The sequence below is a fragment of the Aristolochia californica genome, unplaced genomic scaffold (genome assembly GCF_029961685.1).
Source record: "Aristolochia californica isolate CCGP_79_NKW_82.1479 unplaced genomic scaffold, dmAriCali1.0.hap1 SCAF_14, whole genome shotgun sequence".
NCBI classification, from domain to species: Eukaryota; Viridiplantae; Streptophyta; class Magnoliopsida; order Piperales; family Aristolochiaceae; genus Aristolochia; species Aristolochia californica.
The window spans coordinates 1,766,343-2,010,129 of NW_027181815.1; the positions used below are offsets into that span (position 1 = coordinate 1,766,343).

A 243,787-nucleotide genomic window follows, 5' to 3' on the forward strand; every position below is an offset into this window, starting at 1 on the left:
ATATATACACTCTCTAAGGGTCTCGTTCTTTTTCTTTATTCTGGTCAACTTGGTGTTGTTGGTTCAAACAAAGCAAAATAAACATGACTTCTTACAGAGTCACTAGTTTTGAGAGATTGATTTTCTGGTCCTCTAGTTACTGAGGTCACTTTCCCGTCATAATAAACTGGTGTAAGAACAAATTCACCTTGGAGATTATTATACATATTTGATGAAATTAATGATATGTTGGTCCATGTACTGCTTAGATTCACTGCTCTCGGCAAGTAGCCACATATGCCCTTTTATAAAGGATTGATGTTGACATAATGGCTAGAGATATGTATTGATTTGCAGTTTCTTCCTTTCCCTTAAATTCCATTGCTTTCCCAAGACAACAATCCATATTTAGTAAAGTCATCCACCTGAAAGCATACATTAAAACGACACTAGAAACCCATCTGACTGAAATACGTCACAGTAATAACAACAGAACAGTTTGAGCTGTCACAAGAACAAGAGAAGGCAAAAGTTAAACCACTCTAAACTGTTTGGATGACATTAAAAATATAAAATTCAGCACAAGGCAACAGCATTAGGGTAGAATTGCCTCAAACTGGGTGCAGAATAATGAGAACTTAAGCGAATGTAAGAGCCTATTTTAAAAAGTATATCTCTTTACGTGTATGAATGCAAGAAAAAAGAAGCAAAAGGCTACAGCATTAGGGTAGAATTGCTTCAAACTGGTTGCAGAATTATGAGAACTTAAGCGAATGCCAGCGCCTATTTAAAAACTACATCTCTTTACCTGTATGAATGCAACAAAAAGAGAGAGAGTGAACGTTTCAATCAAACTTAGAGGATAAAATATCATAGTATAAACTTACAGCAACATATCTCTGATGCAGAAGTAACCATCTACCGTTAGAAAATATATACTTCTCAAGAAGTTTAACAGTTACCTTTTTCACTGAAGCAGACCATGACAAAGTAAGACCAAGGAACACGATGAAGAAAAAGGGTCCCCACAGATCCCAATCCCTAAGAGCTTTCCCAGGGTCTTCACGATATGGATTTGGGAAAACCACAAGCTTCAAATTGCTAACAATTCGAGACAAATCCCTCTTCACAGTATCCCATACAGGCTCAGTAAGAGTATTAGATGAGCCAAACCCGGAGGCTGCAATACTCTGATGAGCATTCGTAGTAGTTGGTAGAGTTCCTGGAGGTGGAGGAGGTGTTGAAGCCTTTTGATATGGTGGAGGTGTTGACGCCTTTTGATATGGTGGAGGTGGAATATTTGAAGCAATGAAGGGTGACGAGGAAACAGGAATTGAGGCTCTGGGTGGGCTTGGGGGTCGGGCGGGCATTACGGTTGTCTGCCCAGACTGTACACTGGCATGTATGAGGTTCTCAATTTCATCTATATCAGACTGAGAAGATGGGTGAAGCGGAACAGTATCACTATGCGACATCTTTATTCAAGTCAAAAGAGTTTCTGATACGAAGAACTGTGTATCCGTCAAGCAGTACCACTAATCCCGCACGAACTGTAGAATCAACGTAGTGAAGACATCAATAAGAGGTCAAAATCCAGATAAATACTCAAAAAATAAAGTAGATCCCATATTGGTATAAGGAAAGTCCCATATAAAAGAAATTCAAATAGTTGCAATAACGCAAACTTAAAAGTAAATTAAAAGAGCGAGACCCGGATAATGTAATAGATTTCATTCAGAAATATCCTTTGAAGGGGATAAATAATAATAACTAAGCGCTAAAACGGAAGGTGAAACAAGAACAGTCATTCAGAAAATGAGCTACCCCAAATACGCTCTAAGAAAAATGCAATATAGTTCCTCAAAAACTTCAGCTATTCAATTCGACAAAACAGAATGTGATAATCGATGCAGCTGAATGGATGATCTGACGACTAAAAAGAACAAATAAGCCCCATAAAGATCACAAATTAGATCCAAATTAAGAAAAATTAAGCTGACAACCATAAGATTGAGTGTCCATTCCACAAAGATCAGCGCATTTTTCAGCAGAATAAATCAGGGAATTATCCCGACAGACAAGCAAGGAATTACCGACTACAGATCTTGCTCGAAAAAGTGAAACCTCTACACAGAAAACTATAATAGAAGGAAAGAATTTCACCAGGAGGAAAAAAACGCAAACTAGACGGAAACAAAGAGAACATAAATCATAAGAACGACATTGCGCAGAGAGATCTGAACAGAAAAAAAAAAAAAAATAGGCTCAAAACATTGAGACCCAAAAAATCTCAACAAAAATAAAAGTAGATGAGAACTTACGGAAATAAGGAGAGGGCTCTATAAAGAGCTAAAGAACCGGACCATTTCCTTCCCCGCATGCAGAGATCGCCATGGCTGATTTCCCTTTCTCCTCCTAGGACCCGAACGACGCTTAGCAAATAAGAAATGAAAACAAGGGGAAACTTTGCGCGCAGAGTAAGAGTAGGACTCTCCGAAGCGTGCTACTGACGCTCGCAGGCAGCGAGCCTTTCCAAATCTGCCTCGAAGAATTGATTGGACGGTTGATATCTCTTGCATCACCGGGCCCCAGGAAAAGGAAGATTTTTGTAAATAACGGAGTTGAATCGGGACGAGCTCTTAACATTTTAGCACTTGTTCACCAGCCAAATCTGCCAAATAAATGTTACTTATTTAGTATAATATACCTATTAACGTTATGCACTTGTAAATTCCTCAAAATTGCTCGGCTCGCTTTGGTCTAAGCAGAACAACTCTCCTTCACTGTCTATTCCTATGCCGGCTTTCCGTCTCCCGCCGCCTATGACCCAAGTTTCGTCCCTCCAGCGTAGATCCCAGTTCTTGTACTCCGACTCTTGTAGCTGCTCGCTCGAGGTGAGGCCCTTTGGCGCATAGGTTTTTTTTTAATCGGGTCTTTGAAGCGGGTCCCATGTTCAAACGTCTGACTCGTGTGCAAGGAAAATAATTTCTAGTGTTAGTGTTTTAAAACAAGAAAAATATAAAAAATAATAAAATGAGTAACTTGTAAGAATAAATTTAAATGAAATATAATACCTAAACTCCAAATTAGGTAACATAGACATGATTAATATACGAATAAATAATTTAATGTATAATTAAAATATATTAATATATTAATTAATTAAATTAGATATTATATTATTTAATAATTACAATTTATTGTACATTAATATAGTAATTACGTGAGCCAATTAACTGTGCATATGAATAATTATAAAAAAATAAAGTTAAAAATAACATAAACGAATATAATAAATTAAGTTATTAATAACATATGATATACTTTAACATAAAAATGAATGATTAAATAAAAAAATTTGATCAAATGCTAACTTTAACACACTATATATTTTTTATGTATTATTAATTAATAATATTTTTTTGTTAAATTTAAAACCATTGGTTTTATTAATTATAAAAATAGATTAATTAAACCAAAATAAATATAATGAATAAATAAATAAATTATTTTATTAATAATACAAGATGGAACTTTTACGTAGTATTAATAATATATTTCCATAACAATATAGATTTTTTTTAAAACCGAGTTGACCCGAATTAACTCGACAGAACTTGGGCGGGTGCGGTCTGTGACGTGGGCATAACCAAAGGTTTAATTTTTCCTAAGTTAGGAAAAATTAAATTAGTGTCTTCTTCTTCAAGGCGCTGCAACGGGGCTCCGCAACAGAGGTGGCCCTGCGATGGAGACAACGCTACACAGCAGGCGTTGCAATAGAAGCATTTCGATAACAAAAGGGGGTGTTGTGAGGGCTGCTACGGTGGCAGTGATGCGACGGAGATGATGTCAGTGTCAGGAGACCGGAAGGTACAATGGCATGCTGCGACAGAGACGCCAGGACAGACCGAGAGGGAGAAGAGAGGGAGAAGCGAGCGGGAGAGAAAGAAAGAAAAAATTCAGCCTCCCGTGACGACGCATCCCGCTCACTTCATCCAGATGATTCACAATATTCTTCGGAATCCAAAAGCCCAAAATTTAACCTATCAGAGTGGTTCCGTCCACTTTTGTGAGCGGTGGCTTTCCGCACTTAACCGACTAGTCGTTTAGGTTGTATTGGCCAACCTCTTGACATTGGGAGTTCTGGGACACGCCACGTTTCGCGTTCAAATCCCGTGAGAGGCGATAGAGAATTGGCGGGGTGGGTGTCAGAGTGGTTCCGTCCATTTTTGTGAGTTGTGACTTTCTACACTTAACCGACTAGTCGTTTAGGTTGTATTGGCCAACCTCTTGACATCGGGAGTTCTGGGGCACGCCACTTCCTGTGTTCAAATCCCGTGAGAGGCGGTAGAGAATGGACGAAACTGCTCTGACACCCACCCCGCCCATTCTCTACCGCTTCTCACGGGATTCGAGCGCGGGACGTGACGTGCCCAACTCTGATACCATGACAACGGCTAGCCAATACACCCAAAAAACCGATCTATTAGGTGCGAAAAAACTACTGCCTACAAGAGTGGACAGAACTACTCTGACACCCACCCTGCCCATTCTCTATAGCCTCTCACGAGATTTGAATGCGGGACGTGGTGTGCCCAGCTCTGATATCATGACAACGGCTAGCCAATATAACCTAAGAGATCGATCTGTTAGGTGTAGAAAGCTTCAGCCTACAAGAGTGGACGGAACTACTTTGACATAACCGTGACTGTTATCTTCGGACTCATTTGATTCATCAACATCATTCAGGCGCTAGTGTTCCACTAATGACGTCAGGAGATGAACTGAATAATGCGGTTGAAGTTCATTTCCTGATTCAAGTTGACTAACCCTCCTCCCCTCCCCATCGGTCTGTGATGCGTACTACTCGTTTCATCTGGACGATTCGTAATATACTACGGAATCCAAAAACCCAAAATTTAACCGTGGGTGTCATCTTTGGATTCATATGATTCATCAACATGTGAAGTTTGGTTCTACTTACTAAATCAGTGGCACCTATTTCATCCTAGCAGATGGGAAAAAAACAACGAAATGCAGCAATTGCCCTTCTCGTCTCACCTGGTGGGCATAGCCGAAGATGAAATCCCAAGGAAAATCGCTTCTTGAAATTTCGACAGGAATGTCGTCACCCAGTTGCTGTGAGAAAGAATGTCGTCGCCTAGGACCTGTTAGTGCACTCAGTAAGTGAAATGTATTTCACTTATGCTAGGGAAAGTGGGCCGAAACCTGTTAGTGTGCTCAGTAAGTTTAAGCTCGGATTTCACTTACCATCGCTCAAATACATCTCGCTGTCGGGGAGGAGAGTCTGTCGAACAAGGGTTTAGGAGAAAAAAAATTTCTCCCTTACTCGCTTGTCTTTGGCGATTTCAATTACCTTGTTTCCTTATCTCCAACGCTCTCGCCGTCTCTAGCTCCAATGACCTTCGGCGAGAGCTCTCCCCTCTCTCTGCAACCTCTCAGACTCCTTCCTCGCTCGCGACTGTCGACGATTTCAATCGCCCCTTCTGCGACCTCTCCCCGGTGCTTGATTCTCTTCCTCTCGTCGTCCCCAGCACCGATGACCGTCGCTGAACCAGTCTTTCCTCTCTGCAACCTCTTCGGCTTGATTCGAGGTATTTAGGAAGTTATTTGCATCGATTTTTTCTGTTTTTTTTCTTTTTTTTGTTTATATTGAAGTATTGGAGTTTTCTCTCAGACATCTCGCATTAGAAATATTTCGTGTTGGTTAACAATGTCATGCTCTGCATTTAGAAAATTTTTGTGTTTGAGTGTTAGAGGAAGATCATATAATTAATAATATGATTCCCCACAGGAGTTGAGAGGCAAGAAAAAAACATGGGGCTAGAAGAGGGGCATTTTGCTCATTTTTCTCATTGTTTGAGTTCAAACATTATTTTTCAGTTACTATTTTTAACATAAAAGGAGAGGGAGTAGATGTTGATGCAAAACCACGTGATAATAAACGAAGTTATCAAATTGAATTTGTTCATAAATTAGGTCCCCATTAGAATAAATTCAATCCTCGGGCCATGGATGTGTATCTTCCTAGGGTCCCCATTGGACAAGACTGTTTTTGTTAAACACATATTGCCTGCTGACTTCTGTTAAAGTTGATTCAGAAAAAATAAATTGATAAGTGCACAAACCAGTCTATCTAGTCAATTAGTTCCACTAGAAAAGTAAAAATTTGTCGACCTTGGCAACTAGTGTGAGTTCATATCACCAATTATATTAAAAAGAAAAAAATGGCTTATTAAGGATATATGGCTCCAACTATGTTGTGTGAATCAGTGATGCTCTTCTGGTAAGTTTCTTATCCTTTTATGTATGGAGGTTTTAACTTTGTATATGAACTGTTTGCTTGTGACTTCATTCCCACATGGACTTTGTTTGTCCTTGGGGAGTTTGGACATTGGGAAATAAAAATAACAAGGTAATAGAAATTGTTACTGATGTGTGAAATTTGTGGCTCTTTCGTAAGCTCTATGTTTCATTGTCTACTTGTTATGAGTTTTAGATGGCTGGAAGGAAGAAAGGTAAAAACATTATGGATAACACTACAAAGAGGTCATACGATACATGGACGTCTAACGAAGACTGTAATATGCTTGATTTGCTCATTGAGCAAGTCAATATGGGTAACAAATTACCCAATGGAGTTTGGAAACACGAAGTTTTCAACGATTGTGTAAGTATGTTCAATATGGACGCAGCGAACCAAAAAACAGTAGAACAGTTGAAAAAGCGTGTGAGGACTTGAAAAATAATGTATATGGTTGTGAGTACATGCCTAAACACTAGCGGTTTTGGGTGAGATCCAACAACCCAGAAAGTCACTGCTAGTAAGACAGTGTGGCAAGACTACATAAAGGTTTGTAACTATAACATAGAATGTTATGTTTCTTACTTTATTAATCATGTTTTTTAATATTTTAAACGATAACTTTTCATGTAGACGCATAGAGAAGCCGACAAATATAGACGGGAAAGTTGTCCGCTCTTAGACAAATTGGCTATTGTGGTTGGAAACAGTATGACTACAGGGAAAGCGAGTCACACAAGCGTAGAGTCAGATGATAACCTTTCGACTTTTGTAGAAGGGACAATGATTGATGACATTGATGAAGATGATGCAGTCAGGGAGATCCCAACACCCAACATTATAGAGTCTCCAAGTGATGCTCCTCCAAAAAGCAAAACACCAAGCAATGATGGGGATAAAACTTCTTCTACTCGGCGTAGAAAGAGATCTGAACCATTACTTGAAAATGCTAACAGGATCGTTGAGGCTATTAACAATATGTCATCAACCCATAGAGATATCTTTATTCCTCCCGTAGAACCTCCATGGTTCGAAGCACTCGAGCCATTACCTAACTTGCCCATAGAAGTCAAATATTATGCCACAGAGTTACTCGACACCAAAGCTAAGAAGGATATGTTTATGAAGATGAAACCAGAAGATCAGTATAAATGGTTGATGGCTAAATTCAATGCAATGTAATAGACTTATATAGATGTTGACAATTTTAACCTATATTTACGAGACACATTTGGTTTTGTATGAATGGCATTGATTATTGAGTATTTCTATTCAATAATGAATGTGTATTATTGAATGTGTTTGAACCATATTTTTATTATTCAATGTTTAGTATTGCAGGTACCCATGGATACTTGTCCTTGTCCATTCATACTTAAACGATTGTAATAGGCAAGTACAACGTTCTTAACATATGGGTGGCCCACGATATTTAAAGAAAACATTAGAAAGATCACCTATTAAATTTTGAAAAGTGTATAGGATGAATCAAACTATTTTTCTCAAGTTGGCTGGAATCTTGAAAAGTAGAGGACTTTTATCTGATACAAGGACAATATCTGTGGAATAACAGCTTGCATATTTTTGTATCATTGTTGGTCAACAACAATCTTACAGTGTCACATCAGAGATGTTTAAAAGATCAAATTGGATAATTAATAAGTATTTTAACAAGGTGTTAAAAGCTATTATCAGACTACAATCTGATTATATCAAGTGACCTTCAAGACGTACTCATTCAAAGATCTTGAACAGTGATATCTATTATCCATATTTTAAGGTAAATATAAAGTCGGTTGATGAATAATTTTTAGTTACTATAAAAATATGTGTTTGTATTAATGATTTTTTATTAGGATTGTATTGGTGTCATCGATGGTACTCATATTAAAAAACATATCCCATTTGATCAACAAGCAAAATTCTGGAACAGGAAGGGTTTTCTCTCACAAAACGTAATGGCAACATGAACATTTGACATGCAATTCACATATATACTTGCTGGATAGGAGGGATCAGCAGTCGATTCACGTGTATTGAAGTTAGCATTAACCAGACGAGATAAACTTTATGTTCCTGAACGTAAATATTGTTTCTCTCTATATAGTCTATTTAAATTTATATATTTTTTAGATTATAATAAATATATATTTTATTGTAGGCAAATATTATTTGGTAGATGTTGTATATGCAAATCTTCCTGGGTTTTTGGCTCCCTATTGAGGTACTCGTTATCACTTGCAAGAGTTTGGGAATAATATTCCTACGGATGAAAGAGAATTATTTAATCGAAGACACTCATCTTTACGAAACACTATATAGCGTACATTTGGGGCTTTAAAAGCTCGTTTCAAGATATTAAAAGATGCTCCTCCTTTTGATTTTGATGTCCAAGTTAACATTGTGATTGCCTATTATGTATTGCATAATTATATACGCATGGAAGATCACATGGATTTATTTGAAGATGAAGAAGATGATTCAAGTGATAATTCTGGTAGAGAAGATTGTGAAGATAACAATGAAAGTGATATTGAAGACAGTGATAGTAGTGATGATGTTGAGGATGATGTGGATATTCAAAGAAGTAATCAAAAGGAGTCTGTTGTACAATCTGCAAGAGCATCATATTATCGAGATGTTTTAGCAATTCAGATGTGGCAAAATTATTGAATATTATGTTGTACTTTTGTATGAATAGATATATTTCTGTGTTGTACTTTTGTACAAACATATATATTTTTTTATGTTGTACTTTTGTATTAACAAATATATTTCTTTTATATTAAAAAGATGATTGAGTTATATTTGTATTATTGCTATTTTTATTATTACGATATTTGTGTAGTACGCTATGTAGTACGATATTTGTATAATTATTTCATATTTAGATATTACAAAATTAAAATTTGATTACAATTTTAATAATATAAAAGTAAGTATTTGTTTAATTATTATATTTAATATATTGTAGTTAGATATAATATTAATATTAATTTACTAATATTAATTTAATTTTTTGATAGTCAGATATATCAAAATATTTTATTTAATAAATAATTTATATTCACTTTACACTAACTTTTCATTGTGCACACTAATACAAACAAGTACTTTACACTGCATTTTTTATTGCGCACACTAACACAAACAAGTACTTTGCACTGCACTTTCCATTGTGCACATTAACACAAATAAGTACTTTACATTCCATCTCACTTTCCTCAGGGAAAATATTTTTTATTATATTTCATTTCTCTTTGAACTTACATTGTGCACTAACCCCCCAAATGAACAGAGAGAGGGAGAGAGAGAGAGGGGGAGAGAGAGAGAGGGGGGGGGGGGGAGCTCAAGTATTCGTGCCTACGAGAGGAACAAAGAAAGATCGATAATTAAAGACGAGGAACGACAAGACGAATTAGAAGAAGAAAGGAAACAAATAGGAGTCTCAAATGCACTCGTTTTTTCACTTAAATTATAGTACAATAACTAACGCTTTTTTGAGAGTCATTTTCCCTAGGTTAATTAATTTATAATTTTATATTTAAAATTGAACGCACGCACCATAAGCGATGGACACACGGACGAGAGAAACGAGGAAATAGAACAGGCATGCAGTCGGATTTTCTAACTGGTCAGATTGGTGGGGTAGATTCGAGCACAGGTCCACACTAGATCCGGAAAAGAAACCGAAAAGACTCCGCCTTGAGGTCCCGCTTCAGTTTGTTGCAAGCTGGTACACGCTGATGAAATTGCTGGTGTTAAGGTATCGGATCCGGCCCCTTCACATATCTTATCCGGAAACCGTACCGGTGAACAACCTTCCAACCAGTCATCTACTCACCCCATCTCGTTGAGAACTTTCTTACCCGCCAATAGGAATCACGGCCCACACAAGCATGTCAATGGTTTTGACCCTCTTACCTAGCAACGTGGACGGTAGTGATTTCAGAAGGCCACCGAACGGCGTAGTCCTCGGTGCACGCAGACCGGCCATCGCCACTCCCAACCTTTTAAAACGCCCCTCCCACTCTTCCCTGTCGCAGTTGAAATAGAGTCACAATTCGGGAAAAATCGCGGCGAGATCGGCCTGCTCTTTTCTGAATCTCATTTCTTGCCCTTCGGTTCCAGCACAGAGACGCCGGGAAAAAAACATCGCGAAGCCCACTCCGGCTATTTTTCTCTCCTCCGAAGAGATATCTGGAAGTTGACAGGAATTCTGGTCCGTGTCAAGTGAGAAGAAAAAAAAAAAAAAAAGTCTCAGGGATTGTTGGATAGGAAGTGGGAGAGGTTCGTGTTGACCTTTTTCGTTATTGTGGAGTTTGGTTGGTGGGATTGATCTCTCCTTGCCGCTAGCTCCATTCTGTTTGTGGTTTTCGTGGGGCCGGTGGAGGAATGGAAGAAAGGAAGGCAGGGATTAGGAAGAGGAAGACAGAGAGGTTGTGTGGAGAAGGTACGGCGGTCATGGCGAAGCCGGATATCGGAAAGAAGGAGAAGAGGTTCGAAAGGCGTTTGGTGAAGTATGAAGCTTTGCCGGATTATTTGAAAGACAACGAGTTCATCTTGGATTATTACCGGTCAGAATGGCCGCTGAAAGAGGCGTTTTTTAGCGTCTTTTCTTGGCATAATGAGACGCTTAACATCTGGACGTAAGCCTCAACGTTCTACTTCTATTTGATTTTCCTTCATTTTTTAATATTTTTAAAATTTTCGCAAATATGGAGTAGAGAATTAAAAAATGAATTCGTTGCCCACAGACATTTGGGAGGATTTGCGCTTTTCCTGATACTGGCAGTGTTGAGTTCCATGGAGATTCCAAAACTCAGGGAAATTCTGTACGATTTTTCATGGTAAAATGTCTTTCCTGTTGTCCACCGTTCCTCAAATTTGCATTTCTCGTTGTTGTCTTTCTTCTTCCTTGCTGCGTACACAAACACCTTTACTCTTTTTCTCAGGTCGATTCCGACGCCTCTGGTGAAGAATATCTCCGACGTTTTTCTACCGGTAAGTTTTTTCAATATCTATTTTTTCTAACCCATATTTTTTTTTCCCGTGAATAGCGTTCGTTTTACCACGCATCACAGCACCTCCCATCCGGACTCATCATCACAGATTTCTCATGATCCTCACCTCCACGTGATAACATAATCTGATTCTTAGTAGAATTCGACTTGTTTATTGCCGGTACGTTTCTAAAATCTATCTTCTCGTCAGAATAGTAAATGGGGTTTCGGGAATTTCGACCGTGTAAAACTGTTAAGTCTAAAACTAGGACACTAGAAGATAAAATGGAGAACAAGAAAGAAAGAAGAAGGAAAGTTCTACTTTTCTTTATCGACCGTCGCTGTAACGATTGTGTTGGATTGGATTGGATGTAAGAAGAAGCCGAAAGGAACTCTGCTTTCTCATCCCATGAAAGCAAAGTGATTGGTGCTCGAATTTCTCTGAAGGTGACAGTCTGTAGTCTCCAAAAGATGTCCTGCCCGCGTCTTTCTTTTGAACGTTGATTATCCATGGACGCCACATCTGAGGAAGCTTGATTAAGTCAATTCTTTTGGTTCTGGTTCTGGTTCTGGAATCTTATTCTTGTTCACTGAGTTATTTAGTGCTACGGAAAAAGAAGTCTCCGTCGATGGTTGATGGTTATTTATGGGAGGCTGCATTTCCCGATGTGTCAACTCTGACCATTGCTACCCTTTTGATGAAGCAAGTAGATTTTTTACGCATAAACCCTTTTTATTCTAAAACGTAAGCAACCAATTGCAATTCTTGCCTAATAAATGGTTATCTAAGCTAATTTCATGTTTGACTTTTAAGCTTAAATGGATTTGATTGCCGAATTCGTGAGGGAGATTAATTTTGCATAATTTGACAATTGCCCGTTTCTGAATTATCAATCGTGTTCAATGACAGGAACTGCTGTCCAGTGACTTTTCAGAGGCTACCGTGGCAGTGAGCGAGACAAGGGCCCCCCGTTGGCCCTGGTTCGTCTTCTTGGGGGGAGCCATGATATGCCTATCATGCAGCTCCCTCTCTCACCTGCTTGCCTGCCACTCGAGGAGGTTCAATCTCGTCTTCTGGCGCCTCGACTACGCTGGCATCTCCCTCATGATCGTTGCTTCCTTCTTTCCGCCTATCTACTACGCCTTTCTGCACCGCCCCTGGGCTCGCATTTTCTACCTCTCCTCTATCACCATCCTCGGCTTCCTAGCCCTCGTCACTCTCCTTGCCCCGGCCCTCTCTGCTCCGCGCTTCCGTCGCTTCAGAGCGAGACTCTTCCTCGCCATGGGCTTCTCCGGCGTCGTCCCGGCCGTCCACGCGCTCATCTTAAACTGGGCCCACCGGGAGTGCCACGTGGCGCTCGCATACGAGGTGCTCATGGCGTTCGCCTACGCGATGGGAGCTGGGTTTTACGTGAGTCGATTCCCGGAGAGTTGGCGCCCGGGAGCATTCGACATAGCCGGCCACAGCCACCAGATCTTCCACGTACTCGTCATCGCCGGGGCTCTCGCGCACTGTAAGGCGTCGCTTGTTTTGCGTGCTTGGAGGGACGGTGGGGCTTTGTGATTCGCAGAGGACGACAGAGAGAGTGTGCCGCCCATAAAAAAATTTTAAGCTCCAAGGGGAGCGTCATCTAAAATAAAATACGGTAGAATGCATACTGAGTCCTACGAAGACCCACGGAGTGGGTTATCACATCTTCTTATTGATGACTCTTGTAAACCAAAGTATTTTGTTAATGGAGTCACGCATGGAAAGCTTTCCTCTGTAAATAGAACGATGCGAAGGCCAGTACCTGTTCTTTTTTTTTTTCTTCAAAACAATGGAAGAGGGATCCCCAGTCGGCAAGGAATTATTCTCCATTGTCTGAGGCTTCTCTGTCTCGCAAAAACTCCACACAGCTGGAGATAGCTGAGGCTCTTCCCACCTGTGCGGCAGAAAGGGAGGAGCGGCAGCTGGAGATAGCTTTCTCATTATCAATTGGCTCTTCGCATGTGAAACGTGCTTTTAAAAATGAAGCCATCAGCAAATAGCAAAGAAAAAGAAGAGCTTATCCCTAAGAAGGACCAACCAAAAGCTAACACTAAACAGATTATAACTTTGATGAACAAAGAGAGGGACAGAAGAAACTACATCTAATTATTTCTTGCCTGGAAAGATCACTCACGGTGCATGGCTAAGCACAGGTGCTAACAGCCGTAAGCACCAGAGCTCCAAACACAGGTTTCCTGTCTAAACGGATAATTTATGAAAGCTAAAGCAAAGCTTTGCTGAAGTCTTGGCAATCTTCCCAACCAGAGATTAAAGAGGAACACCCTGAACACTTATACGCATCCGCTTTATAGCTGCTTTACAGTCCCATCCTTCATTAGTATTACACCTCCAACTTGATTATGTTTTCAAAATTTATTTGCTACTTCTCCCAAAACCATATGAACATCAGCAACATCCAAATCGCCTCCGCCCTTATTTTGATCTCTGGAAAAAATTTACTCTCCAAACCTCCCTGACTTTATGGCAAAAAATTCTTCCTCAGCTGTTCTCTCTATTTATCTCTCTATCTTTCCTCACTCCATATGACATGGCAGTTAGGAAAGCACAAAAAAATTCTTTTTTGCTACAAATATTCAGCCCTCTTTCTTCAGCTTGAAACCTCAACAACCTCAGCCTCACTGTCACTGTAGTCACCCCAACACTTTCCAGGCTTTTCATCAACTTTTGAATCATCACAGGCTCCTTTTTCCACCACAAGATCTTCACTAACGGAAGAAATTACAGAATTGAAGTTCTGTTCCACTGTGGAATTTGCATCTTTGTCATTTGCAGACTGATCATTGTTCTCATTAGGGTTTTCTTCACTTACTTGTATAGAAGGGTTTCCCGTATTCCCTTCCTCTTCTCCATGGACTATATTTTCACTTGAGTCCGCAGAAATGGCAGGAGATCCCACCAAACTGTTTGGGGATGCTGGAAAACTATTTTGAGGCACCACAAGACCCTCTGGGGTTGCTATAAACCCATGTGGAGACACCGGAAAGCCATTTGTTCCAACAGAGTAGCCATTTGCAGACATTGGGTAACCATTAGGTACCCATGGTTGGCCAGGTACGAATTCAGCAGCATGTGGGTTCATTATAGCAGGACTAAAACGATTTATTTCACCAGTAGGTTCACCATTTTGTGAGCCAGCCTTGTTACGTGGGACTCGGTTTCGATTGTAACCTGTTAGACGTGGACCATAAGGAACTCTTGCTGTTGCGGACTGATGAGGAGACTTACGTACTGGATTAACCGGCAGCATTGGAGGAATATTAAGTGGTGGGGGCAGTATGCCTCCATGGTCTTTGAAAGCCGGCATGGATACTGGGCCAAAAACTGGAACCATGGATGGGTTAAATGGTGGGGCCTCTGCTGAAAGTTTTTTTCCCGTCTCTTTCCCTGTTTCACCTTCACTCTGCAGAAGTGGTTTGTCACTCTCAGTTCCTCTGGGTGAATTGTACTTTTCAAGTTCGTCCCCACTTTCCACCTTAGTCATCTCTTTTCCATTTTCTCCGTCCGGCAATAAAAGCTTTTCAGTTTCACTTCTACCAGACAAATTATGTGAATCCTGAGTTCCACTTTTTATTTCACTTTCAGGAATATTGGCATCTTTCAGTTCTTTTGACATAGTTGATTGAATTTCAGTACTCAAAGTAGCCATTTGGTCTTCTTTCTCCAGATCCACTCTTGGTTCCAACAGCTTGGGCTGAGAGGAAAGAGGATAAGACTCTTTTGAAACATCACATTCCTCAGTTCCTGAAACAATTTTTTCGCCTACTTCCACTTCTTTCTTCTCGATACTCAAATCCTTTATTTCCTGAGAGGAATCTGTCAGCACAACTACCACTGTTTCTGGCACTTCTTCATGACCCTTGGATAGCACCATGTTCTCTTCTTGTATAAGATTTTGATCCTTTTTTCCTTCTTCTTGTTCTTCCTTTAGTACTTCTTGTGCCACCTGGATGGGTTCTGTTTCTGATGCTTCTCTGCTTCCATGATGATTCTGGTTCTGCTCTGTCACAACCTTCCCAATTGTTCCTGGGGGAGCCAGTGCCACTTCTTTGTAAGACAACAGCTTTCCAGCTGATGCAACACTTGAAAGGGGGGCCACCAACTTGGTTGATTGACTGGTTGCAGCAGGAGTAGATGGTGCAGACTTTGGGTTTCCAGATTTCTCTGAACCATTTGTTGGAACCAAAGGTGCTGTTGGCTTTGGGCTGAAGCTTGAGCTCTTAACTAACTTCTTGGGAGCTGTACCAACAGTAGGCGGAGCAGAAGCCTCGGTGGGAGAGGGTCTCGGGGACGTGAAACTGGTGGATCTTCCCCTAAATCGTCCAGATTCTGAATTGTTAAGGGAATTTGTAGCCAGTTTTGCCAAGTTTGGTCTTCTTGATCCAGACGATTTTCGATTTGCAGGATACCGGCCTTTCGGTACTGCTTCTTGCCATCCTTCATCAGAGTTGTCATCGCGCAAGTTGTCATCCTGGAGGGTAATTTGTGATTCATCAACAACAGCATCAAAGTGTTTCCCATCTTTAGATTCCAGTGACCCAGATTCAATTTCATTTTGTTGGACAATGGTGTTCTCGGTTGCAGAAACATCTTGGGAAGGTGTTTCATCCTTTTGATATTCATCTGCTGAAGTTCGTCCTTTAACCTGAAAAGAATGAGAAGGTAAAAAAAAATTCAAGGATAGTAATATTTTCTTGAACAAGAAAAAGAAAGGAAATCCACGGTTTCAATGCTCCACATTGTGCATGTGAGAGAAAAGTACCTTCGCACGGGCATGTTTCTTTTGGATATCTCTCACTTTCATGTCTGCATCCGGGTTTATGTAGTCCAGAAGATCTGATACACTGATCCAAAATAAAGAAAACGTTGATGCAGAAACTTGAATAGAGTGAAGCTCCTAATTAATATGGTTTTTTCATCATTACTAAATACAAAAAGCCTAGAGCAAATCTTCGAAAAATCTTCTGAAATGAACAAGATCATTCTTTAGATACGTCCTAAACAAATACAACTGTTACCAGTCTCCTCCTTCCCCTTGAACATTGCCTCATGATACAAAAGAATTTTCAAAACAGAAAAATGCAAATCAAACTTCTAACTTCTCAACTTTGACCCCATGCAACTAGGGGTGGGTACAGGTCGACCCCGAAACCCGACCCTGAAAAGAAACCATCCTGCAACCCCAACCCCAACCCCGATACCCTACCCTTGAAAAAACCCCGCAACCCTGACACCGAAACCCTAAAGAACCGCTAACATCCCCAGTCCCTACCAAATTTTCATATCTCTGCCTCCGCATTGGATTTAAGGAAACCCGTCCCAACCCAAAACTCAAAGGTTTTCTTCCCCATCCCATCTCCTACCCACAGGGGTGAAATTTGAAACTTGTCCCCGGGTTTTTCTAGTCGTGAGTTGGGTCAGGTTTCCTGTAATGACCCGATGCCCACCCCTACATGCAACTAATTGGTATTTGCTCTACCTTATGGAACAGGTAATTATGTCAACAAAAAGGCTTCCTTCAATAGTTTTCTACAACTTTGAGAGTGATTTGCAAACCAAATTAGAATAAACTACTTATGGAGGCATGTAAGAGAACTACCTGAGGTGCCCTTTGCTGGCAATGGAAGCATCAGGCTTTGGAGTCCCATTTCGTGCAGCTTCTTGCTGCTCTAATGCCTTAGACTCAAAGTACTCAAGCCATGCAGCTGCATCCTACATTGGCGGAAACAATCTATTCTCAAAAGATCTTTTATTTAATCGACTGCTAAGAAATCATACAGAAATGAGTAATATTATATGATAGTCAATTTGAACAGCTAATTTTGAGGCTACCTGTGTACGTAGATCTTCCGATCCAAGTTTTGCCTGCAGTATCTGGAGAGTCGTTTGTTCATGCTGAACACTTAATGAGTAGGCCTCCATCAAAGAAAGAGCAATTGCAATGGCATGATAGCTAGCAGCAGTCTGTACAATAAACTTTTCCCCTTCAGAAACATGAGAAAAACAAAAACAACCTGAAATAAAAAGATAAGAGATACACAGGTGAAGAAGAGTCAGACCTGTATGTGATCAGCTCCGAGCAGTTTCTGGTTACACTTTAGAGCCTCATGCAGATATCTGAGGGCAACGTGGATGTTTCCCAGGCCTTCTTCCATCATTGCCACATTAATATATGTGGCAGCCGTATTTGGATGTGCGGAGCCACAAGTTAGGTGTAAAAGATACAATGCACGGTTAACATACCTACACATGTTTGGTCATCATCAGTTGCTCTCGTTCTTATGACAAGCAGGACATAGTAGACCTTATTGGCATAGGCTAGTACGCATAGAATGACTTACTTCAAGGCCAATTCAGTGTGTTGAAGACGATAGTAGAAAACAGCAAGGTCACCATAGCTCTTCATTGTGTCTGGATGATCAAGACCCAGTTCCCTCTCATTTATATCTAAGGCTTTCTGTTGATAGATTGTTGCCTGGTTATAGTGTAAAAAAATTAATGACCAGAAAGCTTCCAGGTATCTGGATGTGAAATGTCAAAATAACACGGGCAATGGCAGAAGCTAAAATAAAAACAAAGGGACTTGAAAACCAAACGTACCTGGTTGAAGTCTCCAGTATGATAAAGTACCACAGCCAAAAGACTATATGCTCCTGCAGTCATTCGATGGTAAGGGCCACATACCGCCACTAGTTTTGAGAGTGCCTTTAAAATAGAAGCAAATGAAGTAAAGTTCAATGTAAGAGGATAACACCTGTTCGTCTAATGTTAAAAGGACAGCACAGTTAGACAGATGCTTTCAGTATGCATACCTTGGTACCATAGCTCACTGCATCCTCTAGTTTCCCTTTATCCAATGAAGTCTTAGATGACTCTAAAAGTGTTCGCCCATCAGCAGATGAACATGCCACATGCTGTAATACAAAAATGCCAGTTGCAGGGTTTCTCTTAAATAAAACCTTCTTCACCACTTCACATCACACAACAGTACAGAATGATTCTATGAGAAGTATCATTTACAGAAACTGACCAATCTGGGTTGTGAAGGACAAGATTTTGTTGCAAAAAGTTAACATGTACAGGATTTTTATTCCTTTTTTTTGTTAATTCACTGGATTTCAGCAAATGCCGTTAAAAAATTTCCAAAAACGTATGATGAGTTATGATAACAAGCAAGTCATTTATGGGCATCTACTTTTTAATCTTACCTTATATACGGGGACCATGCTGATGATATCATTCCTCTTGAATGGAGCTGGTGTGTCCATATCATAGTCTCTAGCGACCAGTTCCAGTCCAAGCTGGAAAACAATAAATAATGGAAACTCAGCAATTTTAACTAGGTGAAAATCAAGAAAAAAGCTATTTCTGAAGCTGAAATATATAAAAAAAAAGGACCCAGCATGAGGTACTTTGTGGCAAATCCCACGAAGGATTGCAAACTTTCTCAAATCACGGCAACTTTCATCTTTCATTTTGCATCCAAATCTCTTCCAAAGGAAAGCTTCCACCCACTTCGACTTGAGATTATTGTCACTAGTTAATTCTGAATCAGCTTTTTCTACTGAGGGGGACCCAAGCAAGATATTTAGACAAGAAGCAACAGCAGCAGCTAAGTCGGAAATGTTGTCAACTGCTGCAACAACTGCCTGGATGACATGCTTAAAGGCACGAACAACCATCTCATGTACACAGAGAGATTGTACATGAGGAAGCTTGTCTGCAAGTTCAACCTGATCCAATCAATAGAGAATTACAAAGCCAGTAAAATATTCAGCATCTCAGAGCCAATCCATTTCTTTCATATTTTAGTTAGCTTTTAAAATGAAATTTTAAGCTGCAAGTCTCGGGACATTGGATTAATTATTAGAAGTTTACCACACGTCCTAAGGAGCACATCTGCAAACCCCTGGTGTGCATAAAATCGGTCAAGGTCCTCCCATCTACTGGAGAGAGTTCAAGAGAACCAAAATCTGCTACCTGATACAAGAAATAGGAGGATTTGATACTACTTTGAAACACTACCAAGAAAAGCGATATGTTCAACAAAGCGAACACAATCATGAGCAACGACGATTTAAGGTTACCAGCTTTGGCAAGGCTGTACCAGCATAATACTCATGGGCCATCTCGATCAACTCATCAGGAGACTGTCAATGAGCAAAATGAGACTAAGTACAAGAATAAGAATATCTATGTATGAATGAACAAATGATGCAAAACTGAATAGGAAAAGTTATTTATTATTTCTTTTTTTAATAGCAAACAACCATCTGAGAAAGGATTTAATAGGAAAATTATGACTTGAACTGGATAACAGACTGAACCTTAAGTTGAAGACCAATATCTGATTCTTTTAGGGGAAGAAATGCAGCTTCATGTAGCAGGTCTCTCAACGCCATATAAATAAGAATTTAATAGCAAAATTATGCCTTGAACTGAAAAACAGACTGAACCTTAAGAGGAACACCAGTATCTGATTCTTTTTGGCGAACAAATTAGCTTCATATTGCAGTTTTCTTTACAGCCATATAAATAAGAATTTAATAGGAAATTATGCCTTGAACTGAAAAACAGACTGAACCTTAAGATGAAGACCAGTATCTGATTCTTTTAGGCGAAGAAATGCAGCTTCATGAAGCAGTTTTCTCAGTATGGCTTCTTTTTCTGCAGCTTGTTTCTCCTGGTCTTTCTGATCAAAACCAACTGGAGCATGTGTGTTGCACTTGCCAGACTCACTATAAGCAGAACTGTCCTTTCCATTATCAGTTCTACTGTTTTTATCATCTATCCTCTTCTTAATTTCTTTTAGCAGCCCCCCTTGCTTCCCAAGACCCTTTACAATGGGCTCCACTTTGCCTTCTTCACCCTTCTTAGGTTCAGACTTCCCCGAAGCCTGGTTTTGCAAATGTTGCACCCAACAAGCCCCAAGCTCCCATCTGATAGTCTTCCTCGGCTTTGTGACTTGTGCTTCTAATTTCATTATACTATCTTTCAGTACTTTCCGTACTAACAATCTTGCAGACGGTAGATCTTCAGAATCTGAATGTTGTGAGCGGGGGACACCAGCAGAACTTTGAGGGTTGGGTGATTTGTGCAGTAACATCCTCAAGCTGGATGGAATTTGTATACATATCAAGATCACAATAAATAGTCAGACTCATTTAAATTTGCCTCCACTGAAGAACCTAATATAGTTTAGAACATCAACTATCTGTTCATGTGCTATTCTTTGATGGAATTCACATGGGTATTGATAAAGTATCATTAAACATGACAAATATCTTATTTTCATATATTCAACATTACGAAAATAAAGTATTCGAGGAGCTTTCTCAAATGCTAGATAGGTAGCAACTTACCTATTAACATTCAACGCATTTGCCCCTCCTTCAGGATGATCTTCGATGTCAATATTCGATGGAATAGGAGCCCCCTTCCAACCAACCTCCACCAGAACCTTGACAACAGCAGTATGTCCGCAATGTCTAACAACTACGACGCCTAAAGTTGCAGTATCCTGGAAAGGGACTAAGCTAATTGAGGGCTTAAAACCTACACCTTCAATTATGTATCATATTTTAGTCAAAATGCTAATACAAAATCAAAGAGGGCAAGCAAATCTTACATGAACTGTTGCACTCTCATCAGCAGTTATTCCTTTGAGTAAATTTCTTCGAGCTAGTTCCTCTACAGACATTCCAGGAGCCTGACTTCCATCATTTTTAGTCTCCAACTTTATACTTGCATCAGGCACATCTTTAGTTACTGTGATCATCAAGTCGCCTTCTTGTTTTTCATGGACAAGTTCACCACGAGAGCCACTCGCTGTTCCAGTTGAGCTATTATAACTCTCAATGAGATGTTGGATTGTACTGACAGCTTTAAAAACAGAAATATCGACAAATAAACTGTGAAGTAGGAATGCTTTTCGATCTCGGATTTGTCTCTCTTCTTGTGTCTTACAAGGCATGGACGCGAGGACTGCAAAGTCCTTGGCCCAGGGCCTTAAATCATGTTTCCCATCTCTTCCCTGACCCCCGCCATTTCCACCCCAATTTTCATCCTCAACCGGAAGTGGAGGGAAAATAGAAGGGGCATCAGCAACTATAGGCGGGACCAGCCATGTGTTTGCCCGAAAACCATATGGCAGGTTACCAAACTGAAATAAATAAACCCAGAATCAGTAAGCGAGTGGTGGACTTGAAATGTAAGAACTTTTTGAATCCAAAAGACGATCTCTTATCCAAGGAAGAAAACCACCTTATTGTGCTCTACGAACGCTTTCATTAATGAACTATAAGCCTGGAGCCAAAATTAAATAAGTCAATCCCCCTCTATTTCAGAATTCTCTCAATAAGCTGTTTGAACTTGGCTAGAAGCAATGACAGCTACTTACACCATCAAATGCCCGACTTATTTGCTTCAGTAAACCCACCAATGAATGGCTCAACAGAGGTTGCTTGCCCGCAGGATAAAACCCTTTATTCGAGGCGACAATAGTAACCAACTTCCCATTGCAAATCCTCACCTAATCAGAGACAGAAACATCCCATAAAACAGCACAATTTTGAGATTCATGATACAAGTTCATAAAAGAGAAGAAATACAGCATTATTTGTTCTATGAAACATATAGCGTTACGTATTAAAGAAACGAAAAGAAAAACTACAGCATCATCTTCGAAACTCGGAAGCGTGAAAAAGAAGAAATAAATAAATAAATAAGAGTGTACGAAACATAAAAAAGGTAAACTTACATCAACTTGGAAGAAATCATTTTCCCCCTTGTCCTCCCCAAACGGGCGCGAAGAGCGTCGAATATCTGCACAAGGCCCAATAAGATACAAGTCATCCTCGAATTCTCCAAAGTAGAACTCCAATTAAGGTAGATAGGATTTACTGACATTGGACGGGCGACGAAAGGTGCGCAAACGAGAAAAACTCGTAGAATGGGCCGAGTCTCGGAGGGGGGCACATAGAGGCACTGTCACCTTTCTCGGCGGAGTCTTTGGTCGTGGCCTCGGCGGCAGCCACAACCGGCTCCGTTTTGGCTTTGTGAATACCATTGGAAGGAGCAGGAGTGGGCTTCAGAGGAGACGGACCGAACGAGGAGGTGCAAGCTACGATGTCGAGGAGGCGACGAACGTGAGACACACAGAGCTCTTCAGTGTAGTCCTCTGCATGGAGATTTAAGGCAAAAATGGTCAGTCAGCTTTTGTTGTTTAACCAAATCTTCACGCGAGCTCGGATATGGAGATTCGAGACTAGCACCAGATAATTTCTTTTTTAATAATAATATAATCTATGGCCCAGCACCAGATTGCCAAATAAAGATAATATGAGCCTTAACTCTGAAGTAGTTTAAATTTTAGAGATTATATTGAGGACCTTGAGGTAGACTCTTAACAATTGAATATAGTAATGTAGTAATGATTATTGGGGAAAGCACGCGAACCCGACGGCTACCATCATCCCTTCTGAGTCTAAAAGATGTAGTAATGTATAGTTGAAGATCAGTAGAAACAAAACAAATCCATGCACAGACTTCAGCACCTGAAAGATTAACAATACCTTCCACAATAGTGAGATGGCATGGTTTTAGTGAGATGACTTCTACGGAGTCCTTCAGTCTGCTCCCTCGTACCTGTAGACGCAAAGCAGTAAAAGTGAACATCATGACCTAAAGAAGCCTCGGAGCGCTTAGGTTAAGAGCAGCCTTTTGTTATACTCTCGCTAAACTGCCAACCACATGTCCTTCAAAACTTCCTGATCAATGCAGTAAGAAAAAATATTTATCGGTGTTTATGAATGAGAAACAGAAGCTTCATTTCAGTTTCAATCCTCACAAAGATTACGAAGGAGCGAAACATATCAGAGACATCTCAAATTTTAACACGGGCCAACTCTCCGAAAACCGAGACGCGCATCACTGGAGTGGTCTTCGTAGGAGATGAGCCCACTGCGTGGAAAAAGGAAAGAAACAAGACAGAGCGAAAGTACAAATCGATTTCCTAAAGGGGAAGTTTAGGCTGTGGGTTCGAACGGGCTCAGCTGCCTCTCGAACGCGGCGAAATTCAAACTGGCTCAGAAACCATGCAAGTAGTACATTATAGCAAATTCAGCGCACTGTAGGACCGAGGGACGTGATACGTACGTACCTCATGGGACAAGGAGTAGTTAGTGAGGTGACACGTGTCGATATGAACGGCTAACAGCTTCCGTAAGTCCAAGATCCTGTCGGTCGAGATTGCCTGCGCAAGGTAGCAGCTCTCCGTTATATATAGTGCGCACGCCGCGTAATTTAAAGACGTCGCTAACGCTGCGAAGATCCAAGAGTCCGTCTCTTACCTTGAGAGCCACAAGAGAGTAGTAGTCCGGGATTTCTACGGTAATGTCGAGTACGGTTGGCAGAACTAGGAATTTGACAAACACAACGGGTTAGTCAGGAAGAAAAAAAAAAAAAAAAAACGAACAGAATGCAAGAAGAGAGGCAAACAGAGAAAGAACCGGAAAGAGGAAATCAATTAATTTACAAAGAAGAGGAGAATACCAATACCAATACCTTTCTCTTCTTTCTTTTTCTTGTCTCCTTTGGTTTTGTGCGGTTTTGATTTTCCGGTTTTTGGAGCCATCTGACATCAAACTCTCGATTCCTATTCCAGAGAACTGATAAAAAAAAATGGTATAGATGAACAACTTATCTCTTAGAATGATCAGCTCCGCAGAAGAATCTCTTGTTGTCGTCGAATTTCTCTTTTTCTAATGAGCAAAAGTCGTTGCCATACTCTTCGCTTCCGGATTTGAATCAGGAAGGTCGAAAATGGACCTGAAATGACAGGACCACTGAGCAGCACGACAGAATCCACATTTTTCTCTTCAACAAATGGAGCGTGCAATCATTCGAAACTAGGTCGAACTTCAAAGCGAAAAAATAGCGAGTCCGCCTTTTGCTTCAATTTACGGTTCGTCTTCGACGAAGCAAAATTGCTCCGTGGAAAACACGAATCTGAAGTCCCGTTGCAGGTTTTCGTTTCCTCCGACAAGTTGCTGTGTGACAAAGACAAAGAGAGAGGAGAAGAAGAAGAAGAAGAAGTAAAAGTAGTAGAAGAAATAGGTTTTTGAGGTTTATCTTATTCTTAATAAGTAAGACAGTGAGAGAAGAGAGAAAAGGAAATGAAAGGAGGAGAGCGGGGGGCAGGAGATGGATAGGTCGAGTAAGGAAGAGAGAGAGAGGAGTTAGTTCTAGGCAAGGAAGAGTGGATAGAGGAGATAGGATAAGGAAGTAGCTACATGAGAATATGAGGCTGACGATTTCAGGCCTCTCGTTTCTCTTCCTTGAAGATGAAGCCTTCCCTTTCGTTTTCCGCTAAAATTTCCCGTGCCCCTCACCCTCTCTCTTACTGACAATTCTACAAAACTCCAGAAATTAAAGAGAAAGAGAAAAAGAGAAAGGTATTGAATTAAAGGGAAAAGTGGCCTCAGCGTCAACGTGGAATGAAAAGAAAATATAAAATAGTTTTTTTCTTACTTGGATACATGTAAAAATAAAAAATAAAAAATAAAAATAGTAATATTTTAAAAATTTTATTATTAAAATTTTTTCTCTTATTTTCTTTTCTATCGATTATATATTATAAAATAATAAAAAATAACTTTATCTCTCTTTTTTGTTTTTTTTTCTATTTTTGTGGGTTCCAAACTGGTCCTTACTGTCAACTCCAAGAACACTGTTGGCTTGCTGCTAATGCCACCCCTCCCATTTTCTAAATAAAACTTGTCATTTTATTTTTTATTAGAAAAAATAGAAATTGGTGTTTAGATATCTTTGTAAAACGAGAAAATAACTCAAATAATTTATGTGTGTCAAGGAGTTTGTATTACTCAAAATTATTATTTATTTTTAATTTTATTATTTAAAATATGATAATTGATTGTTTACTGTTTTACCTTTTGTCGTAAGGCGAGTCTAGAGACGGCTGGAATTTGGACTTCGAAGTTGGACCGTCCGTTGAGTCGGATGACACGATTATGACATGACGGTGACAATATATGTGCTCATCAACCACCTATCACCGTCGTCTAAACAGCGCCACCTGGAGGGAGTCCGTGATAATAAATGTTATATGTACTTCTTTTTTCACTTTGGACACGAAAAATCGTTAAAAACTATTGTCTTTACTATCCTCTCTTAAATTTTTGGCTCATAAAAATACACGTAGCTTTCGTATTGTGAAAAATAGTGCCTGTTGTATCCGTTTCCATCACAGTCGTGAGAATTTTGGACTTGATAAGTCGAATCGCATGGAGTGACTCACTTTTCTGGTCCAACGAAATCCCATTTGAATCGCTCCGAGCCCACTCACTCGACCTATGAGTCCCGATATGATTCAGTAGATTTGATTCGGATTCTTATGTATTCGGGTCATGTCCCGAGTTTGAGTACAAAACCCTGATTTGTTTAAATAAATCAGGGTATTATTTTAGATAAACAGTAATTTTCATTAAAATAGAGATTGCAGTTATTTGCTATTAGGACATCAACTATTCAATTTTCTTATAAGTTGGAAGAATTTCGGGTTTACGGTCTTTGTGTGCATTTGACCAATGCACTTGTTTTCAAACAGATAGGGTAACTTCTACGTTTAGCTTTGGGTGGTGTGGGTGAAACCGAAAGAGAGACTCAAACAGCCGATAGGCTTAAGCATGTGGCACTGGCAGATCCACACTAGTTCAGCTTGTGGAGATGGACTACCGGACGCGTGGCAGTCCTACTGACGGACAGTGACACTTTTGTTAGCCTCTACGCAACTGTATCACTGCATCCCATCAAGTTGAGTTGCCATGTTAACCTTCGCGGGTCACCGCGTGAGAGGTTTGTGCGGTAAAGGTTAGGCTTTTAGTAAGATTATCAGTTAGACACAGATATGTGATTCAACTGAAAATATAGACTGTTAAGTCCTTTCCTTCTTCTCTTCCTGCTTGTATCTTCTCGCTTCTCAGTGAACGATGCCAATATGGCCGTTTTATGGAAAAAAGTTCCATGTATCTGTAAGAATACCATGAACTATAAACTCGCATATAGTAGCACGAAATACTGGAACGAAACAGGCTGGTCGTTGAAAGGCCTGGATCGTCGGGTTAGAGCTGTAGATCCTCTCCCAATTCATTCATGATTTTCTCCACTTTGGACAACATGTCTGCATAAAAACAAATTGCAAGGCATTAGAAGGATAGATTCACATCAGTATTTGCGTAATACTAGTATGTTTAAGAAGGATAGAAAAAGAGTAACTTTCGGAATCTTGAAGTTTTGCAGAAACTACCGTCTCTACAATTTATTGTCATGTATGGTTTGGAAATCGAGATGCACGAAATAGGACTGCTTTGGCACTCTCTTAGTGCCAGTCTTTTATTTTAAACCGGTGAAACCATGGGCACTGGCTCAGAGATACACATGGCTGGTGAATTGGCCATGTGCATCCTTAGTGAAAACATTCCACAAGTAGCTCCTCCGAGCATTTGACACATTCTGCGTTACAACCCTTTCTCTTCCCCCAAACTTTCCTAAGGTTCAATCCTATTCACATACCATGGAAAGAAGCATCCACCATGAAATTCTGCATCCAAAATGTATTTTTCTTACGTATTAGAACAACTCATCCAACAACATTTGTTGCAGAACTAGAAGATGAGTACCAAGGAATACCCGGATCTGGGACGCGAGGTCAGATTCCTCCACCATTGGCGTGTTCTCCTTCATATCCACTCTCTCATTTTCTGGAACGCCAGCAGAACCTGCAGAACAGAACAAATCTTGGAGAATTAACTGTCCTGTAACTTCAGCGATTATGCTTTTTTGCAAAAGAGCATATGAAGTTATGAATATACACTCCATCAGAGATCATTCAAGTATTCCACCGTCGAGCAAAAATCTAATATCCATTTCGATGAGCAGTTGAGCTTTTTGAACTTGCTCTCTTAGAAAATATGAAGAAGATATAAAATCTCAGTGTAGAGCAGGAAAAGATACACATGCATCTGTATAAAAGATGGTGTTTGGACTAGTACCATAGTTATGAAGAGCAACTTAAACGTAGTCCTGTATTTCTCTTTCCTTTTTATCCATACCTTGAAGATGGTCAGTTGCACATTCACTCAGTAGGGATGTGAAGCTTGGAGGCAAGGATGATGGCCCCACGGGATAAAAACCGAGAGCATGATTTGGAGTCTGGGAACATTCAAGTTCCTCGGAACAGACTGGAGTGGCAGGTCTATAAAATCCATCAGGAGCTGCATGACTTGAAACCTCATCCGTTCTGGAAGCATAGGTTCAAATATGACTCACTTAAAGCAAACACATAATAAACTAAGTAGTCTGCTGTTTTTTTCACCTGTAGAGATGTTCATTAGGAGCAATGTTTTCAAAACCTGATGTAGTCTGAGTATCAACGTCGTCTTTGCCAGATATGTCAATTGCATCTCTCGAACTTTCCTGGAAAAATCAAGAATCTTTTGAAGGCCAGAGAAAGAAGATGAAGAATTACTTACTGCTAGATTTTATCTCACATTGCTTGTGTGATTGTACAATATTTGTGTCTGCAGATTATACTCCTAACCATGGTTAAAGAATGCATTGATTCAACACCAATTACAAGGTACGACTTCTCGTGAGTTTAAATTTGTCCAGCATGGGAGTAATGCCACCTATCATAGGCCTCAAAATCGATATTACAATAGAGAATGATGAGGAACAATTTATGGAACAACCGAATACTTTAACTTTTACTAATTGAAAGTTTATATTTTGAAAAAGAAGGAGCTTTGTCACTTAATTGATTCCAACTGGTTCAGGCATTGGCAGTTTAAATCCGAATATGCAACAATTTCAAGTACTTCAACATGCAGAATAAAGCTTTTCTAGGAATTGCGTAAGACAAGTTATTCCAAAGTGCTCATATCAGAAACAAATGACTTTCGACAAAGTCGAGAAAGAAGAATATTTCAACTTTCCTTAATTGGATACTTGTGCATATCTTTCCTTCATAATGAAATGTCTTTCTCATAATGTTCAAAAAATATGTAAACGAATTTTTTACCAGTGTGCTAGATTTTGCAATAGCACTGCAATGAATTGTAACAATGAAATATTACCAACATAGAACCCTCTGTTCCCAATTTTTGCTATTCTCAGTTCTAAGATCTCATTTCTGTTGAAGGGAAAAGAAAGAGCATGATATGTGGACAAAACATCACTTGCTGATTCACTTAAAGAGGCACAGAGTTTCATTATAATCACAGAAAAGGGTAGAAAAGCAACAGTCATGAGAAATGTTAGTCTAATAGCCAACCAGGTTTGGAAATGACGTTCTAAAGAAATACTACTTGTAATAGAAGTTTTCCTGCTTTAGTATTATCTGACAGTTTTAGCAAGTATTACTGAAAAAATTATCATGGATCTCAGTCTCTGAGACTCATGTGAGCCACAGCCCACTAGTTTGAATCCAATCAAGAACATAGACTTGTGACAAGTTTAAATAGAAATCGTTGAGAAATTTTAAATACACTGAGAAATTTTAAAATAATTTGAAGAGGGAGCTACTTTCTGACCTTGATAGCATCTAGAAACTTCTTTGCTTCGGAATCTTCAGCAAATCTCAGAGCAAATTTCTGGATCTACATATCCACAACAAACATTTGCCAATAAAAAATATTAAAAGTTGAGGACAGAATCCAAATTGAAGACATTGTGACCTTATGAAACAAAATACAAGGTCAATATAATAACAAAAACTTTAGCTTTTGACTTTTTAACTAGTATCTAAAAGATTCAACTTTTGCATTTCTGCTGATCCACAGGGAAAAAAGTATTTAAAATGTTCAATCTAAGCAGCATAGAAAAAGAAATTTTAATTAGTATTTGCTCAAAGTAACTTGTTAGCACTTTTGACCAGTTAGAGAGTCTGCAGGTTAGATACAGATTAAGGCAGAAAATGATCATCAGACTAATACCTGGAATGTGCATCAGTTCTGAAGCATCGACTTACACCAAAGGTAACGCTTCTTAACTAAATAGATTTCAAACTAGTAGAGTTATTCCATTGTCCTCTTGAGCATAGTTACTTTAGTGCAACAGTAGCACGTCCTTCCTCAAGATTTGGCCTCACATTGACTAATTAAGATCCGACCAATAAGACATATTAAGTGGTTAGGAATGACAACAAACAGCAAGCAAAGTCCTCTTAGTTCATTGCTTTTGTTTTAATATGTAAATCTTTCAGCTAGGAAGATGGAGACAGGTTTTTCTTTCAAAATATCAAATGACCGGAAGGAACATGTTTTTTAACTACTCAAAGTTTAACAGTTCTCCAAGAATCTCTATGGTTGGTTACAGGAATGAGCAATGATCTCCATCCACCATAACAGTTTTGGCCAATTAACTCTGTTCACTGCTGTTCCCATGAGCCACTCATTTTTCGGTCAGTCACATAATAACCAAAAAAAGAATAGTTTGTAACTTACAACAATGCCAAAAAACATGTGAGTAACATGATACGCACAAATGAGAAACAAGCCACAAGAATGCCTTCATCAACGTTCTAGAGGGGGACAAGCCAGTCATCCTCTATGATAGGTTTCAATTGACCCCATGGTCTGGAGATTGCTATTTCTAGGAACAGAAGACCTAAAATCAGATTCTGGATGCCCAACTCATTACTCAAGACCCTCAATTGGAAGATAAAGGCACTACACCATTTTTCCGACATGAGAACATGCAAATGTTATGAACACACATGCATAACAAGTACATTTTTGCATTCAGTATGAAACTGAGGTCCATATCCAAACCGCTAAGGAAACAGAAAGGATGAATATAGAGATAAACTCCTATCTCAGACCCTATTACCCATATAAAGACTATCTCACCCATCATCTAATCCAAAATCAACTACAAGTGGACTTGGAAAAGTTATCAATTCAAAACAGCAACCATTCTCGTATCATCATATCTTTATCTAGCGAAGATTCTAGTTATTTTTATTTTTTTGTGGTCTTACAAAGCTAAAAAGAATAAGCACAAGTTCTCTGTTCCAGCAAGGTTTGCAGGTCAAAACATCACTATACTAGCAAGAGTACAGTAATTCTGAGACAGGGATTACCAGACCACAACCATCCTTATAGCTAGCAAATATGACTCTGCTTCCCCAGTGAGGGCTGTTGGGGGAACACGATACATGAGGCCATGAAAAGTTGAGATTAGCAAGAAAGTGTTCTTCCTGCATGAGAACATACAGTAAAATGAAGAGTAAAACATTACACTTTCTGTAACTCACACTTATATTTTTACATATTTCACAAGAAAAAAATTACTCTTGAATTTGATAATGTTATCTAAACTCGGACATATACAATATCTTTCCCTAAGCCCCAAACAATCACAAGTTCCATTAAATTTTTTTTTTTTTTATAATGTTATCCAAACTCGGACATATACAATATCTTTCCCTAAGCCCCACACAACCACAAGGCTTCCATAAAAAAAAAAAAAAAATCAGTAAACCAATAAAAATATATAAAAATAAAAAAATGCATGAAATTTTACATTTAATTAAAAATGAAGGATTAGCTGCTTACTGCAGGTCCCCGGAGAGAAATGCAGCTCGAAAAGCAATGCAAACTATTATTTCAGACAAGAACAAGGATAATGATTCTAAGCTTTCATAATAGCTCCAGAAATCAAAACAACGGCCTAGTGCTTTGTAGCAATAAAAAAAAGTACTAAGAAAACATCGAAAACCTTCTTTCGTTTCTGCTGATGCAGAGGCAAGCAACACTGAATCTTCACCTTAAGAGCTTATCACTAAAGAATCCTTCTTATTTTAGCTATCAGCAATTAGCCACTCAAGCATTACAATCAGCATACGTAGTCCACAAATTGCTGATAGCATATGTTAGAACTTCTATATTTAAATGAAAATCTATTTTTTTACTGAAAAACATATGAAACAGATAACACAGAGAAGGATCAGCGGGCGGCTTCCACTTTAACAAACCAACGCAAATGCTAGTTTCTTGATCAACACAAACTCAAACAGAAACAGCCGATTAGATTTCCGCTTACTCTGAAGAAAAAGCAAAAGAGTGATAGATACGTATGTATTCCACTCCTATGGATCTTCTCATTCCAAACGATGCATGAGGCTTGAAAGTTTTCAGTATCGGTGAAACGAAGGGACGAAGATATGAGATCAACGAGAATAGCTGCCAAAAGCGTCCATCCTATAGTAAAAGTGTAAAACTACAGGATATGTATTCCTTGTGTTAAGATGTATAAATTTAACTACCGAAAAACTTTGGTATGTACACCGACGAACCTTAAAATGAATCAAAAAAATTTCCCGTGTCAAACCTCCACACGAATTTTTCAGAGCTAGAAACGAAGCCTCGAATTCGTGCAAAACTCAAGCATAATGCGCTTCATGAACTATATGACGAGATTTAAAACTAATAAGATTAACAAATGATATCGGACACTCGAGAAAAGATCACAGAGAGGCCAACAACTCCTTGGTACTTCCAGGATAAGAAGATTTTTTTGAAAAAAATCGACGGAAGAGAAACAACGAGATTTAAATGAACTAAAAGAAATCAACTAGTACTTCAATGCAACTCACATAAATCTTTCCTCCAACCAAGACAACGAGCGTCGCGAGGCAATCCGAGAGGATGAAGACAGACGCATAGTCAGACGCCAGAAGCCAAGTGCCTCTTGAGATTTTCCTCTTCCTGGATGATAGCTTCAGTAGTCCGGAGCAAGAAGAGGTGAGAGGTGTAGAGAAAAAGCGAGCATAATCCATTCTCCAGGGAGTCTGATCCTTAATGGCGATAGCGGAGCACGAACTTTCGTCGGGAAGTTCGGCGAGAGCTCCCGCCATTTTTCCGCTGCTGCAATCAAAACAAAGGAGATACTGAAGCCGGTTATTCTTAATTTCTTATTTATTACTTTCTACGGCAGGATGAAGAAACAGGATCCGCTGGACCGAGTCGGCCGGTTCCGGTCCCGTGTCGATGGCAATATATGCAAAAAATTGGGTACTGACTGACTCGACCAGTTTTCACGGTTTAGGGAACCGTGTAAAACTTGGTGCCAAATGGAATCAATTTTCCCGCTCCAGGGAGACAAGAAATTTTATTAATATTTTTTATTTATTTAAAATATTACATCATTATGTCATCATAATTAGTTCAACTGGTAATTAAACCTGATTGAATAATCAATCATTGAACCGAATAGGGCTAGATTCAATTACCTCAATGGATTGGATTTTCTAATATTAAAATATATTAATAAATTAATATCTAAATTTAGCCTACATGCGTCAATAGAATAATCGTGGATAATGGGATTAAATTTTGGTTCTATTTTAATTGTATTTAATAAACTGTAAACTAAAAATGAACAGCATAGATGGCAGAGACCCTTTCACTAATTTTTTATATAATTATAGAATTACAGAATTATAGAAAAGCTCCAGGACCCAGCCACGAGGAGGTCCCGGTTCGGTCTCATAGTTACGTCGTTTCCGCGGCACTGGTCGGAGCATCGGGCCACGGCGTCAGTCCACTGTCTTTAAAACCCTCTAACAAAACCCCTTCCAGGTTCTGTCTCTCTCTCTCTCGCACAGTGGAACTCAATGGCAGACGCGGAGCTTTCTCTCCAAATCCACCGGTTTCCCCTGTCCGGTTACGTGGACGCCCTCCGGTTTTTCCCTCCGCTCTCTTCCTTCCATCGCTTCGTTGTTACCGCGCTCTATGATTACGACACTCACACTTCTTCACTCCAACTCCACTCTCTAACCCTGTCTCACCTAACCGAAAAAGATAGACCCAATCTCCATCTTCGATCATCGTTTCCTTACTCATCGAGGATCTCCGCTCTCTCCCATTCTCAGTCACCGGAGAAACCTCTCCTCGCTGCCTCCACCTTCGCTGGCTCCCTCCACTTTCTATTTCTCGACCCGGTCGACGTTTCGCAAAAATCAGAGTATTCGATCGAAGAAAAATCGTTTCACGCGGGACCCATTTCAGGGATAGACGTGCTTCGTGGTGGGGCGAAATGCGTGACGGTTGGTCAGGACGGGAAGGTGAATTTGGTTCAAATGGGAGAATCAAATATCACTTATAGTAAAGTTGGCGACACTAAAGGGCTCAGTGAGTTTACGGCGGTGAGGTGGGGGTCGGAGATGGAGTTTGCAACCGGAGGGTTAGGGTTTGGAGTACAATGGTGGGACCAGAGGGATCCCCGTGGGATTGTATTGCAGTTCAAGCGTCCTGACTGGTGAGTGCATTCTAATGCAGTGCTCTTTGTTTCTGTCATCCTTTCATGCTAAATGAAAACGACAAGGACGATTTGGCGGTTTTCTATATTGCGTTTTAGCTCGTTGAGGACGATCTTTATCCCAGTTTTCTGTTATAATTTTGCATAGCTCCGAGTTTGGAATCAACGAGATTTGAAGATTAAAAAACCCAGGCCTGTTATACAACATTTTTCCTCTTATATATTTATTTTTGTTTTTCTTAAAATTTTAACCAGTAAAATGAGGTGAACAGATGTGGGGTTTCTAGTATCAGGTCAGGTTTCAAGTTTCACCTGGGGGAATGGAGTCTAGTGATTGTGCTTAATGTCGTTTATCATTGAAGGAAACTGCCAAAGCTCAGTACATTTTTTAATATTGTGCTTATTAATGGAAAAGCCTTTGCCACCTTAATGCAGCTTTTACGGATTTGTTGTTCTTTTAAATGGATCCAATTATGAGAACTATGATTATGTGTTTTTGTATCCTTCCATGCTGTGTGCCCTCGAAAGTTATTAACATCTTCTCATGGTATTGGTTAACATTGATAGAAGCCAGGAGAAAATCTTATAGGGACTGTCAGAATTGGAAATTGGAATGAAATTGTTGGGCATAAGGGAATTATGAAAACCTATAAAAAGTTTTTAAAGCATTGCAGCTAGTTGAGGTTTTGTGATTAGAAAACCCACTGGCTTGTTTGTTTCGGGTGCGAGGTCACAGTAGACATGCGACATTAATTAGGTTCTGAGCTAATAGTGAATGCATGGCTTCTATGAGTTTAACTAAGAGATAAAAACATATTATCTGTAGTCTATGATTTGAAAGCAGTTCAATTCCCCATTTAAAAAAAAAAAAAACTTGATGCTTGATCTTCTGTACTTCTGTATGAATTAATAAACAGCCAATTGAACTTAATTACCTGGGCTCGGCCTCTTTCAATTTCTTCTGGGCTGTGGTTCTGTCTATGTTGCTTCATCCTTGAATATCAGAAGTGGGTTATCATAATTATTAAATAATAATAATTCCAGTAAAAAGTATAATAGTGTAGGCATCCATATACTTGTGTTCATCTCTTTTTCCATACCTACATTCTATAGGAGGATTGTTGACTATGTTCATATTGCAGGTTTCGAGGCCCAAAATCAGGAATTGTTCACTCAATTGATATTCATCCATCACGAAAACACACATGTGCAGTAAGATTGTGTTCCTCCTCCAACTACACATTCCCTGTTCCCTTTTTGGGTCTGGATTTATACTGGCATGCCTATAAGACTTTGGAAACTTTGCAATTATCTTAAAAGGTCTCAGCAAGATTGGATTGTGGAAGTCTACATGGACTTACATGTCACGAAATTTTCTCTGTATTTGTAAGTCATGGATTTTCAATGAATTTAAGAATCTATTGGTTAGTGACATTGAAATATTTTCAAAAACTTTAGAAGTCTGCTTTTTTTCTTTTTTCTTTTTTTAAATGCAAATGGGAAGCTTTATTAATAGAGGAGATTACAAAGGCATTACAAAAGGGCCTCCTTAAAACAGGGGGGAGGCTGCAAAAAACCACAAGCTTGAAACTAGAAAAGGAAAAAAGATGAGGAAAATGATAAATGCCACAAAAATCTACTACTAGACAGGTCAAATGACTGTGTAATGAATTTTCATGAAAGCTGGTACCTGGACCCAGTTATTGCTCTAACCTGCCAACGCAACAAAAGGGGACCTACTATAACATTTCTTAATGACATGTTACTGTATCATTTTTTTAGTTTTTATTTTGAATTATTGTCAGAAAATTTTCATTAAGGTTGTTATATGAGAAACACCTGTTACTGCAGTATGCCTAGTTTTACATAATATAGAGGCCCCACCAAATTATTTATTAGTGGTGTGGCACATTCTGTGTTTTGTGCCATAAAATCTTTGCTCATGTTTTGTTCTATGAGCCTATCTGTGGATGATAGGTTGGGTTCCATCGAGTTAATTGTTAGGGTTATGGACCACTCCAATATTGAAGAAGAGGAAGTTCAATAAGCAAATTCCTCAACATTTCTTGGCATGTCAGAGATCTAAGCCTCTGACTTTAGTTTGCCCGACCCTGGTCAACTTTATGGATGTTGTTCATCTAGCAGTTTAAAGTCTGTGAGCAAATTCAGCCTCTATAAACCTAAAATGATTTGCTAATGGCTAGATATCAAGGTACTGCCTGGTATAGTATCTTATTTTTCTGGGTTTTTTTTTTCTAATGGTTTTAGGATGTGCTTGTTTTAGTTATTCGTTTATGTGTTGTTTATCAAAACACTTTATCTTATATGGCTTAACTTTCTTTCCTTTTGTCACTGACAATGGCTAATTAAATTTTCAGACACCTTTTCCCTCGTTTTTTGACATGTAATGTGATGAAAATTCCTTCATTGTAGTATTTTTTTTTTTCCTCTTTCAAAAACAACCAGTTCTACTTTCTGTCCCCCTTTTGTACTAAGCACAGATAAATTAGGTAGACCCTTCTTTTCTTTCATTTTGAGATAATTGAGTTTTGATTTCAGTTACAGGAATTAGATAATAGTATTTCTTTTTTAAATGGAAGCGAATTTTGACCATTTGAAATGGTTCCAGTAAATAATTAGGTCATTGATAAACATTTCAAAGCATTAGAAATGTTTTTTTTTTTCTTTTTTCGCATGTTGGTACCAAAATCCTGTGTCTCAACCTCATTAAGGCCAGTTCTCAGATAGTTAACACATGCTTCAATTCTTTGAATAACATGGATGCACTCTCACAAGAAACTTTTTTTCTTTCCTCAATTGATGTTTTAGGAAAGCCTGTTTTTGTTTCAGTTGAATTAAATTTTATTGGTGATAGATCAAAATGTTGCAATTTTCGTTCCTTCAAAATTAACTGAGTTCTAAATATTAAAAAGAACGAGTTCTTTTTCTTGTCTTCAAATCAAAGGCAGCTGTGTTTTAAGATGATGCCAGGGGTGGGCATCTTGGGATGAGGTACTGTATTGGGACTCTTACAATCCAATACTTCCCGTATTGAATTGTACCATCTATCATGGGCAAAAAAGTAAGACGTTATATATATTGTATCATATTGTAGCCTACAAATCTGAAATGTATTGAGCAAGACATATCGCCAATACACCCTCCCTTGGTCCACATTGTCTATTTCAAATTTGTGGAATCTACTAACATTTTATCTACTTCAGTTCCTTTTGCAGCTTTGGTTATCACATTACTCCAAATAAGGGAGTTAGCTAGTGTTGGGCAATGTGTACATCTTGTGTAACTCCACTCATGTTTCCTCCCTTTATACCATTCTATAAAGTGCTCAGAATCCTGGAATAAAATGTCTAATCACACCTAAAATAGAGTTTAGAAAGTGCTTGATTTGTTTACATCTACTTGTATCTTTTTTCTTTTTCTTTGAAAATGCTAAAAGTTTTGCTTAGAGGTTTTCATATTTCTACTTTTTAAAGGGTTATGAAAAGTAACCTACTTTTAGTGATCATTTGTAGGTCGGAGCTTCCTCAGGTACTGTATTTGCATGGGATATTCGCCAGCCACAGCAGCCAATCCTCCTTGCTGGAGTTGGGTTGGATGAAAGAACACCATCACCTTCAGAGAGTGAGGTTTGGACCGTTAAATATGACACCTATATGCAGTTGCCAAATGCAGGGTCTGCAAGGATTCTGCCTGTTATGATGTCCTCAGAAGATGGGATACTAGCAGTACTTGAACAAGGTAATCGATCATGCAGCACATGTCTTGCAATTAACTAACATATGTGATCCTTCACATGGGTATCTGAAGAAGTGCATTAGTGCATCATCTCTGAAATGCTTTTCTGTGCTGTTAAAACATAGTTTCCAACAGGCATGTATACGTTAATTTCCAGATGACAGACCTCTGAAAAATTATGTTCTCTATCAGGTGTTGGGTCCCTGGAGTTGTTAGCAGAAGCTTGCGCCATCAATAGCTTTGACATTGATCCCCTAAGGCCATCGGTAAGTAGAAGTAGACATGGCCGGAACTAGTTCCTAACATGTTAAGAATATACGTAAGGTGAATATACATGATTCTTCAGTTGTAATTACTAAAGATGAATGTGGTGCAGGACGTCATTTGCAGTTTGGACTTTGAAACCATATGCCTCTTGACAAGACCATGAAAATTAATCCTTATTCGTAGCACTAAAAGAATTGACAGGAGCTTGTTCAAGGGCGCTGCATTGACACTCTACTACATGCCAATTGGGGAGGGACTGCCCCAGTCACTTGTTCGGAAACCTGTACCTTTGCAATCCTCTGAAGAATGATAACAGAGTTTCACTGTTTTGGTCTTTGATGAAATTACCCGGAAGATATCGTGAACTACTATTGTGAATGTACCTTGTATTACGCAGCTTGTGGCTGAGGACTAGGCAAAGCATGTTATCGCCAAGACACAGCAGACTCATTTTGACCTTCTACTGAATTGCTTTCAGTAAAATCAAAGTTTTAACAGGTTTCATCTTGGACCAACTTCTTAGATTTGTTGCTTATAGGGAGGAACTAAAAAGCATGTCAATAAAAGAAAGCTATTTATGGATTTAAATAGAGTCCAGTTTCAAAAATTCAATGAGATTGTGATTGGTTCTGCTTCATAAGAAGTTAGTCAAATCATTCTGTCTTTGTACATAAAGAAGAAGTCTGGAGTTGTACGGGAGTTATAATTTTGATTGTTTACATAGATGACATTGTCATTTCAGGGAGTGGCACAGCCAGAACTGAAGTAACCAAAGCCTATTTAAACAAAAGTTTTATACCAAAGTTTTGGGAAGACTCGAATATTTCATAGAGTTTGAAGTACCTCATAGGAAGGAATTGTTTTTGTCTCAAAGAAAATACATTTTTTATTTGTTCACACAAACAGGTGTGTTAGGAGTAAAACCAATTGAAATTCTTATAGATATAATTCTAGATTTGCATGACGAAGGAAGTTTGAAGCTAAAGATAAAAGTGATTACTAGGTTAGTTGGCAAATTGTTGCAAGCCACTGTTACTCATTTAAATATAGCCTATGCTATTGGAGTTGTCAGTCAGTTTATTGAAGAACCAAAGAAAGTTCATTATGATGTAGTTGTTTAAAAGTATCTTAAAAGAGCTCCAAGAAGGGGCTTACGCTTCCGTCCACAGGCAGCTGGAGATGGTTTGTTCTAAGGTACAAAGAAGGTCTACTGCAGGATATGGTAAGGTGGTAGCTTTGTAACATGGAAAAGCAAGAAAATCTAGAGTGATGGCTAGAAAAATTCAGAAGAAACTAATGAATTGACGCAGGTTTTCTTCTACTTCTCTCATCCCTTTCTCTTCTATTTGATTCAACATTTCAATTCAAGTCTCATAGAGCTAACCTGAAATTCTGTTTATGCATAATGAGAACTAGGTCTCTTACTTTTAACATTTTTCATAGAAGAACCACATTCTGTTCTTTCATATCACAGAAAAATTCAACGCCAAAAAACGGGAAGTACAAAGATCCCATGAGAGCAAATTCTGAAAATACATTCAGAAAGATGCAAATTAGCTTGTTCAGTTACAAAGAAGTACCCTTTTTCTACAGTGGAACCTAATCTCAGTCTATCTAGAGTGAGATTGACTCAACAGACGGATTTAGGGTTTCAGAGTCAACAATTCGACTAAGAAAATAAAAACAAAGGAAAACCGTAATGGAAACAGTAACACAAAATTCAACTCTTCAGTTCACATGGAATAAGAACTTGATAATAAACAAAGGAAGTACCTGGTAGGTCAAGCCAGCTCCATGCGCTCAACGAAGTCGGAGGAGCTTTCATACGAAGGCAAGATTCTGCTCTCTGCTCTCTCGGCCATAGAACCGACTGTAGCGCGACGTGATGGACATATTCCTGGGTCCTCTTCCTCTCCCCCTCCGCTTATCCTATTACAGAACACTTTATGATACTTTGGCAGGTTTTGTCGCCGTATGGAGCTTTGTCGTCACTGCGGATCTACGTTGTTGCTTTCTGGTTGGTCCTTTTTCCTTTTCTTATTAGTCCAAGCTAGAAGCTTCTTTCTTTTTTCCTTTTCAAACTGATAGCCATAGGACTATTTTTTTACGTTTATTCTAAAACCAGTTAAAAGTACTTTTTTCACATAAATAAACAACCTTAATTACCATATCAGGAAAATCTCTGTCGTAAACAGTTCCACCTCAGCTCATTTCTTCCATTTAATCGTCTCGAGTAAAGCTCTGTCCTTACCCAAAGCAGCAGCAGCAGCAGTTGTTAAGGGACAATAGAAGGAACAATCAACAAAACAGTATTTGCAAAAAAGAGATGAATGCGTACGATACGATGATTAGGCCTTGGCGCCACGAGTTTGATGGGATTCTCTCGTGGAGGAGGCTATCTTAACCTTGTTATAAAGAAGAGCGAGCACCCAGAAAGTGGAAGACGGAATCCCACTTCCCAATTCCCATTAACGGCCCTTGGAGCAAACACCATTAACCCCTTTATATAAATGCTTTCTTTACATAAGCTTTAAGAACGCGGCTTTTAAGTGGTGGTTGCACTTGGAAGCAGAAACACTCAGACGTACACAAGGACGGCATCAATGCCTGCAAAAACAGATTATCTAGAATTTAAAAGATCAGCAGTTCGACATAGCTGTCATTTCTCAGATAAAAACCTTCCAAAATTCGAAAAAACACTACCGTATCTTCTGCTTCAGCAAGGCAATTTCTGGAATGGACAGGTGCGAGCCCTGGAAGTGTTTCTTCTAATTTCTGGGCGAAGACTCTGCTTCAAAACCTTTTCCAAAGGTCCCGGCATGTCCTTGTACTGAAAGATGAATCAAATTCGATCACCCGGATAAAAATAGAGAATCTTATGTCGCCTGAGAGTGAGGTCAGGCAACGCAACCAGAGAGCGACAAATCTGCACCCAGAAACTTTCCTGCTTTAATCTCAAGTGGAGGAGCTGGGAACCTAGCAGCAGATAAGCTGACAGTGAGTGCAAAACATTCCAATTGCGAGTTGGAGGGGACCCTTCTCACCGACTGTTTTGAAAATCAGATGAGTGGGTATGATCCCAATCTACCAATCCATCCAAGACTGACTTTCAGTACGTTGGGGAGGATCAAATCGGTGCAACGATTGTTCATAGATTCTCGAACACTCCATCAGATCCGAGTCCCTGACTTTTTAGAGAGAATGGAGCCCTGGTAGATATTGCAAATCTTGGTGTTTTGAGAGATGGAACATCTTGTTGCTTGAATGGCCTCCTCTACTGAGGTCCTATTGTAGATTAGGGAGAGAATTTACAAAAAATTTCATACAACCAATTGATTCAGACTCGTGGCGTGATTAGAACGCAATGAGACACAAGTTCGTCGGTTTTTTAGTCGGGATAATGATCGAGTCCTACTTCCAAACTAGACCAACTCGGTCTCAAAACTCCAGAGACTGAGTCAGATAGGGAAGAGGGGGACCTGACCAGGAAGCTGGAAGGGCCTCGTACAACCTACGCAACCTTGTCTATAACATATATTTTAGTGGACCACTACAATAATCCTCACCACCTGATCATTGTGTTCCTGACCCCTTCCTTGGACGAACCCCTTTAGAAGACTTTTTTCACAGCAAAATAAATAAATAAATAAATAAATAACTAATAATAATAATGATTATAATAAGAATGAAAATAATCGGTAACCCACAGGACCACCTAGCTGACAGACGTGGCATATAAAAGTGATTAATCCTTTTAAATTTTCATTTCTTCGTTTAGGGGTCTAATCACTTTTAATATACTCTTGATTCTTGTCCCCATGATAGCTTATAACCATTTTTTGATGATGTAAATATTTATTTCATAATCATAAATTATCTTGAATATAAAAAATTGTAGGGGGTAAGAAATTCTTGTATGCACCGCGGACTACGAAAGATGTTGATCTAGAGAGAAAGGCACTTTTTTAAAGTGGCTAAGCGTAACTGTTGGGGGGATAAGTCTTTCGAACCGGTTCTCATTCATGACTAAATCCCCTCTGTAATCTACCCTAACTCCTAACTACACTTGATTAACCTATTAAACCCGGACCATATTCCCGACTTCGTCTCGCTTTTTCAGTCTTTACATACCTCAGCACCCCCCACATGAAGGAACACTTAAAAACCGCTTCCTTCTCTCTCTCCTGTGCCGATATAAATAAATGGCTTCTCTGTTTTCTTCCCTCTGTCTCTCTCTCTCTCTCTCTCTCTCTCTCTCTCTCTCTCTCTGTGGAAAGTAACCAGAGTGCATGAGACCCGAAACTGATGTACAGTAGTTTTCTGCAAATCCTACGCTAAATGACCCTTCGCCCTTGACTTCCCTCTTTTGGAAAGTAAAAACCCTGCGGATAAGGGAGAGGGAGTGAATAAACAGGGAAAGGAGAGAGGGGAAGCGGAGGAAAAAGGGTAATGGAGAAACCCCAAGCGACGACTCCCACTACCTTCGTCCAAGCCGACGCTCACACCTTCCGGGACCTGGTACAGAAGCTGACCGGAGCCAACGAGGATTGCCCAGACAAGCTACCCATCACTGTTCCTGCCAGGCTCACCGCCCGTGACGTTGGCGGTCCGCGGCGATCAGGGTTCAAGCTCCAGGAGCGCCGCCAGAACATGAGGAAGCTGGAGATCAAGCTTGGCCTCACTTCTTTGCGCAATTCGGGTTTCTCACCAAGGAGCCAATCCCACCCTCACATAGCAATCTCCCCTATCACCAGCCCCGTCACTCCGCTCGGATCAGAGAGTCTCTTCTGCGGCAACTTTAACCTCTCTGGCAGCGAGTCACCGTCTCCCGTCCTCTCCGAAGAAGAGAAAGCGATCGCCGAGAAAGGGTTCTATCTATCGCCCTTGAGCACACCCAGAGGATCCGACCCTCCGGAGCTTTTGCCGCTATTCCCCTTGAGATCTCCGAAACCGAGTCAAGCGGATGATCTCTGAGACGTCCCAAGCCTCAGTGAGTTTGATTTGATTTCTTCTCCTTCCTCACCTCTTGAAATGGTTTCGAGTGCAGCTTAAAATCTTCCCATATTGTACTTTTTTTTTTTTTAAACAAAAAAATCGATTCTCTTCTCCGAGAATCCAATGGAGATGTAACGATAATCATGTACCTCTGCGAATCGATAATGGAAGACGAGAAAAAAGTTCTCCTTTCTCTATGTGCGGGATTTGTTTTTCTTTTTCCTCTCTCTTTCTCTGTCTGTCTTTCTTTTGCTTAAAGGAAAAGGAAAACAGGTTTTTTCATCTCGTTCTTGACTTTCTTCTGAAAAAGAAAAAGCGAAAAGGTCAAGACATTTTCAAATTTTGAACAGTCCAATCTCTGACACGGCAACTGTTGGGAGTTGAACCTTCTGCACGAGAATGGTGTGAAAGTCTGAACAGAGGGCACTTGCGTCATTTCATCCCATTCTGGGTCAGTCAAATTACACGATTTTAATTCGTCGGTTCTGAATCCTCTGACGTCTGACCCGGTTCAGTGCCGTTTAGCCTCTTCCCTTCCTACAAGATGGTCCCCACCTGCAACCTAGTGTACTGTCCCACAGCTGAAGACAGTTCTTTTATCAGCTTTATTGTCACTATCGAACCGTTAGATCATCCAAACTTACGGTCACGATCCTCTTCTCTAGTCTGTGTCTTGGATTTTTTTTTTCTAGTTTCCAGCCACTCGCATAGAAATCGGATCCGCTTTTCTTACACGCGGTCCCGTACAGGTAAACCAATATAAACCGGGTCCAAAGTCAATTATCGCAGCCGTCCATTTCAGTTTACCACAGTAATCCGTCTCAAGATACTGACAGAGCAGTAGGAACCGCTGCTTGACAATCGTGGACCCCACGTTGCATCATGGGTCTCAAGTAATCGCACCTCTACATTGACCGATCTTACCTCTTTTTAACGCAAGTACGTTTCCGGAGAAAGGTTTCGTTTTCGGGTCTTCTTCTTCCTTGGTCTCGTCTGAAAATCTGGACACCCATGGCAGTAAGGAACAAGCATTGACCCCGGTTTCGGCGATGTCTATCAGGAAGAGGAAAATATGTGAAATACGGGACAGGAACCCCCGTTTTTTCAAACCCGTACTGATAGTGCCGAGCCGCGTGGTGTGGAAACCCATCGATGGACGGCTCTTTGTCGCTGAAAAACCGAAAAAGACATGCGGAGATCTATTTCCGCCTCCGTTACGTGATCAGGGAGGAGGAGGCTGCTGGCCCAAGAGCAGATGGGTTCTCTTAGACTCAAGAGGAGGCGAAAGAGATTGGGTTTGCCATAATAAGGGCGTTGACGTAGAAGAAGGCGGGGGGGGTAGTGGGGAGGGAGCGAGCGAGCATGAATTAAGAGGGAGACCGGAGAGGATTTTCTTCAAAATGCCATGAGCACTACTGTCTGCTTTTCCGCATTCTTAATTGCGTGTAGAAAGCCCATTGCTAACAATCATTGCCAACATGAAAGCCCCCCCTTGGGACCATTTCTTAATCAAGTTCCATATTTTCTCCACTCGTTATCCACGCGGTCCTCCTCCGTCGTATAACCCCGACACGTTCAATCATCATTTCGTCTGGCCATAAACTCTAACGTGCGCCCTAGGCGTGCCCTTGAACTTCCGTTAAGATCGACGGTGAGTAAGGTGCAACGTGTCTCGATTAGAGCCCTCAAAGCTCAATAATTTCACTTGGAGAATTAGGGGGAAAAGGGAGAATCATAATATTAACATTCAAGGGGCCCACAAAATACTTATTTTCTGCGTTGGGCTCAAGGGAATCCTAGCGTTTGGGGTGGGAGGAATTTAAGACTTCGACTAATCACGTTTAATTATTTTTTTAATCGTCCTGGCGTGGGGATGCTCGTCACCCAGGCATGAGAGAGGGGTCTCGTGAGGCACTGAATTTATTAAGAGTGAGACAAGGCTACTTTGATTAAGTCAAAATAAAATAAAAAACTGGCCCATGCAGGTTTCGAAGCTGCGACCTTCGCGTTATTAGCACGACGCTCTAACCAACTGAGCTAATAGGCCATTGACACTTAACAATTTAATCATGACTGAGTTTTAGTTTAAATTCAGGTTGTTGTAAAAAACCCGTCCCGGACCCGAAATCTGTGGATTTTTTCCCTTATCTCGTCCCCCATTTTACGGGGTGAAATTAAGAACCTAAACCCAAGATTTTTGGGTCGGATCAGGTCATTATTTCGGCCGGTCGGTGAAGCTGTGGCCATTTTGATACGTCCACGTGTTTTTTAATGGTACATGTGTCATCGTAATTTTACTAAAATGCGAAAGCAGCTTCTGCAGCAGCCTAAAAAAACGTTATTCACGTGTTTGCCTGTTAGTCATGATAACTCATGTACATATTCTCGTCATCTACGTAGCCTAAATCCCTGGATTCTAACCTATGATCGTGAAATAATATACTGCTAACATGATAGACCCACTTAGACCGACGAGCATGGGCTCCACTTCCTTTTCAACAATCACATAATACAATTTTTTTTTATTATATTTACCTTAATATTATTTTATTGATTTTAAATTATAAAAAATAAAATAAACATGGACATAAACACGAATAGATAAGATAAATAAATATAAAAAAAATAATAATAATAATTTAACTCATTCAAGTTGGAACCATCTAATTGAACTCGTGTCCATACTTTTTTTTTTTAATTTTGTTAGGTTTATACTAAAAAATTTAAAATTTTAATAAGTTTAAAATTTATACTACTTTGTTTTAATAAGTTTATAAGAAAAACAAAAAAAGAGATAATTCCAAAAAGTCTTTGTAATTTTTAGGGATTGTAAACTCTTTTAATTTTTATATATTTTATATATTAAATTTTACAATCATCGGGAAAGGAGAGGGGTGGCAAGGGATTTTTAACAGAGTGTTGACTCTTAATACATAAGTTATTTCTTAAAAAAATATAGCCTATTACACATGATTGATTGATCGATCAATCACTTTACAATGATCTATGATTGTTAGGTCAGTTTTTTTGTAAATGGGTAAAAAATGGCTTCTTTAGCTCTGTCAAATACCCCACCGCACGTTGACTTAAGAATTTATTAAGTATTTGTTGTTCTCCTTAAAAGTCTTGGATCCTTAGATCATTTGCATCTTCAACATGTTTCATGCATGCATATCCATATTTAAAACATGTTAGGATCAATTAGAAATCTCTTTCTTATAAAATTCCAATCTATTAGGGGTTGTACTAGTGGAATTTCCCAAACATAGATAACAAAACTGCAGTGTTCATATGTGGCGTGTGAATAAATTTTCTTTAATGACATTGAATATTATTTTGAATTTTTTGCATACATAAAGTGTAAAATTTTCATTTTGTTGTGATCTATTTGCCTCATCATTTTGTTTACAAGAAAAAAAGGAGAGTGAAAACTCAAGTTTGGATTTAAAACAAAACATAACATCTAAAATGAAAATGCACAAGTGCAGAGAGAGATAATTCCAGAAAGTCTTTGTCATTTTTAGGAATTGTAAACTTTTTTGATTTTATATATTAGGTTTTGAAAACATTGAAAAAGGGGGGAGCATGGGATTTAACTGGGTAATTTCTTACAAAAATATAGCTCGTTACACATAATTGATCGATCAATTACTTTACAATGATATATGATTGTTAGGTCTGTTTTTTGTAAATAGGCAAAAAAATGTTTTGTTTGGCTAGGGTATATAATCCCACCTCACGTTCACTCGAGAATTTAATGAGCATTTGTTGTTCTCCTTAAAAGTCTTGGATCCTTAAGTTATTTGCATCTTCAAGATGTTTCATGGATGCATATCCATATTTAAAACATGATAGGATCAATTAGAAATCTCTTTCTTATAAAATTCCAAGTTATTAGGGGTTGTACTAGTGAAATTTCCAAACAAGGATAACAAAACATTGGTGTTCATTTGTGGCGTGTGAATAAATTTTTTTTACTTACATTTATTATTGTTTTAAATTTTTTGCATACATAAACTCTAAAATTTTTATTTTGTTGTGATTTATTTGCCTTATCTTTTTGTTTACGAGAAAAAAAGGAGAGTGAAAACTCAAGTTTGGATTTTAAAACAAAACTTGACATCTAAAATGGAAATGCACATATGTAGAGAGAGATAATTCCAAAAAGTCTCGTCAATTTTTGGGGATTATAAACTCTTTTAGTTTTTATATATTAGGTTTTGCAACCATCGAAAAAAGGGGGGAGTGGGAGATTTAACTGAGTGTTGACTTCTATTCCATAAGTTATTTATTATAAAAATATAGCTCGTTACTCATGATTGATCGATCAATCACATTACAATGATATATGATTTTTAGGACAACTTTTTGTAAATTGGCAAAAAATGGCTTGTATGGTTCAAGTAAATTTCCTACCGTTCACTTGAGAATTTAATGAGCATTTGTTGTACTCCTTATTAGTTTTGGATCCTTAGGTCATTTGCATCTTCAACATGTTTCATGTATGAAAATCCATATTTAAAACATGATACGATCAATTAGAAATATCTTTCTTATAAAATTCCAAGTTATTAGGGATTGGACAAGTGGAATTTCCCAAATATGGATAACAAAACTTTGGTGTTCATTTGTGGTATGTGAATAAATTTTCTTGACTTACATTTATTATTGTTTTTAATTTTCTGCATACATAAACTCTAAAATTTAAATTTTGTTGTGATCTATTTGCATTATCTTTTTGTTTATGTTGAATTGAGGACCCCATGAATAATACCTCGAGCAAAGGGAGAGAGAAAGAAAAGGAGAAAAACAAGAAAGACTCTCAAGTTGAGAGAGACGAAGAAAAATTAATAGAGGTTTGGAGAGTGAGAGCTTCACACGAGTGAAGAGAAACTAAGAGGTTTGCTTGATTAATTTTCGAGTTACAATAACTTATATTTATAGTTGAGGAGGTGATAGAGTCCATGTACAAGTAATTTTAGGACTCCTAATTACATTCCAACTAAAACTCTCTAACATAAGCCTATCATGATAAGATTATATTATCTATTTAAGAGACTAATTTGACTCAATTTCTAATTCTTCTTTAAGAACGTGCACCAAGATAGAAAGCCATCTCGTGGTCTTATCTTTGTGGGTCCCACATGATCTTCCAGCTCATGTGGATAGAGATACCAACTCATGGTATCTTTGTGGGATCCTATTTGATCTTCAAATCTTCTATTTAATTCCAGCTCATGTTCCTTATCTCCTAGCTTGAACCAACTTGTATGAGGGCCCTTGTTGACACCTCTTGACCTCATGGTGGGTCCCACATTGTAACACTTCCCCTCAAGCTAGGGGTGAGAAAACATCGTAGCTACCCAGGTTCTACAGACGGTGGACAAAGTTTTATGAGTGACTGGTTTGGTGAGAATGTTTGCAACCTAGTTTTGTGAAGATACATGCTTAAGAGATAAGATGCCCGCAGTGAATTTTTCTTGTATGAAGTGGCAATTTATTTCTATATGCTTTGTTCTCTCATGGAAGACTGGATTCGATGTGATGTGTATTGCAGCTTGATTATCGTAATATAGGTTTATAGAAGTTTTTTTGCAAAATCCTAGTTCAATAAGGAGAGAGATGATCCATATGAGTTCATTGACTATGTGTGTCATGACTCTGTACTCTACTTCTGCACTAGATCTTGCAACTATATTCTGTTTCTTGCTCCTCCATGTAACCAAGTTTCCTCCAACTATCGTACAATATCCTGAAGTAGATTTCCTGTCATCCGAAGATCTGGCCTAGTTTGCATCTGAAAAACCTTCGATGTTGAAGTGTCCATGATTTTTATAGAGAAACCCTCTTCTTGGTGCTCCTTTGAGATATCATAATATCCGTTCTAGTGCTTGCCAATGACTGAGTGGTAGATTGTGCATATATTAACTTACCACACTAACTGCATATGAAATATTTGGCCTCGTTACGCAGAGATAAATGATTCTTCCCACCAATCTTTGATATTTGCCGATATCTACCTCTTCTTTGATACTTGCACATAATTTTGTGTTCAAGTCCATGGGAGTTTTTGTTGGTCTGCATCCAATAGGTCTCCTTCAATAGGTCAAGGACATTTGAGATAATATGATTTCATATATGGATTGTAGTCAAAGCCCAAAAAATATTTAAACGGTATGAGATCACTACCGGTTATAATAATGCATCAATATATACAACTAGAATCACCTTGCCCTTCCATGTGTCTTTAATAATTATTGAGTCCCCTATGTTTAGGTCCCGAGACCCATATGTTTAGATCCTGTCCACATAAAATTTCTGAAGGGTCGGATTTGAATTCGGACCTCTTCTAAATAATACAAAACAGTCAAATCCACCAAACAACAAAAGGGTCAGTTGGATCTGGGTCTAGTCCGGGGTAACAGTGACGGTTAGCCCCCGACACAAAAAGTGATACAAACTTTAGGGGTCCACGTGCTGTTTCGGATTCATATCGGCTTTGTCAGTCCGAAAAGACAAGCCCATGGAATATGCCGACGCTCGCTCATGCCAAGTCGGAGCCGGTCGCTTTCTTTTGAGTTGGCTTGAATTTCCGAAGCGGATTTTAGCATAAACCCAAGGCATCTAAATTTTTTCTGGACATCAATCCTCTTGCTGTGGCTGCAAGTCCTCGAGCCAGATTTCCCTCTTCGACGTCTCTCTGATGCTTTAGTATCCTTGTATCAACAGGCTGCAAACACCCTTCTTTTTCATTCCCTGCCCTTCAGATTTCAACTCAAACTTGACTTCTTTTTGCTAAAAAACTCTCCGTCTTCTCTAATTCTCAGCATACATTTCATCTATGAGCAGACACCATGTCTATTCCCCTGGTGATGCCGCTCCATCACTAATTTGTGTTTTGTATTTTCTCCCACTTCCAGCACAGCACGATGCAGCCTTCCTCAGTTTCTCAAGAACCCAATTACGTTACTGATGTTTTGGCGAACTTCGGTTCCTTAGCACCTCATGGGTCCTACTCGATTTCCTTATCTTCCGCAAGTGTTGATAGGTTGAGTGCAATCTTTTATCAACATAAGCCCAAGTTCGCTGTTCACCTTCGCTTGGGTCAAGGTGGTTACGGAATTCGAACTCTATGGAATGACTGGAACAAGTTTGTTAGGTTGCACTGTGATAGGATTCCTCTCGGGTTTCTCTCTCTTGGGGTTCATGCGGGTAAGAAGTCATCCCGGGAAGAAGGGCCCAATGTCTTCGAAGATGATGGTTCACACCTGAACGATGTGGAAGTGGAATGCCCAAAGAAAGTTCTTATCTTGATGAGTGACACCGGAGGTGGTCACAGAGCTTCCGCTGAAGCAATTAAAGCCGCATTTAATCGGGAATTCGGCGATGATTATCAGGTCAGTTCGAGTAATGGGTGCTTCTGTTCAGCTTAACCGTTAAGGTATATATGGGCATCTTTTTATTGCTAAAAAGAAAATTTTATCCTATCTATATATATTGTTTCTTGATTTAAATATCAATATCTTAGCTTTAGTGTGATTGCTTTAGGACACCTCGGTCTCTGTATAGATTAAACTCTCCTTGTTAACTGTTGGTAAAGAAACAGTGAAAGATATTATCGAGTCTTGTTTTGGACTCGCTCAAGAAAAAAATATTTTTTTTTTCCGAACTATTGAGCTTGTTGTTTTGGAAGGTGTGAAAATTCGTGACAAGTTTTAGCAGTTATTTGGGACAGGTGTTTGTGACGGATTTGTGGACAGATCACACACCATGGCCGTTTAATCAAATACCGAGGAGCTATAGTTTCTTGGTCAAGCATGGAACTCTTTGGAAAATGACATACTATGGAACTGCCCCACGTTTAGTGCATCAGCCCCATTTTGCCGCAACTTCAACTTTTATTGCTCGGTAAGACATTTTGGTTCTTACTTTCATCTGCTTTGTAGTTTTCCTTTTCATAAGAAATTCTTGTATGTAAAAAATGCTCCACATTGAACCAAAAATACATAGGTCTTTTTTGCATGAAATGTTCTGATAGAGAGGGGATACTGAATGTGAGCATTGTATTTATGAGTTCTCCAAATTTCAGTAGCTCTCAGATGGGCATAAATTTATGCTGCTAGATGGACGTGTCCTACTGAGATTTGTTGACCTTATAATTTTGGTTATTTTGACCAAAAAATTTTGGGTCAAAGTAGCCTAACATGATAGGTAGATATATCATTACCCTGTAATGAATAATGCTAGTAAAAATGTTTGGAATACAGTGGTCTGCATGGACAAATATGTCTATTAACTTGTTCTGAACTATCTTCTTACCTTGTGTAGTGAGGTTGCCAAAGGATTGATGAAATATCGACCAGATATTATTATCAGTGTGCATCCACTGATGCAGCATGTCCCACTACGTATCCTTCGAGCTAAAGGACTTCTCGAGAAGATTGTATTTACAACAGTTGTGACAGATCTGAGCACTTGTCACCCAACATGGTATGCAGTCTACATCTAACCGTGACTAGTTTCCAGTGTGATGGCAAATTGTGCGAGTTGAAAAAGCTTTATTTTGTGAGCCCTGTTCGGGCCACTATTCATGTAGTTAGATTGACCCTTTTATGAGATCATTAGTCCATTGTCACTGGGAATTCTCAATATGGCCACTCATATGTGCATTTTGTACATCCATCTTCTTCTGTTATTTCTGGTTGTTAGTTGTTTCAACTAGTTTGCAATGATTTTCAATTATATCTATTTTTTAAAGTTGGACTCTGTTGGTCACTGTGGATAAGTCAAATATGTCATATGATATTTCAGGTTTCATAAGCTTGTGACAAGGTGCTACTGCCCGACAGCTGAGGTGGCTAAGAGGGCGGTGAAAGCTGGATTGAAACCTTCCCAAATTAAGGTTTATGGCTTGCCTGTTCGGCCATCTTTTGTGAAGCCTGTTCGCCCTAAGGTTAACTATCTTCCCTGTTCCTCTAACTTTTCTGCATTGTATAGCTGAGAAATTTGCCATAATTTGCCTTATTTAGATTGAAGTGGTTTTTTCCTGTCTCTTCATTTCCCTTATAGGATGAATTAAGAAGGGAATTGGGAATGGATGAAGATCTTCCTGCTGTGTTATTGATGGGAGGAGGGGAAGGCATGGGACCCATAGAGGCAACTGCTCGCGCCCTTGGAAACACATTGTATGACGAGAATTTAGGGGAACCAATAGGTCAATTCCTCGTTATTTGTGGTCGCAACAAGAAGCTTGCCAATAGATTGATGTCAATCAAATGGAAGGTTCCTGTTCAGGTATTTTCATTTACCCAACTAATTAATGTTCAAAACAGACTTTTTTGTTCACCTAACCCATATCTTTTTTGACATTATGAAAATATAAGTTATTATGCATACAGATTTATCGTATTGTTTACTAGAGATTATTAATTTTGTTTTCTGTTGCATGTGTTGTTCCAAGATTCAAACACTTTTAACTGAAGAAGTTGCTATCTGCACCCATTTGGAACCTGTATTTGTGTGTACTCACTAATGGGGTGAGATGAGAGCAAAATAAGGAAGAGTGGTTAGAAAGAGTGAGGGAAGATAGAAGAGAAAATGGATGAGGGAGAAACAAATTTGATCACATGAATTTTCAAAAAAAAAAGAAAAAGAAAAAGAAAAGTGAGTGGCAACAAATATCGTTTCTGGATAAGTCAAGTTTAGTGTTTCTATTTCAATTACCTGGATTAACCACTTCCCATGTTTTTTGGTTGGTTCCTTGTGTGTACCATGGTTATTTGACCAATGATGTGGAAGTTGACATGTTGTTAGTGAGATTTTTTGGCATGGGGATCATCCTTTTGGGTGGTGAAGGGGTAGAGAGGGGAGCTTATAATAACATAGGTTCTATTACAGTACCTACCCAAACAACTAGGGACTAACGGTCAACAAAATTCTAAGTGTAACACTTAGAAAAGAAAATTACAGTGGGTTACTTGCTTTACAAGTAAGCTGACAATGCCTCTTAATAGGCTGATAAAAATATTACAACAAGATAAAGTTTCACAAGTATCCTATGTGAAACTGCCAAACTGATTAGTAGTACTTTATAAAATAGTTTGAAATACATGCTAATAATTTAAAAAGTTTTGATAATACAGATAAAAACCACTCAAAAGATATAATCAAAACTCAGATCAACAAGCAAGATATTCAAGATAGATGTAAAAAATAAGTTCTGATACTTAGCTTGCTTTGAGACACAAAAACCTCAAGTTGAAGACTTCAAATCTCCAAATTTCAAAATTGGGCACAAGAGGACCATTGAGTATGACAAGTATGCTTAGAAATGTCGTGGCTTTGGTTGTCTTAAAAGCTAAAAAATACTTGGATATGTATAAGCTCATATTTCAAAATTAGCTGTTACAAGTTTTCAGTCTGGTTTTTAGTTCATGTCAAAATCTCGATAAAACTTACTATGGAAATATATAAAAATACTTAAAATAATGTACTTGTGTTGCTTATCTGTTCCTCTTTTTGGTGCATCACTTCGCAGATAACTAAGTAGGAAGGATTAAGACAAATGATTTATTTCATTCTTGACAGATTGACGATGATAGGTAGCCTAATGTGCTTATTCGCCAATGAAAGGACTGAACTTTTCAAATCATACTTGCTTTATTTTCTATTAGTTTTGTTAAAATACAAGTCCAGGATATTTTGGTCATTTCCCATATTTTTCCACATTACATTTTTCTCTTATAATTTAACTATTAGATAGAGAATGTCTTTTGGGAGATTTTTTTACCTTTGTTTCTTGTTCTTCTTTTGGGAGATAATTGAAATAGAGATTTGAGAGAGAATCAAACCAGAGACTTGAACTGGAGGCTCAACCCAAAAAGAGTACTTTTCCAGGAAAAAAAGGGGAAAACCACAATTTTGTGTCTTGAGGATTTTGTTTGTTCTTTGGTTGAAAGTAGTTCTCAACAGCCCTGCAAGTACTGTTCTTGTTTGAATATTATGAAAACAGAAAATGGGAGATGAACCACATCTTCTGGCTAATGGTGATACATGACTTTCAGAATTACTATAAAGACATCTGAAGCTCTAGGTGATGATATCTGGGTTGCAATTTAATCCTGTATAAAGCAATAACTTTGTGTCTCCTAAATGAAGATTTGACACACATTTTTCCAGGTAAAGGGATTCATTACAAAGATGGAAGACTGCATGGGTGCATGTGACTGTATTATTACAAAGGTAACTGTCTCCAAAACCAGTAGGTTCCAAATGCTTGTTGGATAGTCTTTTACTGTTTGCTCATTCTGTGGTGATTTTGTACGTTTAGGCTGGACCTGGGACCATTGCAGAAGCCATGATTCAAGGCCTCCCAATAATTCTCAATGATTTTATTGCAGGCCAGGTATTTTTCAGATTTTCACTGTTATTGCTTTTGTTTTGTGAGTCCAAGAGTATACTGGGCATATAACAATTTGTTAATTCTTTTGATTTTTTGTTATCTTCAATTTTCAATATTACAAGATTCTTTGTTGATCTCTTTTCTTCATTATTTACAACTTTGTACATTCTGAAATATGTTTGATAAGTGAAGAGAGAGGAAGTATAATAGTAATAGCTTTTAATGATTTCTTTAGATGATATCAGCAACATGGTCATCCACATTGTATCAAATAGAACAAGTAAAACTATGTATATAGTATTGGATACATACTGTGGCTTTCAACCATGTCAGGTTGATCATCACTTCTGTATTACTTTTTAACTTTATATTTTGTTTTGCTGTTGTTGTTGCAGGAGGCAGGGAATGTACCATATGTAGTGGAGAACGGATGTGGGAAGTTCTCAAAATCCCCAAGAGAGACGGCAAATATTGTGGCGGAGTGGTTTGGGCCGAAATCAGATGAACTGAAAGCAATGTCCCAGAATGCATTGAAGCTGGCTCGCCCAGATGCAGTGTTTAAGATCGTTCACGATCTTCATGAATTAGTCAGACAAAGAAGTGCTCTTCTACCACAGTACTCCTGTACTGCTTAAATACCAAACTGTTCTTTCCATTCAAATTTTGGGTCGAGTTTGTAACTTCCTTTCAGGCAATATTCTTGTCTGCAATCCTTTTTTTCTAATTATTTACATATCAATCGAAGCGTGCCATGATCACAAAGCTGTCATGGTTTGCAGGTGAAGGCGATTATTAAAGTTGGTACTCAGGTATAAATAGGAGTTAAATAAAAACAATTCACATAAAGATCTCAAGTTTGTTAGTTGGGAAAAATAGTTTTAATTCGACTAATAATTTTAGGATGGGTTTGGATCCAAATTCTAAATATTCATAGTTGCATGGTCTTTTTAATAATTAAATAAAATCACCCAAAAATATAATATATAATTAGAACATGGACCAAGTTTTCGGGTTTGTAAGGCTTATAGCATAAAATCACAGAGCTTCACCTTAAAATTTATTATTTAAGAAAACATTAAACAAAGAAATTAAAAAAAAAAAAAGATTAAACAGATTGAAAGACCATGCTTTCATTGAGAGTTGAACTCAAGACCTCCCGCTTACTAAACGGGTGCTCTAACCAACTGAGCTATGAAAGCTGCATGGTTATTTTTTATAATATATTTTACTAGTACATATTTAAAGTCCATCTTCCACCTCCGCTCACAAATAGATAAACCGATAAGGTGCTTCAAACTGGAAGCTATGGCGTCCGCGATGATTTCATATCCATCTCTGACGCTTTCCTTTTCATCACCTTCGGTTCGACCATTTAATGTAGTTCGTATACCGTCCGCTCTAAACAAAGCTTCTTTAAGTCTCAGCTCCTCCAAAACCTTATCTGGTTCTCTCTCTTTTCTTCCTAAAAGTCTTTCGCCAGTAATTTCTCCTCCCGGGCGCTCTGCGACTCTCACGGTTTTCGGTGCAAAAGGTTATAAAATGAAAACCCACAAGGTATGTGTTCTTCTGATCTTTCTTACATGAATTTTAGTGAAGGGAAGATACCTATTGAAAATGTTAATTGTGGTCACTCACATTGATGTTGGCCAGTTAGATAGAAATGACATTATGACATATGGGACGCTGGAGATAATGATTGTTTGGCCATAGGCATCAGCGAAGCGTTTCCGTGTGACGGGGAAGGGGAAAATAATGCGGAGGGGGGCTGGAAAGCAGCATTTATTGGGGAAGAAGAACACCAAGAGGAAGCTTCGTCTGTCGAAAATGGTTGGTTAGACTAAAACCTCTCTTTCTTTGTCTAATTTATCTCATTGTGACGATGTTGATGCAATGTTTCTGGGTTGAATGCGAAGAGCAAGTTCATCTGTTTGATAGCTTATCAGTTAATGCTTACTAATTAATTTGTACTCTTTTTTATTTTTTTCACCATCTTTCGTGTTTTTATAAAATGTATCGTTTTCTCCTCGTTATTTGCCCGATTGACTTGATTCTTGGGTTGCGGGCATTCTTCAAGACGAGCCTATTGAATTTGTCTTTCTGACTATGCATTTGAATGTCTAAATATTGGCATTGTGTTCAGCTAAGCTTATTTCTTTATTGGTCAAAAGATGAAATCCCTTTGTTTGGTGAACTTGTCTTGGTCATCCACTGCCCCCTATGTGTTGCTTCTGTTCATTTGTTTTGAAAATACAGTGGACCTCTTAGTTTGATTATGCATTTCTATGCAGCTATGGCTGCTTGGGCTGAAAGGATTTTGAGGCATTTCTTCTCTTGTTTTTTTCTTCTTTCAAGTTTCAAGTTCTCTTTATAAGCAGTGTTGTTTCAAGTATAGTGAAGTTCACTACTCTCACCCTTTTGCTCCATTATTCTTTTAGTATCAAGAGTCTAGTCTGCATGGTGAAGGAGAGTCATCTTGGCCTACACTGGCCGAGCTTCAGCAAGCCACTCATGAGCTGCTAGCAGTCCCAGTGATGGAAATCTAACCTCCAGTGACGATAGTGGAAACCCCTGTTTCAACTTTTTGAACTCTCTGAAATTTGGTGTTTTCTATTGCTTTCTCTTGCCACTGATGATCTGCGGCAGCTTTCATGAGAAGCAAAAGACCCCAAAAACTAAAACTATTAATTTGTCACAAACCAAGGGCTTGGCCTGATGATGTTCTGACAGCTCATGCATCTTATCTTGCTGGTTCAATGATGCTCTAAATACCCATTGATCTTGCTTCTCTGTCAAGCAATTGCTAATTCACTGTATCAAGGAAGAAGACATTTTTTCCTCTTATCTGGTAGTACTGTGCGAACTTCAGCCTCCTATGCTACCGTTAAATTTTGACTGTATTTCCTGTGTTTTTCCCTGTTTGATTCTTCATTGATTAAGCTTCACCAAAAGGAAGAAAAGTTTATTCAATTGAAATCCAGACACAGTTAACTCTAAAGCTTTGCTTGTATGCACCCAACAGCTTTTATTTGGTTGATAGTTAACCCTTTTTGTACTGTAAATTGCAAGCAAAATGTTATTGTGAGTCATCAGAAACATTTGATGCTTCTCTTCTTTGCAGCAAAATGTTAGCAGAAGCGATTATGACAACGTGATCGGTGCGCTGCCATATCTTAAAGTGAACAGGAAAGCCACCTGAGATGTTTAGCTACTGTAGCGAGGATATGTAGTTTTCATTAAAAAATTCTTATTTTTTAGATTATGAATATACACACTGTTCGTTGCTTATTGTTTTCATTCAAGGTTTAGGGTTCAGGGTTTGGCCAATCTTCTCGCCGAGTGTCTAAGTATATTTTCGCATTTAACCTTCTTTTTTGAGTTATTTTGAGTTATTTTTAAAATTTATTTCATAAATAATAAATATATAATTGTAGATGTAGCAAAATTAAAAGACTATTGCATTGTTAATCAAATATAATTAACCTATTTGGCCTGCATACATCAAGGGGGTCATGATCATTGAGAGAATAAATTTTATTTAAGATTCCTGTAATATTATAATTAATTTAAATTAGTTTTTATTATATATTATTGATGATCCCGATTAGTCCCACATCGGTTAGCAAGGACGGTCTTAGATGTTATATGAAAGGGTTTGTAAACCTCTTCTTTCAAGTTAGCTTTTGGGGCAGAGTTCGGTAGATTCATATTATTTGGTATTAGAGACATGCCTTCGCGTAATATCCGCACGTGGGTGTGCAGTTTAAAAGGGGTCAGGTATAATGAATCCCGATTAATCTTAATCAGTTAGCAAGGACGGTCTTGGATCTTATACAAGAGGTTTAGGGTTTGCAAACCTCTCCCTGCCCGTTTGTCCGCCCGCCTTCATTCTTACCCGATATGCATCGGATAAACTTAATCGGAGCCGAAAGAATCCGGGAAAGTCAGAAATTAGGTAATCAACTCGTCCTCGTTAGGAACAGAGTCATTAGAGGCATCTGTTTTGCGGTGATGGAGAAGGGGAGAGGCTACGTTAGAAAATGGGCGATCGATTTCACGGAAGGTCCTACTGCTTCTCGAGAAATACCAGATCCGTTAGGCTTCGATCGAGCTTCACACGAACAGGTCTTACATTACTTTTTCATAGTTGATTTCGTGCTAGAAATCGACGAAGTAGATGCGGCTTCTAATTCCAGATATTGATTCGTTATTGCTATCTTCATGTCGTGTTAAGGTTTCTCTTTGACCTTTATCTTCGTCTGGCAGGATGATTCAACGGTCAGCCGGCAGAAGAAGGAAAGTGAGGCGGCCTGGAAAGCACAGGTAACTTTGGTTGTGTTTTGGTTTGGGAATTTTTGAGTTCTTCTCTCTATGCTGCAATTTTTTTATGTTTTATATTTATGATCTCCTTGCAGTAAGGAAAAAAATATGTATATATCAAGTGTAAAGATTTAATTATTTCTACACTGCCGTTCCTCCTGATGCACTAACAGCCGTCTCGAATTTAGGTTTTCAGTTTGTGCTATACGCTAGCTTCTCTTTAGTTCTCTTCTACTGGATTTTAGTTAGGATTCACTTTAATGATGGCTTTTCTATTAGGAGCTTAATTTAACGTAATTCCTTTTGTCATTCGAAGGGCAGTTAATGTAGTCCACATTGAGCAAGGACCTTCTGAGTTTCCAGTCTACTAGTCTTCAAGTTACTTGTATACTCTGCGTAGAGTGAAATCCGGAAGTGTATCGCATTGAAAATAATGGCCTTTATAGTTTTTACTTTTTGGATATTGTATAACACCCTTGTGCCTCCTCATTTCTGTCTCTCTCTTGTCAATAAAAAGACTGCCTGAAATGCTTTTCTTACTGAAAGGCTAATAAATTCTCTTCCTTAAAACTATGTCTATGCCAGGTAACCTAACCTAGTCTATCTAAAAGTTGGTTAAGATATGAATCTTATCAGGTTGGTAGACAGGATAAGCTTTGCCTATATCTTTTAATTCCCAAGCTGCTTGCCTCAAACTGGATGGTGAAACAGTGTCATCCCACTTATTCCATTTAGCTGAGAAAAAGCCAAAAAGGTGATTCATGTATGTGTATGAGGATAGCTGATCTTTCATGGGGTCTAATTTTGGTGCTAATGTAAAAAAGTTTTCTCTTGAGTGTTATAAAAAATTATCTTCTCTGAAGGGTCAAATATGCCCTTTGCGTGCTTGAGGAAATTCTTGAATCCAGGTGACCCTTTTTTATGTGCCTTAATGGATAAATAGCTCAGTTAACTCAGTTTTGCTAGGCATTGTCTCTTCTAATCACTCTCAGTAATTGAACTTGTTCTTCGGCATTGTGCTCTTCCTGCATTCTTTCTTTTTTCTTTTCCCTCCTGCAATAAGTTTTCTGAGATTGGATACTTTTAGAAATTCTTGCTTTGTGGGGCAGTATGCTGCAAATTGTTGATTCAAGTTCTTGTTTTTGTATGAGAAGAAAGCTTGGGAAGTGGCTCAGGCCCCTTTCAAGAATTTGTTGATGATGGGTTTCATGATGTGGATGGCTGGGAGCACTGTCCATTTATTTAGCATTGGTATCACATTCTCAGCTCTCTGGCAGCCTATAAGCGCATTGCAAGGTGTTGGAAAGGGTATGATTCTTGCTTATTATGCTTTTGTTACATTAGGTGTGCTAGCTGTTTTTAGGTGTTCTGTAGCATATTAAGTCTTGTTACATTGGATGTAGGTAAAATCTTTTATCACTGGCCTTTTTTATTTGGTTATTAGGAGTACGAGGGTTTTTGGATGTCCACTTGTAGCATAAGAGCGATTTAGAGTTGCTTTGCCCAAAAATTATGCGGCTGAGTTCTTAGTACTTACCTAAATCACCATTATTTCTTGGATTATGATATAACTTGACAAATTCTCAAATGTAGCTAGGACCAACTGTTCGACAACTCTTTCTTCATAGTGTGCTTTGAATGTTGTGTAAGCCTGTGAAACATTGAGAGCTGGGGGATGTCTTATTTTCATGTGGGTTTATTGGTTCCATACATTAGTGATAGACCTTATATCGAGTTCATATTGTTTGGTTTCTTAGTAAATTTGTTTGCCTAGGGATTCAATGTTTTTGATAATCATTAATACTCTCTCTCTCATACGCGCACACACACACACACACACACACACACACACACACATATTAATATGTAGATAAATATATCAATTGCAAATTTCGTTAGTGATTCATTCAAAAAATCATAAATGATAGTAAATGATTGTTTGAATTTATAACTTGACAGTTGATTGAAAGAGTTATGGTTTTAAAAATCCCGGGGATTCCTAGGGAATTGGAAGCTGGAATTGGCTCTCTATCTTTTTAAACTTTTTCATGATTTAAAAAATCCTTGGGATTCCCACGGAAATAGTAATTCTCATTCTCTCCTTTCTCTTTAATTTTTTATAGAAATTTCATGGTCTTGTATAGCTACCTAATTTGTCAATGCATTCATACTCATTGACAATGAAATTTTACAGTTTTTGAGCCTTACAGAGATTCGAGGGTGGATACCCTCATGCCCAAGTTGCTCTTCATAGCTCTAAATTTGGCAGGGTTGGCACTGGGTGTATGGAAGGTGAGCTATTCTTGCATTGCTTTTAAATACTTGCCAAGTATTTTTTTTAATGGAAAAGAAAAAAAACATAGATAAGTTTCACCTCTTCTTCATGAATAAAAAAAAAAAAAAGATTTACCATTCTTCATGAATAAAATAAAATAAAAGATTTACTCCTTTTCATCAAGTACTGGAACAAGTTTATCTGTGACTTGTCTTTCTTTTTAAGAGGATTCATGATGGTTTTCACCCCTTCTTCATGAATTAAAAAAAAGAAGATAAGATTTACCCCTTTTCATCAAGTACTGGAACAGGTTTATCTGTGACTTGTTTTTCTTTTGAAGAGGATTCATGATGGTGGGCAGCCAACTATAGGCAAACATAATAAGAGGATTTCACTGTCCACAGAACTGGTGGATTCATCTGTTTTGATGCTGCTTCTCATTTCCTTATCTCATACTTTATCTTTCGCTTTTCTGGCAGTTGAATACCCTAGGCCTTCTTCCAACACATGCATCAGATTGGGTTTCATCACTACCTCCTGCTCAGGTAAAATAAATTTGTCCTGAAAAACAAGTAGCTTTATGTTATGATCTTCATATATGTTATGTAGTATCTCAGAAGTGTGGATTTTCTTGGAACTATATAAAGAGAGAACTGTTATTTTCTCTTTGCTCCAAATCCGCTTGAGCTGGTTCCAAGATGCTAGGTATGAAGAAATCTATAGATTAACGTTGCATGTAAAGGCTTTTCTTGCTCGAGATGGTCTTTGTTTTATGTCTTGGTTTTTTATCTAGAAAATCAACCGCCTGAAGTCATTGCCAAACTTGCTCTATCATATGCTGTCTTTAGCTTTTGGACAACTCTAGCAGTCCCTATGATTTCCTCTCTCATCATAATTGATAATTCGTCTTATGTGTATTGTCCTTCAAAACAAATCAATATGTTTTTTCTGTTTTCTTTTCTGATTTCTGTGTTATTCTTTCCCATTGTAGGAGGTTGAGTATTCCGTAGGTGCTGTTCCTCATTAGTGTTCTGCAGTGAGAAAAATATGGATTTTGTAGTAAAGCTGGAGAAGATAATCCCGTTTTGATGTGACAAGGATTTGGAGCAGAGCTGCTGACTTTCAAGAAAACCAGTTTTCTCCTTGAGGTGGGTTTCACTCTCGGATCCCTACATGGAGATTAGTTACAGAGGTGTTCCAACCCCTCTATGCTTTTAGTAGCACTGTGCTTTTGTAACCATCTAATTACTAGGTTTGGTGTGTTAAGTGAAATGTGCTAAACAAGATAAATCTGATTACTATGTTTCATTGACATTTGAAAATAGTTGCAGTAGACAAGAACTGAGTAAACAGGTGCAGTCCAAAGGCATTTATAATCATTCAAACGCACAAATGGCAAACAGAAGCTTCATCGATTGTTTAGAAGGGAGGGGGGGGGGGAAGGTAGGGGATAACCCATTGGAAAATCTTATTACACTTAAAAACATTTAAAAGAATGGGAAATTATGGAAGGCCATTACAAAGTTGGATTTGACAATGAGATTTTATAATTTGCAATGGTTGGAGCTCAGTTTGCAGTTTGTTGACAAGTGAAGACTGGTCTTCAATGTAGGAAATTGCAGTTTGGGAATTTGATTGGAGTAAATGTCATAGCAGCTGGAGGGCTATTTCCTGCATGAAACGAGTGGGGCTTTCATTGTTTTGAGCCTGCCCTACCTTGCATGAAACGAGTGGAGCTTTGCTCTGAAAACACGATTCCCTGTTGTCTTGAGCTTTTACCTCAAGCGGATTTTCATTGTTATAAAAACTAGTAAGATTTTTGGTAGCGGATCAACTTGTTCAGTCAGTTGATTGGTACAATTTTATGACAATGGAGGGGAGGCAAATGACCGCATTTTTTAGAATGGTTTATTTTTAGAAAATTAAGTATTAAGAGTAATCAAGTTCACATATCCCCCACCCCTTCCTATATATTTTCCTTTCGAATTAGGCTAAAATTTGAAGCTGTAGCTATATTTGAAAATTAATCTTAAAAATTGCTCTAAGAGAAAACACAATTTTTATGAAGACGTCCCGGTCTTATGAAAAATCCGAGTAATCTTATCGGATCCACGTATTTGAATCCAGTCTCTTCAAGCATTCGAGATGCCACTCCGGAGGAAATGACGAACTGCCCTTTTAGGCCGAGTTGGTCATCAGGCCGGAGCGATGGGCTTCTGTTGTAATTTCGAAATTTCCTTTGCGCTACCGTATGGCTACGCATAGAACCGTATTTTCTGACTATTGTGCCCCCTGGAGTCGCTCCATTTGAGGTCGGATAAGCAGCGACTGGGCTGCTGAAGCTAGCTCTCTCTCTCTCTCTCTCTCTCTCTCCCGACGTGCCCGAGCAACGATGGAAGTAACAGAGCAGAAGCTGAAAGAATTTGACGGCTCCGATTCGAGCAAGCCCATCTACGTGGCGATCAAGGGGCGGATCTTTGACGTCACGGCCGGAAAGGGCTTCTACGGTCCCGGCGGCTCCTACTGCATGTTCGCCGGCAAAGATGCCAGCCGCGCCCTTGCCAAGATGAGCAAGAACGAAGAGGACGTCTGCGGGTCCCTCGACGGTCTGTCCGAGAAAGAATTGGGCGTCCTCGCTGACTGGGAGAATAAATTCGAGGCTAAGTATCCCGTCGTCGGTCGCGTCGTTTAGGCCCTTTTGTCTATTTCTCTTATAGATGGATACACTTGTTGTGTGATTATGCCGAGGTTTGGTTCGTATCTATATGTAGGTGTTTGTAAGATGGGATTTTATTTCCTAGGGTTTTTACTTTTTAGTGCCGAGATAAATAGAGATATACCATTATTAAAGAATAAGTCTCTTGAATATCCATATCCTGTTTCTTAGTCTCGTCTCTTGCCTTGTATTGCTGTTTCTTTCTATCCAATTGTTTTTTTTTTTTTTTTTTTTTGTAGAATTGGCTAGTCATATCCAATTCTGTTGCTTTATCTTGCTTGTTTAGGAATTATAATTTTTCTGTTTTGGGTTTTTTGCTTCCACATGTTTGAACTGTTTTGCCTGCGAGGCTTTTTCCTGGAATGTCTTGTCTCTACATCAGTTGATTTTGCTTGACCCACGAGGTGTTTGGTTTGCTTTCGTTTCCATGAGCTCAAAAGGCAGTCAGAGCTTATCACGAGTTGTTCATAGCGTGGTAATGTTTTCTTACCTTTAGCATGTTTTGGGAATTGGCAGTTTGGGATCCAGCAACTATTTTTTTCCACATAAGAAAGGTATTCTCAATGAAACCTAACAGAAGGCCTATGGAAAAGACGAGAGAATTATAAGACCAAATGTGGTTTTTGCTATTCATATTCTTCTCCAGTAGTGCTTGTATAAGTTTAAGCATTGTTGTCTGCCAAAATCATGTTAATGTGCTGTGGTTAGAAATTTGCATCCAATCTGAGGTTTACTTTTCTACTAGTATTTTAACTTTATAAGTTTTGAAATGAGCAAATGAGGCTATGCTTATCTCTCTTTTTCTAATCTCCAAAAGAATGAATCTTCCTCAGACTAAATATGTTTTCATAAGCTTCACATCAGTCACTAAAAGTAACTTAGAATGGCACTGTACATACAAATCTTGAGCACATTGATATGTTCTATTTTTTCACAAACCTGAAATTTCAACTCAAATAACAGTTAGCTTATTAATCTACCTGAGTACAATGCTAACTAGATGCTATGAGAACTTGCCTTCTTATTTGGGTCTGTGTTCTGGAAGTGGACAAAATGTTGGGAATTCAGTGTTCTGCAGTTCAGCATTCTGTTTGAAAGTTTTTTTTTTGTTGTTAAAAGTGAAATAAGGATCATGAGATGCCTTGAAGAAAAGCTAACTTAGTAATGCAATCGATAAGCAAAAGAGGAGGATCCATATATCAGTGCAGATACCACTATAATGACGATTCAGTCTACTTCACCCAAGATAATCTTAAAACAGATAAGTGCACTTGTTTATAACTTTCTGGCATTTGATCCAATTACATAAATGATAAATCTATAGCTTGGTTCTTTTATGTGAATGACCAAAGATCATTCGTGACTTGGATAAACATGGCATCAAGTTGTTGGCTTCGCCAGTTATGTTTCTTCTATCTACACCGAGGATATATGTTACTGGTTTAAACTGGAAGCAAATTGTAATGCAAAACTATGAAAGAGAGCTTTACAGTATCATAAAACTTGTTTCTTTTGGTGAGCTGATTTTTTTATAAGAGAAGAAATAGCCGAGAGATACCTGTTACGCTTTTGCCTCATAAACCCCATCTCCTTAAATCCGACCCAGATTCTATTGACATCTTTTCAGCAGATCAAATCGGATAAAAAAAAAAAAACAGTAGTTGGAAAGGAGAGAGATGAGCCCAGGCTTGCCGTGGTTCAATAATAGGGAACGGCCATGGTCGCTGGTGCTCTTTCATAATTGTCTTGAAGCTGAGAATTGAGACGCAGAGCCAAAAGTAATTTGTGCCTCCAACCCATGTTAGAGGAATCATGAAATAAGCTGCGAAGCTAATCACAGTTGCAAGTGGGTGTATTTATATGACCCCGCGCCCACCCACGAGAGCTGATCTTGTCCGTCCATTTGGAAAATTAGGTTTGCTTCTTTTATAAGGAATCGTCGTTGTTGCTGAGTTGACAAGAAGCATCTGGGTGGCCCGTTTGAGATGGGCCCAGCTATGTGATGTCGCTGTCCGTTGGATCTTGCCTAATGGACGACGTAGATGGATCTAATTCAGCTTCAATCGAGTTTGTCCGATTGTCAGTCCAAACGTCCAACGCAGCTACGCTTCCCGGGATATAAAACCGAAAGACCAAGACTCAGGGTTGGTTTCTTCTACCAAGTACGAACGACCCACGAGTCGGTTTCTACGAAGCTCGTGTTGATCGGAATTCGGGAACGGGAGATCAGCAGAAGGGCACCTTTCGTGCTCCGATCACTCTTCCTCCCCGAATCAAACTCGAAAACCTGACAATAACGACTACCCATTTGCTGAATACCCGCCAAAACTCACTCGGGTCTTTCCTGTTGAGTGCTTTTTTCTTCACCAATCTTTTTGTTGCGTGTATCGCTTTGCAAATTGCGGTTCCTGTCGATGTCTGGGAAAATCATCAACCCCAAGCCTTGCTCTCATCTTGCTAACTACAGAAAAAAACATGGTCTCAGAGGTTATAATTCCTTACAAAAGAATCTCAAGGCTTCGCCACTTGGAAAAACGACCATTTCTAAAGACAAATCTCAAGCACCCAGATGCAGTTTTTGTTCCATGTATAAAGGGAGATTGTACTTCTGCTTGATCTGCTCTCAGATTTATTGCTTTCTCTCTCCTGATTCTAATCATGCTCTTCTCCACAGTCAATCCGAAAGGGACCATGAAATAGCTGTGGACATGGAAAGAGCTGAGCTTTTCTGTGTTGTGTGTTGTGATCAGGTATATGATCCTGATTTTGATATGGCTGTAATGTGTGAACAGATCAAGGAACTGCCCAGTAACAATGATTGTGTGAAAGTGAGGAAACAGAGTTCCAATAAGAGGAGAAAGTTGGTCGATTATAGAGCTCCAAAAGATTTAACTTTGATGCTGGATGCCTGTTCGAGTTCTTGTCTTCCTTTAGGATTGAGAGGCTTGAATAACTTGGGAAATACCTGCTTTATGAACTCCGTGTTGCAAGCTCTCCTACACACACCGCCTCTGAGGAATTACTTTCTTGTTGATCGGCACAATCGGGATATCTGCAGGAGGAGCTTGCCGTGTTTGGCTTGTGACATTGATTCCATGTTTTCAGCTGTATATTCTGGTGACCGGACGCCCTATAGCCCGGCTCGATTTTTATACAGGTGTGGCATTAACCATTTTTGTGCTTTCTGCTTCTTCTTCTTCTTTTTTTTTTTTTTTTTTTTTTTCATGAGGTTGGACAGAAGTTGATAAACGTTAGGCTTTCTTTTCTTCATTCGATTTTGTAAATCATTTAGATATTTAATGTGATCACACTATTAAGATGTCAGACCTTTTCCCGCTTACAATTTGATCATCAGTCATTCTTACAATGGGATTTGGGGGATTTCAATCGAATTATTCAAGCCAGTAAGAGTTTCTGGTTACCAAATCTGGATAAAAAGTTAGCAGAATGACTTGTTGGCGTTGAACAAGTCAATAAAACGCCCAAAAGATCCATTTTATGAATAATTTTAGTGAATACATTACCTTTGCTTATTTGGATTTTGAGTTATATGTGTGGTTTTGTAAATATCATATCCCGACCCTCAAGAAGTCAGAAAGATTTCCTTCAGCTATTGCCAGGAACTGGCTTCTATGAACTGGAATAATAGGCTTGCAAGTTTCCCTCGAATGCTGCATCTGTTGCTTTTCTGCTAACTTCTAATTTTGGAAAACACAAAGACAACCCGCTTGCTGAATGGATCGACATCCTAATGAGTGAGTTCCTCAATGGCACTATATAGAGGCTTGTCGTAGAAAACATGGACCACATTACTGCAGTTTGGGGTACTTTTATTATAAAGTTATCTTCAAAACTTGATTAAAAAAATCCTTCTATCATATTGCCACTATGTGAAGGATTCATTTGTTTTATGATCTCTTCAAGTATCTTGGTTTGACAAACTTTTGTGCCAATTCTGAAAACTCTTGAGTGCCTTGCAGTTGGTGGCAGCATTCGGCAAACTTGGCCACTTATGAGCAACAAGATGCTCATGAGTTCTTCATTTCCATGCTTGACAGGATTCATGAGAAGGAAGAATTATCCAACTCACAGAATAAAGGTACTAGCTCTCAAAATGTCTTTGGTACTTGGTAGGTCATTGAGTAGCAACTTTAGTAGCTGCAAATCACATCCAACAATGATGGATAGATATCTTGTGTCAATTACATAAACTGTTTGATCTTCCAAAGTTACTAGAGAGTTAAGTTTCATTTAATGAGAATCCATTCTGATGCAGGTAATGGAGATTGCCATTGTATAGCTCATCAAGTGTTCTCTGGAGTCTTAAGATCAGATGTCTCGTGTACTGTTTGTGGGTTCACTTCAACTACCTATGACCCATGTGTGGACATATCTCTAGACATGCAACCGCTTCCAAGCTTATCAGAAAAATCAACCAAAATGGGAAGAAGTGTTGGAATATCTACACTTATGGGTTGCTTGGATCTTTTCACCAGGCCTGAGAGATTGGGTTCTGACCAAAAACTATACTGTCAGAACTGTGAAGTGAGGCAGGATTCACTTAAGCAGATGTCAATCCGACGACTCCCTTTGGTTTTATGTTTCCATATGAAGAGATTTGAACACTCACCTATTAAAAAAATGTCAAAAAAAATTGACCAATATTTGCAATTTCCTTTCTCGCTGGATATGGCACCTTATTTATCTTCGTCTATCATAAGAAACCGGTTTGGTAATCGGATATTTGCATTTGATGGTGATGAATCAGACATGTCCACAGAGTTATCTACAGAGTTTGAGTTATTTGCAGTAGTGACTCACTCTGGAAAGCTTGAAGCAGGTCACTATGTCACCTATTTGCGTCTAAGAAACCAGTGGTACAAGTGTGACGATGCCTGGATTACTCACGTGAGTGAGAAAGTTGTTAGAGCTTTGCAGGCTTATATGATGTATTACATACAAAAAATGTTATATTACAAGGCAAGTGAGGATTTAGACTGCTTTCAGATGTCTACGCAAGAAACGGCCCACGCTGGATGTTGCTAAAAAGAGAGAAATTAGTGGGAGGACTTTTGTGTTGGTGATGTATATCAGCAGATGTAACAGTTGAAGAGAACTTTGACAAAAAGGATAGCAACAGGTGCAATATATGAGGCGATTTATCTATCTCAAGCGTAGTTTCTCATCTTTTCTTTGTTGGCATTTTACATGTTCCACTGGTTTTAAATGAGACACATATGAAGACATTATTTGTTCAGCCATCAAACAACAGGCCCTTGCCTGCAGAACTGAAATTTCATGGGGCCACATCTGTGGTGAATATGCATTTCAAGAGTTGCTACATGAACTTCACTTGGATATAAAGTGAGATGAAATTGAGATCTACATCAAGCCTCTGATGAAGTCAATTGAGTTGAAGCGTAAACACTCAAAGCTCAAAATGTTGCTAGCCAATTGATCGAGGATTGAATAATTTTCGGTACTTTTTCTTTGGAGTTTTTCAAGGATGTATCCAACTACCTATTACTTACAATTGACTTGACTTGTTGGCTGGAGGTATTTGCCCTTCAATTGTACAAAATTTTGCTGAACCAGCTTATTTTCTTAGAGAAATAATCTTTCGCTGCAAGAACTGTTAAGCAGCATTCATTTCTGTCTGCGTTGTGTGCATCTGAGTTTTCAATATTGTAAATTGTCTGATACTAAAAAAGGTGGAAGATAAACCCTACCAAGTGTCTGACAATTGAAACATTCATGATGAAAGTGTAAGTTACCTGACCTCTCTTGATTGCTATTGTATTGATTGTTCATCTTCTCTTCTCCGACATCAGAGCGACTGTAGCTCTGTCATGATTACTTGCAGGAATGGACTTGAGGCTCCTAATCAAGCAAATAAGTTTGAGTAACAAAAATGATGTTTACATATATAAGTAATCAAAAGAAGAGATGGAAGTGATGAACATTTAGAATTGCTCGCTTGTATGAATGATCAGTGTTTATCTTTTAGCAGTCGTTGTCATTAGAATCTTACACTTGTAACTGTAGTTGAAATGAAAACTAATGGAAGAAGAACACTTCTACTGGGACCCCTCAAAGCTAATGGAAGAAGTAACCTTTAGCATCAAAATGAGCTTTACTTGAACTCTAGTCAAGATCCTCCTTCATTCAATCTACCTGAGCAAGCTTTGCAATTGTCTAACCGAGATCATGTTTAAGACCAGTTGGCTTGACCCAGAATATTAAGAGTAAGTTCAAACTCTTATCACCAGTGGCGATTATATAGTCACAGGAGTATGGTTGTAATAGTTCAGTAAGCATTTTATTTGATATTAAACTTGTGATTATTGCATTTACAAATTTATAAAAGTTCCCTACAGAAGGAAAGAGTAGTTTTCTCTAGGACTAAAGTCAATGCCAGCATTTATAAGGAAAGAGCCATTTATTTGCTTCTTTGAATCCAATCTCTGGAGCATTTATATGGTCCCATGCAAGCTATTGACTCTCACCGTTTCATGAAAACTTTTTGAATAAAGCAGACTGGAACAGACTTTGTGTCAACAGAGACTTGGTAAACCAACATCAATTAGATCCAGATGTGCCATTGAATTGCTCTCATTCACGATGTTTTTAGAGGGTGTTGTAGAAATGAGAATTGCAATTCATGTCAGACAGTTTATTTTCTCCAAAATATGACAGAGGGGTATTTCATATTAAAGTGGAACTCCAAATGTCCAAATGGTTGTTGAAGGGAAACAATCATGACCATCCCACCATTAGTTGTTGCTTACATGTTGAAGGTAAGGTTCAACCACCCATCCCTCCTCAGGCAAGCAACAAAGTCCAATGATGGGTCCCTAAGCTTACAAAGATCTCCCAGTTGCCATCATAGTGAGGAAAGCTCCTCGTTGCCATCGTAGGGCCTTAAAGAATAGCTGAGGGTGGTGTCGAGGAATGACCTCACTGCTGCTGTGCTTCAGATTCCGCTTACGTTGTTCAGAGACAGAGAGAGAGATCATCAGGGATGTTTGTTCCCAACTAAGATTAATGGATACGACACCGTGGGGCAGTTCGCTCAACTTGATTATCTTAAAATGAATTAAAGACTACCGTTTCAGAATTCAATAATGTCGCCTCCTGTCAACAACTGAAATTCCGCTCCTTTTTTTGAAAGAATCTAGCTTTGTTTGATTTGATAAATGGAAACATCTTCATAAGCATCTCTGGCCGTTCTGTCTTTCGGGTACGTTGGTTTTAATAAATAATTGCCTATTACGTATGGATTAATATACTATTTGAACTAATCAGGTTGTTTTAGCGACCAAACCCTGATTCAATTCAGTCCAAACACTCGATACAAACCCTATTTTTTTCGTTGATTGAAGATTAGATGACCTACTCCAATGCATCCTTCACTTCCACTTTCTATATTGGAGAGAGATCTTCGCGATTCCTTTGTATTTTGGGATTATCTCACACTAAGTTATTCCGGAGGGAAGCTCCGTCCGTAAATTTTGAGTCCTAATCCATTTCGTACTGCTGACTGCGGGATACAAGGAGAATACAAGGAGAGAATAATGGAAAGAGCCTCCACTTGCAAGCGATTAGAGACGTCGGAGAGCGTTTTCAGTTTTGCATTTCAAAGTAGAGAGAAATACAAAATGCAGAAGGAAGAATAGCGGGAGATCTTTAGGTCGGGAGATCCTTAGGGCTCTGTAGACTGACCACCCATTCGTTCGAAATGGAACTGCTTTCCGACTTAGACGTCTTTGTTTTTTATGGATTTCGGCAGTCTGCGGACGTCTTTTTTAGGCGGTGTCAATGAAGCTTCTCTAGTGGCTTGCAGCTGAAGGCTCTTTCCGTTATTCTGTCGCTGTATTAGGACTCAGAATTTACCCAGAGACCCAAAATATGAAGGCGATGATTCTGTCATCGAGGACGAGATCGCGCAGGTCTCCTTCCAATAGAGAAAGAGGAAGTGAGTGAGACCAGCTTGACGGTCGGAGCACCCAATGGCGGCGATGGAGAAGCTTAGCGGTGGCTCCCAAGTAAGACGGAGCCAAGAGAATGTTAGCCACGTGGAAAGCGTGGGCCCTCTGTGAGGTCCCGTCATGTGAAAAATCGGAAGGGGTGGAGTCCGGTCAAACCAACACTGCTGCTTTTCATCCAGTTTTCTTTCCGGATCTCTCGAAAGTCGTAGTTTTGTCTCATGTCGAGGCAGGATTCGTCGTTATGTTGGAAATTTGAGGATATTGAAGACTTGCGCTACAGCATTCTCTGATTGTTAGGTTGGGTCTGGAATGGTTTTCATTCTTTTCTCTTTGTCTAAATCTTGAGGAAAACACTTGAGCATATGTGGGAATCGTTTGGCATTTCTGAGGAATTATACAAATTTTTTGAGTTGGGTAGTGATTTTCTTTGCATCTTGCGCTAGTGCGTTTGCTAATTTGGACGTTTTGAAGTATTAGGATCATAGTATGTTGGCTTTCGGTGGAGCATTGGTAGATTGCTTCTGGGGTTGCCTGAGTTGATCAGTTGCGGCCAGAGCACCCATATCGGATAGCGAACTCTTTTCTTAACTAGGTTTTGGAGTCTGAGATCCATCTAGAGATTACTCAGATTTGGGCTGCACTCTTCTTTCTCGAAACAGCCATCTCAGGAAAGACACATGGTTTTTCTATCGGGGTGCTGTTGCTGAGAGTTTACAACGCTATTGTTCTTTGTGATTCATCCGAGGGGGAAGAGTGTTTTTTTTTTGGCTTTTCACGGGTACTATGGAGGACGAAGAGAAAATCGGACTTAGGAACGAGGACTCACAGGAGAAAATATCTCCAGAAGGATGTTGTCCACTTTTCCAAGCCCCTATTAATTGGTTTAGAAAGTTGGCGCAGGAGATGCATTGGAGTTTTGTCTTTGGAGTTGTAGTGGTATATGGAGTGAGTCAGGGAATGGGTGGAGGGCTTAGTCGTGTTGCTTCAGATTATTACTGGAAGGACGTGCAGAAAGTTCAGCCTTCTGAGACGCAGTTTTATATGGGAATAACTTCAATTCCCTGGATCATTAAGCCTCTGTGGGGACTTCTCACTGATGTTGTTCCCGTAGCAGGATACAAACGAAGACCCTACTTTGCTTTAGCCGGTGAGCTTCTTATACTTTATAATATCCAGTTCTTCATTTTTCAAGTTTATTGGACTCTTTGTTGGATTTTCAACTAAGTTTCAATCACTTCAGATTTGCAAGTAAAGATATCCTATTTTCTCTGGGTCTTCCTTGTATGATTTATTTATGACTCTTGAATTATATATCTCCTCTTTTCGTGGAGAATGATCTGATTAACGATTTTTCTATTACCTGTTCGAAATGATAAGATGCCGGTGCTGATTATTCAGCTTTATTTAAATCTGCTTGAATGAGCACTGACACCATTACAATTTTTTGAGTTCAGCATATTGTAAGATCCAATAGTATTTTTCGAAGTCTCAATTTGATGCTACTCACCGTGGCTTGTGATCACATCTTTCCGTAATTATTGAACTAAATAATTAATGGTGTAACATATATACGCTTCCTTTTGGAAATAAATCAGGCTTGACTTATTGAGAATGTAACCAAAGTATACAAAACCTAGTGAAAAATCTTAACTTACTGTTCTAGTTTTATCCCATCAGGATTTTTTCTTTTCTCAAACAAAAATTGTGTATTTCTTCATATTCTGGGACTAATGTACCTCTGAATTTCAGGTCTCATAGGAGGCATCTCCATGCTTATTCTATCGCTCAATAGTAATTTGCATGTGGTGGTTGCCATATTGTGTCTAACAACAGGCAGTGCTGGGGTAGCAATTGCAGATGTAACAATTGATGCGTGTGTGGCACAAAACAGTATAAATCATCCTGCCCTTGCTGGGGACTTGCAAAGCTTATGTGGGTTGAGCTCGTCCATTGGAGCACTAATAGGATTCTCAGTCAGTGGTGTACTTGCTCACCTAATTGGCTCACAGGTTGGCAGCTCCAAGTCCCTCTGGTTAAAGATAACATGGAAGCTACACTAAACCATTGCTCATTGCCTTGTGGAAACCATTTGTCTGCCTCCAGATTACTGGAACTTAATATGTTTAGAAAGTTCATGACATATTGAAGTAAATTTCAATTTTAATATTGCAAAGCGTGGAAGGAACTTGTAACAGCCAATTCAGGTAGTACTTTGTGTCCTGTCATGAATTATGGGCCTCCTATTGAATCTCTCCAAAATGAGGATTGTTTCTGATGAATGTGAATCCAGCTCAAATTTGACCAGTACATTTTATGCTCCATAGACCTATTCTTTTGTCTGCTGCTATTAATTTGGATGGAAAAACTGACCCAACTCTGCAGTATTTGTAGTTCTGACTGATATGTGGCTGAATGCACGTGATTAATGGCTCAAACCTGTGTTCTTTTCTTTCATTTTTCTTTTTCAGATTTCCATATATTTGTCTTCTTTACATTCGTTCCATCTATATCTGGTGCTTTTTGTTTCACAGGGGGTGCTTGGTTTGCTGAGTGTCCCTGCTGCACTAGTCTTTCTGGTTGGAGCTATACTAAATGAGCCCTGCAGGCAGAACTTTGCCTACCGAGAAGTAATGTACTTCATTAATTTTTTTCCTCCTTGTCATTCACTTAATTGTATCTTTGCTTTTCATTTCTGTTTTTAACATTGTATTACTGCTTTTTCTACTTCGTGCCCTCTTAATGGATTCTTCTTCTCATTGCTTTCAAAAAGTAAAAAAAATTATAGTTCATTAATTTTTGCTCCTCTTTTGGCTTCAACTTGTTCCCCTCTGTTTCTTATTCCTTAGCACGACCCAATCAGGTTCATCAGAAGTTGCTTGGTGCTGGTCAAAGCATGTGGGTGACACTGAAATGCCCCGACATTTGGAGACCATGTTTATACATGTACATCTCATTTGCTCTAAGCTTGAATATCCAGGAGGGAATGTTCTACTGGTATACAGATAACAAGGCGGGTCCAGCTTTCTCTCAGGTAGATCTATTTTTCCACATTCTTTCTTATCATTGGATAAAGATGCAGGAAATAGTACAGGCTCCTTTGAGTTTTTCATTCTTAGGGAAAAGCCAATTAGACTTCTGAAATATAGTCCAGATGAGATGCAAACTTGAGGCACTAGTTGGACAATTCAATCTGACTGGTTCCTGAATGGGCAGTTGAGATAAAAGGCATTAATGTGAGGGTTGGCCTGACTTGTGATGGAAACAGAACTGTCAATTTTTGGACCACAGTGCTGCCATGGTTGACTCTTTTTCCATTCTTTAATCTGGCTTCCCCAAATATCTCCTAAATGTACAGGTCTTAAACTGTTGACTTAGGTTTTACCAAATTCAAGGTGACTGTAGTCAATGTACCAGTCCCTAATTATTGGACTTGTCTAATCTGAGAGCTCATACTGATAACACTAATACTTACCGATGCAGGAGAACATTGGCTTCATATTTTCCATAGGCTCTGTGGGTTCTCTGCTCGGGGTACTTCTCTACCAAAATGTTTTGAAGGACTACCCATTTCATGTGCTCCTCTTTGGGAGTCAATTACTCTTAGGCATTTCAGGAATGATGGACTTGGTTTTGGTATTGCGCTTGAACCTAAAGTGTGGCATGCCTGATTCTCTCTTTGTGGTATTCGATGAAATTGCATATCGAATGGTTGGCCAACTCAAGTGGATGCCTCTTCTCGTCCTTAGTTCCAAGCTTTGTCCCCCTGGAATAGAGGGCACCTTTTTCGCTCTGCTAATGTCTATTGATAATTTTGGCTTACTGACATCTTCTTGGCTTGGCAGCTTGCTTCTCCATATCTTGAAGGTCACCCGTACAGAATTCAACAACCTTTGGTTAGCTATTTTGGTTCGAAATATCATGAGAATATTACCCCTCTCAGTGCTATTTTTGGTGCCAAAGGGTGATCTACAGTCTACAATTCTTCCACTTGACTTGTTAAATGGGAAAGAAGAACAAGAAATTAGAGAAAAAGATGACAATATTGAAATGGTTGCTCTTGTAGATAATACCAGATGATAGTCAAGAGTTCCTGCATCTAACATATTTGTCTCTTAAGCATTGGAGCTTATTGTGAAGGGATCAATTGGAACCCAACAAGGAAAACACACATGCCTTAGATGTATATCTCAGATCCAGCATCAATATATTTTGTTTCTGATCTCAATGTACCATTCATACACCAAATGTAGTAACGTTTTCATTTAGAATTCTTTCAGTCAATAAAGTTGTTGAATTTTACAACAGAAGCTGAGTCTTCCTGCAAGTTGGTGCATTTCTGATGTTCTGTCAAGAATTTCATACATAACTTTTCGAGGGAAGAGTGTCAATCCTGAGAATCATGGATGCATGCATCCTGTCTTCTTATCCACTTTGTGGCTGACTAGGGGATTCAGAACATCAAAGCTCTCTGGCATACCTTTGAAAGGATAGGGAAGAAGTGGATTCCAAACTAATCATGGAAAAGAAGTGCATCAGTGGGAACAATGGAGAATCACAGGAACACCAAATATATTTTTTATTTTTTTTCTACTTCACTGGGCCCTTGTACATATTACCTTTTCTTGGATGATATATACTTTTTTTTATTTTTTTGTATAATAAGTTCTCTTGCTTTCTTGCTTGTCTTGAACTGCGAAGAATACTGGAAAAGAACTTTTCTGGTCATTGCTGTTGCTAAGAAATAGTTGTTGTTTTTCAAGAGACTTGATTCAGAAAAAGTTAGGCCACAATTCTAAACTTGTCCACGCCTTTCATAAAATATTTTATGTCACCTAATCAACAAAGTTTACCTGGAGCCTCTTTAAGTTCTTAAGTAAAGTAGAACCTCCTTCAGAAGTTCTCCTTGATCCTTGCAGTAGCAGATCAGTGTTGCTGACCATAGAGGTCATTTAATGCTATAGCAGATAAACAGTGCTTGGATACTATTCTGGATTACTTTTTGTTACATCTTACTTCCTGAGAATGGCCCTCTCCTTGTCTTTTCTTTTGTGAAACTATCTCTATTAATTTAATCACCATCACAATAAGAAAGATACAATTAAAAAGAATATGAAGCCTAAAAATTATAATGGCTTGTAGTACATAGTGCATCTACTTATATTTTCCACAACATGCAGGAAAATGCATTGCAAAAAAAAATAGAATATCCACAACATGTCATCTTTCAGTTCTCTACAAATAATGACATTTTTCTTCTGCGAATCCTAGCTCAGAGTCTTTGCTATTGTAAACAACCCTCAGGTTTTTCTGCTGATAATTCCCAATGATCCCAATGTCATCTTCAGAAGAAAGGCTAGCCAGAGCCAGACAAACCTGGGATACATCCCTTTTCACAAAATAAAACATCCCAGAAACATCGATTTTCACTTGAACGCCACCCTCAAAATGCAATTTCAGATTAGGAATTTCCACTTCTCTATATCCACTCAAGTTAAAGCAGGTATCCAGGATGGAAAAACTAGGCGCAGATGGATACCCAGTAAACTGCTTTAGAAACTCATTCTTCAGAGCCTTATAAACTGATGGAATCAGTCGAGTGATCACTGTTCCTGAATCAATTAATGTAACACCATTTGCAAACCCTGGAGCTTGCAAAGGGACTCCACCAACACTAGCACCAGTGAAGTTGAGAAGATAGAAAGTGGGCATCTGAGGGTTTGAAACAATTCTAGTGTAAGAAATTGGGGTTGAATTCTTGTACTGTGACAAATCAGTACCCAGAATTAAAGAACCAGGTAAATTTTCTTCTTCTGATGGCAAACAGTAAGAGAAAACTCCTCCAAAATTTGCCAAAGTTTGAGAAACTACTGACAACTGACTCCTACCTAGCCCCATCAAGCCTGATACTCCTCCAAACAGCCCTTGATTCCTCTGGCCACAGCCAAATATGAAACCTTCTATTGCTGTGTCTCCAAGTTTGAGTTGCTCAAGGCCTAGCTCACCGTGAGTGTAGGATCCATCACCATAGTTTACAATGTAGTTGCAATTTGGTTCATCTATGCCACAAACTCCCAAATTCCCAGTAGCAAACTGGAGTGAAGCACAAGTGGATGAGTTGCAGAGAATCGAATGGAATGTGGGTGAAAGAGAAGGACTGAAGAGCGGGTTTTGTTGGCTATAGCAATATCTGCAAGGCTGGCATTGTACCCAGGTGAGATCACTGCCTGTGTCCACTATAACTGTCATATTCTGCCCTCCCAAATCTATTGTGACAACGAAGTTCAGTGTCTGCAGCTTAATGCCGGAACTCAGAGGCAATTCAGAATCGGAGATCTGTTCAGTCCTGCTGGAAACTGCTTTTTTTCTCTGAGATTGAAAGGACTTGACTCGGGATTCATCCGAAGATAAGAGCATCTCTACTTTGTCATGCCAGCTCGTTGTAATTCTGAAGCTTGAATCATGGTGTCTCATTTCCAGTATGGTGGCACCTTTCTCTGTTCCTGCAAATTCAATCGTTCGAAGGCCAGAAAAAAAAAACAAATGTTTAAACAAGGGAACGATGATCACTCATTTGAGAATTGCAACCAGTTCCATCATCAGAAACCTCTAAGGAGCATCTAGGAGCATTTTTTCTTCATAAAAAATTTAAATGAGAAACCCATAAACCAGAACTCGGAAGAAAAGAAAAAAGACAAGACAATAACTAACTTTCTGTATATGTAACAGTCCACTATTTGTGTTGCAACTATTCTGGAAAAGGCTACAACCTAGAAGATAATGGTAGTTATGTCGATCCATAATGCACTTTGTCTTAATCTGGACTTACTTGATCTTTGTGACGAACACCTTGGTGTATATGTTGGTTTTCTGATCTGAGACTCGGGCAAGAGCAGCACGTCTCTTTCTTTCAGGCAATTGACACCATTCCCACTGATGAAAAGCATAACCTGAAGAAGAAGAAGAAGAGAGAGCATCGATCTCTGGATTGTAGAACCGGCCATTAGAGGATGTTAAGGAAGTATAGAACCCAGAATGGATATCAAAGCAAGAAGGAAAGAAGAAAAGAGATTCTTGGAAGTTGGAGTTTAGCATGAGAACAAAGATAAATGGCTGGCTTATGGACCCACTGTTGCATGAGAATTATTGAGGCTTCACGTGAAGACCCAACCAACAGAGTTGCTTCTTGAGCTGGTTAAAGGGATAGAATGTGAGAGATAGAGAGGTAGAGATAACAAAGAAGATTATTCGCAGAATCTACACAGAAAAAAAAAAAAAAAAAAAAAAAAAACAAAGGGGACAGAGAGAAATAGAATTGCAGCATTTGTTTGTAAATTTGGATTACCTTCTCTTACATCCAGCATTCCGGTCTGCATTCTTTTCTCTATGATAGCCTCATCTTTCCCCTCTCTTACTCCTGCCTTTCGTGGGTTGTTTTGTTGGTTTCCTTATCTTTTATTACTCCGAATGAAGTCTGCAACTCTCTCACATGTTGTTGAAACCTTCCTGCTTCCTTGATTCATTTGGCTTATTCATTTTGTTTTTCTCAGCTCCAGTGGGTCTTCTCAAATTCAGAGCTGTAAGATGTGTTTGAATCATAAAAATCCAACAATATCTTCTTGGTTTTTAATCTCTTCTCCATTGATGGCAGAGATGGGACCTGGTTCATCGGATTCCTGTAGCAACAGAAAATGATTAAGAATTTAATATCTGCTACTTGGTCAGCTTACACAGGTGCATCATTTGTCGCCAGAATGTGAGATCATTTTCAAAAAAAAAGTTAATTACTATTATCAATTACGTCCTAGAAAATATTAAAATTATTGTCTGCTCCCTTTCTGACTATCACTTAAGCATGGGTCAAGATAAGGATTTGGGATTTGGGATTTGGGATTTGGGATTTGGGATTTGGGATTAGTCGTCCGAGTCATGCTTTTGTCAAATTTTTACTCAAAGCCCTCTAGTTTACATCCCATCTGTCAATCACTAATTATTAACCGGACATTCGCACCAACTCTCTTCCCCTCCCGCCCACCAAAGCCGCCTTTCCTCCTCTTCCTGTCGACATCCTTTTTCCTTCTTCCAAATATACCCTCCACAAGGCCTCTTTATCCGTTTGTCGTTTACTGCAACTGACGGCGAAAAGGAAAAATAAAGTATCGGTAAGATAAAAAAACGAGGACAAAAGCATTTTCCACCTTTTATCCGAAAATAAAAAAAGGCAAGAGCTATCCCACTTGAATGCCGACGTGTCAATCTATGCTACAGAGAGGACGATTCTGGGTAAGAGTCTGCCACGTATCCCTCCGCCAATCGGATGTACCAAGATTCGAAAGGTGCGTGAACCGGACCCCACATATATCCGCTATTTGATGTGACGTGTCAGGATGCCACGTCTCACGGGGTCCACTTCCTAGGGTTAATTGCTGACTTGTCTTGTCGCGGTTTTTATCAGTTTGTTACCCTTTTTTTTTTAGTTAAATGACGTAAATAGCCTCACTGGCCTTTCTTGAATTGACTGAAAACTCTCCGCTGTTTCTTCCGTGCACGTGTTCCAAAACTGTCCTTCTCAGACTTATCATTAAATAAGTAAATACAAATTAATATTTATAAAACAGGTAAAATATACCTCAAATGTAGAAGTCCCCGCGGGGTTCTGGCGCTCTGGGAACTTCTGTTTGCTGTCAGAGAGGACCATCTGACGGCTCAGATCAATTAACGGGTCCACTCTAAGTCCTCTTTATACACAGCGAAGGGTGAAATTGTAAAATCATATTTACTTATCCTTTTTTCTAGGGCATTCCGCCCTAATTTAGCGTGTCTTGTCCAAGTAGACACGTTCAAAACCGGCTCATGCCGCGTGGAGTAGCACGTGCGCTGTGTGCCTCTCTTTCTTCGTCATTTCCCCTTTCGCGGAACCAAAAATAGGGTCTTCTCGATTTTCCTTCATTTCTTCTGGGAATCTCCGATCGCCGATACTCAATTCTGCAAGTACGGATCCAGGAAGAATAAGGGATTTTGGTTTCTTCTTCATCTTTTTCTTGTTAGTCCATCTCTGGTAGATCTTGGAGTTGTTGTTTCCTTTTTTCCTTCTACTGTGCTTGTTACGAGGTTTTCTTCTAGGGTTTGGGAACATCTTGCGTCTTGGGTTCTCCTAGTCGGACTTTTGATGGTTCAGCTCGTGAATTCCGGCAATCTCAGGCCAGAGCCTGAAAAGTTGGCAGTGAAGTTGGAGATCGAGGATCCGTTGGACGAAGAGCATGGCCGTCTCAGCAAGAGATCAAAGGCTTCCCCACCTCCCCAGCAGGTTCCTTTTGGTTTCTGCTTTGTTTATCTTGATGGTGTTGTCATTTGGAAATTTTAATGCCTACACGTTGGCGTCTTTGTGTTCTTGGAGTAGTGTATTTGGTGCTCATAAGGGGAGGAATAAAGATTTTTTATTTGTTTTGCTGTCTAGGGTTGTTTTTTTTATTTTAATCTTGTTGCTTTAGCAGTTCCTTTGGGTATGGTTTGGACGCCTGTTATTATGGAGCTCGGGATCTCTTTTATGTTATTTGCCGTACACATACATGAGTTTTTCACTTTGCATGGCTGTTGTTTGTTCGCCATATTCATGGTTGAGAAGGATTCAGTTGCATTTGTCTTCCCTGATATTGTTGCAGCAATGGAACACGGGATCAAGCAATAGTTTGCCCCAGCCTCCCCAGTACAATCCTCTGGACGAACCGAGTCCCTTAGGCTTACGATTAAGGAAAAGCCCATCATTGTTGGACCTGATTCAAATGAAGCTTTCTCAAGCGAATTCTTCTGCAGGAGTTGCTAACTTTGAAAATTCTGATTTGGGTAAAAAGAAGGATGTCAAAGGAGCTGTAGGTGCTGGAGGTGCTTCTTCAACTGATAAGCTGAAGGCTTCCAATTTTCCTGCCTCTCTTTTAAGGATAGGGACGTGGGAGGTAGATTTTCTTCTTATGTCCTGAATCCTTAGTTTTTTTCCTTCGTCTATTTCTTTTTTATTTGTTGCTAGGTACTTTCCGCTTTTCTTTTTCCCATTCTTTTATTCATTTTTTTAGATGATGAGGTGTCATTCTTGTAGTAGACATCCTGTAAGGTAACTAGAGTTCTGCTGGTAACAGTGTGTATCGCGATATGAGGGTGATTTAGTAGCGAAGTGTTACTTCGCAAAACATAAGCTTGTATGGGAGGTGCTTGAAGGTGGACTCAAGAGTAAGGTAGAGATCCAATGGTCAGATATCACAGCTATCAAGGCACAATGTCCGGACAATGGACCTGGGACTTTGGATATAGTGGTAAATCTGTTGGAACCTTCATCTTCTCGTATTGAAAATATTGTATTGCTGGCTTTTCTGACAAAACCGTGGTTCTTTTGGCTAGTTGGCTAGACAACCTCTATTCTTCAGGGAGACAAACCCGCAGCCAAGGAAGCATACCCTGTGGCAGGCAACTTCAGATTTTACAGGCGGGCAAGCAAGTATCCATAGGTAATCAAAATTTAATTTCTGTGCTAACAGTGATTAAAATGCTTATGTGAATTTATAGTTCTCAGTTTGCTAATCTACATGTTAACTCAGGGTCAGAGCCAGGAAATTTTTATGTGGTGAGTGAACACATGCATTAAACACTAATATGGCTTTTTATCCTAAGCATTAGTGAACATAAAGCTATTTCTTATTTGTTTATTTATCTTGTGTGAAAAAGAACTATCTGACTGATTCTTCAAACTACTTGTTTCTACCATTTTTGGAAGATCTCACTGTCAAATGTTGAAAAATATCTAGCTTTTGTTTTTGTCTTACCATTGAGCCGAAAGAATCAAATGTATATGAGATGTAAACACTGTTATAATGACTTCTACTGGACTTGACATCTTTCAAAATAAAGGAGAAAGCATGGCTCAGTTAATTTTAGTGCCCACTTTTTTGTGAGTCTCATTACAAATTGTGTTTAAAATCATTTCTGCTGTTTTTGGTTTGAAGTTGACTTGGACTGATGTGATGTAGCTGGTATAAACAAGATTAAGTTCCACTCGTAGCACTTTTATGTAGGACAGGATGGAAATTCAATATACGGATGTTTAGCAATTAAGGAAGCCAGGAAATAAGTGGCTCAGGTTTAGGTAAAAATTGTATTGCCTGCTAAATTGATAAGAAAAATTAAGCTAAACCACAAATTTAAACAAACAATTGGAAGGATATTTAAAGATATCAGAGAAGAAAGAAAATACTTAAAACTCCAGATGTCTTCTAAATAAGCGGATTGAAGGTTTCTTTGGTGTGATAAAAAAAAGGTTAAGGAATACGGTTCAGGAATGATGGTACGGGATTAGGCTTTACATGGTTGTACCAATTCGCTTTTAACCACAAAACCAATAAAATAAAACCTTAACAGTATAAAAAGAACAAGAAGGGATGCTTTACATTGCTTGTCTAATACTTAGCAATCATTTTAGTTTATTGGTAGTAACTTCCTCGTATTATTTTAATGGAAAAGACTTTTGGTTTACAAATATGGGAAAATTTCTTCAAGTGGGCATTGTTTTGAGCATGTCATTTGTAGTCTGGAAAAGATGACAGAGAAAAGAGTATGACAGTATGAATACTTTTCTGTCTAGTTCTCATCTGATTTCAGGCCACGGGTACTAGTTTTTCTATCATGGGTTCTGCACATGCATGGTTGAATTTCAGGTGCTCTGGGGCTTCTTTGAATGTTTAATTTGATACCTGGTTTCACTCTGTAACAGGGAGAATTCTTAATTTTGTTTGTGCAGGAGACATTTTCTTCAGTGTCCTCAAGGCCTGCTAAACAAACACTTTGAAAAATTAATCCAGTGTGATCCTCGTCTTAACTTGCTGAGCCAACAGCCAGAGATAATCTTAGAATCTCCATTCTTTGAAACCAGAGGTTCTGTATTTGAGGATCCTGATGAAACAAAATGTCATTCCTTTGATCATCTGAAGAATGAATATGTTTCGACTTTCTCTGGCTTCCACGATACTTCATCACCTAGTCTGGCTCAGTCATCCCCAAGTGTGACTGAAATGCGTGATCCAGTAAATAGAGCACTAGAGCCATCAAAGGGAGCTCCTTCACCAAGCTCAGGTACTTATTGGCAAATATTTACTGTCATGTTGGATAAATTTTGTCAGATACTAGGTTGATTTGTGTTCTATCATATCTTGCAATATGCTAGAGTAGGTCACATGCTTTATATTGTAAATTTGTTCCATGAGATATTTGTACTGAGACCCAAGTGTTTTTTTAATTTGCTTGCCCTAGGGTCTTGTAGGTCCTGTGTTTTTTTTTTATGTTACATTCTTGTGTTCTACATTCTTCTCAAGTACGTCTTATGTTGTTACAATTGACCCAAAATGCATGACAATATATGGGAAGGTGTTGTTATGGTGTTTCTGACACTACTTCAAGCTTTAGATTCCTTCGTCTTATCACTACCTGAGTTGCTAGGTATGCTGGTCATTTGACTGCAAAAAGAACCACGGACAAAATTAGAGGTGAAATTCCCACGCTTCAGGCAAATTTTATGCTCTAATTGGTGCTATGAGATCCAGTAGAAAATGTCAAAGATGAGACTAATCTCATGATTCAGATTACTCCTTATTGGCGTAGACTTGCTATGGTGGCTTGTGAAAGTGGGTTTTGTTTGCCATGTCACATGCCTCTTTAGCACATGAAACGTATTTGGTAATCTAAACTGCATTTATTCGATAGTGCGTGTACTTTGACCATAAAAATGGGTGACCATGAGCTTTTTGACAAGGGAAATTCAAACCGTTCCTCATCTCATTCAGGAAAAAGGTAAGAAAAGTTGCACTGTTTCCTTCTGTACATATTGGCATCATTCAATTGCATGAGATTGTCAGTTTCTAGGATTTCATCTTCTTCAATTCCTTCTTTTGAAGAGTTCTGAAGTGGAGCACAAAAGGATGCGGAACTGTTGGTTTTTGTAGCCCTATCTAACATATAATACTCTTTGATTCGGAAAAACCAAAATTGCTTTGGCTTACTGGCCAATTATTTGCCATGTTGAAAATAAATACATGGGTCGAAAGGGCTGGTCGTGCGTGCGCTCATCTTGTTGTCAACAACAGTAATCATAGCTTCAGAATCAAATTGTGCAATAATTGGTCCCGCCAAAAGTTGATGAGACTTTTTTCCGCATGTTCTACATATATACTATTTGACTGATTCAGATTATCGTGTCAGTGATGGATTCCCAGGCGATAGAAGATGGTGGAAATAAAGAAGCAGAGGACTTGAAGGATTCTACCAACAGCTGGGATCAGTTCAAAGTGCCCGGTCTTCGTCATTCGATGTCTATGAGTGATTTGGTAAACCATATTGGACACTGCATCTCTGAGCAAATGACGTCTGGAAATCCTTTTTTCTCCCCAGAGGGAGAAGGGTCTCGAAGCAGAGACATGTTGGACGACATTACACAATACCTACTGAGTGATTCGCAATTCTGTTCAGCTTCAGATGAGCAATCCCTCATGACGAGAGTCGATTCCCTCTGTTCACTCCTCCAGAAGGATGCAGCAACAATCCAACACCTGCAAATAAAAAGTGAAGATGAAGTAAACGATGAGTCAACTTATATGCGCAGATCCACCGAGGAGGAAAAGCTCAATGCTGGAGACGTCCTGGCATCTGACGTTGAACTAAGAAATGATGTTTCCGGCTGCAAGCAGCAGCAGCAGCCATCGGCCATGTCAAGAAAAGACTCCGTTGGGGATCTGCTGCTTCATCTTCCTCGTATTGCATCTCTCCCGCAGTTCTTCTTCAACATCTCCGAAGACCGTGATAATCAAGCTCGATGAACGCTGGGTTTATGATATCTGGGACCTTGTGCGGAAGTCAAAAAATGTGAAAATGATCTGGTTGTTTGTTAAATATATCTTCTATTTATGTGAAAATATGTAGGTTTGATAACTTCGAGTGTCAGGGTCCTGAAGTTGCTAATGATGGTTCCTGACGCATCTCTATAAGCAAAGTTGGGAGCTAGATGTTTATAACATTTCCTGTTTTTTCTATTACCTTTCTTCGCATCAAGAAAGTAGGTTTGGAATAAATTTTACATAAATCTCGACAGAGTGAGCTTATACAACAACTCTCTTGCAGGGATAAATCTTCTGCACTTTTTCACAAGCATAAACACGACACCATCATAACAACCTGTATGACTATATTATGAATATATACATGAAACATTAAAGAATAATTTCTTAAGAATCGTCCGTGGGGATGTCGTTTGCTTCTTCGGATTCTTGCAGCAAGTTCATCAGCATGGATACCTGGTTCTGAAGCATGGCTTTTTCTCTCTCTACTTGGGCTCTTTTGCTGCGTTCTTCAAGGAGCTGGACCTGCAAATGCTCAAGGCACCGAGAATCTTCTTCAAGTTGCTCGTTCAGCCCGTCGATCTCCCTGTCCTGTACCTCGAAGCGAAAACAAAATGTACTATTTCACTGTAAGTTGCTCATCCAGGGAAATTCAGTAATAACTAACTATATAGCTTGGAATAGGAAGGGATGCATTGGATACAGATATTTCTGACCTTTCTATTCATCTCCTGAACTGCAATGCGTCTCATGCTCTCGACAACATCAACGTTGACGAGCTTGCGTTTCTTTCCGATGAGCCAGCCTTTTGGGTAAGTCGTTGAATCAAAATCAGGCGGCGGAAGCAGCATTTCATTGGATAATTTCTGTTTGTTCGAGTTGTTTATTACCGGCTCCAATGGTTCAAAAAGAGCCTTCCGACGATCGGACAGAGGTGGAGTTGCGTCCTGTGAGTTATCGGAGTTCGCCATTAAAACATCTTCTGTTTTGTTCGGTGTTTCGACGATTTCCTCGGTTGGCTTCTCTACAGGCCTCCCGTTTGCTGGCACCAACAGATCATTAGCTTTTTGAGTCCAAGTTTAGCCAATCTACTTGTACAAAAGACCCAGCTCAGAAACAGAGAAAATTCCTGTTTGTGAAAGAGTAAAGAATACCGAAAACCCATGGCCCTACCGCCCTACAGATATAATTGCAGATTCACCAACCAATTCAACAGAGCTTCGAGACGTCTACTCCAAACAACCCACCCACCCACCCACCCACTTATGCCCACTTTTTTTTTTTTTTTTTCAATAATCAAGTGGAGATTCGTTTCCTTTCGTTTCGGACGGAATAGAAAATGAGAAAAGTAAGTTGGAATTTCCCATTTCAGATAAGACTTCCGAGAATCAACAAAGGCATCTATTTGTATCAACAAGATATTCCGTCAGCGTTTTTTAGCATGAGTCACTCGGAGATGTGCCGGTGGCCGGCAGCCGGCAGACATTCAGATGACCCCCTGCTGCCAAGGCAGGAAAGCCTACAATTACCCAAAAGGTCAAAGCTAACAAAATCCGTCACCGGCGGTGTTCGCGAAATGGGGAAAAACACAAATTTTGTTTTCGTGAAATCAAAATAGTAAAAAAAACATGGGTTATTGAGGAATCGGAAACGAAATTAGTAATTTGGTACCAGTTCTCTTCCGGGAGTTCCAAAAGATCTGAGGCGGCTCGGCGGGGGAGAAGCCATGGAGGAGTCCTTTCGTCTTCTTCTGGTGAGAATCCGGGGAACCCATATCATGTCCGAAGACAGCTCGATCTCGGTCCTCCTTCAGAGACGTAGCAGGTGCATGGATCCTCTGCGACGATGAACGAAAATTGAAACCCTCAAGAAGAGGATAGCGTCTCTTTGGATGTGCCGCTCGTTGGATCTCATGATTTTCCTTTAATCTTTACCTGTTATTTATCTTATTCTATTCTCCAACAAAAATTCCCAAGGGTAGCCCAAAATACGTCAGCCTTGAAACCACCAGAACGGCGCTTTCGTCTTTGTATCTGTAAATCGCGACGCTCAGCGGCATCGTATTCCTTGTCAACTTCCATCTTGAAACTTTGAACAGTTTTTGTGTTATCAGAATCTACGAAAAAAATTTATTCCTTAACAAAATCACCGACAGTCATTGAATGAGTATTTTTCAGGAAATATGTTTCTAGAAATTTTAAAAAAATGAATTCGAATGTTATTAAGCACTTAGCCAATATTATCCAAAAGACCGGCCTATTATGAACGGAAGACATAGGTACTTTAACCCAAGGATCATAATATCACTCCCCACCTTCGCGAGCTGACTACCACGGTGGCGCAACGACACTAGCCCAACCCGGTGGCCTACTTTAGTGGCGGCCTACTCCTAGTGCCCCTTCATAGTTCTCCAGGTCGCCCCTCCATTAGGTCGCCCCTTCCGAACCTACCAGTAATTTTAATCCAACCTTTGCGTGCCCCGAGACTCGAACTCGTGACGTGGGAAACCGCTCTGATACCAAATGTTAAGCACCTAACCAATACTATCCAAAATACCGGCCTATTAGGAGCGAAAGACATAGGTACTTAACGGACAGGACCCTAACAAATGCATACCTGGATTTAATGAAGAAAATAAAAAATGAAGCGCATCCCACTTGCGTATAAAGTTTCAGAATTAGATAAATAGTCGAACCTTCCATTAAATTCAATCCCATCAGCAAGGTGCATTGGAACCTAAAGGACTAGAAAAACTTTTAAAGATAGAAGGATTCAAACCCATTTGATAGGATGTGAACCTACAAACAAGCATAGAAAAAAAAAAAGATTTTGACCCAATTCACATAAATTGTTGGAATTAAAAGCGGATTCAAACCCAGTGAAAGATGCACATTGTAAGAATAGAACTCATAGGAAGACAAACAACTTAAGGGGGGGGTTGAACTTATATGAAAAGTTATCCGGTGTGAAACATGCAAAATGCTATCTCAGCAATTCGATCATGATCAACGACTATCTCAGGTGTTTATACCAAATGGTTTTATATATTAATAATAGGAATCAAGGGTAATTTATAAATATAAAATATATTATTAATAATAAATAATTAAGTAAATTTTAATAAAATTATATGTTAACGGAGGTAAAAGATATATCACTATCACTTGTGAAAAACTTCATTATAAATTTAAATACATTCATTATTTGAATCATTTTTTTATCAATAGAGGAGAATAACTATCATATGTTTATTGAATATTTGGGAGTATGTTTTTGAGGAAATTCTCACAAGATCATGAAATATTGAAGATTACATTTATAATAAATTTAAATAAATTGATGTCTTTTATAAATTAGAATAGATTATTAATTAAATAACAATTATTAAATAAATAAATAAATAAAAACTCCTTCCTTTGAGATTCTATTCCTCTCAGCTTTCTTTTCAACAATTTAAGACTTCCCTTGTCCACGTAAAGATTCATGCAGGTGGGACATTTGATAGAGGATTGACTGGCTAGCCGTTTTTTGGCCGATAAATTTAAACAAATTTGATTCTCCATTTTTGTTTCAACAAAATATATACTCCAGACCTAAACCAGGTAGGAGAAATCAACAAAAATGATTTGTCTTCTCTTCTTTTAAGAGATGTTTTTATCTTACATCGGAAGTTGCAGGGTGAGAGACACTTCCACAACTTGTCATTTCTACAGTCATCAAGAAGATGAGAAAGGTGGTGGTGAATCCACAGTAGAGGGAACACGAACGCCTAAAGGATTCCCGACAACGCTGCCTCGCTTGCTTGGTGCTCCTTGTGGAGAAGGCGGACTTCGATCTGAAGGTCTAAAAAAGTTTCCGATCACATCGAAGCGGTCAAACCCTTCAACTACAGCGTTTGCAACTGAAAAAACAAAAAAAACATAAGACCACTTTTCATGGTTATGCCTCAAATGGGAAGCGCCTCTGTAGATTGTAATTACCAGTGCTATAGCAGGAATGAAATTAAATTACCAGGAAGCGTTCTAATTGCTTGAGCAGAACTTGCAAAGACATGAACCAGTAGCAGCATATAGCAGGAGACGACGAGGGCTTTCGTGAGCTTATCCATTTTTGAAAACCCTTCAGCTCTGCTGTAGAATGAGAATCAAGAAGCTCAGACCTCAACTTATGCACAAGGGGAGAGACTGGATAGAGATACTTATAGTGCCGGGAGACGAGATTTTTTAAACTTTAAAGACGTGGGTGTGCTTCGATTCTAAAAGATTAAAACTATGGTCAAACAATGAGACCGGTCAATTCAAAGTTGAGAGTCGTCAAACCACCACTTTTAAAAATGGATCGAACTAGAGTTCTGAGCTCCAACAGGCTTTGTTAATTCCTATCGTCGGAGCTCCTAAGCAACAACAGTGGGCGGAAGTAGTAAAGCACGCCGGAGACTCATGATTTCAGCAGCAGACACGCTACCCACCACATTCTCGCCTACCCACAACGAATTCCAAACTAAAAAAGTTGCCCAAAAGACTGATTCACCCAAACGAGCCAAGGTTTTACGATCCGAATTCGGGAGGTGGCGTGTCATGTTAGACTCAGATGGACTGGCCCTTTGTATTTTCAGTATGTCCCTTTCATTCGTCCTGACTCCATTGTTTTAACTTGAGAAAATCACTGGAGCCAAACCTCAAGTTCTGAATCTGAGTCGCATGATTAACCATGCATGTTACCAATTTCTAGTGATAAATGTAATACTAGTGATTTCAGGGATAACCTTTTTAACTTTAAGAATTAACAGTTCCTGCTTATTAGAGATAACCCATTATCCCTTAGATGTATACTGGATCTCATACTGAGTGCAGCAAAATATGGTACGAGATCTATCTTGTTTTCTTCTCCATTCATAAAGAACAACCAGTAGACTTGGTTCAAATAATTTTCTGAAAATTTTTCTTCATTTGAAAAGTTCAATATTTGTGGCACTGCTTCTTCTGGCATACGATTATCCACAGCGGTTGATTTATTCTGAACCTTATAATTCAACTAGTTAAGAGATCTTTGATTGCGAGTTTGGTAAAAAAGATAAGCACAAGTTACAGAAATGAGAGAAAAAAAAAAAAAAAAAAGGAAGATCCGTGGAGAAACTTCCAGGGTTTAGTTCTGATATGTCTGCCTGATTGTCTGTGTTCTGATCTCTTCCTGAACTTCTCTACAATCAAACATATTTAAAAAGCGAAAGAAGTAGATGAATCGACAGTAGCGGGAGGATGCACGGCCAACGGATTCGAGAGATCCCTCACGGGTCTGTTTGGTGCAGGTATCGGAGAAGGCGGGGTTCGATCAGAAGGTCTAAAAATGTTTTTGATGACATCAATGTGATAAAGCCCTCCTTCGACAACATCTGCAACTGAAAAAGTAACATGAAAATGAAGAGAGAATCAGCCTAAGAAGGAAGCAACAAAAGCACCCAGCAATCAAGTTAAACAAACGAATGGCAAGAATGCTTGAAAACGTACCAGGAAACAATATTCTTGCTTGAGCAGAACTTGCAGAGACATGGACTAGAAGCAGAAGAGACAAGAAAACAAAGGTTGCTCTCATGTTCTTCTCCATTCGGAAATCGATCCCCAGCTTTGAAGCAGACGAGTGAGCAAGACTAAGGATTCGGAAAGTTAGAAGACGACTCAAGAGTGCTACGTGCACAGAAGAATGATATATTTATCAGGAAACTGAAACTGGACATACCCCATTAGTTACAGTCTTCTAAGAATTTTGATTACTCTCCCGTCGTATGGAATTTGTCTCTTGTGATACTTTTCTCAGATGACGGGTCTGGTTTGCGCGGTCAATCCCACGCAGCTGATTAGTTCATCGGAATACGTATCCCGTTGAAGTTTCCAATTTGTGAAATTATATCTCGAGCAGTTGACGTTGACAAGGTCTTGAAATCAGAAGAAAACACGACAAGACTAGGTAGGAGGAGTTGGTGATTGCGGAGAGACTTCAGTCTTTAGTTCAGACCACGACTGGATCCATTCATAAACCTGGTTTACTGGAATTCCAAATAGAGAAGACAAAAAATTTCTGGGAATGCATTACCAACCCATTTTAGAGCAAATCTCAAGACAAAAAAGTGTTTTTTTGCCTCCAGAATATGATTACAGAGTAAGAAACATCTTCATACTTGTCCCAATGATAAATAGATAATCTTTTAATTCTAAATCAATTTAGGATTATTCCTAACATTTGGATTGTGCTTGAGTTCATCATACAAATCTATTTTTTGAAAATAATGGAAAAAATAACTATACAAATTACAAGCTCAAAAAATTTCTAAGATTCATACGCTCACCAGTACAATAATTGATGCAAAAAAACGTTGGACTCATTTCTTGTGAAGTTTTAAACAATCATCAAAAACTACATATCCACTGAATCTGTTGCCAAAGATCAATGTAGGTTGATGATAGGCTCCAAAAACATTAAAAAGCTGCTAATATTCACAATTTTTTTTGGATTACACTGGTTTGGGGAAATGTACAAAGGCTACCGGAGAGATTATATTTATATGTCAGCTGTACAATGTCGACCACGGTGTCTATTTATATTCCCTGCCACCGCAGAATCAAGAAGAAGGAGAATGAATGGTGTCAGGTAACATGGCCACTGTTACGATGAAATATTCACAGCCAACAGGGAGACTGTACAGGTTCGACATGGACCCGGTTCCTGGAGCAGCCAATTGCGTGCTTGGATCGGAACTCAGGATATCCACTAGATCACCTTGACTAGAATTCTGGGACCGCACAGTCTTCCGCTCTATATGCACAATTTGCCCAATTATGTATTTGGGTCTTGTTGGAAGATTTTCTGCAAACAGTGCAACTGATTCTTCAGAGAGGTAGTAGTTCGAACAGTTGCGATTAATGGCTTCATAATGCCCAGCAAAGTTGAGAACAAATGCAGCAAGCTCATGGACTTCAAAACGGCCAAATGAAATTTTTTCCTTGTTTGCCTGTTAAGGAAGAGAAGATGAGAATGTTAATTTTTAGCGTTTGCTATCGGGACAAAAGTAGAAACAGTCAAATTCCCATCCACCAAAAACTTTAACACAAATAAAGACAGCCAGGTGGAAGTCATTGCATAGCCCTGGACTTGTCATCTGAGTTGGTATTTTAATGCAATCAACTAGGTTGTTCTCTAGGAAGCAGACAGACCGCTTCCAGAAAAAATTCCTCAACATGTAATGAAAACTTTTGAACCAACAAACAGAAAAAAACTCAAGGATCCAATTAGCAGCTTTTGCTATCTTCTTCCTACAAAATGGCCTTGAAACATGTCAGACTCTCCACTTACACTAGTAGTCGACTTAGGAAACTGCACCAGGAGAAATGGATGGTCAATTTCCAGTACAGGAAATTTAAAGAGCCAACTGCAGCCATCCAACAGAAGGACACAATCCTTACCCAAAGAATCTAAGACAGCTAGAAAACCAAAAATGCAGTCCTCAAATTGTAAAACATCAAAGGGTCCTCAAGGTCCCTCTCAAGAAATACTGTTTTACAGTGTTTGTGTTAGTCAACTCTAAACATCTAAAAGCTAAAAATACACCCATATAACTGTTATAGACCCTGGACAGGACTGGGCGGTTCAACTGCAACAGGTCTGTGAAATCCAGGGAAAGACGATAATCCGGCCAATCTGACCGGGTATGCAGGTTAAACCAGTGACCTGAGTAGCCCAGCGAATAGGGGAGGGGGAGGAACCAATGTTGTCAGGCTTCTCTTCCCCTCCCACCACCATGAGTGGGGTTGAAGAGAGAGGTGGCAGAGCCCCACCTCTCCCTGCCTTTCCCCACTGGCCAAAGGAGCAGGGAGAGATGGGGATCCCCCTCCCTCAGTGAATCCAAGATCAGGGGAATAAATTCCCCCGATTTTTTAAAAAAAATTGTGCTGATATCATTATAACATCATCAGTGGTTCAACCTGATTGAACTGGGTTGAACCGAAGCCGGTCACATCTCAGGTCGGGTTTTATGACATTGACCTATATAACAGCTATTACATTATTTTTATAACATGATTCATGGCCTCACTACCGTAGGAACTGTTTGTGCCATTATAAGAAAATAAAATGTGGGAAAATCATTCTCGCTTCAACCAAATTTCCTATTGATTTTTTTATTAAAAAATCTTATTGAAAATTCCCTTTGACCAGTTCTTTTGCCTTTATGTCTTATCAGGTTTTTTCCCACCATTGCCTATTAGAGCAATAGGAAACTCATTTTCCTATCACCTATAAACTTTTTTTTTTTGAGAGAGAGAATGGTGTGAATGTATTACTAAAAATAAAAATACAATCACCTATTAACTTTTTATAGGACAAGAAATTGGAGGGGACAAATTCCCCATCCCCTAAAACTGGCACACTAGAAAATTTTGAGCAAATGAAAACAGATTTTTCATTTGCACATTTTTCTTGATTTTCTATTGGCACAAACACAGCCTTACTGTGGGAAAGAGTACTGATGTTGGAACAAACACTGATGTTGGAACAAACACTGATGTTGTAACTGCCCAGTGCACTGCATGCAACTGAAGTAGAATTACTAACATTGGAACTGTGGTTATAAGGAACATAAGATACTACTCACTCATTGAATCTGAGATAGAGTCTTCGTTAATCAGATGGGTTTTTAACAGCACTAGGGATAATAATGAGTTCTTTTTTTTTTTTTTTTTTGAGAGGCATAAACTATTGATATGGAGGGTTCGACCTGGTAGAACTGCCTTCTACAGGGCCATTCATTTGTTGCAACAAACAGTTGCAACAAATAACACATAAGGCCGTAATCTCAGGGCATTGCATGGTTTTACCAGTTAGATCTGAATTTTCAACACCTTTTATACACTTGTTCTTGAGAGTCGATAAGTATGTTAGGAATCCCATAAAAAATAAAAATAAAAATACATCCTGAAGATTATTCGACAAAACTAACTTCAGAAAACTAACCTGTCTTTCAACCTGATGCTTGGCATAAAGGCTTTTAACCAATTCTTTCTTCTCTTCAAGTTCCTTGGTCAGATGGGTCTGAGCAGCCTCAGCTTGTGAGTACCTTTCTAAGAGCTCCTCACGCTGCCGAGACAGGAAGCTCACTTTCTCAGCAAGCACCCTAATACATGCACGAATGTCTGCAGTTCCATCATCTTCATTCTCATTGGCAGAGCTGATACATAAAAGCACACAAGGACATTTATCTAAAGAAAAAATATATCATAATGCCCAATTTGTCAGATACATACCAAGCAAACAAGCACATATCTACATTTATAGTTATGTATATACATATGTATAAATAAATATAAATAAACATATATATATGAGTATATATTATACACACTGAGATTTTGATGGCAAGCCTGAACTGGAAAGACTTTGGGTGCCTCAATAATGTTGAGTGATGCATTAAATATGAAGCTTACCTTGCTAATGAAAGGGCTAGAGCGCGTATTGAATTAGCAAAACCAGCAACACCACTGGGAGCTGTAACACAGGCACGCAACCTTTCAAACAGGCTCCGAATTTTGAGAGCAGAGGTACGGAGAGCACTATACTCTGAGGCCCTTCGGTCAGCAGCACACAAATTAGTGTGAGCTTCTTCTCTTGCTTCATGCAGGCAATTTTCTAGGTGTGCACAATTCATCTGTTGGAGAAGATGTACACAACTGAGAAATACATTCAGAAAAAAATACTAGTTACAAGATAATGATCAATTCAAAACAGTAGTCAGATCACGAAACTGCTTTCACTGTTAAGATAATCCATAATTTACAATAAAAATGGAATTCAATAAGAGTGCTAAAAGCATCAAAATCACCGGCTATCACGGAAAGTAGCTTTGGAGATGAAGTCTACAAGCCACTTAAACGGGAGAATAAATGTGCCATGCAATTTCTTCTGCTTTTTCCTTGTGGGAGAAAGTATCTCAACAATAATAAAGCTTATAGTCTGTAATAACAAATAGATGCTAAAGCATGTCTCACACTCATTCAGGCCATCCTATGATGTCTAAAGCTCTATAGCAGTGCCTTCATTGAGCCTTCGGAAGTTGAAGGGACTTGCTCTCAGTGATCAGCTGGTGTAAGGGATAAAAAAAACCTGCCGGGAGACATTATTGGATGGCTTTTGATGAGATTTTTAAGCTTGCCTCCAATTGTGTTTGTAAATGTCCCATGTAAACAGATCTACCAATGGTCATCACATAAGTTAGCTAATGATGGGGTCGATCTTCAATCGCTTGTTGTTTATGGCCCTGCTTCCTGATGTACTTTTCTGCCTTCGACATCTTAATACATCATTGCTTTCTTCAAAAAATAAAGTGAGCCTACCATATTTTCTAGGATTCTCATGGGTTACTCAACAATTTGAATTATATGTCACAAATTCGTAGGCTCAAAACTTCCCTTCACAATATGAGACAAACATTTACCAAAAACTTTCAGACAACCAACATCAGATACAATGCTGCCCTGATGTTTTAAGAATTGTGATTTGTCACTTGTCCTTTGTTGAATGAGAAAAAAACCCATATTGAGAAAATGTTAAGAAAAATGATTGGGTTACAAGTTGAGCAACGGGCCTCCTACATGGCTAGTCATTTTGGCATGGAACTGGCTCAACCCAACAATGATATTAAAACAGGTTATGAGTATGGACCTGAGGTCCAGTGTGTTCTCCCCAAGTTATTCGTGTTGTGTGGGCTCCATGAGGTGAGAGCCAAGTTGTTTGTGTATTGTGGACACATCACAAACCCGTTATGTTAAGTCCGGATGTAAGGGGGAGTGTTGAGTCAGAAAAAGTCCCACACAGAGAAATGTTAAGAAAAATGATTGGGTTAAGCAATAAACCTCTTAAGTGGCTAATCATTTTGGATGGAACCAGGCTCAACCCAATATCCTGATAGTAATATTATTCCTTACAGTGTCATGTCTATAAAAAAATTGCAATTTTACCAGCTTTTATCCTTTTCGTCCCCCACGGAAGAGGGTTGGGAGCAATGGGTCTAGAAAAGAACCTTTTAAAGCTGGGTCTAACTCTATTCCAGAATTGCTAACCGAAGCAAGAAATCTTTTTTTCCCAAAGTAATAAGCATAGGATCTTTCTAACCTTAGATCATTTTGCGACTAATTTTAAGACTCCTCATTCATAACCTTTTTTTTCAGCTCCTACACTTACATAATTTTGAGTGGAGATCTAGATAAATGTACGTACTTTGTTATTATGCTAAAGTTAGATCCAAGTTTATCCCAAAATGACTAGCCAAAGTTGGGTATGGGTGTATCGATCAGCTGACACGTATCAGATTTCGCCATGGCTGACAAGGGGTGTATCGATTGATACAAGCTAATATGAGGATGTGTATTGGCCGATACACATCGCATTTCAAGGCATCTGAAAGTATTGGAAAACCAATACATTCACCCTTGTTCTTCCCAAGTAACAAGAACAAGATCCTTCTAATCCTAAGTAAATGTAGAACTATTCCTAACATAGCATCAAAGAGAGGTTGTTTATTACCATATCTGAGCATTTACTTGTTCCTTCCCTAACAAAAGCTTTTAGGAAAGTTGGTAGCATTGACAATCCCAAAAAGTGATAAATAGTATTTAGTGTATGTTGTGATGGTCTTTAATGCTGCTTATAGACACTATAGTGTACCTACCATATAATGAAAGCCTACATCATGAAAATGCTAGCCTGAAATAAATCAAAATAAAATAAAATTTACGAACCAGACTATCAGGACATATGGTAGCCTCTTATCATTAAAACCAGAATATTCAAGTGCATCTCCTAAAAATGTTGCCAAATAAAAGGATTTTGGTCCAAAAATACCTGACATTCATCAAGGAGCTTCCGATTAACATCCACTTCTCTCCTGAGGTTGCTAACCTCTTCCATAGCGGCTTTGAGGTTGCCTACGGTTTCAGTGCACTGGTTTGACTTGTTTGCAAGTGCAGTCTCCAGCTCCACGAGAAGCTCATCACAAGTTTTATTGACTGAACCAGAGTCTACAGCAGTTTCAGAAGGTAAAACATCTAGAGGTGTCACTAGTTTCTCTTTCTCAGCCTTATCTCCACCTGGCAATTCATCTCTCTGTGGATCATGCATTGATGCATCCATGGAGTAACGTGAAACATCTACATTTGGCTGGTTTGACGCAGAAGGCATATCTGTCATATTTTCATCCACCCCCTCACGAACTTTGCTGGATGAACCAATAGATTGGTCCAGTTTGGGATCTAAGGATGCAGAAATACAAGAAGCTTCATCCATGGGCTCACTGGGAGTGGGGCCCTCCCTATCTCCAAACATCTCTGACTTACAATCATCAGCCCTAAGAGTCGATTCAGTGCAATCAGACACATCCTTGCTACTTGAGACTTTCTGCCCCTGCAGATACTGATCAGATAACCTGTGTTCAAGTTCTTGAATCCTTTTCTCATATGATAAGCACTGCATCTGTTTCATCTTGAGCACAGATTGAAGCTGTTTCTCATACTCATCCTTCAACTGCAAGGCTTTCTCTGTCTTTTCTGTGACACTTTTCAGTAAATTCTCCAATCTGGAATCATCCAAGGAGGTATAATCGATTTCTAGACTTAAAGAGCAAAGGCGAGCTATTGAAGAAGCTAGTTCAGCTCTTAACTGTGCATTCTCAACCTCCAACTTGCTTGTACCAGTTATTTCTACTGAACCACAACCATCTAGCAGTTCCTCCACATCGCACTTGTCAAAGGGCTCAGTCAAGGTTTCCCCAGATTCTGACAAATGAGAGCTACTACTGGCAAATGAACTCCTAGGGGTCCCACGTTTCTCAGATTTAGCTGGCCCGCCTAACAAACTCTCAGGAGCATATAGATCCAATTCAGAAATATCAATATCCAATAAGCCAGTGTCAAAAGGTGCTATGTTAACGTCGCAGTGATTAGGAGAGTCGAATAGGCCCATAGAAGCTAATATATCACGAGGGATGTAAAGACTCTGCACTTTAATAAAAGCCTCTCGTCTTCTAGCCTCAGCCTCCCTCTTCGCAGCAAGTCTTTCAGCCAGCTTGCCAACCAAGCCCATGTAGAGCTTCGTTGAAGCTTTCCTACTTGCAACCTCTGCAAGACAAGCCCTATATGCAGGCCCAACCCCACGAACCAACTTCAAGTCTTCAAAGATGTCATCCAGCCGTTCCATGGCTTCTTTGTAAGCCGGAAATTGCAACCGGATGTCTCTCACCATTGATTGGACAATTGCTACCTTCTGCATAAAATTGTGCACAAAGAGGTTCATTTCATTCTTTTTGGCCTTGCAGAAGTCCAGGAGATTCAGAATTGCAAGATCACACGCCTCCATCTTGGGGAGGTGACTCCTATCATGAACATCATACATGGGGCCCAGTGCAGACACTGCATCATGAGGTCGGAGTGAGGCTGATAACTGACAACTCAAGCAATCATCAACGAGTTTCTTCACAGTGTTGACATCTTTACTGTTACATGATAAAAGATAAATGTCTCAATGTCCTTCTTGTAAATCCAGAAAAAACACAAAAGCAACAATTGAAAGAATAAATTACGTTTCATGATTGACAAAGAAAATGGGTGAGAACACTCGGGTTTTAAGTATTGGAAGGAGTACTTAGATCAATCTCGAGCAAAGTTAATTTTTAGTTTGTACCAGGTAACCAGAACTTGGAATAGAAGTTTACAGCTATAAGCTTTTTCCCCAATCTTTTCTTTTTCCTTGTTATAAAAAGCAAAGAGAAAATATATAAAGAACCAAATATACATAGTCGACTCAACCTTCTTTGTCTCTCAACAATACTCAGTTAGTAACCACTCTTAAATCATAAAAACAAAATTAAAATTTTCAAAAAATTAAAAACCAAATTAATCAAAATAAACTTTCAACTGTGAATTAATTGGGAAGTAAAAATTGTTCACTAACACCCACATAGACCATGGACATAAAAGGATAAAGGTAAGTCTGTCCAAACATATATAACCAAAAATTTAGCCTTCCACATGATCAAGAAAATCCTAGTTTATTGAGTTAGGCCTCATTCCATTTCGAGCAAATTCGTGATCATATTCATTTGATATTTTTTTGAACTAGATTATAGAAGGAAAAGAGGAAACATCATTTGCAAAAAAAAAAAAAAAAAAAAAAAATTCAGGCCAAACAAAATACTGCCTCAGAAAATCTATGTTATTATCAGGATTGAACATAGACCTTAAGGGTGTCATATTCTAAGACAGATTAAACCATCCCACTAGCCAGTATATTAAAACAATGTAGTTATGGCAATGTCACAATACTTAATTAAGTGGTAGAGGCAAGGATTTTTGGCTGTATTGGGAGGAATTTTGTGTGAGGATAGCATAGATGATGCAGACAGCAAGGAAAGGGGAGTGACAAAAGAAATTCACATTGCACATCATGGATCTTGTAAGTTTTGGTGGGGGAGAGGATGCATAATATGACCACCTAATCATAGGGACACCAACAACCACAAAAAAATAAAAAATAAAAACCTCCAGTTCTCCCAAAATTCCCAAAAGAGCAAGATTATATGAATTTGAGTGTAAGAGCCAATTCCTAACCTTGTACAGCAATCAAAACATCAAAACAAGCAAAAATTCTGTGCACCACTTTGCTTTTACTCTGCCCTTTTATCCCTTACCAGGGCTTACAACTGTTCTTGGAGTCTACGTCTGAAGCTTCTAATTCTTGTGCTCTAAATTTCACACAAATTGGTCACAATGCCTACACCTACTTGGATCTGCCTGCAGCCTATGAGGGGGACTGATCATACACATGGATAAAGAGTGCAAAAGTGCCAGTGAAATGAGCAAGTACCACAATCATAGATAAATACTTGAGCTCACAATTTAAGTTCTTACGAGAAACATATAAACCAAATAGAACAGTAGAAAATGCATAGATGTTACAGAAAAATAAATCAGAAAATGGCATGGGTAGGTCCTGTAGGTGCATCTAGAAAGAAAGTTTCTTGTCCCTCTTATTGGGTTTGCAGAAGGTCTGCAAGATTATGACATCTTCATAATAATACAGGTCAAACTTTGTCATAACTATACACTCTCTGCAATTCTGATACTGCTGTTATAAAAAAACCGTATGAAAATATCAAAGGCGTGCAAAACAAAATGTGAATTGCGGAAAAGGTACAAGGGCTATAGAAATATTCAAACAAAGACTATCAGTAGAAGAAAAACCAACCTTAAAGATTGCATAATGCTCTTCTGCTCATTGAGGTATCTCTGGTGCTCCTTTATTGTGGTCTCCACCTCCGCAATACTTGTGGAAGCTCTAGTTAAATTTAAATCTCCAACTCTCCGCTTTAATTCCCCAAAAACAGTCTTGAGTTGTTGAACCTTAGACTCAAACTGCTTGTGTGAAGTCCCACAATTCTCAGCCCACTTCCTCAGATTTTCCTCCTTCACAAAATCCAACAAACACTTTCTTGATTCTGTTTGCAAAGATGGGTGCAATTTGCAAGACCTTAATTTCTCTACGTCCCTCCTAAAATTGACCAAAAGGTCCCCATGGTAGCGGTGTTGCCGTAAATAGCATTTCATAAAATCCATGTAAGTTGGATAGATCATTCGATAATGATGATCCATACTATCCGTTGCAGTCCCTAACGCCCTCTCTTGAACCCGTAGCTCCCTCAATAGTTGCTCAGAGACCTCAATTTTGGCTTGGGTGAATCCATAAATTGCATGACCCCTTTGAAAATGGTAACGGAATTGCCGTTCATAGGACGGTAGGGCCTTGAGAGCAGGATCTGGTGCATCATCCAAAGGATGAGGATTTTGAGAGGAGGAAGGGGAAGTAGGGATAACGAGTTCAGGAATAGTGATCTCTTCTGGAGGTGGAACTGGTGAGTCTTGGTGGAGTCTAGCACGGTTATAAAGGAAGACCTCTTGCCCTTCGCGAGGGAGTTTATAGACTGATAATTGGCGTTGTGGTTCAAGCTTTGCGTCAAGATATAGAAGTAGTTGATCATTAAATTGAATCCCTGTCACTGCTTCTATATATCTTTGCACAGCTTCAACAGACGTGGATTCATCACAATCTAGTTCAACTGTGTGACCGTTTTCTGCGATTTGAACAACGAGCTTCCTGCCCAGAACCAATTCCTCTGTAACAATAGAACTCATGCTGTACCAACAAAATGCGAGTCCAATACGAAAACGCCACAAGCAACAGAAGATGGTTACACCAGTCAGGATTCACGAGCAGGCACTCACTAAACCGAAACCAAATCACAACCCAGCCACTATAACAAACCTCCCTCAACACCGCCCAACCAGATTATCCAAAAAACCAACGCGTCTCCAGAACCAGCAACAAATCCTCCAAAGATAAGTCTAAGTCCCGTCTTCAATAACACAAAACAGAGTGCTTCGCGAAAAGAATATAATGGAATGAAACCGAAAAGCAATCTTCCACAGAGCCCTAAATCCCACGCTCCACCAACGCAAAACCCAATTACACAAAACCAGACAATGACGCTTTCAAGAGCATGCCCCAATTCTAAAAACCAAACAATCAAAAAAACAGAAAGCCACCGAATTTCTCCCTTACCCCTACAAAGAACGCGAAATAAGTATTCCAATAGTTGAACTGATTTTTTTCTCCAAATATAAAGACCCAGAACTAAAAACACATGAACTAAGGTGATTTAAGCATTAAAGTGAATGAGGAAAACGAAACCCTCAGAGTGAGTTAAAGCGTATCAGCAGGCTTCCAGAAAAATGAAAGAAAGTTTAGATTGTTGGTAAAACTCAAGGGAGAGGAAAAAGAATAGGTTAAGAGGAAGAACAAGGAAACCCGATTAGAGAAGAAGTCGGGCTTTCACGAAGGGAAGAACCTTCTGGGGCAAGCAACAAAGACGATTAATTTGTCACCCACCCTTTAGCAGAAGAGCTCCCCTCTCTTTCTTTCTTTCATAAGACGAAGCTTTGGAAGGAACACACTCAGCCTTCCCCCCATTTTTCTCTAACCATAATTTTTTTATTTTCTACAATATTTCATATACTTGAAATTTTAAAATATTTGAAATTAGGTATTTTTTCAGAAAAAAAAAAAAAAAAAAAAAAAAAGGGCTCAACCCCAACCACCAAGATCATGTGATCTTAATCGGACCCACGAATGATGATGGGTCCTACAAATATGTACAAAATTCATCATGCTAACGGGCCCACTGACGACAATTACCGAGTTAGTGCCTGCAGTGCCCATGATGATGGAGTCATGCATGATTCATCAACCCATATTTGTTTCCCGTCTCGTTAATTGAATCCATTGACGGTGGCTCCTCCGTGGATTAACAAAACGCATCGCTAATCACGATGTGTTATCCTTTTCCTGAAAGTTCCGTCCAAGAGGTGGGTGAAGCGGCCCCGCCTGCCAAGATTTTCCTTTCGTTGCAGAAAAGGCGAAGCTTACGAGTGGTTTCCTCTTGCATCACTTGTCACTCTCATTGAAGCAGTGTTTAAAATTGAGGTTCATGTGAATGAAAACGATTTTTTTCAGAAGACTCGGATCCAGTTTGTACAACTGCGCGCATTTGTCCCTCGTTAATATAATAGTCTGAGTTTGCAAGATCGAAACCTCTAAATGCAAAGTCAAGAATCCTCATAGTTCGGAGTACCAAAAGTCTGCAAATTAAAACTGGATTAAACTATCAAAGAGGAAGGAGAAATGGGTGCAAAGAGAGTACCAACTGGGACGGACTTGGATTGTTCTTAAACGGTTTGTGGAAACGAAGAGTTTGGGAAAGTTCCAAGTGATAATACTTTCAAATGGGAGAAAAGGCCGCAGATGCAGATCTTAAAACAAAAGGAAAGTCACATGCTCGCCTTCCACTGGCATTCAGAGGGATTGGAAAGAAGAGTTGGAGACAAGAAAGGAGACATACCCCATGTGCCCCTTTCCTCATCTTATCACTTTGTCATCCTCCGCTTGAGGTCATGATCCTGCCAACTAAGTACGAGTATTCATCCAACAGGAAGCCCCCTTGCAGTTTCGGATTTCCTTTTTCTTGTGGCCTTCGGTTTCGCTTTCTTTCAATTTTCTTCACGGTCGTCATATTGATGGAAGCCTGTTTAGACTCTAACCTCAATCTGCTGATTAAAATAGGCTTGAAGAGACTCTATCCATGTGATTCACGTCTGAGATTGTGACCTTTTTGTCTGTAATTTGATGATGCAGATTGGATAATTAATCTTGTTCCAATCTGGGCTCTGATTCTTTGTAATGGATGGATTAGTCAAACTGTAAAAGCATGATTAGTTATATTAATTTTAATCTTCCATCAAATTCTTGGTTAAACTAAAGATTTAATGCTTTAACATACTAGATGAGATCGGCCATTTTCCAAGTAACAAAAACAAAACCTCTCTAGAATCGAATTCTCTTGTAACAAAGGCATACAGTAACACTCAAAAATACTATTTCAATTACTTATAGATTCTCTCATTCACATCGTTGGCTTAAATAGCCGTTTTACAAACTATACATGGAGAGTTGAGTGATTAACGGAAATCACGTATTTACAGAGATTACAAAATATGTACTGAGAAGGTAAAATTATATTTCTTCATAAGGGAAGACATCTCAGCCCTCCCCCTCAAGTTGGTGCATAGATATCACTCATGCCCAACTTGTCGAGACAATTGTAAAAAACTCGGTAAGACACTGTCTTGGTCAGCACATCGGCAAGCTGATCTTGAGACCAAACATGAGGGACTTCAATGATTTTTGCTTCTAGTTTTTCCTTAATAAAGTGTCTATCAACTTCAACGTGTTTAATTCTATCATGTTGGACTGGGTTATGGGCAATATCACATGTTGCCTTACTATCACAGTATAATTTCATAGGATTTGTCTGCTCAATGTGTAATTCTTGTAGGAGATTTTTTATTCATAATAATTCACATATTGCCATAGCCATTCCCCAGTATTCGGCTTCAGCTGACGATCTAGCCACCACCTCTTGTTTTTTACTTCTCCAAGTCACCAAATTTTCACGTACAAATGTGAAGTATCCAGATGTAGATCGTCGATCCTCTATTGACCCAGCCCAATCAGCATCGGTATAACTTTCCATTTTCAAGTCACCTCCTTTTTTAAACAAAATTCTTTTTTCTGGAGTTGATTTCAAATAGCGCAAGATACGGTTGACGGCATTTATATGTTATTCACTTGGAGAGTGCATAAACTGACTAACCACGCTTAGTACATAAGCTAAGGTCTGGTATGTGCAAGATACATTGACCTCCGAACTAGTCTCTGATAACGTTCCTTGTTAGCAGGGACTTGATCTGAATGTGTTCCTAGTTTCAAATTATCTTCAATAGGAGTATTGACTGGACTACATGTTATCATACCAGTTTCCTTCAATAAATCCAAAGCATATTATCGTTGAGATAGAAAAATTCCCTCCTTGATCTTGACACTTCAATACCAAGAAAATATTTTTTAAGTAGCCAAAATCTTTCATTTCAAACTCTTTAGCAAAATGATTTTGCAATGTTTTCTTTTCTTCTGGATCATTCCCAGTTACTATCATATCATCAACATACATGATAAGAGTTGTGATGGCCTCCTTGTTATATTTCAGGAAGAGAGTATGATCTGAGTTGCTTTGCTCGTATCCGATAGATTTCATAAAATTTGTGAACCTTCCAAACCACGCCCTCGGGGACTACTTCAAACCATATAGGGATTTTCTCAATTTACATACTTGTTTGCATCCTTTGTTTAGCATAATACATCTGGGAGTTAATTCCATATATACTTCTTCTTGGAAATCTCCATGCAAAAATGCATTTTTAACATCAAACTAATATAAGGGTCAGTCAAAATTCACAGCCAGAGATAATAGAATCTGAACAATATTGATTTTGGCCACTGGTGCGAATGTCTCCATATAATCGATCTCATAGGTTTGAGTATATCCTTTAGCGACAAGCCTTGCTTTGAACATTTCAATGGTGCTATCAGCTTTATATTTAATGGTAAATACCCACTTACATCCGACTGGTGTCTTTCCTATAGGTAGGTCAACCATTTCCCATGTTGAATTCTTTTGGAGGGAACTCATTTCTTCATTCATAGCTTATTTCCACTTAGGATCTGTCAAAGCTTCCTGCACACTATTAGGAATAGATATAGCAGATAATTGATTCACAAATACTTCATTTGCCTTTGACAATCTATGATAAAACACAAAGTTATGCATGAGATACTGAGATTTAGAGGTGAGAAGAGGTTTACAATTGACTTTAGGTTTTCCTCTTGTGGTTCGATGAAGTAGCACTCTTAGTTGAGTTTCAGAACTTACTTGGGGCTTAGACATAGACTCAGACTCAGAAGGCAATTGATCCATTGGTACATTATGAAGGGGGGAAAATGCCAGTTGAAACTCTGGTTGCATATCTTCCATCAGGTCTTGTCTCTCTCTATCCTGCGAAGATGTCGACTGAGACTCTGGTTGCATCACTTGTCTGTCTCCATCCTGTGAATCATGCTCATTTGTATCATTTTGATGTTCACTGCTATAATCTGAATACTTACCACTTGTAGTATCCAAGATATCCAAATGATGATTAAGAGTTTGCAATTCAATCCTGTTCTCCCCCTGAATTGAGGATTCGGGAGCAGAATAATACATGTGATCTTTATGAAATACCACATCAAGGGTGACATACAATTTGCAAGAGGGAGGATGATAACATCTATAACCTTTTTGATGTTGAGCATAACCAACAAAGACACACTTGAGAGCTCGAGGTTCCAATTTATTTCTCAGTGGCTTATGGAGATGAACAAAGGCTACACACCCAAAAACTCTAGGTGGCAGATTCAACACAGCAGGTGAACTTATAGTTTCATGAAGAACACTCAAGGGAGTCTTGAATTGTAATGCACTCGAGGGTACTCGGTTGAGAAGATAAGTTGCAGTTGTGATGGTTTCACCCCAATAACTAACCGACATATGAACTTCAAACAAGGAAGCACGAACAACCTCAAGAAGGTGGCGGTTCTTTCGCTCTGTAACCCCATTTGGTTGAGGGGTGTACGCACAAGTAGTTTGATGACTAATACCATGATCATCTAGATACTCTTTCAAACCTTGATTAACAAATTCTCCACCATTGCCACTGTGAAGAGTTTGTATTGTAGAATGGTACTGAATGGCTACCATTTTGTGAAATTGTTTGAACAGTGAACTAACTTCACTTTTTGATTTCATTAAGCAAATCCAAGTCATTCGGGTGTGATCATCAATAAAGAAAACAAACCATCTTTTATCACTCAGAGAGACTATATTTGTTGGACCCCATACATCAAAGTAGATAATCATAAAGGGTGTTGGACTCCTATTCATGCTTATTTGAAATGGAATACGATGGTTTTTAGCCAATTCACATGCCTCACACTTAAAATCTGAAACATATAATCTAGCAAATAGTTTTGGAAACAGTTTCTTTAAATAACCAAAAGATGAGTGACCCAACCTTTTATGCCATAACCAAATCTCATTTTCTGCAGATTTATTCATGGAGAATGCTTGAGTTAATTGATGAGAACTCTCTAGCATCAGATCAAGGAGATAGAGTTTCCCCCTTCTAGTACCATAACCAATTGTCTTCCGAGTTCGAATGTCCTTAAACACACAATGGTTAGGCAAAAAAATCACAATACAATACAAAGTTCGAGTTATTTGAGCCATTGATAATAAATTATGATGGAGGGTCTGAACAACTAATACAGAATCAAGACTCAGATTTTTAGTGGGAGTGATGGAACCTTCTCCAATAACATGAGAGGGAGTACCATTTGTTGTAGATACAATATGTTGTTCAGATGGTTTCATAATTTCAACATGATGATTGTCAAAGGTCATATAATATGTAACACCAGAATCAATTATTCATTCACTATTTCTTATAGGAGTGGAAGTATTAAGAACCTTATCAGATGTAGCGGAGGTGGAGGGTTCTACTACTGCAACGAAAGCATGATTATTTGGTTTAGTGTTCCGTTTGCAAAGTGCTTTAGTAGGATCCCACCATTCTGGATACCCAATAAGTTCATAACATCTTGACTTTGTATGCTCAGTCTCACCACAGTGAGTACAAATACGCTCTAGTTTTTATTTCTTCGACATGATACAAGAAGATCGGTGATGATCACCCAAAAATACTAGTCCGGTTCCCTTTCTGTTCGCTGGGTTAATCCAGATTGGGTCTTTGATTCCGGTCCGGTTCACTTTCTGAATAAGACTCCATCAATTTTTTTCGGTCCGGTCTAATTCCCGCCACTGGGTTGAGCCGGTTTGGGTCTCTGTTTCCAGTTTGATCCAGTCTTTGAAAAGATCTGGTTTAGTCCGATTCGCTTACTCTTGCTGGGTTGATCTTGGTCCAGTCCGTGACCGGGTTGCTCAGCAAAATAATAAAACCGGGACCTAAGTTTAAGTGGGAAAAATTAAATTTCTTGTACCTCGTCTTCTTCATTGAGACAGTGCCTCTCTTCCTCTTCGTCGGCATCGATTGGGCTGGCGATTTGCTGGAAGGCCATCGTCGTCGTCGTCAGTGACATATGGAAGGTTTGTCGGAGTAGGTTCGTCTTCGTCGAGATGCACACTGGTGCGGCACTGGTGAGGCTCTTCGTCGTCGGTCGGCGACGTTTTTTTATGGAAGGCCGATCGCTGGAAGGTGGTTCGGTGGCGGTTCGTTGGCGGATTTCCGGAGTTTGGGTGGCGGCGGTTTTGTGTTACAACGATGGCCAAAGAGAAACGCAAACAGCGTTTTATTCGTTCATGGAGCAAACCTACTCTATGTTTTTTTTCGACGATAGAGTTGAAGACCGAGCGGTGGCTCGGCTAAGGTCGTCGGCGACCAGCGGAACTTCCGAACAGCGAATAAGATTATAGGACAGAGCTTTCTCTGTTCTTCGATAACTGAGATTTTGGGACAGAGCTTTCGCTTTGTTCTTCGGTGACTGAGATTTCAGGATAAAGCTTTCGCTCTGTTCTTCGGCTATGAGAGACTACGAACAAAGCTTTCCTCGGCGACGAGAAGGAGAAGGAGAAGGATTCTTTTGCTCTGATACCAACTCAAAAATACTACTTCAATTACTTTCATATTTTCTCTATCACATCGTCGGCTTAAATAGTCGTTTTACAAACTATACATAGAGAGTTGAGTGATTAATGGAAATCACGTAATTACAGAAATTATAGAATATGTACTAAGAAGGTAAGATTATATTTCTTCGTAAAGGAATAAATCTCAACAGTAACCAATATCTCAATCTTGTATTTCATCTTGTTTGCGTCTCAAGAATTTCGCTTATTGGACTCTCCTCCTTGCCATAAGTAATACAGGGCTAGAAGAAATTCAGAAGAATGAAAAAATAAGAACCAGTTGTTATAGTGAGGCAACATGCAGTGAGAATCAAACTCGGATTGGTCACTGCAGTTGGTCGCTACTGTCCTTTAATTTTAGCCTCTATGACCAGCCGAAGAGATTGTCCAAAAGATAAACAAGCACCAAAGAGACTGGGTACAACAGACAGGCCACCCCACTGGTCCAAAGTGGGAATTTGGAGTAGAAGCTAGCAGGGATACCTATTACGGAAGAAACCACAAGAATCACCAATGTCTCAGCAGAGAAGTCCCAAGACAAGCGGCGGATGTAGACAAGGGCCAAGAAGACAGACAAGCAGAGGGTATTGTTCATCGTCACCCTTCCATAAATCTGCAGCAGCAACAACAACAAAAGATTTTTTAACTTCAAAAGAGTGTTTTATTTCCTTTTGAGAGGAGAAGAAGAAGAAGAAGAAACCAAGCAAAGATGGAATGGAAACAAGTGAGAGAAACAAACCTCAGAGAATGCTAAAGAGGTGCTCTTTTGCTTCTTAAGCATGGCAAATTTGATTGCTGTCACAGCTTCACTGAAGTTAGTAGCCAAAGGCATAGCTATAAATGAGACATAGAAAGAAGGTATACTGGTGGCCTGTGAGAATTCTATTACAGCGTCCACAAGTGGGTCTGCAAAGAATGCTGCAATGAGAGTTCCCAGAAGCAACAACAACAATGCCTTAACAATAGCCCATGAAGAATTATGGACATTCTCTACATTGTTATCACTTTTATCCAGCAGTCTGTCATACTCTGCCCTTGTTTTCTGCAAATTTATTTTGATTAGTCCAAGATTTTTCAGTTTGCTTCTTCATATTTTTGAATGATTCTAGTGAAGAAGCTCACCTCATAATAATTTGATGGTACTGACTTTACTGAAGGACCTTGACTGGTTATAGCGTGATTTGCCTTAACAATCCATTCTGAAATTCCTTCTACAAACTCTGTTTTGTCAATCACTTTGTCACTTGATGTATCGAATTCTTTGATCACTTCTTCCACTGCATTCTCAGGGTCCAACTCTATGCCCACAAACTGGATCCCCAACAGAAATGCTCTTAGCTCACTGGCTGATATGACACAATCTGAATTGCTATCTATTTTGTCAAATAACCTGTAATCAACAAGAAAATATGATCGTGATGCCAGATTACCAGAAGCTTAATGGAAAATCATAGAATCTGAAAACATGAAGAAATTATACATAAAGACTAACCTTTGAATAAGATCTAAGTTGGTTTCACCATCTCTGTTTACAAGATTTCCCAGTGATTCCCTGTTCAAAAGTCTTAGAAGCCCTGATATTACGTGGTTATGCTTTGCATATTCTAGTCTTCTTCTCTGAATCCAAGGCTGGAACACCTGAAAAGCATAATTGGAGGAGAAGTAATTCAGAGAGGCACAGTAACAGAATTGCCTTTCACATTTTGACTTGTCCAGAACATGAATGGCTTACCTGGTAGAGGCAATAACACAGTAGAAATGCCAGGGAAATAGCCAAAGAAGTCGAGACCGCGATTCGACTTCCAGAAGACAGGTGAAAAACTTTTGGCACTTGAACTATGATTAATGGGATCAGAGACATAACCATGATTCTGGCAGCGTAACCAGTAGCCAAATCAGCAGCGACTCCGGACCCTGCATGGATGAAAATAAGTGTCCTTTAGTTACATCTAAAGCTTGGAAATGTGGGTTGAAAAAATCAACGATGAGGTGAAGAACATACCTGTTGGGCTGAAACTTGTGGTAGTAGAATATTCTGCAAAATTAACTCTTCCGACGAACACACAGGAGCCCCACAAGAGGGTTAGAAGCATGATGGTGGAGCCAGAAAGCATGCCCGTTCCTATCAAAACTTTATGTTGAACAATCTCTCTACTTCCAGAAAGACCAGATACTGCAAAAGCAAATCCATTTGTGAGCCCCTCTATTGTCGAACCGATTATAAAGTCTTAAACCAGTAACTGATTTAGCTTTGCATTTTTCTGCATCCATTTATAAACAATGTAGGATGGGTAACTTTTGCTCCATTTAGCTTTGAATTGTTAACGAGTTGCACACACAAAAGAGATCGTCTATTCCTTATTCATTTCAATGAATACCTGTTAAGGGAACACAATAAAAGGGACTCGAAGAGGCTTACCAAGGATGATTAGGGACTCCGGGAGGGCGTCGAGGACGGGAAGAAGGAAGCCGCCGACGACTCCAGGACCTAGCATCCGGATAAGCAGCTCGTTGCCGCTGGAAATACACCTCGCCGACAGGTACATGAGCCCCCCGATGATGACCAAGTTCCCCACCACGCTCGTCGCGCAAAACATCATCCCGTACGTCTGGTCACAGCTCTTCGACGCCGGAAGACGTAGCAGCGGTGATGATGGCCCATGGGGGGTCCCATCGGACTCCAGTTCGGAACTAAGGTCGTCTCCTCCGACAGGATGGGCGCGAACCAATGCAGTTTGTAGAAGGGAGAATAGAAGAAGAAAGGCGAAAGAAGCTTTTGCTACGGTGGCCATTCGTTCGGAGGAAGATGGTCCTCGACGCTCTTCATGGCAAACTGGTCTAAAGTCTAAATAGAAAAACAGAAGATGGTTTCGTAAAAGTTTCACCGAATAGACGTCTAAGCTTCATTCAGTTTTCTGAACTTTGCTTGCCCGCGTAAAACTCCATGCGAACACTCGTCATTTTTTAACAGATAAAAAGGATGCGATCTTACCAATCAAAACCAGTTGATTTCTTCCGCACGAGAAGAAAGTTTTAAGCAATAAAAAGGCGTTCTAAGAAAGATAAATCTGGGTTTATTAGAATGTAATTAATTTATTTATTATTTTATTTTTGTAATTTACTATTTTACCCTTTTTCTCTTTCCTTAGTGTATAAAGATTCGTGTATTTCAAAATAGAGTAACGGAAATATTTTATTTACGATTCAACCATCTTCATCGTCTCGTCGTCCCGATTGTGCCAGCCCGACGAGCAACGGCTCTTTCCGTTCCTAAAATTCTAATATGGTATCAGAGTAGATGATCCTCATCCTCTGAATATTTTCAGCCGGCGGGCCTTCTCTCATCCATTTCGGCGACATTTTTTTTCGGCAATGGTCATCGGCGACCTATTCCCGGCGACTGGCTTCGGCTATTGCCTATTTCGACCTTTCCGGCGGAACCCTTCTGGCAGTGGCTGATTTCAGCTCTCTATTTCGGCAGATCTTCCGACAAAAAGGTTAGATTTCGTCGTCCTCCCAAATATTTTTTTTTCTCGACAGACTTCGGCTTCTGTTTTCTCGGCAAGATAGCGACGTTGCCGTGAAGGTTGGTTTTTGGTAGTGGTGCTCTGGCGCTGTTGCCGTGAGGGGTGATTTGCCTCTGGATTTGGCCGAGAGCTGGTGCTCTCGCTGGATTTCTTTGCCTCTGATTGGCCGAGAGGTGTGAAATTTTTTTTGGTTTGGCCGAGAGCTGGTGCTCTCTGGACATCTTTGCCTCTGGATTGGCCGAGAGGTGTGGTGATTATTTATTTATTTATTATTTTTATTATTATTTTATTTTTGTAATTTTTTTTTTTTATTTTTTTTTTTTTCTGGACCTTTGTGGTTGGGCGAGAGGTGTGCTGTGGTATCTTTGTTGATCACATTTTTTGTTGAATTCTACAAGACTTTCATTTCTTTGGAGATTTTTTTTGGGGGCTTAATGGAGACTTATTCATCGACGGGTGTTTCCGGTTCTGGTCTTCGTACCAGTTTGACTCGTTCCACTTTTGACGAGCCATCGAACCCCTACTATCTTCACCATTCAGACAGCCCCGAGCAAGTTCTTGTCTCGCAGTTACTTACCGGTGAAAATTACACCAGTTGGAGCTGTGCAATGACCCTCGCCTTATCCGTGAAAAACAAAGTGGGATTTATTGATGGTTCCATACCTGAACCTCAAAGTGTTGATCCCCCTTTGCTCAACTCCTGGACCCGGAATAACCATATTGTCATATCTTGGATTTTAAATTCGGTTTCCAAGGAAATCTCTGCGAGTGTTATGTTTGCTGCCTCTGCCCGCGAAATTTGGCTCGCGCTTCGGGATCGTTATCAACAACGCAACGGTCTGCGCATTTTTCAACTTAAACGAGAATTGATGAACTTGCGCCAAGACAAGGATTCAATTAGCACTTATTTCACGAAGCTGACGACCCTTTGGGAAGAACTGAACAATTATCGCCCTCATTGCTCTTGTGGCAAATGTTGTGGTGGCATTAAGGACCTTATTGATTACCACAACATGGAGTATGTCATGTCCTTCTTGATGGGCCTTGATGACTCTTTCTCCCATGTTCGTGGTCAGTTGCTTCTCATGGATCCGATGCCTCCTCTTAATCGGGTTTTTTCTCTGGTTGTCCAAGAGGAACAACAACGGCGGAACCCTTATGCCTTGAGTTCGCATACCCCCACCGACACAATGGCCTTCGCGTTTAAATCTGGGCAGATAGACGTTCTTAAACCTGGCCCACAAGCCTCTCAGAAATCTCACTCAACTTACAGTGCTCCCCGGAATCCGAACCCCAATACTTCCCGAAATCAGAATTACCATGCTCCCCGGAATTCGAACAAAGATAAGTATTATTGTACTCATTGTAAGATTGTTGGCCATACTATTGCTCGGTGCTTCAAGATCCATGGCTATCCGACTGGACCTGCCTCCAAACCCACGCACCATTCTCATGCTGCTGCTCATCAAGTTTCTATTGCTGTTGATAGCCCCGGTTCTACTTCTGTTGGGAGTCTCATGCAAAATCTTGACTCCGCCCAGTTCCAGCAGCTCATGTCTATGCTTTCTACACATCTGAGTAGCTCCGCACAAGTCACCACTACTCCAGAATCTTCTACATCCAACTGCGTGGTAGGTATTTGTTTTTCTGTATCCTTAAATCCTTTAATTTCTTCACCTCACTCATGCATTATCAACTCAGGAGCTACTCGACATATTTGCTCTCACGCTTCTGTGTTTGTTTCCTTGCATGTTATCCCTCACACTACAGTTACTTTACCCAATAATACTCGACTCTTAGTCCATCATGCTGGTGACATTAAATTGCATCCTCACCTTGTGCTTAAAAACGTACTATTTGTTCCTCAATTCAAATTCAACTTGATCTCTGTTAGTGCTTTAGTTACTGACTCTGGCCTTACTATAAGTTTCCTTCTTGATTGTTTTGTTATCCAAGATCTATCCACCCAGAGGACGATTGGCAAGGGTGACAAAGTCCAAGATCTCTATGTCCTCAGTGCTCAAAATTTGAATTATGTTTCTCATATTTTTGTTAACAATGTTTCAGCCCATGTTTAGCATAATAGGCTAGGACACATTTCTTTCCAGCGACTTGAATTTTTGAAGGATCAGTTGAACTGCGATGTAACTAAATTACATAAATCAGATCCTTGTTATATTTGTCCTCTTACTAAACAACGTAGACTATCTTTTGAGTCTCACAATAACTTATCAAAATTTCCTTTTGATCTTGTGTCCTGTGATATATGGGGACCCTATCAGACTGTTTCTCACACTGGCCATCGTTTCTTCTTAATGCTTGTTGATGATTGCACTCGATTTACTTGGATCTATCTATTAAAGACTAAATCTGATGCTATCTCTGTGATACCGCGTTTCTTTAAAATGGTTTTTACTCAGTTTAATGCTAAAATCAAAGTTTTCCGATCTGATAATGCCCCTGAGTTATCTTTTGTTGAGTTTTTTCAAGCTCAAGGAGTCTTGCACCAGTTTTCCTGTGTTGAAAGACATCAGCAAAACTCAGTTGTTGAAAGAAACCATGAACACCTTTTGAATGTGGCTCGATCACTATTCTTCCAATCCTGAATTCCAGTCTCTTTTTGGACAGAATGCATTCTTACCGCGATTTTCTTGATTAATCGAACTCCTTCTCCTCTCTTGCGACACAACACGCCTTTTCATTTGCTATACAACACCGCTCCTGATTATCCCTCTTTTCGAGTCTTTGGTTGTTTAGCTTTTGTTTCCACCTTAGCTGCTCATCGAACTAAGTTCCACCTTCGTGCTCGAGTTTGTGTGTTTCTTGGTTATCCAACTAGTGTGAAAGGATATAAATTCTACGATGTGGAGACCAAACATGTTTTTATCTCTATAGATGCAGCGTTCCATGAGGAAGTTTTCCCTTTTCATACCATCACCCATTCCAATACAGTTCTTGATCCCTTTCCTGATTTGGTTCTGCCCCACTCCTTAATCCAACCTCATTCTCTCCCAGAACTTGATTCTTCCCCTATTTATGATTCACCAGCTAGCTATGATGCTCCCGTTGCTGATATTCCAACTCATAATCTTCCATTGCTTGTTCCTTCCACATCTACAGGTACTTCCCTTCGCAAATCTACTCGGACGATCCATCCACCTCATTATCTGCAGGATTATCACTGCAATTTACTTGCTGGTTCCTCTCCATCTGTTTTACCCTCTACGTCTTATCCTATCTCTAACTACCTCTCTTATCATTCACTTTCTGATTCGCACAGACAGTTTGCACTCAATGTCTCTGCTCAAATTGAACCTCAATACTATCACCAAGCTGTGAAGTGCCCTGAATGGAGGTTAGCTATGAGGGACGAATTGAACGCTTTGGAAACCAACAAAACCTGGACCGTCACTTCTCTGCCTCCTGATAAACATACCATTGGTTGCAAATGGATATATAAAATCAAGTTTAAATCTGATGGTTCTCTTGAGCGATATAAGGCTCGTTTGGTAGCCAAAGGCTACACACAACAAGAAGGTTTAGATTTTGTTGACACTTTTTCTCCCGTGGCCAAATTGGTCACTGTGAAGGTTCTTCTTGCCCTTGCCGCCTCTCATCATTGGCATCTAGCTCAACTTGATGTCAACAATACGTTCTTAAACGGTGATCTTTTTGAAGAGATCTATATGGATCTCCCTCTTGGCTACCTTCGACAGGGGGAGTCCCCTTCATCTCACCGCCGACTCGTTTGCAAGCTTCACAAGTCCCTTTATGGTCTCAAACAAGCTTCGCAGCAATGGTATTCCAAATTTTCTCATGTTTTAATCAATTTTGGCTTTCTCCAATCGAAATCCGATTACTCTCTCTTCACCAAAGGTCATGGTTCCTCCTTTGTTGCACTATTGGTTTATGTGGATGATATCATCCTTACTGGCCATTCCTCTAGTGTTATTGCTGAGCTCAAACAATTTCTGCATACTCAGTTCAATCTCAAGGATCTTGGTTGTCTTAAGCACTTCCTTGGTTTTGAAATTGCTCAGTCCAAGGCCGGTATTGTGCTTTCTCAACGCCATTACACCTTACAATTACTTGAAAACTCGGGTTACCTAGCTTGTAAACCCACTAGTGTTCTCATGGATCCCAAGCTTCATTTAACTACCACTGATGGTGACCTGCTTCCTGATATAACCCACTATCGACGGCTTGTTGGGAAACTTCTCTATCTCACTTTATCTCGCCCCGACATTACTTTTGCCGTTCACAAGCTCACTCAATTTGTGGCCCAACCCCGCCTTCCTCATCTCCAGGCAGTACATCACCTGCTTCGTTATTTCAAGACCAGCCTTGGTCAAGGTTTGTTGTTTTCTTCTACTTCTTCCTTGCAGGTACGCGCTTACTCCGATGCTGATTGGGGATCATGCCTTGATTCTCGCCGATCTACTACAGGCGTTTGCATCTTCATTGGGGATTCTTTGGTCTCTTGGAAGGCCAAAAAGCAGACCACCGTCTCTCGCTCCTCCGCCGAGGCTAAATATCGGGCTCTTTCTTCTACTGCCAGTGAAATTATTTGGCTGCAGCAACTTCTTCAAGATTTTCAAGTCAAGGTTGCATCTCCTGCATTGTTCTATTGTGACAATCAAGATGCGATTCATATTGCTTCAAACCCCACCTTCCATGAGCGTACAAAACATATTGAGATCGATTGTCATTTTGTTCGTAAACGGGTTACTTCGGGCGTCCTCAAGTTACTTCCCATTCGTTCTCAGAACCAGTTAGCCGACATGTTCACTAAACCTCTTCCTTCTACCCACCTTTTTTCTTTGTTGTCCAAGATGGCTATCAAGGATAATTACAAGCCACCTTGAGGGGGAGTATTAGAATGTAATTAATTTATTTATTATTTTATTTTTGTAATTTACTATGTTACCCTTTCTCTCTTTCCTTAATGTATAAAGATTCATGTATTTCAAAACAGAGTAACGGAAATAGTTTATTTACGATTCAACCATCTTCGTCGTCTCGTCTTCGTCGTCTCGTCGTGTCGACTGCGCCAGCCCAACGAGCAACGACTGTTTCCGTTCCTAAAATTCTAATAGTTAGATTGAAGGTTGAACAATTTAACTAGCGGAAGGGTTCCTATCATTTGGCTTCCAATCTGACTTGATCGGATTGAATTCAGCTTGAATCATTTTTGAATGAGATAATTGATCCAGTCATAGTCTTTGCACAGTATGGGATCTTATCGAGTTCGTTGAGCAAACGTATCCAATTTATAAAAATTGATAAGAAACAAAAAAAAAATGCTTATTAGTTTGCTGCCATGAAAATATCAAAGTGGAGAAATCTAAACAAACAGAGTGCACATGAAAAACCAGAAGAGACAAATCGATAAATTGTTATATGTAATTATTATAAAAATAATTTATGTTTTAAAACACGAGAAGTCGTTGTAGTATAGTGGTGAGTATTCCCGCCTGTCACGCGGGTGACCTGGGTTCGATCCCGGCAACGGCGCATTTTTTTAATTTCTCATTCTACGGTTTAAAATTTCTTACCCTGGTGGGACCAGTTAAGACCAAATCTGCGGGGTTCGTGTTCTCGGTTCTTGCGGCGTGGGTCCTCAACTTTAGTTAATTTTCTGTTTACAGTTTACTTTTTGACTTTTATTTTTTATTTTTTATTTTTCTGTTATTGTAATGTAAAAATAAATCCGAAATACATTTATTTTAATTTTATTTCAAACTTATTTAAGTTTAAAATTTATTTATTACTATTTAAAACTTATCTTTTTATTTATTAAAAACACAAAAATATATTTATATTTTATGTTATTTTTATTTTATATATATTTTACATTCCCAGTTTTAAAACTTCGTTTATTTTTACTTGCTATTATTTCTATTTTTTTACTATTTTTAGATCTAACAACTTTATTTTCGTGTTGACTTGATTAATAAATATAAATATAAATATTTATTTAAAAAATTTATTGTATTAGTTTTTTACCTTTTTATTATTTATTCTAATTTATCTTATATAATGTTAAGCGTTTTAACTTGAGTTATTTGAGCTTTTATAGCTACCATGAAAATATCAAAGTGGAAAAATTAGTCAACATGAACTTCAACTTCAAATTCATTTGGGGGGGTTAGTGCACATGACTCAGGACATGATCTTCATGCATATTACGCAGTTCATGTCCTGATGTCGTTAGGGAGTGCCGAAATTCATGTCATGTACATGAACATACATGACTCAGGAGTTCATGTCCCAAGAGTAAACGGCGGAAAGTGTTTTTCGCCCGATTTTGAGAATCATCTACATAACTCACACGCGGGGCTCTCTCTGGCTCAGACTGTCTCGCTCGTTTGTCCTCATTTCGTTCCCGCAGCCCCTCTATCGTCTCCCTGAACCCCGAGCTCTCTGTTCCCTCTCTACTGCCTCCATCTCTCGCTACGAATGTCCTTCCGACGTCCTTCTCCTTCTCGGACTCGCTCTCCCTCTGAACCTCCCGCTCGCTTCTCCCCCTTTCTTATCTCTCTGTCTCTTCTCCCTCTCTTCTCCCTTTCGGCATCACACTCCCTTCTCTCTCATGTTATTATTTTTTTCCCCTAAAGACCTTCCAATTTCTTGCGATTTCCCCTGTTTCAATTTCGATTTTCTTCGATTTTGACATTTGGGCTTCGATTTCTTAATTTTTACTTCGATTCGACATCAATTTCCCCATTCGGCTTTTATTTCAGCCATCGGCTTTGGTTTAACAGCCATCCTCCCTCTCCTCTCCCTCTCGACCTCCGTCGCAGAGCACGGGAGGTCGAGCATCTGTTGCAGAGCTTCTCGGTCTCCCTCTCTTCTCCCTCTCTGCGTACCGTCGAAGCGCCGTCTCTATCGGCGTTGCCTGCCGCTGTCGTCGTTGCCCACTGGCCCGTCGCCATCGCCGTTGCCCGCTGACTCGCCCCTGAGGAAGACAACAATAGTTTAAAACTATCGTCATCAAAATCATTTATTTATAAAATAATTATTTTTATTTATTTAATGTATTTATTTTATAATTACTATATTAAAATAGTGATTTAATAGTCATAATTAAAATATTTTTATAATAAATATTCTATAAATTATTTTGGCATAATTATCCGATTGCTACAGTTAATTAAACCAATGGTTTTAAATTTTGTGATAATATATTATTAATTAATAATATATAAAATACATTATGTACAAATATATAGTGTGTTAAATTTATGATTAGATCAATTTTTTCTCTTAAATTATTCATTTTTAGGTTAAAGTATATCATATGTTATTAATAAATTAATAACTCAACGTATTACTTTTATTTTTTTAATTATAAAGTTATTTATAATTAATCATGTGCGTATTTCATTGGTTCATGTAATTACCATATTAATGCATAATAAAATATCTAATTCAATTAATAAATATATTATGGGGGGTTAGTCCACAATGAAGTGGAAAATTGAATTAAAGTGAGATGAATTGCTTCCACTTCAACTCATGTTTGGGTGTTAGTATAGACGAGTTCAAGTGGCTGGAAAACAAATTCCAGTGTTAGTGCCCCCAAATGAAAAGTATAATATAAAGAAGAGAATTAGTAACCTTTTATAATATACTAAATAGAACATATACCTAAATATATAATTAACCAAAATAAATGTGATTACTACACTTATAAGTGATTTAACATGTAGTCCACAATATATTAATATCTTAATTAATAAAAAAATATTATATTACTTAATGATTATAATTTATTATAAATTAAAACAATAATTACGTGTGACTAGAATAAATTATATCAAATTAATAAAAAATTAAAAAATAACATAAGATAATATAATAAATAAACCTAATGATTTAATTAATTATAGAAATTTGGATAATTAAACCAATTAATTATTACAGTTTATTATAAATTAATATACTAATTACGTGTGACTAGCATAAATTATTTAAAATAAATAAAAATTTAAAAATAACATAAACGAATATAATAAATAAATAAATTATTTTGTCATGACATAAGATATTTTTTAACATTAAAACTCACTATTTTAATACAAAATAAAAAATACATAATAAATAAATAAATAAATAAATTAATTTATCAATAACATAATATATTTATTTACGTATTATTAATTAATAATATATTAACACAAAATGTAAATCCAGTGGTTTAAAGTTTATTATAATTAAACTAATTCATGATTAAAGTTTATTATAAATTAATATACTAATTACATGTTATTAGAATAAAATTTTAAAAAGTGAAAAAAAAAAAGTCGTCGTCATCGTCGTTGAAGAGCCCTGCGGCTCCGACACCTTCGATTTTGGATTTCCCAGGCGGCTCCGAGACCTTCGAAATCGCCGCGAAATTCTGTTACGGTGTGAAGATCGACCTCACGGCAACAAATGTCCCTCCGTTGCTCTGCGCCGACGAAGTTTCTGTCCCAATCCGTTCTCCGAAGCATCATAGACTCGGTAAGAACCCTAAAATCCCACGAATCGCTGATGTTGATGGCAGAAACCCTAGGTATTGTACATCGAGAGAGACGGGATGCATGAAGTTGGGGCGAACGGAGAAAGCAGAGAGCGAAAACGAGAGAAAGCAGAGAGAGCGAAGACGAGGGGAAGAAATGGGGCGAAAAAAATCATCGGGATACGAAGGCCGAGCGAGAGGAGAGGAGAAGAGGAAATGAGAGGGATTTTTTCGTTTCGAGGGGGGGGGGGGGGGAGAAGCCACGCCGTCGCTTGTGGTAAGTGAATGATTCGGAAAAAAGGTAGGAATCAACTTTCCTTCGTTTTTGCCTGGGCAGATGAAATGGTGTAATCTCACTTCAATTCAAGTCTTTTTACACTAACGCCTTATTTGTGATGACCTAGGTAATGCGGGGAGAATTCATTCCACTTCATTGTGGACTAACCCCCCCTTAATATATTTAATTATACATTAAATAATTTATTCGTGTAGTAATAATGGTTGTTTTACCTAATTTGGGGTTTAAAGATTATGTTGTAATTAAATGCACTGTAAAGGTTTAGAGATTCTCTTGTTTTTCATGTTTTTCTCATGTTGGGGCACTAACACTGGAAACTGTTTTCCAGTGCACATGAAGTCGTCAACACTAACACCAAGTGCGAAGACGATCTTCATGTACATGACTGACATGATCTTCATGTTGGACATGAACTTGATCTTCATGTTGGACATGAACTTGATCTTCATGTATCCATTTGGGGGACTAACCCTCCCTTGAATAATCTACATGAACTTAACTTCAAATTTGGTGTTAGTATGTGCACTGGAAAACTGTTTCCAACGTTAGTGTCTCAAAATGAAAAAAATATAAAAAATAAAAGAATGAGTAACTTGTAATAATATACTTAATTAAAACATATTACCTAAACCCCAAATTAGGTAAAACCAACATGATTAATACACTAATAAGTAATTTAATGTATAATTAAAATATATTAATATAATAATTAATTAAATTATATATTATTTTAATTAATGATTGCAGTTTATTGTACATTAATACAGTAATTAGGTAGAGCCAATTAACTGTGCACATGATTAATTATAAATAAAATAAAATAAAGTTAAAAATAATATAAACGAATATAATAAATTAAGTTATTAATTACATAAGATACACTTTAGCATAAAAAGAAATGATTAAACAAAAAGAAATGATCATATGCTAACTTACACACTATATATTTGTAAATATTATTAATTAATAATATTTTCTGTTAAATTTAAAACCATTGGTTTTATTAATTGTACAAATGGGTTAATTAAACCAAAATAATTTATCAAATACTTGATTTAATAATATTTTAATTACCATTATTAAATCACTAATATAATACAGTAATTAAAAATGAAATATAATGAATAAACAAAAATCAGTGATCCACCAACAAAACCATATTTGTTTTTTTACGGTTAAGGCCATAATCATGGAAATGACTTCATGTACTATAATTTTCCTGAGTGAGGAGTTATGGTATAGGAACCAACGCAGGCTGATTTGAATGGTGAAGACATGGTGGATGATTGGGATTAGTAAGGTTAGCCATGCTTGCAATATCTTTTTTTTTTTTTAAACTGAGTTGACCCGGATTAAGTATGAGACTCAGGCAAAACCAGTGCTGGTTTAATATTTCCTAACTTAGGACAAATTAAATTGGCAGCAATGCGTCTTCTTCCTCACAGCGCTGCGACGGAGACGACTCTATGCCGAAGGCCTTGCAACAGAGGCGCTGTGACTGAGCGGCTTTATGACAAGAGTTGCTACGGAGCCGTGGACGATGTTTGATGTCGGGAGGGAGAAGGGAGAAGGAGGCCAAGAGGGAGAAGAAAATGCGAGAAGAAAAAGAGACCGAGAGAGGAAGAAGGAGACTAAGAGAGACAAGAGCGAGAGAGAAAGAAAAAAAAATTCGGCCTCCCGTGATGACGTGTCCTGATGCTTCATCCGGATGATTTCCATAAAACTATGGAATCCTAAATTTGGAAATTAAACCTTGGGTGTCTTCTTCAGATTCATCTGATTTACCAACATGAATCGGGCGCTTGTACACCACTAACAATGTCAGGAGATGAACTGAGTAATGCGGCTAAAGTTCATCTCCTGATTCAAGTTTGACTAACCCTATGCACATGAAAAATCAGAAGAGACAAATCTATAAATATGATGCTTATAAAAGTAATTTATGTTTTTAAATTGTTTTAATTATAAATGTTTTCAATGAATATTTTATAATGTTTTCATATTATTCATCTAAATTTCAATATTTAAGGATTTACATTTTATTTTTTTTAAAAAATTTACGTTTTTAGTGTTTTATGGTATTTATTTCATGTCTCACTATTTTATTTTTATTATATAGTCAATAAAACAGTACTTTTATATTTCAAAAAGTTTTTTGTAAAAATATTTCTCTTATGTTTTGTGAAATATTTACTTGGTTTTTTTATCTTTATTAAAAATATAACATTTTAGTTTTATTTAATATTATGTTATTGTTATGAAACCCAAACTTGACTAAAATGGATGAGTGAACTATGTCTAATAAAATAAAAACCTAGGAACAATCAAAATATAATTGACGAACCAAATTTAGACCAATTATTATGTGACTTTTATAATTTTAAGGCATTTAACTTCTTTTTCTTATATGAGACCATAAATAAATGCCTAAAATACTATTTAAATAACATAAAAGTGTCTGAATTTAAATAATATAATATTTATTTTTTTATAATATTAAACAACAAAAGTCGTTGTAGTATAGTGGTAAGTATTCCCGCCTGTCACGCGGGTGACCCGGGTTCGATCCCCGGCAACGGCGTATTTTTTTTTTTATTTCTTATTCTACCGTTTAAAATTTCCACATAAGCGGGTTCGAGTTCTCGGTTCCTGCGGCGGCGGCACCCACGTAACACACGTGGGTCCTCAACTTCCCTGAATTTGTTCCCACTCAACAAATAGTCACACAAGTGTTTGCCAACAATTTGAAAATCTGAACTGTGAATCAGCGAAAATGGAAACACTGTTAAGGACCTTGGCACTGTCAATACTCCTCTTCCAATTCCAAACAATTCAAACATTTGTCAGTAAATCTAGCACTGAACAACAAGTCAAGGACAGAGTACTGGAGCTTCCTGGGCAAAACTTCAATGTCAGTTTTGCGCACTATTCAGGATACATCACAGTCGATGAGAGCTCTGGGAGGACCTTCTTCTATTGGTTCATTGAAGCTGTTGAAGATCCTTCTTCCAAACCCCTTCTTCTGTGGCTCAACGGAGGTATCCCTCCTCGCTTCGACAGTTTCTTCTTTCCGGTGCTATTTTTGAATCAATTCGCGACTGTACTGTTCATCTGTCTGATTTATTTGTTCTCAGGACCTGGGTGTTCTTCCATTGGGTTCGGCCAAGCCGAAGAGATTGGCCCTTTTCATATTCAACCAGATGGGAAGACTCTGTATCTCAATCCCTACTCTTGGAACGAAGGCAAGAAAGAACACGAAAAATCAAATTGATTCGGTTATTCAGATTCCTAATAACTCTTTCGTTCTGCTCAATCTGTATCTGTTAATGCAGTGGCCAATATCTTGTTCCTTGAGTCCCCTGTTGGTGCTGGTTTTTCCTATTCAAATCTATCCGGTGATGCTGCTAACAATGGAGATGAAAGGACTGGTACTCCTTTTGAGCTTGCTCTTCTCGTTGACTAATGATGTTTCTTGTCTTGTTAACTCCAGTTTTTCTTTTGCAGCCAGGGACTCGTTAGTATTTCTCAACAAGTGGTTTGAGCGATTTCCTCAGTATAAAGGAAGGGATTTTTACCTGGCAGGAGAGAGCTATGCAGGTCTTAAATAATAAAGAAAACTTATTATCGTTTGCCTGTCGCACCATCCTTTATTTCTCCTCTAATGATCACCAAAAACTTGATTTCTTTTCTCTTTACAATCTGTCGTCCAGGACACTATGTTCCCCAACTGACCCGAGCCATCTTGGATTTCCAGAAATCAAACAGTCGAAATGCAATCTCATTGAAGGGATTTATGGTATGATCGTTTTTTCCAGAAGAGAGGAATTCTTGCACAGAACTGAAACAATTGAAAATTACTTAGCATAATGTACTTCGATGCAGGTGGGAAATGCGCTCACAGATGATTTGAGGGATCACTTGGGGGTTTTCCAGTATTTGTGGACTAATGGCATGATCTCTGATGAAACCTTTAAGCTTCTAAATGTTTTCTGTGATTCTGTTTCATTTATTTCTCCATCCCCCCAGTGTGCTAAGATGGTCGAATTGGCTAGCCAAGAAATGGGAAACATTGATGAATATAGCATTCTAACTCCTCCCTGCACTGCCAATAGTAGTTCAGTGAACAGGCTGCTGAAAAGATTAAATGTAATCTAAGCTCTATTTTGTCTCTGTTCATTTCTTTCCCTGTAGATGACCATCTGCAGATAACAGAAAGAATGAGATCATTCATGAATATTAAAACTTTTGACAGTTAATTCGACGTGTTGGTGATGGGTTTGAGTATGATCCATGCATTGAGAATCGAGTGGCAGCCTACTTCAATCTACCAGAAGTTCAGAAAGCACTTCATGTAGATCCTACAGTTGCACCAGCTGAGTGGCTTCTGTGCAAGTATGGGCTCCAGCCCTTTTTTATCAGCATGGCAGATCGAAATTTCAAACTTTATAATGAAAACATGAAATTACATTGTTGTTAAAACTACTTTCTGGATTGGTTCTCATGCCTCCTATCATCTGAATTTCCTATTTGCAGTCATATAATTGAAGATAATTGGAAGGACAGTGAGAGTTCCATTCTACCGATTTATCATGATGGCATACGTGCTGGTCTACGCATTTGGATGTTCAGGTTCCCCCAAGTCATTTCGTCATTTTCTTTTCATTTCAAATTACTGATCAAAGACATTTTCCTTCGAATGGTTCATCAAGATCCCGGTGGTAACCTGTGCTTGTTGTTGTTGTTTGTCGTCAGTGGAAATGCCGATGGTATACTTCCAGTTACTTCAACTCGGCATGATATTGACGCACTCAATCTTCCAACCAAGTCTCCTTGGCGGGCTTGGTACGATGATGGTCAGGTATGTAATGTTAGAACTTCTCTATCTGCCATTTTAGAAAAAAAAAATTTTTTTGGCTTACAACATTCTCTGCTCAGGTGGGAGGATGGACACAGGAATATGAAGGTCTTACCTTTGTTACTATCAAGGGGGCTGGCCATCAGGTTCCTCTGCTCAAACCCAAGTTATCTCTTATACTCTTCAAGGCCTTTCTGTTAGGACGTTCCATACCAACCTTATCCGAGAGCTCTGCTTCTTGAGGTTTATTCATGAATATGAAGCTCTGTAAAACTTTGATCATGGAAATTCCAGGCGCAGAACTGGTTTATATTGACGTATTTTTTCGTATCTAACTAAAACAATATTTACAGTACAATTTACATGTTCTGTAGCATTTGTGCTCTTTGATATTTGGCGCAGAGAAAAGAGGGTATAAAATGAGCAGAGAAATTCGAGGAGGAAAACTAAGTAAAGGCATGACTTCTGTGGAAAAATCAGATGGGTGCGTCGGAATTCAGACAAACACTTCGAAAAATGTTGCGAGTCCATTTATTTGGTCGGTTACAGAAGAATTTTGATGTTGCTTTTGTGCTGTGAACCATGATCGTTGCTTACATTTCATGTGTTAAATTGGTATCCACGAAATCGTAGAATCTTTTGGAAAATTTGGCGGGTTCTATCTGATCTTTTAAACGGAAATCTTATGCTTTCAATCATTCAGGCGGCCTCAATCTTGTCCATATCTTTTTTATCTTTTCAAAAGCTTCCTCTAATTGAGAAATGACACGTTTGTCCAATATCGCAGAATTTCGGACCAGTCCAGTGTTCCTATCTTGATCAAACATCACGCTGTTTGACATCTCCGGCTTTCTGATTAATTGTGTTTGCCGGAGATGGTGTCTTCAGGTCAGATCTTTGACGGTTTACACAATTTATAATATTATCATAGAGCAACGATGGAGAAAGAAAGTGCATCGTGGTCATCTGCTAATGGCTAAAATAGCAAATATTCATAAATTATTTTTCTACCAGATTGTTCAAGTTAAATTTATCCTTCGTCAGCTGACTTTTTCCCAGAGAACTACTACTATTTCTATTTGATTTGGTTGAATGTGGCTTAAAAGTTTCTAACCCATCAGATTAGGATCTCAGAAAGTCCAAATGATAGAAATAAAACTTTATTTGATCTTTTCTATAACGATAAACGTACTAAACGATGGGGCAGGCAATTCCGACATGAGATATTCTGCTTCCTAAGGGCCAGACCCTTTTCGAAGTTTTACCATCTTCTCTCATCCATTTACATTTTTGACTGGTAGATATGAAGAACGGTCGTGAATTTCTGTAGTTCACATTCTTCGGAACCTACCTACAAATAGAAAAGAATCGAGTTATAATGGAAAGACCAGGACAGGTCGAGGAAGGATGATCGCTTGGTCCGTGAGAAAATACTCTTTTTGTTGCTATCATTGTAGAAGTGGGGTCACAAGAGATGGGAAGCGTCTCGGCAAAGTTTCCTGTAACAGAATTGATTACAAAACAAACGATGAATGGGTGCATCATGTGATTGCTGCAACCCGAAAGTCTAACAGAATTTTTTAATAGAGGGGGGACTCTGTTTCGTCTCTCTTCGTCAGCTGGTATAAGTCGTGAGTTGCTGATTGCTCTATATATGGTCGTAACTCCTCTGCCCAAACTCACACCACCCTGATTTCGAAAGATGAAGAAGAAGCTTGGATGGGTGTCTTACCTTCTTCTACTAGTAGGTCTTTTTGAGCTTCCGAGTGGCCTCTCTTCGGATCAGCAAGAGAAGGATCAGGTGCTTGAGCTTCCTGGGCAGGACTTCAATGTTGACTTTGCGCATTATGCAGGCTATGTAACTGTAAATAAGAAGGCGGGCAGAGCTCTCTTTTATTGGTTCATCGAGGCCGTTGAGGACCCTGCAACGAAGCCTCTGGTGATTTGGTTAAATGGAGGTTTGTCAGTTTTCAACAGCCTCATGTTTCTCTTTACTGCTACTTCTGTTTCTATTTGCGTGAGTGATTAGGTTGGAGAACCGAAGGTGAGGATTCTGTCAGTTGACAAATCGAAAGTTTCGATCTTACATTGGTTAACTTATGCTCCCTGTAATGCCGCACTCGATTGAGTGTTGGCCATGAGCCTCCATCTTCTATTTTCATTGATTAGTTCATCTTTCTATCAAAATAGAAACTGTAGAACAGAACGGAGGAGGATTCGTTGTGCTGACGGCAAAATATTCGGGATGAGAGTCTACTAAGATGATGAGAACGATTGTTTTTTCCTTAGTCACTTGGAAAGTATATCTGGTATATGGTTGGAAGTTGGAACGTTCTAATTTTTCGTTTAGTCTAGCTCGAGTTCTACCCCACTTTGTGGAGTAAGCAAGTGAAGAGCTAATTATCTGGTTCATCTTTTTTACACAACAGATTTTATTGGAAATTATTTCAGACCAGAAGACAAACTTCAGTAGGTGAGAAGTGTTTTAACCCACCCTAGAAGAAAGATGAAGACCATTATAGGGCAAAGAAGAAAGATGATGCCCACATCAATTTTACAAAAGATCTGCTTTTCTAAAGCTATCCATCAAGTTTTTTTATTTATCTGTAACTACCTTTCTTGTTCAGTTTTCTCAAACTGATTTCCTACCTTTGCCTTCTTTGCACGTTTTTCTTTGTGTCTTGGTTACAAACTCGATAATCTATAGAATAAGTATTTTTCTTGGATGAAGAATGACTGTACCACAGATAATCTGCAATGGACTATTCTCAGCTGCTTACATGTATTTAGGTGTTTCATCATTTTTATTCTTGTTAATCTGCATACTTTTTCAGCCATTTTTTCTTTTATTTTCTCCCTCCCCCTTTTCATATTCTAACATCAAACCATTTCAGGGCCCGGGTGCTCTTCAATTGCTTATGGAGAAGCTGAAGAAATTGGACCATTCCATGTCAAGCCAGATGGGAAGACACTTTATCTGAACCCATATGCTTGGAATCAGGGTAAAACTGTTTCCTCCATTTTGTTGTCAATTCATTAAAAGCCATAGATATTTCAATATATCCTTGCTCATACTTCTAACATTTTTCAGTGGCCAACATCCTCTTCATTGACTCCCCCGTTGGTGTGGGTTTTTCTTATTCAAACAGCTCTTGGGATCTGTTAACCAATGGAGATCTAAGGACTGGTACCTAGTTTTATTTGAAAATGTTACAAGCATACTACAATCATTCATTCTTTCCACTGTTGCAGTTTTGTTGTTAATTTTATTATTATCAACATCTACATTTCTTCTGTTTGCAGCTGGAGACTTGCTCGTTTTTATAAAGAAGTGGCTGAAGCGCTTTCCTGATTACAAAGGAAGAGAATTATATCTTACTGGAGAGAGCTATGCAGGCATGACAACAGAAATTTTTTATTGCATGCTTATGGTCTCATTATCTTCTCTGGATGTAATGTTCAATTCAATAATCTTTAGAACCTAAACAATATCAAAATCCTGTTTCAGGACACTACGTTCCTCAGTTTGCTTATGCCATAGTAAAGTACCTTTGGTTTACTGCTGATGACTCGATCAATCTAAAGGGATACATGGTACACTTCTAGGACTGATTGTTGTTGATGCTGTTTTTGTTCATCCTGAGTTTTCTTCTGATAAATTTGTCATGCAGGTTGGAAATGCATTGACTGATGACTTCAATGATCATTTGGGAGTTTTCCAGTTTATGTGGTCATCTGGTTTGATATCTGATGAAACCTATAAGCTGCTGAACATTTTTTGTGACTTCCAGTCATTCGTCCACACCTCACCACAATGTGAAAAGATTATTGACATCGCTAGCAAGGAAATGGGGAATATAGATCCCTATAGTATCTTCACCCCTTCCTGTACTGGCAATGCAACCCTACATAATCGGCTATTGAGAAGGCTACATGTAAGTAATAACATTCATCAAGCTCTATAAGTAAAAAAGTAGTTGTCCATTGTTTCTTACAGGATCTAGCAATTGATTATATATTTTGTAAGGTATCACTTATTTTTTATGCACTTATTATCATGGAGATATACTGGAGTTCTGCCTTGAATTTTATTCATTTTAGTGTCTGTGGATGCAATAATATTTTTAAACGAACAATGTTTTTTGAGTGTACAATACTTCATGATAATCAGTAGATGGGAGGAAGGAGTTTATTCTTTTCCACCGTATGGCAGGTTGCTCTAATATAATTTTCCAGTGTAGTTGGTGTTAATCCATGTTATCGGTAGACAACTGCCTTTTTGTCTTTTCATATGGTAACTGAAGAAGCATCTTTTGACCCAAGTTGTGGAAACTATTCTTAATAGTTGGCTGGACGAATCAGCGAAAAGTATGATCCCTGCACTGAGAAACATTCAACTGTTTACTTTAACTTACCAGAGGTCCAAAATGCACTTCATGTGAGTCCAGAATTTGCACCATCCAAGTGGGAAACCTGCAGGTATATTTCTATGAAAAGATAACTAAATCCCTTAGATGTTTCTGGTTGTTTTTACTGCATAAAGCTGTGTAGCATCTCCGTTTCCCTTGAAAAATTCACTGTCTTATGAGAGATCTATTAACTTTGGGAAGTCACTGATGACTTGTTGGAGTCACTTCAGTAAAGTACCTTTCCCCTTCCTGACTTCCTAGGGATTTGCCGGTTGCTGCTAGAACCAAAAGCAGTACTCTATTCATGCTATGGACCAGTATCAAGCATATGGTTCATGCTTGTAGATTCCATATCTAGAAGTGCTAAGAGTATGCCATTCATTTGATCAGACATTAAAATTCATTTAAAATTTTTCTAGTGGTTGTGGCTGAACCAGCGACTTAGAGAGTGGCAGAAACAAAGCAATGAGTAACAGAGATTCAGATTCCAAAAGGGAGTTCTAGATAAATCTGCATATACCGGCACTTCACTGTCTCTCTCCTGGAGGTATTGACATGCTGTGATGGTTTTTTGACAATCGTGATTTGTGTTTCTGTTCTGCAGTGATGTTATCAATGAAAATTGGAAGGACTCGCCCAGTTCTGTACTACCTATTTATCGGGAACTTATTCGTGCAGGGCTTCGAATTTGGATGTTCAGGTAGCTACAATCCTCTTTGTTTTTCACTGCCTAATGACCTGGTAACAATGGGCACTGGTTATTATTCTCAAAGTTATATTTCGATACAATCTTATTTTGTTCCTAAAAAAATCAGAACCCAAATTTTTTGAAAAAATTATGTAACGTGGAAAACTTGGAAAATACAATCACCTCACATTCTTGAAGTAGCTAAATTTATTTTATATAACAAGCAAAACACACTAGAACTTTAGAAATGTACTGCTCCTGTTTTTAGCACTAAAAACATGCTTGTTTTAGAGGAGGCTCCTTCTTGGATATAAGTTCGTTGTCTTACAAAATTCTTAACTCAAGTTGACAAAACTTTTGTCTGAAGGCCGATGAAGTGCAGTAACTGGTCTTATGTTTCTTATAAGTCCAAAGTGAGCAGTTTCCAGTCTCCATGAAGCATACGGTTTGGACACAAAGTAGAGAAGGAACATATTATGATTTCTAGTTTAATACGGGGATAAAGTGCCATGTTGTAGCCAAAGGAGACTTGTTATACCCTATAGGCTCCAGTATATAAAAGAAGTAGGAGATTAACGTTTCAAACTACAATTAGATTGTCAAGGACTGTGAAATCTTGAATTTCAAATATAACCAGATTTTGTTTCATGTGGTCAGTGGAGACACGGATGCTGTAATCCCGGTTACGTCCACACGGTACAACATAGATGCTCTTAAGCTTCCAACATTGTTCCCCTGGCGTGCTTGGTATGATGATGGACAGGTATGTGTTCATTGCATTGAATTTCAACTTGGTTCTTTTTGCTGGAAACTGTTTGTTTAAGAACCTTGGTCCAGACTCTCATTTCCCAATAGATTAGCATGCATTTTGTAATATCCTACACTGAATAGCACATATGGTGAATTTATTGTGGTATCCTTCGGTGTTTCTAAAAGAAATAGAGAGAGAAGAGTCCATGGGTCACGTAGAGTTGCATTTATTTGCTGTTTCATAGGTACAAGTTGACGAAGAGTGAATTTTCTATTAATGTGTACCTTTTCTGCCTTAGTGGGTTTGAACTTGAGTCTTGGTACCTGAGTAATACCAGACGCTATGCGACTTTTATCCTGTTTGCTAGTGAAATTCTTGCCTCTTATGTTTTGCAGGTTGGAGGTTGGACCCAAGTGTATAAGGGCCTTACATTCGTTACAGTGAGGGGAGCTGGTCATGAAGTCCCTCTACACAAACCCAAGTTGGCTCTTGCACTCATTAAGGCTTTCATTACAGGAAGTCCAATGCCAGGTCAAACACAAAAGAATGATTCTCTGGTCCAAGATCACTGATATGGCAGCTAACTGTTCATCATTTCTGGGTCTCTGTCCAACAAAATATGATATGCTCAATCCAATTGCAATAATATAGAAGTTGCCAATATTGTAGGGAGTTTTTATTGTCTTGGGCTCTCCTGTTGGAGGAGCGGATCTTCCTTTGCAAGCGGTAAACTCTGGACTCTGTATTTAAACTCTGAACGGATCTGCACCAGTGTAGTTGATCAGCTCAGATCCTAATAGAACCATCACTCCAATCAAATCTGGTTGAGGCTATGAGGGCTACGCACCAAGCTACTTACCACTCCAATAGAAATATAGAATTCAACATTTCTCGGATAAAAACTGCTCGTATCTCAAAGGGCAAACAGAAAAGTACACGAAGACCAAAATGATTTGGAAGAATAAACTGGAGATCCTCTATGCTTCTAATGCACCCAAAAAAACTAAAAGAAGATCAAACTAGCATTGAAAGGATAAAATGGAAATTCTCTATTCTGCAAATAAGATACAGCCTCGATCTGAAACCAGCTATACCATGCTGCAACTCCACATGCGCAATGCACAAAATCACTAACCCTGCTTTGATTCGTTCTGAAATCAGAGGTTGATAGAGGAGAATGGGAGAGAAACATAAATGTGATATCCAAGTCGCATGATATGCAATAAGTGGGATGAAAATTTTTCACATCCTCCATACTCTATATCCTCTGTAAGTGCGGAGCTAGGAGCTCTCTCACATGAAACAACAAAAAGCTTGTAAACAGAATTATGTTTTTACATTCCCCTGCAATGGTCTTGACATAAGATGCACCAATTTGGGAATTACATTCAGCATACTCAACACCTTAACACTCCAAAGTTCAATACACTGATGACCAGGGCCAAATGCTAGAGTTGGTTTTGGTATATACTATGATATATCACAATTCCAGATGATACAAACCGCAGCACATCTGTATGCATCTTGAAGCTAGGTGGATGTGCCTACTCAACGGTTTGCTAGTTTTTTGAGGTGTTGAAGCATCCGTTGTTTTATCCATTGTCTGTCATTGGGGATGAAAGCGTGAATAGACTGATCATAGCTGTATCAACAACCAAATAACGGACGTTAGTCCTACCAAAATCAAATAGAAGACATCGGTCCTACCTCCCCAAAAAACTCCTTTGCTTCAGTGAAGAGGTTTCAACGAATATTAAGGTTAGGCAACACAAAAGCACACATTTTATATGGGATGGATGAGCTAATTATAACCAGGATAATGATCCAGCTCTTTCTTTATTTTTACTAAGTTTAAATCCATTGTTTCCATGGCGTTCGGTCAAATCCCTATAATCATGAGATTATCTAAAATTAATGCCAACAAAAACCCTGGTATTTCCTCCAAAACTTCTTGATCCTTACTCAACATTTCTGAATTTTTACCTTTTTTTTTGCAGTTTCTTTTTCTTCTTTACTTAAAAAGGCTACAATGCATTTTGGTGAGACATTTAGGCTAATACAAATAATATAATTCAGTGAGAAAAGGGAGGAAGCTAGAATGTTCTCTCTCCACCCACCAAATTGCCCATGCACAGGTAATTAACATGTCATATCAGCTGTGCCTAATAAATCTGGCCATAAAAGTGGGTAGACAACAATTTTCTCGTAAAACAAAATTTGAACTTGAATTTGGGGTTTAGTAAGAGCAGAAGAAGATACTTACACTAAAGCGCTGAGGTCTGCAAGGCCATCAACAAAATTGTAGAGGTCCGCAATGTCGTAAGTGATGTTTCTTATGGATGGATTGACCTCCCTCAGCTTTCTTTCATACAGTCCACAAATTCCTGTCAATGACATTTGTAATAATAGTAAAAGACAGGCATATTTATATTAAAAACAACAATGCAAAAAACCAAAAGCAACATGACCACTGTTCACCCTTTTTCCTTTTTTTACGATCTAGTGTTCATTTGTTCCAGCTCATCAAACATTCCATTGAACCAACAGTTTATATTCTTTACATGTATTTGTTATTATCACCATTGGGCAAGGTTACAATACCATACCAGCTGTCAAGAAACTCAAGACAAAAGCTGCTTTTGACAAAAAAAGACACCAGAATCAACTGCTTCAAGATGTCAAAAGTAGAACTACCAAATGGTTCATTTGACAATTTTTTCCACAGCTCATTTTTTATTTGAGCCCGTTCATTTGTCACCTGCTGGGGGAGAATCAACCTTACAACTATAACTATACTGTTACACCAATCTGATAAAAGTTAAAACTGTAACTTGAGCTGTCACTTCCAGCCACCAGCCGAGCAGAATATATGAGCTAATGAAAATAAAACAGTCTCTCATGCAACCTAATGCAAAATTTTAAAGAGCTCCACAATTGTTTATAAAAAAGAATGCAATTGAGATTGATCAGAATCACCAACCAGAAATCAAGTGGAAAGAAAGTCAAGAGTGAAACAAAGAAACTTCTTCCCAGGTGAGCTGAAAGACATTCCTATGACTTGAAGCATAACTATTCAAGAGACCAATTATTAGTCATACATCCATGTTGCTAGAACTCAGGGGTATTTTAGCAGGTTGTGCATGGGCCAAGGCCCAGTGTGTGCTCTCTAATTTATTTGTGCCGTGTGAGCTCCATGAGGTGAGAGTCACGTTGTTTGTGTTGTGGACACGTGGTACGCCCTTCATGTGTAAACCTGGATGTGAGGGGGAGCATTGAGAAGGAAAAAGTCCCATATTGAAAAGTGTTAAGAAAAATGATTAGGTTATAATGTTGAACAATAGGCATCCTTTCATTAAGTCACTTAAGTTGCTTACAAAAGGCTAAAATGTCCCTACGCGGTGTCTTATAACAAGGACTTTCACCTATCATGAATTCAGACAATGACCACACTAACTTCACACTCCCAAGCTAATCATTTTTGAAGTGGTTACCGGCAAGATAATTAACCCCTATGTTAGAATCACCAAGCAGACAGCTGATATATTCACAAAGCCTCGTGGGAAGCAATATTTCAATAATTTTTATACCAAACTGGGATTACTTGACATATATGTTCCAGCTTGAGAGGGAGTGTTAGAAATCAGATGTATTTTAGTAATTTTATGTGTGGGTATGTCCGTAATATTGGAGTTAGAAGAACCCAGATTGGGAGTATGAGGTTGGTGTTGTCCTTGTGTAAATTCATGATAGTTGAAGTCCTTTTTATTGTCACTTATGTATAAGACCTTGTGTAGGGACATTTTTAGTATTTTGTAAGCAACTTAGGTACTTAATAAAAGGAGGATGGAGGGGTCGACTTTTCCCCTGTCATGCAGGCTCTCAATGAGCCATCTTTTTCTTCTCTCTTTCTTCTTCTTCCCTTTCTTCCACTATAACCCAATCACTTTTCTTAACACTTCTCAATGTGAGACTTTTTCCCACTCAATGGAAGCCTTGAACTCATGCCCGCCAAAATGAGAACTAAAATTTTCTTGTGGATGGCCATCTCATGATATTTTATTCCAAAGAAGCTATTCACTTCACCTTACATCCCAATGTGTTCAACAAGTATCCTATTCCATGAAGTGAATGTGACATAACAAAATACACCTAACATATCTTTTCTTCTTTGTATTTAAATGGCAACAAATACCATATTGAAATGGTGAAATCATTCAAAGACCTTGTCAAAGTGCATAAAAATCTTCCATAGTAGTCATAAGGACATATGTACATGAAATCACATCCCGAGTCCATTCTACCAAAGCACGAAATCACAAAGGCTCACTGCATTCATAGCCATAGGGTACATACCATCCATAGCTTGACTAGTGGAATCATAATCCATGAATGTCCTAGTTGCTCTGTTTTGAGATGTTTGCATCAGAATAATCGTGTGTCTGTTAGCCTGCACAAAATGGATAAAACATGGACCTCAAGCACAAAATCTGATCTGCTCAACTCAACTACGTGCAAAGGTGTGCTCATAACTAAGCTCGTTGCTTTAAAACACAAAGAGGAACATCTTCAGAATGATGGAAATTCCATAACTCTTTCATGATTCATAGGACTTCGTAAAGACAACGAAATTACATGAAAGGATTCCCCTAGTATAATAAACAGCAATCTAATTACGCAGAATAAATTTTGAAAAGGAGCAAAAGCAACCATAATCATGCGTTCTGCAATGACTTTGTTTTCCTCAACACGAAACTGCTAGCATGTCTCAAAATATATAATCAGATAGCAGAATTATGCTATAATCGTGTAGCTACCCAAAACAAAGTCGAAATTTAACCCACAAAAAGCAACCTCCTCATTTCCAACTCCAAGATTGAGCCGAATAATTTCCGAAGAAAAAAAAAGAACAACACCTCGAAACTTGCAAGTGAGAGTCTACGATCCTCAATCGAAAATTAAATAGACAAGCAAACGCAAACAAAAAGACATTACCCCAAAAGAAGGGACAAAAAAATACCGCGCAAGCAGAAAATTTTGAGAAACAAGAAACCCTAGTTAAGTTCTACAGATGCAGGCTCTGAAAACTCCGATTGGTTTCTCATATTGGATAACGATGTCACAGAAAAAGCTTTAAAAGCAAGATAAACGGAGTTTGAGAGAAGATATTACCATATCAATGACCTGGAATCAGCACAGAGCAATACGATGCGAGGAAGCGATTTTTTGTTTTCCTTTTCAATAAGTAAGCGGGGAAGAGATCTGGAAAGGGAACTTCGGAGTCGAGAGACTGAACAACTGGGCCACACTTTTGGGCGACTTTGTATTTGGGGGCTTTTCTTTTTTCTTTAGCTTCTGAATAGCTGCCAATTAGCCTCGCGGACGTGTCTTCGAAAGCAACAGGCATCTCGAGGGCTTGGCATCTTCATCATGGTTATTTGACCAGGCAGGCAACTCGGCCGAGTTGACCCGAATTGTTCAGTCTCTCTTTTGGGCATCGACTTCAGCTGCTTTGAGTTTGAGCTGGATTTGGAATGAACTCACCCGACTCGAATGACTTAACCTGAGTTTAGAGGAACCCAAATTGATGGTTGAAAGGAAACGCATCTATACTCTATGTTCTTTCCGATTATGGTTGATCCAATACGAAAAATAATATTTGGTGAGAAACGTCTATCTCAGCCTATCCTTTTTTTGGGCATCGAGTTCAGTTGCTTTGAGTTTGAGCTGGATTTAGAGTGAACTCACCCGACTTGAATGACTTAACCTGAGTTTAGAGGAACCCAAATTGACAGCGGAAAGCAAAAACATCTATAATTTATGTTCTTTCCAATCATGGCTGATCCAATACAAAAAATTATTTGGTGTAAAACGGCTATCTCAATCATGATTGGATGACTGAGATAGTCGTTTGATCGAATGACTAAGATAGTCGTTGATCATGATCGAACAGATGAAATAATCGTTGATATGTTCGAACGGCTGAAATAGTCGTTTCACATGTTTCACACCAAATGACTTTTTGTATTGGATCGACCCTCTTTTCCAATTCAAGTCTTCAACATATTAAATTTTTTTTGCTATTTTTTGTGAATTTCAATGTATATTATCTTATCTATATCTACCTTATCTTACTTCAAATTATCTATTCTCTTTCGTCAAATTGCATCCATTGATTAGTTTTACAAACGAGAAATGCGAATTTTGTTCAAATTTTCAATTAAAGAATGACTCTCATATTTGATTGCAGAAGATCATTAATTTAGAAGAAAATTAACAAGGGAAGAAAAACTAAACCTGTACAAACATGTTATCGAAGCGAAAATCTTCCCGTCCCAAAGCGAGGAGATCTTTACCAGTAAATTATGATTGTTTTAACACGGGTACAACACCTGTACTCTCCTATCGCATATCTATAGAATTTAGGAATTAAAAATAATAATTATCGTGATTTTCATTGATGAAGAGACAAGTATTTATAGAATTACAATTGTAACTGTAGAGATTACAAGTTTGAGCCTGAGTATATTTCGTACTTGTATTTCGATCTTTTATCCATATCTCTATCAATATCTACTATGCTTTAGTCTTTTCATCAACAGTGACCAGCTGCAAGCCTTCCTCCTCTGTCTCCACTCTGGTGTAAGTGGTTAACATATTGGAAGGAAGCAGGGTATGAGACTGGTCTGCCTTGGGGACGAGGAAGACTAAACCCAGAGTCCCAATTCTCAGCAGATTCCTTATGAACACCACTAACCACAAGTTTGTGAAATCTGTTCTTGTAACATTGAACAGATGAAGAACCATGCCACCACTCGACTTGGCAGTCAAGGACCCAAGGCTGTCAATGCACATCAGGAGTGCAAAGAAGGTTCCTTCAATGCCCAAGGGGCAGAGTTTTGAACTGAGAATAACCATGGGCATCCACCTGATCTTGCTTATGATCCGGGAACAGCTCTCCTCCATCACAACGAAGACATAGTCAGGAATTCCGAGCTTAAGGTTCCATCGGAAGATAAATATCAGATCGAGCATACCGGATACAGCATAGAAGAGCTGCGCGAAGAAGAGCAGGTTCCTGAAGGGGTAGTCTTTGAGCACTTTGTGGTAAATTAGAATTCCGGCAATGGAGGCCAATGCACCAATCGCATATATAAACCCAAGAAATGCCTGGTAAAGTGGTTTGTTTTCATGAGCAGAAGTGACTGATAAACGATAGTGGCTCAAGTAGGATGAATACAGTTGAAAGGGGGTACCTCAGAAAATGCTGGACCGGCTTTAGGATCAGTGTACCAGTAGAACTGCCCTTCGTGAGTGCTGAAGCTGAGAGATAAGGAGAGATACATGTAGAGAGAAGGCTTCCACACTTGTGAGCATTTGATGGTCTTGCAGATTCCAATCATTGCACTTCCCACTTTCTCAAATGCCTGAAAATGAGTGATAAAGCTCAAAGTTTGTAGATACTGTCCAGCTTCTTACTGGCTGCTACAATTCAAACCATGGCTCACTGTGTGGCGAACACTTACTGAACTTTGAAGACGACATTACAGAGCATAATTTGCCCATTTTTAGGCCACAGCCATGAACTAGCTCAAGCAAACTATAAGAATCTCAAGTTAATTCACAAGTGTAATTTGATGGTCTGTGGGCATTTGATGGTCTGGTTGCTATAAGCACCTTCATGACAAATTCATGAATCATGACAGAGTTTAAGCTGTAATTTGATAAGGGAGGAGAACCATTAAATGGTCATCTACCTTCCTCTTGTCGGAAGAGTGAACAGTTTTCTGCTCATAGCTCACAAATCCCAGCAAAATCAACAGCGCGGGAGGAATAGTCAAAAGTCCCAGAGCTCCCTGCAACACAAATCTCCGCAACCCTTTGTCAAGTTTTGAAGCTGAAGAGAGATAGATAGACAACTGAATGAAACAGAGATCACACCTGAGCTCCGAATAGGTGAACGACAATCCCACTCATTGAGTAACCCAGTAATGCCCCCACCGATGTGCAGAGGCTGCACAGGCTCTGCATATCAGTAGCCAGGGATGGCTTCTCGATGCTATTTTTAGCAATGCAGGCATCGATTGTCACATCGGCTATGGCAACTCCCGTTGTGAACCCAATCAGACAAATATTAGCAGAAACCACCGTCAATTTGCTGTTAGTCGAGACGATGAATGCCGATGTGGTCCCGAGTATTCCTGTTTAATACCCAAAAAATATATCAAAACGAACTGGAAATCTATCATTTCAGGTCTAAACCTCCAAACAGAAGCGCTGTTGGTCCAATTTGAAGTTTGTATCACTACCTGCAAGTAGGAAATAAGGTCTCCGTTTGTATCCATTTATAGGAAACACATCAGTGAGAAGCCCCCACAGAGGCTTCATTATCCAAGGAATGTAGTAGAGACCTATAAACATCTGAACAGAGGAGGGTTGCACCTTCTTCACATCCTTCCAGTAGTAATCCGTGACCACCTTGAAGAACGACATCGAGAAGCCCTGGCTAAAACCATAGACCAAAACCACGCCCAACACAAAGCTTCCGTTCAACTCTTTGCAGAGCATCCGCAGCCATTGGGAAGGCTGGGAGAGAATGATAGCGAGGCCGGTTTTTTGTGGGTGTTGGTGAGTAACGGGTGGGATTTTCTCCGGCGCGGAGTCGGATCGTTTGAGGACTAGATCCTGGGTTTCAGAGGAATCCATCAAAATGGGTCGGGAAGACTGATCTTCCCTGGTCATCCACGGATGAAGCACGGTCAACGTCTTGGAAATGCTCCGGCTCCTGAGTTCGGGAAATTTTTGTTTTTCAAATCGGGCAGCTTAGAAAGTGGTGAAGTATTAGATCGTTGAATAGGATAAATTAAATAATTTGTCGTTAAAGAGGCGTTGGTAATACTTGATGGTGAAAGTGGTAAACAGCACAGATGAATGGCGGACGAAAGAGAGAGCAACTTGACAGGCCGACGTGAGAAACGGGAAGCCGACTCGCAGCGGCGTTGACGATGGAGGAGGAGAAGCCAAACAGATATTTATAGGAGTCTTTTGAGTCCTCTCCTGTAGCATCCATTTATAAGTGTGTTAAACACTTGGAAACTGAGGTTGCAACCAGAATCAGCCATCATCTCTTGAAGCAGAGTTTCCCCATTCAAGCCATCACTAGTTTCTTCTGGCATCGATCTAGTGGATTTTTTGTCCAGTTTTTGTAACAATAACTCTATATAAACTCCAAAACATTGAATTAAAAGCACAAAAAGTTTAACCAAAGCATTCTATCGTACGAGAACTCAATCCAAAAACTGAAGAAAAGAGAAAACAAAACCCAGGCACTGAGAATACCAGAACCATAGCTCTGATACCACTTGAAAGAAAAAGAAATAAGAAGTTATTTCTTTTATTAATATATCTCATGCGATGAACTACTTTCATGTAAGCAAAATAAAGAAATGAGTTCATACCTTTGCTTTTTTATTTTGTTTAATATAAAGGGAAAGAAATTTATTCTCATATCTGCTTTATCTCGACATTAAATAATTGGGAATTAGTCTGGACCTTGAGAGATTAAATCCTGCTTGAAAGAAAAATTACAAATTTTACAAAATAAAGTATGGGACATCCCCTTCATTGCTCAAAGAAATTGGGGACACTACTCCCCTTTGTTTAAGCCTGGAGCATTCTCTTCTTCTCTTTTCTAGTAATAATATTTACCTAAAAAAATGTGGGTAAGACCTGCAATTTTTAGACAAGACATAATACTACAGAAGATGGGAGTAAAAAAAGAAAAAGAAAAAGAACAGCACGCAACAAGAGCAGGAACATAAGGTATCATATTACATAAATCAGCTTGAATACATAAGAAACATACCAAATACGGGTACAAATAATGAATTTCTGAATCTCAAACATGCTACTTGGCCTTCATGGGATCCTTAGGTGCTCACTTTGGGACCAGCAGGAACAAATGAGCTGCATGGTGCGCCTGGAGCCACCTTCTACATTGGTTTCCTCTATATCTACATAGTCTCCCTCGATACACCGCTGGAGTGTATATGCAGTATTTGAATAATATACATGCGTCTTCTCCGTCCGTTTAAGCATCCTTTCCATCAAGGTAACTTGGGCTTTCTCTCTTCTGCAACTAATATTTACATATTGAAAGATTCTAGAATAGCAGCATAGATATAACCCATCATTACTCCGGCGATTGCACAATCAGTTGAAGAAATACGAAGAACGAAGAACTTCTCGCAAGTCAAAATTGCCTCGGCTGGGCAGAGGAGGAAAGGACAGCCCTGGAAAGGATGTCTCAAAGCTCTCAAGCAACTGTGCCAATGCAAGAAAATGGATGGTTAAAGCAGATATAACATCGAGAATAAGAGAGGTCAAGTTGGACTAGGCTTACATTTTCAAGTATAGGCATGTTGTAGAGCTCAATGAACTTCTCTCTAAGGATGAGGTTCATCTTGTCAACATCACAAGCATGAGTCCAAAAAGAATCATGGACACCTGTGGAAAGGTTCAAAAGGCAATTAGTACCTATTTTATGTAATTCCCAGAAAACAACCCTAAACATCTCCTTCCACGCGCATGTAGAATTAAATCGGCATAATCTCTACTCTTAACTTTACTTTTTTTATACTCTTTAACTTCATTTATTATAGAAAAGATGAACCTGTACGTCTACTTAGCTAACTGAAGACAAACCTGCAAAATGCAAGCCAGCGTCCCTGCAAGCGAGAGCTGTCATCATCATATGTGACCCATCAAGGGAATGTACAAAATTAGGAGGAAATGCAGTTTTCTGCCGTTTCACATCAACCTGGAGGAGGAAAAGAAGACCATATTTAGATAACAAAAGCATAAAACATCTATGTGATAAAGGAAGCTGATAGGAGAATATGGGTTCTTACTCGGTCACTGTCACGCTGTAACGCCAAAATTTGGAGAGAGGTTCTAATCTGTACCATATTCAGAGAAAGCAAGCATGAACACTATATTCGTATAATGTGTACAGTCAGGAAGTTCTTAACAGGAAACATATAAATTTCACATCCTCATCATGAAAGTCGATTAACATGACAATATCTGCAAGCAAACTATCTAGTCACAAGGGCCATCACACAAAAATGTACAGGTGTTCATTAAAAGGCTTAGGTTTTCATGCAAATTATGTCATGCAACTGAGTTAAACAGGAATCCTTTTTTTTTTTTTTGAGAACAATGAGAATAAGGATTCTTTTGAAGGGCTCAAATAGAGCAAAAGGGACATCATACATAGAATTGAGGAAGACAAAAATGCAATAGATAACAAAAAGCAGCAAGATCACAGGGGTAAGAAGTGACCAATGATAAGGTGCTAGCAGGAAGCTCAATATAACATAGTTTCTTCTTATGATTTAAAAGGCATCGATACTTAAGGACAATGCCAGATAGGTATTGACAAGAATTTTAGCTAATATACATTCAAGTTATTGGAAAAAGAACTGCAGAATCAGAGTAGAGAGGCTACAACAACAATCTGATTTTGGCAGCATAAGAAATCTACAGCAAAGAAAGTTGTTTACGAGGTGCAGAGAATGCTGAAACTTCACTAAGTCAAGGAGAAGTAGAAAGCTAAACTTTGACAAGGGTGGAAGAAACCCTATGAAAAACCGCATTACCATCACAGCAGTAAGTACCTCTTTGACTTTCCAATGGCTTGGTTACCAATTGGATGCATGCCCTAACCACCTGACAGCCCAAGAGAACAGTTTGATATATAGGGAGATGTAATGTGCCAATCATGGCATGTTTTTAATTTTCCACAGAAAAAAAAAAATTCTTTCTACCTAAGAAGAGGAATACGAGCATGGGTATACATTTTCCATCCTAAGGAGAGGAATACAAGCATGGGTATAGGGAATACCTAAGACAGACTCAAGACATAGATCCACTATGTTTCAGCATGGTAAAGTTGAGTTCAGGTCATCCCAAAATGACTAGTTAAAATAAGGAGGTATTTTCCACTAATAACTGATGTGTTTTTCCTTATGTTAATCTATGTGGGATTATTCTCACGAACACTCTCCTTTACATCCTGACAATGGGCCTGAGACATGGGCAACATACAGTTGACATCATATAGAAGTTGGATTCAAGTTCATCTAAAAATGACTACATGAAGTTAAAAGCCTTTTCCCAACTAACAACCATAGGATTTTTTTATGACATTAACCAACTTAGGCACTAGAGGGTTGTCTCCACTAGAGCAAAGAATGCCCTAGAGAAAGATTAATTCAAACTACAAGCATAGAAGATATCTTTTTCCTTTGAAGTTCTTCTAAATCCTAAACAGATTATCCTGTTTCACTTTGGCAATTAATTTACAAAAGCTTGATATGTAGAATGACAGGGGATGAAACTAACTTGGCAGCAAGAAAAATAAAAAACATGCTAAAAAAACAGCGAGTTGCTGCCTTCCCACTCCTCTTTTGCCAGAGCATCATTGTGCTATTGACACACCTAGGAGTATGGAAGCAAGTGGTGTCCTTATTTTTATACATGTATTCACTTTCATCAAACACATTACGTATATTACTTAAAAATGTATAATAAAACATACTTTTTCTGAGTGAAATAAAACATGTTTTAATGGAGTCAAAACATTTCATGTATAATTAAACATGGAATCGTTCCCCTTGAACCATGTACCTTTTCTAATGTTCTCATGAATGAAAACATTGCCAATTTTCAAAAAAAAAAAAAAAAAGTATAATAAAACATGCTAGATATTCTGTACAAATTAGTATAAAACTCACTAGATGCCGTTCACATCTCCAATATGGTTGCACAACAGGAAGTCCTAGAGGAGTTACCCATCTCACTGGCTGATTCTCCGAAGCAATCACCTATAAAATGCCCAAACCACCAGTCAATTCAAGTTGCATCAAATGAATTTTAAGTTTCATTAATGGAAGACAGACCATTTCTTCTTCTTTTTTTGTTTTCATGTATTATATCTGGACCATGTTATTGAAATCTAAAGTAAATTGCAAGAGAAAACACCTTGGCACAATCACCAAGCCATCCCATTATGCCACGTGCTGCTTGGAACATCTCCCCCATTGCTGCTAAAGTTACCTACACCAGAAAAAAGATTTTATAAACACAGAAAAATAGCTGAATAATCACAAAAAGATATACAAGAAACTTTTAGAGGAAAACCTCGTCATGATTAGACACTACCATGCAATCATAAATATTTGACATTTTGTTATTTTTAAATTATGTTAATATGAACACATGCTTATTTGCATGGATTGTTGGAGACTACACTTGAATCAATGATATACCACTCCAAAATAAGGTTCCTCTATTTAAAAGGCAAAATAGTTGAAGGAACATAATTCAAAAAATATCACAATTAGTTGATCAAATGACTTAAGGTCGAAAGCAGAGTCCAGAATTCAAATTTTGACTGTGACATCACACAGCCACTACCATTCAAACAACAATACCTTCAGACCAACTGACACCCAAGTTAAGATGTAGCATGCACATGAATATCAAAAACTTGAGACAGGTAATAAACTAAACCATGTCAGTTCGACCAAATACATAATAAAGTTGGGCAAAAGTAAATGACTTTATCTGCGAGAGTAACTGCAGTAATTAGATATGTATGAGAATTAATAAGGAAAAAAAAACCAACAAAGCAGCAAAAAAAAAAATTTAAAGGAAGGAGAAAAATCTTCTTGCTATTAGAATAATCTTGCTTTTAATGTCGAACACAGTCATCTAGGATTCTTTATCAATATATGTAGGTTTGAGAAAGTTGCTTGTCAAAGCTACATTAGAATGAAGGAATTTTTTAAAACAATTAGGCTTCTCTCCCTCCTTGGGCAAGCTGCATGTTAAGAAAATTGTCTAATGTGATTTTTATGTCATTCAAATGATAATTTCATCAATGGTCATTCAAATCATGATTTCACAGCATGTGAATGTAAATTCTGTGAGGCAAGAAACTTACTCTAGCAGCATAACATGATGCTCTGAACAACAATGTCTCATCTGTGATATGACCTTTCTCTTCTAATCTTCTTTTAATCTGCTCTCGAGCACCAACATAAGTAACACCATAGACTGAAGTCATCACAGTCTGTTTGACCAATTTTCGGTCCACCTGAATTCTACCAAGTTCTCAAGAACATCAGTCCGATTGGTTCTTTCGGTGTTTCAGTTTGAAAGTGAAAAATGGAAAGGACAGATTGGAAAAAAGAAAGCTGACCTGATCAATGAGGACTTTGGCCAAAAAAGCAGTTGGGTGTGTTTTAGGATCCTTCAAGGAGTCCTTTCTCATAATGTCAAGAACCCTTCATATTGCGTGAACAGAATAACATGTCACCTTTTCAAATTACAAATGAAAGTGTCGAAATAAATAGAAAAGTGAAAGATACATCAGTATTTTAGAGAACTCAATTCAAATTTTATAACTTGAAGAGAAAAACTACCTAAAGGCTATTCCTGAATAGATATCAGCAGGCTTGTCCCCAGCAACTAAGTTGACTGCAGCAGCCTCCAACTGAATAAAAGAAAAACAAAAAAAAAATAAAGTTGAGCCACATTAGAAAGGAATGAGAAATTTGAATCAAGATACTGAACCAAAATAATTGCAAGTCCAAAAAGTTGAACGGACATCCACAGCAGAAATTTGACATGAACACAAACAATTGCAGTTTTCCTAATTAAAGAAGAAAAAAAGTGAACAGACAGAGAAAAACTATATACTAAAAAGCTTCCCTCATTTAACCTAATGAAAACAGTTAAGGTATATTAAGTTACAACATATTCATCAAAAGTAGTACTCACTATGTGGAAGAGAACAATGTAACTAGATTTGACTGTTGAGTATCATGGAAACATGTCCTGGCTGTACAGATAGCATTATTATCCATGCAGCAAGCATACATATTTTTCTTTTTTGAAAGATATCAAACATATTGTTTAATTTATGGAAAAGAGTAATACTTCATTGACTTGATTATAACTGAGTACAATGAGCCTCTATTTATAATAGAAGAAATAAGTACAATCAAATTACAGTTAAACTACCCTTATCCCAGTTACACCCAAAGTCAAATACTTAAAGATAAGTCCTAGAACAATTAAACAACTGAATATAAATAGAAGACTAACATAACTAAAACACCTTTAACTAAAACTTTTTTGTGAGACCTCCTTCCAAGAGACTCTTCTTAGACTCCACCATATTAATTCTAACTTTGTGAGAGTCATGTAAGATTCTTCCATATTTGCTCTTGAACATTCCCCTTCAAGCTGGAGTTTATAACTTCATCTTGTAATGAAAAGGATTATTGGTCTTCAATATTGGTCTAGAATCTTCATTTGCTAAAAAAATTCATAAATGTTAAATCTACATCATTTGTTCTCCCCCTTTCTTGAATATTTTGGTCAAATAAAAATTATCACAATATGTAGAACAAAATACTTATTTCTTGTACTTCTTCTTCTACTTCTCTCCCTCAAACTGGAGATAAAAACGACATAGAGACCCAGCTTGGACAAAACACAATGTGGGAGAAGAAAATCACTCTTAGCTGTACGACAAAGCTCCATACACCAGTCAAAGAGGTCATAGTCTGAAACATACTCCCGATCAATTTTAAAGGCAGAAAAGCGGCCCAACTTTGGGGATTAACAAATAGGCTACTCACTTTTTAAGGGTAGCTCAAATACAAATCACCTTTTTAGTGAAGAATAAAAGACTTAACTCAAACTGGATGTTGGGCACACTCCTATACTTTTTAGGTAGTGGGTCTAAGCATTCTCTGAAGTGATAAAAACACAAGATGATAAACTGCAGAAATACTAGAGGAAAACAACTTTAACCGGAAGGAGGTGACTATGCAACACTCATACTTCCAAAGTGAACTTTAAAAAAAAAAATCTACGAGAGATTTTCGACAAAATTGACCTGGTACTTCTAATATTGATTTATCCTAAAATATAGCTCAGAATCATAAAAGATTTCTTTATCAAGAAACTAGACACAAAGAGCTTTAAATTGAATCCTAATTTGACATAAAAAGTTTCGTTCTTGAATCTTTTATGACCTCTTGATTTTCTTTGTTTAATAGTTTGTTGACTCCAATGCAAATATCTCTTTAAATATAGATCCGATTGACATAAAATTTTCTTCTTATGAAACTAGACTTTGATACCTTTCATCGAAGTATAACTTTTCTTAATAAAATATACTTCTTTTGAGAGAAAGAATCTGATAGATTTAGGACTCTTTAATCTGGCCGAATTGAATACTCTTTCTTCTTGGGCCAGCATGACCATTGACTCTTCCGAGATCGATATCTCCCTCTAGAAAATTCAGATAGAGAATTGGTTGGATGAATAAGAAAATAGACTTACAAATCTTTCTTTTAATGTATAATTCTTCTATAAAGTCTCGTTCTTGATGGTATAAAACGGCTTGAAAGTTGAACTTTTCTCTTTGTCTGACCTTTGTTGCTTCAAATATTAATTTCCCTTTGTAAAAAAACTCCAATTATCAAACTTCTTTTTGCATTGGAAAACTTGAATATCTTTCCATCAATATATATTTTGCAATATGAAAAGTACAGTGTGGAGGTGTGAACACCAAGAAAATAATAGGCACTGGGATAGGAAAGAGAAAAAAAAAAAAATACGAACCTAAACTATTAGAGATGATAGATCAAAAAAGGATCACAATATCGTTGTTGGTTGACCTAGCCAACTCACAGAACCCACTCTAATACCATGTTAAATTTCTGGAAAAGAGAAAAACTTCACTGACTTGATTATAACTGAGTACAATGAGCCTCTATTTAGATTAGACGAAACAAGTACAAACCAATTACAATTAAACTACCTTTGTCCCAGTTACACCCAAAGTCAAATAATTAAAGATAAGTCCTAGAACAATTAAACAACTGAACATAAATAGAAGACTAACATAACTAAAACACCTTTAACTAAGACTCCTCTGTGAGACCTCCTTCCATGAGAATCTTCTTAGACTCCACCATATTGATTTTGGCTCTATGAGATTTCTTACTGTGAGAGTCATGTAAAACTTTTCCATATTTGCTCTTCAACACATATGAATTTGATTCAACCAACATTAAGAAAGGAAATTTCATGAAAAGCAGAAAAAGGACTATATGAGGGGGAACAGTCTGAAGAAAAAGCAAATCAAGGTACTTCTATAGAAAATTTGAAAGTGATGACAGTTTTAAGAACTACAGCACACTAGGAACAAACATTAAACATTTGCAACAATGTTTAGTAATTCAACAAACTTATGCTTTTCTTTTGTATGCCTAGGAATACAACAATCTGAATGGCAAATGGTAATGTAACTCGTTTTATAAGGAAGATGTATCAGCAATGTGACAGTAGTAAAAATTACAAGATAAAACTTCAGTCAATAGAGGTGATCAAAATAAACAGTGTGAGCTTTAAGCCCCTATATCTTTGAAAAGGTAAATCACCAATTTTATTGTATAACCGTTTATCATCAAGGCAAATACTTCCAACTTGGCAAGTTTCCAAAAAGCAAAAATTGATACCATGCACGGACAAGGTCTCTTCAAAACTTTTGTATGACAATACAAACCATAATCTGTCAATCCAATGGTAACTCACATGAATTTTGTTTGATGCTATAGGATTATACATTAAACTAGTTCTACGGCATCCAAACTGCCACCTGAGATAATACCAAAGGTGCAAATAAAAGAGAAAAGAGATTCTTACAGTGTCTCTTCCCAGTGCAGCATAGTGTTGCAAACCATTGCACGAACCATCCTAGAGTTATTAAAAAAAAAAAGATTTCAAATTCAATCATTCCATGAATCATCCAATGATGAGGAAAAAAATCTCATTATCATTATTGCTTTTGAGATTGCCCGATAAATAGGCAGCAGGTGTAAATCTGTCCGATACTTCACATCAGAATAAACCAACGAACATGGGCTGTGAATCATTGAGCAAAGGGCTATACTCACATATTCATTATCACAATTGGAATTAAAAGTGCACCACAATATTTGATACATATCAAAACAAGGAAGATAAGATAATAAAAGATATTAGAAAATGTCTATATCTAATTGGGTATGAATATCACAAGTGGGAACAAGGAAATTTTTGGATGCTTAACAACAAAGTTTTCTTGATCAAAGACTAACCTGATGAATGGGCAGGTGGGAGATGACACTCCGTGGGGATGAACTCTTCAAAGCTTCTGAGAGGTTAATGCACGCAGCTAAGCACTGAAATGGATCTTCTGCATTGATCCACCAAAGTTTCCCATCAGTGGGTCTCTCTGCAGAATCAAATATGTCCTCTAAATGATTCTCCACAAAAGATAACCGTCCATCGTGCGGAAGCTTTTCAACACCTCCAGCATATAAGTTTGCCAAGTGGATCTTCAACCATCTTAATCCGGAATTCCCAAGTGGTCTTCCTTCCGCAAACTCTAGAACTCCACGACAAAGATCTGAACTTAGATGATTTAAATGTGAATGCATTGGATAGGCTCGACCACGAAAATCAAGATTATGAGGGTAATAAAATCCTTCTTCATCTTTCATTTTGTGTGCAACCTGCTTCCCAGTAACGAATGGTCTTAGCTCTAGTCATATTGATAAAGATGGAACTTTAATACTTAATAAAAAGAGGAAAAGTACCGAAAGTTTAAGTTCTATATCACAACGCTGAGCATGCATCTCAGCATTCAGCTTTTTGGCTTTTTTGACACTCCACCTCCACTTTCGAATTTCAATTGGATCAATGTCATTGGACTTCTCCGGGATGGGAATCTATACAACAAACGAAAAATGAAAAATTAACAGGCAATACCTCAAGCATTTAAAAATTAGTCCCTTAAAAAGCTGTGAGTCGACTCACATCATCACGATCAATGAGACCAGCAATACGGCCCCCTCTAGCCCATATGCTGTCTACAACAGCTAGCACTCTCTTATTGACCCTCCATTTGGTACTGCCAAGTGTATCAAGGGCCTGTAAATACAATTTTAGAAAATGGTAGAGCACTATTATAAACTTTAATAGTTTTAGCTCTGTAATTACACCAATAAGAGCAAGAGAAAACAGGTATGAAGCATTTTTATTTTTATTTTTTTTAAAGATAGAAGTTTTATTAAGGAAAACAGCAACAAACAGCAAGACGTAATGGAGCTCGACAACAAGGAGTTGAAGACTGGCAATGCCAAGATAGAACAGGTATGAAGCTATACATCATAATTCAGATGACATACAAAAAAAGAAAAATCTGTTTCAATGTGATGGATCTCATACAGAAGCTTTTCAAGTTAGTAGGATTTCAAGATTTTATATACAGAAACCGAGGGAAGTACACCGAATATTTCTGTTCTATTATCAAGAACAAATTTTTTTTAGCATTTGTGCAAACTTTCTGTAGAGTCACCACATAGTGAATGGTAATAAAAAAAAATTCCAGTTCCTAACCTCAAACACTTTCCGAAGCTGTTTTCTGGGAACATTCCTCAGAGCATCCTGTTGTTGTCTTGCTCCATGAGTACGCATCACATAAGAAGGTAAGAACAAATGGCCACCCTTGTCAAACCTGTTTGAGTTGAAGCTCTGTGAACTGAAGAAAACCATCAAGAATGGAAAAACTAAAATTACCTTCAGAAAATTCTTACCCTTTCCACTTCTTTGGTGGTACCAGCATTGGCATGTAAGGCATTATCATGTGCCTTGCCTGCAAACACATAAAGTCCCTGATGAATACAAAAAAGTGGAAGAGGAAGAAAAGCCTGCATTTCAGGAATGTTGATCTGTGTTCTCACTTATAATATTAATAGGTCACAGAGCTTGACATCAATTATTTCAATATTTTTAACTCAAAGTGCATTACTATTTATAATAAAAAATCAAAAGAATTCAAAGCATAAAATCATCAATTTCATATTGCCAAAAAATAGTTCTATAGAAGATACAAACTGCTCTCTCTCAATCAAAATTCAATTCCAATGAGATGCCTTCCTCACCCAGATGGGCAAGGAGATAAAAAATGAAAAAAAGAAAGTTTGCAACATGGCAAAATACTTCAATAAGCTCAAAATATTGAATTACTTAACCGAGTAAATAATCTAAACAAAGGAAGATTATTTTTACTTACAGTTCCATCCAGTCCTTGACGGACTAGGGGATCACATCCTATAACCCCATATCTCTTCCCACATTTACGGCTGCAGGCATACATAAGACACTTTAAGAGCCCCTCATAGAATGATGTCTGCTGAGAGATCTTCACTCATATCGTGTCTCTCTATTTGAATTAAGAGAACAGAGAATTAAATGCATATTATATACCCGGGCTCCTTTTGAACAGTTTTCATTATGTGCCAGAATGCAGGTCGGATTTCAGGTGAGCTGTCTACTGATTGACTGATCGGAGGTTGCACAAATGCTGATTCTATTAGTAACTCTATCAGTCGACATCCCAACTGCAAAATATGAAAATCAAGACTTAAATATTTAGAGAAACATGAATAAGATCAGGACAACCTAAATGGAACAGACCTTAGCCTGCGCATCTCGACCCCATGGCCTCATGTCGCCCTTTTCTTTTATCAGCTTTTGGACTTCCATTCTTTTTTGCTTTTTCATCAAATTTTTAACACGTTTGCAGAGGACCTCCTCTGTTGTTGGGTGCTCATGGCTACTTCCATCAACCTTATTCCTTTTTGACTTCCTGGTGTTCTCTAAAATGTCATGAATCCTAACCTGGCATGAGAAGATTTATGAAATCTCATGATGTAACTGAAATTTAGAATGGGAAATTATCAGAAAAAACAACAGAATTCCCCATGGTTAAATGAATTGGCAACCAAAGAAAAATGTAGTCAGAAAACAACTCCTAGAGGCTGCTCATCAGAAACCACAAACACCAAAAACACGTCTACTTCCATCATCAAATTCATCACGACACTCAGAGATAAAGATGGTTTGTGGTGCAATACTCACCAATTTTAGACACACTAAAGTAAATTAGTACAGAAGATCTCTTTATCGACGGTCAAACTCATGTAAGGACAATTATACCAATAACAAAAAGAATAAGTATAACTACAATAATACGCAACTAAAAGAGTAGAATAGAGAAATAAGTAACTTACCTCATTTTCAATGGCCTCGCCTACGTGAACTGCAGCTTGAACCAGTCTCACGCACCCTTCATCCTGGGCAGTCATCAGAAGCGCCATAACTTTATGCATTATAATAACTGCCATCTTATCTGTAGGCAGCAAATCAATATATGGTGCATGAGACGCCTTCTGCTTTCTGGCGTCTTGAGCTTTCTTTTCTTTACCTATAGCATCACTCAAGGGCTCAAACCAACCTAAACATAGTGATTTCACATAAGGCAAATTAGGAGCTAGTTTCTTCTCACACATCTCCCTCTCCAGCTCTCTATATTCTTTGGTGGCTCTCTCCCATGCCTGAGTCTCCTCCTTTATTTGTCTTCGACGCAGCTTATTGTACTTCCGTCTCACCAATTCCTGATTCTCCAATTTGCGATCAAAATCTTTTGAGAATATGGAAGACATCCATGGTGAGTCCTCACTGAGCATCCGCCTCATGCTATCTTCGGCCAAAATTTGATAAATTGTGTCTGAGATAGATGTCATGCTCACCGTATCATCAATGCTCTGCATTTCTAGGTGCCTTTCTTCGATAGGGTCTCTGAGCAAAGGAAATTGGAGAGAGGCCACTTGAGAAAATGGTATCTGGAAATCCCTTTTCGGTTCGGGTGGATCGAAACCAAAGGAGGAAGAGGAGGAGGTTGAAGAAGAAGAAGAATTTGAACATGCCCATTTGCGAGTTTTCCATGAATATGTCGAACTATCACCGAAATGAGATTTCTTTGATCGTTTGCTTCCATTTTGGGTCCATATGCAAGGGGTTGGAAGGAAAGAAGCTGTAGAAGCCAGTTTGTGGAAGGGCACTGAAGCGATTTCGTTGGGATGAGAATGTGATGAGATGAACTGACGAAGATGGCAGAGACCATAAAACCTGCACTAAACCCTGGAAGGTTTCGTTTGTACTTGATTAGGTTCAAACTATTTGTGGATGCCGTCGATCTTCCAGCAATGATATCACGGGATTTTTTCTTTGGCTTCGAACTCTCTTGGAATAATAATCATTTGACGGATCCCGTTACTCGTCAGGGAGGCGGACCCTATTACCGAAATTGGTCCAAAAGATTCTATGTCGGTAATCAAAGAACCGAAATGCCGATTCAATTCGGATCCTTCGGAACGGTTTCGCTGTTTAGGGTCGTCTCAATTGCCAGTATCCATTTAACTTCAATGTCGACAAAGAAATCTTGACATTAAGGGTATTTTAGTAAAATTTAAATAGATATTTTGGATAATTTTAACTGAATTTTGGAAAATGACACCATTAGGCTAAATCTCTTTAATGTATGTTTTTTTGTTACATACAAAGGTGTAGACATGAAAAATGGACCATGGCCCGGTGACATCAAAGACAAGGGATCGTCACAATTTGTATATAATGGATGGAGTTTGGACCCACACTAGCTTGATGGACATGACATCACCATTGAATCATACGAAAACCTTCAGTGTAAGCAGGAGAAAGCCAATCGCTTTAAGCAACCGTGTTTAGGTTCTCACTTACCTCAGATTAATGTTTATCGAAGTCCTAATTAGGCATCCCCCACTACCCGACAAAAAGGTAGGCCTGCTGACTTGGCACCCACCTCTCCTTTTCCAGTTATTTAACTCTGCCGATGTGTCACCGGCCTTGTGAACACGTGTGAGAATCCTATTCAAAGATTTCAGGCGCCAAACGTTCACGTCAACGGTAGTTAGGCAGCCCTGCCTCACGGCAACTCCTTCGCCCTCTGATGGCGTCCTCGTGCTTTCATCTCTCCTCCTCTCCCTCTCCCTCTCCCTTCTTAAACGCATCATGTATAACCCAGTTCTGCCGCTTCTTCTTCTTCTTCTTCTTCTTCTTCTTCTCCTACCTCTTTCTTGTCGAAGTTGCAACTTGCCAGTGCAGTTGCCACCTTTTGGCATTGACGATGCCCTCTATGGGTTCTCGTCGAGACTCTATTTTCTCTTCCTCCATCGAGTTCGCCGTTACGGCATTTATTTTGCTTGTAATATCTGTATCTGGAAATGGGATTCCTCAGATAGTGAGAGATGCCGATTATCTTCTCTCCTTTAGGTCGGGGATTGCTGCAGACCCTGGTAACGTACTGAAGAGTTGGAACTCTTCGCATTTTCACGCATGTAATTGGACTGGAGTTACATGTAGCCAAGGAAAGGATCGTGTCTTGGAGCTTGATCTCAGTGGGAAGTCGCTTCATGGCGTGATTGCTCCAGCTCTGTCGAATCTCTTCTACTTGGCAGTTCTCGACTTGTCTGGGAATTTCTTCAGAGGTCGAATACCATCCGAGCTCGGTTTGATCTCGCGTTTAAAACAGCTTAGCTTTCAATCCAACCTTCTCGAAGGAGAGATTCCAGCGGAATTTGGTAACCTCCACCAGTTGGTTTATCTCAATCTGGGCAGTAACGAGCTAACGGGTCGAATCCCCGGAACATTGTTCAGCAACAGTTCTTCGTTACAGTACATTGATCTTTCCAACAACACTCTCACGGGAGAAATCCCTCTGGGACCTCAATGCAAATTAACTGATTTGAGATTTCTGTTGTTATGGTCGAATCAGCTGGTGGGACCGATTCCCCCTGCTCTGTCAAACTCCTCGAAACTGGAATGGCTCGACTTGGAATCGAACTTATTGAGCGGAGAGTTGCCGGCAAACATTTTCGATAAAATGCCACAGTTACAGTTTCTCTACCTCTCTTACAACAACTTGGTAAGCCATAATGGTAACACTAACCTGACTCCCTTTTTCACTTCTTTAGTGAATTGCTCTCGTTTTCAAGAACTTGAGTTGGCTGGAAACAATGTGAGTGGCGAGCTACCTTCTGTAGTGGGGGATCTTTCAACGAGTCTTCTACAACTTCACCTTGAAGAAAATCTCATCTATGGCTTCATTCCTCCCAGCATATCAAACCTTGCTAACCTCACACTCTTGAACCTATCATTCAACCTCTTCAATGGATCAATCCCATCTGAAATAGGCCGAATGAATAAGCTAGAGAGGGTTTATTTGTCTTCTAACTTGCTCTCTGGCCACATACCAGCAGCATTTGGTGACATCCCTCACTTGGGTCTTCTTGACTTGTCCAGAAATAAGCTCTCAGGCACCATTCCTGATTCCTTGTCTGATCTCACTCAGCTTAGAAGGGTCTGGCTTAATAACAACCAGCTCTCAGGAACAGTACCGCCAAGCCTAGGGAACTGTGTAAACTTGGAGATTTTAGACCTCTCTCATAACAGAATAGGTGGGAAGATACCCAGAGAAGTTGCAGGTTTGAGGAGCTTGAAAATATATCTGAATCTGTCCAGCAATCTCCTTGATGGACCTTTGCCTCTAGAATTGAGTAAAATGGACATGGTATTGGCCATTGATTTATCATCCAACTACCTCACGGACACAATCCCTTCCCAACTGGGTAGCTGCATCGCCCTCGAGTCTCTTAATCTTTCTTTTAATCTCCTAGAGGGTCCTCTTCCGATTTCTATCGGAAACTTGCCTTATCTTCAAGTGCTTGATATGTCTGTAAATCATCTCTCGGGACAAATACCAGTATCAATCCAGTTGTCCTCAACTCTCAAACTCCTAAACTTCTCTTTCAACGACTTCTCAGGATTTGTAACAAACGAGGGAGCATTTGAATCACTAACAGTGGATTCTTTCCTGGGCAACAAAGGTTTGTGTGGGACGATCTCTGGCATGCCATCATGTCAAAAGAAACGAGTTCATCGATTCTTAGTCTTTACGATCACACTGACTCTGTTCGGAATCTTCTGTTGCTTAGTATGCATCTATGGCCGTCCTCTGGTACTAAAATCAAGATCAAGGGGGTCAGTTCGAGCCTTTTCTGGAACAGAAGAAGATGAAGAACAAGATAGAAACGAGCCCCAGTTTCGTAGAATCTCTTATCAGCAACTGGTAGAAGCAACAAGTGGGTTTGATGACTCGAGCCTAATTGGGTCCGGCCGGTTCGGGCACGTCTACAAGGGAACACTCCCAGATGGGACTAAAATCGCTGTAAAAGTCCTGGATTTGAAGATAGATGGAGAGGTCACGGGAAGCTTCAAAAGGGAATGCCAAGTACTAAAGAGGACTCGGCACCGGAACCTGATCAGGATAATAACAGCTTGTAGTAGGCCAGATTTTAAAGCCCTGGTTCTTCCTCTGATGGCCAATGGGAGCCTTGAAAGCCATTTACACCCGAGTCATGATTCAGGCTCTTCTCTGAGTTTGACTCAGGTGGTGAACATCTGTGGTGATATTGCAGAAGGGCTAGCATACTTGCATCATCATTCTCCGGTTCAGGTTGTCCACTGTGATTTGAAGCCAAGCAATATTCTTCTCGATGACGATATGACGGCATTGGTATCTGACTTTGGGATCGCAAGATTGGTCAAAGAAGGCAATGGAGAAGTCGATTCATCTTCTTACCTCTCAACAGAGGGTCTTTTATGTGGATCGATTGGATACATTGCTCCTGGTAAGACAGCTTTCCCTGTATTTGAAGTTCTTATAGTATGTTACTCCTTAAAAAACTACTGCCTTTTTTTCTTCTAAAATTGGGTTTTCATAGGAAACGATGAGAAAAACTAATAAAAAAAGTACAATTGCAAGAAGATCAGCCAAAGAAGATTTATTTTTTAATAGAATAGACTTATAAAGAGAAAAAAATGGTCAAAAGAACCTATGATTTTGTTTTCCTATAACTACAAAAGCACCCGTAAAATAGAAATCAAGTTGACGTAATTGCGATACTCTAAGCTGGTGTATTCTTTAAGGCCAAGTGTATACAACAAAGAATATTAGTGACACTAATGGTCCTAAAGGGCAGGCACAAGCATCCATTCTATATTATATGTTGCACGCGCATTGAAGGCTCACCTGACTCGTATTTCATGCAGAATATGGAATGGGGAAGCATGCTTCTACACTAGGAGACGTTTACAGCTATGGCGTCCTACTACTCGAAATCGTCATCGGAAAACGGCCAACCGACGTCATTTATCAGGCGGGATCAAGCATGCGCGAATGGGTGAAGAGCTTATACCCGTATCTGCTTGACCCAGTAATAGACCAGGCATTGGAAAGGTTTCCGCCTCCGGTGGCTCCTTCAGTTTCCGACAAGGTGTGGCGACAAGTTGTCATGGAGTTGATCGAGTTGGGTCTAATGTGCACACAGTCGTCGCCTTCCCTGAGACCGCCGGCGATCGATGTCGCCCTGGAAATGGGTCAGTTGAAAGATTATCTGTCCCGAGACGTGCATCTCACCATTGAAGACCCATCTTGGGAGTGAGACAGAAAGAGAATGAAAATATCCAGAGCTTTGTTTAATTGTGGGTGGAGTCTGTGACTCTGTGTCGCTAATTCTTTATTCCATTTTTTTACAGATGATCCAACGCCTATCTTGATTCATGTACTGATGGGGAAATCACCTTTTAGTTATCATTTTTAAAAACGTGTGTCTTGCATTCACTTGAATAGAGTTTTTACCGGTGGAGAGTGGAGGTCTCTGCCGCTCACTTTCTGCCAAACTGCAAAGGTCAGCTCAAACTTCACCAGCACTGTGCTACTCTTTGATTCATAGAAAATAAAACACTGGGCAACCATAGTTTTATGAGAATAATCGAAGTTAATATTTTATGATAATTCAATAAGATATGCCGATATGTTTTATCGGTCCCATATTGGACGCATCTTGGGCATAACATATGATTGAAAAATTAAAATTTGATAGATAAATTGTATTCGTATCATGTCACCGACGTCAAAAACTGATACATGATACCGGTACAACACTAACTGATATAAAATATTGAAATTTCACTAAAAGCATTAAATCTTTAAGAAGACAAGTTCATAAGCCCCATTGACTCCAACTTCTTGGCTTACGACTTCCTGCTTGAAATCTTTCTATTATTTTATGTTTGCTAATTGTTGAAGCCTCAATGAATGGGACTACCAATCCCACTAAGGAGATTCTTTTACACTAGTGAATTTAGGCAGCCTTTATGTTTAACCCTATTAAGTGATTTAAAAATTAAGCTTGTGCAATTATCTCTAAGAGATTGTTGTTGATTGAACTGAACCACGGTTTTGTATTGATTTAGAGTCATATTTATATACGGATTTAATACAAGAATCACCTAAACAGAAGGGTGATTTAGAGGAGTCTTATTCGTATGAAAGACTTAACTAATTAGTTAATCTCATGTATACAAATATTTATAGAATCAAATTATCTCTACTTTTTATGGCCCTCAAGATGGGCCACGGTTAGAGAGGTCAATCTTGTCTTTTAGCAACTGAAACTGTGAATGTGACAATGGCTTGGTAGGACGATAGTAAGTTGGTCAGCAAAAACAACATGAGTCACACGAAGTACACCAAATTGAACTTGATCATGGATGAAGTGGTAATTAACTGCTACTTGTTTCATTCTGGAATAAAATATGGGATTGACGCTTAACCGAGTGGCACCAATATCATCACAATAGACAACAAGAGATGACTACACAGTCATATCGAGTTCAGCAAGTAGAAAGCACACCCACCGAAGTTCTGCAATAGTAGTAGCAAGTGATTGATACTCACCCTCAATAGAAGAACAAACAACAACATGTTGCTTCTTTAAACTGCATGAAATGAGATTACGCCCAAGATAAATATGGTATGCATTGGTGGAAGAGTAATCATCTTTATTGCCAGCTCAGTTGGCATCTGAGAACCCATGGAGTTATATAGGAGATTCATGATGTAGAAGAAACCCTTTGTCCAATGTGCTATATAATACGACAAAATTATTTTAATAAGTATTGAATATTCATCAATCAGTTGATGCATAAACTGAGACATCTTATTGACAACAAAGGAAATGTCGAATGAGAGAGAGAGATATTGTAGGTTACCAACAACTACATGAAATTGAGAAGGATAAAAAAAAGGAGAACCTGAGGTCATGGTGGGTGATGAAGAGTTTGTTGGCAATGGGGTGAGAATAGGTTTAGCATATTCCATATGAGTTCTTTTGAGTAGGCCTTTGATGTATCTTTGTTGAGAGAGTAATAAGCCATTACGATGTGAAGCAACCTCAATTCCAAGGAAGTAAGAAAGAGAACCAAGATCTTTCAGAGAGAAATGTTGAGTGAGGTAGATAACAAATTAAGAAATAAAAACATCACTATTACCAGTAATAATAATATCATTGACATACACTAGTAGAAACAGAATATGCTTGCCAGTGTTGAGAATAAATAGGGAAGTATCAGAGTGAGAATTTTAGAAACTTTAATCCATAAGAAATTGACATAGTTCATGATACCAAACCTATGGAGTCTGTTTGAGTCCATAGATAGTTTTATGAAGTTTACATGCATAAGTTGGACTATTGGAATCAACAATGCCCGTAGGTTGTGCCATATAAACATGTTTTGATAACTGGTCTTGAAGGAATGTATTGTTGATATCAAGTTGATGAAGGGATCAACCATTACTAACTGCATTACTAAGTACAAGTCTCATGGTGGTGGGCTTTACAACCGGGCTAAAGGTCTCATGGTAATCCATACATGGTCGTTGATGAAATCCTTTGGCTACTAGACGAGTTTTAAATCTGTCAATAGACGTGTCTTTGAGGGTTTTGAGTCATGAAAATAGGTTAAAGGTCGGGTTGGGCTGTTAGGTGTACGTGAATGTTGAGTTTTTTAATTGGTTTACAGATATTGTTTTTAGCCCGAGTGGTCATGCAATGTTGGGTAGTAGATTGTGTTTCAATAGATGGATTGGTAGGATATGGTGATGGTTGGATGGGTCATGGTTGCTGCTCAGTTTTTATTTGATGTGTTGGTATCTCAGAGGTTTGCGAATTATCATCAAATGGCGGCATTTCTTGAGGGTACCCTTGAGGTGGAGTGTTAAAAGTCGATTGTGATGAAGAAGTTGATGAAATAATAAGCATGGGGGGAATTCAAGTATCTATGGTGGTGGAGGTGGGACAAGGTAAGTAATTAATAAGGGAGGTATACAGGAAAATTGATTCTACAAACTTGACATGACGAGAAACAAATATCTTTGAAGTAGACAGTTCAAAATACATGTCAGCACTTTAAGATAATAAGTATTCAAGAAATATACACAGTTTAGACCTTTGATCAAGTTTGTGAGATTTATATGGACGAAGCCAAGGATAACATAAACAACAAAAAATCTTTAGTTTTGAATAATTTGGCGTTTTGTGAAAAATTAATTCATAGGGAGATGATAGATTGAGTGTAATGGTTGGCATCATGTTTATTAAATAGACAACAGTGGCAAAGGCATGAGATCAAAATGTAATAGGAAGAGAGACATGAAAGAGTAAGGTCATACCAATTTCAACAATATGATGATGTCGTCTTTCTAAGTAGCCATTGTGTTCAGGTGTATGGGGTGGAGTGGTTAGGTGAGAGAAGACATTTAAATAAAGGTAATCATTGAGGTCTATATATTCTCTATCTGAATAGAGTGTGATGATTTTTCTTTTTAAGTAATTTTTCACAGTGGCTTTGTAACGGTGAAAAATTTCTTGAACTTCAGATTTTCGTTTGAGTGGTAAAACCATATGTATATGGTAAAATGATTAAAAAAAATGACAAAGTATTTGAAACCATCTTGTGACAAAATAAGAGAAGTCTATACACCAGAAAAAACAATTTCAAGTGGTCATGTAGAGATAAGAGATAAAGTAGAGAAATGCATATTATGATTTTTATTGCAAAGACATGCATTACATGAAACTCTTTTGACATAGGAGTAAAAAAAATTAAATGATAACTAGCAAGAATATGTTTCAAAATGGGAAGAGCGGGATGGCGTAACTGATGATGACAATTGGATGATGTGGTTTTGACTTGAGAGAAGGCAAGAATTGGAGACGACAGATTTATTAGCCAACCACTCATACACTTCATCTCTAGTATTGCCCATCAAACAGATTGCCCCTGTGCGAAGATCCTTCACATGAAAAGAAGATGATAAAAATTCAACAAAAATATTATTAGTAGTACAAAATTGAGAGATATAAATTAAGTTCTTTTGCATGGTTGGTACACAAAGAACATCATTTAGAGTAAAGGTAGTAGTGAGAATTGGAAGAGATATAGAACTGGTGTGTGTGATGGAGAGACCAGTGTCATTGCCAATCATAACATCATCATAGCCTGTATAGGGCGCATAAAGAGATAAGTTGCTTAAGTTTGTTGTGACATGGTGAAATATTCTATTATCAAGTAACCTGTTAAGCACCTAGCCAATACTACCCAAAAGACCGGCCTGTTAGGAGTGGAAGACATAGGTACTTAACCCAAGACCATAACATCACACCCCTCCTTCGCAGGCCGACGTCCACGACGGCCCACTTGCGATGGCCCACTCCGCCAAGGTCGCCCCCTCCGCACGTGCAGTGGCCTACTCCGTCAAGGTCGCCCCCTCTGGGATTCTAACACATGACGAGGGAGCTACCTCTGATACCAAATATTAAGCACCTAACTAATACTACCCAAAAGACCGGCCTGTTAGGAGCGGAAGACATAGGTATTAACCCAGGACCATAACATAACCAAGCAGGATTGTTGGAGGTGGCTTTAGTAGCATAATGAGTTTGTGTCTGTTATAGTGTTGTCGAAGTATGAGGAGGTGGAAATCCTTTGTTGGTTAGCTGAATTGGTACGAGTTGAAATGATGGACATTGCTTAGCTGAGTACCCTTGGATGCTATAAATCTGACAAAATCCCAGATATGGACGAGGTCAAGGACTGTTGTTGTAAGTTGGAGCACCTACGTTGGTAGCTATGGGTGGTCAGCCAGGGTTGTAGGGCGACGTGCGCCAACTCGCATGACCAGTAGGATATTGAAAGGGTAATCATTAGTTGTTGTTGGACTTTGGTTGGCGCCAACTGGCATTTGTTCGATTCGTTGGATTTACAGTGATTGGAAGATGTGAATTAGGTGTTATGTTTGTATGAATGGATGTTTCAAAAGATAGAAGTTTCTCATGAAGCTCATCAAAGGTGATGGGTGTGTCTCGAACTTAAACATCACGAACAAACTCTTTGTTGTCTTCTCCTAGTCCATCCAAGATCCTCTATACAAAATTTTCTTCATTAATTGGTGTTCCTAGTATGGCAAGCTCATCGGCATGAGATTTAATGTATTGAAGAAAATCGGTGATATTCATAGTACTTTTGGTGGAATTTTTTATAATAATCTTGACTTGTTTGATGCGCCCACGAGATGGTTTAGTGTATGTATTAGCAAAAATAGTTCATGCTTCTCGAGAGGTGGTGGCTCGAGCAATGAATGACATAATTGTAGGAGATAGAGAGCTAATAAGGGCATTAAGGATCAGTTGTTCTTGTCGGATCCAGACATTATAAGTTGAATTTGGATAGATGTTTACAATGAGGGTCTACGGTGGACAGGGTTTGTAGCCATCAATGTACCCAAGGAGATCATACCCGATGAAGAGAGTTTCAAACTGAAACTTACATGAGAGATAGTTGGTAGAGGTGAGTTTGAGATGGGTTTATGCAGAAATATTGATAGTAATAAGATGAAGTTCGTTGGTGTTGAGAGTTGTTGAGTGTACTGGAGCATTTGGAGTTTCATTTATAGTGGTCATAGTGATAGATTTGGCTAAGTCGAAGTATATAAAATAAGCAATGAGTGAGAGTTTTTTTTCCTTTTTGCACGTGCAAAATTCACATGCACAACTCTCTTATATGCACGTGCTTCGTCTTCAACCTCCTGCTGATATAGTCGAGAGCAGTGGTAACACTTGGGCGGCCACTACGGTACGTCAGAACACCTTTCCAAAGGTTCCACCGCGGTCGTCGGAGGTGCATGAGTATCTGTGGTTGTGCAGGAAGCAGTATAGGTGATAGAGAATGCTCAAAACTTTCTATCCGTGCTTGTTTCTTTTTTTATTTTCTTCCGATTGTAGTTGCTCGCACTGGCCAAGCTAGTGTAGGTGACAGAGGAGGAATAGTTGATGGCGATAGAGGCTCAAACAGGTTGTTGAAGAACAATGAGATGCGGGCACCGGTGAGGTGCCAGTGGCTGTTGCAGAGATGATGTTATAGATGGAGAGGAAGAACAAGAGATCTCAAAAAAAAAAATCCAAAAGAATTCAAATATAGAGAAGATGATTAATGAGTTGCTCTGATACCATATGAGAGATTGCTGTTGATTGAACTGAACCAAAATTTTGTATTGATTTAGAGTCATATTTCTATACAGATTTACAACAAGAATCACCTAAACAGAAGGGTGACTCAGATGAGTCTTATTCATATGGAAGACTCAACTAAATAACTAATCTCATGTATACGAATTTTTACAAAGTCAAAATATCTCTGCTCTTTAGTTTTTACTAGTGGAGAATGGAAGTCTTTGCCGATCACTTTATGCCAAACCGCAAAGGTCTGCTCATGAACTTCACTTCGCGTTGTGCTACTTTGTGATTCATGGAAAATAAAAAAACTGGGCAACCATATCTTAGAATTAGTTTTATAAAAATAATTGAAGTTAATGTTTATGATAATTCAATATGATATGCCAATATGTTTCACATACCGGTCACATATTGGACACATCTTGGGCATAACATATTATTGAGAAATTAAAATTTGATAGATAAATTGTATCTATATCTTGTCACCCACTTCAAAATCTGATACATGATACCAGCAACACTAACTGATATAAAATATTCAAATTTCACTAAACGCATTATATCGTTAAGAAGACAAGTTCATAAGCCACATTGACTCCAACCTTATGGCTTATGACTTCCTGCTTGAAATCTTTCTGTTATTTTATGCTTGCTGATTGCTGAAGCCGAAAGGAATGGGACTACCAATCCCACTAAGGAGATTCTTTTACACCAGAGAATTCCAGAACCCTTTATTTTTAACCCTATTAAGTGATTTAAAAAATTAAGCCAGTGCTATTATCTTAAGCAACTAAAGATGATTGATATTGTTACACGGGTGACAAATACTTCTCCACTACACTGTGGAGTTCATGGTGTCTTCCACTCTCATTTATTAAATAAAATAAAAATTGAGAATCTTTGAAATAAAGAATTCGGTAAATAAAACCCATTCGCGTGGATCGTTTAGAGACTCTCGTTTTCTTTTTGGTTTGGCTTTCGAAGAATTCTTTAAGATATCCTATTACCAAGATCAACATAAGATCAATGATAGGCTCAAGAGTCAATTTTCTGACAAACCCATCAATCAAACAGTGATCTTTCTTGATTAATCACACAGCAATAAGAAAGCTTTCCCTGAAACTCGAAACTTTCCCAGGCAGCGATCAGGGTCCTAATTACCGTTTCATGCTGAGACTCGTCTCACGACAACCCGAAGGCATGTATCACGCCAATTAGTGGTCTGTACCAGAGCCAAAGTCCTCCAAGCGTCCCCATTGTTACATCATTCCCAAGTATAATGATAGAGTTAGAAGAAAACTGTTTCCACAAATGTCAACTCCCACTAACGTTTCCCACCATCGCTTCCTTTCGTTCCATCCACTTCTTTCTCCAAACGCCAGGACCCTACACGATATCCACTGAATACTGACTTTGTTTCCTCACGGTTTATCATGCAAACTCCTCACAGTATTTAGCAGCTAGATGGCCGTAGTCTTAGAAGAAGGATTTGATAGCTTGTACAGTCCACTCACGACGAAGACCCGGTGTAAATACTATATCAAAGAGCAAATTTTTATGCTGTGAGTGAGTTTCCTTCTCATGCTAAATGATTGAGGAGATGGGGAGGAGGAAGATCATCATCTTCCTACTCATACTTAGCATACTTTATGAGCCATGCAGTTCCCAACGCTATCGCCATCACCACCCTACCATTGCCACAGACAAAGCTGCACTCCTAGCCTTCAGGCACACTGTGACATGGGACGCATTAGGTAAGCTTCAGAACTGGCGAGCGTCCTCTGATGTATGTAGCTTCGCGGGTGTGACGTGCAACCGGAGGCACCATCGGGTGGTGAAACTTGAGCTTAATGATTCTGGAATTGGAGGCCTTCTCTCCCCATTCTTGGCCAATCTTACCGGCCTAAAAATCCTCAATCTGTCAAACAATGCCCTGTATGGGTCCATTCCGAGTGAACTGGGGTCTCTTCGCCGCCTTCTTGATCTGAAACTAGATGGAAACAGTCTTCGTGGTTCAATCCCAGTGTCTCTTGGTGTTCTTCCTCGTCTCATGTATCTAGACTTCAAGAGTAACCGCTTGACTGGTCCCCTTCCTACTTCTATCCTCTACAATTGTAGTATCTTAGGCTACATAGATCTCTCCTCTAATGTACTCTCTGGTGAAATACCAGCACAAGAAGGGGAACACTTTACTTCTTTGATGTTTCTGAATCTCTACTCCAACAGACTGAGTGGAACTATTCCGGCATCGTTTTCAAAATTTTCTTATTTGGAGTGGCTGGATGTTGAGAACAATAGTCTTTCTGGAGAATTACCATCACATGTTTTGGCCAAACTTCAATCCCTTCGTTTCCTTCATTTGACGGGAAATCACTTTTCAAGCCACGATGGCAACTCAAATCTGGAACCATTCTTTTCTGCACTTTCAAATTGTACACGTCTGGAGGAGATTGAATTAGGTGGAAATGGCCTTGGGGGAGAACTGCCCAGTTCAATCGGTCTTCTCGGGGTCAACTTATCAAACATCAACCTCGAAGAAAACCGAATATTTGGCTCGGTTCCTCCAAACATAAAAAATCTCTCTAATCTCACGCTTCTTAATTTGTCCAGTAACCTCTTGAATGGCACAATTCCTTCGGAGATCAGTCAGCTACCAAGGTTGGAGAGGCTTGTTTTGTCTGCCAACATGTTGCACGGTGAAATTCCTCAAGTAATTGGGCGCATTACTTCACTGGGTCTACTGGATTTGTCAAGAAACCAATTATCCGGTCGAATTCCGGCCAGTCTTGGAGATCTCAAGCGATTGAAGGAGCTGTTACTTCAAGAGAACCAGCTTTCGGGTGAGATACCATCAAGTCTTGGAAGGTGTGTGTCGTTGACCAAGCTAGACCTCTCTTACAACATATTAACAGGAAAAATACCTGAGGAGATATCACAACTGGAAAGCCTGGGTATATATTTGAATCTTTCACATAATATTTTGCAAGGTTTCTTACCTCTGGGGATTGGCAAATTGGAGTTAGTTGAAGCCATAGATCTGTCGGCCAACAACCTTTCTGGAAACATTTCGCCTCAGTTAGAGAGCTGCCTCCGTCTCAGATTGATCAATCTTTCCCACAATGCTCTCCAAGGCATGTTGCCGAAATCCTTAGGCAGGTTACGGAGCTTGGAGGCTTTGGATGTTTCTAATAATTCTTTATCAGGTGAGATTCCCTCTAGCCTTAATGACTGTACTAGCCTTAAGGAGTTGAATCTTTCATTCAACAACTTCAATGGATCAATACCCATGGGTCTCATCTCCTCCTTCACAAATCTATCCTTTATTGGCAATAAACATATTTGTGGGAGAGTTCCCGGCGTACCCAATTGTCGAAGAAGAGGACGGCGGGTTCATGCATCAAAGCTAGTAATCATCATTGTTTCTGTTGTAAGTGCTTCCTTACTGTTGTTGATTCTGGGTTGCCTGCTGGGCTATAGGAAGATCAAATGGAAAATTTTCACAAAGAAAGATTCCAAATGGAACAAGTCAACCCCTGAACTGAAGCTTAATTTCCCCAGAATCACTTACCAAGAGCTGGCCGACGCAACTGAAGGATTTGATCAAGGAAGATTAATAGGTTCAGGCAGCTTTGGACACGTTTATAAAGGGTCTCTGAAGGATGGGACAATCGTTGCAGTCAAAGTGTTACACCTGCAAACCAAGAATTCCACGAAGAGCTTTAATCGAGAATGTGAAGTGCTGAAGAGGATCAGGCATCGCAATTTAATGAGGATTATAACAGCATGCAGTCTGCAAGATTTTAAAGCATTGGTTCTTCCGTACATGGCAAATGGCAGCTTAGAAAGCCATCTTTATCCCGCTGCAATTGGTTCAGATTTTTCCTATTTGAGCTTGGTTCAGAGAGTGAATATCTGTAGTGACATAGCTGAAGGAATGGCTTACTTGCACCATCACTCTCCTGTTAGAGTTATCCACTGCGATTTGAAGCCCAGTAATGTTCTTCTCAATGATGATATGACTGCTTTGGTTTCTGATTTTGGGATCGCCAGATTGGTGATGAACGTTGGCGGAAATGGAGGAGCTGATAGTATGGGTAATTCTACAGCAAATTTGCTTTGTGGTTCCATCGGTTACATTGCACCAGGTACCTCCGTTCACTTTCAAGCTAGAACAGAAAAGCACTAATTGATGACACAACGCTCTGCCTTCACTTTAAGTCTCCTAGATTGCAGTATGTGTTTATCGTCCTTAGTTTTTTTTTGTACTCACTGGAGGACTACTAAGATGTGATGAATCACTCGTTACTTCTGTTAGAAAACCATGGTGGGTTCTTTCCTTTTCAAGAATAGTTAGTGTCTGCTTTATGACGAAAGATTGGGATGAGAGGAGGACGGTAGGCCAAGTATCCTGAAAATAACTGATTTCCCATCTTTTGCAGAGTATGCGTTTGGATCAAGCACCACAACTAAAGGTGATGTGTACAGTTTTGGAGTCTTAGTGCTTGAAATGGTGACAAGAAAGAGACCTACGGACGAGATGTTTGTTGGTGGCTTGAGTTTGCATCTGTGGGTGAAAAGCCATTATCGTGGCAGGGTGGAGAAATTGATTGACCCTTTGCTCATCATGGATGTAAAGGTTGAGAGCCCTGAAGACAGAAAGATGTGGGAGGTTGCACTGGGTGAATTGATCGAGTTAGGCCTCCTCTGCACACAGGAGGCCCCTTCAGTAAGGCCTACTATGCTCGATGTCGCAGACGACTTGGATAGACTCAAGAAGTATCTTGCTGGTGATGCAAGCGCCACTTTTGCTTCCTCATTGGGGATATCCTCCTCAACTGTCATTGGTGGCGATTAAATTCAATATTGTAATTTGATGAAATTCTGGGAGCTTTAACTTCATTTACAGAAAACAACATGAACCTGCAGCTCTTCAACTCTAACTGCAGTTTTCAGGCTTTAGAATACTAGTTTTTGCATAAGGGAAACCGATTGCAGACACATGTCCATCGTTGGATGGAAAAAAGAACACTCACCAACTTCTGTAAAGCCATTCTGAGAGGGTGTCTGGTCACTCATTGAGAATAAAGACAAGCTCACTTGTAGAGTAGTGATGAGTTCTCCATGATGGTGACACCATTTGTTACAGTGAATGTAGCACAAAAAGCCTGGTGGGCGACAGATAGGTGCTCACTTAAGGATTTAAAAATAATAGGAAGAAGATAACCTTGCCAATCTCAGCAGCAAAATCAGAGGAGGTAGATCGACGCAGGAGATTTTTTGTCCGATTGTCTCTCCATTCATTTAGGTTCGCAAATCAAGGGGTGATCACCTCAATATCAGATAAATCACATTTAGAATTTGCAGGCCAAGCATCTCGTTAACTTCGGAATAACTTTGATCCAAACCCGTATGTGATAAAGCATGTTGAGAGAATCTCCGACCATGGACAGGCCGCAGCAACTGGCTGAATACTCGCTTAATTAAAACATCAATCAGGCCTACGGTAGTACCTTTCTCAGGCCCAAGTTACAATAGGCTGAAATAGTAATCTCATTGCAACAAATTTTCCATCAAATCCAAGCCACAGCAATATGGGATAACCTTGTTTGAGCCTACTTCTGGAATGGGATCTTGGCATGTTCATGCAACCCTTAATCTGTTGGAGTTATGTTCATCTTATACTATGGAATCAGTCATTAAAAACGGAGTTTCTGTGGTGTGATACTTCTCTAGAAACTATTTAACTTTGGAATTGCTGGTGGAATGTTCAGGTAAACTTTGGATGACGTCGAGCTTTTTGTTTTCTTCAAAACTATTTTTCTGCTCCTGAAAGCCAACTTTCGTAGACTTTGCTGGTAGTTTCTTAGATCATATCCAAGGCATACTGACGAAAGTTGGAAAGTTGGAAAGTTGATTGCAAACTTATAATGCTTAAGGCCATGTTCACTAACTTCTGTGTTTAGGCAAGGGGCTACATGAGAAGCATTGGTGCTTCAGCTGTAATTTGTAGATTTTCACGAGACAATGTTCTCTAAAAAATAGTGAATCTGTTAAGTCATTGACGAGGTTGTTACTTTGAAATCCAGAAAACTAAATGGGGAAAAAGGTCTAAAATATTGAAAAATTTAGAAGAAAGAGAAGCAAAAGAATTGAAGTAATGCTAAAGCAATGACCAACTTGCACCATGCTTTTGTTGGATTTGTAAACTTGATCCATATCCAGAAACCAAGCCCAACTCAAAGAAACATCAAGAATAAGAGGTAAGTCGGTTTTTCCAAGAGATAAGGACATTGAGTTGGCAAAGAAGTTTGAAAAACTAGAAAAGGAATGACAATGAATTTTCCATGTAATAGAGACCATGTGGTGATTATTCACCGTTGATATCTATAAATACCACTGTAAGCTATGTAAAATGATAAGAAGAAGAAAGAATAAATTACAGAGAGAGACAAAGCCTTAAAGAGATCGTTTTAATTTCCAACATTGGTATCAGAAGTAGTGGAAAATTGTTGTACAAAGCTTCCTTTGCCAAGCTCTCGGTGAAACGATGCCATCGATGGAAGATTTTTCCGGCAAAGTTTTCTGGAAACAGAGAAACAGAGAGACGACGTTCTCTAGTTTTTTGGGAGAGAAAAGAGGAAGATGACCAGTTAGACCTGGTCCCGAACTTCTTTTGGGTTTCTGCTAGACCCGAATTCATCAAAAGCGTTAAAACGATCGGTTCTGTGGTCAACTCGGTTTCAACTCGATCGGTTATGCGGTCGACTCGTCCGATATCTCGTAAACCCGGATTCATTAAAGCAAGGGTTCCCGTGCGGATAACTCGTCCAGCTCGTGCTCAACCTACCTCCAACTCGGTTGGTTCGGTTCAACTCGGTGAGTTGACTCAGCAATCTTCTTGTGGCCCGTGACAACATGTTTGAAATCCGATTGAGGTGATTTTGGAGGTGTTGGACTCTTATCATTGGGAGCCTCAATATGATAAGGTATAAACCTTGAAACAAATTTTCAAAGTTTTCTTTATTGAAAAATATGGCAGGCACCCCTCTAAGTGTTGACACTCAGCAACAATAATTACGGCAACTGGAGTATCAAGATGAAGACTCTTCTTGGAGCACACGATGTTTGGGACATCATTGAAAAAAGGCTTTAGCAAGCCAAAAAGAGAGGATGAGAGGATAATCTTACACAAGAGCAGAAGACAACTTTAAAGGATTCAAGAAAGAGAGATTAAAAAAATCTCTCTACCTCATCTATCAAAGATTAGATGATGGTGTCAAGTGCAACATCCACCAGAGAGGCGTAGAAGAAGTTGCAAACCTCTTACAAAGGAGTCGAGAAGGTGAAGAAGGTCCGTCTCCTAGAGGTGAGTTTGAATATTTACATATGAAGGCATCCGAGACTAGTTCGGAGTAGCAACTGTCTTTAAAGAAATGATGAAAAGTTAAGAAGATACTCCACATATCGTCGTGATGATGAAAGAAACCAAAGACTTGGAAGAAATGATGATCGAGCAACTCCAAGCAAAATTGCAAACTTCTAAAGAAAAGTACAAAAGGAAGCAAACACTTCAGCAGATTATGGAATCTATTTGGAGTTAAGGACCAAGTTTAAGGGGGGGGATGTTGGATTTGTAAACTTGTTCCATATCTATAAACCAAGCCTAACTCAAAGAAACTTCAAGATTAAAAGGTAAGTCAATAATTAAGTCAATTTTCCAAGAGATAAGGACGTTGAGCTGGCATAGAAGTTTGAAGAACCAAAAAAAGAATGGCAATAAATTTGCCATGTAATAGAGACTTATGTGGTGATTATTCACCGTTGTTATCTATAATAAACCATGTAAAACGATAAGAAGAAGATAGAGAAGAATACATAGAGAGATATAGAAGTTGTTCTTCTTCTTCCATCTCTGTGAGAAAATTCAGAAATTTACATAGACGTTAAACAGAGAGTGACAGAGCCTTAAAGAGATCATTTTATTTCCAATAGTTTTATATGCAATCTATTTATTACAAAGAGAACTTCAACGTTCCACTTTGTTCAATAGAATAACTACTTGTACCTGTCATCTACCCACCATTATTCGATAGAAAACTTTATAAAGCTGAATCAAAATTGTAGAAAACTGTTGGAAGCTGAATCAATAGAATAACTATTTGTAGACGTTTAACATGATGTAATTTGCAATGATCATTTGTAGAAGAGGAATACCTTTGGGAGTCATAAAGAGAGATGGAGTCCCAAATATCAAGACGTCCTCTATCTTACCTGGTTATGACAGGTTGATTAGTGGATTTATAATGTGGCTATGTTCTGAGGTTCAAAACTACTGGTGCACCTGTATTCAAATTCTAACAGATGCTTCCACTTTTAGAAACAAAATCATCACTCCCGCACTCCCACTAGGCCAGTGGTCTAAGACTCTGTATGATGTATTGATCTCAGTTATTTTCTATTAAGTTCCCTTCCCTTTGTCTCCCTTCGATGACGAAGTTTCTCCAATTCCTACAGTCTATTTCCTGCTCCATTACTTGCAACAATTTAAACTAACAAATGGATCATCTTCCCATGATATTGATTCAACTTCTCCTCAGCACAGTTCTGTGTTTAATCCATGTGCTATCACTAGGAATCTCTAGAATTACTTTCTGACAAACAACTCTCATGGCATTCAAGAAAGGCATAAGTTCCGATCCAAGGAAATTTCTTGAAAATTGGGAGGAGTCTACCCATGTCTGCAACTGGAATGGAGATTTTTTGTGTTTCAAATGTCACACGAGTGATTCATCTCATTCTTGCAGGTAGCAATCTTCATGGAACTTTCTCACCTTATTTATCTAACCTAACTTACCTAAAAACAATTGATCTTCCTCAGAATTCATTTCATGGACCCATCCCATCAGAACTTGGAGAATTGGCTAGCCTGGATGGATTCGGTATGAGAGGAAACGAGATGCAGAATGAAGTCCCAGAGAGCTTTGGGCAGCTCACTCGATTTTGCTATATTAATCTTAGTAATAACCAGCTGCAAGGGTCGCTTCCAAGCTCACTCTTATATAACTGTACTCAGTTGCAATATATTGACCTCTCAAACAATTCTTTTACTGGTGTCATTCCTTCTCAGATTGGAAACAGTCTGCCACTTCTGCAAACTCTAAACCTTTACATGAACTAGCTGAATGGTTACTTCCCACCATCTCTTTCCAATGCCTCAAGTAAGGTTGATCTCGATCTTGAGCTTAATTATTTCACAGGTCCCTCGCCTCCACTGCCCGTAAGATATTTGTTTGAGCTCGAAACACTTCATCTTTCATACAATAGTTTTTTAAGTGATTACAGCAATACAAACCTCGCTCCTTTCTTCACCTCCACTGCAAATTTGACTTATTTTCGGGAGCTGGAGTTGGCTGAACGATCTTGGAGGTGAAATACCTCTGGTTATTGGTTGTCCGCATACTAATCTTTATGAGCTTCATCTTGAAGATAATCTCATTCATGGTACAATTCCTTCAAGTATTACTAATTTGTCTAATCTGGCCCTCTTGAACTTATCTAGCAACGGTTTAGATGGAACCATCCCCCTAGAGTTGTCTTTGTTACCCAAGCTAGAGAGGCTTTGTTTATCGAACAACTCTCTTGCTGGTGCAATTCAAGCAGCTTTAGGTGTTTTGTGATGCAGGAGAAGCTGAGTCAAATGATGCTGAATTATCAGATAGCACGTTGTTGGCTTTGAAATACCTCAAGTTAACCGATTAGCGTAAAGCGGGTAAGTAGGCGGATTCGTAGTCGGATCCGTAGTCGAACCTTTTCCTGAACCCGGGTTGGACCAAACTTTTGAGGGTTTAGGGTTTGTTTTATTTTGAGCTGCAGCTCGGGCTTGTCGGGGGCATTGAGTTCTGTTTAAAACTCTGTTATGTAAACAGAGAGGATAAATATTGATATTGAGATATTGTGAATTGAAAATCAGAGAGGTTTCTCTGGGTTTTTAGGGGCGGGTCTCTTGCGTTCCTCCCGTGAATCATCAGTTTGATTGGCCTACATGATAATCGCTATCATATCCGGTGTCAGTTGGTATCAGAGCTTCAAGCTGGGGAAGAAGCTAGGTCTCGCCAGAGACACTACAGCAAGAAGCAGTTAGAAGGGTCGACGAAGACGATGCCGTCACCGGAGCTACCGCTCGACGCTACTATCGGAAGAACTCGGGATTCGATTGAGCAGACCTCGACACTCGATCGAACAGAGCAGTTGTTCGTGGTTGTTGCCGAAAGATAGGGCTTCGGTAGGGAGAGGGTTCGAGATCAACATCGTCACTGTTGGTACCATCGTATGACGTTGCAGTTGCCGTGGCCGTGGCCGAAACTGTCGTCAACAGAGCTGGCTGAACAGAATGAGTTCGGGACTGACAGAAAATAGGGATTTCGTGGTGCCGAAGCAAGGGTTTGTCTGAGAAAGGAGAACCTCATTGCCAGGAGCGAGCTAGCGTCACGGGAGGCTACGGGCTGCTGGAGACGACGGTCGGAGAGGGTCCTCGAAGAAGTCTCGATTTCAAAAAAAAAAAAAAAACAGGGGCTCAGAAATTCCGCTTTCGGGAGATTTCGCCAGCGTCTGTATTTTTTTTATTTGGGAGCAGCGACGTCTCAATTTTGGCTAAAAAAACAAAGAGGCTCCGAAATTCCGCTTTCGGAAAATTTCGTCCGCTTCAGAAAAGTTTTCGATTTGGGGAAATCCCATTTTTTCTATACATTCGCTTTGGGGCACTCTCGTTTCTAGAGGCAACGAGATTGACGCGCAACACATCTGCAGCGCCTTCCAAAGATGAAATTTTGCCAGTTTCCATGGCTGGTGGTCGTGGTCTTAGTCGCAATGTTCAGGCTATAATGCTTGAAGATTTATAGAGGCAAGTTGCAGAGTTAACCCAGCGTCTAATGGCGCAGGATTTTGGTGATAGTGAGATGGAAGATCACGATTCTGATGCCAGGTTCGCACACCCATATTGCAATCATGCTCGATTCAGGGAACACAGCGATCAGGGAGATCGACCTGTAGACCTCGATTTCAGAGTGACGCTACCCGAGTTTTTTGGTATATTACAGGTCGATGGATTCGTCGATTGGTTGCATGAAATAGAGCGTATCTTCGAGTAAAAGGAAGTCCCAGATCGTGTCAAGGTGAAACTGGTTGCCATCAAACACAAGGGCAGAGCATCTACGTGGTGGGTGGAATTGAGGCGATCACGAGACCGACAAGGCAAGGCGAAGATCACTGATTGGGAGAAGATGAAGAAGAAGATGAAGGGTCACTTCCTTCCTTTCGGCTATACTCAAACCTTGTTTCAACGACTTCATTTGTTGCGGCAAGGCCCGAGATCAGTGGATGATTACACGGAGGAGTTCTATCAGTTGATCACCCGGAATGATCTATCTGAGACGGAAGAGCAAATGGTGGGACAATATTTGGGGGGTTATGACAGCCCCTGCAAGATGTCCTCAGTCTTTACTCGCTGTGGACCGTTTCTGAAGCATACCAGCATGCATTGGCTGTAGAAAAATAGCAGAACATGAGGCCCATGATTAGAAGAGATCAAAGTAGCCCACCAACTAGTCCTCCAGAATCCGTTCCTGCCCAGCAGCCTACACAAAGTACTTCTAACTCACATATTAGATGTTTCCGATGTGGTGAGCGGGGCCATAAAGCCACTGAGTGTCGGAAACCTGCTAGTCAGAAGGGCAAAAATCTTCTGATTGAGGAAAACGTGGTAGATGCAAATGAGGAGATTGGTGAGCCTATGTATGATGATGATGAGGATGTAGATGTGTTATATGGTGATGACAATGAGATTCTGGTTGTTCGTAAGAGTCTGTTGACTTCCAAGGGGGATTCAGGGGATGATTGGATACGAACCAATATTTTCCACACAACCTGCACAGTCGCCGATAAAGTCTACAAGATGATCATTGACGGTGGCAGTTGTGAGAATGTCGTGTCTGCGGAGACTGTCCAGAAATTTCAATTGACGATAGATCATCATCCCCAATCGTACAATTTGTCGTGGCCGACTAACGGCAGTGAGGTAATAGTAGATAGGAGATGCCTAATATCTTTTTCCATCGTCATGAAATATTTTGATAATGTTTGGTGTGATGTTGTGTCTATAGATGTTTGTCATGTATTGTTAGGCAGACCTTGGCAGTATGATCACAGTATTATTCATGATGGGCGAAAAAATATATATTCCCTTAGCCTCAAAGGGAAAAAGATTGTGTTGGCACCTCGTCGGAAATGACCCACTCCTACCCCGATAGCCGGTACTACTAACCTGCTTTCACTGTCCAGGTTTTTAATAGAGATAGAGCGTGGAGACATAGTCTTTGCTCTACTACGTTGCGGGAATAGTGCCACAAACATGAATCCAGATTTCCCAGTAGAGGTACCGCAGCTACTAGCAGAGTTTTCTAACCTGATGCCAGATGATCTTCCTCCTGGACTACCGCATGAGCAGGCAAAGCTGGCCATTCACGAGACTCATGCCAAGTACCAGGTTAAGGCTGACAGTCGCCATCATCAGGTACTTTTTGGTGATGGTGATTCTAGTGAAGTTACTGTGAACTCGAGGACGAGTTATTCCAACCTGAGGCGACTGATGCAGGAGAAGCTGAGTCAGATGATGCTGAATTATCAGATAGCACGTTGTTGGCTTTGAAATACCTCAAGTTGACCGATCAACGTAAAGCGGGTAAGTAGTCGGATTCGTAATCGGATCCGTAGTCGGATCTGTAGTCAGACCTTTTTCCTGAACCCGGTTGGACCAGGATTTTGAGGGTTTAGGGTTTGTTTTATTTTGAGCTGTAGACCAGGCTTGTCGGGGCATTGAGTTCTATTTAAAACTTTATTCTGTGAACAGAGAGGATAAATATTAATATTGAGATAATGTTAATTGAAAATCAGAGAGGTTTGTCTGTGTTTTCAAGGGTTTATCTCTTGCGTTCCTCCCATGAATCAGCAGCTTGATTGGCCTATAGGATAATCGTTATCCCGTCCAGCGTCACTTTGTCTCACCTAAACTGACGGGGTTTCAATCAGAAGGATCATAAAGTGTGGGTTCGGAAAAAATGCTTGTGCTCGAGGTAAAACTACCCCTGTTCTAGTATCGAATCACCCCAGGATCACTTACAGAGAAGTTGCAGACGCTACAGGAGGATTTCATGAGAGCTGACTGATAGGATCCGATAACTTTGGACGGGTCTGCAAGGGAGTCTTTAGCGATGCGACTGTGGTTGCAGTGAAAGACTTGTAACTGCAAGCTTGGAATTTTACCAAACGCTTTAATAGGGAGTGTCAGATTTTGAAGCAAATCAGGCATAGAAAATGAGAATTGTGACTGCGTGTAGTTTGCCTGACTTCAAGACTTTGATTTTCCCCTTTATGACTAATGGAAGTCTTGAGAGTTATCTTTATGGTGACAGCATGGATTCTTCAAGCTTGAGTCTAATTGAGAGGGTTAATATTTGCAGTGATATTGCAGAAGGGATGGCTTATCTACATCACCATTCTCTTGTACATGTCATCCGCTGTGACTTGAAACCCAGTAATATTCAGCTTAATGATGATATGACCGCCCTTATATCCGATTTTGGGATTGCTAGGTTGGTTATGACTATTGATCAGGAGGGAAATATGAACATCCACAACACTACAAACTCCACTGCAAACCTGCTTTGTGGCTCAGTTGGATACATTGCTCCAGGTACAAATATCTTCCTCTACTCTCTGAACACCGTATTTGTAGCACCTCTGATAATTTACTAGGATATTTTATTCTTGACTAAGATGTTTTATCGTTATGTGGTAGACAAAGTGTGGGTTGGGGAGATATGCATCTACCAAGGGAGATGTGTACAACTTCGGCGTTTGGTTACTGGAAAGAGACCTACAGACGAGTTCTTCAATGGCGGCCTGAGCTTGCTTGATAAGATGGGTTAAGACCCATTATTATGGGAGATTAGAGAAGGTCATAGATTCTGTCTCTTTTGAGAGTTTCATGGGATCGAAGCCCAGAAGTCAGAAGTGAATGGAAAGTAGCACTAGTTGAACTAATTGAATTAGACCCACTATGATCGACATAGCCGATGGTTTGGGTTGACTAAAGCGGTACCTCTCCAGGGATACCACTGCTAAATTTGCATCTTCACTAGGGATGTCATCTTCTACTGTTATTGAAGATTAGGATAACTAGATTTCTAAGGATTGTCTACGTTCGATGAGGCATAGTATATTATGTTAATTTCACCAAAATTACCATTTAAAACAACTTATTTTGAAAACAACGATGTCATCAAATTATTTTGAAAAATACCCAACTTTGACCGGTCCACTGCACATGTGTGCAGTCAAAGGCAACATGTAAGCTTTGATTGCTTACATGTTGCCACATCATCAACACAGTGAAGTTAGATGAACACGTTGTCTACCATGTCATTATTTCGCCACGTCTTCTGCCATGTCAGTTGCCACGTCGATAAATTTTTTTGAATATTTAAAAAAAACCATAAAAAATCAAATACACTTTTTATTACTTTATATCTAAAATAATAAATTATTAAAAAATTTTAATAAGCAATGAAAAATTAACTCTTACTTATTTAATACCATTTAATATCAATACAAATATTTATTAATTAAAAAAATTTACGTTACACTTTTTATTACTTTATATTTTAAAAAATAAAAAATAAAATAAGTATACTAATTAGATTTAAAATATTTAAAAAATTAAAATATATATAAATTGAAAAAATACACAAAAAATTATTTTAGAGTTTAAAAATACAATTTATATGTATAATTTTTATCACATTATTTAAAAAAATAAATTATTAAAAAAACATATTAGTTAATTAAAAATATTACAACACCTTTTATTATCAATTAAAAATATTTATTAACTAAAAAATTATGAAAATTTAACTTGAGTTTAAAAAATAAATGTACTGGTACACTTTTTATTACCTTCTATTTAAAATAATAAGTTATAAAAAATCTTACTCTTACCTATTTAACACCTTTTTATTATTGATTTAAAAAATATTTTAATTAATTTTTTTAAAATTTTATTTTTGAGTTTAAAAATCAAATTTATCAATACATTTTTTTCAAATTTATCGATAGATTTTTTATTACCTTATATTTAAAATAATTAAAAATAAAATAAATATACTAATTAATTAAAAAAAATTTTACTCTTACTAATTTTAAATATTTTATTATCAATTTAAAATATTTTAAAATTTTTTAATTGAGAGGGGGGGGGGGGGGGGGGGGGGGGGGGCGTCGAGGCCGAGGCCGAGGCCGAGGCCGAGCGGTGGGGAGCGGCGGCAGCAGGCATTGCGAGAGGGGAGAGGAGAGGGGGCAAGAGGAGAGGAGAGGAGGCCGAGGCCGAGGCAGAGCGGCGGCAAGAGGACGAGACGAGAGGAGAGGAGAAAGATGAGCGGTGAAATAAAAAGTGTATTTGATTTTTTATGGTTTTTTTAAATTATTCAAAAAAATATCATTTAATGACATGGCAACTAACATGGCAGAAGACGTGGCGAAATAATGACGTGGTTGACGACGTGTTCATCTAACTTCACTGTGTTGATGACGTGGCGGCATGTAAGCAGCCAAAGCTTACGTGTCGCCTTTGGCTGCACACATGTGCAATGGACCTGTCAAAGTTGGGTATTTTTCAAAATAATTTGATGACATCGTTATTTTTCAAAATAAGTTGTTTTAAATGGTTATTTTGGTAAAATTCCCGATTTTAGATGTTGTGGAATACAGATTGCATAATAAGGAACTAGCAGCAAGGTAGTTGCCAAGAAATAAGACAGAGTTCAGTAAAAAAACAAAACAAAACAAAGTCATTGATCTTTAAAGGAGATGAGAGGTCTCACCAAAAGAAGCCCTTTCTACTACGAAAAGGTGGTTTGCTCAAAGCTTACTGAAATGGACATATGAGGTTGAAAAGAAAAGATCACTTTTCTTCTCTCTTCTTCAGCTCCAATTGATGCCATCATTTTACAGTGCCAGACTCTCTAGTTTTGAATCAAGTTTAAGTCAACCAGCTCAAAAATCTAAAAAGAAACATAAATTAAGGTTATAGATTTAAAAAAAATATAATTTAACTAGCATTCAAAAATATATCTATTAACGGTCTGGTTCAGTCTGGCTTTTGCTATAATGAGATTATTTAAACCTTATTTCGGATATCGATATGTAATCGGTGTTTAGATATTGTGCTTAATGATCAACCGCACACATTAAGTATCAAGACGCCTGGTCCGCAATAGAAGTTTTCAAAACTCATCATCAATTCCTAACCAGCCAGTAATAAGAAATATGATCTCATACAGTTCCTTCAATATTGTCAAAATGCACTTCAAAAACCTTTCATTATATCACTTTTCATTATGCGTATATTAAATTACATGAGATTCACAAAATTATAATTATACAATCCAAAATGCTATACACAAAACTTTTTTTTGTTTTGTTTTTGTTTTAATTCGCATCACTGTTTACAAACAAACCTTAACCCTAACTTCAATGGGAGCTCTGGAGGAAAGAAGCAGTGCTGCAATCAGACCGAATGTCTCTTCCAACTTACAAAGAAATGGTACCAGACGTTTCTGCCATTAGCAAGCTTTGAAGCATTGAAGAACAACCACGAATAGAGTCTCTTGACGAAGACTCAGAAAAACCCTTATGATTACTAGAGGGCTAGATAGAAAATGAAAGCATTGCCTGTAAAAAAAGGAACCAGTCAAATGAATTACCAACCATGGCAATAAGCAAAAAAAGAACTCAATTGATTCAAGCCAGAAACAGCATAATGTACCTCAATGATAGAGTCCATAGTCTTATTGGGCGGAGATCTCTTCTCAGCATTTGGAATTCTAATCTGGGACTTTATCGATTCAAGCTGCTCGTTTATCTGCCTCAACAACTTCAATTCCTCTGTTCTTTTATCACGCCCCTCGAGCTTCATTGTATCTATCTCATTCTCTAGTTTCATCACACGGTCATTAATCTCTAAATTATTCGATTGGAGCAGAGGGCGTCCATTTTTTGGATCCTCAACAAGGCAGTGGAAATCATTCGTAGCCACATCACTTTGGGTGGGCATTTTCAACTCATGTTGTACACAAGCTGCCTGCTTGGATAATTGCCCTTTTCCGTTGTTGCCATTGTCTTCAGTGGTATCAACAGGGATCGATTCCATCTCCCTCAGCTTACTTCCATTTTTGGAGATCAGGTTTTCTGCTGCCTGCTTCTGATATAGCGAGACAGCATATACATCTTTAACGCATGGTGACTGAGGACAACGTTTGTTGAACTCTGATCTGTCTTCTGCACAAGAGTTCGAACATGATAAACCACCTTCAGTTTGCAGAAAACAACAGTAACACCCACACTCTGAGTTCGAACTCACAGAATATGCTGCAATATTTGCACAAGGTTCCTTAGTAGCTGAAACCCATTTTGAAATTTCTTCACAGTTTTTATCATCCAGGTCATTCATCTTTTCCAAGCAAGAATGGAAATATTCAAATACAGATTCTTCAGGCACCGCAGATATTTCTCCAGAAACTCTGCATCCATTTGCACAAAAAATGTCATTTGCACAATCCCGGTCTCCTTCAGGTTTTCCTGTTGTCATTTCTCCAAGAGAAAGTGAAGCTTCTTTCCTTTGACTGCTAGCTATCTCAGGCCTCGAGGAATTAAACTTCATAACCGGTAAAGAAGCTCTTCTTCCGATACCTTGCACGCCAATATCACCTAATTGGGCTCCATTACTGTACATACTGGGACATTCAAAGAACTTCTTGTCTGTAGTATCTATATCAGGAAAACCAATACTCTGTAATTTGTGACGGTATGCATGTACTTGGAACTTCAGAGAGACAATTTCCAGTTCTTTCCTGCAGAGTAGATCTTCAAAAACAGCTAAAGTTTCCTCAGCATGATGTAGTTTTTCCTCCGTCATTCTCTTATATTGACTGGCTTCCATATGCTCTGCAGCTTTCGCTCCTTGCACGCGTAAGATCATAGATAGAGCTTCACTTGCAGCAGTTGCTGCTGATTCTCTTTCCTCTTCTAATTCTAGATGAAGCTTCTGTATAACTTGATGCTGAGCCAGAAGTGCTTCTTTCAAAGCGGAAACTTCAATCTCCGCCATATCTGTACTTAGACTGCTTAAGGCCATGAAATATCCTGTGAGGTTGAGTAGGGAGAAGTCAGCAGATCTATTCCAAAACCCATAGAAAAAACAACCTCAATGAAGTTGGTTATCATGCATATACATTCAAGAGAAGAGTAACAACCGATTACTGTGAAGTCACAATGAAAACCATGATGAAAGAACTACAATTGGAGAAAATACGATCGAACACAGAATCAGAGAGACGGTACATTGAGCAAATTGTATGCTAACCTAAAGAAGAATTTGAGAGTAGAAAAAAGTGCATCATTGTCTATCTTTTTCTTTGAATGGTCTAACAATGGAGATTCGGAGCAAACGGCAAAGGGATTTACCTGATTGTTGACCCCCACCAACAGAAAACGGCACATGAAAGGAATCGGAATTCGTGGGAGTAAGGCTTATCTCATCAATACTGAGACGTGCCAGTTCACCGAAAATCAACTTTACGCTGAAGTAATATCTCTAAACACTGAATCCAAATGGAATACAGTAATATATTTTCCAGATACCCACCTGCTAATAAAATGAATAAGATCCAGTTCACGAAATAACGAGAACTTTCAAGGGATCGAAAGAATATGAAAGCCCAAACAGGAAGACAGATTCGACCGAATACAAAATCCGGAACAGGAAGATGCTTTCCTCCTGCCATTACCTCTACGAAAAACCATTAGACTTTGAAATTCCAATACAATAACCCAAATTATCATCATGTTTTACAAGCTCATGGCTCTGTTCGAGCAAAATCTATCTCCTAATAGTTTTTCTTTCCTCCCTTCGTCTCCATTTTGCAGAAGAAACAGGGAGGAGAAGAAGAAGCAGAAGAAAGACGACAAACGAGAAACTCCAAAAAAGAAAAGAAAAAAGATTCAACCATTGACAAAAACGACAAGATAACTTATACGACTCACCTTAGATCATCCGAATCCAACTTCAAGAACAAAGCAAACCAGCCTCGATCTTATAAAAATTGAAACCCTAACCCTAACATCAACTCGTAGTGGAAGATGATTACAACAGAAACCGACTTCGAGTGGAAGTCGTCTTCAATACTCTTTTACAATAGAGAACAAAACCAGAACCTGGTCTCGCTTTTCAGCGTATTTCCGTTACTCCGGCGTCTTTGTCACTTTAAAAACTAGTCATGGCCGACCAACGGCTACAAAACTAACTTTTTGGCGCGTTCAATGAGGCCCAGATCCCGGCGTGGCGAGACTTGGTTGGGCGCGGTTCTTTGTATTCTCTTAAGACATGACTGGTTATGATTTGACTCGAGGGGCCAGATGGGCAAATCGCGCAGGCCGATGGCCCAACCCCGATGGCGCATGGCGTCCGACACTTATCAACTGTTTAAAGAAAGGAGGCAGGCCGGTTTGTGAGTTGACTCACCGACATATTGATGGCTGCTCGGATTGTGTTTGAGGTCACAATCGATGCAAAAAACACTCAGATTGTTTTTTAATATTTTAGGAAGGGGAAAAATATAAAAAAAACTCATTCATTATTTTTTTATACCCCAAACAATTTTTTTTCAATGAGGCCATTGGTCAAATTTCATTTTCATAGCTTATTAAATAATAAAAATATATTTCATAATACCATTTTTAGTAGAATTCTTCAAATATTATTTATCAAATGTAGAAATATTTTTTCATAGTTATAAGTTTTCGAGAAGTTTTTAATTTAAAATCTTTTTTAGTTTCGTCATAGAAAATTGCCTAGAAAATTAATTTTAATCTTTAATAGTTTATTAGTATAATTTTCAAAGAATAATAAGAATTTCATGTTTTGTATATCACCCAACAATATGGTATAACATAGTTTATAAAAATAATATATATAAATTATATGACATAATATGATGTGAAATAAAAATGTAATATTTTCTTTATAAAATAAAAAATATAATTTTATAACAGAATTTCTTACTCTAAATATATTAATATTTAATTAAATAATGATATATTTACATTTTTAAATTAGTTTGGATTTAATTTTGCCGTGGTTTACCTATTCAAGAAGATTTATAAGGTTGGTGTGATCGATCCATGGGAGCACGAATACGGTCCCCACTTCTCCTACTGTGAACTGAAGCAGTCCATCATGAACGTCCGCGACAAAGTGTTGCTCGGCTTCGGCGGTTACGGGATTAATCTACAAGGGCACTCTCCTGAACACCAATACTTGGATCGAGGTTAAGCGATTATCCCATGAATCCAAATAGGGGCAATGGGAATTTGTTGCTGAAATCGCAAGCATTGGCCGGCTTCGCCACCGGAACCTCGTCCAGCTGCGAGGGTGGTATGGTGTCGCAGGCGTCTACGATTACATGTGCAATAGGACCTTGGACAAATTCCCGTTCCCGGTCGGCTGACGGGAGGAGGGGCCAAGACTCCTCTCCCACCACCGGTTCAACCGATGCTCGAATTCGATTAAACCGGATCGAACTGGACGCGACCACTTTTCCGAGTCGGGTTTTATTACATTGGTTTCAGAGCCCGTTGATTTCTGCCTCGCTCCGACCGCCCATGGGACCCGCACAATCGGGACGAGGAAAACCTTCAACCGTGGCGCCAAATCTTGGGACCGATTCCATCGAAAATTTGTGCGTGGTATAGGGCTTCTCGATCAGTCATACTAGCAGTTAGTAGCTTAACCCCAGCTATCTTACTCGTGTTTTCCTTCAAGATCTGGCATGTTAATCCATTTGGATTTTGAAGCATTTCCATCTTGTCCATGAATGATTCTGTTACCTGGAGTTTCCCGCGGATATTCTCAAGTTATTTTGGCCGTGCAATCAGAGAACGAGGTAGATTGTTCACTCAGCTTAAACCCGGTATTTAGTTTGGTATCTGTAAGTTCTCTACTCTATTGCTATTCAATTCTCATTATTCGCATATTGTTTTTTACTTAAAAAAACTTTTCTGTGTATGCCCATTGTTTTCTCCCATTTTCTGAAGTGGCCTTCTCTACATTCCTCCAGTTGAATTGGACAATTTGACCTTTTTATGAGTTCAAGCGAGAGACTTCTTTGCCAAAATTCTCAAATCCCCCTCGAAGTGCTCTTTTTCCTAAGCCGATTGTAAACTGTTCCGAGTAACATTTATGACCCCATTTTCCTCTCCTTGTTCTCCAAAGCGTGGGATTATAGTTCATTCTAAATAAGTAGGATCTAAACGAAGTGCTAAGCCACGTTCGTCAACCTGTTTGGTTTTGATAAAAAATTTAAAATCAAATTTCCTAACATATTATTTCCTTAATAATGTAGAGTTGGAAACACCTTAGCCAGCTATGTCGTCTGGGCCATCAGTTGAACTCGTCCAGTTGGCTGGATTCCTGGTTTCTCAAGGCCAACGGTTGAGAGTTATATGGTCTGCCAAGGTACTCAATTATGGTTCAACAGCCAGCAGGTCTTTGTGGGTTTTGCAACTTCCCTAATACCATAGCTCAAACGAAGCTTTGGGCTTGAAGTTCAATGTGCACTTGTCTTTGTCATCTTAATCTGTAGTTATCTTATGGACACCTTAAGAATGAACTAATGGAGGTGGTTGATAAATTATTCACAAGATGTAGCGTTTAGAGTTTGCCTTTTGACTCAGTGATAGCTAGAAAGGTTGAGCTAATACAAGGTAAAGGCTATTAAAGTTGGGTCCAAGTCCATCACAAAATGACTAGCTGAAGTTCGGAGGTTTTTCGTTAGTAATAAGCATATGATCTTTCTAATCTCGGATCTATGTGGAACTCTTCTAACATAGGAAACATCATCTTTTACCTTGGACTTTTGCAGGTTATGGTCTTCAATGAATTTGATTCTAAATTATTAATTCAATTCATATTTTTCCTTTGTACAGAATGGAAGAAACAAGAGTTTATTTTATATTGCATTTTGACGGGCAGATTGAAGAAGGCTCAAACACATATGTTGGTGGGAGAACAAAATTGCTTGTGTTTAGTCGTATTACTAAGTTTTTGGATCTGGTTGCATCTATTCATAATAGGATTGGAACAAACCCTTCAAATATGGATCTATCCATAAAATGTTCATATTTTCAGCAAAATCATGTTAAGATTTTGGATGTGGAAGATGATGAAGATCTACAAGGGGTAATAGGGTTATCTAGTAAACAGGGGTCACATGCTGTTACCTTATATATAGTAAAGCACCCAAGGCTCGATTGTATGCCATGTGGATCTCATCAAAGTGTGCCCTCAATGAGTCCTGCTGTTGACAACCAACATAAGAGACCTTCAGCCAGGTATATGGAATGAAAAGTTAGGCCCATGTAAGTTATGGAGTTCTTAATGGAACTCATTTATCTCTGTCTATTGATTTCTACAAAAAACTCTATCATATTTAGCTTGTGAAGCAGAACAAAGTTGTTGGTGTGCATTAGGATTGGTGTACAGCACCATCATCCAGTCATATAAACAGAATTTCTACCTAGCGGCTTCCTTGTTATAAGCGTTTTATAGTTTGATTTAGCTGCTTCTTTTCATATTGTTTTTTTGTTTTCCCTGTGGGGATCCCTCATCTTTCTCTCTCTGTTTAATAATCACCTGGCCATTTTAAAAAAAAAAAAATTAGAATCAGAATTGGGTAATGTTAGAGCCTTGAAAGTTTCTTATCAGTCAATTGATATGAACCCATAAAATAAAACATTGTTGATTTGCTTCTTTTTCTAATATTCCCTGTATGTTCCTTCTCTTAATCACTTTACTCAATAAAAAAAAAAAAAACTTTAGCAATTTGTTAAGTTTAAATCTATATAGGCATTAGGTGTATTTGTATGGTTTTTCCATCGAGGAAAGCTAAGATATATTGTATGATTCACTCATCTGATTCTTATGTTAGTTATGCTAGAGAAGGAACCATCATTTAGACAGCCCTATCACGTTGTTATGCTTATTTAGTTTTCTTTTTCTTTTTCCTTATTTGCTTTTGCTTTAGTATTTTGTGCAGGTTTCTTGTTTCTTTGCCTTTTCTTTACTATAAAAATCATCATGAAGAATGCTTCAATGAAGTGCGCATAAATCTGTGTACCTTTTCTCATTCATTATTTGGCCATTTGGTCTCAAATAGGCACCTTATGATGACATTATTACTGCTGGGTAACGGAGTTTATGTGAGTCATTTTGTTTAGAGACTAGATATCTTTCCAGTCATTTTTTAATGGTTATTTTGTCATAGGTTTGGTCAAGAAGGCTTCTTAGAAGGAAATGATGTTTCCTCTGATAAAGCTGAGGAGGTGGATGAATCTAGTGCAGGAGGAGAGGTTCGTGTCAATTCTAGGGCCGATAATGTACTGGGTGATGTTGATGAACTGGATCAAGTCGATGAAATGGTTGATGACTTGGACTATAATTCTGCAAATGTCTATGCTGACGGTACTGAAGTTGATGCTGCTCATGTATCCACCAATTGTCATAGGTATTGAAAATTTTCAATCCATCTCTTTTACTGTTCAGTTTTATGGTGTCAAGGGTCAGTTAGTTGCTTCAACTGTAGCTTCACAAATTTTGAGGTTTATGGCTTTTATGTTGGGGCTTTTTCTTGGAATTTGTGAACATGCATTAACCATCTCTAGGGATTTGTCTTTAAGGCCAACCAATAATTGTGGACCTCCAGAAAGTGGTTTAGATGTGGATGAGCAAGCTGTTAGTGGATCTATGGTAGATGGCCAAATAAATGCTGTGTACAAGTTGGAGGTTGGGGCAACACTTGAGTGTATACAATTCTTCAAGAGGGTATTGAGGGAAGATGCAATACGGAAAAATTATGCTTTTCGTTATATCGCCATTGGCAATTTACGCTGTATTGCTGTATGCAAAGAGCAAACTTGTAAATGGAGAATTGTTGTATCAAAATCGTTTGGCATTTGGAAGGTTAAAAAATTCATAGATAAACACACTTGCACTCGTCCACCTACTTCTAAGGATCATCCTCATGCTACAGCTGCATGGATTGCAGTAACTTGCATCAGTCAATTTCCAAAAGTTGAAGAGATCAGACCATCATTAATTCAGAAGTATATTAAGCAGACTTGGGGTCTTGAGGTCAGCTACCGTAAAGCAATAATGGCCAAGGAAATCTTGTCAGAGATTCTGCATGGCTCTCACGAGCAAGCATATGCCATCTTACCTGCGTATAAAGATGAGATAGAGAAAAACAACCCAGGCACTATAATGATTATAGCAAGGTGTTGTGACCTTTATGGTGGTGATGATAAGTCACTTCTTCGATTTTTTTGGACATTTGGAGCATGTAGACATGCCTATGCAAGCAAACTACGCCCTTTACTATCTGTGGATAGCGCAGCCTTAAAAGGAAAGTATCTAGGAACATTCTTGGTTGCATGTGGAATTGATGGAAACAGTGAGGTTATCCCACTTGCATATGCAATTGTTGAGAAGGAGTCATTGGACACTTGGTCATGGTTCCTGCTGATGTTGGGGACACATGTACTAACACTCAACAATACAGTGACCATTATGTCTTACTGCCAAAATGTATTGCTCCAGGAAACATCAAAGGAATTACCAAATGCACATTATAGCTTTTGTGTAGGTGACCTTGGGGCAAAGCTCTTTGATACATTTCAGGATGAGCCTCTTCGACGCCTTTTTACAACAGCAGCTTATACATTTAGAGAGAGTGAGTTCGATAAAGCCATGGATGCCATAAAGAACCGAAGCGAGAAGGCATACAAATGGATTTCTAGTTTTCCTAAGGAACGTTGGGCCAATATTTATTTCAAAGGAAACAGATATAATATGTTGACAACAATTGCATCTGAATGTTCCAATACTATTTTGAAGGACAGGACTTCTCACATTGTTCAGTTGGTTGAATGCACATTGAAACAATCTGCCGATTTGTTTAATAGTCGTTGTACAAAAGTTGATAAATGGACAGGCAGATTAACTGACTATGGTGAGGAACACTTGAGAGTAGCACGTGAACAGGGAAAGTATCACCAAGTAAACCAGGTTGGCCAGAATGAATTTGTGGTGCAGTCAAGGCAATATATTGATCATGTTGACTTGGATAGAAGAACATGCACTTGTGGTCTGTTTCAATCCATTGGTCTACCATGTGAGCATGCCATACTGACAATTGAGACAAGATCAGTTGACCCATATACCTACTGTGAGCATTGGTACCGTGTGGATACATACATGGCAATATACAAGGAGACTTTGCACTATACTTCACATAAGAAACATTGGAAGTCATCGTCAAAAGATTTGATTGAAGTGAAGCCACCAAAAGCCAACAGGCAAGTTGGGAGGCCCAAGGGGGGGACTTCCAAGAAGTCGACCAATGTTCACAAAAGGTGTGGTAGATGTGGAGAATTTGGCCACAACAAGAGAAAATGCTCAAACCCGCCCACTGATAGAGCAACAAGAAGTCAACCAGTAGACCCTGAACCAGATTCTTTGCTATCAAAGCCCAGGTAATTTAGTTCATTTCCATTATTTTTGTTTAGCACTCATTGATGTCTGAATATCCTTCTAAGTCGAACTTATATGGTATTGCAGACGTCGTCTTCCTGCTATTGTTCCGTTTCACTTGTGATTTGTGATGTAAGCAGGTAACGTGGGTATAGTAATCTGTACATTGAGGTAATGACTTGGATTCTAATGCTTTGCAGGTCTTGGTGAATCATTTTCAGCTACATTTACCGAATGTCATTTAATTTTCTACATCTCATTGTATATGCATTCTGTTCTTGTTTACTGCTTCTTGGGACCTGAATTGATGACGGATGGGGGAAGGTTGGGTGCTACCGTAAGATATCTTGTCTACAGTCAACAGGGTTTTGAGTACTTCTTTAAATGTATGAACCTAGATGGTTTGAGTACTTCATGCTCATTTCTTCTATGAAAGAAGTGCCTCGTTGGTTGAATCAAATGATATTACAAACACTCACATCAAACTCACAAAAAGGATGAGATGGATTACTTGCGAAAAAGCAGATTTCTGTAACAAGATTTTGCTGCGAACTTTTTGGAAGTACTCAACATTCTGGTTATCATTTACATAATAGTCCGCAATCTATACATGTACACTGGTGGAATGCCATACTCATGCTGCAAGGAGCTTCTGGATGTCCTTCTGTGCCAACCAAATACAGATAAACTGTATTAGTAAAGGGAAAATAACTAGACTTCCCTAAAACAGGTTAACAGCAAAGACTAGTTGTTCCCTCCACTCTCAACATGCTGGTCACTAAGATATACTAAAATAATGCACAATAACCGCAGCATAATTCTTGTCAAATCTGATGAGAATAAAACCAAAACTTGTTGGGTTTCACCTTCACTATAGTTGCATGTGGCATAATATGTACTACTGCTTTACCGTTTCCTGTTTTTGCTTCTGATTCCAGACAATGGCTCAGCACAATCAATGAAATTATTTAGAGAGGGAATGACCATCTTGGGTGCAATCAAAATGCAATTATGAAGATAAGTTTCTCCAATTTCAGAAATAACCGATGTAGCTTAGTAGAAACTGAGCCAAGATCAGTCATGAGGGGCATGCTTATGATTTCCAATGTAAAATTTTTCATCTAAAAGTATCCCCAGGTTTTCAGTTACTTGGGCATTATCAAGGGGAAATACCTCAATTTGGAAGGGGGAGGTTGTTGGTGGGTATCTTTCCACAACCTTGCCATTTTTGTCCACCAAGAACTTCTCAAAGTTCCATTTTATCACATCACCCAAAAACCCTCCTGCACTTGACTTCAAAAACTTGTAGATTGGAGCTGTGTTTGGTCCGTTGACATCAACCTGTGGCAGAAGAACATTCCGTCATCTAGTTGGGGGTGAAGAAAGGAGAGAAAGCTCCCAGCCAACTTGATGGTGAAACAGAGAGGTCAGTTGAACTACCTTATCAAAAATTGGAAATTCTGTTTTAAACCTTGTGCAAGCAAACTGCTTTATTTCTGCATTTGATCCTGGCTCTTGACCCCCGAACTGGTTACAAGGGAATGCTAGAATCTCAAAACCTGCAATACAGATTGCATAAAGGAATCAGTCTATCAACTTGAAGAGTGACAGCAATTTGAAAGCATGTTTCCTGGTAGGCGATTTACTTTTGAAACAAAAAACTTTAAGTCAACTAACACTCCAACCAGTCTAACTGATATAAACAGGGAAATGAACATAATCTTTTACACATATTTTATCTCCATCCAAATAGCCACGCATGCATTTTAGTCCTTGACCAAGAACAAAGAACAAATGACAACCAATGGAATATTGTCAATGTCCAAAAAAGAGACGATTTCATCTGGCAGAAGGTTCACTCACCTTGAGATTTGTACTTCTCATAGATGTGGGTGAGCTCCGAATAGTTGGAAGAAGTCAAACCACTGGTTTTAAAAATAAAATCCAATTGAGGAGTTATGAGTTGGAGATTGCAATAAGCAAAACCATTCAGAACAACACATGGGAAATCATTCAACAGAAAAGAAATAAAAAGAAGACATGAAGAAACAATAAGAGGGTTATTACTTCTTCCACACCAATTTCAATGACTACAATGGAAAAAAGAAACAACAGCAAGCAAAAGCAATTCAAAGAGTGAAGATATTACCATCTTGATGCAACATTAACAATTAAGAGGACTTTTCCCTTGAATTTGCTCAGAGAAGCCTCCTTTCCATCAATATCCTGCATCATAGATTAGGGATTCAGATTTACTATATCACTGCATAAAGACTTTCACCTTTCAACGCATTCGATTTCTCTGGTATTCTTGCATGAAAACCAAACAAATTCAGTAGGGAAACGAATGAAACCCACAAGCACCGATTAAATACTGCAAGCACAAAAATTTCCTTTTATATTTTGGTAAGAATAAACGAAGAAAAATTCTACTCGAAAGCATTTCATAAAGAAAACACAAACTCAAAAAGGTTCAAGGCAGAAAACAAAAACTGGCAACGCGATCCCGATTAACAGCAATATCCCAGTAGCTCTGGAGTGTAGAAAGCCTAAAAAAATAGATCCAGAAAACCCTCAACAATAATAATCTAACACGAATGCAATTGGTTACCTTCACAGTAAATTCATGGACGCTCTTCTCCGTCGCTGCAGTTGCATAAACAACGGCCGCAGTCCTCGACCTCTTGGACAAGAATCCAGCAAATTGCAAGGGGTTCAGGTTAAACCTACTGTCTAAAGAAGACGATTTCAAAAACCCACGTGAAACTTTTGCTGACAATACCCCAAAGGCCATAGCAGGAGAAGCCACCCATGTGGAACTTCTCTGAGAGGAGCCATGGACAAAAGTTGGACCGGAAAAGAGAGTAGTGGAGAAAGCCATTGAAACCATCTTCCTCTGGAATTTTTGGAGAGGCGACGAAGATTAAGAGCGCTCGGCTGTTGGAGTGGCAGGCATGGAACCACGTGGAGTATAGTATTTTTGCTTTCTTGTCTGCGTTCTGTTTCTTCAGTAATAAAGATTGAAGGTGTAGGATAATTTTCCCCAGACAACTATCAGTAATAGTAATGGTGTGCGAGAAGTGTAAGCCCTCCCTATTGTTTTTCTCTCTTTTACACAACTGGGGATTTCATGGTTGCGACGAAGAATTGACGGTTGATTTTTGCTGCAGGTGAAAAGAAGCTCTCGAAAGTAAAAGTTTACTTCTACAGAGGAAGGGGGCAGAAAAACCAACCTCTTCTTTAAGAAAAACAGTATAGGAAACCCTTCAATTTTTTCCTTGCGTTGTGTTGGTTCTAGTTTCTCGACGAACATGAGCTTCGATGTTTTCCCGAGTTTGTGATTCAGTCATTGTATTTATGTATTGCTGTATTTCTGTATTTCATGGGTGTAAGGTTCATCATGGTCCGGGTATCTCTCTCCCTCTTGCTCACATATCCTTTGAAGTCCTTTGCAAAACTCGATTAGTGGAAAGCAATTGTACTTGAAACTGAGCAGAAACCGAAAACTAGAGAGGCTTGCAATTAATGAGCAAAGCAAGACTGTAAGAAAGAACTACTTGTCTTACACAGTAACATCGTCAGTATTTAAGAAACTGGGTCACATTAGAATTCACTAACACTTCATCCTTCGAAAGAGGTTGTCTCGTTCAACATTTTTGTGCCTAATTGGTGATCAAAAGTACAGTGATGAATTTCTTAGTCAACCTTACAACTAATAGTTTTGTTAGCCTCTTCATGCCAAAAACAATGTAAAATAAAAAGAACTACAAAAGCTAAGCTAGAAGGAATATGTAAAATTTAATTAAAAGTTATAAAAAAATCTATTATAATATTTAATTAATAAAAATTTTGGGAGTACACTGCACTTTCCATTATACACAAACACGAATAAATTATTTTACACTGCACTATCACAAAAAAAAAATAATTCACCTTTAATTTCACTTTCACTTTCACATTCCTTATAGTTGGGGAGTTAGTGTACTTTGTAAGTGTAAGGGAAAGTGGGAGGGAAAATGAAGTAATTGTTTGTGTTTAGTGTGTGTAATGGAAAGTGTAGTATAAAATATTTATTTGTAGTAGTGTACAGTCAAGAATAATGATTCCGAACCAAAAAGAACAGACCCTAATTTCTGTCGAAACACTTGAGAGAGGTTGTAGAGGCAAAGGAATGATTCTGAAAATGAAGCCAAAAATTAAAATAAAAAGCAGATGAACGATTCAAAAACAAAAAGAAGAATAACTATCGATTTCCAGGAAGAAGGGTTTATCCTAGTTTATTTCAAATCGAAATGGAGAGGTTACAAGGTGGAGAGAGAAGTCACCGAAGGTCGTAGGTGCTAAGGATTGTGAGAGAGAGAGTCAGCGAGCGTCAAAGAGAAGTTGTAGAGGGTGATTGAAATCGCTGAAGATCGCAAACGAGAGAGGAGTGGAAATTTTTTTTCTCTAAAATCCTTTCCACAGTGCTCCTGACAACCATCAGATGTAATTGATGGATGGAAAGTAAATTCAAAACTCTTGATTCACTTTCCTTCAGGTTATGCTAAAACGGGGGAAACTCAATTACATTTGTAATTTATTTTTCTTCCCAAACTTACAGAGGGCATTAACGATTTTTAGCGCATTAATTGAAATACAGAGGGCACTAACAGGGAGTTTCATTTTCCACTTTCGCAGTGCACGAAAGTTGAAAGCTGAAAATTTTGTAATTTCTAATTGAAATGAGCTCACGAAGTGTAAAAACTCAAAACGACGGAGATCTTATCCGAGCTCTCCCTCCCATTTCCCGCTGCTTTCTCAGATAAACCTCCATGGCCTTAGCACCAAATCTACAGTCGTTGCTCTCTTTAACTTCGGCTTCTAGCGGTTCGAAAGTACCAGACCTTTACCTTAAAGATTCACTTAGTCGCTCACGTTCGCTGGGTGTCTGCAGGACTTACCGAATTTTGTGCGCCAAAAGGACCGGAAAGCGGAGATACCCTTCCGAGAAGAAGAAGCTAGAGAGGCAACAAAGTAGCGTTCTCACCACAGAAATAAAGAATAAGGAAGATGGCTATTGGAGACTCTCCAAGCTATCTGTTCCTGTTGACATGGATCCTGGGAAAGACGATCTTTCTATCTCAGATGGTCTGCTCCAGGCTATCGCCAAGGTTCTCGAATTTCCGGTAATGAGTATGCCAGATTGCAGGGATTTTTTTTTTCGTCTCTTAAACAGTTAAACGATAAGTGATATTCTAGTGTCATGACAGACCGTCGGGTAAACAAGACAAGTGGCAATTATCTTCTGAATTTTGATACATTTTCATTGTCCTTTTTGTAGATGTTATTATAATAAAATTTTTATTTATTTTCAAATTTATATTTTTATTCTTTTTCTCTTTTTTTTTGTTTTGTTTTGGTTCTTGTTTTATTCATAAAATATTATTTCCTTTTTTCCCATGTATTGCGTGGGTGTTCCTCTAGTTCTAACTAAGATGACAATGACTGAATTCTGAAATTGAAAAAACCTCTATCTGCTTCTAATTTGAACCCCTGACATGCTGACAATTCTTATCTTGGTTGATTCTTTACCTTTTCCTATTCATTCTTCATATAACCTGACATAACCGATCTTTTTTTTCTCTTAGGTTGCTTCTATGTTACCTCAAGAAGCATTCTCGATCGTTAGAAAGTCTTTTGACGCAAGGAAGGTTGGTTAATGATAATATCTTTCACATATCTTCATTATAAGCTAGGACTAAGTAAATTACAGGGTGGGGCTGTATGGTGCTTTGTTGAAATATTGCAATCTGGTTGATTTGTTGCTCAACAATCGAACACTATCAAGAGAACCCTTGCGGATTCTTATTGCATGCTTTAAATTAGGTTAATATAATTCACCATCATTCACCAATATACGTGCTTAATCCTTTCAATGGAGTTTTTGCCATCTTTCTCTACAACATTATTATTATTATTATTATTTTTTGAGGATATTTTGATGTTTTGTACTGGTCAAAGTTAGAAGTTGCAATCGGGTAGAATTGAGCATGGTTGGCGTTTTATTTTGAACCTGAAACCTAACCAAGCTTTTGCATTATTGGAAGATATGCCTGGAATAACGGGTGAAATGCCATCTAAATGTGGAAAACTTTGGTAAGGTTAGGTATTAGAGAAGGAGAGGGAGAATGATTAGGTTTTTGCAGGATCAAACTGGTGCGCTGGATTATGTTGCCACCTTTTAAAGAAAAGGGAGAATATAAATATTAAATCACATCTGTCCCAAATACAAGTTGAAGTTGCAATTATATAAAGAAGAATAAAGAAAAAAAAGGAAAGAGATAACTCTGCATTCATTGTAGAATGGGATTGCAGGATCCAGCTCATCAGCATGATTCAGGTTAGAGTGGCCCCAATTTTGTGGGATTGGTAAAAACTAAACCTGAACCATCTTGATGTATATACCGGATGGCTTGAGCTCAGAGAAGCTTGGTGGGGTAATGAATTGCCATTTCTGTCATTCTCAATGTACTTCACCTTCCATCATGATTTTGTTGCATCACCACCATGCTGCATGAGTTTGTTGTAATCAAGGTTATTCATCTATGCTGCTACCATGTGGTTGGGACTACAAGTCTCATTATGGAGCCAGTGACATTCATCAATTAGATTAACAAATGTTGTAGTGGCAACATGAAGTTGTCTGATTTCTTTTCTGCTCTGCCCCTTCATCAGAGCTCATGAAGGCAAGTATTGAGATCAGCATGGAGATTTTCCATGGTTACCTCTGGGATCACCTGGATCCTGAAAAAGTTAAAAAGGATTTCTAGGATCACACTGGTGGACCTATCATCACATATTCTCATTTTGCTTTCTTACAAAAATAGAAAAGCGTTTGAGGTTCTGTGAACTTTAATTAATGCCCATATGTTACTTCTTATATATCTTTGACATTTATTTACCTATCTTGTTACAGTTGTTGAAGGAGCCTAAATTTGTGTATACTGTAGACATGGATGTCGAGAAACTTCTGAATATGGAGCCTCGGACGTGGGATTTTATTTCTCGGTTGGAGCCTAGACTAGGGCTTATAGAATATATGCCCCATATGAAAACTTCTGGCGATGTGATCACGATTGCTGATGATTGTAAGCAGATTAAGGATCATACAGGGTCAAGAGGAAATAGACATGACATTGGCTCTGAGGATCTGCACAAAGTCAAGTTTGCAAGAAAGCCAAAAATTGCTGTTATAGGAAGTGGACCATCGGGGTTGTTTGCATCTCTTGTGCTTGGGGAGCTCGGGGCAGAAGTCACCTTGATAGAAAGGGGCCAAGCAGTTGAGCAAAGAGGGCGTGACATTGGCTCACTGGTCGTTCGGCGCATTTTACAGCCAGAGAGCAATTTTTGCTTTGGGGAGGTTATCTCTTGATTTATACACATTTTAAAGCTATCAATCTTTTGGCATATGTTTTATATTTAATGATTTTACTACCTGTTTTATTCTTTTGCTTCCTAGCTTAGCTCTTATTATTGGCTAATAAGTAGTTCTTGGTCAATTTGCTCGAGGAAACCTCGTTAAGATGAGAGTATTGCTTGAAATGCCCACACCTTAGATGTGGAAATAGGTTGATTGTCCCAATTTAGGTCCAAGTAGACAGAAGGCAGTACCAAGTCAGTTACTACATGAATCTGACTCTGAGACACATCCTAATTGTGTTTTTATAGATTTGAATAAACAGCCTCTTTCGTATGATATATCTGTGCGTATTGCTGGCCCATCTTGTTTTTCAAAAGATAACTACAAACATTACTAAGGTGGTATTCAGTGGTACTTGCCCCAGTCGGTTAATTATAGTGAAAATGATACATTTAAAACAATTTTAGCTTGTTCTAGCATTTATTTAATTTAGTAGTTTGTTTATTTAAATTCAGCATACGTTATTTTTATTGATATAAGGGTTTGTTTGTGAATTTATTTATAATTTCGGACTTTTGTGTAAGGGAGGATAAATTATTGATTTCATGGAAATAGAATCAAGAGTTTGGCATGGAGGAGTGAAACTACCTTATCCCCAGAAATTAGTTTTGCATGCAGAGCATAGGAGATTTGGGCCTTCTCAAATTGGCTCCTTGATTTGATTTTCTATCATACTTCCTAGTTTTTATTAATTTTACTAGTACCAAAACCAACCGCATAATTTGTATAAGAGTAAACCTAGTCTCAAATTTTGGTTATGTCTGTTGGAAGTTGAACTTGAAGAACAAGTAGCAGCAGAAGATTGAAATCGAAAGAGGAAGAGGGAACGAGAGACTAATGCTTCCAGTCACCATGAAACTCTAGAAACTGGAAGACCAGGTTTCCTCACTGACACCCTAGATGCCAGAATAGAGGGTCTCGACTGCAACCCTCGCAGCTACCAACACCACCGGTTAGAGTATGGGATAGTTTGCACAGAAATAATGAGTGCTGGTAATCCAGAAATATTTTCTTCTATCTTAATTCTTTTGCTTGGTAGAAAAAGGGGCGCTGCATTGAGCAGCTCTTCTTTCATTCTACACGCCTAGTGTTCCGTAAAAATATTTCAGCATGACTCAGCCTTATCGCACACATACAAGGGAATGTGGTAACTCCATTTGTGAAATCTTTAGACCAACTTGGAGACATGTTTACCAAACATTTCGAAAGACGTGAGCACGTGACTTTCTGTGACAAGCTGTCTTTGTTTGATATCTACTCTCCAACTTGAGGGGGAGTGTTAAAATATCAATTTAGGGGTATTTTGGTTATTTCTCATATTATGTCTATCCTAGTTTATTTCTGTTAGCTAGATAATGTTTTTACATTCTTATGTTTCAAGTTTCATTCAAAACAGGCTTGTATTTTAGGAGTTATGTGATTTTTTGGAAATAAGGATATTTTTGTCCTTTCTATAATTATTCACTTAAACCCCTAATAAAAGAGACGAGCTCGTGCTTTTCTAGCATGAACTCCAACACAGCCAAGGCAGCTCCTCTTTTTTTTTCTACTTCTTCTTCTCTTCTTTCTTCCTCAAACCTCTTTCTTTACAATTAGAAAATTATTTATCCATGCTGGTTAAATACAGCAGCGGATGCCTTATCTAGGTGCAGCAATTGGTATTATGACTTTAATCATTGGGTGACTCAGGGTTTCTGGATCAGATTCATGCTGCATACAATTCCGACCCTTATATCGTTGCTCTTATTCACTAGGTGCTCTAAATTCCCAATCTTTATTCTTTTTGCACCTGGCAGAATGATCTTCTTTTGCCGAAAGGCTGCCTATATGTTCCTAAAGTTTCTTCCTTACGTAAATCTAATCTGCAGGAGTTTCATGATTCCATGTGGTTGGTAATGAAGGAGAATTAAAAACATATAAACAATTAGTAGCAGTTTTCTTTTGGCCAGGTATGATAAGGATGTTAAATTATATGTAGCGGGGTGTGATATTTGCCAAAGAGTTAAAAATGAAAACATCTCTCTGGTCTCTTGCAGCCATTTCTGATTCTAGATTCGATATGGGAGGATCTTTCTGTGGATTTTATTATTGGTCTTCCTATTTCAGCAGGTTATTCTGTTATTCTGGTGGTTGTTGACCATCTTTCCAAATATACCCATTTTATGCCACTCAAGCATTCTTATACACCCATGTAGTTGTTGAACTGTTTCTGAGAGAAATTGTTCACCTTCATGATTTACCCCACACCATCATGTCCTATGGAGATGCTATCTTTGTTAGCCAGTTTGGGATTGTATTTTTTAGCTTCCATGACACAGGTCTGTTGGAGAGTAAAAATACTGCATATCTCCCCTAGACAGATGGCTACATTGAGGTGGTTGATAGAGGTCTTGAGTATTATTTGTAAAGTTTTGCCGAGTTCAAACCGAACTCTTGGAGTCAAATGCTTCCTTGGGCAAAATGGGCATACGATACGTCTTTTCACTCTTCTACAGTTATGACACCCTTTCAGGCCATGTATGGGCGAGCTCCTCCCTTAGTGATCTCTTACTTGTGGGAAACTACACCTCTCAAGGATTTAGAAACCAATTTACTAGATCACAATGAGACATTGAGGCTCTTAAAACATAAACTTGCTTCAGTTCAAAATCCAATGAAGCACCTGCTGACAACCAAAAATTGAAAGGGAACTACAAGTGGGTGGGCATATTTAAAGTTGTAATCATCTCAGCAAATGAACATTGTTCAGAAGCATAACTAGAAGCTTGCTTTCTGCTCCTGTTTAAAATATTGAAGCATGTAGGATCCATGGCTTATAAACTGGACTACCGGTTTCTTCTACTGTCTACTTGGTTATTCCTGTCTCTCAATTAAACATTAAGCGAGGGGACATGACTAACACTCCCCTAAACTTCCATAGTGGTCCTTAGATGGAAAATTCCTGAGGATCCATACAAAGTCTTGCAAAGCATCGTGTGTGGGTAGCTAGCTACTTGAAAACAGAGGTTCCAGTTTGTTAGACACACCTTCTACTAGAAGATGCTACATGGGAAGAGGACTTGTTTCTAACACTATTCCAAGACTTTGTTGAAACCTTGAGGACAAAGTTCTTTGAAGGGGGGATAGATTGATACATATAAAATAATCTTAGCTTGTTCTAGCATGTATTTAATTTATTAGTTCGTTTATTTGAATTCAGCGTCTTATTTTAATTAACGTAAGGGCTCGTTTGTAAATTTACTTATAATTGGAGGCTTTTGTATAAGGGAGGGCAAACTTGTAATTTTGGCTAAATTTATGAAAATAGAATAAGGAGTTTGGCGTGGAGAAGACAGATTACCTTTTCCTCAAAAATTAGTTCTTTGTGCAGAGCATAGGGAACTAGGTCTTCTTGAATTGGCTGAGTTACCTCTCTTTTTTATCAACTAGCCAATTCGTGTGCTAGTCATACTTCTGAGTTTTTATTAATTTTACTAGTTCGAAACCAACCACATCAGAAAAAGGTGAAAGTGAGACCCTTCATGTGGGATATGCTCCATGATTGAATATGTTAAGTTTGGGCCAGCTCCTCACAAAATGACTCTTGGAAGTTAGAACGTTTCTTCCCTAGTAATAGATGAAGGATCTTTTCAAAGCCCAAATCTATGTGAACTATTCTTCCACACACACACCAACCTCTCTTTCAGGCATCTAGTAATGTGAACTAATAAAGATATTCCCAAAGCCCAAATCACCAACCTTACTCTTAGGCAGCTAGCAACGTGGACCACATGTACAATTATAATCTGGTGGACCATTTTACCCCCAAACGTTCCTATTCATGCCCAGGTCTAAATTGATAACTTGGTTCAAGACATGGAGAACATAGGCATAGGCCACAGAGAACACTAATACAGGCTTGGGTCAGTTATGATACCATGTGAGATTTGGAAATCGAAGTAGAGAGAAATTAAATCTATCAAGTATATTTTCTTGACATTCATCCATCAATTTTATAAGTATGGTTATAATTTGAGACCTAGTTTGAGTAGGACATAATCAATATTTAACTCAAATAGAAAATAAAACCAATGACTAAATTTCCTATCTAAATAGGACTTCTATTCTACGTACTGTACTCCAATAACAACTGTCTAGAGGAGAAAAAAAGATTCAAAGGAAAGTGATATTAATATGCTGATTTTAATTGCTAAGCTTTGGGGGTTTTGGCGAAGTGTTCCTGGAAAAATTATCCCCCATCCTTTTTTTCAAGAAAGTCCCTTTCCCCTCTTCCCCAGTATAGTCTTCCCCCTATTCCATAAGTTTCCCTCTCTGACATTGTATGACATCCTCACCATTAACTTGTGCAAATTTTATCTCTTTGAGAAAAGGTGCATTTTATTAAAAAAAACAGCAGCAAAGACAAAAGGCTAGGAGGAGGGCCCTCTTACGACAAGGGATTGGAGGGCGACACCCTCTTTAGCAAGAGAGTCCACCAATGACGCCCTCTTTAGCAAGAGAGTCCACCAAGGAATTGGCAGACCTATTTACATGAACCCAAGAAACAACAAGAGCACTAAGGTCCTGAATTTCAAAGAAGATGTTCCACAAACGCCAAAGGGGGGCCTGCTTGCCGAAGCACCAGTTGATGACAGCAAAGGAGTCACCTTCCACAACAAGAGCACCATGGAGTATATCCTTGAAGATCTTCAACCCATGCCTAAGGGCTTGTAGCTCAGCAGTAATGGCGTCTGACAAGCCTAGCGAGCCAGCATAAGAAGCAAGGATTTTTCCATTGGAATCACGGAAAACTTGATGCAGGCGAGAATATCTGATGCGGGTACATATTCGGATCCTTAATCGGACCGGGGTAAATAGTCGGATCTTTACTCGGAGTCGGATCCATAGTCGGATATTTAGTCGGATCCTTAGTCGGATCTTTTGTATTGAACCCGGTTAGGGTTTTCTTTATTTTGAGCTGCAGCCCGGGCTTGTCGGGGGCGTTGAGTTTGGTTAAAAGACTGTTGGAGGGTTTAGGGATAGTTAGTTGAATGGTATTGATATTGTGAATCGATTTAGAGAATTTCTCTACGATTTCAGGGCGGATTTCGTGCGTTCCTCCCGTGATTCTCAATTTGATCCGCTTACAGGATAATCGCTATTCTGTCCGGCGTCAAAACTCCTCCAAAGCCAGTGGGGCCAGAATTACCAAAAGAGGAGCCATCAAAGTTGAGTTTGATGGTCTCCCCAATGGGGGGGTTCCATTCAACTAGGGCAATAGGCTAGCCACTGAAGACCAGCTAAATCGGAGAGAGTTGCCACTTATGTTGCTGAAGGCTTCAAGGGTGAGAAGCCTTTGGATGATGTTTTCAAGAATTCTGCCAGCAGTGTTGAGCCAAGAGGTGGCCTTGCTGAGAAATATCCATTTGTTCTTTTTTCATACCAGATGTGCCACAGAATGAAGACAAAGCAGGCCTTCAGCATGGTCTTGCTGAGAGAAGGAAGGTGGATACCCATAGACATGTTGACTAGGTTGGAAAATGATAAAGGCATGCAAGTAGATATCTCAAATAGGTTGAAGAAGTAACACCAGATTCGCCGAGTATACCGATAGTGGGCAAAAAGGTGGTCAATAGTTTCTTCAACTAACCAATATAGGTCGCAATAGGGGGAGGCAAGAATGGAACCCTGTCTGACCAAATTGTCCTCGGTTAGGGCCTTGCCATGAAGCACACTTCATATGAGAAATTCCATTTTGCTAGGCCAAGAGAGAGACCAAGCCCATTGAGGTTAATTGGCACTCGTTGTTGGGCTAGGGGGCCGGCGGTGGCAGTGAGAATGCTAAAGCAGGATGCTACTGAGAAGGTACCATTGGATGACGGGCACCAGATTAGCTTATCTTCTTAAGAGGTCTTAAGGTATAGCTGCTTGAAACTCTTGAGGAGAAGGCTAATTTCATTGGCTTCTAGATCATTTAGGGGTTGACGAAAGAGGCTGGTCCAGTCAATGTCAAGAAGGCTTCTAAGACCAATAACCGTAGTTAATATGATTTGCTGGTTGGATGCGAGGTGGTATAGGCGGGGGAAAAGAGTTTGGAGGGGGACATGAGACGCCCAAATGTCTTTCAAAAATAGGACTTTGTGTCCATTGCCAAACGCAATGTGGGTGTGGGCCCTGAATTGCTGGAAGGTGGGGGCAATGTAACGCCATATAGGAGAGAGTCGATAAGACCAACCACAATCAAGCCACCAGAACCCAAAAATCTCACCCAATTTTCTGATGACGAAATTGATCCAAGGCAGGTTAGCTTGGGTATTCAGCTTCCAAATCCATTTTGCGAGGAGAAGCTGCATTGTTTTGTCTGGTCTGATGGATGCCAAGACCACCAGATGCTTTCAGCTTGCAGACGTCGCTCCATCTAATGAGGTGATGTTTGAAACCTTCAGCACCGCCACGCCAAAGGAAATCTCTCAAAACCTTCTCAATCTGGTTTGTAATGCTAGTGGGACAGTGGAGCTTCGGAGGAAGTATGTTTGAATCCCGACAAGGCAAGATTGGACCAGCTTGAGCCTTCCATCCTTCAATAGGTGTCTATCTTTCCAGGTGGATAATCTGGCTTGAAGCTTGTCAATGACTGGATTCCACAAGGACTTATCTACATGGCCTGAGAATAGGGGGAGACCCAAGTAGGAGCATGGAAGAGTGCCAGCCTGACTGCCAAAATTGTTTGCTAGAAGGTCAAGGGCCTTCTGATCAATATTGAATTCGTAAAGGGCATATTTTCCCCAATTTATTTTCTGGCCAGACATGAGCTCGAAGATGTGAAGGAGAGCTTTGATTCAAAAGTGTTGGTCCAGATTCCCTTCTCCAAATATGACATTGTTGTCTGCAAATTGAACAAGGGGGCTGTGAAGCTGTCCATCATCAAAGAGGGGATTGAGCCATTATATTTTCCAGGCTTATTTGAAGAGACATGTGAGGCCATCCACTACTACGTTGAATAGATGAGGGGAGAAAGGGTCCCATTGCCTGAGCCCCCCTTGAGGCACCAAAATATCCATTATCTCCTCTATTTATCAGCGCAAAATATCGGGCCTAGGAGAGATAGCTACCTATGCAATATCGCCATTTCTCTCCAAATCCCATAGAAAATGTTAAGCATCGAGTCTAGAAAGCTCCAATTAACTCCATCAAATGCCTTTTCGAAGTTGATTTTCAGCATAATCATAGGTTTAGAACCCCTTTTGAAGCTTTCTATGGCCTCATGGACAACCATTGCTGCATCAAGGATGACCTTACCATTAATCAATGCACTCTGCTCGTTGTTGATGATTCTGTCTATAACTTGTTCGAGTTTACCAGGGAGGATACGAGCAATAATTTTGTAAGGCCATGAAATTAAGTTGATTGTCCAAAAGTTTGACCAATTCGACATTCTCTTTCTTTGGGACGAGTGCGATGAATGAATCCCCCAGGTCTCTAAATGGAATGCCTTTCATGTAGAATTCAAGAGCCAGACAACTCTGAAGAACTCACCATTAAACCCATCAGGGCCAGGAGCCTTGTCAAGTGGCATTTGCAGGATGGCTTCTTCAATTTCATTGTGCGTAAATGGCCTCTCAAGATAGTTGCGCTGTTGGGGAGAGATGCTCTTGATCAGGAGCTGCTCATTGAATGGTCGGCTGGAAATCTCCTCCACGTAGAGACTTGAGTAGAAACTCAAGATTTCGTTAGTAATCTCAGACCTATCAGAAGTCAGCTCATTGCTAGGCTGGCAATGGCATGAAAGATTAAGGTATTTGCATCCCCTTCTTTTAGCCATTTATAGCGGGCTCTCTTCCTGCAGAAGATCACTCTTTCATTATTTCTGTACCCTTGTTGTATCCGCTAGTTCCATCTATTGTAATTTTTTTAGTATCATTCTTTCATTATTTCTGTACCATTATTGTGTTTATTGTGCCCTTTATATATTGTAGGTCTAATTTGTTCTGTTTTCCATTCATTGAGCTTCTGGATTGTGCTTTTCTTTCTCTAGTTTTATCTCATTTATTGAGGACTTAAAGTTTGGCAGGGTGGTGCAGGTACCTGGAGTGATGGAAAGCTGGTGACTAGAATTGGAAGAAACACTGACAGTGTCCAGGCTGTGAGGATCAGAACCTATACTAATATTCTCTCTGCTTTTCTTTTCTAACTTGCAAAATGTTTTAAATATTTCATGTCAACCTTTAGGTTTCCTTATCATGGCAAAAAAGTAAAGTAAAGAAAACTCTGCTTTGGAACTTATTCCACTTATGTGGCGTGGCAATGTTGATTGTTAAAAGGAAGTTTATTTTGCAAGACCAGTCAGATGCTAAATTTTCTTTAAAATTAACACTAATTCTTTTTAGAGAAACATGAGACATTACTTTATACATGTATGCCATATATCAGAATGGTAGCAGAAAAAGAGTATGTTGCCACTGGACATGGGACAGAGCAAGTTGTTCTCCAGTGACATTATGTTGCCACTGGACAACAGAGCAAGTTGTTCTCCAGCGACTTTATGTTGCCACTGGACATGGTACAGTGCAAGTTGTTCTCCAGCGACATTATGTTGCACATGCACGCCATAGATCAGAGTGGCAACAATAAAAGAGTATGTGTCACTTGACTGAGGACAGAACAACTTGTGCTCCAGCATCCTACACGCCTTGGTTATTGAGAAGATAAGTTGACCGGTATGGAGACTAATTAGTGGATGGTCTAATTGCTCTTTAAGTATCTTTAAGGACATGAAGACAACTAAGGTAAAGAATAAAGAAAAAAGTGGAAGTGTGAGAAAGAGGAGCAGGATAAGATTAGAAAGAGGAAAGAAGAGATTGAGAAAGAAGGGAAAAGAGGAAAGTGATGTTCCTGAGAGAGGAGTGACTAGAAGAAGTGTCAAACTAACAAAAAGATGAGTTTTTCAATTTTTATAAGATAATCACTTGAACATCATGTTAAAACCCCTGTCGAGCTTATAAAACAGAAAAAAACAGAGCAAAATAAGAAACCAAAATATTCTTTGATAATGACATAACAATTTCTACTAATCCTGCATTTACCTAGTTATTTGGAGTTAGAAAGTTGGATTGTTTGTGACTAGAACCAAGGGTTTTCTGAACTTGATCTTGCTTCAGCTTTGGTGTGCACTCGCTGCTTATTTTGTCCCTGTAATCTCAGTTTGTTTCTATAATTTTTTCAATATCATTTGGTACATACCCATCTTCTATAAACATAATTAGAAAGGATGAGTAACCCTGCATTGATGCTTCCTTCAGTTTTTTTGTGCTCAATTGCTTACCTAAGCCAGGCAATTTCTTCTGTTGAATTTCAGATTATGAAAACTCTAGTTCATTTTGGAGCACCTCCAAATATCTTGGTTGATGGAAAACCTCACTTGGGGCAATTTCTTCTGTTGAATTTCAGATTATGAAAACTCTAGTTCATTTTGGAGCACCTCCAAATATCTTGGTTGATGGAAAACCTCACTTGGGGACAGATAGGCTGGTTCCATTGCTGCGCAACTTTCGGCGCCACTTGCAAGGGTTGGGTGTAAGTAATTTCCTGAAAGAACTTTCATGCTTTACTTCTCTATTAAAAAAGCATCACTTTGGTGCAGCCATTGGCTGAATACTTGCCTTGAATTGTTTAATATAGGTTGACATCAAGTTTGGAACAAGATTGGATGATTTGCTTGTGGAAAATTCACGTGTTGTTGGAATTAAGACTTCAGATAACCAGAAATTAGCTTATGATGCAGTTGTACTAGCTGCGGGCCACTCTGCACGTGATGTTTATCAAATGCTTCGTCATCATAATGTAGAATTGATCCCAAAAGACTTTGCTGTGAGTATCAAGATATTTAAGTTGCATCTACTGATGTAATGTTAGGATATATGTTTTCTGAGAGGAGTTTCATGCCACATTTTTCCCCTTTTGCATGACTGGTATCTATTCTTAATTTTTCCAAATTGTGGTCAAGTTTGAGGTATTTGGATGGTAAAAAATTTCGTGAAGTCAATGCTTATTATATACAAGACAATATGATCCTTCATAAAAAAAAACAAGACAATATGATCACTAAATCCTTCAATTTTTCCATTTATTTGCTGGATTTCTAGTAATAGCTAGCAAAGACAAGGAAATTAAATGGCTTGCTTTGACCCTTTTAAACGTTTGGATGTTTTAGTAATTTTCACACATTGCAATTAGCAAAATTGATTCAAACACATTGGCAAGCAAGGGGGTACCTCATTTTAAATGTTTGGATGGCTGCTTTAGTTCTATTCACACATTGCGATTTGCAAAATTGATTCAAACACATTGGCAAGCAAGGGGGTTACCTGGCGATGCCTTGTTGCAGTAATGCCTTTTGCATTGGATTGTGCTTGATTTCCTTGTATTTTGGTTTTCATTTTGATCTCCTTTTTCTTTCCCTTGTCTTTTTGCTCTCTCTTGTATGTCACTTTCTCTTGTTTTCCTCCTTTGTTTTTAGCAAAAATAAACTCAGCATTCAAGATAAGTGCTTCATTACTATTTATAGCCATAATCCAATTCTAGGATTTGTCGTTAGCGTGTGATAAAGTATCCTACTTCAACAGCTGTTTACCTTTCTCTTCTCAGCAGATAATCTCCCAGATTCACTCTTCTACGTTCCCCTTTCCTCTCGCTTTTTCATTCAGTATTTTCTTCATCTCTATCTACTTCCATTCCATTAATTATTGCTGAGAAACCACAGTATTTCCTTTTTTGCTCCAATTGCTAAGAAATTTCTGCAAATTTATGCTTTTTATGTCTGTATAGGTGGGACTGCGAATTGAGCATCCTCAGGAGCTAATAAACAGCATACAGGTAAGTTTCACTTCTTTTCTTTTATCTTACTGCTTTGTCCTGTTCAGTGTCCATAAGGCAGTGTTATAGTCCTTTGTTAAAAACGACAAATGAGTGCTTTTGCCAGTGCCAGGGCTGGTTTATTTTACTTTTTGAGTCTTTCTATATTATGTACGTCTTCTTTGAATATATGCAGTATGCTGATTTAGCGAGTGAAGTTTGTCATGGACGTGGAAGGGTCCCTGTTGCAGACTATAAGGTGGTGAAGTATGTTGATGAGGAAGAATTTAATTCATCTACTAGTCCTGGAGATATGAGCCGCAGCTGTTATTCCTTTTGCATGTGCCCAGGTGGACAGGTACGTAATATTTGCTATTTATATATATATATATATATATATATTCAGGGAATGCAGTATTCTAGCACAAGAAATATATAAACTAGTGTCTTGTAAATCTGGGAAGTAGCTGGGTTACCTGAACCCACCATTTGGAGAGACTGACTGTTTCCCCTACCAACCAAATTAATGAAATAAGTATGAATCTGATATTGATTAATCACCAATCTTCCCATGGAATAGCATTAATGGCATCATCAGATGGATATGGCTATGTATACAAATGTAGCCTCACCTACTTGAGTTTGACTAGATGGATTTTTACATCTTACTCTTTCAGGTAGTTCTCACTAGCACTGATCCATCGGAGCTCTGCATCAATGGGATGTCATTTTCTCGAAGAGCATCTAAGTGGGCAAATGCAGCAATTGTTGTCACCGTTTCTTCAAAGGATTTTAAGGATTTCCAACATCATGGACCTCTAGCTGGTGTAGAATTCCAGGTAATCCCCCATTTTTTCCGTCTGTTTGTTTTTCATCATGCATTCAGGGTTTGTCTCTGCGGGTAATCTTATTCATCGTTTCTCAGGGAGTCGATCATGTTATTTGCATAGTCTCTGAGAGTGGTGAAACATCTTCATTTAACAAAAAAAATTGGTGAATATTGTTACTTTTTTCATTTATATACACAATTTCAGCAAAATTAATAGAAAAATAAGTTATTTTGTGCTCACCACCAAAGATGATAGGCTTTGATACTTTTCTAGCACAATTGTTGAGCATACAAGGAGGTCAGAATTTTTTGCTTTTTCTTTGTTTCTTTTTGTTATTTTTTATTTTTGACAATGAAGCAGTTGATAGCTTTTTGCCTCCAAAGTAATCACTCCTCAAGTATTTTGTTCATGGAAGGAGGCATACAAGATTTTGTTGTCAGTATATAGGATTGGAAATTTGAGTTGATGGGAAGGTCGACTTCTATGTAAACATACATGCTAGGAATACCTCCAGAGATCTTCTTCAGGGATATTTCCTGGTTTTTATTACCAAAGAAGCATACTGTTCTTCTTTTCCAATTTTTCTTTTCTGTTTAAATTCTTATTTATGTTGCTGGTTGAACCTGTTTTACCTGTTCCATCACGCTACTGAGTTGATGCCTGTGAGAGGCACCTGGTTCCTGCATAAGCTGTTTTCTTTCTTCCTTCTGCCTCCTCTCCTTAACTCCATTCCTAGTTATAGCTCTCTTGCTTCAGCTCTTCTGTTGTCTTCATCCAATAGTTATGTGAATTCTGATGTCTCCAACAGCAATCTATATGAAATATTTTAGGCTAGGTCTCCTAGTGTTCAGATTCTAATTTGAAATTCAGAATTCTAAAGTTTGTGATTTAATCCTGTTGTGAAAAGAAAGGACTAAGATCTTAGGCTGAAAGGACATTTTTCCAATGAGATTTGACAACTTGGTGAAATTCATACTTGGGACAAGTGATACCTTTTCTACTGTTATTTTGTTTCAAACGATACAGTGGGTAAATCTTGCTGCATTCTTCTTAGTTAGCTCATCGTAGCTGACTGAACATTAGAATGTAGTCTCATCTCTATGCTCAATCTGTCTTTTGCTATTTATGTCTTTTGTATGCCAGAGAGAATTTGAGAAAAGAGCAGCTATGATGGGTGGAGGTAATTTCGTGGTTCCCGTTCAAACTGTCACTGACTTTTTGGAAAATAAATTAACAGGTAGAGTTGGGAATCATACTGTCCTATTTGTTTATTTATTATTTTTCTGAATTTGTTGCTTATGTAACCTTTTGGTTTTCAGTGATGGATGTTCCTCAATCAAGTTACCGATTGGGAGTTAAAGCATCGAGTCTGCATCAGTTGTTCCCCCTTCATATTACACAGGCTTTGCAACAGTCCATCACAGCATTTAACAAAGAGGTATTATCTTCTCACATTTCAACTAAAACTAATAAATTGGTGAGGTTTGATTTTCTTAAAGTCTTAATTCAACTCTTTCAGCTTCCGGGATTTATCTCAAGGGATGCGCTTCTTCATGGGGTGGAGGTAATGCACCTGAACTCTGCTTTTGCTCCACTCATTTACTTATTGCTTCTTAGAATTCCACATGTCTCCTCCTATTCGGATTGTGACAAACAATATCTGAATTTTGACTTCTGTTGAGAGAAATGGGTGAGTGCTTCTTAAGTAAGCATTTTACTGCGTCTTGCTGTTTTTATTTCCTTTCTCATTTCAAGATACATGCAACTCAAAGGTGACATAAGACTATAAATTGGTGTACCATACTGAAAGCTTCACTGAACTTACTTCTCGATACTGGGGATAGTTCATTTATGTAGTTATTTTCTTCTTTTGCCTCCAGACGAGGACAAGCTCTCCTGTTCAGATTTCTCGTAATGGGGATACTTATGAAAGCTTATCGTTGAAAGGTCTATACCCAATTGGGGAAGGTGCTGGTTATGCTGGTGGAATTGTGAGTGCTGCTGTTGATGGATTATATTCTGGTTTTCTTGTAGCCAAAGCACTTAACTTATACCATGATGATATAGATTTGGTTCTAGGCAAGGCGCAGAAGAATACAGGATTTGTAAAATACTGAAGGGTTTTCTAATCCTAATTCCTATCATTCAAATTTTGGCCATTATCCGATGAAAGCCAAGTTAATAGTTATGGTGCAAAGTTTGTCAGATATCTTGAAGGAAGAAAAGGGGTCACCGTGTTTGCTCAAGAGTTGGCGTCAGGTTTATGTAGTTGTTCTAAAGAAAAAGTTACAAAAAGTGAACCAAATTAGCAAAACTCTTTTTGACAATGTACGATATGTTGTTTCTCTTGAATGAATTCCAAAATAAATGTGGAAGCAACCCATCACCTACCTCAGTCCTACAAGGTTTAATTGGAGAAACAGCAGAATTGTTATGGCTGGAATAAATGCGAGAAGAACTCGTACTGCTACCGTGCTGCAGGTGAGACAGAGTTCAAGATCAGTTAAAAGGATGATTTAACGGAAGCTTGTCGGTCTCCACTATGGAATATAATAATGTAACAGTATTTGATGGGTTTGAAGGCCAAGAGAACAAATGAATATCTTAATCAAACTCAAAATCTTCTTTTCTTCATCATCTAGCAATGAACTAATCATAAACCCTTCTCAATTAGTATACTAATCATGTTTTATGTATTATTTTACACTTGGGAGTAATCATAATGATTTGCTTGTATGAGAAGTGCACCAAGCTTGGATTAAAAAGGAGAAAAAGAAAAGCATGTTCTGTGAGTCATCTTTGCAAGTATATATGATGGGTTTATTCAAGGCAAATATGAGGGAAGACTGGCTTTTGTCTCCATGACATCAACCCTCTCTAACTTAGAAAATGAGTGGACAAAGATTCTTTCAATTATGAATGCCCACGTTCAGGCTTCATCTCCTCTCATCAGGGGATTTTGTTGCTTCTATCCCTTAAATTAGCCTCAAAATTGCATCTTACCATGTTGCAATTAATCATGAAGAGACACAAAGAGAGAGAGAGAGAGAGAGAGAGAGAGAGAGAGAGAGAGAGAGAGAGAGAGAGAGAGAGAGAGCTTAAACCAAAGTGGACGATGCAGGAGTGTAAGTGAAATTAGTACCTTTAAAGCAGTTTATAGCTTTATAGTAAAAAGAAAGGAAATAAATGAGGCTCTTTTGGATACTTGGTTGGATGGAAGGGAATATCTCATTAAATGTGAAAAAAAAAAAAAAGGAAAACAACCAGGGTCAGCCTATGCAACAGTGCAAGTGGTCCTCCTGTAAAGAAAACATCAAAATTGGGTTAAGCTGGTGGACAAAAGAAGCTAATCTCAGGCCACCATCCATGACAATCTATACATTCGTCCAAATTTACATTCCCCCATTAATTCAATTTATTCAATTCGGCCCCATTAGCTGAGAAGTCCGTTTCATCATAGTAGTCCCCTCATATCACTTCAAGGGTGATGCTGACCCTTCCTTTGAAGGGGAGCCCTACACTAAGGTCTTTCACTGTCCTCTCTAATTTTGGACCCTCTTGACTCTTTCTGTTTTTTACGCATGTTTTTGCTATACGGTCAATACGACTGTTTTTTAAAAGAAAGAAATAAGTATCAACCTAAGGTGAACGGTTGACGAGGGTCCACACCGACATGAGCGAGCGGCGCATTGTAAGGCGTGTCCCGTCGTATCTTGTCGATTTAATATATACGACCGCTGAATGTGTCTGGTCCCGGGTGGGTCCCCCCCCCCCCCCCCACCTTTGTCGTCTCTATGTCTTGCGATCTCCGCTGGTTGGTTCTGTTCCCCTCTCGACGCCGCGGTGGCCGGCTTACGCATCGGAGGCCACTTCAGTCAACTCACACGACGGGTCTCTGTGACTTGACTTTGACTACTGTCAGTTCATGCAACGCAGCCTGTTAATCGAAGCGGTTGGAGTCGATGGAACGTGAATGAGCCTAAATCCTAAATCCTGGTCTTATGTGTCGGTCAGGAGACAAAAAACCGAGTCAACAACTCGGAGCTGCTAGGGTTTCCGTAGGTTGATGATTCCCTTTTTTGAAGATTTTCTCTGTCGAAGAAAGAGATTCGCGGTGACCGAAAGAATTTTACGTCTCGAGGTTTCTTATCTTCTGGCAGAGCGTTGAGTTCTTTTTTACCTCCTTTTCTCTACCTTTTCTTTTCTTTTCTTTTATTTTCTTTTTCGAAAGAAGGATGAGATGCTTTTGAAATTCGCGATCTGGATCTTTTGATCGTTGAATTTCAGTTTTCGGAATTCGTTAACTTTTTTGCGTGACTTTGTGTATCTGCTGTGAGATTCGACCATCTTCAACGCTGTGGAGTTTTCTGAGTGATAAAGCCTGGACTTGGATGATCGATCTTTAGACCTTTTGCGGTGATTCGTTCAGGTTGGATGTGCTTCCGGAATTTGGACTTTGATGTGGTTTTATTGGTTGTGGATTTGTCCGCAGTTTGTGATAGTTCGTCTCAGCAATTAGTGAATGAATTCGTCTTTAAATTTGATACAGGTTCCCTGCGTTTGCATCAGCCTCAAAATTTCCTTTCCTTTCCTTTCTTCCCAAACGAAACGAGTTTCTATTGACAACGGCTCAATGTAATCATTCGCTTTAGATTTTGTTCTTCTGTGTAGATCTTTCTTAAAAAAAATTTATACCTACTGCCGAGACGTACAATGAGATTTTATATTAATTTTCTGGCTCTTTCCGTTTTCTTGAATCCACTGACCTTCGTTTCCCTGTGCTAATTCTCTCTTCAACTGTTTGTTTTTTGTGTTTCCTTACAAGAACGCATCAGAATTGCTGTCGCTGTGTACTGTTAGATCCGAAAAGTATGCATCTGGGCTCTCTCACCCTTACTCAGTTAACTTTGTATATGGAAAAGCCAAATCTTTCTTCATCAACTTAATCAATCCACCGAGTTTTCAAGAATCTCTTCTTAGTGCTCGCTGCTATGAATTTTAATTAGAATATAGTTGAAATTTGTAGTTTCTTTGTGGAAGTGATAGAATCAAAAACACATCTGACAAAACGAGCGTGACAAAAAAACAAATGGAGGGGATTATTGTAATGTTGAAGAAGATTTATTGTTCATAGAAAATTTATTGGGATGAACAATAAATCTTCCTCTGCATGTGGATGTCCATTTCTGTTCCCATAACCTCACATTCTGTAGCCAGGATGTTGAACAAAAAACAGAAATACACCATAACCAGAAATAAATTGCAAACAAACAAAACAGTGTGTCCAGTGAATATGCTCGTTTTGTCTCAACTCCCAAACACCCTCCAGAAGCAACAGAAAGGGCGCAGGATTTGCAGCTTTTAAGCGCTCCGGCAATATGGTTTGGACAGGATGAAGGGAAGAAATTCAGAACGAAGAATTGGTCCATACTGAAGTACTGAAATCTATGTTGATATTCAACAACAGTCGAACTTAATTCCTGGAAAGCAGAGAGCTAATGAGCACTTTTTTATGGTTTTATCTGGTATGATCTGGTGGATCTTCGCCTGGGAAAATAAATTAAAGCTGAAGAATTTATATTTTGAAAGTATTTTGGACTTTTAGTCGGAAAATGAAGCTTTGAGATTTGTTGTTACTGATGATCTGGTTGTGGGGTTTGGCGTTTCATTCACTCTGTTTCGGAGGAGAGGTGGGGTGCACACGGAATTCCAACCCTGCCGACCATGCCACTCCCGTGAGAGTGACAAGAGGGCTCAAAAAGGGGGAATCTCTTATCGTACACCCACTTTTGGCTGTTATCCTGCGCACCGTCTTCTTACCGGAGTAACTGGAGTCCTAAACTCCTTCCCACCCCGCGTCATCCAACGGTTTCCCAACGTATTTGTTTGTTATTAACGGATGATGTCTGTTAATGCACCTACTCGCTCGCTCCGCATTTCTGAACCTCTACCTCCACTCCTCAGATGTTTTCCTTCTACAGGAATCACATTTCACTGACTTCATTTCCTTGCCGTGATCTGCCTGGATTTGGGATTTTGAGGACGGAGACTGATTGCCCACTTCGTGTATTGTGGAGTCCTTCATTGCTGATTGGTGAAGTTCTCTGTACCCAAAATTAATTCTCTGCAAAACCTGGGATTCTTGCCCTTTTTTCTTATAATGTCATTTTCCTTTAATAGTCATTTGTCTGTGTAAAATGTTCTCACACTTAGTCTTTCAGCCGAACAGAGTCAAACCGGAGAAGGTGATCTTCTTTATGCGCGGTGAAGGCGTGCCTTTGTAAATGCGTAGATGAATGACTTCCGCGTGGATGTAAATTTGTGATTGGAAGCTCCCAATGGCCTGATTTGTGCCTCTTGGATGGATGTGTCTGAGACAGAAGAGCTTCGGAGAACGCCATTGGGACTATCTGGGAAGAACAATGCGGCCATCTCTCGCAAGCCTAGGCCAAAAGAAATCTCTTCCAGATACATGTCCGGACTCACATCAACGTCTATCTCCGCAACCAGGCGGTTCCCGTCTCCCAGTTTCACTCGAGGTGGCACCGCACCCGGACTCCCGGTATCCAAACGGGCTCTGTCCACCGAGCGGAGACGGCCTTCCACACCTTCATCCCCATCGAGGCCTCCTTCTCCATCGACCCCTTCAAGGCCTCTGACACCTTCATATCCTTCGAGGCCCACCACACCTGTAAAGGATTCGGCAGCAGAGATGCAAATCTCCTCTAGGAGGCCGATCGCAGGGCGGACTCCGGAGGGCTTGTGGCCTTCCGTGCGCAGTCTGAGTGTGTCTTTCCAGTCCGATACTTTCTCTCTCCCAGTTACAAAGAAGGAGAGACCAGTAAGTGACCACACTCTGAGGCCTTCTGCCAATGTAGCACATAGACAGGCCGAAAGCCCCAGGAAGGTTACCCCTGAGAGAAAGAGGACGCCACTTAGAGGGAAGAATGTATCGGATCAAACAGAGAATTCAAAACCCATTGAGAATTCGCATACAAAGCTAGTAGATCAGCACAGATGGCCGAGCAAAGTGAATGGGAAAGTTGCAGCGAGTGCCTTAAACAAAAGTGTGGATCTCATTGACAAGGCTTCCAGGAGTTCTTTGCCATTTCCAACACCGGGAGTTTCCCCTGTCAGGAGACCTGTTGCCTCAGATCCTACGTACAGAAACTTGCAGAAGTCTAGCAGTGACGTATCAAGGCGAATTTCTTTGGGAGGAAGTGGAAGAACGGAATATGAAAACTGTTCTATTGGTGATCCATCCTTGTCAAGAATAAGTGCATCCAACAAGCTTCTTTCATTGGGGTCATCCGAACTGGGTTCTTCAACTATTCGTGCAACAAGGACTCAGCCCTCACCACTTCCTGCACTCCACCACCCTCCCTTGATCAAGGTCCCATTGACATCTCCTACTTCCTCTAGGGGAAGCCAGAGCCCAAGTAGGACAAGGCCATCCTCTCCCGTTGCCTCAGCAAATTCTATGATTGGTCGATCCATCAGTTCAGCATCTGTTTTGAATTTTACTGCTGACATTAGGAAGGGGAAAAAGGGTACGAACCAAATTGAAGATGCTCATCAGCTTAGATTGTTGTATAATAGATACTTGCAGTGGCGATTTGTTAATGCACGGGTGGATACAACACTGGCTATACAGAGCATAATGGCAGAGGTCAGGTTCAGACAATGTTGTTGAAGGTTTTTTTTTTTTTTCGCTAGACATCATATAATTGAATTTCAGGGTCATCTTTGGTCTATCTGTTCTTTATAAGTTCAACAAAAAGAAGTTTCAAACATAGGGTTGTGCATGATCTTTTCGCATAATCCTTGTGAAACAGGATCTTTTGTACAATGTGTGGAATGTTACTTCAGAATTACGGGATTCTGCCACTATGAAAAGGATTGCCTTCCAACAACTCGGACAGAATATGAAGTTGAACTCGATTCTAAATGAACAAGTAAGATACGTTTTTTTCCCAAGAGCATAGATATGCTAATTTCAAACATACTATCAATTTTATAGGCATTAGGTTATCCACAAACTTTTTGAAAATTATATTTGGAAATGCAATTGGCTGCCATTTTAAACTACTCCATTATCCTTGTTGCTTTAGGAACTGAAGTTCCTGTCTTTATCATTGTTTTGATTCCATCAGATTACCTACCTTGATGATTGGGTTCTAATGGATAGAGAGCATTCTATCTCTTTGGCTGGGGCAACTGAAGCATTGGAAGCATGCACTCTCCGACTTCCTGTGACTGGTGGGGCAAGAGTAAGTGTCTAATGGTAGCTAGTGTGAGTGAAATGCTTTAATTTTTTAACTTCTAAATAAAGGTTGCTCCATGGAAAGTTTTTTTTTTTTATATATTTAATAAAGAAAGATTTGGCAACTAATTTACTCCATGATTCTGCAGGCAGATGTACAGATGGTGAAGGATGCTGTTAGTTCGGCTGTTGATGTTATGCAAGCTATGGGTTCTTCGATCTGTCTTTTACTATCAAAGGTGAGATACTAATTTGGCTTGTCTGGCACTTCTTGACATTTCGTTAACTAAATGCCTGCGTATTTTTCTTCTTTTATGTTCCCAAGTGATAATCAAAGTTATCTTAGATTGTATTGTCTCCAAGCAACTGACTTAATATTTTGCTGATCGTGCCTGTGGAGTATTTGAGCGTGGAGAGCCTCAATTGCTTACGTTTGTTTGACACCCATAGTATAATAAGCATATGACTGCTTCCATTTTGTAATCCTTTGAAGAATCAATTATTCATATGCATTCTGAAACCAAGAAACTGTTAGTTGGTTTGAACTATTGTCTGACAGGCTGAAGCTGTAGTTACATTTGCCACATTGCACTTGTTTGTCTTTTCTTGCCTTTGGCTGCATTTTCTTCTCCATCTTGTTTCTGAATTGAAGGATCTTGTTACTAATTGAAGATAATGTAGAAGATTTTTATGTGCTCTACTGGCTGAACAGAGTTAGTCTTTGTTTATTGATAATTAATATACTTTTAATAAACCAAGTATTGCCTCACCCTTATGGAATCTGAATGAAACATTCTGTACAAGTGGGTGATTCAAAACTAAACCTTCTCAAGTATCACTAGCTAGGAATTTGATGTTTTGGATTCTAGAATGAAATTTTTGTTAATGGTTGGCAGGTGGAGAAGATGAATTCTTTGGTGTCAGACCTTGCTAAGATAGCAGCACGGGAGAGAGTCATGCTTGGTGAATGTGGAAACTTATTAGCTTCAACAGTTGCAATGCAGGTGAAATTTGGCATAATTTCATTTGCAGACATCTTCGTTGTACTGATTTAATGATACAGGACAAAAAAAAAAGGCCATGCTTAAGATTGTTATTTTTTATGGAGTAGAATAGAGAGTAACAGCCCTTCTCAATGTGTTTCCTATGGGGACCTATTTTATTGAGTAGAATGATGGGGCAAAGAAGTTGAACCAATAACTTCAAAACCTTTAGAGAAACTTTTGGATTTTTTTTATTTAAGGACATACCATTAGGAAAATATTGTAATGGAAAATGAAATCCAAAACCGAAATAAATCAGCTTTCTGATGTTACATTGCTAGAAACTGTGTACCATTTGATGCTTAAATTGTTAATCTTTAGTTGTTTTCTAGTTAGTCAAATGTAGTGATTTGAAGAAAATGTTACATGTAAAATAAAAATATGCAGCTGAATATTTAATATTCAATTAGCAATAGATTAATCTTAACATTACAGATGCATAATTTCAGATATTTTTGAAATTTAAAATAAAAAATAAAAGAATGAAACAGTTACATTGAATTTTCTTCTGAAGTCTACACTCTATGATCCTACATCACTGATTTAAAACAGTAAGTGATGAAAGTGGAAAAAAGTTGGCTAAACTGTAAATCTGCATAGTGGCCTGAGCCTTTGCCTCTGTGGTCACCTGGGGATGATTAAGTATGAGGCCTTGATTTCAAGTCTCACCAAGGGGTAAGGGGGTGTATCTCTGAGAAATGAACGTTCAAAAAAATAAATGCTTTACTCTGTGAAAGTGTAAAAATACAAAAATTGACCTAAAGCATTGAACAAATGGTTCTCTTAGTAGTTTTCTTTTTCTAAATTTGCATTTTTTTGGTCATATTTCAGGGTCTTATGTTCCTACTGTCTATTTGAAACTCTGCAGTTACCCTGTTTTAGTTTATTCTTTATTGCTTTTCTTAAACTCTGCTGGAAGACTGCAAGACCATATCAGTTATAACATGTACTAAGAAAGTTCTGTGATTTCTAATGAAGTGGCTATTTGTAATCTAACAGATGTGTTAATAGCTCTCATGAATTTAATCATATGATTACTGGGTTTTTCATTTCAACTGTTGTGATCTCATAATTGTAGAAACTGAATACTGGGTCCTGGTGAGATTTCTTGATCAATGAACACAGATGTCAAACTGAATGAAGGCCAGTGGAAGGTGGAGGGTGTGTTCTCCCTGATTACAGGAATGTTGTTCCTTCACCATAAGTCTATAAAAGAAATGCATCACTGAAAAAACTATGGACATATCATCCATATTTTAGAGCTTTTCAAATTAAGGGATCACTGATAAAGTCTGATCTTCATTAGTAGAGGATCATTTTCCTATTATCAGTCTTGCCCTTCTTATTGCTGCTGCTAGACCAGATCTTGGAAAGGGTGATCTTCTTCCTGTGGTCAAGGTTCGGAAACTTCCAGAGCAAGGGCTCAGTTTAGACTCTGGATATCCTGACAATTACAAGCTTTCAGTGGAAAGATAAAGAAAGATCATGTTAACCTCTTCAATTGAGCTTAAAAATAACGACTGGAGTTTTTTCCTGTAACTCTTGAAAGTTGACTTAATTCAATAAGACTATAGCCTGTCTGTTTCTGTATATCCTGACAATTGCATGCTTAGAGTGGCAGAGGAAATCTTCAAAGCTAAAAATTATCGTGTTAGCCTTTTCAGCCAAGTTTTAGAATGATGGCTGGAACTTTTAACTCTTGAAACGGTTGGATACAACTACTCAATAGTCAGTTTATGCACACAATGCTCAGCAAACTATAACATATTAAATGTTAGTTTTGAAAGTTCTTGTTAGCATGTTTCTGTACTGATTTTTTGCTTAAATGCAGGTAGAGGAATCCAGCCTAAGAACTCATCTCATACAACTGAAAACAAGCTATGGATAGTGGGAGCTGCCTAAGTCAACAAATAGCTCGACCTATTAGTAGATGCTCTACCTGCTAATTACAACCATCTTCAATGGAGGTCAATATGTACCTACCCCGCGTGACATAGTGACTGTAAATTTAACTTTGTAATGGCAGGCGCATCTGCTTGTGATCATCATTGTCTTTTTCCTTTATTTGTTATTCTTGTTTATTTTATTTTTCTTTTTTAACGAAAGGGAGCTCTGAGCTCTATCCAATTTCCATGTAACTTTTGTATCACTCCGTGAAAAGAAAATGCAAAGAAAAGAGGGAATGGAAAGAAGAATGTCAGGTTACACAGCTATAGAGTGATGTACTAAGCTAGCTTGTTCAGAGTGTTTCAGTGACAACACAGGTCCAATTTCTCACTGTTCATCTTTTTAAATGCATTAAACATTTACTGAACGATTGATGATGCAACCATTAAAATTAAATCAAAGGATGTCACGAATGGATTGGCTTGACTGATGTGGAGCAGAATGTAGTTTTTTTTTTTTTTTTTTTTTTTTTGCACTTTTCACAATTTCATTTCCCTGGAAGAAAGAAACAGAACCTGTTTTGGATTTCTTATTTGCTTGGAGCCTTATCTTCCTTCTTCGCCGGTTGTCTAGCATGGTCGTGTTAACAGGTTCATGGGTAAGTTGGATAAAACCCTAACCCTAATCCTTAAATGCAAGTGATATTATTTTATCTCTCCTCATCTAGCTATTATTAAGTAGATGTTTCATACAAAAAAAAAAATTGATACACACACACACTATATTACAAAACTTTTAATTGCGTTATTTTCTTCTTTTCATGTCAATCCATATTCCATTCATTCTATTAAAAAAAAAAAAAAATACGTTTCACTCATTCATTGGGCTTTCTGCTCTTAGCAATTGAGTCCACATTGCTTCACGTCCGGACCCTTAGTTTTCAGCACGAAGGGGTCGATCCTCACCCAGAGCAGCGAGAAGATGGATGCCAGCAGCACTGACCAGATGACGACAATGGTAGGTGTCCGGTTCTGCCGCCCCATCAGACCCTTTAGGAACGGATATAGATGGACGATCACCCAGAAGGCGAAGAAGAGTTTCCCGAACAGCGGACCCCATGACTGGTACCCATTGTTGATGGCGTCGGAAATTCCGGCCACGACGCCGACCAGGTTGATAATCAGCAGGGTGGTGGGAGGGATGAGGAGGGTGGTCCACTTGAAGGTGTAGAGCTCTCCAAAATCCTCGTCGTCTGTGGCCTTGGAGGTCACGGTGAAGTTGGTATCGATTCCCGCCAGGACTTTTAGCAGACCTTGCACCACCGCGAAGAAGTGTGCAGAGACACCACCGATGACCCAGAATTGCTCGTTTCTCCACCATTCTTCGATACTTACTCCGCTCCACTTGAGTTCCAAAATGCCAGTGGCGAAGATTGAGATAAACAGCGCGATGAAGAACAGCCCCGCGAGTGTGCTTATCTGTTTGAGCATCGGAAAACATTAATGTTAATAAGGGTACTGGTGTTGATCTCAATTAAATCGATTTGCTGCTGGAGCTGAGAAAATAGGAGTGAGCAGGGTTTAGTTACCGTCGGCATGATGAATTTTCCGGTGAGAAGGCAGATGGCTGGGAGAGTACAGTAAGCGAGGAGAGGAAGAGAGGTGAAGGGATAGACAGTAGTGTTGATATACGCGAAGCGCTCCAGCCACTTGAGATGCCCACTCTTGACGCCGTACCAGACGGGGCTGTGACGACTGAAGAAGATCTCGACGGATCCAAGAGCCCAGCGAAGCACCTGGTTGAGACGGTCGGAGAGGTTAATGGGAGCGGAACCCTTGAATGCCGGCCTCTTTGGCATGCAGTAGATCGACCTCCATCCTCGACAGTGCATCTTGAAACCCGTCAGGATGTCCTCTGTGATTGACCCATAGATCCACCCCAACTGCAATTACAGTCACCCCACTCAGCTATTATCATCGTTCTTCACTACTTAATGAACGTGGGATTAGTTTAATTCTCACCTCAGTTCCCCATGCCGTCTTGTCTTCATAACCGCAGCTGATGACATGAATGGCTTCTTTGAGCAAAGCCGCCGGACTCGACGAAGGCGGCACTCCACCTTGCTCCATCAACGTCGAAGTAACGAATGCCGCCGATTGTCCAAATCTTTTCTCAAAATTCATTTGCGAGATGAGCAGCTCTTTGTCATCACCTAAAGGAAACTCTTCTTAGTCGATGGGCACATCTTATTTTGATAGAATCTTTAAATCAGGTCATCAAACCAAACCTGGAACAGTCGATTCCCCGTCGTTTACACCATGTTTGGAGTACTTGGGGAGCTTCTTGCGGCGCCCAAAACATGGACAGCAGTCGCAGCTCACCATCTTTGGACGCTTGGGTCCCTTCGGAGGTTCATAGCCATAGAGAGCTTGCCTCCTGAATACACAACCGGTACCCACATATACGGGACCTTGGATCCCATCTAATCCCTTCATGTTAATCTGCAAGACCCAGAAATTGCAGCAGTTAGATGAGCTTCCAGTTCCTTTGGGAACCTCTAATTTGATTTAATTTGTCTCGATTATGTGCATCGAACTAATGTTTAAGGTAGACTTACATCAAAGAAGACGGTGTTCCTGTTGGCGTATCGATCGTTCCTATCAATGCCGTCGAACCTCTGAGGGAACTGGACATAGCAAAGTTTCCTGCCGACCTGCGGATCCATCAAGAAACACATAGCCTCCCGGACGGCCTTGCTGTTGTTCACGTAGTGATCGCAATCCAAGTTCAGCATGAAAGGAGCATTTGTGAGAACTGCGGAAACGCGGACCTGCAAAGTCACCACTTAGTACTTTGAATCATGAATGGTTGTCCAACATGAATTGAGCGAATTCTTCTCAGAAAAGGGGTATGATGGCTTTACCAGAGCGTTCATGGCACCGGCCTTTTTGTGATGCTGAAATCCGGGTCTTTTCTCTCTGGAGACATAAACAAGTCGAGGGAGCTCGTTTCCTTCAGCATCATGACCCCCACTGTGACCTAAAAAGACCTGGATCATGCCAGGGTGGTCGCGAGTGTTGTTACCAGGCCAGGGAGTTCCATCTTGCATGATCCACCCTTCTGGTGGAACTTTCATAGCTTTAGCAACCAAGGCATTTATCCGAACTTTAAATTCTTCATATTCTCGCTGTTGAAAAACAGTATGTAAGAAATCATCATTCTTCTGCATGATAATTACGAATAAAGGCATTCCGTTTTATATGAAATAAAGAATTCTGAACCTTCATGGCGCGTCTCTCCTTGACAAATGTCGGCTGCACCTTGTCCTTGAGATAGTCGACTTTCAGAGTGAAATACATTTCAGGTGCTCGCGGCTCTATGCTGAATTTCTTGCAGAAAGGAACCCATTTCCGAGCAAATTCGGATGTTTCCGCAAGAGATTCAAAGGTGAGCATGGAGGCACCATCGTCCGAGACATAGCAGGAGACCTTATCAACTGGATAATCCATGGCCAAGATGGAAAGCACTGTGTTTGCTGTAACAAGAGGGGGCTCCTTTAAAGGGTCCACTGTACTCACAAAGATATCCACAGGCGAAAGCATGGATGGCTCTCCTTCTCTTTCATATCTATCCAATGAAATTTAAGCACAGATAAGTTAAAAACAGTGGCATATTTAAGCAAAACATGAGTATTGATGATAACAAATTCTTGCAGGAGAGTGAAACCTTAGGGAGAGCCGGTCGAGATAGGTCTCGCGATCAATGGGAAACCACTTGGGGAACTGATCAAGGATCCAGGAGAAAGCGAACCATATTTCGCAGATAATGGAGGTGAGCCACAGTCCAAAGGCGTCGTGCACCGGATGTAAGATCCGGTAGCGGAGGAAGAAGCCAAGAACCACCAATCGGATAACAATCACCATTCTGTATGGATTGATCTTGCTTGATGCAATGGGTACTTTACGTGATAATGGCTGTCTCGCTTCATCCAGCCTTCACAGTTTCACAAATATCGTAGAATTTGTAGCTTTCAGATAATGATAATAATTGGTGATTTTTCTTCAGAAAGTGAAAACCAAAAGGGTGATTCATCAGCTTACATGGACATGTCAGGATCTCCGTCGTCAGGATCAGCCCCGAGAGATCCTTGCTTTGATTTCCATTCATCCATCCGATCCTTCCAACCTGTCTCTTTGTTTTGATCCCACCTTGCGCTTCCTGCAAAAATCCACATCTCAGACATCATTCAACAATCAAATCTGTCAACAATCCATATAAGAGGATTCATTTTGTTCTTGTTACCAGGTTCAGACACCGGATAGGGGTGAACACGTTTGTGAAGTGAAGATGACAGTTGCTCCCCATGCTGATTAGGTAACGGGAACTCGCCGCTCACCTGTGGATGTGGTGTGTTATTTTGCAACTAACGAGGATAATACTCGAAGAAATGAGAATTAATCGAATAATTAATCCTGTACCAATTTTCACTTACAGGGCGAGATCTTGCATTGGTTATGATGGGTGGAAACTGATGGCTGTCTTCATCATCAGGACCCCTTCCATAACTCATTTTTCCATGAAGAATGGCGTCCAAAACATGTTTCTCTTTATTCTGCTCGTCTTCGATATTAAATTCGTGTTCCAAGTCATCGCCATCTTCTTCATCTTCGTCTCCTTCCACTCGTGGACTCCCTCAAATAGACAATAAAAAAGGAAAAGAGAAATCAATAAACTAGCTATACGAAGTGAAGCTAAAAAAAACCTTCAATGGCGGTGTTTCTTGTTACATACCTTTGAGACGCTTGTATCGAGTCTTGCACTGGGGACACACTTGGGTCCCTTCTCTCCTTTCATACTCGTAACAAGGCCGGCAGACTGGGAAGCCACACTCGTTGCATGCCACAAACAGATCGCCGTCAGCAGTGAGGCCGATCTCATCTCCACATATCTCACAGACTTGACCGTTCAGTGACTTCAATGGCTTCGGCTGAACATTAGAAAATTTGAAGAAAGATAAGTAAATCCTCACTTACATTCCTCAAAGAACAAAGCTTTGAAATGGTTGACACACCTCCTCATGGCCATGAATGACGACAAGCTCATTCCGGTTGTGAGAACCAGCGACCAGTCCGGCGCTTGCTTCCATCTTCCCCGATAGCTGGCCGGAGACTGCAACGAGAGTGATGGCTGAAGGGTGAATGAGTTTTGTAGAGAGGTTGAGGTAGACAATGTCAGCTAGTCATTTGTGGGTGGCACCTAATGTGGGTCTCATGGGTTGGTTGGTTGCAGAGTCCCCATTGCCGCCACCTTAAGCTATGTCTAAGCAACCACCCTGAAAATGCCACCTTAAGATTCCCGCGCTACTACCAGTAGCTTCATCAAAATCAAATGAGGTAATTTACACTAAACTTACCAAATTATCCCCATCCTTTTTTAAATCATTCGTTGTATCCTACTGAATTGATCCTTTTTTGGGATTTAGATCAGTTGATATTAATTCGTATGCTGGGCATTTCGGTCAAAAAAATCATTTTTTTCTTTTTTTGTAGGTCGTATTATAACAGCTTTGATAGACAGATGCAGAAGGTTAACATTTCTCTGTTACGTAGCTATATTGAGTGTATGTGAGTTGCTTTCACGGCTTGTCCGTTATGCAGCAGACGATGCTTGGGTTAGAAGTACTTGCAGAGCAATGCAAATGGTAGGTTGTTAGTTGGTGTCTCACCCATGTCCCATATAACTGCTCCGGCCCTTCACACCAGTCCGGATACACCCTCTGATAGGGTATGCCTGGAGTGGGTTATGGCCTAGTTTAAACCTCGTTTTTATGTCACAGGAGGTTGCAAACATTTACACGAACAAAAGGAGCCCTTCTGCTGTGCATAAAATGATATGCTAATCAATAAATAGTTTTCCTCGGAATTTTTTTTTTTCATGGCTTCTGAAAGGGAAAAACAGAAGATGGCATTTGCACAACTCAATGTAACTAAACGACTCTGTCAAGATGGCATTTGCATATTACACTACTATACAGAATGTGTACCAACGGAGAAGAGCTGCTAATCCTGACATTTTGAGTACATGAATCCACAGCTAGAGTGTGAATTTCCTCTAGTTTTAAACAGCAGAAACTTCAGTTGCTGCTTTTTCCTTTTTCTTTGGCTGTTCTCCATTACCTTTCTGCAGAATAGTTTTATTAGGAACAAGAACAATGGACATATTCCTCTCAGTGAAATTTTTGGTCTCCTCGGTTGCTAACTGTGAAACAAAAGCAAATAACAACAAATCATCATCTGAGCACAACTGAAAACGAAGCACATATAAAGATGTGAAAGCACAAATAAGAGAGGCTGAACATGTGAGCAGAAACAGTATAATTCTAGTTGAATAATTGTTTTCTATTGGAAAGTATTAGGTAACTGAGAACCCTTAAAAAGTTAAGGTTAATTGGCCTCTTTGCTTCAATGGCCATTGGGGAGTTTTGGTGTGAGGTCTTTAACTTAAGTCTCACCAATGTCTTTAGTGTGGGGGGTGGGTGGATGGATGTGTGTAGTCATAGAAAAGAAGTTCAAGAAAATAGCAGCTGCTAATCTGTGATAACTGGTACCTCTGCAGGTCCATAATTTCAGATAGAAAAAAAAAACATTAGCAGATATTGTCCTATTTCAAATATGAGAATAAAGTGTTAGAGAGAACCCATTAGTTGCTTTATGTCATGCAATGCCATTGCTATTCTCATTTTGACAATTATTATGATTTATGAATGAGACTATTTTAGACTACCATATAGGCAGAGAGAAGGTTCTTGTTTCTCATAATAAATCTTTCAAACACCTAGCAAAGGTAAATTGTTTTCATGGAGATAAAAGTGAAGCTTGTGTGCTATTAACCAATTTAAGTCTTGTCTCAATAAGGCATGGTGTCGAGGTGCTGCTACAAAGCCAAAGGACAGATGGATCCTATTATCAATTTGTTCTCCAAGCACCAGCAAGCGGCACTTTGAAAGTTTTCATATATGAAAAACACCATTTGAAGTATTATCTATGAACAATATTACATAATAAGATGGTAAAAAATAAATATAGGTTGGATGCACTGGAAAAGCCATTTTATATGTTCAGGTCTAGTATTACTGGACAATAACCTGATATTAACAAGAACAAGCACCAAATGCTGGAAAATATACATGTAAAAAAAGTAAACTAGAAATATACCTGATCAGCTACAAAATCAGCACAATTTGCAATAGCTTACTATCACAGAATAGTCTGTTAACTTAAACATTGGTGAGGTTTACTTGTCATTTGTTTAAAAATTTAATGAATTGAGGAGTTTTATTTACCATACAACAGTTCAATTGGTCATGTGTAAAGCATGACTAACATTAGTGACTGAATTAGAAGGGTATTTAGACTACCTTCCTTCATTCTCTTTTCTCGTTTTTTTTCTAAAAAGTTATGGGGTTGATAAACAAAGAAACAAAACACAAAAAATAAATATACCTCCCCAATATCGTCCTGAAACCTCTTGATAAGTTCAATCGCTATGTTTCTGAACTCATTTTCACGTCCTTTCAAATTTACTATGACCTTCACCTGCAGAAATTTAGTAAGATGGTTTCAGATTGTTATGTGTGAAATTGGAAGTAAAAGAGAGTAGAGAGGGAGGAGAAGTGAAAAAGGAGACAAGGAGAGGCTTTGAAAGAAGGGCGTAAACTGCTCTGGATGGGGAGGCTCACAACCCCTTTCAAAGTTTGATTAACTTAAGTGATTAGAGATCAAATGACATCTCAACCCCTCATACACAAATCCTAATATCTCCACAACTACATGTCCAAATTCAAAGAGAACTGGACCATAGACTAATACAGACACGCTGACTCTATTGGTGTCCTCATTGATACATACATACTGTGGGAAATAACAAAAATACCCCTCACATCATATTTAACACACCTCGAATTAGAGCATATATATCTAGAAGACTAAGTTTGTTACAAAATTTCTCGAATTCACATATACCTAACGCTTTAGTGAAGATATCACCAAGCTGATCACCTGATCGAACAAATGTAGTAATTTCTTTTTTGCATCACCACATCTAGAACAAAGTGAGAATCCACTTCTATATGTTTGATCCACTCATGAGACACGGGTTACTTGCAATAAATATAGCAACGTGATTGTCACAATACATCATCATCGGTGCATAAATCTTCATGTTCAACTCGTGAATAAAAGACCTCACCCACTTCAACTGACAAACTGTATGAGCTATAGCTCCATACTCAACTTCTGCGAAGAAGAGGGCCACCACATTCTGCTTCTTACTTTTCCAGTTCATCAAGTTTTCCCCAATAAACACACAATACAAAGTAGTGGACTTTCTGTCAGAGTTGGACCCAGCATAATCAGCATCTGAAAAAGTTTATATTTTCAGATGATTGTGAGGTTTAAAGAATAACCCTTTTCCAAATGGTCCTTCCAGGTACCTCAGGATTCTGAGCAGCTTCTACATGAACTTTGCCTGGGTGTTCCATGAACTGACTCAACACACTAACCGAGAATGATATATCTGGTCCCAAGATAGTGGAATAAATTAGTTTTCCAACCAACCTCCGAAATATAATTTTATCCTTTAGTTCACCACTGCTATCCTCATGAAGATATCCAACTTTCATGAGCGTATCTACAAGCTTGGCTCCCAATAGATCATACTCCTACAATATGTCAATGACATATTTTCTTTGTGTCAACACAATACTAGTCTTACTTCTTGTAACTTCTACCCTTAGCAAGATAATGCTTAACTTCTTCAATACCTTGCATATCGCTGCCTAACAGAATAATATCATCAACATATACAAGAAGGATTACAATTCCAGATGACCTCTTCATGATAATTAAAAAATGATTACAGTGGCCCCCCCGAGAACCCAAAGGACATCACCACTTGGCTGAACTTCTCAAACCATGCCCTAAAACTCTGTTTAAGCCCATAAATTGACTTATTCAGTTACATACCTTTCCCATCTCCCCCTAAGCCACATACGCAGGAGGTTACTCAATATAAACTTCCTCTTCCAAATCACCATAAAGGAAAGCATTTTTAATCTCTTTCTGGAAAAGTGACCATCTCTGGTTAGATTTTAACCATGCAACTGGGGAGAATGTCTCAAATACATCAATGCCATAGGTCTAAGTATACCCTTCAACAACTAACCAAGCTTTATATCGTTCAATAGATCTATTTGCTTTATATTTAACTATGTGTACCCAACGACGATCTACAAAGGTAGTATCAAAAGGAGCGTCAAAGAGTCCATGTACCTTCATCAGTTAATGTTTCCATTCCAACATCTATAACCTGCTTGACTAGAGAGCATCCTGTACAGAAAAATGAATAGTACAAGAAGACTGACAACTCAAATTGTTTATACCTGGTATATAAGGAATCAAAGGAGACATAATGGGATAATGGATGACAAGTAGATACACAAACTCCTTTATGAAGAGCAATAGGAAGATGCAAATCAGTTACCTCAAGATCTAAAGACAGAGTATGCTAAAACCTGCAAGAGAGAAGAAACTGAGGCTCGTTCATGACCATGTTGACATCGTTGATACACCTGCAAGGGCTTCTTCGTAGGGTTAGATTGTGGTGGTCAAGACATCTTCCACAAGAGCTAGGGCAACAATACCTAGAACTGTGGCTGATGGAGGACACACATCGGGGGTAGAAAAGAATGGAACGTCCTTAAAAAATGTCACATTTGTAGATACAAATGTTTTTCTCAGAGAAAGGCAATAACATTTGTATCCTTTTTGTATCCAAGAATACCTTAGAAAAAGACATTTAACTGCACGTGGTGACAATTTATCTAAAGATGCACCAAAAACATAGGCAAAAACAAACACAACCAAAAGTACGAGGAGACACTGAAAACAATGTAGCTGATGGATTCAACAGTTGAAGAGGAATTTTATCTCTAAGTATGGAAGACAATATCTTGTTGATGAGAAAACAAGTAGTAAGCACTGCATCTCCCTAGTGTGACTTAGGCACATGCATATGGATAAGCATTGTCCTTGCCAATTCTAATAAATGTCTAGTCTGAAGCTCAGCTACTCTATTTTGTTGTAGAGTAAAAACACAGAAAGATTGATGAACTATACCGTGATCCTAACAACATGCACTAAATTTATGATTTATGAATTCCAATCCATTATCAGTGCGTAGAATTGGAAGAGAGACACCAAACTGAGTTTTTATTTCATTATAACAGTTTAAAAACACTTCAAACTTCTCCCATAGGAGATACACCCAACAAGTGCGACTAAAATCATCAACAAACAAAACAAAGTATTTATAGCCAAAAACATTAGAATCTGAACAAGATTCCCATACATTAGAATGAACAAATTCAAATATCTTGCTACTCTTTGTCTGACTCAATGGAAAAGTGTCCAATGGTGTTTGTCCAATTGACATGACTCACACTGAAAATATAGGTTTTGAAGGAAATGTAGGAAATAAATGTACTAACTTCGCTGGAGAAAGGATAATCAAGTTGTAGATGCCACTGGAAGGGTGACACTATTGCATGAAGAGCAGGTGCTTTTATTTATTATGAACCTTCCAAATGGTATAGTCCTTCTTTCTCGCGTGCGGAACAAATTATTTTCCTCATCGTAAGATCATGAAAAACACAATGAGAAGTATAGCAGGTTATAAAAAATTCATGGACTTGTGAGTTGATAAAAGACAGCGAATCAAGAGGAAATTTAGGGACATAAAAGCACAAATTTAAGAGACATGTATTGGGTAGGTGTGATATTACCCCCACCTTGAGCAAAAGACATTGACCCATCGACAAAAGTAACATGCTTTACCAAAGAAGACTCTCTTAGATCGATAAACAAAGAGGACATACCTGACGTATGAGTTGAGGTTCCTGAGTCAGTTACCCAGGAAGACACAGGATGCACATGTAGAGTAGACATACCTGAACTGGCAAGAGTAATTGTAGGAAGTGGAGGCTAGGCAACAAATGTTGAAGAAAAAGGCCCTGGAGTAGAGCCTAGCTGAGCCAAGTGCTAAGCAAGTTGTTGCATCTCCTCTAGAGCTCCCGGCGAAATACCCACCATGTGTCTGGTCACAGGCTCAGTGTTGTCATGAGTAAATGAGTTTGCCCAAGTGGGCTTCCTAAATTTAATCCAGCATTTGTCAGAATAATAATTAGTGTGCCCACAATGGATACACTTTTTGTCATTTCTACTATCATTGTGGCCTCGTCCTCTATTGGACCCCTCTCTATCTCTGCCTCTGACACTACCACCACGGCCTCGAGAAAAGTCTAATTGACCAAAGATATTAAATGCAGATGCATTACTAGTTTTAATCTCTTAATTACCTTTGGACAAAATTGTTGTCCCTACCTGCATAACCCTGTTAAAGGCTATAGAGAGCGAAGGAATATCATCTAACGCTAGCAACTGAGCCCTAACTACGTCAAACTCAGGTCTGAATCCATCTAGAACCTTTCTTGAGATATGCCTTGTAGTTCACTGTACTAATCAGTGACTGACCTTGTTCCTCACTTAAGACTAAACGGTCTAGCATATAGACACAAGATAAGTTATTCTCCAGAGCATATAATGACTCCAAGGACACCCATATCTCCTTGGTTGTCTCAAGGTTCATGATCTGATTTCTTAATTTCGAGTCCATACTGTTAAGCAACCATGTCATTATTAACTGTCCTCGACTTCCCAATCATCTGTCACAGGGTATTGAAGGATCAACTTTGATAAACTTTGATTTCCTCTTGGCTTTAAGATAGATATGGACAAACTTAGACCAACTAAGATAGTTTTGTCCGTTTAATCGCTTTGAGGTAATTAACACAATATCCTTTCCGTCTAAACTCTAGAATCCCTTGTGGGCGTAATGACGTCTCTGAAATCAGCTATTAAAAACCAACAATAGTTAGCACAATCAAAAAATCACTTCATAGTACAAAGATACCTGCGTAAGGTTATGTTGGCCCCACTTCAAAAAATTAGGGTTAGGACAGAAAAGGTGATATGTACCAGCCAATCAAGAGGATAAGAACTGGAATTAGATAGAATCAGGCTAGAGAACAGGCTAGAAGACCAAATTAGGGCTAACATCAGCCACCTAGAGGATGACACAATAAAAAAACCCAGTATTAGGGCTGCACGCAGGACAATTGGATGAGATATAAATCCCAGTATTTGGGCAAATCAATCATGAAAAATGCTCAAGTTGCTATAAAGGCCATCAACCTTAGGTTTAAGGCAAAAAAGAAACAGAAAAGATCAATATTTTGTCAATCAAAGAGCACCGACCTTAAAAATCCCTCTTTCTATGAAATTGTAGGCTTTAATGGAAAAGAAGAGGGCTTCACAAGCTTTGTAATCCTGATCATAAGCTCTGATGCCATGTGAAAATGTAAATAAAAGAGATTTGAGAGGGAGGAGAAGTGAAAAAGGAGAGAAGGAGAAGCTTTGAGAGAAGCGCGTAGACTGCTCTGGATGGGGAGGCTGACAACACCCATCAGGGTTTTATTAACTTAAATGATTAGAGATGAAATGACATCTCTACCCCTCTTACACATAACAAATACATGTCCAAATTCCATGAGAATTGGACCATAGACTAATACAGACATGCTGACTCGACTGGTATCCTCAGTGATACATACATACCGTGGGAAATGACCAAATGCCCTTACATCATATTTAACATTATGATTATAAAATAAAATAATAAAATGCAAAAGAAGCCAAAACCATCTACAACCTTGTCTCCATCTTTGAGGAACTTCTCAGCAGCTCTCAATCGTGTTGCATAATCATGAGAGTCAATGTTGTACCTATTTAGATTTACAATGAATTTAGAAAACAAAAGAGTAATAGATACTGAGAATATGAAAATAATACCTTTTCCGAGAATACTGGCTTGTACAATTTTATTGCTCTGAAGGAAGAATGCAAGGGAAAGAGAAATCCAAGCTATAAAAGCAGAAGGAAGAAAATAACAGTACAACACAAGCATCCAGAAGGCAGTCTAAACGAGAGCAATCACAATTTATTGGATGACATGCATTTACAATCAGTTCCAAGAAATTATACTGCAACTTGCCTATTTGCATTTCTTAGCAACAGCAATTGAAACATCAAACACCTGATTGATAGAACATTTACATAGTAACAACAACACCACAGCTCTATCTTCTTCTTTTTTTTAAAAAAAGATGTATATATATAATATATAAGCAAGAAAAATACAGAAATTACAGAGAAGGGAGCATATCCCTGACAACACCACAGCTCTATCATTTTTGTCATGAAGGGCAGAAACCCCTAGTATCTTGTTAATGAGAAAATACTCCTGTCAGTTGTTACAAAAGTATCTAGAAAAGAAACCATTACCAGCAAGAAGCAACTTGTTTCTCACATGGGACACAAAGTGGCAAGAGTGCTCGTGGTTGGTGAGGAGGAAAGATTGAAAAAGGCCATCCTAGCAGCAGAACTAGCAAATGATAGTAGAATGAGGAAGAGCATCCATATAGCCAAACATAATGAACTGAGGACAAGGTACTCAAGCTGATGACGAGAGTATGTATTAGAAAGAGCCTCTACTAGATAATAAGCTAATCATGTCCTGTCAAAGTAATGCTAATCATATTGAATTATGTCATGACAAAAGAACAGATACTTCGGTCAAGAATAAAAATACATAAGGAATGAAGGAGTCAAAGAAACAAGCTTAAAAACCTATATTACATGAGTTACTAACCAGGACTTGGTGCTTAGATTTAGAAAATAAAAAAAAAACATTTAGATATGAGACAAGTAAATAGCATACCCCATTTTGAGCTCCTTCAAATTCATTCTGCTTGCTGCACATAAAACCATTATATAAATCAGATTTACTTCACACTGTAACTTTACTGATAACATATTTTCAAAAGCCTCATATAAATTTCCAAAAACAACAAAGAGAATAAAAAAACTCAGAAAGACGTTCACCAGCACTTTTCTTCTGCTGCCCTCTTTTCTTCTTTTGCTGTTCATACCTATACTTGCTGAAAAAATAAGAAGCCATTAATTTTTCTTGAGAAAGTGCTAAAGACTTTTTTTAAGAAGAAAAAGAAGACGACTCCAAAGGAGAAGATATAAATAACAAGAAATACATCAAAAGAAAAAGAAAAGGCTAAACAGGAGAAGGGACAAAGCCAAATCCAAAGGAAGATTGGCTCCCACAACAAGGTTGACAAGAGAGACCTCCCCTCAGCATTATTTCAAAAAAAAAAAAAAGAGAGAGAGAGAGAGAGAGACCTCCCCTAGCTAGGGAGCCTGCAATGCTATTGGCCAATCTAAGAGTATGAATCCCGATCACAAGTTGCTACAGGAAGTGTTAATGATTTCCCACAGCTTCTTGCGTTGAAAAGCTCCTGCTTTTGCTAAGCTATCTCCAATTGAATACAAAAAATCATCTCCCGTGAATAGGTTTAACAAAAAGGATTGCACACAAAAAATATGCCCCTCCATTTTAATCAGGAACAACAATTACTCTTAGAAAAACTAAATAATTTCAGTTTTTTTCAATTACAGTTTCTTTTCTGCCACTCTGGCCTTATGATTTCCTTTTCTCCTTCTTGTGCAATAGAAATTATAGGAATTACCATGGGATGGAGGATGGCCCCTCTCTATAGGTTGTATTTCTTCCTCTTTTTATAAATATTCACACATTCCATAAAAAACAAACAAGGAATTACGATGGGGAAAAAAACTGTTATCTTGGGAAACAATTTAAGTCCAAACAAAATAACAGGAAAGACACAGCTAGATCATATCAGAAAGTAAAGCACAACCACATTAATACGCAATGATCAGCTTAACTCATACTTGTAATCCATTATTCTGACAACCGGAGGATCTGCATCTGGAGATAATATCACCTGTAAAGAAAAATAATAGGTGATTCAGAAGAAAGTTGCTTTTTCGCAGAACTAACTGGAACAAATGATTATTTCAGAAAAGTTTACTTCGGTAGCAATGAACACTCCTCTATACCTCTTTTTGCATCTCCTCAAACAGGCAGGAAAATAATAGTAATAATAATTAAAAAAGTCAATTGCAAAAGATAAATTTGTATTTACTACCTCTTTTCCATTTGATTTTTACATCAAGTTCATTTACTTTTTCATTCTTTGATAATGATGATTTTATCAAAAAAGGAAAGAATACAACAAGTCAGCTACCAGAGCAAACTGGTAGAGGGAGCAAGGTTATAAGATTAGATGAATTTGGGGGTTGCACAGAAAGATTAGTTGGGGTTAGCCCCTTCACCAGCCAGCTTATAACCACAACAATAAGCAGAACCAGGAGTAGGAATTCATGAAATAGAAAGAATGCTAATAACATCTTCAATGCCTCAAAGAAATACCAAAGGCCTCACACACCCGATCACCACTTTATTCTCCTTCTATATTTCACAGCTTGATTCCACTGAATCAGTGGTGTCAATAAGGCTGGAGAACTAATCAAGGTTCCCAATAATTTCTTCACTCTGCCCACTTCCCACATGCACAAACCGACTGGCTTGCCCTAGGTAGTCCTTACCGTCAAAATTAAGCTTACCAGGACACCACATCTGAGCAGCTTCCAAGAAGCAAAATAAGTCACCTAATGAAGGGAAAAGATAAACAACTAGCTTCCATTCTCTGGGTCAGAGCTGTAGGGTACTCTTTGAAGTCACCATGAACTTTGGTCCAAGAAAGCACGTGACAAATAGCTTTCCAGTTACTGCCCAGAATCCTGATGGAACAACATTTATCAGGTGTTTTCCAGTTACTACCCAGAATCCTGATGGAACAACATTTGTTAGAGATCATCCTTTGGTTTCTCTCCTTCCAAATATGCTAAAACGCAATAGCTAAAAAACATGCCACATGATCTCACCAAGTTTGTAAAGGACAAAGATCGACAAGTAGGTTGAAAATTGAAACAGTGTCATAGTAATACTTTATTTCTGAATGTTTTGCACGTTGTAATGTTCTTACCTAGGTTTCTCACACAAGTGTTTTTTTTCTCAACTTTCAGATGGAGAGAAAAAAAAGTGGTGACCTGCTGCAAACTAGAAATTGAAAATCTAAAATCACAAATGTGTCTTTGTGCATGTCCTAGACCCTTAACTAGATGATTAGAAAACCCCAAGCCAAAAAAGCCCTAGTTTAAATGGTCAATCCCATCATTCTACAAAAACAGTATTCCACGCTACTGTTAAAAAGGTATGCAATCAAATATTATTGCTTTTCCTCTAAAGACTACCAGATCTAGTTCGGCGTCTTCTGCCCTTTGAATGGCTTCATTTATTGAGACAATCCCTACCTGTAGATGGAAGCATATTAGTTCCCAAAGAAATAGATATCACAATTAAGAGCACAAAAAAAGGTAAATTTGGACAAGGCAAATGCTCACCATATTCTGCTCCCCATCTATTAACCTTACGTCTGCCGACCTATGCTTGAAATGACCAAATGTAAGCAAATGTTACAATGAAAATATAAACTCATTATCAAAAAATAGGAGGGGATGGGGCTCATAGTTTTGGACAACTGAGGCATACACATAACAAGCCAAGTAGTGTCAGCAACCATATATCATTTGAGATCTCCCAAAAGTATCTAATTCAACTCTTGATTGGGTAGGAACAACACAAACATCTGACCCAAGTGCCATTAAATTGCAATGAACAAGTAACGAGCTTGATCTTGTAGGAGCTAGCGACATGCTAAATTATATTGTTTGCTTTAAAGGGCAAACGTCTAAATCATACAACTCAATATTGAACAGATTTTCGAGGGTTTTTTTGGCTAAGATTTACAACTCAAATTTACAAAAGCTATCATATAAAGTTAATTTTTGCATACACCATTCATTTTAATAAAAAATTCCTAATCTTGCATCAGTATATTGTTAAAATTAGCTAACAAAAGGAATGACATGCAAAAAAGGAAAACTCTTCAAACAAATTGAACAGAATTGCTATTAGTAAATGTCATGAAAAATTAATAAATTCCATATAGGTTAAGCAAATGCAAATTTTTGTATCACAGTAGCTCTGAAGTTCAACGATTTTTTTCCAGGAAGGTGTCATACTTCTAAGTCTAAGACCCAGTATTATTCATTAGTCTCAGAGGCATTAGTCGTGTTGAAAGAGCAGAAAGAGATATTTTGCATGCAAATGATGTTATCCTGCTACAGTTGGGATATACATATTCAAACACTTTGAAGCTCAAACTATCACAAACATTCAGCTAGGTCATTCAGCTGGGTCATTCCACTGTGAACCTCCCTAGACTTCCCAAACGATCTGATAACTACCTAGATTATTTTCTGTCGAATTTGACAATTGGCATAGCTAATTGTAGCAGAATCCTAAAGGAAACCCAGAGAATCAAAGCGGCGAATTTACCCAGTTGCCTGTTCTGGTAATGATATTTGTCAAGTTATCTACTTCTATGTCATCTTCTTCACCAAAATTTTAGGGGGGGGACTCACCGGATGACTGATAGATCCAACGCAGGGTCGGGATTGTTATTCATCTGGCGGGAATCCTTGGACCGCCTCGACTTTGGAGGAGCCGGGCGGTAGCCTCCGTATCGGGCAGAAACGGAAACGGTACGGGGACGCACGACTGAGCGCCGGTCATCAATGGTATCGAAGGGATTAGAGCTCTTGAAGCTGAAGTGAATCCGACAAGTGCACGGATTAGGAAAGGAAGGAGAAAGGGAAGAAGACGGTGCAGTTGTTTTTGCACTAGATATGACGGGATTGAACGGAAAGCTCGCAAGGCCAGCCATTAGAGTTAAGAAGGTGAGGCGCGTAGGTTAGCAACCTATCACTCCCCGGCACTTGCTGGGTCTCAGCGCAAGAAGGTTAATTGGCATTGACTAGCCTGTTCTGCTACGTAAAGAGATGAACTACCCACGACCCACGATCAGAGGGCGCCGGAGAGAGTGAAAGAGAGAAGATGGAAAAGAAGTCGAGCGTTCAGGCTAAACTCGAGAAACCTTATCTGCTTTAAGCTTTAACTGCTTTCTTTCAATCCCATTCGCCGCTCCTCTTCACTGCATGTGGCACATCTGTATTTACCGAGTATTTTGGGGTGATACATTGAACAACGAAAATATTTGGCCGGAATGGCTATCGATGAACCCCTCTTTGCTTCACAGAGTGTTTTTTTAACGTTAGGGAGTGGGGCTAGTAGGTGCAGTATGCAAGAGATGCCAACGTTAAAAAAAAAAAAAAAAATCCAATCGAACTGTTTATTGAACCTTAAACACGAGGAGAAGTAAAGAATTTTAGCCCCGTTTATTACATTATGATTGTCTGAGAATTAGAAGTATTCCTCTATCTATCAAATAGAATTTCTTGAGCTTATAATTCATTACTTTATTTGCAAATGTCAACCAAGTATTGTAAATAAATTATCTAGTTAATCATTTCATAACCAGAACCGTTAATAAATTATCACTACGAATCAAACTCAATGTAGAGTTGGCTAAACGATTGTTTATGATCAGAACACTATAACTAGAAGTAGTTGGATTTGAGCAACACAAGAATAAATCTGAATTAGTCAAAATTTCAAACCCGAATCTTTGATATTAATAACTAGTGAATGTTAGAGATCTACTGGGTTAGACTTGTGTTTGAGTCTATGAGAGGCCTTACTCGATGCGAGTCTTTCCGAATTTGAATCTAAGATGATCAAGGGTTAAGATGCGAGCATTATTGGTTTTCTCGAATCTTCTGCATCACTGTTCAGAACCACTTTTCAAGTTTTTTCTTCATGTAATTTTTGGTTAACATTTGTCTTTTTTTAAAGGTTGCGTTTAAAACATAAAAAGTAGAGAGAAAAGAAAAGGAAGAGAAGCGAAAAAGAAAAGAAAATAGGTTTTTTTTCTCTGTTCGGATGCCTATGGAAAATGAGAGATAAAATGAAAGATAAATGTAGTTTCTTTTGTTTGGATATACATAAAAATAAAAAATAAAAGAAAATTAGTAATATTTTTAATTTTTTATGATTATAATTTTCTTTCAATTTTTTATTTCTTTTCTTTTCTCTCCAAATTCTATTATATTGTGAGAGAAAATTTATTAACTAAGAGAAAAAGTGATTTTGTCTCTTGTTTTATTTTCTCTTAATAATTCTTTGTTGTCAAACAACAAAAAACGCCTTTCTCGCTCCTTTTCTTTTCGATGGGTTCCAAATAAGCCTTAATTGTTTGGGATAGATCGCTAGCTAAATGGTTGTTAGCATCTTAAAAAATGAAAAACAAAAGCAATCACTACTAACGTGGCATAAACTCACACGTAAACAAAGCATTAGAGACATTAATATATGGTTTTTTGGGGAATTGCTTAGTTGGATGCTAAACAGTATGGATAAGAGAGTCGGGACCTCTAGTTCTCAAGTTTCTCTATGATTTTTTGTCTTTAATCTTCCATAAGAAAAAAATTTCACATGTGATTACAATACATATAAGGAAGAAAAGTGTCAAAGGGGCAAGAAACATATATAAAGAAAAAATTAAAGCTATCAAGAGAGCACATATATTGAAGAAAACTTACCCATAAGTTTCTCATGGCTTGGACTTGTACACTTTGTCTAATGATAGCATTGGTAAGGAAAAAAGTTACATCACGGACCAAGTGAATGCATGGAATATAGTGTAAGGTCTCGTGTAGAGGAGAAGGGTGAGATTACGTTTGTTAATTTTTTTACTATTTCTATTCTTTTTTACTAGGTTTATGTGTGTTTACACTTTCAGATAATTCAGTGTGTAACGTTGGTTTCACAATCAAATTCAAACTCAAGTAGTCAATCACACAAAAAACACAGAGAAATATAGCAGTTCATTACCCAAATTCTAGTTGTAATCCACTCCAAACGTATTTACACCTCAAAGTTAATTCACTATGTTCATGAAGCTAAACAATATCACAACAAATTATCTCAAGTGTCAATTACTCAAACTGAGATTTACACCACTTAATTGACTACAATAGTTGGTTTACAATGTATTGTCTCATACAGATTTATACTGGTACATTAGACTTCCAATTAAGACCTACAAAGGGATTTTCTAATAGCTAATTAAGCCCTTTTGCTTAGACCCAAATGTATTTTTCAACAACAACGTCTCATACATATAATTAGAGTCAACAATAACTAATACACTTACCTAGACCCACATTTGGGATTTTCAACAACAACAAATAAAGCTTTCTAACCTACACTCTCAACAGGATTATAGTAGTCAACAACATACCTTAGACCCACAAAGGGCTAATCAGCAACAAATGAGATAAAGGGTATACGCCTGCACAAGGCTTAACTTGAGGTTGCAAGAATACAAAATTATAATTTTGTCCTTTATAATAGCCCCTTCAACTAGGTAGATTTTACAATATAAGCATGGAAACATAAGCACCCTAAACCAATCTCGTGTCGCAATTCTATATAATTACAGTTCAAATAGTCCTTAATTTGTTAGATAATAAAATTAAAGGTCAATAAAAATTCCAAATTGATTTTTCAAATTTAGGGGATACACATAAAAGTAACTCAATATATCAATTGATTACAAAATACAATCCCACGAGTAATAATTTTAACTTTAAAGATGATCTCAAAATAAAATTGATCTATCGATTACATTCAACCAAGTATACTAAATGATTTTAAAATAAGAGCATATAAGCACTTGGATTTTTAAATCTCAACCCTAAATCTTTAAAGCAATGAAAGGCCCACTTTAGTTCAACTTTCTAGAATTAATAATATGATTTCAAAATTAAGAAAAAATTATTAAAGCAAACAAGATTCTAAGTAAAAATAGATTTCAATATAATGGCTCAAAAATAGTTAGTTCTTTTGAAGTTAGCTTTTCAAAAATTCAAATTCAAACTCTGAAGTTGATTTCAAAGTGTTAGTATGTTGAAGAGTAGTCATGGGAGCTTTGACAATCGAGAGGAAGTTAGATATCCCAAACCTTCTAAAAAGTAAGATATTGAGACAAAAATTATGAGCGTTTAGTAAATTGTTGTATTGATTATCAACAAAAGAGAACCAATGAGTAAAGGTTCGAAGTAGTAGCCATTAATTTGAAGCAAGAGGTAAATCAAAGGACCAACATCGAGCTCCTTCTTCATATTTCTCTTCTACTCATAAGAACAAAAGAACATGGCTAATAGTCCAAAAAACAGTGGAGTCAAATAATTTGAAGAGACCTAACAACGGTTTAGTTTTTCTGACTTCCTAGTCATATTTTCTCTCATAGACAGGTCATGTCTAATGTTTGAAATATGGTTAATCATTCTTTTATGTATGGTTTGTTATCTTGTTAGGAGAAGATCACTGAATTATAATAGAAAAAGATAGCAAAATTCTCTCACATTGTTGTAGTTGGAAAAGTCAACTCGTCTCAAAGTCTCTAAGAAGTATTGTTAAAAAAAAGGTTTTAACCAAAATGTTTTTTTTAGTATATAATATAGATTAAGAAAATTGTTAATATCTTCTAATTAGAACCTAGTTGATTTAAGTTATAACGTGGTTTCCCAAACTAAAACCTTGCGTTTAAGAGTTTTAGGAGCTAAATTTTTTTCAAATTAACCTGACTATTAATATTTGCATGAAAAACTTTCCATTTCTTTCCTTTTCCACATCACTCGCCTGAATTTTCTTACTTTATCATATTTTTAGCCACTAAATCAAATTGAAAAACCTAATGCAAAGATGGGTCTCTATCAAACCGTCACAATGGTAAAAAAATTCTACCTCAAAGGAAATTATGCCAGTAATGTGTGGTACTTCTTTTTGGAATATGTACACGACTTGCCACATGATTCAGCAAAAATATAGGAGTTGATTTGCTTCCAAACTTGTTAAATCTTATTTTAAATCTTTTGAACAAGAGAATTCATAAGAGAAACCTTTGAAGTACAAACATGCATTCAAGATTTCATGCAAAATTACAAAACAACGGCATAATAAATGAAGTAAAGTCTTTCATTCAATTGTGTTTGTTATATCAATATGATCACCATCATTATCATCCATAACAGCAACAACAACATCTTGTTAAAGTTCATTCAATCATTAGCCGAAAATAGTAAGGTATTTTATTTGTAGTGTAACTTTAAATTGAAATAGAATTATTTTTAAGGTAAATTCTAATAGAAAGGTGCATTAGCTATCAAATAGAGGAGAATTTTTAACCTGTTATAATAAAAGAATTTCAATTGTAATGGCATCAACATTATCAAATACAGGACAAACCTATGTTATCCCATGCCAATCATTATGGGACATTTGAAATCTAGATTAGTCTCCTTAATTTGGAAGATGTATTTCGTTAACCACATGAGTCAACATAAATATAATTGTTAACATATCAACGTAAAGTAAAAGGAGTTTGAAATTTTACTTTTTAAGCATGTGAATCTTATTGCTCGCTCTTTAAACAAGAGAATGCATATGATTTGTTATAAAGCACCGACTTAGAGTAAGGTCCAATGTAATGTATGAGTATATAATTTGTCGCATGACTCATTGAAAATATAGGAACTAATTTTGTTGAAGCAAACCAAACAAGCAATGAAGAAACTCCTTATTTACCCGTTAAGAGAATTCCTTTTGATTAACCTAAGTACAAGTATGCCTCAAAATTTAATACATGCATATGATTAAAGTCTTGCAAAAAAGTATTTTTCATTGTTGTTGTCATCATCATCATCATTATCATGATCAAATTATTGCTAAAAAGAATTAAAGTTCCTTCTATCAGCAACAAAAACTAGAAAATATTATGGCAAAAGATATCCTCTTATCATGTGACTTTAGCTTAAAATGTGTAAATTTGAATGTAGAATCTTAGAGCAAAATTGTGTAAATGATTAAATTCAAAGAAGTATATTTTGAAAATATAATAAGAAAACCTTTAGTGTTATAACACCTACATGAGCATATGCACTAGAGCCCATAAATACATAACAACAATCTTGTGAAGCATTTGATTACATACTATTGTAAGTAACGATTAATAATTAACATATAAGTCTAAGTTTATCATTTTTTTATTCTTAGCAAATTTGACATGAGAAAACTAACCTTTGTTATCTCATCATTATTATCCTCCTCATCATCAAAATGTTGTTAGAACTATATTGGAACTCTTCTAATAATAGAAAATGGAAGAAATAGAATATCTATTGTGTCACTTTAGTATGAAATGCTTGACTTGAAAGAACAATTCTACAAAAAATTGATATTAACTACCAATTCAAAATGAATTCTATCTTACAATCATAATAAATGAAGTTTGTTCATAATAGTGTCCAGTGAAATATGGACCATAGACGTAAACATGTTACTCACTATCTATCTTTGTAAAACATTAGGCTATTGATTATTGGAAAAGATTATTAGTGATTAAAATAAAGTTTTAACTGTTACTAGCTTTGTATTTTAAATAAATCCTACACAACTTACAAGTTAGATAATTTGTGAATATTAATTAAGGGCAACATTGTCCAAAAAGAAATTTGACAAAAAAATTAAACTCTAGGTGGTTACTACAAGTAGGTGAATTTGAAGGGCATAAGTTTTGCCACTTCATTTTTGTTTATTCTATTCAATTAAGATTATTGGGTTCTTTTTGTTGCTTAAGAATTTTCGTCTTTCTCCCTATCTATACACTAGATAACTAGGTCTAATTCAATTGACT

General features: G+C 38.7%; 30 protein-coding genes, 3 non-coding genes and 1 pseudogene across 42 annotated transcripts in view; 18 read left to right on the forward strand and 16 right to left on the reverse strand.

Moving 5' to 3' along the window:
• LOC137950629 (protein YIP4b-like) overlaps positions 1-2,431 on the reverse strand; it is a 4,262-nt gene extending 1,831 nt beyond the window's left edge. Inside the window, exons 1-2 of the mRNA XM_068797197.1 lie at positions 2,301-2,431; positions 942-1,529 (exon numbers count right to left, since the gene is read on the reverse strand). Of these exons, the coding sequence (XP_068653298.1) occupies positions 942-1,454 (513 nt within the window). The 5' untranslated portion in view covers positions 1,455-1,529; positions 2,301-2,431. The remainder of the gene's footprint in view (positions 1-941; positions 1,530-2,300) is intronic.
• Positions 2,432-10,367: 7,936 nt separating this feature from the next.
• On the forward strand, positions 10,368-13,175 carry LOC137950316 (heptahelical transmembrane protein ADIPOR2-like). Its single transcript, XM_068796712.1, has 4 exons — positions 10,368-10,953; positions 11,062-11,154; positions 11,260-11,308; positions 12,218-13,175. Exons 1-4 carry the CDS (start codon positions 10,700-10,702, stop codon positions 12,869-12,871), a joined length of 1,050 nt encoding a protein of 349 aa, XP_068652813.1. The 5' UTR covers positions 10,368-10,699; the 3' UTR covers positions 12,872-13,175.
• A 222-nt stretch (positions 13,176-13,397) lies between these two features.
• On the reverse strand, positions 13,398-24,588 carry LOC137949599 (protein REDUCED CHLOROPLAST COVERAGE 2-like). The gene is made up of 23 exons (XM_068795688.1): positions 23,921-24,588; positions 23,707-23,771; positions 23,517-23,609; positions 22,930-23,002; positions 22,263-22,535; positions 22,116-22,180; positions 21,756-21,887; positions 21,620-21,661; positions 20,985-21,518; positions 20,719-20,876; positions 19,941-20,469; positions 19,444-19,506; positions 19,235-19,336; positions 18,769-19,089; positions 18,565-18,657; positions 18,169-18,270; positions 17,957-18,061; positions 17,698-17,831; positions 17,416-17,599; positions 17,189-17,320; positions 16,956-17,068; positions 16,119-16,200; positions 13,398-16,001 (listed from the first exon to the last, which is right to left on the reverse strand). Exons 1-23 carry the CDS (start codon positions 23,988-23,990, stop codon positions 13,947-13,949), a joined length of 5,520 nt encoding a protein of 1,839 aa, XP_068651789.1. The 5' UTR covers positions 23,991-24,588; the 3' UTR covers positions 13,398-13,946.
• Positions 24,589-26,293: 1,705 nt separating this feature from the next.
• LOC137950187 (protein POOR HOMOLOGOUS SYNAPSIS 1-like) lies at positions 26,294-32,291 on the reverse strand. The gene is made up of 9 exons (XM_068796570.1): positions 32,031-32,291; positions 31,410-31,478; positions 30,516-30,632; positions 28,966-29,031; positions 27,750-27,850; positions 27,487-27,674; positions 27,065-27,153; positions 26,948-26,975; positions 26,294-26,555 (listed from the first exon to the last, which is right to left on the reverse strand). Exons 1-9 carry the CDS (start codon positions 32,289-32,291, stop codon positions 26,497-26,499), a joined length of 978 nt encoding a protein of 325 aa, XP_068652671.1. The 3' UTR covers positions 26,294-26,496.
• Positions 32,292-33,041: 750 nt separating this feature from the next.
• Positions 33,042-38,282, forward strand: LOC137950449 (nuclear pore complex protein NUP43-like). The gene is made up of 5 exons (XM_068796918.1): positions 33,042-33,694; positions 34,837-34,906; positions 37,228-37,453; positions 37,643-37,716; positions 37,827-38,282. Exons 1-5 carry the CDS (start codon positions 33,051-33,053, stop codon positions 37,878-37,880), a joined length of 1,068 nt encoding a protein of 355 aa, XP_068653019.1. The 5' UTR covers positions 33,042-33,050; the 3' UTR covers positions 37,881-38,282.
• A 3,538-nt stretch (positions 38,283-41,820) lies between these two features.
• On the forward strand, positions 41,821-42,933 carry LOC137949936 (VQ motif-containing protein 11-like). Its single transcript, XM_068796190.1, has one exon. It carries the CDS (start codon positions 42,167-42,169, stop codon positions 42,689-42,691), a length of 525 nt encoding a protein of 174 aa, XP_068652291.1. The 5' UTR covers positions 41,821-42,166; the 3' UTR covers positions 42,692-42,933.
• A 1,752-nt stretch (positions 42,934-44,685) lies between these two features.
• TRNAI-AAU (transfer RNA isoleucine (anticodon AAU)) lies at positions 44,686-44,759 on the reverse strand. The gene has a single exon. It is a non-coding gene; the product is annotated as a tRNA-Ile (tRNA).
• A 4,530-nt stretch (positions 44,760-49,289) lies between these two features.
• LOC137949935 (probable monogalactosyldiacylglycerol synthase 1, chloroplastic) lies at positions 49,290-54,852 on the forward strand. 2 transcript variants are annotated; one of them, XM_068796188.1, is made up of 8 exons: positions 49,290-50,109; positions 50,448-50,620; positions 51,041-51,202; positions 51,524-51,665; positions 51,782-52,006; positions 53,891-53,953; positions 54,042-54,116; positions 54,509-54,852. In XM_068796188.1, the coding sequence occupies exons 1-8, from the start codon at positions 49,642-49,644 to the stop codon at positions 54,746-54,748; spliced, it is 1,548 nt and encodes a 515-aa protein (XP_068652289.1). In that variant the 5' UTR covers positions 49,290-49,641; the 3' UTR covers positions 54,749-54,852. The 2 variants fall into 2 exon arrangements, with proteins under 2 accessions (XP_068652289.1, XP_068652290.1); XM_068796189.1 differs by having other exon boundaries at positions 50,017-50,109; positions 50,435-50,620.
• Positions 54,853-55,238: 386 nt separating this feature from the next.
• TRNAT-AGU (transfer RNA threonine (anticodon AGU)) lies at positions 55,239-55,312 on the reverse strand. Its single transcript has one exon. It is a non-coding gene; the product is annotated as a tRNA-Thr (tRNA).
• Positions 55,313-55,418: 106 nt separating this feature from the next.
• On the forward strand, positions 55,419-57,479 carry LOC137950806 (large ribosomal subunit protein bL35c-like). Its single transcript, XM_068797432.1, has 3 exons — positions 55,419-55,667; positions 55,824-55,940; positions 57,232-57,479. The coding sequence occupies exons 1-3, from the start codon at positions 55,419-55,421 to the stop codon at positions 57,307-57,309; spliced, it is 444 nt and encodes a 147-aa protein (XP_068653533.1). The 3' UTR covers positions 57,310-57,479.
• Positions 57,480-58,066: 587 nt separating this feature from the next.
• LOC137950421 (uncharacterized) lies at positions 58,067-62,019 on the forward strand. Its single transcript, XM_068796875.1, has 6 exons — positions 58,067-58,235; positions 58,377-58,433; positions 59,585-59,738; positions 60,625-60,722; positions 61,185-61,250; positions 61,697-62,019. The coding sequence occupies exons 1-6, from the start codon at positions 58,122-58,124 to the stop codon at positions 61,730-61,732; spliced, it is 525 nt and encodes a 174-aa protein (XP_068652976.1). The 5' UTR covers positions 58,067-58,121; the 3' UTR covers positions 61,733-62,019.
• Positions 62,020-63,018: 999 nt separating this feature from the next.
• LOC137950423 (probable steroid-binding protein 3) lies at positions 63,019-63,577 on the forward strand. Its single transcript, XM_068796877.1, has one exon. The coding sequence runs from the start codon at positions 63,098-63,100 to the stop codon at positions 63,395-63,397; it is 300 nt and encodes a 99-aa protein (XP_068652978.1). The 5' UTR covers positions 63,019-63,097; the 3' UTR covers positions 63,398-63,577.
• A 2,016-nt stretch (positions 63,578-65,593) lies between these two features.
• Positions 65,594-69,142, forward strand: LOC137950241 (ubiquitin C-terminal hydrolase 22). 2 transcript variants are annotated; one of them, XM_068796627.1, is made up of 4 exons: positions 65,594-65,908; positions 66,214-66,578; positions 67,402-67,520; positions 67,698-69,142. In XM_068796627.1, exons 1-4 carry the CDS (start codon positions 65,897-65,899, stop codon positions 68,465-68,467), a joined length of 1,266 nt encoding a protein of 421 aa, XP_068652728.1. In that variant the 5' UTR covers positions 65,594-65,896; the 3' UTR covers positions 68,468-69,142. The 2 variants fall into 2 exon arrangements, with proteins under 2 accessions (XP_068652728.1, XP_068652727.1); XM_068796626.1 differs by having other exon boundaries at positions 65,594-66,578.
• A 1,754-nt stretch (positions 69,143-70,896) lies between these two features.
• On the forward strand, positions 70,897-76,132 carry LOC137949716 (probable folate-biopterin transporter 2). Its single transcript, XM_068795873.1, has 5 exons — positions 70,897-72,556; positions 73,159-73,418; positions 73,941-74,036; positions 74,270-74,440; positions 74,890-76,132. Exons 1-5 carry the CDS (start codon positions 72,193-72,195, stop codon positions 75,484-75,486), a joined length of 1,488 nt encoding a protein of 495 aa, XP_068651974.1. The 5' UTR covers positions 70,897-72,192; the 3' UTR covers positions 75,487-76,132.
• Positions 76,133-76,468: 336 nt separating this feature from the next.
• Positions 76,469-78,464, reverse strand: LOC137949717 (aspartyl protease family protein At5g10770). The gene is made up of 2 exons (XM_068795874.1): positions 78,236-78,464; positions 76,469-77,909 (listed from the first exon to the last, which is right to left on the reverse strand). The coding sequence occupies exons 1-2, from the start codon at positions 78,408-78,410 to the stop codon at positions 76,642-76,644; spliced, it is 1,443 nt and encodes a 480-aa protein (XP_068651975.1). The 5' UTR covers positions 78,411-78,464; the 3' UTR covers positions 76,469-76,641.
• Positions 78,465-80,301: 1,837 nt separating this feature from the next.
• LOC137950034 (uncharacterized) lies at positions 80,302-85,487 on the forward strand. The gene is made up of 6 exons (XM_068796376.1): positions 80,302-80,713; positions 81,069-81,359; positions 81,540-81,713; positions 81,799-81,905; positions 83,192-83,523; positions 84,646-85,487. The coding sequence occupies exons 1-6, from the start codon at positions 80,576-80,578 to the stop codon at positions 85,257-85,259; spliced, it is 1,656 nt and encodes a 551-aa protein (XP_068652477.1). The 5' UTR covers positions 80,302-80,575; the 3' UTR covers positions 85,260-85,487.
• A 13-nt stretch (positions 85,488-85,500) lies between these two features.
• On the reverse strand, positions 85,501-87,287 carry LOC137950035 (protein HEADING DATE REPRESSOR 1-like). Its single transcript, XM_068796377.1, has 3 exons — positions 86,949-87,287; positions 85,994-86,319; positions 85,501-85,868 (listed from the first exon to the last, which is right to left on the reverse strand). Exons 1-3 carry the CDS (start codon positions 87,049-87,051, stop codon positions 85,665-85,667), a joined length of 633 nt encoding a protein of 210 aa, XP_068652478.1. The 5' UTR covers positions 87,052-87,287; the 3' UTR covers positions 85,501-85,664.
• Positions 87,288-91,590: 4,303 nt separating this feature from the next.
• Positions 91,591-102,287, reverse strand: LOC137950597 (autophagy-related protein 11-like). The gene is made up of 5 exons (XM_068797153.1): positions 100,560-102,287; positions 97,164-98,808; positions 94,751-94,971; positions 94,281-94,494; positions 91,591-92,283 (listed from the first exon to the last, which is right to left on the reverse strand). The coding sequence occupies exons 1-5, from the start codon at positions 101,501-101,503 to the stop codon at positions 91,894-91,896; spliced, it is 3,414 nt and encodes a 1,137-aa protein (XP_068653254.1). The 5' UTR covers positions 101,504-102,287; the 3' UTR covers positions 91,591-91,893.
• Positions 102,288-108,690: 6,403 nt separating this feature from the next.
• Positions 108,691-111,293, reverse strand: LOC137950189 (sodium/calcium exchanger NCL1-like). The gene is made up of 7 exons (XM_068796573.1): positions 110,921-111,293; positions 110,504-110,674; positions 110,234-110,415; positions 109,994-110,139; positions 109,624-109,891; positions 109,241-109,543; positions 108,691-109,114 (listed from the first exon to the last, which is right to left on the reverse strand). The coding sequence occupies exons 1-7, from the start codon at positions 111,291-111,293 to the stop codon at positions 108,866-108,868; spliced, it is 1,692 nt and encodes a 563-aa protein (XP_068652674.1). The 3' UTR covers positions 108,691-108,865.
• Positions 111,294-123,338: 12,045 nt separating this feature from the next.
• On the forward strand, positions 123,339-123,410 carry TRNAD-GUC (transfer RNA aspartic acid (anticodon GUC)). Its single transcript has one exon. It is a non-coding gene; the product is annotated as a tRNA-Asp (tRNA).
• Positions 123,411-123,586: 176 nt separating this feature from the next.
• On the forward strand, positions 123,587-132,351 carry LOC137950191 (uncharacterized). Its single transcript, XM_068796578.1, has 20 exons — positions 123,587-123,867; positions 123,964-124,071; positions 124,162-124,257; positions 124,334-124,426; positions 124,540-124,625; positions 124,712-124,975; positions 125,082-125,221; positions 125,363-125,458; positions 125,582-125,687; positions 125,765-125,917; positions 127,378-127,642; positions 128,579-128,686; positions 128,776-128,871; positions 128,988-129,080; positions 129,193-129,278; positions 129,356-129,619; positions 130,030-130,163; positions 130,698-130,793; positions 131,439-131,544; positions 131,928-132,351. Exons 1-20 carry the CDS (start codon positions 123,603-123,605, stop codon positions 132,102-132,104), a joined length of 2,832 nt encoding a protein of 943 aa, XP_068652679.1. The 5' UTR covers positions 123,587-123,602; the 3' UTR covers positions 132,105-132,351.
• A 399-nt stretch (positions 132,352-132,750) lies between these two features.
• LOC137949957 (enhancer of rudimentary homolog) lies at positions 132,751-136,874 on the reverse strand. The gene is made up of 4 exons (XM_068796240.1): positions 136,702-136,874; positions 135,886-135,979; positions 133,796-133,916; positions 132,751-133,174 (listed from the first exon to the last, which is right to left on the reverse strand). Exons 1-4 carry the CDS (start codon positions 136,702-136,704, stop codon positions 133,081-133,083), a joined length of 312 nt encoding a protein of 103 aa, XP_068652341.1. The 5' UTR covers positions 136,705-136,874; the 3' UTR covers positions 132,751-133,080.
• Positions 136,875-138,036: 1,162 nt separating this feature from the next.
• On the reverse strand, positions 138,037-140,503 carry LOC137950865 (probable folate-biopterin transporter 6). Its single transcript, XM_068797519.1, has 5 exons — positions 139,839-140,503; positions 139,471-139,730; positions 139,287-139,385; positions 138,786-138,956; positions 138,037-138,699 (listed from the first exon to the last, which is right to left on the reverse strand). Exons 1-5 carry the CDS (start codon positions 140,269-140,271, stop codon positions 138,106-138,108), a joined length of 1,557 nt encoding a protein of 518 aa, XP_068653620.1. The 5' UTR covers positions 140,272-140,503; the 3' UTR covers positions 138,037-138,105.
• Positions 140,504-141,344: 841 nt separating this feature from the next.
• LOC137949593 (DNA-directed RNA polymerase 3, chloroplastic-like) lies at positions 141,345-153,367 on the reverse strand. Of its 2 annotated transcripts, XM_068795680.1 has the most exons (19): positions 152,733-153,367; positions 152,137-152,340; positions 151,927-152,060; positions 151,733-151,802; positions 151,254-151,312; positions 151,057-151,174; positions 150,475-150,588; positions 150,255-150,386; positions 149,754-150,170; positions 149,320-149,370; positions 146,019-146,089; positions 145,796-145,880; positions 145,538-145,690; positions 144,574-144,648; positions 144,327-144,416; positions 142,440-142,487; positions 142,234-142,348; positions 141,932-142,035; positions 141,345-141,852 (listed from the first exon to the last, which is right to left on the reverse strand). In XM_068795680.1, the coding sequence occupies exons 1-19, from the start codon at positions 153,270-153,272 to the stop codon at positions 141,742-141,744; spliced, it is 2,691 nt and encodes an 896-aa protein (XP_068651781.1). In that variant the 5' UTR covers positions 153,273-153,367; the 3' UTR covers positions 141,345-141,741. The 2 variants fall into 2 exon arrangements, with proteins under 2 accessions (XP_068651781.1, XP_068651782.1); XM_068795681.1 differs by lacking the exon at positions 152,137-152,340.
• Positions 153,368-154,666: 1,299 nt separating this feature from the next.
• On the forward strand, positions 154,667-158,042 carry LOC137950193 (putative leucine-rich repeat receptor-like serine/threonine-protein kinase At2g24130). The gene is made up of 3 exons (XM_068796580.1): positions 154,667-155,171; positions 155,514-157,229; positions 157,651-158,042. The coding sequence occupies exons 1-3, from the start codon at positions 154,667-154,669 to the stop codon at positions 158,040-158,042; spliced, it is 2,613 nt and encodes an 870-aa protein (XP_068652681.1).
• A 7,513-nt stretch (positions 158,043-165,555) lies between these two features.
• Positions 165,556-168,810, forward strand: LOC137950194 (putative leucine-rich repeat receptor-like serine/threonine-protein kinase At2g24130). The gene is made up of 2 exons (XM_068796581.1): positions 165,556-168,100; positions 168,395-168,810. Exons 1-2 carry the CDS (start codon positions 165,556-165,558, stop codon positions 168,808-168,810), a joined length of 2,961 nt encoding a protein of 986 aa, XP_068652682.1.
• A 3,806-nt stretch (positions 168,811-172,616) lies between these two features.
• On the forward strand, positions 172,617-178,182 carry LOC137950196 (putative leucine-rich repeat receptor-like serine/threonine-protein kinase At2g24130; annotated as a pseudogene).
• A 2,216-nt stretch (positions 178,183-180,398) lies between these two features.
• Positions 180,399-183,258, reverse strand: LOC137950695 (uncharacterized). 3 transcript variants are annotated; one of them, XM_068797292.1, is made up of 4 exons: positions 183,108-183,258; positions 182,529-182,709; positions 180,832-182,207; positions 180,399-180,737 (listed from the first exon to the last, which is right to left on the reverse strand). In XM_068797292.1, exons 3-4 carry the CDS (start codon positions 182,197-182,199, stop codon positions 180,714-180,716), a joined length of 1,392 nt encoding a protein of 463 aa, XP_068653393.1. In that variant the 5' UTR covers positions 182,200-182,207; positions 182,529-182,709; positions 183,108-183,258; the 3' UTR covers positions 180,399-180,713. The 3 variants fall into 3 exon arrangements, with proteins under 3 accessions (XP_068653393.1, XP_068653392.1, XP_068653394.1); XM_068797291.1 differs by having other exon boundaries at positions 182,529-182,841; XM_068797293.1 differs by lacking the exon at positions 182,529-182,709.
• A 1,240-nt stretch (positions 183,259-184,498) lies between these two features.
• On the forward strand, positions 184,499-190,097 carry LOC137949772 (uncharacterized). Of its 3 annotated transcripts, none has more exons than XM_068795954.1 (5): positions 184,499-185,050; positions 186,048-186,452; positions 187,385-187,624; positions 187,797-189,650; positions 189,736-190,097. In XM_068795954.1, the coding sequence occupies exons 2-5, from the start codon at positions 186,049-186,051 to the stop codon at positions 189,770-189,772; spliced, it is 2,535 nt and encodes an 844-aa protein (XP_068652055.1). In that variant the 5' UTR covers positions 184,499-185,050; position 186,048; the 3' UTR covers positions 189,773-190,097. The 3 variants fall into 3 exon arrangements, with proteins under 3 accessions (XP_068652055.1, XP_068652057.1, XP_068652056.1); XM_068795956.1 differs by having other exon boundaries at positions 189,849-190,097; XM_068795955.1 differs by having other exon boundaries at positions 184,499-185,005.
• A 37-nt stretch (positions 190,098-190,134) lies between these two features.
• Positions 190,135-192,791, reverse strand: LOC137949773 (probable phospholipid hydroperoxide glutathione peroxidase). The gene is made up of 6 exons (XM_068795957.1): positions 192,260-192,791; positions 191,798-191,874; positions 191,512-191,573; positions 191,089-191,207; positions 190,822-190,989; positions 190,135-190,312 (listed from the first exon to the last, which is right to left on the reverse strand). The coding sequence occupies exons 1-6, from the start codon at positions 192,536-192,538 to the stop codon at positions 190,283-190,285; spliced, it is 735 nt and encodes a 244-aa protein (XP_068652058.1). The 5' UTR covers positions 192,539-192,791; the 3' UTR covers positions 190,135-190,282.
• A 1,668-nt stretch (positions 192,792-194,459) lies between these two features.
• LOC137950198 (uncharacterized) lies at positions 194,460-211,342 on the forward strand. The gene is made up of 13 exons (XM_068796583.1): positions 194,460-194,813; positions 195,276-195,338; positions 196,604-197,047; positions 205,158-205,229; positions 206,534-206,659; positions 206,765-206,953; positions 207,911-207,958; positions 208,134-208,295; positions 208,615-208,776; positions 209,911-210,004; positions 210,087-210,205; positions 210,287-210,331; positions 210,648-211,342. The coding sequence occupies exons 1-13, from the start codon at positions 194,460-194,462 to the stop codon at positions 210,882-210,884; spliced, it is 2,115 nt and encodes a 704-aa protein (XP_068652684.1). The 3' UTR covers positions 210,885-211,342.
• A 1,268-nt stretch (positions 211,343-212,610) lies between these two features.
• Positions 212,611-220,332, forward strand: LOC137949988 (AUGMIN subunit 8-like). 3 transcript variants are annotated; one of them, XM_068796297.1, is made up of 8 exons: positions 212,611-213,196; positions 213,317-214,861; positions 214,989-216,436; positions 216,603-216,722; positions 216,921-217,037; positions 217,180-217,269; positions 217,927-218,034; positions 219,905-220,332. In XM_068796297.1, exons 3-8 carry the CDS (start codon positions 215,129-215,131, stop codon positions 219,959-219,961), a joined length of 1,800 nt encoding a protein of 599 aa, XP_068652398.1. In that variant the 5' UTR covers positions 212,611-213,196; positions 213,317-214,861; positions 214,989-215,128; the 3' UTR covers positions 219,962-220,332. The 3 variants fall into 3 exon arrangements, with proteins under 3 accessions (XP_068652398.1, XP_068652397.1, XP_068652399.1); XM_068796296.1 differs by having other exon boundaries at positions 212,611-214,866; XM_068796298.1 differs by having other exon boundaries at positions 212,611-214,861; positions 214,997-216,436.
• Positions 220,333-220,742: 410 nt separating this feature from the next.
• On the reverse strand, positions 220,743-225,135 carry LOC137950099 (cellulose synthase A catalytic subunit 9 [UDP-forming]). Its single transcript, XM_068796477.1, has 13 exons — positions 225,032-225,135; positions 224,752-224,947; positions 224,453-224,652; positions 224,263-224,356; positions 224,061-224,178; positions 223,687-223,953; positions 223,242-223,587; positions 222,884-223,147; positions 222,578-222,790; positions 222,248-222,461; positions 221,982-222,172; positions 221,549-221,902; positions 220,743-221,438 (listed from the first exon to the last, which is right to left on the reverse strand). The coding sequence occupies exons 1-13, from the start codon at positions 225,104-225,106 to the stop codon at positions 220,857-220,859; spliced, it is 3,114 nt and encodes a 1,037-aa protein (XP_068652578.1). The 5' UTR covers positions 225,107-225,135; the 3' UTR covers positions 220,743-220,856.
• A 720-nt stretch (positions 225,136-225,855) lies between these two features.
• Positions 225,856-238,054, reverse strand: LOC137950100 (translation initiation factor IF3-4, chloroplastic). Its single transcript, XM_068796478.1, has 9 exons — positions 237,555-238,054; positions 236,472-236,511; positions 236,322-236,381; positions 234,897-234,949; positions 234,018-234,073; positions 233,854-233,887; positions 232,786-232,858; positions 227,463-227,555; positions 225,856-226,218 (listed from the first exon to the last, which is right to left on the reverse strand). The coding sequence occupies exons 1-9, from the start codon at positions 237,854-237,856 to the stop codon at positions 226,078-226,080; spliced, it is 852 nt and encodes a 283-aa protein (XP_068652579.1). The 5' UTR covers positions 237,857-238,054; the 3' UTR covers positions 225,856-226,077.
• Between the last annotated feature and the right edge of the window lie 5,733 nt (positions 238,055-243,787).

What these genes read in the sequence shown, in the direction of transcription:
- LOC137949957 (XM_068796240.1), bottom strand. An exon ending in CACTAGTCAAGCTATGGATG is followed by an intron (nt 133,917 to 135,885) that starts GTATGTACCCTA and finishes TGTCATTGACAG; the next exon opens with GAATTTGTGGACTGTATGAA. An exon ending in GCAGACCTCAGCGCTTTAGT is followed by an intron (nt 133,175 to 133,795) that starts GTAAGTATCTTC and finishes TTGTTGATACAG; the next exon opens with CTATGATCAGTCTATTCACG.
- LOC137949593 (XM_068795680.1), bottom strand. Translation starts at nt 153,272, where the DNA reads ATGCAGAGCATTGATGATACGGTGAGCATGACATCTATCTCAGACACA. An exon ending in GTCGAGATGCGCAGGCTAAG is followed by an intron (nt 152,061 to 152,136) that starts GTCTGTTCCATT and finishes CATATTTTGCAG; the next exon opens with TTGGGATGTCGACTGATAGA. An exon ending in GGAGATGTGAACGGCATCTA is followed by an intron (nt 142,488 to 144,326) that starts GTGAGTTTTATA and finishes AATATGGTACAG; the next exon opens with ATTAGAACCTCTCTCCAAAT.
- LOC137950189 (XM_068796573.1), bottom strand. Translation starts at nt 111,293, where the DNA reads ATGGCCACCGTAGCAAAAGCTTCTTTCGCCTTTCTTCTTCTATTCTCC. An exon ending in CACAAGTTTCAGCCCAACAG is followed by an intron (nt 110,416 to 110,503) that starts GTATGTTCTTCA and finishes TCATCCATGCAG; the next exon opens with GGTCCGGAGTCGCTGCTGAT. An exon ending in TACCATCAAATTATTATGAG is followed by an intron (nt 109,544 to 109,623) that starts GTGAGCTTCTTC and finishes ATAAATTTGCAG; the next exon opens with AAAACAAGGGCAGAGTATGA.
- LOC137950423 (XM_068796877.1), top strand. Translation starts at nt 63,098, where the DNA reads ATGGAAGTAACAGAGCAGAAGCTGAAAGAATTTGACGGCTCCGATTCG.
- LOC137950198 (XM_068796583.1), top strand. Translation starts at nt 194,460, where the DNA reads ATGGCCTTAGCACCAAATCTACAGTCGTTGCTCTCTTTAACTTCGGCT. An exon ending in GCATGTGCCCAGGTGGACAG is followed by an intron (nt 208,296 to 208,614) that starts GTACGTAATATT and finishes TTACTCTTTCAG; the next exon opens with GTAGTTCTCACTAGCACTGA. An exon ending in CGCTTCTTCATGGGGTGGAG is followed by an intron (nt 210,332 to 210,647) that starts GTAATGCACCTG and finishes TTTTGCCTCCAG; the next exon opens with ACGAGGACAAGCTCTCCTGT.
- LOC137950100 (XM_068796478.1), bottom strand. Translation starts at nt 237,856, where the DNA reads ATGGCTGGCCTTGCGAGCTTTCCGTTCAATCCCGTCATATCTAGTGCA. An exon ending in GCAGCAGAAGAAAAGTGCTG is followed by an intron (nt 233,888 to 234,017) that starts GTGAACGTCTTT and finishes TTTTATGTGCAG; the next exon opens with CAAGCAGAATGAATTTGAAG. An exon ending in TTGAAGGAGCTCAAAATGGG is followed by an intron (nt 232,859 to 233,853) that starts GTATGCTATTTA and finishes AAATCTAAATAG; the next exon opens with GTACAACATTGACTCTCATG.
- LOC137949599 (XM_068795688.1), bottom strand. Translation starts at nt 23,990, where the DNA reads ATGGCTCCAAAAACCGGAAAATCAAAACCGCACAAAACCAAAGGAGAC. An exon ending in CGTTCGTAGAGCACAATAAG is followed by an intron (nt 21,519 to 21,619) that starts GTGGTTTTCTTC and finishes TATTTATTTCAG; the next exon opens with TTTGGTAACCTGCCATATGG. An exon ending in TGTGCTCCTTAGGACGTGTG is followed by an intron (nt 19,090 to 19,234) that starts GTAAACTTCTAA and finishes TGATTGGATCAG; the next exon opens with GTTGAACTTGCAGACAAGCT.
- LOC137949772 (XM_068795954.1), top strand. Translation starts at nt 186,049, where the DNA reads ATGGAAGAAACAAGAGTTTATTTTATATTGCATTTTGACGGGCAGATT. An exon ending in GTATCCACCAATTGTCATAG is followed by an intron (nt 187,625 to 187,796) that starts GTATTGAAAATT and finishes TTTGTCTTTAAG; the next exon opens with GCCAACCAATAATTGTGGAC. An exon ending in TCTTTGCTATCAAAGCCCAG is followed by an intron (nt 189,651 to 189,735) that starts GTAATTTAGTTC and finishes ATGGTATTGCAG; the next exon opens with ACGTCGTCTTCCTGCTATTG.
- LOC137950865 (XM_068797519.1), bottom strand. Translation starts at nt 140,271, where the DNA reads ATGACCAGGGAAGATCAGTCTTCCCGACCCATTTTGATGGATTCCTCT. An exon ending in TTCACCTATTCGGAGCTCAG is followed by an intron (nt 139,386 to 139,470) that starts GTGTGATCTCTG and finishes TTTGTGTTGCAG; the next exon opens with GGAGCTCTGGGACTTTTGAC. An exon ending in ACTCTTCCGACAAGAGGAAG is followed by an intron (nt 138,957 to 139,286) that starts GTAGATGACCAT and finishes ACTCATTTTCAG; the next exon opens with GCATTTGAGAAAGTGGGAAG.
- LOC137950191 (XM_068796578.1), top strand. Translation starts at nt 123,603, where the DNA reads ATGGAAACACTGTTAAGGACCTTGGCACTGTCAATACTCCTCTTCCAA. An exon ending in GGCTGCTGAAAAGATTAAAT is followed by an intron (nt 124,976 to 125,081) that starts GTAATCTAAGCT and finishes AACTTTTGACAG; the next exon opens with TTAATTCGACGTGTTGGTGA. An exon ending in TACTGGAGAGAGCTATGCAG is followed by an intron (nt 129,081 to 129,192) that starts GCATGACAACAG and finishes ATCCTGTTTCAG; the next exon opens with GACACTACGTTCCTCAGTTT.
- LOC137950421 (XM_068796875.1), top strand. Translation starts at nt 58,122, where the DNA reads ATGGAGAAGGGGAGAGGCTACGTTAGAAAATGGGCGATCGATTTCACG. An exon ending in ATCGAGCTTCACACGAACAG is followed by an intron (nt 58,236 to 58,376) that starts GTCTTACATTAC and finishes TTCGTCTGGCAG; the next exon opens with GATGATTCAACGGTCAGCCG. An exon ending in TGGCACTGGGTGTATGGAAG is followed by an intron (nt 60,723 to 61,184) that starts GTGAGCTATTCT and finishes CTTTTCTGGCAG; the next exon opens with TTGAATACCCTAGGCCTTCT.
- LOC137950034 (XM_068796376.1), top strand. Translation starts at nt 80,576, where the DNA reads ATGGTTCAGCTCGTGAATTCCGGCAATCTCAGGCCAGAGCCTGAAAAG. An exon ending in CTTCCCCACCTCCCCAGCAG is followed by an intron (nt 80,714 to 81,068) that starts GTTCCTTTTGGT and finishes ATATTGTTGCAG; the next exon opens with CAATGGAACACGGGATCAAG. An exon ending in AGCTCCTTCACCAAGCTCAG is followed by an intron (nt 83,524 to 84,645) that starts GTACTTATTGGC and finishes TTATCGTGTCAG; the next exon opens with TGATGGATTCCCAGGCGATA.
- LOC137949988 (XM_068796296.1), top strand. Translation starts at nt 215,129, where the DNA reads ATGGATGTGTCTGAGACAGAAGAGCTTCGGAGAACGCCATTGGGACTA. An exon ending in TACAGAGCATAATGGCAGAG is followed by an intron (nt 216,437 to 216,602) that starts GTCAGGTTCAGA and finishes CTTGTGAAACAG; the next exon opens with GATCTTTTGTACAATGTGTG. An exon ending in TCTGTCTTTTACTATCAAAG is followed by an intron (nt 217,270 to 217,926) that starts GTGAGATACTAA and finishes AATGGTTGGCAG; the next exon opens with GTGGAGAAGATGAATTCTTT.
- LOC137950806 (XM_068797432.1), top strand. Translation starts at nt 55,419, where the DNA reads ATGGCGTCCGCGATGATTTCATATCCATCTCTGACGCTTTCCTTTTCA. An exon ending in ATAAAATGAAAACCCACAAG is followed by an intron (nt 55,668 to 55,823) that starts GTATGTGTTCTT and finishes GTTTGGCCATAG; the next exon opens with GCATCAGCGAAGCGTTTCCG. An exon ending in AGCTTCGTCTGTCGAAAATG is followed by an intron (nt 55,941 to 57,231) that starts GTTGGTTAGACT and finishes TCTTCTTTGCAG; the next exon opens with CAAAATGTTAGCAGAAGCGA.
- LOC137950695 (XM_068797293.1), bottom strand. Translation starts at nt 182,199, where the DNA reads ATGGCCTTAAGCAGTCTAAGTACAGATATGGCGGAGATTGAAGTTTCC. An exon ending in CTATGGACTCTATCATTGAG is followed by an intron (nt 180,738 to 180,831) that starts GTACATTATGCT and finishes CTTTTTTTACAG; the next exon opens with GCAATGCTTTCATTTTCTAT.
- LOC137950449 (XM_068796918.1), top strand. Translation starts at nt 33,051, where the DNA reads ATGGCAGACGCGGAGCTTTCTCTCCAAATCCACCGGTTTCCCCTGTCC. An exon ending in CAGTTCAAGCGTCCTGACTG is followed by an intron (nt 33,695 to 34,836) that starts GTGAGTGCATTC and finishes TTCATATTGCAG; the next exon opens with GTTTCGAGGCCCAAAATCAG. An exon ending in TTGATCCCCTAAGGCCATCG is followed by an intron (nt 37,717 to 37,826) that starts GTAAGTAGAAGT and finishes AATGTGGTGCAG; the next exon opens with GACGTCATTTGCAGTTTGGA.
- LOC137950099 (XM_068796477.1), bottom strand. Translation starts at nt 225,106, where the DNA reads ATGGAAGCAAGCGCCGGACTGGTCGCTGGTTCTCACAACCGGAATGAG. An exon ending in CCAATGCAAGATCTCGCCCT is followed by an intron (nt 224,357 to 224,452) that starts GTAAGTGAAAAT and finishes CCACATCCACAG; the next exon opens with GTGAGCGGCGAGTTCCCGTT. An exon ending in CGGGGAATCGACTGTTCCAG is followed by an intron (nt 222,173 to 222,247) that starts GTTTGGTTTGAT and finishes AGTTTCCTTTAG; the next exon opens with GTGATGACAAAGAGCTGCTC.
- LOC137950187 (XM_068796570.1), bottom strand. Translation starts at nt 32,291, where the DNA reads ATGGCGGGAGCTCTCGCCGAACTTCCCGACGAAAGTTCGTGCTCCGCT. An exon ending in AGAAACTAGCATTTGCGTTG is followed by an intron (nt 30,633 to 31,409) that starts GTTTGTTAAAGT and finishes GTTCTCATGCAG; the next exon opens with GAAGAACACTTTCTTGCTAA. An exon ending in TGCAACTGACCATCTTCAAG is followed by an intron (nt 27,154 to 27,486) that starts GTATGGATAAAA and finishes TCTGTTCTGCAG; the next exon opens with GTTCTGCTGGCGTTCCAGAA.
- LOC137950597 (XM_068797153.1), bottom strand. Translation starts at nt 101,503, where the DNA reads ATGAGTTCTATTGTTACAGAGGAATTGGTTCTGGGCAGGAAGCTCGTT. An exon ending in AGCTCCTTGATGAATGTCAG is followed by an intron (nt 94,972 to 97,163) that starts GTATTTTTGGAC and finishes CTTCTCCAACAG; the next exon opens with ATGAATTGTGCACACCTAGA. An exon ending in AGCATCAGGTTGAAAGACAG is followed by an intron (nt 92,284 to 94,280) that starts GTTAGTTTTCTG and finishes CTTCCTTAACAG; the next exon opens with GCAAACAAGGAAAAAATTTC.
- LOC137950241 (XM_068796626.1), top strand. Translation starts at nt 65,836, where the DNA reads ATGTCTGGGAAAATCATCAACCCCAAGCCTTGCTCTCATCTTGCTAAC. An exon ending in CCGGCTCGATTTTTATACAG is followed by an intron (nt 66,579 to 67,401) that starts GTGTGGCATTAA and finishes AGTGCCTTGCAG; the next exon opens with TTGGTGGCAGCATTCGGCAA. An exon ending in ATCCAACTCACAGAATAAAG is followed by an intron (nt 67,521 to 67,697) that starts GTACTAGCTCTC and finishes ATTCTGATGCAG; the next exon opens with GTAATGGAGATTGCCATTGT.
- LOC137949716 (XM_068795873.1), top strand. Translation starts at nt 72,193, where the DNA reads ATGGAGGACGAAGAGAAAATCGGACTTAGGAACGAGGACTCACAGGAG. An exon ending in CTCACCTAATTGGCTCACAG is followed by an intron (nt 73,419 to 73,940) that starts GTTGGCAGCTCC and finishes TTTGTTTCACAG; the next exon opens with GGGGTGCTTGGTTTGCTGAG. An exon ending in AGAACTTTGCCTACCGAGAA is followed by an intron (nt 74,037 to 74,269) that starts GTAATGTACTTC and finishes CGACCCAATCAG; the next exon opens with GTTCATCAGAAGTTGCTTGG.
- LOC137950316 (XM_068796712.1), top strand. Translation starts at nt 10,700, where the DNA reads ATGGAAGAAAGGAAGGCAGGGATTAGGAAGAGGAAGACAGAGAGGTTG. An exon ending in GAGACGCTTAACATCTGGAC is followed by an intron (nt 10,954 to 11,061) that starts GTAAGCCTCAAC and finishes CGTTGCCCACAG; the next exon opens with ACATTTGGGAGGATTTGCGC. An exon ending in TCTCCGACGTTTTTCTACCG is followed by an intron (nt 11,309 to 12,217) that starts GTAAGTTTTTTC and finishes GTTCAATGACAG; the next exon opens with GAACTGCTGTCCAGTGACTT.
- LOC137949935 (XM_068796188.1), top strand. Translation starts at nt 49,642, where the DNA reads ATGCAGCCTTCCTCAGTTTCTCAAGAACCCAATTACGTTACTGATGTT. An exon ending in AGCACTTGTCACCCAACATG is followed by an intron (nt 51,203 to 51,523) that starts GTATGCAGTCTA and finishes ATGATATTTCAG; the next exon opens with GTTTCATAAGCTTGTGACAA. An exon ending in GTGACTGTATTATTACAAAG is followed by an intron (nt 53,954 to 54,041) that starts GTAACTGTCTCC and finishes TTGTACGTTTAG; the next exon opens with GCTGGACCTGGGACCATTGC.
- LOC137949773 (XM_068795957.1), bottom strand. Translation starts at nt 192,538, where the DNA reads ATGGTTTCAATGGCTTTCTCCACTACTCTCTTTTCCGGTCCAACTTTT. An exon ending in GTTAATGTTGCATCAAGATG is followed by an intron (nt 191,574 to 191,797) that starts GTAATATCTTCA and finishes TTTTAAAACCAG; the next exon opens with TGGTTTGACTTCTTCCAACT. An exon ending in TGAGAAGTACAAATCTCAAG is followed by an intron (nt 191,208 to 191,511) that starts GTGAGTGAACCT and finishes TCTGTATTGCAG; the next exon opens with GTTTTGAGATTCTAGCATTC.
- LOC137950035 (XM_068796377.1), bottom strand. Translation starts at nt 87,051, where the DNA reads ATGGGTTCCCCGGATTCTCACCAGAAGAAGACGAAAGGACTCCTCCAT. An exon ending in GAACTCCCGGAAGAGAACTG is followed by an intron (nt 86,320 to 86,948) that starts GTACCAAATTAC and finishes TGTTGGTGCCAG; the next exon opens with CAAACGGGAGGCCTGTAGAG. An exon ending in TTCAGGAGATGAATAGAAAG is followed by an intron (nt 85,869 to 85,993) that starts GTCAGAAATATC and finishes TTCGAGGTACAG; the next exon opens with GACAGGGAGATCGACGGGCT.
- LOC137949717 (XM_068795874.1), bottom strand. Translation starts at nt 78,410, where the DNA reads ATGGCCGGTTCTACAATCCAGAGATCGATGCTCTCTCTTCTTCTTCTT. An exon ending in GTGTTCGTCACAAAGATCAA is followed by an intron (nt 77,910 to 78,235) that starts GTAAGTCCAGAT and finishes TTGAATTTGCAG; the next exon opens with GAACAGAGAAAGGTGCCACC.
- LOC137950194 (XM_068796581.1), top strand. Translation starts at nt 165,556, where the DNA reads ATGGGGAGGAGGAAGATCATCATCTTCCTACTCATACTTAGCATACTT. An exon ending in CATCGGTTACATTGCACCAG is followed by an intron (nt 168,101 to 168,394) that starts GTACCTCCGTTC and finishes CATCTTTTGCAG; the next exon opens with AGTATGCGTTTGGATCAAGC.
- LOC137950193 (XM_068796580.1), top strand. Translation starts at nt 154,667, where the DNA reads ATGCCCTCTATGGGTTCTCGTCGAGACTCTATTTTCTCTTCCTCCATC. An exon ending in GGGCAGTAACGAGCTAACGG is followed by an intron (nt 155,172 to 155,513) that starts GTCGAATCCCCG and finishes TCACTTCTTTAG; the next exon opens with TGAATTGCTCTCGTTTTCAA. An exon ending in GATTGGATACATTGCTCCTG is followed by an intron (nt 157,230 to 157,650) that starts GTAAGACAGCTT and finishes TATTTCATGCAG; the next exon opens with AATATGGAATGGGGAAGCAT.
- LOC137949936 (XM_068796190.1), top strand. Translation starts at nt 42,167, where the DNA reads ATGGAGAAACCCCAAGCGACGACTCCCACTACCTTCGTCCAAGCCGAC.